The sequence below is a fragment of the Eleginops maclovinus genome, chromosome 3 (genome assembly GCF_036324505.1).
Source record: "Eleginops maclovinus isolate JMC-PN-2008 ecotype Puerto Natales chromosome 3, JC_Emac_rtc_rv5, whole genome shotgun sequence".
Classification (NCBI taxonomy): domain Eukaryota; kingdom Metazoa; phylum Chordata; class Actinopteri; order Perciformes; family Eleginopidae; genus Eleginops; species Eleginops maclovinus.
In genome coordinates, this window is record NC_086351.1 from 23,641,867 (window position 1) to 23,929,482 (window position 287,616).

Below are 287,616 nucleotides of genomic sequence, written 5' to 3' on the forward strand. Positions count from 1 at the left end.
CAATCATTAACAACTGACAAAACAAGACTGAACCTAAGTGCCCTTAGCCGTGAATTTGTTTGTGTATTTTCCAACATTAGCTTTTAATTTTAGCAATTGCATTTACGCTTCGACAATCATGATAGTGATGTTAATATGTGAAGATAATCCTGCTGAAATCAACGTGTAAGTATCATATATGTGTTTGCCAAAGATACATTTTTATGCAATATTGCGAAAACCAAAAGAGGCAACACTTGCGATGATAACTTCCTTGTTAGCCTTCAAATAGAAGCCGTCACTGCACCATCTTTCAGATACTGTGTAGTAACTTAGTTGCTCTGCAGGTACAATCATTTCCCCGGTGTTTGCATAGCAGATATTAATCATCTGATAAAGATTTCTGTATAACTGTGTGGCTGTATAGTGGTTACCTTTGGTAACAAAGCACTTGATATAGTACCTGTCTGAGCTAGGGTCTATATTAAGAGGAGGGAGCAAGTTGTGGCTCATTATATGCCGTAACATCAGTGTTCCGCAGTGTCGTGCTATGATTTAACTGTGCTGTGTGTATGATAAGTGTGTTTCTTCAGCTCTTTTAATGGGCCTCCTCTGTACCTCTCATAATGTGCAGCCAGGCATAGACAGGATGCTCCATAAAGTATGCTGGACAGGCAGATGGCTCGCTGGATAAAAGAAGACAAACCCTAAAGGTCCTCAATCAATACTACTGGCATCAATACTCACCACCTCACTGCCCCGGTACCAGCCTTCTGTTAACTAACACTCGCACAGATCTGTGTGTGTTTGTTTGTGTGTGCGCATTGCAGCCATGTTTGAAAGGAAGACCAAAATAGAGCAGGGTATTGATTTCATTTTTGCTCATTTCTCATGTCTGCAGCAGGTTTAATTGGATCTACCATAACAAAGGATGAAGACAGTGCAAACGCAACAGAATCTCAAACTATTCCTCCATGAAAACGATGTCCCCTTTTGTCTTGTGCTATGACCGTCAAAATTGAAATAAATACTGGGAATCAATTTTTTCCTCATTGGTTGTGGCTGGAATGGATTTTTATGAACCCCACACAAAATGCTTTGGTCATTAACATATCAGAAATAATTGTTTGTTGGTATCGCAATCTACGGCAGATTGAATAATTCCACTGAAAATAACAATACAACAATGCACCCCTTGCCAAGCACAGAAGGAGCCCTAAAGGTTGATTCATAATATTTCAGCAGCTCTCACTTCTTTTCTCTAATGAATAATGATTACTTTATGTTCAATATGAAAAAGCTTGTCTCCCAGAAAAATAAAACTCCATCCATTATTAATCCAAATGAGCTGCTTGTATGCACTGTTGCTGAGGCATTGAAAACATATCTGGAGAAGAGTTCTAGCATCAAAACAGGTTTCAGCCCACGGTGCATTATCAAGAAGCAGCAAGCAAAGATAAGTATGGCCTGTTGCTCTTTCATCAACAAACATCTAAGGGGCCCGAATGGAAATCTTTCCAAGATGATTGCTGGCATGCAGCTTCAGGTCTACCATGCGGACAACCAGATCAGAAAATCATTGGCAACAGTGAGCTGAATATCTCTCCTGGTATTATAATTTACAGGCAGAGTAACATGTCTCTAAATAAAAAGCTTTAAATCACACATACACTTCTGATTCATTTTAGTGGGGAATTGTGTCTTGTTTTTGCTTGCTAGTAGTTATGGAAGTCAAAATGTAATATCATGGAACTACTATCCAGATAGCCAAGTAACTATTGTGTTGTATTTCATCTCTAGAGAATTATAAGGGTCATCCAATGACTTCTCCTCTATTGCCACCAGCATAAACTTTTATCCATGACAGAGCCTCTCCAAAACCAATGGCTAAATATACAGGTGCATCTCAATCAATTTGAATATCGTGGAAAAGTTCATTTATTTCATTAAGTTAATTAAAAACATTAAACTCATATATTATATGGATTCATTGCACACAAAGTGAAATCTTTCAAGCCTTTATTTGTCTTAACCTTGATGACTACGGCTAACAGCTAATGAAAACCCCCAAATCAGTATCTCAGAAAATTAGAATATTGTGAAAAAGTTCAATATTGTAGACTCAGGGTGTCACTCTAATCAGCTAATTAATTTGAAACACCTGCAAAGGTCTCCTGAACCTTTAAATGGTTTCTCAATCTGGTTCAGTAGGCTTCACAATCATGGCTTGACAGTTGTCCAGAAGACAGTCATTGACACCCTCCACAAGGATGGTAAGCTTCAAAAGGTCATTGCTAAATAATGTGGCTGTTCACAGAGTGCTGTATCCAAGCATATTGAAAGCTCAGTGGAAGGAAAAGTGTGGTAGGAAAAGTTGCTCATGTAACAGGGATAACCGCAGCCTTGAGAGGATTGTCAAGAAAAGGCCGTTCAACAATTTGGGGGAGCTTCATAAGGAATGGACTGAGGCTGGAGTCAGTGCATCGAAAGCCACTATGCACAGACGTATCCAGGACATGGGCGACAACTGTCGCATTCCTCGTGTCAAGCCACACCTGAACCAGAGACAACGTCAGAAGCGTCTTACCTGGGCTAAGGAGAAAAAGAACAGGTCTATTGCTCAGTGGTTCAAAGTCCTCTTTTCAGATGAAAGTACATTTTGCATTTCAATTGGAAATCAATGTCCCTGAGTATGGAGGAAGAGGGGAGAGCCACAGAATCCACGTTGCTTGAAGTCCAGTGTGAAGTTTCCACAGTCAGTGATGATTTGGGGAGCAATGTGCTCTGCTGGTGTTGGTCCACTGTGTTTTCTCAAGTCCAAAGTGCAGCCGTCTACCAAGAAGTTTTAGAGCACCTCATGGTTTCTTCTTCTGACAAGCTTTATGAAGATGCTGATTTCATTTTCCAGCAGGACTTGGTACCTGCCCACACTGCCAAAAGTACTAAGACCTAGTTTAATGACCATGGAATTACTGTGCTTGAATGGGCAGCAAACTCGCCTGACCAGAACAATTTAGAGAATCTATGGGGTATTGTCAAGAGGAAGTTCAGAGACTCGAGACCCAAAAATGCAGACAAGCTGAAGGCTGCTATCAAAGAAACCTGGGCTTTTTCTGTATTAAAAATCGTTTTTTTATTGGTCTTGTGTAATATTTAAATTTTCTGAAATACTGATTTTTGGGTTTTCATCAGCTGTAAGCCGTAGTCACCAAGATTAAGACGAATGAAGGCTTGAAATATTTCACTTTGTGTGTAATGAATCCATATAATATATGAGTTTAATGTTTTTAATTGACTTAATGAATTAAATGAACTTTTCCACGATATTCAAATTTATTGAGATGCACCTGTATTTAGTTCCTGGATCACTGCCCTCTGTGGATAAACCCTAACGTTTCTTCTGTGGTTTCAGCAACAGGGGAAGATGACAACATTACACACAAGATAACTGATAAACTGTTATATGCTGAACATATTCATGCTCTCAAAGGAATAAGCCTTTCTAGATAACCTAACACCACCACACCTTAAAACAGGTTGTGTAAAGTGATCCCACAGTTTCCTCTAGCTGGAGATGCAGGGATGATGACTGACATCCTTACAGCCACTGGTTAATCTCTCTGAGAAAGCACAACTTAGTTATTCATGTCAACCAACCCAATTATAGAGGTAATAACTAGACTTTAGACTTGTACCATTAATCCTACAGTATATAATTCTTGATCATGAGCAGTGAAATTAAATCAAAAATAACATTAAACCCTTAATAAATTGTGACTTTAAACCAACTCTTACAATGGACCGAGCCAAATATTTTACCTCACCGAGTCATGGTTATGCCTCAATGATGTCTAACCCTAACCTAACCATAAACCATGGTTTGGTTTTTCTCAATTTGTGAGGAAACAAACTGGCCCTAGATGTTATCCTTTCCGCAGCAGCTAGTCACTATGTTAGACTGCCAAATGGTCCATGGCAGGAGGATTCACATTTTTGATGTCAAAGCATTGTTAAGCGAAGAGTAACTACCTTCTGCTGTTGGGAGAATGGTTCTAAACCAACCAATATTTATTTAATAAATGATTATTCTGAATGAATAATTTATTCATATTATTAGGGAACATTATTTGTATTCAAACTACAGTTGAAATGAATTGTGTCCCTTAAAGATCATGCATGTGACATCAAAATACTCAAATGCAATTTCTATCACTCATTATTAGCCAACTAAAAATGAAATCAGAGAGAGGGTCAAAGCAGCTTAACAAGACAAGAACAAAGATAAAAGGTTACAGAATGTCAGCCCCTTTTAAAACAGATTACAGATAGTTTTTGTTAAGTGCTGCTGAATGAACACAGCTCGGAGAGGCTGTGTAGTGTTTCCAGCTTTCTCTTCAGTGTCGGGGTGAGCAGTGTTAGCAGGTAACAGATGGCAGCCTGATCGCAGCACGCTCTCTATGAGATGATTCTTCATTACCTTTAAACAAGTGTGAGGCTAATGTCCTGCAGCCATGCTATGCTAATAAGACTTCCTGCTGAATCCAAAGCCTCCAGCTCCAGCATATTAGAATAATGACTCATCATTATGCCAAGATAAGGAAGTTCCGAGTGCCCATAGCCAAATCAGGGAGATTATGCACATTATATTTTTTTTACCCTTCTTCTCCCAAGGATGATGTCTTTTTCTTATAAGACCCTAGTCTAAGGACCAGATGTAGATTTTTCGCAGACAGACAAGAGTCTTAAGCATCTTCCATACAAAAGGGTCAAAAGCACGTAGTTTGTTTGAGGAAAAAATGAAGATAATTATTGGGTATAAAGCACTTTTCCTATAAAAAAAAACACATTATTCGATTTCTCGCCTCTTTCCCAATTTTTGTGATTTCAGTCATTTATTTTACACAACACTTGTTGAGTAATATACTTCTGGTATTGGAAAAAAAAACATGTCCTTGATGAAATAAAATCATGAATTCAGTTTATGAAATCCAACCTGCAGAAATCCAAGATGGCAGCTGAGAGGATGGTTTGAAAGACACCAAACTTTAATCTTTTCTGGGACTTAATTATCATCCAATGTTAGACCTGACTCGAAACCCTTGGCAACAACCCTCTGAACAGAAGAAGTTTAGCATATTTTGTAAAACTCTTGTGTAGAAGTAGCGTGATAAACAAAATAACTGATGTAGATAAAGATTGATATTATGTTAGAGTTGTGGTTTGACCAGCAGCGCACTCAATTAATATAATAACCATCCTCCAGTTTCGAGGTTTCATGATTGGCGAGAAAGCTGGGAGTGAATAGAAAAATCTTACAGTGCTATCTGCTCAGTTCAAAAAATCAATTAGTAACCACTAGTAGAACTTGAACATTGGCTAGTTTTTTTAGTATTCTATAATGGTTATCTAAATATCTTGAGCTTTCAGCTCAATTGAACTCATCTTTATTGGCACATTTAGTAAAACACGTTTCTGTCCTCATGATATTCAATTTCAATAGAAAATCTTTATGACAGTTGTCAGAAATGATCAAACCTTTATCACTTCGGAAGTACATCTGCTTCATCTGACTTTAAAATAAAAAGCCATTGAATTTTAGAACTGAATAACGAAGCATTGAAATGATGTATGTTTGGCCAAACCCAGCCATGATTTTATTCACAAGAATAATCGTAATCATCATGGTTATATAATACTCTCATATTAAACATTAAAATGTCGGGCAATATGAATAGAATACTTTTGGGTTTTTTTACGCTAGATGCCGTTTTGTTCACATAGGTTAAATATCCGTTATAGGACAAACCTGTTGTATCTCTAGCGTGTTGCAGCACGTGATACAGTCAGGTCCATAAATATACGGACATTGACACAATTTTTATGCAATCAAAACTCCATATGTGCTTTAAGTGCAGACTTTCAGCTTTATTTTGAGGGTATTTACATCCAAATGAATAGTGTAGGAGTTACAAAACATTATATACGCTGTAACCCCTTCTGAAGGGACCAAAAGTAATTGAACAAAGTAACATAATCATAAATAAAATTGCTACTTTTAATATTTGGTTGCAAATCTTTTCCAGTCAATGACAGCCTGAAGTCTTAACCCATAGACATCACTAGACACTGGGTTTCGTCCCTGCTGATGCTCTGCCAGGCCTCTACTGCGGCTGTCTTCAGTTCCTGCTTGTTCTTTTGGCAGTTTCCCTTCAGTTTTGTTTTCAGCAAGTGAAGTGCATGCTCAATTGTATTCAGGTCAGGTCATTGTCCATCTGCACTGTGAAGTGCCACACAATGAGTTCTGAAGCATTTGGATGAATATGAGCAGATGATATTGCCTGAAACCCTTCAGCGTTCATCCTGCTGCTTTTGTCAGAGTCACATCATCATTAAATATAAGGGAGGCAGTTCCATTGGCAGCCAAACATGCCCACGCCTTAACACTACCACCACCATGCTTCACTGATGAGGAGTACGCTTCGGATCATGAGCAGTTCCTTCCCTTCTCTATGCTCTTTTCTTCCTATCATTCTGGTACAAGTTGATCTTTGTCTCATCTGTCCATAGGATGTTTCCAGATCTGTACAGGCTCTTTTAGATGGGTTTTAGCAAGCTCTAATCTGGCCCTCCTGTTTTTGAGGATCACTAATGTTTACATCATGTGGAGAACCTCTTGATTTTTGACTTTGACACAGATACACCCACCTCCTGGAGATTGACCTTGATCTGGCAAACTGTTGTGTAGGGCTTTTTTCTTCACCAGGAGAAGAATTATTCTGTCATCCACCACAGTGGTCTTCCAGGTCTTTTGGTGTTGCTCAACTCAACAGTGCATTCTTTCTTTTTAAGAATGTACCAAATAGTAGATTTGGCCACACCTAATGTTTTTGCTATGTTTTTTTTGTGTGTTTCAGCGTAATGATGGCTTGCTTCACTGATAGTGACAGCTGTTTGGACTTCCTATTGATAGTTGACAGCAACACATTCCAAATTCAAATAACACACTTGAAATTAATTCTAGACCTTTTTTATGCTCCTTGTAAATGAACTAATGAGGAAATAACACACCAGGCCATGCAACAGCCGAGCAGCCAATTGACCAATTACTTTTGGTCCCTTAAAAAGGGGATACCCTGGATACAAGGTGTTGTAATTCCTACACCATTCACCTGATCTGGATGTTAATACCCTCAAAATAAAGCTGAAATTCTGCACTTAAAGTACATATTTATTGTTTAATTTAAAATCCATTGTTGTGGGGTACAGAGCCAAAATAATGAAAATGGTGTCAGTGTCCAAATATTTATGGACCTGACTGTTGAACAGTTAATATACGAACTGAAGCACCTTTGTTCAACCAGGTTTCCATGTTCTCAGATTTAATACTGAACTTATGAACATTTGGGAGAAGTGAAAATCAGTTGTCAAAAAGAGTTGGTAAATGCTTCCTCTTTCTGCCTCTTTTTCTCTGCATGCCTACTCTCCCTATGAAACACTCCCATTGCATGTGATCCTTGGAATAGTGTTTTTCGATGCTGGGAGGATGAGGAACACATTCTGCAGTAATGATGGTTGCTGAACGGTGAGAGCGAGGGATGATGAGAGCAGCTTTTCTTCTTCTCGCCTACCCTCTTGATCCCTTCCCTTCTCAATGTCTCTGCGTCGCCTATCTCACTCTGTCTGGATTAGAGACACCACGCTTTTTGAGTTAGACTATCTCTCAATTCCCTCAGCACTTAAAAGTCAAAGGAAGAGATCACAGTATTCCACCACAAACCCCTCCTCCTGTTTCCATCAGCACACCCACTCCCCGATTTTCTTTTCTTTCTACTGTAAGTGTGCAGACATTATCTCAGTTCGGAGGCTGAGGGTCAAGCGCTAATTTCTGCACAGGAGCTCTTAATGTTTCCTGGCATCCATTATTTAGAGAGACGGAGCAGGTTGGTGATAATTAGTCTGGAAGAGGGAAGGCATTTTAACAGAATGTGTAACGGTTATTACAGAAGAGTCGAATGATGGAGAAATTGTAGAGAGAATATACAGTTGCAGAAGGTGGCAACAGTTTTAGCCCTGCAAGTATAAAAACTTCCATTATCCAGAAATAACACAATTAGCAGCGGGCCGTTCTGCATCCACACACAATCTGCTCGAGCCCAGTCTGCAGGTAAGAGACAAACAGGAAATGTGAATGTCAGGACGTTTATTTTAATTTTTAAAGCACTTTGTTGCTCAGTTAGGGAATGTTTGCATCTTCCTGAGACCTTTCCTGCGCTCATCACGAGGAGGGAGGTGGGCTGAGAGGCAGCAGTGTGTGTGTTTCCCCAAACTGGGCAGTATTCATCATAGCTGCCCTCTGAAACTGGTTATTTATCATACATTTTGATCAAAGTCATAATATAATAGATGCTAGGTATTACGGCTATGGCCAAAAAAAGGATCGAAACCCAGGAAGAAACACTTTGATCCGCATACAATGATTGACTCCTCTCCTTGCATTTGTTTGACCATTTATTCTTCCACAACAGGCAAAAATACCAATCAATTCAGAACTAGTGACCGTTAGTGCAAATGGGAGTGCGATGAAATTGCAGGAAATGTAACTCCGCCCCCCGTCACTGTCCATGCAAAAACCCAAGAAAAAGGCAAGGTAAAACCACTACCAACTCCACCCAGAGCTCGAGTGAAATGCCGCCATCAATAAGTGAAAAATATCACTATACAAACAATAACTTTACACGACGCTCCGACAGTAGGAATACTTTCTTATCTCATTGTCCACTTTCACAACTTTCAATTAATATTTCCTTGTAAATGATATGACTAGGTAGGATGCAAACAACAGGCACCTGGCTTTGTTGACACATGTACCCTTCCAGGCGTTATGATAACATGAACTATTATTCAGTGAAAATGTATTCTTTACCTGACATAAAGTCATCACTGTTAAACCTAAACGAAAGATTTTAGTTTAATATTTTGGTGAGGACAAACACTCCTCCTCACATACAAGTTTCTCCATGCCCTCACCCTCCATCACTTGACGGACCTCCTCCACCCCCTTCTCGGAGTCTGGGGTCCTCAAAAACAGGCCTGCTCTCCATTTTCCGCTCTCGCCTCCAAACTGTTGGAGACAGGAAGTTCAGTGTTGTGGCCCCCCCACCCTCTGGAACACTCTTCCTGCTGAAATCCGCAATGCTGCCTCTCTGGACATTTTTAAGTCATCACTAAAAACTCACCTGTTCACCATGGCCTTTGACCCTGAACCCATCACAGTCCCCCTGCTTCCGCTCCTACTGCTATTTATTTAATTTTACTTCATTATTTGCCTTACTTTGTTTGTTTGTGTGTTTTTTTGTCGGTCTTTACCTCTTGTAAAGCGGCATTGGGTCCCTTTAAAGGCGCTATATAAACAAAATATTTCATTATTATTAAGATCGTCTCCGTCTCTATCAGTAATAATAGCATTGTGCTCACACATTAGATCTGGAAACATGGCGACATGGCTGATTTAACAAAAAACATAAGCACTAAGAAAATCATGCAGATGATACATTTTTCATTTTAATTTGTTGTCTTTTCTGATTCAATTATTGCAGCATTAAGGCTATTTCACTACACAGCTTTCTCCTGTGCTGATGTCCAGTTGTGGAGAAAAAATAACATAACAGCCTGTTGTTCCCACATTTTCAGAGACCTTGCTCCTGCTTTTCCAACATTTAGGATACTAACTGCTTCCTACAATCTGTTTCTGTCAGAGGCTCCATCACTCCAGTGGAGGTTGTTGGCTTTATCACAGACTCTAAAAGATTTAAGCTGCACATGACCTTTGCAGGAGGTGTCAGGACTGTGCTCTTCCTTTTTCTTTGAAAAGATCAATAGTCCAACACTTGTAGTATGTTCTTCAGGAAGGCTTGATCTTTTCTCAAAGTCTGACGAGATTCTGACAAAAAACTCTTTGATGACTCAGACAAAGCAACTGCTATGTATCCTTTTAGAATGCACTGGCATGATGCAGCAAGGCAAACTACTTCAACTGGAGCTGGCAGAGAAAGCAAAGCAGCCACAGATCAGAGGATGAGACAGAGCTGGGGGCGTGTGAGGCTGAGCCCGAGGCCACAACCTGGATGGAAACCCCAGCTCTGCCTGAGGACGTATGATGGCAAACTCACCTCCAGATATCCCAAGCAAATCAATCAGTCCCCTGCATTAAAGGTCCTTCTTTGTCAAATCCCGCTTGCCACCTTGAAATGAGATTAGCAGGCAGAGAACAAACAGGCTGCCGGGAGAGAATGTCACATTGATGCCGCCGACGGTGCTCGCCTCCTCCACCTCAAACTGTTTAAGGGTCAGCAGAGGCCAGCCGTAACTCCATTAGAAAGAGAAATGGATAGCTTAGTGTCTGCATCCTGACATCTGCAACATGTATTGTCAAAGTGGCCCTGGAGACACGGGTGAGGGGCGTAGACAGGAAGCAAAGGACTCCAGACAGAGGCCAGTTGGCAGAATATGGACCCGAATAATGATGGTACAATGCGATTCAAGGACGGGCAAGAATGGGGGGAAAGAAATGATGCATGGGCCAAAGGTTTAAGATTTTAGAAAGAAAAAGTGGCTTTGATTTCGAAACATTTTCGTGGTCATTTTCCTGTTGAAAAATGTGTCCGTCAGTTTGTCACGCGACTTCAAGAGACTCTACCATTTTGACAAGATGAATATGTCATATTTGAGACATCACAGTAAATGAAGATTCCACAATGAGTTGGACATGCGATCAGCTGGATGTAACCACCAGACACCACAGCAACCCCGAAGTGATCCTCTCCAAGCTTCCACTCAGAGCTGCCTCTTTCCAGACAGAGACAAAAAAAAACTTCAGACAGCCACTGACCCTGGAAATAGCATTGTTTAATATTTTTTCTCTTCTTTCTTTTTGTCCCCGGCTATAAATCCAGCAGAAGTAATTTGATTTAGCTATGGGCATTTGCCATCGATTGTCTGGCCTGCTGGATGCTCCGGTCAAGTGTTTGTCCAAACAGCAAGAGACCGAAAAACAGACTCTGTGTGAGTTAGATTGAGAGAGAGGAGGATGGGGAGAAAGTCAAGATTATCTGAGTAACATATGTGCACTCCTCCATATAATATCCTGAAGCAATGACCTGACGAGCGTATAGAGAAATTGGCAGAAAAGTAAACCATGAGCTAAGTCAATGCAAAATTCTCCTAAATGACATTATAACTGTAGGAAAATTCCCTCAAACATCTCGTTCCAACTAAGGGTTTCACCTTCACTTGACTTATTGTAACTGCCACAAGGGAAGTGCTCGTGCTGCATGGATGTTCACGCCAAACTATATTAGTTTCATTCCAACTATATACAATGTGTGTGAAAAAACAAATGCACATTTAAAAAAAACATATTTCTGGTGCTCAGACAAAGATTTCTAGTTTAACTTTGATAAAAATCCACAACTTCATATACTGAGAAGTATTTGTAATGTTCATCTCAAACGTATATGGATAGATATTTGTAGTTGGAACTGTTGTATTTAAAAACGTTTATAGTGTTTGACCTTCTACATTTGTGTGAGGGTTGCTTCATTCACATTATCATTTTTTTAAACATGAATCTGTGACCAATCAGATTTCACCCTCCTTTTCAGCCAATCATATGAGCACCTCCCACAAGGTATGATTTAATATGTAATGCAAAGAGAGGAAACCCCTTTCCCTTTAAACTTACAATCGAGTGAGAGTAAGACCTAATACATGAAGATGGTGGGAAAGAATCATTCTGTAGGAGATTGTCAGTTAGCCAAGTGTTAAAAAATACATTTTGGGCAGATAAGTCTTCAACTACATCCCCAAATAATCCAATTAAAGGTAAACAGCAACTGGTTTGAAAGTTACATCTATGTTGAACGATGCATGTTACTGTTTTACATTAGCCAAGTTATGTTGACAAGTAGCTAAATTCCTAAAATAAATAACATACCTAGTTGTCATAAGGAATAAATGCTTTGGCTAGCAGTGTCGATGCTCCATGATGTTTGTGTGCATATGTTATATTGGTACCACTTCACAATAAGACTACCCTTGTAAAAGGTTTACGAATAGTTTGTAATTCATTTATTAATTAGGTTTTCAAGACTTTATAAATCATTAATAAGCTTTTAAAAGACAAGAGATAAACAGGGCAGCAGTGACCGGTGGCTTGCCAAATAGTGAGCCCACATTTATCTGTACTGCTGAGCCTTATATTGGCTAAATGGTAATAAAGAGATGCAAGAAACATCAAGATGGGTCGGGAGAATGAACTAAAGATACCAAGTACATTGGCTGAACGAAGTAAGCTAGGTAGCCAATATAAGGCTTAGTCATCTTTCCAAATAGTGAGCCTGTGTCGATGTATGAAAACTATGTTAGAACTGGTTTATTTAATGGTTCTTAGTGATTAATAAAGTGTTTACAACCTAATTAATAACCTAATTTTAAACCCTTTATGAATCCTTTATTATTGTAAAGTGGTACCGTTATATTAGTAGTATGACTTGACTTTAACTTCTACCAATTGTATAAACAAATATTTCTTATTCTAATACAGTGCAACTGTCCTGAAACATAACTTCAGCCTGGAATAAATAAAGTATGTTTGACTGATGACAGCTTGACAAAGTGCTTCAACCTTTAATGAAATAATTTTTCTTGCATTGTACCTGGTCGCACAGGATGAAGCACTGATTTTGAGCTGTGTTACTGGCGATACCTCGACAGCTATATAATAGTCCAGCATCGCCCCTTTGCTTTTAAATACAGTATGTATTTGGGCGACAATCTATTTGTTTGACATTGTCTTTTCTCTATGAGCACCAACTTTAGGATGCTTGTCATCATACTGTATAATCAGATTGTTGCTGTTCAATCTGACAGCTGTAGAGCAAAGGGGATATGTGTGCATGACACAATCCATCATAGACAACAATACGGTGGAATACACCGCGGAAGATCTACTGGAGCCGGGTTCCAGACCAATTCATGCTCAGTACCAATTAATGAGGTGATGCAATTTGTCTTTGCTTGTTTAGAATGATAAGCGTTCAAATTGAGTAGTTGGGATAGGCAGTGATGCTCCGATCTAATGCTAGTGACAAACAGAAATGAGGCTGTGGCAAAATATTTAAATGAGTGTCTAAGCAATACGCTCAAAGGACATATGCAATGTTTGGATAAAATCACAGTAAACCTGGAAGGTAAAAGTAGGACATTTTATTGACTTCCTCCATCACCCACCCACTCCCACACATCCACACCCAAACACCCACACACACCTCCGTCCTCTGTAACTGTGAGTCAGTGAGAGAAGGCCTGAGCCCTGAGCCTGCCGCTGTTATGTGACATCAAGGTGAACTCCTGCCTGCTCCACCAGGAATACCAGGCCTATTAAAAGAGAAAAGAGCCGAGGGCCAAACCGTCTGTTTCTTTTTTTAGACCGTCGCCCTCCAGAGGGTCGGCTTACAGAGCACGAAGCAAGGAGGGAGAGGGAGAGAAGACAGAGCAAGAGAACCAAAGAAAACGTTACTTTGAGTTCCAAAAATAAGTTTCTAATGTGCTAACTATCACACAATCATGATCCACTCCAAATATTAATAATTTGTACTATAGGTATATATCAGAAGTCAAAATTAAGCAGGAAAAGACAATGAGATTTTCTAGTTGTGACTGACTGAATTTGTCTTATCAAAAGTTATTACACGGCTTAGTTGAATACTCTATTCTGATTGGTCAATTTAGAAATCTCAGAGGTTGTTAATACTCCTTAACAGACTACTGCTAAGCATAACATGGCCATTGCTAAGGAGGATCAAGTGACAATCTGCAGTCATATCAATACTCAGAAAGATAAAAGAAAAACGTAGCGATTTAACGTCAGCTGAGGACGGCAAACATTAGATTTCATCAATCAGAGAAAACACCATTGAATACTTTTTGAACAATGAGCGCATTGTTTTGGACCTTTTCTTTAATGAACGCCTTGTTGCACCCCTAAGACAAGATTCAAATTCATTGTCATTGTGCATAGTACCTTTAAAATGCATTAAAATCTATATAAAAAAGGGTCATAAAACCATATCTTCCTTTATAGGAGCGCAACACTTTTTAAAGTCACAGATCTGTTTTTATGACATGAGAAGTGATCATCCTTTACCTATTACCCATGTAAACAGGTCTTAAATATCATATTTATTGCATTCAGCTCCGGCCTTCGTTATGGATTATTAACATAATTGTGTTCTTTTAAATATATATGTGTTCAGGAAGATCCAGAAACAGAATCCTATGTTTGTGAGAAAACTGTTTAAACAACTCATTCATTGACAAGCCTTTTTCAAATTGGTAGGAACAAACAGGAAGTGGGCCACATTGACGCGATGCTTCCTCCAATCATGATCACAGTTTGCTCAGAGGGCAGACATGTCCTCACTGTACCTGTGTGCAGTGTTCTGTGCCTGATGCATTCCGCCAGCCACAGGAAGTGCTGCTTGCAGGTATTTTATTTTCAGCGTCATGTATATGGGGAAAGTTCCCTTTAAGAATCCAACCCGCAAATAATTATAATATATCTTTAGTTGTAAGGTAATTTTACAATGCATTATAGACTTGCTATGTTTATTTATAAAGAAAATACATTCTGCTACTTTTGTATATGATAGTCCTCAATCAATTGTACAGCTGGATTTGTAGAGGTAACAAAACAAGATACTGCATTACCATGCCTTGAAGAGATCTCCAATAAAATCATTAGTGCAGGCTTTAATGAACTTATGAGCATAACCTCAGAAACTGAATTTAAATAGAATTGTAACAGATCTGCATCCCAGGCTGTCTAGGATACAAGAGCTTGTGAATGTGAACTGCATTACAGCAAACGTGAAAAGCTGATATCGTTAATCAAAGATAATAAATGAGTACCTGTAAAGCACAACAAACAAAACATTTAACTCAATTGTAGCTGGTTAAATGGAGTACACAGTAACAGGCGTTTGATCCCCACTCCATTCTAATTATCTTCCCTTTAGCTCATCACCACACGATCACATTTAATAACATTGACTTTACCAGCAGCATGCTGTTAGCTAGCTAATGTTACGGCTAACTGAGCTTAAGCTATCTAGCGCACAGAGGTTGGCATAATAGTTTTAGCAACCTGGCCTAATTTAACGTAATATAAACGTCTACAGTTCAATAGACAAAACAATACTGGTCACGGCTAATTCCTGGAGATTAGCTTAGCTTCAATATGGACTGCTGTCCTTCTAAATGTGCTGACCAAATGTAACAATATGCAATTTGAGTTTAATATGTGTTTTATTATAATCACAAAAATTCTGTGTTCTGTAAATAGTAAAAGTGAATACCTGAACATCCTAATTTCAGTCCCTGTACCCAGACCATTATTTTTGTAGGGACTTCCCCCCTTTATATTGTGTCCCTCACGTTTTCCTGTTGCCTTTATAAGATACTATTTTAAAGCAATCCATTACAGGTCATCCCTGTACAACCGCTGTCATGTACTGATGACCACAGTGGATTGACGAGTGTTAATCAATTTTGAGCTTCCACTGCTCAGGTTTTCCCAGTTGGTCCTGGAATCAAGTCTAGTGTCTTCTCACCTTCCTTTCTGACCTCCATCACATTTTAGTCCCTGATCTATGCAGGTGCTCATCCAACCTTTGTGTTTGTTCCTTCACTTTGCCATTCAGCATGGGGTCGTCTCACACTCTTCAATATGTGACACCTGACAACACTCCTGTCTCTCAGCGGATCCACAATGCCTATTTTCACCTCTGAATGAGGTAGAGAGCCAGTGCAACTCTCTCCCGCAGCATCCCCAAGGCTGCTTTCATATTGTTCTACCACAAGCAGCATGAGTCACCGTGTATCAGTCATCGGCCTGAATCGCTTTTCTGAACAGGAATGAGTGGCATGGGAGGTGAATAAGGGCAAAGGCGAAAGATGCCAGAGATTCTCCCGCCTGCCAATTTTGAATGAATAATTAACTGTCCAATTGTCGTCCATGTTCTTAATGAATAAGACAAGATCCCATGTGTGGTGACCTGTGTACTACTACACTGTCGGATTCATTGGAAGACAGAACAGGGCAGAGGTCTGTGCAATGGAGCTGTCAGAGACAACACTGAGGAACTGGAGAGTCGCCGGTTCAAGTCCCCACACAGACCAAGCTTGACTTCCAGCGCTGAGTTTGTATCTTTATCTATAATAATCACAGACTGTAGAAAACAGAAGACTGTATTTGTTCTCGATTCAATCCCCAATAGGTTTCTTACTGAGAAGTTTAATGCGGGGACTCACCTGCTTGGTAGGGGCTGACTTGGGTTAACTCTTTGCTACTCGAGAAAGATGCAAAGAGTTGGGTCTTCCGTGGAGATGAGGCCGCGATGACGACAGCAGGACAGACTGCCAGCCACTAGCACTAACATTATTCAAACCGATGCGAAGCTGCTCATCATCTAATCCAATTCCCATTCTCAAACACTCAACCATTTCCAGCCATCAGAAGCAATATGTGATTTATAACCCAAGGACACTTCAACATACAGGCTGAAGGAATTGGGGATGAAACCACCTATCTGCTGGTTAGTGGAATCAAATTTAAAAAATACCCATTTACAGTGGTCATATGTGGGGAAATTAACTATAGGATAAGATGTTCCTTTATTAATCCCCGTGAGGAAATGCAAGTGTTTATGCAGCAACAGAGAAGAGTAAAAACAGTACAGGTTCACACAGGGATATGAATCACAAATTTAAATTAAACATTCTAAATTCTAAAAAATATATATACAGATAAGTAATGATAGTATTGTTCAAAACACACACATGTATGTGTTCTGAAAGAGTGCAGGCTTGAGGTGCAGTCCAGGTTATTGTCAGTGAGTCACATGGTTAACCCCTTGTTGTGCAGCCTGATGGCTACAGGCACAAAGGAGTTTCCCATGCGCTTAGTGCTGTGCCGAGGTGGGATGAGTTTGTGGCTGAACATACTCCTCATCTTCACTAGCTTTGGAGGGGGTTGGAGGGGTTATCCAGGATTCTGTCCAGTTTCCTCCTCGTCCTCCCCTCAGCCACCAGTTTAATTTCAATAACAGAGCTAGCCTTCCTCACGAGCTCGTTCAGTCTGTCAGCATCCCTTTTGTTGGTGTTTCCCCCCCAGCACACCACGGCAAAGAAGAGCACACTGGCCCCCACAGACTGGTAGAGCGTCTGCAGCAGCCTTGTGCACACGTTGAAGAACCTGAGCCTCCTCAGGAAGAACAGCTTGCACTGTCCCTTCCTGAAGAGAGCATCAGTGTTGTCACTCCAGTCCAGTTTATTGATCAAGTGCACTCCCAGGAGCTGGTAGGTGTTCACCACCTCCCCCCTGATGGTGATGGGGGTTAGAGACCTCTTTGTGCTCGGCCTAAAGTCCACTACCAGGGCATCCTCTACACCGATGTTGGCCTGGTAGGAAAACTGTAGAGGGTCCAGGGAGTCACATACAAGGGGTTTGAGATGCTGCAGGATCAGTCTCTCAAAGATCTTCATGACATGAGAAGTCAGAGCTACCGGCCTGTAGTCTCCTGGAGTGCTGGGACGTGTTTTCTTGGGCAGCGGGACAATGCAGGAAGTCTTCCAGATCTCAGGCACCGTCATCAGCATCAAAGAGATTGAAGAATTGCTGAAAGCTCCTGCTAACTGTGTACCAACACCGTTTTTTCTACCAGGGTTGTCCATGTTTGTATCGGCTGTGGTTTTGTCCCTTGGGACTTAGCTGGAGTATATTCGTATGAGTTAAATTCAGATTTACATTTTGTTTCGAAGGACAGTAAAAAGAGGATAAAAAAACGTCTATGTATAGTTTAAGTTTAGATGCTTTACTTCAGCATGAAGGTCTTTAGTGGCTGCCACTTAGTGATGATGTGCCTTAGTACCTTTGATTTTTTTGCTATATTTATAGCATACTTGTTTGTAATTTAGAAGCCAAATTGCTCATCATTAATGACACTTACATTCATGTAATGTGCAAACAAACTCGAACATACTGTATGTATACTGTGTATTCTGTATGTCTCAGTACTTTATGTTCTTTGTACCATCAAGCACTTCCACTTAACACATTAAAGCCTCTAAGGGTATGTTCTTACCTAACCAACACATCAGTCTAACTCTTCAACTTCTAACCTTTCTCCATATATCCTCAGTGCTCTGCATCACTCAGTGTGCTGTGGTGCTGCTGTAGTGTTGAAGCAGCCCATGGGGAAGCAAGGACAGACTGACCTGTTGTTCTCTCCAGCTGCAATCTGCAGTTTGGCTGCTGTTAGCATCAGCAGCTTTCCCCCAGGGACAGTGCTGAGGATTACAACCAGGACAGAGAGAGCTACACTCACAGCAGGCACAGTGAGCAAGCAGCCCTGCATCATACTGTACTGTGCCAATGAGCTTAGTCACAGACATATGTAAATGCTCATGGTCTTACTCTCACCGCTGAGCAGGAAAAGAGACACATGTACAAGACGCCTAAAGACTGAAACTGATGCCATAAAAGTGAAGGTTTGAGGTTTAAAGAGGCCCTATTGTGCTTTTGGGGGGACTTCCTTGTCCTGTAGTGTGTTCTATAGGTTTGTGTGCTTGTAAATGGTCTGCAAAGGCTAAAATCCCTGCGTTCCCTCCAGAGACAGTTTCTCCCCCACACACTCCCCCCCTGCCTGAAACACCTCCATTGGACTGCTTTGTTTACTTGTTATATATGACATCACTGTGTATCACTTGCACTTGTATTGGCTAGCACTCCAACACGATGTACGAGATATGCCAACGGGCAGGACATCTCCAAGTGGTTGACCAATCACAACAGAGCCAACCAGTTAACCAATCAGAGCAGACTGGGCTCTGGTTTCAGACAGAGGGTGAAAAGGGGGGCTGCAGCACAGGCAGTATGAGAAAGATAAAGAGCTTTCTGAACATTAAAGCAAGGAGACATGTCACAGTCGAGTAAAAAATGGAAATATGAACCTGATAATGAGCAGAATATGTCCTCTTTAAACAACCTTAGCTGAATACTTACAACCTAACAAGAAACCAAAAAGAAAGATTGTTTTCTTCCACTTTTTTTCTTTGAATGCTGATGGAACAATATACTTTAAGAATAAAGCTGCACACACACGAAATTGATTAAACATCTCCATGAAAGACTAAACGAGAACTGTAATTCACTGCCTCTGTGTTCGAGACGGAGCAGGGAGAGTTTATTAAGCAATGGCAACAAATTGTTTAACACGTTTTGCCAAAAGAGCTGTAACAGCAAAGTTTATGTAGGGAACAGACTGTGGCCTTTTTATTAGAAAAACTTCAGCAAAACAATGTGCTTATCCTGCGTTATATTTAATGTACCATATCAAATGTCACACATAAATATGTATGAGAAAAAGCATATTTATTCAATGGGAAGTAAAGCACTGTATGTGGTTAATTCAGAATGTGCTTGAAAATCATGTTCCATTGAAAGAAATGCTGAGGGAAGAGCAGGATTCTGTAATTGATCAATTTACTGTCATTGGGATAAATACTCGGAAGAGAGCCAGAAAATAAGTAAATAACATAAAAATAAAAAACAACAGGGAAGCAAATTACAATTATTGACAACTGTAGAGCTGATGAGAAGGCCACAAACAATTACCACCTATTCAGAGTTTAAATAAATCATTTTGAATAAAAAGATCGTGCAAATAATGAATTAAACATGAACATTAAAACTCTGCAATTGTTAAAAGGAAAAATTTAAACTCAACATTAATGGTGAAATATTATTGTAATGCTCCCAAATTTGAGCTTGGAGAAAACACGTTTCATTGGTCCATTTCTTTATTTTACCCAAAGTGATCATTGTTGATTTCACAATGTTGTATTATTTATTTAGTTAATACTTAACATTTGGGGCTCCATACATCCACATAAAAGGGGCATAAATGCAATCTTTCTACTGTAGCCTCAAAATCACAAATACCAACAAATGCCAGCTAAATATGTAATACACACACAGACTGAGCACGGAAGCATCCATGTGTGTAAGTATTTTACTGAACAGGGCTTTCTATGGAAGCTTGTAAATGAGTCCATTAATTAGACTGCCAGTTTCAATCCATGTCCAGCTTTTTCAATTAGGGTAATTGCGACCCTCACAGGGAAATGGCCCGCTTGCTTGTTAAATTAGACCTTTTCCATATAATTTACTGTTGAACAACCCTCCCTGATTCAAATCATTGCATACATGCTGAAAGTTGCCAATTAATACTATTTATATTTAGAGGTTCACAAATTTTACCGACTTCGTGTGGCACGTGCAGTTAAGCGTAACATCGGTGTCTCAGAACATGCATCCAACAATCAGTCAGCAGGAAGGGGAACTAAAGCTTGCATGGAAATGTGGGAAAAAAAGTGTGCGCAGATCTGCAGCTCAGGATATTGAAATGCACTTCCTGCAGCACTTCCTCTGTAGCCCCTAACAGTTCTGAGAGGAGAGGGGAGCCTTTGAAGTGATGCTGGTGGGGGGTGAGCGGTCCTTCCCTATAGTAACACAGGAATCGTGTGTTATAACATTCGACACAGGAGTATTCAGTGCAGAAAGAATGCTGTTTGATGTGAATAAAGCTATTCAAATGCATGTTTGTGTCTGAACACTGTTGATGATATACCTATGGAAGGCTAATAGAGATTCTCCTAAAATTAAATGATGCTTATGATCCTATATTGCACATTCCCTCCCTGTCAAAGTCAGCCTCTCTATCATTCCAGGTTGTGACTAAATGAAGTTCTTTCCTTCTTTCAGACCCGGGTAGAGGATGGAAAGTATGTGCAACTGCTAAATAAACCTCACCATAAGCTGAGCTTGAATTTCATTCTCTTAAATGTCTTCAATCTCAAGCATCTGATCTGAAGTATATGCCTATGTATTTAAAGAATCAAAGTCAATTTAATTCCTGTTTTAAATAAGCTTGTTAAAAATGTACTTGGATGTCATTCATGTAGTATAAGTCTCATAAAGGACAACTCAATTTACGAGAAACAGGTTTTTTGTTCCTTAGTCTATTAGTTATTGTAGGAACATTTTACAGCAGTGAGTAAATCTGCAAAAACCTGTTAATATGGCCAACTCTACAGCACAAATAAACATGTTACAGCTTGGTTAAAAAACATTATTTTCCCTTTCATCACTACTGTATGAATAACTCACCCTATATTAGGGCCTTAAGAAGCCTTATAAGAGACACAACAAATGTTTTCTATTAGCTGTTTTCTGTCTGTTCTGCCGCATCACGCTTCAAGTTTCACCAAAGGTACACTTTTAGAGATTATAATTGTATACAGACTATTGGGTAAAGCAGGTGTATTTTCAGATCTTATGGGAAAGGGTTCCAGACTTTTGGTGCATTAACACTAAATACAATACTAACTGTGTATCGTTAGAGTACAGGAGTGTTTAGTCTATTGAAAAAGGAACTGCAATAACCTAGCCTGTTCATTAAAAGCATGTTAGATTGTTGAGAAATATTATTAAAATGCTTAAACACCCAAGTGATGTGGAAATTACTGTTGTTTTTTAAGGTTAAACTGCATCAACATTTATTTTAAAAAGTCTTGTATGTAGTCACAAGCCGTAATCTGCAAACAAGGCAACGTATGCAACACAGCACCAAGCAGATAAAGAGCGTGAGATGTGAATGTTAGTAAGTTAGTTAATAACATGTCAGGAATCATTTTAAGCTTCAGATAGCTTATTAGCGTGTCCAATTTCACACATTGTCATTCTGTCTTATGACTGTATTTTTACCTGTTAATAATAAATTGTATTGACTTCATATTATTTTGTCAAACATTTTCAAGAATTAACGTCCTTAATTTAACAGTTTTCCTGATGTTTTGTTCTAACTGTTGGTGGTGTTTACCTTGTTGGTAATGTTTCCCATTTTCCAGATCTGAATAATTAACTTGGCGAGTGTCATTTTTAAATTTAAAAATAATAGCCTGGTTGTGTTGAGAATCCTTTAATGAGGTGCACTTAACTAACAGCAGCCGTGATATCCAACCCAGCATGAAGACACACATTGTGACTTTAAATCAGAAACAGGCAGAGTCCCGACAGGCTCATTGGAGTGTAGTTTTGTGTTGACCAGCTCAGATGAACTAAGTGTGGGGTCCCTATCCCCGCCGCCGTTTACAGTCATGTTTAATTCAGGAGAAACATCCTTTATTTATTTGCTCCCTTCTCTCGAAAGTGTCTTCATATTCTCCTGCAAAGTTTCCCCAACTGACCTTCATCCCATACACACATGTAAGGAAACACTCGCTCATTTCTCTGCCCTTTCGCTCCTCCCAACATATTTTCTCCCCTCTTTAAGTTGAAATTGCTGTCTGAAAGCGATGAGGCCTGACAAACACGTCTTGGGAAATCAAAGCGGCTCCACTCCCACTGTACGGAGACAAGCCGGCATGACAACACATGCACAATCACACTTTGTGGAAACTCAAAGCCCTAGCAGACAATCAGGAGTTACAGTGAGCTGAAGGGGTGTTAGAAATGCACAGATATTCCCTCAGTTACTAAGTGCACATCAGGAGAACCACAGTTTAACAGGAGACACCGGACAAACGGTGGGGGAAATTCTTAAACACACACACAGGGAAAGTTTCAACACACACACACCGCCTGTAGAAGTGCAGATAAAGTACCCACCTACAACCAGTGATCTGTTGGTTGTGATGTCGCAGCACTTCCAAGAAATGCCTGAAGTGTTTCTTTATTCTCCAGTCAGCAGAGTGTGAGACTTCCTCTGAGAGAGCAACTTTCTCTGCATACGTCTCTTAAATGCAAGGAACAGGAACTTCTGTACGCACAGTCATTGAGGAACTGGACAAAATTCCACAAAATGAGATTGCATTACAAACATTGCAAAGCACATATTGGAAGCTGGACTAAACAGAGTCAATTTGAAATGATCTACATCAAAGACTGACTGAAAGGCGGGAGATGCATGAGTCTTGCTGCAGTGTTTATTTTGGAAAAGGGTCTTAATATGTAGTACAGTGGGGCAAAAAAGTATTTAGTCAGCCACCAATTGTGCAAGTTTTCCCATTTAAAAAGATGAGAGAGGCCTGTAATTTTTATCATAGGTACACTTCAACTATGAGAGACAGAATGAGAAAAAAAAATCCAGGAAATCACATTGTAGGATTTTTAAAGAATTAATTGGTAAATTCCTCGGTAAAATAAGTATTTGGTCACCTACAAACAAGCAAGATTTCTGGCTCTCACAGACCTGTAACTTCTTCTTTAAGAGGCTCCTCTGTCCTCCACTCGTTACCTGTATTAATGGCACCTTTTTGAACTCGTTATCAGTATAAAAGACACCTGTCCACAACCTCAAACAGTCATACTCCAAACTCCACTATGGCCAAGACCAAAGAGCTGTCAAAGGAGACCAGAGACAAAATTGTAGACCTGCACCAGGCTGGGAAAACTGAATCTGCTATAGGTAAGCAGCTTGGTGTGAAGAAATCAACTGTGGGAGCAATTATTAGAAAATGGAAGACATACAAGACCACTGCTAATCTCCCTCCATCTGGGGCTCCACGCAAGATCTCACCCCGTGGGGTCAAAATGATCACAAGAACGGTGAGCAAAAATCCCAGAACCACACGGGGGGACCTAGTGAATGACCTGCAGAGAGCTGGGACCAAAGTAACAGAGGCTACCGTCAGTAACACACTACGCCGCCAGGGACTTAAATCCTGCAGTTCCAGACGTGTCCCCCTGCTTAAGCCAGTACATGCCTGTCCCGTCTGAAGTTTGCTAGAGGGCATTTGGATGATCCAGAAGAGGATTGGGAGAATGTCATATGGTCAGATGAAACCAAAATAGAACTTTTTGGTAAAAACTCAACTCGTCGTGTTTGGAGGAGAAAGAATGCAGAGTTGCATCCAAAGAACACCATACCTACTGTGAAGCATGGGGGTGGAAACATCATGCTTTGGGGCTGTTTTTCTGCAAAGGGACCAGGACGACTGATCCGTGTAAAGGAAAGAATGAATGGGGCCATGTATTGTGAGATTTTGAGTGAAAACCTCCTTCCATCAGCAAGGGCACTGAAGATGAAGCGTGGCTGGGTCTTTCAGCATGACCATGATCCCAAACACACCGCCAGGGCAACGAAGGAGTGGCTTCGTAAGAAGCATTTCAAGGTCCTGGAGTGGCCTAGCCAGTCTCCAGATCTCAACCCCATAGAAAATCTTTGCTGGGAGTTGAAAGTCCGTGTTGCCCAGCGACAGCCCCAAAACATCAGTGCTTTAGAGGAGATCTGCATGGAGGAATGGGCCAAAATACCAGCAACAGTGTGTGGAAACCTTGTGAAGACTTACAGAAAACGTTTGACCTCTGTCATTGCCAACAAAGGGTATATAACAAAGTATTGAGATGAACTTTTGTTATTGACCAAATACTTATTTTCCACAATAATTTGAAAATAAATTCTTTAAAAATCCTACAATGTGATTTCCTGTATTTTTTTTCTCATTCTGTCTCTCATAGTTGAGGTATACCTATGATAAAAATGACAGGCCTCTCTCATCTTTTTAAATGGGAGAACTTGCACAATTGGTGGCTGACTAAATACTTTTTTGCCCCACTGTATATGTGATTTGTTGACACTGAAAAGTCCCTGGCTCCTTTCAACGCGAAGGAGCAGCGGTTCTACTTCGAGTCCCTCCCGGATGACTGAACTTCTCAACTTATCCCTAAGGGAGATGCCAGCCACCCTGCGGAGAAATCCCATTTTGGCCGCTTGTATCCGCGATCTCGTTCTTTTGGTCATGACCCATCCTTCATGACCATAGGTGAGGGTAGGAACATGGCCCGATAGACAGAGAGCTTCTGGCTCAGCTCTCTTTTCGTCACAACAGTGCGGTAAAGCGACACTTCAGAGATTAGAAAAAAGTAGCATTATTTTTAAAAATTAAATCTATACAGAGTATCCAACAGTATGTTTTTATACAGAAAGTCTAGAAAGAGTTTTTTATGAGATAATCTGAATGATATAAAAACAGCAATGTTCTACAAGTTCTTTTTGAAGAGAGAAGCCTCAAATCATTGATATGGAGGTTCTGGCTGATCAAGCACCAGAGCACCTTAAGGCAGACCACTTTGTCCCTAAATCACTCGACCTGTAACCCAGATATGACACAAACAGAGAGAGCAACCCAGAGGGATACATATAGCAAACGCTCCACTGACCCAGGAAACACACTGGTGTGTTGTAGGGAACCTCAGCTGGAGGGCGAAGCAGCCGGAGAGTCAGCAGCTCTGTGACTCTATTAATGCATTTAACCAGCAGCACAGCTTCCACGTTGCTTTGTGAAGTGATCACTGAAAGAAAACTGCACCAACACATTTCTGTTTGTAGGTTCTAAAGATGTAAATATTGTTGTGCTCACCAGAGAAATTGCTGAGATCTTGGACTGCAGCGACAATACTAAAATAAGTTTGAAGAGGCAAGAAGCAAGAATAAGGAGCTTGTAGTACTGCACCAGAGTTTCAGCACTTCAATTATATATCTGATCACAAACACTTGTTCATCAACAGTCATTTTTCTAGCCTGCAAAAGTGAAGTGTTAGTAGTTCCAGTCACTATGACACATGGGTTTGCAGACCAAAACCTGGATGTGATAATCAAAATTGCACATATAATCTTTCTTTATGACAGGTATCATTGTTATCTGATTGATAAAGTATAAACTGAGTTATTGAGCAGGCTAGGAGCTAGAATGGCTAGAGATACGACTACACATTTCTGACCAAACTGAGTTGATAAAAAAATTAGCGTATTGCTTCCGCTAACGAAAAAAAAAATCCGATTCACTGTATACCAACGGCTGGAACTACGGCGACAGCAGCGTAACGTAAAACAACAGCAGCACTGATCGGCACTGACTTTTTCATAAACCAGTCTTTAAACGCTGCCATAGCCCATACAGTGTTCCTGTTAGTGTTTACTTCCTGTCTTTCTTCTTCTGCTGTTCCCTTGATTGTTCCCTTCCTGTCTGCTTCTGCTGTTCCCTTTAGTGTTTGCTTCCTGTCTGTCTTCTTCTGCTCCTGTTCCCTTTAGTGTTTACTTCCTGTATGTCTTCTTCTGCGGTTTCCTTTAGTGTTTACTTCCTGTTTGTCTTCTTATGCTGTTCCCTTTAGTGTTTACTTCCTGTTTGTCTTTAACCTCTTTCCTTGTCTTTTTCTTTTGCTGGGAACAGTTTAGCCATCACAAATCCTAAGTATATTGTGCTCAACAAATTCAAAAATGTACATTCAAAAAGTATTCCATGGTGTTTCCTCTGATGGATGAAAACTAATGTTTGTTGTCCCAAGCTGACCTTAAATTCACCATACTTCTTTGAGCAGATTTATTTGACTGCACATAGTCCCTTGATACTCCGTGGTAACAGTTTGCTCTCCTCAGCAGCGGTCAGTTAAGAGAAAATGAAAAGCCGTGTAAAAACAGGATTCATTAAACTAACCTTTGAACAATTATGAAGTCCATAATCAATGCTGAGTTTTCCCTAGAAAAGATGCCGGTCAAGTTACGGATAAAAAATCATAGAACTTCAGGGGGATTGGCTGAACTAAAACCTTTTTCTGTAACACTGCCACTAGAAACACTGTGTATCTCCCAACGCATCACACTGCTGACTTATCAGACTGACGAGTCTATTAAGGTGTAGAGCTGAGAGACAGCCTGTCTGTTGTAAACAAGCAAAGACACACACACACACGCATGCACGCGCGCGCGCACCCGCACACGAGACGCAGTAGCAAGCTCTCATAATATGGATGACACTTCAATCTGAATACCAGCTAATGAAAGCACCTCCCTGGCACTGAGGACATTATTGACATATAATCCCAGCCCCTGGGAAAGGGAAGCCATCATTCTATATCCACAAGCCAATCTAAATGGCCTGAAATTTTTAATATGACATTTTAAGGAATTGGATTTATGGCGTATCAGCAGAAATTTCGCCGATTGACGGATAAGAGTCGTGTGGTGCAGAAAGGAGCCGGTGCTGGTATTTGTCCCCGTGGCACTGCATTCCGCCATCGATTTTCCTGCAGGATTATTATTCCAGTTTCTTCAGCGACTCCAGGCAGGATGCTGCTGGAGTTTACCTTCCCCTTAGCAAGATCGTTTTAATTCAAAACCCTTTCCAAATGAGATATTGACTCAGAGAGCTTCTCTTTTGCTTTTCACAATCAGAGGCCTTCACTTACAAAACATACCCTTAGCAAATCACGTACATTGTGTTGGAGCACTAGCCAATAGCAGCACAAATGTTACATACTGATGTCACTGTGTTCGGAATGTTAACAAAGGTGTCCAATGGAGGCGTTTCAAGCGGGAACACAGGGATTTTAACACACTACAGGGAAGGGTACCCCAAAAAGCATAATAGTGTCCCTTTAATAAAACCACACTGAAAGTGGGAAAGATCATTTTAATGACTTTAAGACTTTGATATTGTGTAGATTAAAAATGGGATCTGAATTTGGAGAGGCCACTCTGTATCAGGCGTAATAAGAAATTAATGAAAAGTAATTCATGACCCTAAAGTGATCAGAGCCATCATGGCAACAGGATGTAGGTCTTAGGACACCATGCATCAAGTGTAGGACAAACCACAAGGATAGAACAGTCAGAGCAGAGGACAGAGTGTCATGAGAAGTCCTGGTTCGTGTTACGGTCAGAGTGATACCGGGAAGGGATCTGGTCACTTATGTTCTCAGTGTGTTCCAGTACAGCAGGAACAGAGCGTCTCTGAGAGTCTGCATTGTAAGTCACCTCCAGCTCAGCCAGTCAGCATCTAAGACTCAGCTAATTACATCCAGAAACATGGCCTCTTTGGCAAAACAGAGAGCAGGCAGAGACTTCCTGTTTCAATCCGAGGGAAGGATGCAGAGAAGCGGCTTTGAGAATAATCATTTCACATGGCACATTAACCATCTCCACACGCGGCAGTATCATGAGGCGGAGAGGAACACGGGTCTTCTGCCTCTCAGCCGGAGAGACAGAGCATCTAAAGCCTGCCATATCAGAAAAACACACACTGTGCACGGGGGCTTAACGCCTCGCCACCACTCACCAGCTCTCTTTGTTCCCTGAAAATGTGAAATTATATATATATATCTTATCCATGTAACTGATTTTGCCAGCCGGAGATAGTTTCAAATTTCTATAAAATAGCTATGAGTGAAATATGAATATTTTAAGCAGCTTAGCACTGATTTGAATATATTTACCAGTAGTGTGTTGGCTGTGGGCCAAGACACAGTGTAATGCTCACAAAGCCACCACTGCTAAACTCAATTTAAGAAAGCTGATAATTCAGACTGGCAGTGCTAAGGCAAATAAAGTCATTTAAGAAAAATATTTCATTTTCTGTTGCTTTGTACAAACAGCAAGGAGTATAATGCAGATATGAGTAGACAGAGAGAAACAGGCAAAGAGGAAATAAGGCAGCAAGAACAAAAACCAGACCAGTGCAAGTCACTTCCTATTCTATAGTGTGTCTTCCTATTGAGGACATATTCAAAAAGTCAGAGAGTAAGGGTAACGGTTATATAACATTGACATGTTACGTTTTGAGTATCCAAGAAATACGACTAGAAAAGCATATATAAATCCAGCCACATGTTCAAACGTAGAGTTCAAAATGCTTTAGAATGAAATGTGTATTGACCTCCAAACTTAAACTTGTGCAATGTTTGAAAATCTACATTTTCATGACAGCTATGCAAATTCCATATGCTAATGAAGGCCATGTGATCTAATCTGATAAAAGTCAACTGCGCATTGAAGACCCGGTGATATGGTGAACATTTCCTAGTAAAAGGGTAAAAATTGATTCAAGGTCAAGCATCGGATCGTATTGACCTGTTTGTTTTTTCTTAATTACCTGCTTGCTGCACAGTATCTTGCTGATTACACATCTTTCTCTGATGTTCCCTTTAGTGTTCACTTCCCATCTGTCTTCTTCTGTTCCCTTTAGTGTTTACTTCCCGTCTGTCCCCCTCTGATTTGTTGTTTTCCTGCTCTCTGTCTTTTTACCTCTTTCTTTGTCTTGTTCTCTTTTTCTTTTCTTTACTGAGGAGAGTTTGGTCATTATGATTCATAGTTTCATGCTCTCCACAAATATAAAATGGAATATTAAAAAAGTATTGTACTGTGTATTTTTGTAATGGAGAAAACCATTGTATGTTTTGGGCCACGGCTGACATCAAAAGGAATGGACTTCTTCCTGTGGATTGATATGATTCACATTATCCAGAGTGCTGAATGTACAAACTCACCATTTGTAATCAAGGATTCAACCAAGCCATGTTATAATCATGGCTAAAGGATTAACAGTCCCAAAATGATCTTTGCCACCAAATAAACTTCAAATGATAACACACGCACATTACATTAAAGAACACTTTATTTGTGTTGTGGACTACAAACCTCATAACCTTTAAATTGTGTTGTTGGGGTATGGGTTTACCAACTTTTTCTAGTTCTACAGTATTCTCAACACAGTTAAACATGACATCTGTTTATAACAACATAAAACTAGAGATTTACACCCCTATGATCAGTGACAAGAAAGCAGCAGGTGTTGGTGTCTTTATCATACCCATCACATATGGCTGGCAGGGACCCTCAACATTATAAAACGCGGGCCCCAATCTGTACATCTGTTTAAATAAGGCCAGTAAAGCTGCACCTCTTAGTAGGAAATCATCATAAATGGGAAGAACAAGCGAGGGGAAGGTTTGCAATGCTATCACATGTGCTCTGCTGCCAAGGGCATAAAAAGAGTCAGTGACACATCATATGCTTGAGTTACTCTCAATGAAGGATGATACGATGAGTGTTGCCATTTCTGCGAGACCGCTGAACTTCTTTCTGTCTCAGCAAACATGCCTACTGGCTGAAAACAGGTTCTCAAGGACTGTGTATTAAGAAAATATACTCCCACTGTCTTTCTCTCAAAGGCATTGACATTTAGGTCATCTCTACCAACTGTGGGTGCTACTTAGTAAAAGTGCCTACAGACGTCTGTAATTTCGGTCCAAGATCAATGTAAATAGCTTAGCAACTCTTTTTTATTCATTGATCCAACACTTTGCTACAATGCGGGTTCCAAAGCTCTCAGTCAAACTCTAACTACATTAGAATAGATTTAACTTTAATGTCATTGCACAAGTATTAAGACAACGACATGCAGTTAGCATTTAATCGGAAGTGCAAAAGAAGCAGTAAAGTGCAGTGCAACGAAAAGTTAAACGTAAGAATAAACATGGGACAGATGTAAAAATAAGTGGAAGATTGGTGACCCTCTGACCTTCACAGCAAAATCGACAAATGTATTCATTATTTTATCCAATGTTCAGAGTAGATAGTAATGTAAAAGCAAGATTTTCTTTTTTAAATTAGTCTTGAAGAGCTACAAATATTAAGGTGTCAGAGTTTGGCTTGGGTCCCCTTCCAGGTGTCAAACAGTGAAACTTCCCAGGTGTCCAGAAACAAATGGAGTCAGGAGTTGTATCAATCTAGTGAGATAGTGCTGCACGTTGACACCATTAGAAAACCTGCTAAAAATAATGGAGAAACATGGTCCAGCCCCTAGACTTGATTCTGGGGTTAATTCTCAGGTGAATAAAGTTCTATTGCATCGTGGTTGAAATGCCTTCAGCTATTTCTTCTGAACATAATAACCAACTTTAAAACAGTATTGAAGTTCCATTCACTTGCTGTCAGAATACGTTTCAAGACACTGGTACTGGTTACCATGCTGTGAAGGGATCTCGTCTTTCCTACATCCAGGACACGGTTAAACCACTCCAACAGGGGAACTTCCTTCAGCATAAGCCAATCAGCTTGCTACACCCTAACTGCGAGTTGGACTCAGGAAGCCCTCAACAAAAACACACCTGTTTGCTATATGTCTCCAATGTGGTGGAACGAGATCCCCATTGATATCAGGACAGCAGAAAGTCTACATGTTTCTAGGTAAACAAAAAACCCACCTATTTCACATGTACCTTGGCCATTAAAATATAAAAAAGGAACAATTTTGCACGTATGCATCAGAACCTACAACGGTTTGGCTTATTTGAAGAGAACATAAATGCACTTTTCTTGCTTTTGTGAGTTTGTATCTTTATGGTTTATTGCATCCACTGTAAGTCGCTTTGGATAAAAGCCACACTAAATTAAATGTAATGCAAAAGTAATGTAAAGATTTCCCAATTGGCCCAATCCACATCTTTCATTTCCATCACTACCATCAGTTATGTGACATTTTCCTTATTATGGTAATTGTTGAGCTTTTGGAACATGGTGGCATCACTCAAATTAGTTTCAATGGGTCAAGAAACACAAGCAGTCTGACAATCAAAGGGTTTGGAAACCAAAACATTGAAAATTAAGGCCAAAGCTGTCCTCAAACATTTTCCTTATTCAGACAAGATTCAGAGTGATTCTGTTGGGTCTGGAGCTGGGATTACAGCTGGTTTATAACCCCGCCATCCCTGCATGATGACATCCAGAGATGTTAGATAAATTATTTGGCATGAGATAAGAGATGTCTTCATTCCAATGTCATGAAGGAGGGTTTGCCTGTGCCCGACACTGCTTGCTGTTAATCGAGTTCCAGAGAAATGAATACATGTTTTACAATAAAATGCAGTAATACTTTTGAGTGAAAGACCTGTCTTGCAAAGCACTTACTGGTGGAAGAACTGCTGATGGCAGGGCATATAAACTAAATTTACACCGCAGAGAGAACACAAAGGCTCTTGAAGAACGGCACTGAATTTAAGGCTAAATATATAAAAGACCTATGCTCAGCATTATTGGTTTTGTATAGGTGCACATTCACTCGCATACTGAAAAGGGAGAGCAGATTTGGTCTGATCTCTATATTTGTAATTATACAATGAGACAGGATTGTAAGAAATTGTACTCAAACATAATTATTTTCAGGTGAAGTCTGAGCTTTGAAGCTGACAAAAAAATAAAATAGGGATGTTCCCCATTAATCTGCAACCGGCAAAGCACTTGTTCCTTAAAAATATCAAAGCTTGGAGAATATATTTGATTTTTATCCAATTTATTCAGTTTTTTGTATTGTTTTATTAAAAAGATCTTGGACTACAATAATGGCGCTTTAGTCCTACACGGATAGCTCAAGCACCGGGTAGGTTGTTCAAATTTTTCAGAAAGTGCAATCCGTTTAAAAGTTATATTCTGATTAAAAATGTCCTCCTTAAGATGGTTCCATCAAATCAGATTACTCTCCTCTGATTGCGGTCAAATGCGGTTCAACCTGCATGCATCTAATTGAAAGGATAGCGTTCTTGCTAGCTCCAGATAACCTTGACTTTCTAACACTTCTTCTAATTCAGATCGCTAATTCAAGTAGGGAAGCTGTACAGTGGAGCTGGTAAACAAATTAGCAGAAAACCAGCCTTTTAAACATGAGGATACAGTACGACTGCTGCAGCGAGTGCATACCGAATGAGTGTGACGATTTGCCAAAGCACTGCATCAGATTGAAAATGAATGGAGATTGTGAGACGATGAATACAGACGAACAGTTGTCCCGAAAGTGACAGCTCACATTGGTGCTGATTTTTCACACACAGCTCAGCATTCGAGGAAGTAGGGGGGAGATGTAATTTGTTTAGCTAGGCTTAAAGATTGCCGAGCATGTTACAAAAAGGACACCTCTAATTGGTTTAACCTATGGTGGCCCTGAAGGTCAAAATACAGCAATTTCACAAAAATATTTTAATTAAATAAAACAACCATGCTCAGAACACAGTGACACATGTTGCTAAAAACAAAAGACATTTAGAAAAGTGAAAACATTTCACATTAAACAAAAGCAAGACACAAGACCTTTCTCATTTCTCAGTTTTCCCCTCCTCAACTCCTAACTTTCCATTTCCCCTGGGTGACTAATTTCTATTTGTGTTGATAAAAGGCCATCACAGAAAGTCACCCCAAAAAAAACATGACATTAAGATGTAGTTTCAAAATAAAAGAGCTTTGAAATCCCTTACAGTATATACATGTAAGCTACCATCCCTCTTTTTTTAGACAAAAATAAATCAAATGTCCATATTCAAAGACTCAATTCACTTCAGGGTGATGGAAGGTTACCCCAACTAGCCACGGAGGAGGCGAGATGCTGAGAAATGAGTAAGGGCTACAATGGCATGAACTCAAACCTGAAGAGGTAGGTCCATACTGGTCAATGACACTCGTCGCTAATGAGATGCACTGTTAGTCTGCAACAAAAGACTTTCAGAAGTTCACTTAGCTGTTTTATGATTCAAAATGAAAATGTTAACCTTGAATCAAATGTAAGCCCCCTTTTGAAACCTCAAGGGTCCTTCTTAGGACATTCTGCCACGATCACCACACTACAACAGATTTTTTAATGGACCGAAGCCAGCGGAGCAACAAACCACTCTTCACTTTTATTAAGACTGCCACTTAGTGACTTTAAAATGCAATTTTGTGTGTGTGTATGAACTGTGTATGGTGAGTGTTATTCTAGCCTATTTCCCATTGCCAAAGACTCATTTCCATTTCATGTAAATGTAATGGACAATAAACGTATTCTGAATTTAAATAAGCAGACAAATCCTTTTAAAAAATCTTTTACTTGTCTAGTAGAGACTTGTTAAGCCTTCAGAACATGCCAGGGTCATGACTCCCAGACTTATTCCTCACACCGCTTGCTGCCATCTACTGTGCAGTCACTCATCTCTTAGGTAAGCACACTGATGCATCATTTCAAAAAATAATGAATCACACTTGCATTTTGGAACATAAAACAGCAAACATAAGCAAACTTCATTTTATCAAACCAACACTGGGCATGATAGAAAACGTGGGCCGGTCTATGCTCAGTAGAATTATTTCAGGTTTGAGCTAATTGTGAAATGTCTACTGTTTACCTTCAGGGCCACCATACTACCTCTACAAAGAAAATCTAGTAATGGTAGGGTTGTTGTATGCTGATACTGTTGTACCAATCCTAGCTTCCAGGGGTCTTGTCATCATGGTGGGAGGGATACCATTACCATTGAGCATGAACACAAACTCATGAGCTCACCAGGCCCCCCGAGAAAGAGCAGGGTGGAGGTTTAAAGTGTCCATACATTTAATTTTAGATTATGTTTTAAATGATGCATATTGGGTTCAGGTTCGCTTAGGAATTCTTACAGTAGTCCTTCACATTAACTCTACATCACCACACACACCGTACGCTTCAATACATGAGCTTTAATGTGAGGGATGACGCTGAATGTAAAACTATTTTCATCCTTCTAATAAAGTGTAGTGTGGATTTTATGACCATGGTGACAAAAAAGAAAAGGCTGCATTACTTTATAAATGTGGATTTTAGACAGAAAACAGGAAGAAAAACTGAATATGGATCCACAGATGGCTGAAGATGGAGACAGTATGGTCTGTTATGAGCTCCGTTTTATTTTTTATCACAGCACAGTCTCGGCCCAGACTACAGTAAGCTACCATGTTTGCCTGGTGCAAAATCAGATCTGGAAATCATCCAGCAAGCCGTTCGATCGATCAGACAATTAATCAGGTGCCACCAAATCATAGTGTGAAACACATGCAGGAATTTAGCCCGATTCCTAAATTATTGAAAAACTATTTGTGGTTAAAATGTGTTTTATTCCGTAGAGTGTGTGGTCAGCATGAATCAGAGATCTGCTCAGTTGATGGATGAACTCATGTTTATCGAGAATAGCACCATCACACATTAAACCAACCAGATATACAGCTGTTATGTACATATTTTCATATAGTACATTCTCTCTTTCAGGCGTTCTGTATGCTAAGCTAGGCTAACTGTCCTGACTCCAGCTGTTGTGTCTCTGTCTTCTCTTCTGCTGGTAAGGACATACATTCTAAAATTGACCTCTCTAAAACAAATAAAATAACAACATTCCCCCAAAAGTTGAACTGATTCTCAATTTATCTTCTGCATTGTGTGTTTTTTCTCCGCTGGGTTCTGTTTAATACCGCGAGGCGTTTTTATCCCAGTCCCTGCTGAATCTTTAACATGTTGCTTGGATTCATACTATAAATATGCTTAACCACAGAGTCTTTTCTGCCAGATACTGTACATGAATTATACATTCTCTTTTGATGTTAGCCACTGTGACTGGACTAGTATTCATAATCCATAACCTGCTCCATTTTTCAAATCCAAACCTTATTTTCTTTATTGTTTTTATTGTTTTTTTTCCCATCATGAGTATTGATTATGTTCAAGATTTAATGTGTTACTTTACTAGCGAGTTTGATGTGGCTGCAGTTGACTGGAAACTCTGAAATATACACCCAGAGGGGAAATGGCTCCAACAGCTGAATCCAAAAAACAATTGGAACTTTCTCACACACTCTCACACACACACACACACACACACATCCTCACACACACTGCAGAAAAATCAGTTTTCCTTTTTACCACTGCCTAAAAAGTGTATAAGCAGGTGGAGATGCAGGGAGGATATGTTGCAGTGTTTCAGCTCCCATGTGGCCACACATGTAGGAAGTGTGACCGAACAGGCAGTAAACATAATCCAGCAAGTGTGGCAGTTCAAATATTAAACATGGAAATTATAATTGCCTCTATATTCTTGTTGCAGATTGTTCTCCCTGTGATTTCACCGTCTACTGACTTACAGCAGCTCAAAAGAAAGGGAATAAATTAATTGCATTACATGTTGAATTTGTGTAAAATATGCAAAATGCATTTAAATGTCTTCAGTTACTGCAGACTATATGCATAGAGAACTGTCCACAGACAGTCTCTACCATTTGCTGAATGTTTAATACAAATAACAATCAGATGATCTTGGTTTTGTTAGTTCAATGGTAATGTAGGGGTAGACTCGGGCATTAAAATCAGGTGCAAAACATCCATCAACCAACCTCCAATCCCAAAATGTCAGCCTTACAACATAAAGAACACCATACTTCCTGCATTGCCACTGAACAAACATTATAAAGTGCAGAATTCACATTTTCCCAAGAACTGAGAGGTGGCAGTGCGACCATACGGGTTGTTTAGGAAAGTAGTGACAGAATGTATAAGAATGCCATTTTTTAGGAACAAAGTATGGATTTGACTTTGTTCAAGGCATATTTTTTTCCCCCTGTTTTACTTTCCCATGCACACCACCACCCAATTTGCTGGTCATTTATAGATTCCCCGAGGCCTTGAAATGCCTTCATTGGACTCCGTAACATAATGACACAGTGAAAAAACTTTACAACATTGACTTTAATTAAATGTATTTTGTCAACTGATTATACATAACTGTATTAGGATAATATCAAGTTTGAATTAAAACATATTAGGTTGAACTAAATCTTATTGCTTTCAACTAACTTAATACAGTTACGTGGAATCGGTTGACATAATATATTTAATTAAAGTCAATGTTTCCGTGTTTTCAGTGCATCCCTTCTCCAGCAGATTGTACCTGATATGCTAAGGGGCGGGACATTTCTGACTCATCCCTAAGGTGTTAACCAATCACAACAGCTAATCAATCAGAGCAGACTGGCTCTGGCTTCAGACAGAGGGTGAAAAGAGGTGCTGCAGCACAGGCAGTATGAGAAAAATGAAGGGCATTTTGAACATTAAAGCATGGAGACATGTCCCAGTAGAGACACTCACCACTGATATGCACCGGAAAATGATAATTTGTCTTCCTCAATTCAAGCTTTATAATTGTTGATAACATCACTAAAGCAGGTTGAAATTATGCATGTATTAGGAACTATATTTAGTTGTGGATTAATATACATTTTTGTAACCTAATCAGTGACATCTCCAAGCAGTCTCTTCACCAAACGCCTACAGCTACATTGATAAAGCAAATAAGGAAATTAGCTTGTTCACTGAAGGCTGCTGTGATTATCACCTCCCATTTCATACCTAATGCTCTCCATCACACAATGATCCGCTTAGCCACCCATTGTTTCCAAGCAGCTCAGATTCTTCCGTAAATCCCCTTCTTTACTATTCATCTCTGAGGTGGGGGTAGAGCGGGATGATAATGTCAACTTTTCCGTTCACTTATTGACAGGCAGCCCTCTCACAGAGAGTTATTTTCTAAAGAGCGTTTTTCAGCCTTCAAACTGCAACATTTAGTCTATCCGCCCCATTAGACGCTGACCTTCACACTAATGCCGACCCGGCGGGCAACGCACCTGATAAAAACATTTCACTGCAGAGCTCACAGAGACATATAAAGCGATACATTTAGAGATATACAAACACTCCTTCAAATTGCTTTGATTAGATGTGAGGAAACTCGTAGAATACCCATGACTCCGTGGCAATGATGTTGATTCAAATCAATGACTCTCTTTACCATCTGCTGGTTCCTTGACCTCAACTTTTTTGCTAATGCTACTTTTCTAAAGTGCATGTGCGTTCCACCTGCCACTCATGCAGCGAATGTGTGAAATACATCCTGACCCTGAATGTGGCTTCTCCTTCACACCAGTTATCCAATTTCCTGACCTCACCTGTCTGCAACACATCCTCAGAAACAGAGCCGGCTGCAGTCAGAGTTGCAGAGGTCACATGGTGCGGAGGTTCACGGTCTCTCATCTGCAGCTTTATCTTCAATGGAGATTCAGTTATGTGCTCTCTATCATCAGAGGATTTTAGCATATATATGAGCATCTGTCTCTCAAACACAACTGCTGAACAATCACACCTTGTGATCTACTCCCCTGCTTTAATGTCCTTAATGCCAGCACAACTGCTTAAAATACAATTGTCACCATATACAGTGTATCTGATCTGAAGCTCTTTCACAAGTCTATAAAATCGTTTTTTATCACAGGATCTGGTTGGATTGATTAAAAACAACAGCTTCGGCATTCTTCCTCTGAGCTGTTTTTCTTCTGCTTGAATTCCTAAATGGAAATCCAATTTAGCCATCCATCACTCTTGCACTATAATTCTTCAAACGGCTGAACGAGTTGAACCATTTGCAGGCTCCGACAGTATTTTGAAGAGTGGTTAAATGGTGAAAACACACCCGGATGTTAATGTTGAGATTATTGCCGTATTAGCAGCTGTTTTTTAGGCTGTTTCTCAGAGTCAAAGCTGCTCCAGAAGCAGAGGAAATCCCATTTGGGATGTTAAAATTCAATTTGCAGAGATAAAGCAGCAAAGCTTTGTCAGTGGAAGTTGACATGTAAGTCAACGTGTGACATGTAGCTTGTATTGTGAGGGCCATGCTGTGTCCTGATTACAGCACTCCTTCATTGATTTAGATTTACTAATAACTTAAATAATAACGAGTGTTGGAAATGGGGGTGTGGATTTTGAAAAAACATTGACATTCACAAGGGCTGGAAGGGACAAAACACAATTGAGTTGCATCATGGTAATGTAGATCCAGGGTTTATGCAGCTTGACTCATACAACCAACCATACAACATTTCTGCCTCAGTCGCTTAGATTTCAAGCATGTGTCTCCCAAATGTTACCAGCAATTTTTTGAAGTGCAATACTAAACTGGAGTGCACCCTCAATATTCATATTTTTTAATATTCTGGTTTGTGCTTCTCATTGCAGTTAAATCAAAACAGTTTCCTCCTGCTGAATGTTTTCACAATTCAAACTGAAAATCTCATTACAGTATGAAACCCTAAATACACACACAAGAAAGATCATCAGATCTGAAAAGATCTTTCAACACAAGTGGCTGCTAACTAATGAAAATGCTACAGAAGAGAGGATATGTCCCACAAACACTAAGGATGTAACTGTTCAGCATTGTCCTTCTGATGTGTTCAAATGCAGGCCTACAGAGTAATGGTAAAGGACTGTGAATCAGAATCAGAATACCTTTAATAGTCCCACAGAGGGGAAATGTGCATTGTTATAGCAGAAAGAGCCAAAGACAGCTTAAGGTTACACCAAGATACTAAAAAAACAAAGTGATGGGATACAGCGTTCCCTCCACATATCGTGTCCCCCTCTTCATATGGACACACTGACTGAGCTGGAGGCCGCCAGCATGATGTAAAGAGACTGTGCTGGTGCCCTGCAGCCCTCAGGTTCACAGGATTCACCTTTCTATCATCTCCACTCTGATTTAGATCCTACAGCTCCATGAGCAGAAAAATCAATTTGCACCTGATTAATCTGCATTCATGAATTAAAGAAATGTGTATTTAATTACTGAGGATATTCCTCTACACACTGTAGGAAGAGCACTGTTACTTCCAATCCATAATAAACTAACACATTTGGACTAATCAGTGTTAATATATCAGCGTGCTGTTTTTACTTTGTGATTTCAGGGAGGGTTTCCTTATCCTGTTTGAATTACATGACTTTTTAGGATAAATTAAATCAGACAATAATTGAGTTTTTCTCTTCTTTCTGCTGTTCTGTTCAGGGTGATCTGTAGGTCTTTAACCTCTGACTGCTGTCCCCAACTTCACAAATGTTCACAATATTATTCGAACCCACAGACCTTCATTTGTGTACCAAATGAAAACACATCTCGATGTATCTATCTGATCAAATGACGCAGCTATTAAAGTGTGCAGCTTCCTGTAAGCGTCACATACTGTAGCTACAATGTGTTGGAACAAACACACTGTATTCAAACATAGTTATAAAATATGTTTTTCCTACTTTATAGTAGCAAATAAAGGGGGAAATCTAAGGGTAATCTAAAAAGTTCCATTATAGAATATTTTTGACAAAACAATTAATTTTTTTACAAAAGTAAATCAACTGTTAAAAGAACATTTACCGTGTCTCTGTTTTTCATTACATTCTTATGGACACACCACTTCCACATTTAGATTAACTATCCTATATGAATAATTGAATAACTGCACATACCCACACCTAGAGTACACACACGAACACACACCCATGTGGGTCAGGTCAGAAACAGCTGACACTGTACACACACATGGTTCTGTGTGGGGAGCAGTGATATTTGGAACTTTTCAAACAGCAACAAGTTACAGGTCACTTCTTAAGTATCATCCTGAAATGACTTCCACCAACTGGCAGCTTTTCACAACACAGGTGTGTACCAACTCTTTGGACTCTTGCGCTATTGTTCCTTTAAAAGCAAGTCAGAAGTGGAAGTGTCCCACACGTGAGGACAGGGAGGAAGAGTCTCCAACAGGTCGGAGGGGAGAGCAAAAAGCTTCATGGGAATAAAAACACAAACTTTTACCGAGCAGAAATTTTAAAAAAGCAGCTCACCAAATCTCAAGACGTGTGGCATCCCATGAGAAAATCCCACAGAGTGCAGCAGCAGCAGCAGGAGCCTGACGGAGCTCCGGACTCTCGCAGTGAGGATGAGCAGGGAGGTGATCTTCATGGTGCTGCTGAGTCGCGCGGGAGCTTTATTCCCAGAATCCGTATATTCCCCAGAAGTGTTTTCTCTCTAACGTGAAGCAGGGCGGCTGGGCACCACCGGCGGGCAGAGTAACGCTCTCCCCAACATCCATTCAGCAGAAAAACAGCACTGCGTGTCCAGCTCACTGCGCCAAGGAGAAGCAGCCCTCCGACTCAGCTGATGGTGATGGAGGAGGAGGTGGCGGCGGAGGTGGCTGGGCATCCATGTTAGGCAGGGCAGAGCTTGAAGAAATCCATCTACTGAAAGACAGAGATTGGAGAGGGGGTGAGATCCAGCGCGAGAGTGTGTGAGAGCGGAGCGGCGGTGTGTGTGAGCTCCTCCTGCTGCACTGCCGCACACACTCTGACGTCGCGCCAGTGGGGGAGCGCACAGGGGGGACCGGGCATGTTCCTGCTGACCACACTTTCGCCTATATCACCAGCCGAAAACCAGCTCATGCACTCTCCCCGCCTCCCCTTCCTCCCTTTTCCCCATGTCAGTGCACAGATTTTCCCCTTCGTTCCGGTCCAATGGCCGTTACTGTCCGCCCGTGCACGGAAGTGTACGAGCCGATCTATGAATGTGAAAACATCGGCTGTTTGATCGGAGTCACTCAGGCTTGGACTCATGTGAAACCGAGCTGTCAGTGTACACCCAGCATGATGAATAGCCTCAGCCCGCTCTGTTTCACTGTTCTGTCTGCTGAATTATTACTTTTTTTATTTTATACTTTTCCCTGCGAGTCACCCTGTACAGCCTGTTAGATCAGAGACAGCCACGAAGATTTTAATTCAATTGATCTTGATCGCATATCCGCTCCTTTCTATGACTTGAATTACGCGCTGTGAAAGGCGCAGACATTACAGTCATGGTCAAAATGTTCCTCTATTTCTGTGGCCTCTTAATTAAACAAATCTCAAAATGCAATAACCATTTCATGCGCATATGGGTTAGTTTTACTGGAAGCACGTTTTATTTTCAAGGTCGGCACATGTGCATGCAAGAGTTTCTGGTCACATTCTGGTTGTTTAATCTGATGCATAATTTCGAAATATGATATTCCTTGATTCAACTTCCACATTAAGACTGGATAGAGAGTGGTGCACTTTACATTTGTAAAGCTCAAGCTGATTCAAACAAGGAGCAAATAAAAAGATTGCTCATGTTGCACTAAATTAAATAAACAGTGATTTCAGAAAAACGTTGAGACATGTCTTCCTGAAATATGGTCAGATCTGATTTCAAACAGTCTCTCAGGATAATAAACGACCAGGCCACAGCTGATGGAATTTGCTTTAAACCAGTCTCAGCTTGGAGGACTTTTCAGCACCACGGACAGAGACTCCATTTAAATCAGTGTGTGTGAGAGAGTGTGTGTGTGTGTGTGTGTGTGCTTCCAATGTTCCAGCAGCACAGACAGCGGCTCCGCGGCCCCTTATGTTCCCATTTATTTCTGACAGCTCCCCCTGCTCGTTTGCCTCATTAATTAGCAGCGGGGCATTGTGTTTGGACCCAATCCATGTAATGATACAGTTAATGCCTAAAGGTTAAATATTCTTCCACTATTGCGCCTGCATTCACATTAAGCATTCATTTATTATAGCCAACACCCAAATAAATACCCAGGCTGACTGCCTAACAGTTTTTCAGAAATATGTTAATTGTATGCACAGGCCAAATGTGATTTTAGAAATAGAATTATAAGTTGCACTTGGAACAGCATGCAGAGGAACTTGTGGAAGTTCATTTTTTGTTAATATACTTTTTTTTTTACAGGCGCTTCTTTTGGAGGGTGTCAGTTCGTTTCCTGAGCCAATATGTGACTGATGTAAGAATTGAAAAACGTGTCTGGGATTTGATTGTTTCCAGCGTGCAATAAGAGAATCGTCACAGTGTTTATAAAGCTCACAGAGGTCATAATAAGGGGGAGATCCTGGGAAATAAGAAGACAAAGCCGCAGTTCCGAGAGCCGTGCTGCCGGGTTAGCAGGTGAGAAAAAAATTGACTCCGGTGTGATTTCCTTTTACAGATAGAAAAACAGCTGAATAATTGTCCTTCAGTATATGTAAAACAACGGGGTTTAAACCAAGCTAAGCTGAAGCCTTCCACTCAGCAACGCAGCGCGATGATAAAGTTGATTTAAAGCTAATGGGCTCATCAGCTGTGGGATTTAAACGCGCGACTCGTCTCCGTGAGCTCCCCATCCAGCCCCATTATCTGCGGATCACTCATAAAAGGGGGTTGACTGAAGGCATTTAACAATCCTCATAACCCCCCAGCAGCGAAGCCTTGAGCCCGGGGAGGAGGAGAGGAGGAAGAAGGAGGAACCCAAAAAGGTGCCAAGCGTCTCCAAATAGAGGTCGGCCAAAGACGCGGGAGGTCACACATCACCAAGCCTATTAAACCGCACGTCGGAGGCTATTTCTCGCACATGTTTGTGTTATTTTCCTCTGGTTAAAGTCGGATCTGCTTCTAGGAACTCACGGATAAACTTCACACCTGGCTGAGAGGTGCGTAACGGGGTTTTCTGCGCGCTGTGTGAAAATCTCATCCTTTCCAAATAACAGTAGCCTACCTGAAAACCTCAAACACATAAGGCAGTAGCAGCATGTTAATATATGTGAAGTTTGAAATAATGGACTTACCCTAGGTAGAGCTGGAGCACGGAGAGTCGCCGGAGCAGCACAAAGAAGTTGGTTTGTTTCTATTGAGGAGCCGCGGCACTTCCCCCGCTCCTGCATCTGGCGCTGAGCTCCGGCCGTAGGGGAGACACGCCTCCTGTCGGACGGCAGGACGCACTGCTTAAAGCAACAGGGGGGGGCACACCGGACAGCGGACTCACTGGCACCGAGGCTGCAGATTCCCCCGGCGGAGGAGACTGGTTGTCAGGTTGGACTGAAGCACATCACACTGCTTTACCCGCGGATAGTTCCTCCCCTGTGGACATGAGCAAGAAAAGTATTGCATTGTAGACCTTAGACTACAGTTTAAATACAGAGGTGTTAGTAAAAGTGTGGCGCTGTCCATGAATGGGTGATTCTCAGTCAGATGTCAGCAATAAATCGTTTAATTATAGTAATATCTAGCCTTCTCATTGAGCTGTCACTCCCCTATAATATAGAATTGTACATAGTGTTAGCAGGATGCAGTTTAATGTAGCTACATCTATGACAATAGATGTTACTGCAGGTTTACGGATTAAATCCCTCTGTTTACTCAGAGGAGTAACATGGAACTATTTAAATTCTTCAGGCAGATTGGATTATTGTTCATAGGATGGAGTTTCATTTCAATTCCCTAACACAGTTTATGAAGTGTGTTTAAAAGTGTTTGGTGTGGAGGTTGAACATAGTAAATATGTTGTCAGAAGCAAAAAAGCAAAAAGTTATCAGTGTAGTTTGCAGTGTTAGAGTCTGGCAGGTTTTACTAAGTAATACAGATGCAACATAAAAACTGCCTCGGGTTTGGTAATTTGACTACAATCGTAAAATCCCTTTTAATACAATCCAAAACAGAGGACCAGTAAACACATATTTTGTCTTAAAAGGATTACTCATGTTTAACTTCATAGTTACAAGGTTACATACAGAATATTTTCAAATGTCTAAAACAATTTCAAAATAATGCTCATTGAACAGATGATCATTGAAAGCTCTCTGAATGTTGCCGTTTACAGATGAGACTTTCACAGGCAGCAGAGGGTAAACCCAGAGGAACAGTGTTGCTTATCTTAAATGATCTTTATGTCACCCACCGTTCTTCTGAGACTGAACTTTTGTACAGTTTGCATTTGTAACAGAATCACATCACCTTTCAATAAGTTAATTCAATGCCACATGTTCAGTAGACAATCCTAAGCAAAGCAATAAGCAAGACTGGAAGAAGCAAATCAATAAGCAAAACAACACAGCAAAGCAAAAACTGAACAAAACAGAAGCTAAAAACTGAACAAAACAGAAGCAAAAACTGATCAAAACAGAAGCCAAAAACTGATCAAAACAGAAGCCAAAAACTGATCAAAACAGAAGCTAAAAGCTAATCAAACCAAAATTACACAGAGCAAAACAATTATACGCAAAACTGTAGCAGGTGAACCTCCAAAAAGGTAAAATGTAGGTTAAAAATGGCTCACCATGCTGCATACAAACAATTAATTTAAATGTTGTGCTACTAATGCCTAGAGGTACAAGGCTTTACCAAATCACTGCAAAAACAATGGTAACCAGGACAAACTGGAAGCAAGCAGCAAGTGAGCATAACATAATACACACTGAGGAGACCATTGTATCCATGTCTTAAATGTTCTTCCTAACTGTAACACCAACCATGACAAACAGAGCCAAAGGCCAACAGGTGGGTTTAATAAGCAGCCCTGATGAGGGGCGTGGTTGGGGGAGGAGTAAGTCAGTCTTGAGCTGCATTCAAGAGCACTGTACTGTGTTTGGGAACAAACCACTTATTATATGGAGCTTTGATTTGATTTGAAACCACACGACACAAGTCCTACATTTATCAGTCCTTATTTAGAATGTATTGTCGCTCTGTTGTCTGTTTTTTTATGTTGTTGCAGCTTTTGAGGTTGACATTTATTTTAATTTCAGGTCACTGCTGTACGGTGGTAGACAAGTGCAAATGAGCTACAATGGCCCAAAACACTTCCATTAGGAGAAACACACCGCAACATCAGGAACTTTGTAAATATAAAACATAAATATGATTTTTTTAAAGTTGTTAAAAAAGGAGAACCAATTTGAAGAAACATGTGCAGCACTAAAAGCGCTGAATAAACGAAATGCTGCAAAAAGCTCAAAACACAAGGGGAACGGGGACACAAAAAAGTGACAAACACAGTTGGGACCAGAGCACTTGTTTACATTCAGGAATTATAAAGTTGGCCAACTGTCACTGTTGCCATCTTTATATGTTAGTCTGTTTCATAATTGTGTTTTGGCATGTTAAATGAGTGGGTAAGCTACGTTAGCTAGCTTGCTTCCAGCAGATCTGCAATGATATCAGAAGGAATCATGCAATGTTTCTTCATTTGCATGTGTTTTGGCACATTTGTCTTCTTTTTTATTTGCCTCGTTTTTGAAAGTGCAGCGCATTTCTCTTAATGTAAATATTCTGGGTCTTTCTAAAGCTTTTGCATCTGTCGGCCACCGTAGAGGACACTAAATGTTATAAAAGCCTGAAGTCAATGCAGGAAAAAGTCTAACCATGGAGCATGTTGCACAATACATTTAGTCATAACATGTAACAAATAAATGAAGGACTCTATCTGGGTGCCAAGAAGTATTTTCTGTTTCAATTTGTGTTCAGAGAAGCAGGGGACACTATATTGACGTCAGGTGAGATAATGTCGTTCAATTCTGAAAAATCTGCATTCATCTTGCTTGACGAAGAAACAAATGAAATGCTTGGCCAAGTCACTCAGATTCAACACCTGAATAATAGACTTAAATAACATTATTATTTTTTTGCAGCTCAAAATAAACACTCCTCATTTTGTGTCAGGAAATTGGCCAATCAGAAGGCATCAGGGGAACAAAGGGAGGCCATCAGACACAGGTAACCGCCACAAGATATACATTTTAGTGTTGAAGGAGCACATCCCTGCAGTAATGGTGGCCTGATCTGAAGCCAGAGTCTGGAGCAGTAATGAAAGGGAGCTTTGATCACCCCCCACACACACACCCCCCCCCCCCCCCCCCCCGTGTGCAGCATGAAAAGTTGAATTGTGGGGCTACAAATAAATAGTCAATGACAGCTATGTGATTCAACAACCTCTACTACTCTCACCCAAGAGACATAAAGGGGGCTGGAATCTCTGCACATGAGACAAATAAAATACAATAAGATAAAACTAGATACAATAAGGTTTACCTGATGTGGATTTCTTAATATAACCTGCCCAGAGAATTCATCATTTTCTGTGTTGACATTCCTGCTGTTGACAATGTGAAAAAAAGGTACCTCAGGTATTGCTCTGCTGCTTCTTTAGTTTTTGTTCTGTCCTTCTATGTCATGATGCACAATAACCATAAACAACCCTTGTATTCCTCCATCTCTCAATCCTTAAGTGAATTACTTTACGTGACGTACCTTTAACGGTAAGGGTTTTTCAATAACACTGATTAAAAAAAATGTAAAACATAGTTAAAAATGATGTTTTACATTTTGATTTTCTATTATAATATAATTTATTGTACGTTTAAGTGTTGTCACCCAACTGAAAATGTAAGTATCTGACTAACATGTAAAAAAAATATTATGGACAAAGGGTATTGTGTTTATTGCCCAGTTTAATTATAATAAAATGTATTTAGTCACACGCTGTTGTTTTTGTTTATTTTTATCTACATATCATAAACTAAACCCCTGTCTGTCAGGGGCTGAGGAGGGCACTGGGGGTCTGCCCTTAAAATCTACCTAGAGCGTTCCCCGCATTACCATTGTAATTAAATATGCATTTTATGTTTTTTAGTAAGATTTTAAGTAGGTTTTTCAAGGCAAAATATGTCATAAGGATTTACCCGCTACAGTTGTTAGATCCTGATTACATTTTTAACAATCAAAACTAATTTGGGGACAGACTTACAAAACATTCTCATTAACTGACTACAGAAACATCAAGGAGCCAGATGTCAGGGAAACAGAAGTAATGTTTTTATGAACAAAGTTGTTTTATGCTGGTGTTTTCTATGGCTTTGAGAGCAAAACACATGTTCCTGTAAATCAGACATTGACACTGCGTTTTGTGCATCTGTTCTCTTCAATCTCTCCTTGATTATAGCCCTGCTACTCTTCCCTACCCAGTTAAGCTGCAATTGCAGTGCATGCTACCTCCTGAATGTGTAACTGTTACTGTAAATGGGTTTTAAACAGCTGCGACACGGAGAGAGTCCAGTAGCTCATGATGTAACCGGTTCACATAGAAACCTACAGGTGCTACTCAGGATCTGCAACACTGCAGAGGATATAAAGAAAGTTGAGCCCTGTGATATCACAATGCATTAGTAAGGAGGAGGAACCATATATGTGCTGTGGCTCAGGAGGTGCTCTGCAGTCTACATGTGGAAGTGTCCTTGGGCAATGTAAACTGTATGGAGTGTTTGAGTGGGTCACTCTGCCTCTGAATGAATGTGTGTGAATGAGTGAACACTGACTTAAAAAGCGCTTTGATGGGTAAAGACTGGAAAAGCATTATATAAAGACCGTTTATTATCACAGAGCCTACTCTACAATGTGTGTACATTATATTCAAACTGGAAACAGCACTAAACAAAGTCACTTGTACAAATTAAGCAGGAAAAATGTATAGGTCTAGACATAAGGAAAATGCTTTATTAACTCAAAATGATCCCATATTTTCCTAGTGATAAACAGAAGAAAAGGGATGAAAGAAAAGGATATGATATACAACTACTGTAAAACATTTAACTTTGAACTTTACTCAATTAATTCTATGGCTTGAGTAACTTTATAATTTAAGATGTTTTTGCATTTTTTAATATATTTTTTTCTTGTCTTTGGTTACTTTGGGTTTTCTTTTGTATAGAGTATGTTGATACAACCGAATAAAAATATTATGCAAAACAATCAATAGGTTTGTATACATTTCTGAAACTAAATAAATACAACTTACAAATACAAATATGATATTTTGTTGTATATTAAACTTGCCACAGCATATACAAGGACAGCTTAGTCTTTTATCAACTAGCCGAGTGTAAGATTAAAAAAAGGGCTCGTGTAACAACTATATTTCTAACATTTAAGAAACTTTCTTAATATATCTCAAATAAATTGAGAGTTTTTATATTTAGTTTTAAATGTTTACGTTTTCTAATATTTGGTACTTTGGTATGTTTTATACTTTAAATACATTTAGCTCATTATACTAACTATTACTTGAGTAACCATTTCAAAGCAGGACTTTTACCAGAGTATTTTTACATCATGGTTAAATTACTTTTACTTAGTTATAGGATCTCAATACTTCTTCCACAACTGCTGCAGAGACTTCTGAACTTTTTCTTGTATTGTGGTATTATTACTATGAGCATTGATTTGTTTGTGTCTCCACTGTTAGGAAGATGAATGCTCATTGGTCGGCAGAGTGAGGCTGCTGGTCTGTCGGGTCACACAGGGGAGAGATGTGTGCTGGACAAGTCATAAAGACAGAGGGTCTTTATGACTGTGACTCATTGTAATTCTCTTTACAGTCTATCTTTGCTCTGCCTCAGTGTGTCGGGGTCTGTGCAGAGGTAAAGTCTTGCTTCTGGTTGTGTGTGTGTGTGTGTGTGTGTGTGTGTGTGTGTGTGTGTGTGTGTGTGTGTGTGTGTGTGTGTGTGTGTGTGTGTGTGTGTGTGTGTGTGTGTGTGTGTGTGTGCGTGTGTGTGTGTGTGTGTGTGTGTGTGTGTGTGTGTGTGTGTGTGTGTGTGTGTGTGTGTGTGTGTGTGTGTAACCGAGAGGAATCAGCCAGTGGAGTGCTCTCACTGCAGGCATTTCTAGCCCATCTCTGATAAGCCGCGTCACTGCTGCAGTCACCAGTGCACTTCTCTCAGGCTGACACCCTGACATGTAAAAACCATCAAGTGTCAGACTTAAAAGGGTCAATTTTAATATATTCAGCCACAGACAGAATTGGTCTACCGCCCTGTCAAAGTGCTTTTATAATTGCTTTAAAATCTCTCCCAGCTGGAAGTTCTATAGAGTCAAGTGGTTCTGTTTCAGCCTTTCATTCTGCCACGGACTCGTTTTGAGTGATTTACTGTTTCTGAAAACAAATCAAGAAGCTAATGAAGTAAGCAGTCCAAATGGAGCTGGGATCTTCAGCCTTTATTCACTGAAGGACCTCCGCTTCACTTTTTCCAAAGACCTTCTAGAAGAAATATAGGGCTTTGTGTCAGGGGGTTGGGGAAACAGGACCCAATTGCAGTAAAACAAAAGGGAGGCAGGTATGGGTCCAAACAAAAGGCGAGCTTTATTTGAATTAAAGCTCTAATTTCAACCAAAAAATAACCACACCAACACTAACCAGGGGCCACCAGGAGCAGACAGACGGACAGGCCGGAACAGGCAGGTAACATGTACAACATCAGGTAGCAAACGACAACGACTGAACAAGAGACAAAAGGGGAACCAAGACTAAACACACAAGGCTAATCGAAGACTTCACACAGCTGGAGAGGGGAGGAGAAACACAGGGGCAACAGGTGAACACAATGACACAATCAGGGAAAGGAGAGAAACTAAGACAGGGAGTGAAACTTAACATGACACAAGAGGGGAAAACCTTCCAAAATAAAACAGGAAACAGACACAAAACAAGGATCATGACACTTTGAGTTGAACTAGCTACAGGTGAAATGATTCCTAAACCGGGTTGAACCTGGTCAAAACCAGGCTCAGGACTGGCCCACTAGAAAGGAGTCAGATTAATATAAAATAAATACAATAAAAAGCTATAAATGTTTTAAATAAATGTAGATGTTGGATGACACCTGATACTGTAAATCCCAGATGATTCAATAAAAAGCTATTACTTTCAAAAATATGTTTTATTATACAAATATATTTTGTATATGTTTTACAAAGTCTCAGTTTGATTTATGCATTTTCATTCATTCATTTACACAAACTTATAGGAGAACACGATATGTTCTGCCTGCTGAAAGACAGTACATGTTCTACTCATAGCAAAAACGGTTTACTTTTACAGTTAGAATACATTTAAGACTATAAATTAAGGACATATTTGAGGCTCGCCAAATAAACCATGAAGTATCTGAGTGGGATTTAATTTCATCAGGGGAATCACTGCACTTATTTTGAAGCTGTGTCATCAAACACATAACAACAGACAGAGATAGTGATGGAAACGCAGAGCAGATCCATCTCTTTCCAGTGAGCCACTTCAAAAAGGTTGAATCAATTCAACAGTAACATCTACTGTACTGATGAACGTTCAACATTTAACATATCAACACATCTTTGGGGAATTGTCAGGTAAAACACAAGCCATCATCAGTAACTACTGCAATTTCAGTTTTTCTTAGGTACATTTGGAGAAGTATTACAAATCTTGCTGTTGCTGGTGTATGAGTTTGGGGAGTAACAGATTACATGTAATTGGATTATGTAAGAATTATATAAAAACAAGAAACATTTAAAACATCTGATCAGATTACTGTGACATTTTTAAAATGGGGATAACTAGTGGGATAACAATGTTACAATACATTTTAAAATAAAGTCAATGCATTATAGGTTGACACACTAAAGGAGTTTTTATTTAGGCTGCTTTCATATTTCTTAATTTTAGATATCTTTTTTTTTAGGATGGACACTTGATTTATTAAACAAAAATACTTAGTTTGCTTTTAATTAAATATTAAGCTTAAACAGCATTTGTACTTCTAACTATATATCCTGTAGGCCTAATATATTGTTTAATAGGACAGTTTCTGATACAAAATGTCTTTGTCACGTTTAATGTCTAATGATTATAAATATGTTTTCTTTAGTAACCCTCCAAAACTGGTGTATAAGAGAGTATGCTTTCTTTCATGCCTGCTGTTTTTTACACTTCTCTGTTGCCTATTACAGTTAAACATCACAGTCCCCTTCAAATGGTGACATCTATGAATGTTGCAGCCAAAGTTAGAACTATTTCCTGTCCTGTTTCTGTGTTTATTTCAAATAGAGAGTGAATTTCTGTTGTGTCCCACACAATAAAGTAAACATCACTGTGTCCTTGGAGTCGGGCCTGTTCCGACATCTAACAGCAAAATCCTGATGACTCTCACGTCTCTGCTTGCAGCGACACCGTACTGTCCCCATCGCTGGGCTTTCATAGCCCGTCAGTGAGGAAACAAATACTCAGTAACCATACAAATCAGCTCCAGCGCTGAGGTAAACAACCAGGCCTTTCTTCTCGGAGGGCTTTCTCAATGTCACTGCAAATTCACTGCCCAGTCATCTGTTCAGAGCCTCGCAGACACTTTTGATATTTTGATAGTTTGTGGGTTTTCTGTAATGCAGACAGAGGGCTGACAGTTAGAATAAGATCCCTGTCATGTCCCCTATTGAGTACAGGGTTTGTTACATCCCACAATACCAAAATGTTTGAATGGAGTAAGTGCCATGATGATGAATTTGGTGCTGGGCGGCCTTAACGGTCCTAATAAGAGGATCATTTTAGAGCTATTATTAAAAATAAGATGTAAATTGAACATCAAAATGAAAAATGATATTGCATGATGCCAATTTGACCAACAAATAGTCCTCATTCTGCATTTAAAAACTAATTTCAAATTTCATTTAAAGCTTACAATGAGTCCGAAATATTCGGAATCACTCAAATGTAGTGGGCATCTTCCACTAAGATACACAACTACAAAATTCCCTCCTTTAGTGATTATTCCTCTGAGATTGTCCCACACGAAATAAGCTCAGGTGACAAACACAGTAGTGCCCACTGTAATGACGGGAGCAAAGGGAGTCATGTGACAGGATAGGTCAAGTGATGTCGTTGTACAGCAAGGGCGGATGGCTGTGTCATCAACCTTTAAACCAGAAGACCGCTTTCTGTTTCTGCTTTTTCAACCATCCAATAATGCAATGTGCAGCATGTGAGGGACTTAATGAACGCATACTTTTATTCTCCTTTTTTCAATTGCTTTTTGTAAGCCTTTGATGAGAATAACTTATTTTCTTTTTTTTGGTTGTTTGGAGGATTTTGTGAAATAGCCACAGCGTGTCTGAGCATTTACAAACATCAGCCCTCCAGTTTAACAAAGTCCATGGATTTTAAGGAATCGATCATCCAATCAATCCATATTATGTATCTCAATAATGAATGAAATTGACAAAAAGCAGTTTCTTCGACAAATAACAAAGCTAATAAATCTGACTAAAAGCTAAACCCTTCCAAATGATTCAGCAAAGTACACAACTTTGGGCCTTGTTAGGGGTTAGAGATAATGTCATAGTATCATTACAATGGATAAGCCTAAAATGAAACGTGTAATTAAAGGCAAAAAATTATAATGTTATCCTTTGTTTTATTAACTATCCTACCCCCACATCACATTTGGCATTGAGCTAAGCCAAGCTGCAGCTTGAATATGCTTATCCATAGCTAGAAGTACTCCAATGTATATGAAGATGGACAATGTGTCATTACCATCCAGCTATAGAAAGTCAGACTCTATTGTTTCCTTTCATTTCATTACATTTATTTATAAGACAAATTAAGACAGACAATAATACCATACATGGCAGATCGGAGTTGAACTGAACATTTTATTGTAACCGCTTAACCCTAACCCCCCCATCAGAGAACCTAAATAGTATAAATACTGTATATCTAAAACTACAAGACGTTAATTACCTGTACTCTGTGCTCCATATTGGCTTTTTCTGCGTTCTCTTTCCATGTCTTTAAATATCCAGCGAAAGAGAACAGCAGAAAAAGACAGACAGGAAGTAAACACTAACAGCAACACAGAATGGGCTCTGGCAGTGTTTAAAGACTGATAAAGAAAATGTGATCAGACTTGGACAGTTACAGAAAACCAATCAGTGCTGTCTTGATTTTGAGATACGTTGCTGTTGCAGTTCCAGCCGTTGGTACGCAGTGGGACGGACTACTTTTTCTTAGCAAACACATTCAAATAATTTTTAAATCAAGAAAATCCTTTTAAATCATTATTGTAAGTCAAGTCATTGATTTACTTAGTATGCGGCCGTGTATTAAGTCAGATAATGTGCAGCGAGGCGGTCATTGAAGGAAGAACACAGACAGCTGATCAGTGAGCTGGATCACTCAGCTTTTGTCGGATCCATGATCACCTATTTTTTTTTTTTCATTAATGACCGCCTCACTGCACATTATCCCTAACATATCACCTTTCTTACACACTTCTAAGATCTTTTTCATATGGATTCCAAGAGAGTTGGAGCCTTTAATAATGGTCCACATTTCTCTCCCCCTCTCCCCTCTTGTAGTGTAATGAGGCCTGGAGCACAGCATTGGCGATTACAGGAAGACATGAACACAGAGCGAGCGAAAACATTGCCTGAGAAAAAATCAGGTTATCTGCCACCCCACACAATTTATAAAAAACACACAGCAACATCTCAAACCCTCGTCAAAATAATTACGTGAAATTGCAGGTTGTATAATACATGTTTTTCATTGATTGCAGACAACAAATATTTTGGGGGGGGATTGGTTCTTGTCATTTCAGCAACACAACACTCTCATTAAAGGCAAATCAGCAAGGTGAGACGGATAAAGAGACGGTGCTCTGAGAGTTGATGACTCACTGCCACTGAGAACACAAACAGTCTTCTCCTGCGACTCAAATCATTCGTTCTGTTTCCAAGAAAAAACCCTGACCTGTCGTGCCTGGTTAACTGTATGGCTGTGCTTGGAAATAAAAAACGGGGATTTTATTTTTCCATGTAAAGTTCTGAAGTATGGAGATATGGACCATGACGTTGTCAGTGGATAGGGAGGCACCAGTTCAGTCCCCTAAGAGCCAGAGCCTACAGGTAAGTTATGTATGATATACCACTCCATCTGAAATTGTAACATCACGTCATGTTTGTTAATTTAGTCATGTTCAGTCATCAGGTTTATGTTACATGTTTAGTTTATAGTCCATTTGCTTTTAGTCATGTTATTTAGGTTACAGTTCATGCACTTCCTGTTTCGTTTTTTACTTGCCTTTCGTCTGTTTCAGAGCCTTGACTTCCTGCCAATGTGTGCTTTCCCACCTGTGAGGTTGTCAGCCCCTCCCTTGATTGTTGCCACCTGTGTCCCCTAACCCCTTATATAGCCCTCGGTTGCGGTCAAATTGTCAGTTTATCTTAGGAAGGTTCCTAACGGAGTGAAATGACCCGTAAGAACCTCAGTAGCATCCATGATAAAAGCTGTTTGAATTCTCTAGATGATAGGAAAGGAGCTCTGAAACTTCCATCATAACATGCTTTAGCTTAGGAAACACTGGAACTTCCTTTACGAAAGGAAAGGAGAAAATGCTGTCCCACAACTTTTACCATGACACAACATTCGGTCGTTCACTGAAACAACCGATCGTGACAGAGAAATGCGTATCATGAAAGTTACGGTGCCTATCAAGCAATTTAAAACTTATGCCACAACTTGTAAATGCTTTGTTTTGAACGTTCAGCTCTGTATTAATCAAAAGGAGAATATGAACTTTTTTTTACTGAAATTATGAAATAAAGTCCACATTTCACAGTGTTTGTCACAGGGGGAAAAGCATAAGTTTAAATTTCCTTTTTTATTTACGTGCAATTCCAACCAAGGTGGAGTCGAACTACAAGGGCTCCAACGCCAGAAATATGTGGTCTGGACTAAAAACAATAACAGACTACAAAAGGACAACGAGTGGTGCTGAGGAAGTGTCTGCATCTCTCCCAGATGAACTGAACACATTTTATGCACGCTTTGAGAAGCCCCCGGCTGTGGAGGCACCAAAGGCCCAGGATCCATGCTCAATGGTTTTAACCAGTGCAGATGTGTGTAGATCTCTGAAAAGAATCAACACACACAGGGCTCCAGGACCTGATGGTATCCCTGGCCGTGCTCTCAAGGTGTGTGCAGTTCAGCTGGCAGATGTGTTCACAGACATTTTCAATAGGTCACTGCTCCAGTCTGTAGTCCCCACATGCTTTAAAGAGTCCATCATTGTCCCTGTCCCCAAAAAGACAAAACCCATCTGCCTCAATGACTACCGCCCAGTTGCACTCACCTCCATCATCATGAAGTGCTTTGAGCGGTTAGTCAAAACTTTTATCACCTCCTCCCTCCCTGACTCACTGGACCCCCTGCAGTTTGCCTACAGAGCAAACAGGTCCACGGATGATGCCATCTCCCTCACCCTCCACACTGCCCTCTCCCACCTGGACCAGAGGAACACTTATGTGAGAATGCTGTTCATTGACTACAGTTCAGCATTCAACACCATTGTGCCCTCCAAGCTCATCATTAAGCTCAGGGACCTTGGGCTCAACAGCGCCCTCTGTGACTGGATCATGAGCTTCCTGACGGGCAGATCCCAGGCAGTGCGGATGGGGAACATCACATCCTCCACCTTGACCCTCAACACCGGAGCCCCTCAGGGTTGTGTGCTCAGCCCTCTCCTCTACTCCCTGTTCACGCACGACTGCGTGGCCACACACAGCTCCAACACCATCATCAAGTTTGCTGACGACACGACCGTCATCGGCCTGATCACAGACGGCGACGAGACGGCGTACAGAGAGGAGGTCAGAGCCCTGACATCTTGGTGCCAGGACAACAACCTCCATCTCAACGTCAGCAAAACAAAGGAGCTGATTGTGGACTACAGGAAGAGGCAGAGAGAAGCACACACACCCATCACCATCGACGGGACTCCTGTGGAGAGAGTCAGCAGCTTCAGGTTCCTCGGGGTTAACATCAGTGAGGACCTGACATGGACACATCACACCAGGGTCATATCCAAGACGGCTCGACAGCGGCTCTTCTTCCTCCGCAGGCTGCGGAAGTTCAACATGGACTCCAGGATACTCTGCAACTTCTACAGGTGCACCATCGAGAGTATCCTGACTGGCTGCATCACCGCCTGGTATGGCAGTTGCACCGCCCTCAACCGTAAGACTCTACAGAGGGTGGTGAAAACTGCTCAGCACATCACCAGGACGGAGTTGCCATCCATGGAGGACCTCTACACCCAGCGGTGTAGGAAGAAGGCCGGTAGGATATTAAAGGACCCCCATCACCCCAGCAACAATCTGTTCTGTCTGCTGCCGTCTGGCAGACGGTACCGCAGCATCCGGACCAAGACCACCAGACTCAGAGACAGTTTCATACCACAGGCTATAAGACTACTGAACTCCTGAGCTGTGTGAATGTCTACTCACATCTGTTTATAGTACACACATACATATATATATATTATACACATCTGCCATACATATCTGTTTATAGTACACATATCTATATATTATACATATCTGTTTATAGTACACATATCTATATATTATACATATCTGCCATATACATCTGTTATACATAATATATGCATCTGTCCATACCTCCTCATTCAACAGTGTAAAGTATTTAAATACTCTCAATGTATTCCACATATATATATTTCACCTCCTCAAATCTGTATTGTTAATATTGTAAATATTCTTCTCTCTTTTTCACTATTTTATTTATCTTTTGCACCATGTATGTTGAGTTGTTGGAGGAGCACGCGACATAAGATTTTCATTGCCAACATATACGCTGTATCTGCTGTGCATATGACAAATAAAAACCTTGAACCTTGAACCTTGAACCATATGAAGAATATACACTGCCCGGCCCCGAAAAAAATGTCACAAGCCTGTGGGGGCTGGGCTATGATCTGGGGTTGCTGCAGTTGGTCTGGTCTAGGTTCAGCAACGTTATGTGCCCAAAGAATGAGGTCAGCTGACTACCTGAATATACTGAGTGACCAGGTTATTCCATCAATGGATTTTTTCTTCCCTGATGGCACGGGCATGTTCCAAGATGACAATGCCAGGATCCATCGGGCTCAAATTGTGAAAGAGTGGTTCAGGGAGCATGAGACCTCATTTTCACACATGGATTTGCCACCATAGAGTCCAGACCTGAACCCGATTGAGAATCTTTGGGATGTGCTGGAGAAGACTTTGCGCAGTGGTCTGAATCTCCCGTCATCAATACAAGATCTTGGCGAAAAATTAATGCAAGACAGAAATAAATGTTGTGACATTGCAGAAGCTTGTGGAAACGATGCCACAGCGAATGCATGCCATAATCAAAGCTAAAGGCGGTCCAACGAATATTAGAGTGTGTGACCTTTTTTTTAGGCCAGGCAGTGTATGTCTCACTTTTGTCCACTTTCATAAAGCATAATGCAACACCATCAGAGCACGGTGCAGAGTAGAGCTGTAGTATCAGTAGTCCTGTACAGAGGACTGTAGTTCCCCCACAGCAGACGCAGTTTAATAACGTCCGCTGGTGCATCATGAATACGTGGGATAGTGTAAGTGCAGTCAGATTCTCTTGAAGCCCAGTTGTCTTTTCCTAAGTCCTTTTGAATTCTCCTATCCACTATTCCTTAACCCTGTGACGTTTCACACAGACGTCAGGGAATAGAGGATAGGAAGACATGATAGGAGCGGATTTTTGGACAATTCGAACCATACCCCTCGTCTCCCTTTGTCCTGTGTCAGTTCATCTAGTGTATTGTGTAGTCAAGAGAGCCAGCGTTTGTAATCCTAGTCTAGTTTATTTAGTTCCATGTGTTTGCAGTTCATTTTGCTATGTTTTCCCTCTATATGAGAGATGTTTGTTGTACTTTGTATTCTTCTTAAGTAACGACTTTTAGAACTTTGATCTTTGTCTTGAGTTGTGCATTTGAGTCCAAGTATTTCAGTCATGTTCCAAACAGAAATGGAAGGGTTATTTTCTTTCCCCTTGTTTGAAGTAGGTCCTTCAGCCCAGGCATATGTCCTCCACTGTTTGTCACTCTGTTTTGATGGAAAATCCAATTTTGAGAAAGGTTGGGTGTAATGTTTTTCGATTTTGAAGCCTTCCGAAAGATTTGTTTGTGCTAGCTCACTTTGACGGAGAGTGACGATCATTCACATGAGCTCGAACATGCCACCCCCCTCAGTGAAGCAGATGTAGTCGCTGCCTCCCCTGGTGCTTTTTCCTTTGAGGTCTTTCAAGACCAGCGAGCAGATAAATATTTTACACATATATGAAATAAGAGACAGCTCCAGAGGACGGCCTGGAAGGTGGCGAGACAGCTCCGGAGGGGCGGCCTGGAAGGCGGCCAGACAGCTCCGGAGGACGGTGAGACAGCTCCGGAGGACGACCTGGAGTATGGCGAGACGCCTCTGGACGACCGGCTGTAGGATCGGCTGGAGGATGGCGAGATGCCTCCAGACGACGGGCTGCAGGACGGCGAGACGCCTCCGGACAACGGGCTGCAGGACGGTGAGGAGCACCTGGAGCAGGAGGCGGCAGGGCCACCGAGGAGACAGGAGATGGCTTTGGCAGGAACCCAGGTGGTACTGGCGTCGGCGGGGCCCCCGAAGAGGCAGGTGCAGGGGCCGACAGCACCACCGACGGGACATGAACTAGAGTTGGTGGGACATGAGCTTGAGTCAGCGAGGCCCCCGACTGGACAGCGACATGGATTGGTGGGACCACCAACGGAACAGGTGTTGGCAGGACCACCATCGGAATAGATGTCGGTGGGACCCCCGACTGGACAGGCGAGACTGGAGTCGACTGGACAGCCGAGGCTGCAGTCGACTGGACATGCGAGGCTGGAGTCAAGGCTGGGGTCGACTGGACATGCGAGGCTGGAGTCAAGGCTGGGGTCGACTGGACATGCGAGGCTGGAGTCAAGGCTGGGGTCGACTGGACCGGCGACTGGACAAGCAAGGCTGGCGTCGACTGGACAGGCGAGGCTGGAGTCAACTGGACAGGCGAGGCTGGAGTTGGCTGGACAGGCGACAGAACAGGCGAGGCTGGAGTCGAGGTCGGAGTCGAGGCCTGAGTCGAGGCTGGAGTCGAGGCTGGAGTCGAGGCCAGGGTCGACTGGACAGGCAAGGTTGGAGTCGAGGCCGGAGTCGAGGCCGGAGTCGAGGCCGGAGTCGACAGGGCCGCCGACAGGGCAGGCGAGGCTGGAGTCGACTGGACCGGAGAGGCCGGAGTTGACAGCACAGGCGAGGCTGGTGTCAGCCGGGCCGCCCGCAGGGCAGGCGGTGCTGTAGTCGGCCGGACCGCCGAAACAACAGGAGTAGCTAGAGTGGGCCAGAACTGCAGCCGGGAACGCGGCTGCTAGGGCCAAAACTCGAGCCGGAAGCTTGGCTGCAGAATGCTTGGCTGCAGAAGGCTTGGCTGCAGAAGGCTTGGCTGCAGGAGGCTTGGCTGCAGGAGGCTAGGCTGCAGGAGGCTAGGCTGCAGGAGGCATGGCTGCAGGAGGCTAGGCTGCAGGAGGCTTGGCTGCAGGAAGCTTGGTTGCAGGAGGCTAGGCTGCAGGAGGATTGGCTGCAGGAGGCTTGGCTGCAGGAAGCGTCACTGCTGTGACACGAGGTTTAAGGAAAGGGTGCAACGGGGTACAACGACCGAACAACAGACAAAAGGGAAACAGGGACTAACTACACATGGGTAATCAAAAGACAAGAGACAGCTGGAAGGGGGAGGAGAAACACAGGGGCAACAGGTGAACACAATGACACAATCAGGCACAGGAGGGAAACGCAGACAGGAGGTGAAGCTTAACAAGTGACACAAGAGGGGAAAACATTTCAAAATAAAACACACAACACAAGGACATGACAGATTCGAAACAAGGATCATGACACAGATCAAAAGAAAATGACAATGTATTGCACTTTGAATCTCATGGTCTGCTGCTTCTATGGTCAGCAGCAGAAGTAAGAAGCATAGGATCTGTAAGCAAAAAGAATATCTCAAGACTAGTCGTGAAAATAAAAATCAGCTTAATCACAATAATAATCTGTGATTAATCATGACATAAAACAAATACATGAGGCGTTGTAAAAAAGAAGTGCATGGCAATCTGATAAATCAGAGGTTTTTTTATTACATCTCTAACATCTCAGAATCGGAGGAGGAAACCCTCTTTATTAGTCCCATACTTGCACACAGCAGAGCACACACAGTGAAATTGGTCCTCTGCATTTAACCCATCCTAGTACTAGGAGCAGTGGGCAGCTATTGAGCAGCGCCCGGGGAGCAATGGGGAGGGGGGATTGGAGGTGTCCGGTGCCTTGCTCAAGGGCACCACTGCAGGGCATAGGAGGTGAACTGGGACCTCTCCAAGTAGCAGTCCACTTTCCATATTTCAAGTCTGTTCGGGGACTTGAACCAGCGACCCTACGATTCCCAGTCCAAGCCCCTACTGACTGAGCCACTGCTTAAACTGTTGCCCCTTGTGAGAACATCTCAGCTAAGTTTGGATGATTATTGGGCTGAAGTCAGTCAATTTTCTGACACTTAGCTGAAGCATGGACAAAACCGCTGTCACAGAGAGCTGCTGTGTTTCTGTGCACAGGATATTTGCACCCATGGCATTAATCTCACTGCTGCTAACATTGCGAGCACTATCTGGTGACCATGTATGCTATCTCACACTCCTGTTCAACTTCAACAAACTGTCGGATGGTTTAGCAAAATGCCTTTCCTTTGTCGTCACCACATCTAAAGAATGGGGCCAGAACATTTGTAAGATGTGCTGTTACAGCGACATAGTGATGGTTCTTATTGATGTCAAGTGGTTTCCTGTCACGGGTTGGGGAAACAGGACCCAAATGCAGAGAAACAAGGGGAGGCAGGTATGGGTCCAAACAAAAGGTGAGCTTTATTCCAATTAAAGCTGTACTTTCAAACAAAAAAAAACCTAACCTACACTAACCAGGGAATACAGGGACACCAGGAACAGGAGCAGACAGACAGACGGACAGGAACAGGCAGGTAACATGGACTAGACCAGGTGGGAAACGACGACAACCGAACAAGAGACAAAAGGGCAACAGAGACTAAATACACATGGGTAATCACAAGACAAGACACGGCTGGAGAGGGGAGGAGAAACACAGGGGCAACAGGTGAACACAATGACACAGTCAGGCACAGGAGGGAAAATCAGACAGGAAGTGAAACTAAACATGACGCAAGAGGGGAAAACCTTTCAAAATAAAAAAGGCAACAACAGACACAAAACAAGGATCATGACATCTCCAGTCAGTGCAATACAGTACATGTACAGTAGTTTGTACCAGTTCGTCCTCTTTCTTTGCCTTTTCATTGTCATACAATTCCATGTAAATGTTAGGGAATATTTTGCTTAGGTGTTTAACCTTTGACACAATTCATCATTTTCTCCTTCCTCTGACTGCGTTCCCATGGCATAGGTCTTCTGTCTTGGGGTTGCTGTAATCTCCCTTAATGAGAGGCAGCTTGGGCGCTTTGTTGATGCCAGTTTCTGACCGAGCACAAGCTGACCTGAGATAGTTTATTCGTTAGGGACATCTAGAAGCCCTTCTTCGTAGCTTACATTCTTTTGCCATGGATGACAGCTTTAGTTAAAACCTTGGACTGCAGTAGAGATCTTCAGAATTGGTTGGGCAACTGCTCTGTCAGCTCGTGGCTGTAGCACATGTCTTGTCAATTCTCCGGCCGTTAACTTCATAATGAACCTTCAGTGTTTGCCATCAAAGTTCCAGAAGTTTCCAAACATCAGTGCGGGAATTACAGGCAGAAGTCAGTGGTTAAACTTAGTATTGTGTTAAGTTTCCGGATTAAACTCGAAGCATTAACACTTACTTTGCTTTAAATATTAACTCCAGCTTCATAGCATTGCATCACTTTTATTCTGGATGTAATATGTCCATTGTTAATGTCTTGTTTTAAAATATGTAAATTCCCTCAAATCTATATTTTTAATTATTGGGGTCTATATGTTTTGAATGTGTTGTCTACTGCAGTTTCAAGTGATTTGTAGAGCATGTTTAAAGCCGCCCGTACTGAAACCTTGTCCAGACCCAGCTGCTTTAGTTTCAGTGCCAGGCGCTTGTCAGGTACAAGGTTCCTTCATGTTGTAAAGCAAGGTGTAGTAGTCCACATACATTGGCATCCAGGATCAGGGAGAGGTCGCGCAGACAGCAGGAATGCCTTGCCCCGTCCCTTTTTGATTACCAATTACTGCGGTGCTCTCCAGAGGAGGTTCAAGCGGAGCAGCCAGCTCCATCTTAATGAGACAGAGGGCCTCCGCCGTGCATCTGACGTCAGCTTTCTAAATACCAGAGCAGATCAAGCACACAGCCCGCTTTGTCCCCGACTGACAAAACCAAGCAGCCACGGGATGAGATGCACCAGAGAGGGGGGATAATAGAGAAGTGTGAAAAGGTTGAAAGGAGAGAGAATGCATAAAGAGAAAGATGCTGTTACTAGCGTTACCTGTCTTCATTTGTCCCCTGCCCTTCTCGCTTATTTGTGAGGAATCAAAGGTTTTTGCAGATTTATAATTAGATGACACTCATTAGATATGCTCTGCACGTTTCCACTTCAGATTAGAGTGAACTTAGACTGAATATTTCCCTTAATGTAGTCACCATGCCAATAAGTGGGGCAAAACTCTGTTAAAGAGTAGCTCCGTGAGCTCATCAAGAGGCCATCATGAGCAAGAGAGGATTAAGATTGTGAAAAAGGATATTTATCTTGCTGATGCCTCTTAATAAAGTTTTCTGCACTCTTCAAAAGCAGGCTATTGTCGAATTGACATAATCAGGTCTTTTGTCTTTTCGTTGACCTCGAAGAAAAACGTCGTGGGGTTAAGGAAAGATGTGAAGGAGAGTTCATCAGGAAAAAAAGACCGCAATGCTCAAATAACCCGACTCACCGACACTGGCATGGACGTTTCTGATGTGCGTCGTCTGCTAGGGGAAAACTGCAATTTCCTTTTGATGGACTCTTCTCATTTTTAGCCCTGTGCGTTCTTATGATGTTGCTCATGAAGGCTTTATAAAGATGGACAACAGTTATTAATATTTGTCTTCTTCTTGCTCTGATGGATTCTTCTCTCTTGCCATCAGTGGCTGCTCTCTCCATCTCCTCAGTCTTTCTCTTGGACTTTTTTTTAGCATGATAGTTTTTCTACAATGTTCAAAATATTAAAAACAAATCAGTTGATTAAAACTACATTGAAATACAGATCATTTTATACTACAGAGAATTAACTTAACTTCAGTGCCTCATGGGGGGTTAAGTTGAACCACTGGCTCAATTTACCCCCCAGCATTTGGCTCACTTTGCCCCACAGCCACTTTTTTGGAAAGAAACTGTCTAGTTTAGTCCTTCATGCTAACGTTTAGCTAAATGATTCACATGGTTTTACACCTCACTATATATCCAACATGTAGGATACATATTTTCAGACCTGAATAATTTCATCTTGAATGACGGGTTGAAAATGTACTTTAGTGTGAAAGAAAACACATTTAACAGTTTACTATGCGCTTCTCTCCATCAGCCAAATAGAAATGTTGGGTGCTTACTGGATGTATGGTACACATGACAACAAACGTGCACAAGTTCCCTAGAAAGAGGGGTTGGGTGTAACGACTGAGTGAACACAGGTAGAGGAGTCAATAAAAAAACTCAGGGTCAGAGGTTTTAGTTTCAAAGAAAAAAAGTCTTTACTTAGCAAGATTCGGTACACGGTAAGTCAATCAGGAAGGCAACCAAAACAGACAAGGATAAGGCAGGAACCGGGTCAGGAGACGAAGCTGGGTCAGGTACACGTGGAAGCTAAAGACTAGATAATACTACTGGAACGCTTGAAAGAACAAAGCAGAACTGAGGGGAATGTGAACACAGACTAAATACACAGGAGGAGGGATGATAATGGGGCACAGGTGAGACTAATTAGAGATGGTAACGCAGGTGGGGTTCAATAAAGGGCAGGAAGTAATGAGAGTGGCAAGTAACAAAACAAGACAGGAATAACAGAATGAAAACAAAACATTAACTTGCTGGATAGGACCTTACAGTGGCTCAACTTACCCCACTCTCCCCTACCAAGGTGAGAATTTAAAGAGATTAAAAGCAAGCAAAGGCTTGAGAGCAGAGCAGGAAGGACCCAAGTGCAGGACATCTAAATGATATTAAAGAAATATCCTGCAGGACAAATATCACAAGGACAAGAAAACGGTGGGGAGGGAAGAGAAACATAGGAGCATCAGGTGAATAGAATCAGGTAATCAAACAGGAGGGGAAACACAGAGACAGGGAAGTTAAAAAACAGGGGGAAACGCTTCAAAATAAAACCGGAAACATAGACAGATCGTGACATATGAGCCCTTTCTCATTTCTCTGTTTCCCCTCCTCGACTCCTCACCTTGCATCTTAGTCCTGCCCAAAGGAGATGCGAGTGGAGGAGTCGAGGAGGGGAACCGAGGAGAGAGGAATGGAAGCAACAGGCGTTTAAAGAAATGAGAAATCCTCTCGTCTGAGCATCATTCTGAAGCGACGTCCATTAATGATGACAGGAGGCACAGCAGAACTCTGTCTGATAGGCATAACTGTGTTCATGACAATTTATATATTTACTTTTAATTCATTCACAATGTATATAATATAATGAGACAATAACAGGCTACCGATGTGAACAGCCGCCGGGACTGATTTGACTGAGAGGGAAATATTTTTCATAACTCAAAATTAATTGATTTAACTATGGTATAGTTTGATGCGCATTTGATCCTCTTAAATAACTTGTAATCACAACAGAACAGTTTGAAGAGCTGTCATTGGTTCAGATAAGTCCAGCGTGCATTGCGCCTCTGTTAATCATCACAGTTGCTGGAAATACAATCCCCGGAGGATACATCAGTGTATACTTGGTTATAGCTCCTCCAGAGAGCCGGGTCGATCCTAGATCCTCAATGTGCATTTAGAGAAATGAGATGTCCTTCAACATGGTGCGCTGACATCAATCTTCGGGTCACTACCGGAGAAAATTTGAGAAATGAGAAAGGGCTATGTATTACTTGATAGGCCAACACATCTACTACTGTGCACATCACTATTCAAACATCTCAAAACATTAAGCATTAAGTTAAGCTTCCACCTGGCTGGGATTTCCATGTGAGATGCATATTTATTCTAACTGTGATATAAGAAGAAAGGTCAATGAGGTTATCTGAAGAACTGAGTCCGGTGCTGTAGTTTAGGAAATGCATGCATGACAATTACTGTATACTTTTTTCAAAGTATGACTTATCCCCTTTACAAAATACAACACAGGCAGAATAACAGTGACTACAAAGGGTCTGCTGAAGGAGAACAGGATGACACCCAGCAGTGGCAGAGAGAGAGGGCCGATCCGTAGAAGAATGAGAGAAAGCGTTTAGCCGGCCAAAGTGTTGAGCTGCTAAGAGAAAAGGCTTGAAGGACACTGAGATGAGAGCCACTGTGTATTTAGCTGCAGGACTAAAACTGCAGAATGGGGATGAGAGGGGAGCAGGAGACGGATTAAAAGCCTATCGACCGGCCTGTGCAATCGCGTCTTACATTATATGAAGCCATGTTTAATTCAGGCCTTCTGTGAACAGGCAGAGATGAGGTAGAGGGGTGAGGAGGGGGTGAAGCGGCAGAAGAGGAGGCCAATATCTGAGGATTCTTCTGGCTACTCAGTTTTTAGATCTAACCTGAGAAAGAACCTGCTGTGTCCTAACATTATAAAATATACTTTAAAATGACTTGAAAAAAGTGATTTGCTTGAAGCAAGAATATAGCTTCATGGAGTGAGAGAAAGATTTACAGAGGTTTTTTCTGTTTAGGCAATGTTAATTTCATCAATGAAAACTATGACGAAAAATGTTCGTCAACAACCTTTTTTACATGACTAAGGCAAGACGATGACGAGCTAAAAAGAGATTTTTGATAATAAAAACTATGACGAAATGGTTTGGTTTTTTTTCGTTGACGAGACCAGACGGCACTAATGTGCTAATGGTGGACCTTCGGACATTCGAAATGCAGGACATTTTATTTCCCCCCAATTGTCCGTCTTGTCTGCCAAAATGCATTCCTGTCATTGGTTGAATTAGTTGGCATTGTGGGAATCTGCACACATAACTCACATCTGTGCAGTGCGCTCAGCTACAAGTGATGATGTCCAAACAGGGAAAAAATAACAATAAGATGGCTTCAGTGCAAAAAAGTTTTGGTCAGAAAAAAGCACTAGAAAAAGAGGACATGTCCGGGCAAAAGAGGATGTCTGGTCACCCTAACTTAGCATATCAATTCGCTAACGTTAAGTCAATATTACTTGGCAGTCGGCAACTAGTGGCACATTTGCTAGTTTAGCCTTTCTTGCAAAAAAGCTTTCAGTTTGCGGTAGCCAAGGAATGAGTCTGTCTTCCAGGCTAATGTTGGCTGGGCTTGCATTGCAGTAACTATCCAGTCACACTGCAGTTAGTTGTTTTTTTAAGATTACACAGCAATTTATTTGGAAGATATTTGTGTTGTTTCTTATCTCTAAGGCCAGGTAGACATAATAGGCTAATTGTATTGTGTTATCCCATAATTCGAATATTCAAAATCTAAACTTGATATTATGATATACTATATTTTAATGATAATATTATTACCAAAGTCATACATATTTTAAAGGGATTGGCCTACATTTATTTCATTTGAATTAATCTGTAGGCCTTGTAGGTCTCTATAGGGAGTAAAGTGTTAAGAGGGAAATGTTGCTTTTTGAATTTCAACAATTGATACTGTCAACTTGATTCCAATTTTCAGATACCTGTATTTGCCTAACTGAATTAGTTTAAAGCAGGGGTATTCAACTAGAATTCAACGAGGTCCAGTTAGGGAAAATTTCCTCAAGCAGAGGTCCTGAACATCAAAATGTCTAACTGGCGTTATGAATGAGTGTGATACTCATTAGCTGTGACCTGTATCAACGTCTGCATGTAATCAACAACTGACTGTCTCATCAAACAAACAAAGTACAATTCAAAAACAACAATATGTATTGTCTCTTGAACTATACAGATATGCAGTATAATACTGTAGATATTTGTAATGTTCCACTCGGGGTGCGTTTAAAATAAAATAGAGAAAATAAATAAAATAGCTTTTGAGAATGTGTGCATCTTAAAAGAGCTTCATTTTAGAAAGATTAAATAAAGTGCAGCAGCAGCTGGAGTTTCCCTTTCTCTGTGTTAACCGTTTCACATCTTAACAGTTTCAGCCAATTATATAGCACATCAGTCCGAACACATCATAACAATTGAACAGTTTTAAGGTTTGTCTTTCTGTCCCTCTTATATTCCACTCCCTCACTGACTGTCTTTAGTTCAGTGAGAAAACTGAGCTCTAGCCTGTCCGGCCAGGGTTTTAAATCGGGGCTGAAATGGTGTCAGGGCCATTCTCATACACATGTGAAGATGCTCATTGGCACTCCACTCACCGCCTTCTCTCTCCGTCTCCCGCTAACTCCCCTCTCCCCTCACTCTTCTCTCCATCTTCTCTCTCCCGCTAACTCGTCTCTCCCCTCACTCTTCTCTCTGCCTTCTCTCTCTGTCTCCTGCTAACTTGTCTCTTCTTCTTGTGTTTAGGGGGCGGCAGTAGCTTATTCTGTAAGGGCTTGGACTGGGGTCCAAAGGGTTCACGTCCCGATTGGACCAGGAAAATGGAGTGAGCTGGTAGCTGGAGAGGTGCCAGTTCTCCTACTGAGCCACTGCCGAGGTGCCCTTGAGCAAGGCACCAAACCCTGAAACTGCTCGCTTGCGCCGGGTACCTGGCAGCCTCCCTGCTCTGCCACCTCTCCTGCATGTGTGTGGTTGTGTTTGTGCATGTATATCATCTGTGCATGTATCCTCCCTGTGTGTAAACACTACAGAGTGGGGAAAGAAATTTCCCTGTAAGGGATCAATAAAGTATTTCTTCTTCTTCTTCTTCTCCTCTCCCTGTAGCGCCTGTATCGCTCACTCGTCTCTTTCGCCCCCTGTTGGCGCCGGTTAAAATGCAATTCCCCCGTCAAAATGAAAATCCCTTATTAATGTATTGATTATAGGTCCGGGTCTGTATAGGTCGACGCCAGGGTCCGGACCCTGTGGCATGTTAGAGAACTATGGTTTAAAGAGAGAAAACATTTGACTAAAAGTTGACTTAAATATAATGATTTTTCATCAACTAAAACTATGAAGGATAAGGACTGAAATGTGACTAAAACTAATAACCATTTTCATCTAAAGACTAAGAAAAAGCCTAAATCTAAAATTGCTGCCAAAATTAACACTGCTCTTAGGAATGTTCTTAGATCATTTGTCCAAATGGGTATGATGCAGCCAAACTAAATATGATATGTTCTAGTTATTTTTTCTGTTATTTGATTTATTTTAGAGATGTTTTCTTTTCTTTCTGCGTTTTACACATATAACTGTGGTGGCCGATAGGTGCAAACTTGCTACAAAGGCCCAAAACACTTCCATTAGGAAAATCCCTGCACTTTCAAAAACGATGCAAAAAGAGAAGAACAAACCCAAATGTACCGAAACACATGCAAATGAAGAAACATCTTCAGCAACTTGAGGAAACATGTGCAAGGTTTATTAAACGTGCTGCATAAACTAAACGCTGCAAGAAGCGCAAAACAAAATGCAAATCAGGGGACACATAAAACTGATGCACACAGCTGGGACCCGAGCGCTTGTTGAAGGTCAGGATTATCAAATTGGCCAACTGTCTCTGGAAGTGTTTTATCAGTATATTTGAAATGACTATAGGTTACTGTAGCTATGTAAGCTAGCTAACTTACAGCAGATCTGCAATGATAGCTGAAGGAATCATGTGATCACATTGTTAAAATAGGCCAATAAAAAACTGACATTTGAGGTAAGTTTCAGACAACAGCTACAGTTGGCCTGCTTTATAATCTTATAAACTTCAAGCGCTTTAGTTTCCCCTTGTTTCCGTTGGGTTTTGAGCTTCTTGCAGCAGCGTTTTCTATTTGCACATTTAGTTTATTCAGCGCTTTTAGTAAATGTGACACGTTTAATCAAGTTAGGGAATGTTTTCTAAATGCAGCGTTTAAGTAGTAAAGTTGTTTCTTCATGTGTTTTGGCACATTTTGGCACAGCGCTTCTCTCTCCCGATGCAATTCTTTTGGGCTGTTGTAATGCGTTCGCACCTGCCAGCCACAGCATTGAATGTAGCCTTTTACTCAATAAATAAATACATTATTAATGTCATAGCTTTATAGCAAAGTGGGATGATTGGCTTTTTTCTTTGTAACTAGGGACAAACTTTACGTTTGAACTGTTTCACAAAGTCCAGATCTCCTTATCTCTTCATCTTTTCCTTTACTTTCCTGCACTTCCGACTGCTCTTCAATACTTTCCTAATTCTTCTAATTTTAATAATATTATATAGGGTCTTTTTAAAGGTTAGAATTAGCCACATACTGCTCCAGAATACCCTCTGAGAAGAGAACAGCATGTCACCCTGTGATTATCCTCTCATGATTATGACAACCACGGCTTAAGTTTTCTCTGGAAATAGCCACTATATGAAACTTCCAAAAATATCTCCAGCTCGGAATAATAAGCCGAACCCTAACCCAGAAAGGTCCACTGCTACATATGCTGTTTTCCTTTGTATATATTTCCTTGTGTAGTTCCATTCAGCAAAGGCAGTAAGTGTTTTCAAAAATAGTGAAAACACTTCACATCAATCCTTCACAGCTATCTTTGTACTGACATAACAATAGAATAGAGTTACAGAATATCAGTCAGTGACAATACCCTTTCAGTTTGCAGTCAGCAAATCCCCCCCGTCAAATGAAGGTTAGATACATTACAGCATTATGGGAAATTGACTCGAGTTCCCCAGCTGCTCTGCACAAACAGCGTGACCAAAGTAAACAGACAAACAAATGTCACAATAAGAGATACACATAACATTTGATGCAAGCTCAATAACAATTTTAAAATATCGATTGATACACCTCTAATAGATTTACATACTGTATATGTGCATACAGTAGATATTGTGGAAATATAACAGAATTCTCATTCCTGTCTTTTAACCTCATTCCTGCTCAGGTTCTCTTTTTCTTTTCTCTACTGGGGTCAGCTTAGCCGTCATGAATCCAAAGTGTTGTGTTGTCTTATCTAATACAAAATAGAATATAACTGCACTAAACCCAACCCCCTTGCCATTCACCCTTAAATAAATAATCACTAATGACTAACATGCAATGTGAGGAAAGCATTTTCATGTAATTTAGTTTTGTTATATTTCATAGGCCTGTGATGGATGGGAAGCATTGTTTATATGTTAGAAACATTGAAATATCTTTGGAAGGAGTGTGGTTTCACAGTGATAGCTGCGGGGAGAGATGCCCATCTCTTCTAATTGACAAGAGTATTCTGTTTATGCAGATGGAGACTCACTGTGACAACTGATGCATGACAGTTTCTACATGACACATTATTAAGCTGGAATAAATTCAGTTTTGTGTTCTGACACTCATATTCTACAAATGTATTGCAGGAAGATTCTACATATCTGAGGGCCAAATAATAGGATTTTTGTAATTGACAGCTGTAAACTCTTCTGATGCACGATACAGTTAGATTACCAATTAATACAAACAAACTACAGACTGCATAAAAACCCTTTTCATGCTCAAAATGCTTATAGATTTCAGTAGTAGAAGTTATACACCATAAAGTTGGTAATTACAAGCTCTACAGTTTTCTTTGTCAATGTCAAACAACGTTGTCATTGAGATGTGCTTTGATGGAAACATTACCATCTATCGTGCATTCACTCCTGGTAGTGCAGAGGTGACCAAAACAGACCATCTGCAGCCTTGAATGGTTGCAGTTTGCAGGTGCATCAACTAGCAAATGTGTATAACAGTTATACTTCTATGACCTTGCGGGGAAAACACCTTTCTTGGAAAACACACATCAGAAATGCCAAATGAACATAAATTAAATTTTGTGCAACCACAAAACTCAGACAATTGGTGAAAGGCCCCTTGTTCAGGTTGGTTCTCGCAAGAATAAGCTACAGATAAGACAAATTAAAGCTTGAAAAAGAAGTGGGCAATGAAAGTGGCAAACACTCGATGATAAACATAATTTATAAATGTTAAATTGATAGTTATTCAAATGGATTGAAAGCAAATGATTTGAAGAAACATTTGGACGACATCCACACACATTACATAGATGGATGGAGCAGATATTTGTAACACTTAATTAGTTGCCTCCATTTGGGAGTAATGGTAATTGGACTGCATTTATATAGCACTTTCCAGTCTTTAGAATCCATCAAAGCGCTTTTACATATACAAGTCAGCATTCACACGCTTTCATAAAGAGGCAGGGGCTGCCTTACAAGGAACCTATGCTCAGAAGATTATACACATTTGCATGCTGTTCGACACCTAATTTCAGGCAATGTATGTTTCTCAAGGATGTATCGACATTTTGTCCGCAGGGGTGGGGGATTGAACCAGCAACCTTTGATTTGTTGAAAACCTTAGCAGCTGCCAAATGACAAATTGGAAGGTCTTTCAAATGCAGGTGCTATCAGTCAGTCAGCCATACTCATGCATTTCTCCTGCCATGTTGTGTAGGCCCTCAACATACATCATCTTTGTGTTTGAGAAAAAATGCCAATAAATCCCCACCCTCTTGTATACTATCACCTGGATGAGGGTGAAGGGCTTAAAGGACTTTCCTCTTATGCAGTTTTCTCCTCTAATGTGTGGCCATCCTGATCCGGCAACCAATTGATGAAACAGCTGAGACCCCAGTTGATGAAAAGATTGAGTTACACAGATGTTTATGTTCAAACCACAACTTATGTACCTTTTTACATTTTCATTCCGCCATTTATTACTTGATTATGGAGCCATTACCACTGTGCAATATCCAGAAGAGTAATATCTCTCCCATCTTTCTGTTTTAATTTAACAGTCACAGCAGATGATTTTTTTGTACCTTGTGTAATGACAATCAAAGGAATTCTTCCGAACATGAAGTCTGAGGTGTGTAGATTAAACAGGAAGGGGGAGAGAAAGGTCCTCTGGGGGGGTTGGGCCTCGTTGCTCATCACAGTTCCTGACACGTAAAGTCCTACAATCTGTAGCCTGCCAGTCAGGTAATCTGTTATCCAGGATGCAAGTGGCGGTAAGCCTGATCTTGTCTCCTAACTGCACAGGCTGTATGGTGTCAAAGGCATGGAGGAATCACAGAACATGACGTTCACTGTGTCCAGCCCCATGGTGTCCTCACCCTCATTCAGTTCCCCCAGTCCATCTATAGCTGCATCCCAGGTCTCCTATTTGTCATTTCCTCGCTCCTCGCTCCTCTGTCTAACCAGAAATTGTTCAGGTGCGCCATCTTAAGGAGTGTCCAATGGCACTTGTGCCTGGAGGAGCAAGGATTGAGAAGCGATAACCAAGGAACCACCAGACCATCCTTCAGTGAAATTCTCAGCCACACGACACTGGTACAGTGGTAAAATAACATGACTTCTGGGCTTGATGAAAAAGTGAAGAACAGCAGAGTCAGTCTGATTCATCCCCTCACCATTATGGTGAATGATTTTTTATCAGGAATCAATTCATAAGTTGCTGAGATACTTCCATCTTTTGTTTCAACCAATCAGCCGCCAATATTACAATACCCTGAAAATAGGCAAACTGCTATTTAGCACCCTGCATTATCATGAAAGTAAAGATTTTAACAACATATCCCATATCAACCCTACCATGGTCACATCTCAGTGAAATTCAAATGTTTGTTCATTTTGATTTGATTGAATATTGCTTTGATTGTGCACATAATTTTTACCAGTATGAGGGAGTGTGTGTGGTGCAGTTGGCTGCTGATAGTGTGAATGCTCTCTCTGTGGAGGTGATGGAGTGTGTCTTACCTGCAACAAGCCAAAAAAAGCAAGTGTGCCACTGATTGATGGAGTTTCTCAGTGCAGTGGTGTCTGCTCTCTCTGGCTTAAATCAATCTTCTTATTTAGTTTCTGTCAAATTGCTCATCTGAAAATGCAAACAGATATCTCCTTAGCAAGACATTGCTATAAATTACAAATCACAAGCACAGCGACTAGTGTCTAAATAATTCCTCTGCATCCCAAGGAATTCTGGGTAAATATGTTTGATATACATTCAAAAAGATAAGCACAGAGAAAACTTAGGCCTGAGTTTTTATTTATGCTGTAAATCAATTACATTTTTATTTTGCTATAAGCTTCTATCATTCATGATCTTTTCATTAAATAGACAGCAACACAAGCCGATCTCAGCTGCAGACTTGTCTTTTTATAAAGTTGAATAACATCATTTAAAATAGACCTACTTTTAACTTCTTTCAACCTATTAGGTGTTTATATATCAAGTTATTACTTCCATATTTATAACAAGACTAACCTGGATTATTAGAATAAATGGATCGGATAGTAAGAATTGCAGGACGAGGTTTTAAATTATAGAAATGACTCTCAAGTATATACAACTCTTTGGAAAAGGAGGTAACATCTCCAGCGTGCTTGCCAATGATCAGGAATCACAAACTGGTTTCAGTTAAATACCTTTGTCTTGAAAAACAGATGTTTGACCCTGTACTATGTACTTTAGTTCACCTTATTACATAGACTTCTGGATTTGAAAACAATCAACAAGTCTTCACTAGCCACTATTTCATCTACAAATCCCTGCAATATTAGGCCTATTTTAGCTTTTAGTAGGCAGTATACAATACTTTGTATAATGGATCTTACTTTTTGTAAGATTTCATTTATTTTATTGAAAAGTCTGTCACTTGAAGCTGAGCTAAATTAAGGATGCCTTTATTATCCTGTATATTTGAAGAGGACTGAGTCTGACTGCATTCGTCTTGCTCACAAAGCTCTGGCACAGTGACTCATATTGCATTGCCTTCCTTTTTATTTCACTGTACTTATTGTCAAATAAAGTACTACCTAAAATAGATTTGTCAATATAAAAAAAAAACCTTAGTTGAATCAAGTGCACCCACCGAGAATTCAATTTGGACACTAAAAGCCAAGAGTGGAAAAAACCCTTTTCAGATAGAAAAAGTGAATAATTCAGAGCCCATTCTTTTAGACAAGCTGCCAACAAATTACTTGGAGTCCAGAGACAGAGAGAATAAACAGAACCATCCTGCATTCACACACACACACACACACACACACACACACACACACACACACACACACACACACACACACACACACACACACACACACACACACACACACACACACACACACACACACACACACACACACACACACACATAAGCATGTATAAGGTGCCATGCAAGCCATATTGACAACTCATATATTCATATGTTTTATTTGCCTTTCATGTAAAAGGCTATTATCTTTAAATGGGAGCATTTTCACTTTAAATGCATACAGTTACACCAACAAATGATGAGTATATACTGTATTATGACGCAATAATGAAAACCATGCTTGATCCTGTTTTTAATACTTTTAAAACGTTTTGAACCTCAGCTGCTTCACATTACATTGGCTTCAGCAGGCTCTTCAATGATATCAGTACAGGGATGAAAATGTTTATTTTTTAGCTGCAGTAAGGTTTAACTCTTTCTAGAAGTAATTCACTTTTGCATATGTTTTGTATAAGAAAGCAAGAGGAAAGGGAAGAATGAGATGACAACAAGAGGGATGAAGTAGCTGATTTATATATTATGCTCATTTTCAGGTTTATATATTTTCTGCTTCTACTGGGACATGTCTCCATACTTTAATGTTCAAAAAGCTCTTTATTTTTCTCATACTGCCTGTGCTGCAGCACCTCTTTTCACCCTCTGTCTGAAACCAGAGCCCAGTCTGCTCTGATTGGTTAGCTGGCCGGCTCTCTTTTGATTGGTCATCCACTCAGAGATGTCCCCCACACTTTAGCATATCACAAACAATGTGCTAGCCAATAGAAGAATGGGTGTTACGTAGTGATGTCACTATGTTACAGAAGTAAACAAAGGAGTGCAATGGAGGCGTTCCAGGCAGAGGGGGAGTCCGTGGGAGATAAACTCCCTCTGTAAGGAACACAGGGATTTTAGCATTTGCTGAACATTTACATGCACAGAAACCTATATAACACTCTACAGGAAAAGGGAAACCCCAAAAAGCATATAAGATTAAGATGGACCTTAATTGATCCCCGGCGTGGAAATTCAGTTTTCCACTCTGTTTTGTTTCTATATAGGGCCTCTTTAAGGCTTAAACAGATTAAGCAAAGACAGATATGTGAATAAAGTAATGCAAACTAAATTAACTACAAAGCACTCCACAGTGTAACTAATGATTGTAAATATTCAGCGTTATAGTTTTTACTCCATAGTGTATTTTTTATGTTTTGTATATTCAGCTGAATGACCTAACCAAAGTGATGCTAGAGCTACCATGAGCAGGACGGGGCAGCAGCGAGAAAAATGTATGTGAGAGGCTCAGCATGAATAATGGCTTTCACAACCCTTCAAACATGTGGCAAGACACACTCATACACACACTTACCCAGTCACTGTTGCATAAACAGTATTGAACTTGAGTACCACCATGTTATTCAGTTTGTAATGCACGCTTGTATGCACACACACACACACACACACACACACACACACACACACACACACACACACACACACACACACACACACACACACACACACACACACACACACACACATATCCCTGAATAGAAGATGCTGTACTGGATATACAAAGAGTTCTTTGGAGTGTGTGGTGGATCGGCTGCAGTTTTCAGGGAGGTGAGTTATTAAGATGTATGTGACGCCGGATGCTCCATGGGGGAAGGTCTTCACCATGGAGCTCACTTCAAATTGTGAATAATTAGGATGGATTTCTGCCTTGAGGGAAAAGCTGGTAGCAGCCTGCTGGAAGCACATTAGCAGCGTGTTGAGGAGCCGTCTGACAAAAACAAATGGCCCCTGTATGCCACAGGAGATACCAAGGCTCTTTTATTGTTTCTGTGGAGAGCCAGAAGTGCTTCTCAGTTAGACTCTGTTAGTTTCACCAAGTCTGCTCTAAAGTGCCCACATACCCTGCACAGCCTATCAGAGCGCTGTGTGTCTGTGGGATGGAGAGATAATAGGACTGAAGAGTATTTAGGACTATAAGTAATACAACACTGGATATTTGATCACAATATAAATGGACTCAGGATACCTTGTACAGTACAACAACCTGCTAGCTTAAAGAGGCCCTGTTATGCTTTTGGGGGTTTTCCCTTTCCATAGTGAGTTTTTGTGCATGTAAATAAAGAGTGGGACTTTTATGAAACATCTCTAAGCAGTCACAGTAGAGCCACTAAATACAAATATGGATCTGAACATATGTTTTCTTTAACAAAGTGTTTGGTTTAAAGGCCTGAAGAAGGATAAGAGATCCCCCAAAGGTTAAAATCGTAATATTGCTCCCCTGATGGTAAATGGACTGTATTTATATAGCGCTTTATCATCCTATCATCTATTACCCATTCACACCTCATTCATGCACTACCACTAGCTCTAGGGAAGCTAACACTCACACACCGTTGGCCATCGGGAGCAACTCAGGGTTCAGTGTCTTGCCCAAGGATACATCAACATGTTGACTGCACGTGCTTTACATTTTCTATAATGTTCTCTTGTCACCATTACTCCTAACTGCAGTTAAGGACAGAGCAAGAGAGAGCAGCATAAGCCATGGCTGTGTCCACAGGTTACAAAATCAATTGCCATTATTATTTAAGTTTATAGGATTTTCTTCCGCCCTAATTTCGCTTGTCTGGTGCGTCCTATTCACCCTAGCCTGTTTGGTCTAAAACCAGCAGAAGCCTCGAAGGCACATACACACAACTAGGGTAGTGAGCTGGCATGCGAGGAACAGACCGCAGAGGCAAAGCTCTGGCTGTGTTTAAAAATAATTCAGTTTTTCTGTGCTTTTATGCTACATATGTGTTTTCAATTCTAGAGGCTAGCGAGGACAGTGTGGATCTGTCAAACATTTCACCAATTTGGCCCACAGTGAAATAGTTCAACAATTATTGAATAGATTAACATCACTTTTTGTCCAGAAGGGGAGTTTTTCTTTTCTACTGTTGCCAAGTGCTTGCTATTCGTGGGAAAAGTTGGTTCTAGTTTTATAAAGACCATGGTCTAAACGTGCTCCTTATAAAATGTTTTCTGAGATAAAACAGATTGAAATTGAATCAAATTCAAAGGATTTAGGTGACTGCTTATGGTGTCTATACCATCGCCATCAGCAGGTTGATATTTGTGGTTTTATCCTATTTGTCTCAACAACTATAGAATTGACCGTCTTTCTTTTTTGTGCAGATATTAATGTTTTCCTCAGACTAAGAGTGGTGAAGCTACTTTACTTGTAGTGCCACCATATCGTTTTGTTTTCTCATGCATTGAATTATAATAAAACATGCTGAGCTTTAAAGATGTTTTTAGTTTTGTTTTCCTTTATTATACAGCAGAGCCATGAAGCAGACAGCTGCAGGTCAGGTTTCAAATTCGATTTTTAAAATGCTAAGCTGACTAGTTCTAGAATATCATAAATGCATAAAAGCAGCAGGTCAGAGGCTTGCATTCAACTGCATCAAACATTGAAGCCCGCAGGTGTAAAGCAATCTGCCGATGATCAGTTGAAGATGTCCACAGCACATCAAAAAAGTCATAAGGATAGTAAAACACAGCAATTTATTTTGTAGACAAGATACACATGTTCATCATTACAGAGTCAACTGTAACGATTATGAGCATAAAACAATGTCATCAGAACAAAACGGAAATGTAAAAATGTTCTCCATAAGTATTTTACACAAATAATTAGGTCTGATATAACCATTAGTTACAGAGCATATTAGGTTTAGCATTTTTCTTTCTGTTTTCCTCATAGAGCTGCTTTTCCCTGCGGTTTGGGTCATATTACTTTGTCTTTGCCTGTGGTAATGTCAGAATATTCACTTTGGAAGGGGTTTATGTTGGATACAACAATATCAGGGATGACAAGTCAAACATGAGAAATTCACATAGATAAAGCTCAAACTGATGCATTATATGTTAGAAGTCGTGCCCTTAAGTGTGGACTCAGGGACATGTGTGTGTGTGTGTGTGTGTGTGTGTGTGTGTGTGTGTGTGTGTGTGTGTGTGTGTGTGTGTGTGTGTGTGTGTGTGTGTTTTAGTGTGTGTGTGTGTGTGTTTTAGTGTGTGTGGAGAGAAAGAAAATGTGAATCATTCTCTCACTGCTCTCTGAAGCTCTCTTGCGGCATAGCCAGAGTTCAGGGAACACCACTGATGCATACAGCGGTGTGTGTGTGTGTGTGTGTGTGTGTGTGTGTGTGTGTGTGTGTGTGTGTGTGTGTGTGTGTGTGTGTGTGTGTGTGTGTGTGTGTGTGTGTGTGTGCGTGCGTGCGCGCGTGCGTGCATGTGTGTGTTGCTGAGGTGAGGAAGGTTGATTTAGGCCTGGCCAAGAGGACAAATTACACAAAGGAATAAAGCAAATGAAGTGATAAAACAAATGAGACACCTTCCTCAGGTAAGTTAAATAATGCACACGGCAGGCTGCTTTTAACATCATGTGTGGCACAAAACAACAGTACAGAATATAAAGCAGGAAATCTAAAATTAATTTTAAGAAAGACATTACTATTATAAAAAAGTGGAAATTAAATCTCTGTTCATGGCCTCTAGAAATTGTAATGTTCATGTACGGTATGACCCTATCTTCCTGGTGGTGCAACAACCAGCACAAGCAGCATTTAGACCGTTTAGTCATTTCCGCCCTTAAATTGGCTATGTTTGTTTGTGTGGTACTTTGTCTGTTTTTTGTGGTATTTTGGTGCCAAGCACAGAACGCAGGGTGCTCAGGTGGGAGGTACATCCGGATAAAACCGTTCAAAGTAGGTTATTGGTTTGTTGATGGAAAGTGAAAGACTTGCACTGAGATTAGACATCTCAGAACGTCAACGTCTTTTTCTGCTTATCATTTTGTCCACAAAAACAAACAAAAAATACCTCAAATGCTAAACAACAACAGCCACATACATTGTATTTTAATTATTTAATTTGTATCAAAAACAAACATTTTATGTGATAGTAAAATAAGAGGAAATCACTTTCAGACTAAGCTTGAACTGTTGGAGATAGTTGAGCCACCATATCTAAAGAGACCTAGCTCTATTGAGGATTCCAAAATGATAATCCTTAAATCATTAAGATGATTATACCATTGTTACACTGATCAATTCTGACCTGCAAGTACACTTTTTGTTGACTTTCATCATTATTTTTCTCTTATCTCCGTTATGTTCTCTGATGTCCTTGAAGCCCAATTCTTTTTCTTAATTTGTCTTTTACTTTTTATCTTAGTGCAACATTTCCTTTTTGACAATATGCTAATATATCACAGATTTTGCATGAGTTAGGCTTCGAATAAAATTCAACTGCAATTTCTGTTTAGGGCTAATTATCTAATTATGCTCACACACTGAAATAAACTAGAACAGAGTGTAAGCTTTGGCACTGCATATGAACATGGAAGTGTGCTAGCATTACTATTTAGCCCACAGCACCACTGTGCCTGCAAGGACAGTCTCACAGAGTCATTAAAGCAGAAACAGATAACATTTACCCCCTAGCATTTCAAGTGGTACTACTGCTGGTGCTGCTGTCAGGTCCCATTCTGTGTTCCTCAGAGATGCCAGCACAACACAACACACACTGTAGTTGTTTTTTAACCAACTGCATAACAGATATGTCATAACACAATTTCTATCCAATGATTTTCACATGAACAAACCAGCGAAACAAAAAATGTATAGTTTATATCGTTAGCAACATGGCTACTGCTAGCAGCCTGGCTATTGTTACTGTGCAAAGCAAGATGCAACATTAAGAATACAAAAAAAGCAACCCTGATCTCAGTGCTGTGATAAAGTCAGATCATAAAAATGAATCGGTAGTATAAGTAAGTTCAATTCAGCAGGTTGTGTTACCCACTAATCTATTATAGTAGAATCAAAGGGTTATCATGCGCCCTCTTCTTCTTTGCCATTCCTTCATCTGGGTTGTTCTAATATTTTGGGGGATTTTAGTTGTATTTTGTTGAGTTGACTCTAAGCACATTTTTGTCAAAGTGTATTTGTTTAGGGCTTTTATTATGAAAAGGAAATGCGACCTGCTGGAAAACCTGATTGCGTCGTAAAGCACGATTGATAAAGCGAAGCAATGCCAATGCTGATGGTGTTATTATCCTAAAGCTACCACATTGTAAATCAGACATATAAATCATGGAAATAAAATAATGAGTCGCAAAATTATTTAAAGGCACTTAAACATGGCTGCAGACTTTTTAGTTCATATATGTGCATATAAGAATAGAATGGATAAAACATACATGTTATGGCAATTCAATTAATTTTAAGATTCATGTAGAACTGAACCATTTGATTTAGTGCTGGGAAATACATTTTCCTCTTTTCATAAATGTATCAACATTTGTTTCAAAGGCACCTTGTCCTGGATTTAAATTGTGGTGAGGGGGCATTCTATATTGTTGGTAGGGTTAAAGGAAATGTCAGAGTACTAACCCAAATCATCATGAAATGCTATTATAAATATCAATAGTAAAATATATGCAAAAATACTTGTTGAAAATACCTAAAATGCTGTGATCATTTTTTTATGAATGTTGTCATAGGTTAAAATATCGGTATGGGATGCTGTCAGAGAAGTTTCGTTTTCCTAGCAAACTGCAGTTGTTGTGGTTGCGCTTGTTATGGTTACCGGGGCGTTCGGACTATGTAACGTTAGTCATTATAATGATTGGACTAAAGAACATTGGGCAAAAGGGGACCTAAGTAAAGCCAATAGCTCCACAACACGAACCAGACTGAGACGCTAAATCTGGTAGGTTTGGCACCTGGTTGATACCAGCATTTAGCCGCGTACCCCGTTTTAATTCGAGCACAGACTCAGCATTTGTTTGTGTCGGTGTACGCCGGTTTGTATAAAAAGCAAACCTCGTGTGACGTGACACTCTAAGGTGTATACGGGAAATGTAGTCATATTAGTCGAAGCCTCCTTTGGGTAGTTCCTGTACAGAACTACAGTTCCCATGGTTCATAGTATACACGCAAGTTGTGTTGACATCTGCCGGTAGGCCAGTCACACGCGTCTCACAGTTCGTTCTGCAGAGCGATTTGGAAGGTAGTTACTTGTTGATATATGAAGTTTTATACTGCCTTATAAGCTTATAATGTGTGACAATTGGTTTGACATTGACAGTTTTCCACAGCAATGAAGCTAACGCTACATTAAAAGGGCTTTAGGAGTGGCAGCCAGGCTGGCAAGCTAACCCTAGCTAGCAAACATTAGGGAGCATATTTGTATTTTGTAACGTGTTAAGTAAGTTAAAGTGGCATAAGAAAACTTATCGTTTTTACAGTAATACAAGCAAGACATAGCCTATAGCCCTGCCGTGTCTCCTAGTCTGAGTGAACGCCTGCACAGAATGACGTTAGGTTGATACACAAAAGCTGGCTTAATCATTTTGTAGTTACGTTAACACGTTTATGTTTTTAAACTTGGCTTTATGTCTTTAGTAATCGATAGTATCCAGTATTCAATTAACATCATATATACATTTTAGTCTTTGTTCCCTTAATAATTTGACTTTTATAACAGGTTTCCCAAACACTCGAGAACCAAAACATTGGGGCTCCGTTGCATATGACTTTACAGTCATATATTTAGCTGTTATCAGGTGCTTTTTAGAACCCATTGTATGCTCAAGAAAACAAAAGACCCCAACGACGTGTTACATTTGCTAATAATGTCCAAGTTTATGAGTTTGATTCTCCGTCATAAAAAAGCAACTTAAAACGTACATGTTTTCTATAGGAGTTCAGTTTGTATCTCTATAGACGTTATGTACTGTTGATGGCCAGAGGTGGGAGAAATACTCCGCATTAAAAATGTTACCCAAGTCAAAGTACAAAAGTATAAGCATTAAGAAAACAATTATTTATAATATATAACCCTAACCCAGAATCAGAATTAGATAAGGTTTTACTACCAAGTAGGTTTACACAAGGAATTTTCTTAGATAGAAATGGTGCATTCAAAGATACAGAAACTAAAAATACGTAGCAAAAATATAATACTATTATAAAAGCCAAAAGTACAATGTTTACCTCGGAATTGTAGTGGGTTAGAAGCAGAAAATTGAGATACTTGTGTATCTCAAAATTGAACTTAAGTAAATGTAGTTAGTTACCTTACAGCACTGTTGATGGCTATGTCATGAGAGTTCATTTCATTATTTATATCTGTCTGCCTGATAGAATCCACCGGAGGAGCAGTGTATGGATGAGAGCCTCAGAGAACAATGTCTCCTCCACGACTCACAGGGGCTCTGCGCTCCTTCTCCTCCGTCAGCAAGAAGGAGGACATTAACGAACGGCTCTACGATCTGAAGGTAATGGAGTGACTTTCTGTTGTCACAATTATATTTAGTAAAGTTTTGTATAAAAAAATTGCGCTGATCTGCAAATCAGGGGGTCAGTAGCTCCGTCCGACCCCCTGCAGTGTACATGTCGAAGTGTCCTCCTTGGGCAAGATACTTAGCCCAAAATTGCTCCTGTGGGCATGTCTGCAGTATTGAGTGTATGTAAGCTGTTTTGGATAGAAAAGTCAGCTTAATAATATGATATATCATGTTTTTTGTTCCACCACTTCAGGATTCAGAATGTTTTATATTCAAAGTGCTACAACTACTTGATTATAAACTCTGCGCTGGATGTTTCCTTCTTGGGGTATATAACAGTTCCACCATTCACTTTTGTGAAATTGTCGACAGATCCATTTTTGACCCCTTGGGGTGTGAAATAGAATTTTAAATGAGGCCCTTTAGATTTGGTTGTAGTCATCTTAGCTATTACCTCTCCTCTCACTCCCCTGTCTCATGCAGGCAAACTGCTTCAAAGCTTTAAACATTTTTCCCCACAGCTGTGTATAGTTAAGACCCAGATAGTTGATTTGATTTGCCCAAAACATTCATAAAACAATCTCTTCTTCAGAGACAAAGCTGAGGCACAGCGTCAGAGAGCAGTAAGGATATCCGGGAGTCCATCTTTTCAGGTGGATAGCTCCCTGGAGCCAGTCACGCTAGGAAGTGAGCTTGCTTTGACTGGTTATGGAATGTTGATTATTATTTTAGGAGTATTTAAATATCGAGGAGAGAGCAAGAGAAGGGTAAAGTTGGTTGGGTTGAAGCTGTGTCACTACGTTGTCTCAGCATATGTCTTTATCAATGCTCCGGCTTTCAATAAACCTCCAATGTCTGATATCAGTTTGAAGCTCTCCTGTCATATTCAAACCTTTTTAGCTGATATGGCCTACTTGTTACACTTGCCACACATAGTTTAGGGATATCTTAACATACAAATATTGATTGTTTTATAATAATAACGAACAACCACTGTCTTCATGATGGTGTGCAACATCTTGTAACAGGTTCATGTTTCAGACCCTGGAACTCTTTCAGCTAACAGTGCCCTGTTTCTGTGAGAGCCTGACAGAGATCTCTCTGACATCAAACTGCTGCTTTGTTAAATTCATAGGAAGCTCCAGACAGCTATTTTTGTTTCTTACTTCCTTTTGAAGTTTTTACCACAATGTCCACTGCTAGCAGATGGACAATATCTGGGTGGATTGTTTCTTCCATGCTCACTGGTTTGCTTTCAAACATTTCTACCTGTGATTTGAATCCTATTTTGGCTTTCAGCATTTCATCAGCTTGCCAATCATGATAGCTTTTTACTCTATCTCAGTGATTTTGTTTTTTCAGATCCGTTGCCTCTTCGTGAGATTTGAAATGAAATTGGGTGCAGATTAAGCTGTTCCCCGTTACCTGGCTCACCTCCAGTTAAATCCTCTCAGCAGAAAAAGTGCTTCTCCAGAGAAAAGAAGCCTGAAGCCGCTCTGAGATTATCTCTCAGGCTGTGCTAAAATGCTTAGTTTTAGAAGACATGGAGCTGTAGATTGTAATGGAGTCATTGTGTTAATGCTTCTCCTGACCTCTGAGCTGCTCACATTTAATTCCTCGCTGCTCTATAGGCAGACGCTGTAAAATAAGGTTATTCTCATTAACACTGGATTTTTACACGTACTACTAAAGATGCATTTGCTTTTTGGTATTCACTTGTGCCAATATTAAAAGTCAGGTGTTATATAGGCACCATTTTCAAATGATAGCACTAGTTTGAGGCTCTATTCTTAGGTGAATCTGTTCACTTGTACATTGCAGGGTATTTGCTGAAAATATGAAGTTATATTTTCTGGAAGTAACCCCCAGTTTGAGAGTTTTAGGGTGTGCCCTAAAACTGTTTACGCACAAATTATTATTCTGCACAATTCAAATATTAAATCAAATGCCTCGAAGAGTTTTCCGAAAAAATCTCAAACGCCATGGGGGCAAATTAAAAGCATTCCACCAATTTTAGACTTTTGGCTTACCGTACCAGTCTTGTTTTGTCGTCTGTGTCTCTGCAGGAACATTGTCATGTTATAGAAAACTACCCTGATTAGGTCACAAGGGTTATTTTCTTTCCCTTTTTTTTAGCAGAAGGCTCGGGAATGTAGAGTTTGAAAGACTACAGCAGCTATCAGGCGTTGAAAGTCTAACGGACAGATGGTATTGAGTTGCATTATGGGAAAGTTTTGAGTAGGCCTGGGCAATATGATGAGATTAAAGAGGCACTCTTATGCTATTAGGTTTTGTTTCCCTTTTCTGAACTGTGTTGTATATGTGGAGTCATTCAGGTGCGCGGGCCCCCTCCTTAGTTTATTTCCCTCACATAGTGACATCAATACATAACACTCACGCTTTTTTTGCCTCGTGCTCCAACACATTGTACGTGATAGGCTAAGGGGTGGGACATCTGTGAGGTGGACCAATCAAAACAGAGCCGGCCAGCAAAACAAACATAATGTTCTGGATGATAAAGAGGCCATATTATGGTTTCTGGGTTTTTCCCTTTCCTGTAGTGTGTTAGATAGGTTGTTGTGCATCTAGGGCATCTATAAGTGGTTGAACAATCACAACAGAGTTGGCCAGCTAACCAATCAGAGCAGACTGGGCTCTGGTTTCAGACAGAGGGTGAAAAGAGCTGCTGCAGCACAGGCAGTATGAGAAAAATAAAGAGCTTTTTGAACATTAAAGCATGGAGACATGTCCCAGTAGAGACACTACACCCTGATATGAACCTGAAGATGAGCAGGATATGTCCTCTTTAACATTTAACGGCATATTGAATAGCCACAACAGTTGTCCTTACATCCAAGCTAACAGAACCTTATTTAATTATGAACACTTTTTTCATTACATCCTGCTTTGACAAACATATTGGGCTTCTTTTGTCGTATCCCAGGCTTCGTGGGTGGTTAAAATACCTGTCATTATCACAGCAGTAAATGCTCCTGCTGTCCTTGTTGAAATCTAATTGTTTTTCTCCCTGTGCTTCACGTCAGACCAAAAGGCTGAAGAGGCGGGAGCTGTTTGCCAGAGAGGGTCTGACGTGGCAGAAGATTGCCCATCTCTGCTTGGATCATCAGGACAATGCTAAACAGCAAGCTGAACTGAAGAGCCTCCTTCAGGCAGCCAAGGAAATTGGTAATTAACTCCTCATCCTCGAATCCATTTTTCTTTCCTTTCGATGTGTTTTCATGTTTGAGTGACACTGATGAAAACACAGTTAAAAATAACAAAGTGCCATTTTCTGTTTGCGACTTGATTATGAAACACTTACCAGCTGCTGAAATCACCATGTTATTGTTTTATGCCTTTTGAAAAATCCAGATTAGAAATCATGTGGGTTTAAAGAAAGAGCACTCTGTCTGGCTTTAATACATATTCCCACTTAACAGTTCAGAGGCATGCTGTCATGCAGACTGTTTTAATTATATCTCTCCAGGTTTTGAGGTGCACTTTTCCTTTGTGAAGTGAAGGAAGAATTGTTTGTGGTGCTAACAGGTTGGAGAAATGGCCGTCTCCAGAAACTAAACTATTTAAAAAAAAAAAACACAAACATGGTTCCCACAGCTTTTTAAAAAGTCTTAAAGATCTTAAACTAAAATCCAGGGAAATGAAGGTGTCCCTCCATCCTCACCTAGTGAGTACAACTGAATGAATCATTAATAAAAAGAGCACTATGATACAGTGAAGGAAATAAGTATTTGATCCCCTGCCGATTTTGTTAGATTGCCCAACTACAAAGAACTGAACAGTCTTTAATTGTAATGGTAGATTTATTCTAACAGTGACAGACAGAATATCAAAAAGAAAATCCAGAAATGTACATTAAAGAAAGATATAAATTGATTTGCATTTAATTGTGGGAAACAAGTATTTGATCCCCTTGCAAAACATGCCTTAGTTCTTTGCGGAGAAAGCCTTGTTGGACAGCACAGAGGGCAGAGGTTTCTTGTGGTTGGGTTAGGGTTAGATCTTAGATGGTGGAGCTCCAGACCGTGGGTGATTGATGGTCATTTTGTGCCTATTCCATTTTCTAATAATCAAACCAGTTGTCTTTTCCTCACCAAGCTGCTTGCTGGTGGTCTTGTCTTCTATTCCAGTCTTGTGCCAGTCTACATTCTTGTCCCTGATGTCCTTAGACATTAGTTCCACCATGATCACCAGACCTGTCTCTGGTCTTGCCCTCGGTGGAGATGTTGTAATCTGATTCATTGACTGTGGACAGGTGTCTTTTACCCAGGTAAAGAGTTGACATCAGGAGTACTTTCTTAAAGCGAGAGGACTTACTTAACCGGTCCGTGGGAGCCAGAATTCTTGTTGGTTGCAAGGGGATACTTATTTCCCACAATTAAACACAAATCAATTTATATATTTTTTGTAATGTACATTTCTGGATTTCTTTTTTGATATTCTGTCTCTCTGTTAAAATAAACCTACCATTTAAGTATGGACCGTTCAGTTCTGCAGGGGATCAAATACATATGTCCTTCACTGTACAAATCAGACTGTAAAAATAACTCATCACATCATGAAAACAACAGTATGACTGCATTCCAGCATTAAAGGTTCATGTTCAAATAAAATGTTCTTTGAAACAAAGCATTGGTCAGCTGATATTTAGAGACAGCAGGGCAGCAAATGGATGATATATATTGCCCACATTGTTGTTTTTCTTGTGGTTGTTTTGATAAACAACAACAACCAGACACACAATTAATTTGTTGAATTGTTTTGTATTCATTGAGCATTACATGTTCACTTTGTCTGCAGTGCTTATATTTAAAATGATAAAGTATCAACTAAATGTCCACAGGGAATCAAGAAAATACACTTAAAAATAAAAACAACTGGTGAAAAATAAACAGTTTTACTGCATTTATTAGCAGAAAGCTTCTCCTTTGTTATCTAAGAACATGGCAGACTGACACAAATAAAATATGATGTCTCCTCAGTGAAATCCTCTTTTAAATAAATAATCGGCCTGTTTACTGCAACTGTCAATAATGGGATGTGTAAACAAGCATCAGCTTAAAGCTAATATAACATATTATAAGCTAGTCTGTTGAATGCATATTTCCCAAACATTAGGAAAGGCTTAGTTTTATGGAAGACCATAAATTTACTACTGGCACAGAATGGCAGTTCATATCATTTGCTCATAAATGTGTACTTAAAGAGGACACATTATTTTCACTCTCAGGTTCAATTTTGTGTTTAGTGTCTCTACTGGGACATGTCTCCATGCTTTAATGTTCAAAAAGCTCTTTATTTTTCTCATACTGCCTATGCTGCAGCACCTCTTTTCACCCTCTGTCTGAAACCAGAGCCCAGTCTGCTCTGATTGGTTAGCTGGCCGGCTCTGTTGTGATTGGTTCTCCGCTGAGATGTGCCCTACATGCACAACAACCTATCTAACACACTACAAGAAAGGGAAAAACCCAGGAAAGCATAATTTGGCCTCTTTAATATCCAGAACATTACATGTAATTGTGATAATTTTTTAGTAGTGTTATTTCTTTTCCAAATAAGTCATATTTACTCCGTCACAAGTGTTTAAAAGCACGCTGCGCACGCTGTTATCCTCCCTCTACCACTTTAACTGGACTTCACCAGTCAATTAAGGAGCATCAAAGCCTGTGATGACTTTCACTCAATCTACTTTCCTCTGAGTTTATGGCTGTCTATTTTCTTCTCATACTCCCATCAAGAGTAGCTGTATTTGTTGTTGTGATGCTGCACCAATGCTTTGTGTGTTGAACCTGCCCACAGACAATGTGGCTGGATCCAAATAAAAAGTTCCTCTTAAGAACACTGGAGAGGATGAAAGCAGCCATTCTGCTCGGCTGCTCGCAGCGACCAGTCTGATGCTTTTAGACGATTTTAATTGGTTTAAATCCTTTTCATCTGTTTTCGCTTTCCTCTGCCTCTCCAACCTTCTTCCCTCCATCCTCCCTCTGTCCCTGTGACATTTTTTCCTCTAATTGGACAATTACTCTGTTTTCCTTTTTGTTAAGTGCAGTTCCGGTTAAGCATGAATTGTTTGGAATATTAATTAAATAAGGGGCAGGGACCCTAAACAGTGAGCTCATGCTGAGTCTTTACTGCTCCGATGATTCTTCTCTGAAGCTATAAATAGTGTGCAGCTCGGATTTAATGGCCATGAAAAACAGCACTGCTATCCAGATACTGCTAATGATAATTAGTTATAATATACTGTCTGTCCATATGTCTGCGTGTGTGTTTCCTTCGAGGCATGAGCCTTAGAATTGGGACCAAAAACTTCAATCCTGGTTTCATCAGACCAGTAAAACTAGTTTCTTACAGTCTGAGAATCCTTGAGGTGATCTTTTTCAAGTTTTCATGTGCATCTCACTGAGGAGATGTTTCCGTCTGGCCCCTCTGCCTTAAAGCCCAGATCTGTTGAGTGTTTTTGTTCTCGAAGTTTCTCCTAACACCACCCAGTATCTCTGGAGCTCAGCAGAGGGATCATTGGTCTCTTCTTTTACCAAAATCCTCCAACCCCCAGTCACACTGAGTGGAGAGCTCTGTAAATATACTCAGTGACTACCCACCTTTATTTGAAGAGGACTATGATTTTCAGGTTCATATTTGCATTTTCAGCTTGTACTGGACATTAGAGATGTCTCGCCCCTTTGCATTACACTTACAGTACGTTCACTCACATCGATCTAATCATTTAAGTTTGCAGTGGTGCGCAGTTGTGTTTATTTATCTCAATGTAAATACTATGTTAGATACAAACAACAACAAAATTAACATATTTTACCGTGATTTAAATGTAATACGTGTTTCCTAATTATACCGAAATGACAACATACTGATACTGGTTAGCAAAAACCATGAATTAATGCTTTGAAGAGTCTGCTTACAATACAGCATCTGAATGGATATCTGATCGATCAGGCTAAGCTAACATGAAGTGTAGGGTTTTCAAATGTTAAGTAGGAATAGGCGAAAAGAATCCAAGAAGCTTCTCGTCGCGCAAATTTGAGGCTCATGTTGAAAAAATTGAACTTTGCGAAGATGCGAGTCGCGTCAATCGCTCAAGGTCAATCACGGCGTTGGAGCAAATTTGCGTCTCACCGCATCTTTACGGATCTCGTCCGGTGTGAATGCAACATTATAATGTGTTGGAGCGCTAGCCAATAGAAGCGCAAGTGTTGCATAGTGATGTCATTCTTTTCTGGAAGTAAACAAAGGAGTCCTGTTTAGGAGTGTGTGGGAGGGAAAACCCCCTCTGGAGGGAACACAGGGATTTTAGCCTTTGCAGACCGCTTACACGCACAAAAAAACAAACCTATATAACACACTCCAGGAGAGGGATAACCCCGAAAAACATAGCAGGGCCACTTAACATATCTGAGTCCTCAAAGTTTGATTAGGGAAAGCTGGAGAAAGAGCCACAGGTGTTTGTCTATTGCCCCCCCCCCCCATCACTGCCTCTAGCTGTAGTGATTGCTGTAATCATGACATAAAAGTTTACACATTTTGTATTTTATTTCCAGTGGGGACTGAACATGGGCAGGCAGCCGTTGAGAGTGCAGCTGTGTTTCTGTTCGAGACCTTCCACAACAAAGACCACGTGGGCACAGAGGAGACCCGGGCAATCAAGCAGATGTTCGGGCCCTTCCCATCCTCTGCAGCTGAAGCCTCCTGTGCCTGTGTGGCCCGGCTGGTGGCTCCGCTCGGAGACTCCAGGGTGGAGAACTACATCCAAAGCCTGTCCTCCCGTCACAACCCCCAGCGAGGCCCGTCTTTTGGACGTAACATCGCGTTCTCGTATGACTGCTACGCTCTGGACCCGCTGGAGGAGATGCCCCGCTCTGACGTAAACGAGGAGAACGTGAGTCTCGACTTCATCAACTTTTTCAACATCCAGCAGAGCGGGAGGAACGCCGCCAGTGAGGATGCGCCAGGAAGTTCCCTGAGCTCCGGGGATGGAGCCATCCTGAGAACAGAGGTGGAGAGGTATCTGAATGGAGGCAACATGATCTCATCCAGCCCGGAGGAGCTCTGCACCTCCCTGTTTGAAATGCTGGCCTCCCACAAGAGCAATGACGAGCTGCAGAATGAGGTTAGTGTCACCTAGAAATGCAATCAAACATATAGATACTCATAAAGTGGCCTTGATAATAATTTGGATTCTCTCAGGAAGTTATTTCCTTGCCCGCCTTTAAGAAATAATTGCTTCCAATAAGGGCATCACTATTATTAATGAATTACTGTTAGATACAACAATTCCCTGAGATGTCAGTTTTTGCTGATTATTCAAATATTGAAATTGACAGTATTACTTTGTCTTGTGCTTCCTGCTTCTCCCTTCTATTCATCCCTCTGCCCAGTATTAGGACAGTGAAGCCGCTCCACAGTACACCTCTTAAAAGCTAACAAGTCTCGTGTTTTATCTATAACACTTACCTTTTAATGCCTCTGCTCATGATCTGTGATGTGAAAACCTCAGATGTCCACACAGTCAGGGAAATAAAAGTGTGCCAATGGTTGCCTGCCAAAGAGTCAGCCACAGTGGCAGTAGAGGAGGTTGTATAGTGTCAAGAGCAGGGGGGTCCAAACTTTTTTTCTCCGAGGGCCAGATAAAGAAATATATACGAAGGGCCAGGCCCCTCACTAGAGCTGAGGTATATTGCCTCATAAGTTAAGTTATAAGTTAGCAAAATCAATCCAATGTAGGCAAATTATCCTTGATGCTTGAAAATGCTTTAAGAAAAAGCAGCCTACACCACAGCTCTCCGGAGGGTTTCATTTATTTGGTTGGTAGCTCCTACCTTAATATAAATACATATATTTCAAGCTTGCTATGTTAATCAGTTATTGGGCTTTTTTCTAATCAACTTAGATTTGTGGGACATTTTTTTGTAACTTTAATTGACTGAATTTACTTGTAAAGTGTGGTTATTAACACATGAATACTACTGTGTAATTTATTTTTACATAAATAAGTACAATATAAGACAAGCAAGTTTCTTTTTGGGCCGTATTTCCTTAACCTTTTTGAATTAGCTGAGGGCTGATTCAAAATGGTAGTTTGGACACCCCTGGTCTAGAGCAAAAGTGGTTAAGCTGACTTCGCTAACCGTTGGCTGTTACAGCATTAGAGCTCCCAACAGGAATGCTAATATGCTGCCCTCTGTTCCCTTGCCTCTGTTCCCTCAGTTCCCTTCCCTCTGTTCCCTCTGTTCCCTTCCCTCTGTTCCCTCTGTTCCCTTCCCTCTGTTCCCTCTGTTTCCTTCCCTCTGTTTCCTTCCCTCTGTTTCCTTCCCTCTGTTTCCTTCCCTCTGTTCCCTTCCCTCTGTTCCCTTCCCTCTGTTTCCTTTCCTCGGTCATGTTCTCTGCTGTTATCCTGTGTTGTTCCGTCAAGGTTAAACAGCACGTTCTGGGGCCTCCACTGTTATTTAGAAGTTTAGTGAGCAGCTCCACTCCTGATACTTCAGGGATCAATCTGAATTTGAACTTCAAAATGAGTGTTCAACTCTCCAAATGGTTATTGTGTGACATAAAGTTTGACCTGTCCTAATGGTACCTTTAATATCCTGGGGTTCCTATTGATTCTATAACCTTGACCTTCAGCAGCAGGCCTTCTGGCTTTGATCCAGCTTCTGGATTATCATATGTGGGCTGTCAACTCTTCCTTGGCCTTTACCTTTTAGACCTTTTAGACGTTTCCTACTTCCTGCATGGCTTTGACCTTCATTGGTAATAAAGACCCTTTTGGAATGTGAGCAACTTACACATAAAGGAGAGGTCAACCTTTAAGACGGCATGCAGCTTAAGGAAACCTAACTCAGAAATTCAGTAGAAAGATGAATGAAATCATGGGCAGCAGTGTTTCCGTTAGCCGGTATTTACTTTACTTTTTCATGTCCAACATGTTTAAATCCCTCCGATCAAATTGTCCGGTAAATGGCACAAGCACAAAGAGACGTCTTCAGAGCTCTCAGTGCTCCGGAATGCACCAGAACGGCGCTCCATGACTTCTTATTCTGAGGAAAACTGATATTTGCAGATCACCTAAGGGCCGTACTCTTGATACGTTTTTTGTATCCTCGAATCAAATGTTATTTATGTTCAAATCGCAACAAGGAGTCAAGTTTATTTTAGAGTAAATACAGAACAAACATATCCAAAAGGGCAAGTCATTCACAGCAGGAAGTTCCAGTAATATCGATAATATCAATTGTTTTCAAGCTCAGTCATTTACAAAGATAATATTCAACCATAGTGTTGCGGTTATAGGCAGTCCATAAACACTTTGAGATGCTCAAACAATTGCTCCACTCCTGCCGTTTCGCTTGACCATTTATTGTGCGAGCGAAAATAAAATATATATCCAAGTGCTACAATCACTGATGGTTAAGAATATTGAGGTGGAAAAATGTTGCAGGATTTCAGTATAAATTACGGTCGACAGAAAGTTTCGCCTCCCCCCTCTCTTTCCATACAAAAGCACACTGAGCAGGTGAGTGCAGCCAGGTTAAACAACCACCAATAATACGTAGAAAATACCACATAATTAATAGAACACATAAACCCCAAATCTGGCTCCCACACATAGTAATTCCTATTTGTCCGATGAATTGAAACAGTCACCCTTTTTTATCCTTATAGGATAATGGATAGTAGACTTTAACTCAAATGTTGTTTTTACAATATAATCATTATTCTTTACGAATTATTTTGCTTTGTCAGATTCAGAACTGCAAGCTAATTGTCAAAAACTAGCAAATTGTTGAGTTTGGTTAGCCTGAATGCTAATTAATTTTCACTTCAGCCTGACATCTCGTTCACGTCAGCTGTTTTATATATAGCAACTCTCTGATGAATAGGGACTGTTGTATCGTCCCATCAATATCCTCTACATTAGCAGTATAGTACAGTATAGAATAGTTAAGTGTGTATTGGCAGTGAAAGATATATTTAGATGTGTAACTCCACCATACAGCATGTAGCAATTATAAAGCCACAGTGTAGCATGCATATACGATAAAAACAAACTGTGTCACCAAATGTATGAGGTGGATTATTGTAAGCTAATTTCCATAATACATGCATCTGTACGCTTACACACACATACAGTGGGTTGGAAACGGGGAGTGAGAGTCTTGAAGGAAAATGCTCTTTCTATTTACGAGCCTCAAACGCCTCTCAGCCATCACTCAGTCAGTAATGACCCACACTCACACTCACACACACACAAACCGCCTGCTGCTTCCTCTGCATTTTTGCTCTTATTTTGAATATTAATATCTGTTACTCTCCCACCATAATATAACGTATTTGGTAGAAAAACGAACTGTGATTGTGAAGAAAAGTGTTTGAAATCCTGCAGCTTTTATTATTTATTCTTTCAAATGTAAAGGCATCCATTTGAAAACACCAGACAGTCCTATGTCCTCATGAGAATAATGAACTGTGTTTTTCTGCACAACAGATTTTGGTCTGAGTGTCTGGAATTAGTGGGGGGAGAAATAAAAAATGCTGTTATTCAGCCCACACACGGCTCCCCAGTGTGCCAAATTGTTACTTTAGACATCTGTATGAGCCAAGAATTTCACATTTTTTAATCCCCCAGCGCTGGAGAGGTGTGTTCAAGTAGATTTTGTCCGTATATTGCATTGAGCAGGCATAAGCCAAGAAAAAAGGCAACCTCTTCTGTTTCCATCTGCCTCTACATCTTCCTGTGTGACGCGACGAGAGCGGACAGAAAGGAAAATGTAAAGTAAAGGTCAGCGTCACTGTCGGCCTCTTGTTTGTCTGTCATTCTGTCCGAACCCCCCGGTTATTTTACATCATGTACATTTACTTATGGATCAGGAGAGTGCTCCATCATTCTGTCCTCCTGCATTTTCACCATCTTCTAGTCCCCGCTCCTGTACACTCGGAGGCTTTTGTTTGGTCCATATTGCTTCTGGCTGTCTCTCTGAGCCTCTTCCTCACTCTATCACAGAGATAAAAGTTGTACAGAATTGAACAACTTCAGCTGGTTACTGTTCGTTCCAATGTTTCTCACGTAGTTGACATTTGGAAGCGGACTCTCCCACTGAGATCTTTAGATGTAGAATGTCCTGTGTGACAGTGTGTGTGAGAGAGAGTGTGTGTGTGTGAGAGAGAGAGAGCGAGAGAGACTGCAGACTCTCCATGCATCCACCTCTGTGTGACTCCAAAGTCCTGTTAAAAGGCTTTGCAGTCGTGGCCATTACAGCTGACAAAGGAGAGAGCCTGCTACTTATTATTTCTCACTCACAACCTGGAGCTGTGACATTTCATAGTTGAGCGAGGGGGGTGCACAGTGGAAATCCACTTGGTAACATACAGAAGCAGATTAATACGGGACTTTGGTATTGTATATTCAAGTAGCCTCACGTTATTGATTGTGATGAATAAAAAAATATCCTGAACACAGAGGGGCTTAATAGCTTTTTTTTGTTGTAATATTTCTATTGAAAACACATAGAAAAGACATTTGGTACATTGATAGGAACCGCAGTTACAACAGTTCAAAGCTACTAGTGATCAGCTTAGTCTCTACTGTCTTCACTTGAAGGCATGCACTATTTAAACCACCTTCATACAGTGGGGCAAAAAAGTATTTAGTCAGCCACCAATTGTGCAAGTTCTCCCATTTAAAAAGATGAGAGAGGCCTGTAATTTTCATCATAGGTATACCTCAACTATGAGAGACAGAATGAGAAAAACCAGAAAATCACATTGTAGGATTTTTAATGAATTTATTTTCAAATGATTGTGGAAAATAAGTATTTGGTCAATAACAAAAGTTCATCTCAATACTTTGTTATATACCCTTTGTTGGCAATGACAGAGGTCAAACGTTTTCTGTAAGTCTTCACAAGGTTTTCACACACTGTTGCTGGTATTTTGGCCCATTCCTCCATGCAGATCTCCTCTAAAGCAGTGATGTTTTGGGGCTGTCGCTGGGCAACACGGACTTTCAACTCCCTCCAAAGATTTTGTATGGGGTTGAGATCTGGAGACTGGCTAGGCCACTCCAGGACCTTGAAATGCTTCTTACGAAGCCACTCCTTCGTTGCCCTGGCGGTGTGTTTGGGATCATTGTCATGCTGAAAGACCCAGCCACGCTTCATCTTCAGTGCCCTTGCTGATGGAAGGAGGTTTTCACTCAAAATCTCACGATACATGGCCCCATTCATTCTTTCCTTTCCACGGATCAGTCGTCCTGGTCCCTTTGCAGAAAAACAGCCCCAAAGCATGATGTTTCCACCCCCATGCTTCACAGTAGGTATGGTGTTCTTTGGATGCAACTCTGCATTCTTTCTCATCCAAACACGACGAGTTGAGTTTTTACCAAAAAGTTCTATTTTGGTTTCATCTGACCATATGACATTCTTACAATCCTCTTCTGGATCATCCAAATGCCCTCTAGCAAACTTCAGACGGGCCTGGACATGTACTGGCTTAAGCAGGGGGACACGTCTGGAACTGCAGGATTTAAGTCCCCGGCGGCGTAGTGTGTTACTGATGGTAGCCTCTGTTACTTTGGTCCCAGCTCTCTGCAGGTCATTCACTAGGTCCCCCCGTGTGGTTCTGGGATTTTTGCTCACCGTTCTTGTGATCATTTTGACCCCACGGGGTGAGATCTTGCGTGGAGCCCCAGATCGAGGGAGATTAGCAGTGGTCTTGTATGTCTTCCATTTTCTAATAATTGCTCCCACAGTTGATTTCTTCACACCAAGCTGCTTACCTATTGCAGATTCAGTTTTCCCAGCCTGGTGCAGGTCTACAATTTTGTCTCTGGTCTCCTTTGACAGCTCTTTGGTCTTGGCCATAGTGGAGTTTGGAGTATGACTGTTTGAGGTTGTGGACAGGTGTCTTTTATACTGATAACGAGTTCAAAAAGGTGCCATTAATACAGGTAACGAGTGGAGGACAGAGGAGCCTCTTAAAGAAGAAGTTACAGGTCTGTGAGAGCCAGAAATCTTGCTTGTTTGTAGGTGACCAAATACTTATTTTACCGAGGAATTTACCAATTAATTCATTAAAAATCCTACAATGTGATTTCCTGGATTGTTTTTCTCATTCTGTCTCTCATAGTTGAAGTGTACCTATGATGAAAATTACAGGCCTCTCTCATCTTTTTAAATGGGAGAACTTGCACAATTGGTGGCTGACTAAATACTTTTTTGCCCCACTGTAACTGCAACAGACCAGATAGCCACAATGTAAGAGAGTGATGTAACGACTTACAGAACTAAACAAAAAATAAATACGAAATACAAATAATAAAGAATAATACTAAAACAAAGACAATTAATATATATAATAAAGAGGAAAGAGGGGCGGGGGGAGTGTCCATTACTCGGTAGACAAAAATGCGTGAGATTGGAAGAAGGTTAAGAAGGGTTGCCACTTAGTGTAAAACGTAGAGGTTTCGCCTCTTAAAGAATATTTAATTTTCTCCAGTTTTAGAAAAATACAGCTCCGGAACAAATGAAGAGACCACTCCAAATGTTTCTTAAATCTTTATCCCTACATGTATGGCAGCCATTCCAACACAGAGAAATGTTGTCAGTAGTTTATAGAATACATTTAACAAATCATTTAACTCAAAGACATACCTACAAATAATAAAACAAGAGAAAATGATCATGCTGAAGTAGTCACTTAAATTTTTCTGGGGCTGTAGGTTTTGTTTTGATTGAAACAGGAAGCATAATGACATGTCTTTGCATTTATTTCTCAATCAGACTCCGATCTATAACCATGTAGAAACAAACAGCTTTAACACAAAACGATTTAATATAGACTATGTGTAAATCACGGGTCAACAACCTTAGGCATTAGTACGGGAAGGAGAATGTATAGGATTTTATTGAAACCAATTACATTATTTTGATTCACGTTGAATTGCCATGTATAGAAATAGTTAATAAACTGAAACTCAGGCATCATATTGACGCTAATATCAACACATGTTTAGCAATACACAGTCATATTTTGTAAGTAGAAGAATTGTAAGTGATTTTCTACACCGCTTTAATATGTGTGAATAGGATGCAAAAATAGCTAAAGGAATGCTGCAAAATGTTTTACATGCATGTTCATAACATGTAGTTCACGGCATTAGTCAGTCAAAAGCTTTCATATTATATATGATATATTTCTGTATATGCAGAGTTGGAGCTTCCCTCCAACTCTGCATATATAGAAATATATCAGTGGTCAGTCAGCTATGCACATATTTTAAATATCCCCTGTTATTAATACTTTGATTCATGTATTTACAAGAAACTTCTCTTTTCAAATACACTAGCCAAAATGAGGGTTAGGGAGAAGTTAAACACATTTAAATCATGGTGAGTTGTGCTTTTTAGTTCAGCATATTTTTTATTTTTCAACTCTTAAATAGAAAACCAACCTTTTTTTTTTGTTGCAAATTGATGTTGATTTTCATCTCAGGAGAGGGAAAGCCCTGCCCAGTTTGACTCGACTCACATGATGCTTCCATTAACCAGCTGAAAAATAGAGCAAGCGAGGCTGAATATTTAATCACAGATAAAGGGGTAGAGGACACACAGTCTCACACTCCTGACCTGTAGCCTTGAGGATGTGGAGTTATTATACAGCTAATACTTTGGCACTGGGCATGCCTGCGGGATGGGGGGACTGCACAGAATCCATCTGAAGGAGAAACTCTGCCTCCCACGCCAGCGGAACACACACCTAATCAGTCACCTCCAAGGACGGAATTCATGAGAGTTCATAAAAAAAAAGCAGCTCTCTTTGAGCGGGTGAAACCTCAGCCCTGTCCACAGTACAGCAAATAAAACAGAGACATTCAGAGGGACCAATAGAAGTTTAGAACGGATATAAAAGAGACCTCCGAGGGAAACAAAGATAACCCCCACAAAGAAGATGGCTGACCTGACATCAAAGTGCGTCTGTTGTTTCAGTTCCCTGCTGCGCTGACTGTTGCTTCCCAAGGGAGGACAGACTGAAAGAGCACGCCGTACCTATAGCCTGAAAACAACCCTGAAAGCAGAGGGGGAAATGCTGCATACTGCCAGCAGAGTGATCCCCGGAAATGTGCAGAGTATTGTTGCGACAATTGGATATAGAGAGCCCAAGATGGAAATGATTACCTCTAATGTGGACTTTTCTTTTCAATTAATCGGTGTAATCCAAATTATCCAGAGTCCCCTGAAACTTCAAAATCAACCAAAAGTTAATCAACATCACACCCTAAGGACTGTAAATATGCCTTTTTTCTGGTTAAAACTACACTTTCTGATCCTTAGAAACTGTTTCAATCACCCCAAAAACCACTCCAGAAAGGCCCAGATCGGCCAAGAACTGTTTTTTACTTCTGTCTGCTTAGGTTATAAATGCTAATTAAATCAACTTGTGCTAATTGTGCAAATCGCCCTACATATGCAAGTTAGCATCCGACAGTTTCTATCTGCTGGGGACCCCTACTATATTGCTAACATAATACTTAGGGGTACTCAACATTCCCGGGTTAACCATAGGACTCCATATGACCTGGCCACTATACCCCGGGTCTGTAGGTCTACTATTGTCCAACTAGAGAGCACACACTTAGTCATCCCACAATGATAGTGATGAGTGTGTGTGCAGCCCAGTCTGCAGTAAGTCATAATTGTGTGCTGTTGCTGCTGTGCACAGGATTTCTTGTTGTTGTTTTTCTGTCACTTACCAAGTGCCAGGTGGCTGTGTTTGGGAGGCTAAGCGACGGAGTATATACTGTACCGGCCGATGGTAATTACCAGGTGCTCAGTCTTGGCACTAGAAGCGTGTTTGTGGGTATTGGTGATCCATAGGATGTGTATATGTGGAAATGTGTGTGTGGAGATATGTTGGTGGTGTAGAAACTAACCCCCCCCCTCTCTCTCTCCCTCCAGCTGTTTGAGCTGCTGGGCCCAGAGGGGCTGGAGATGATCTCCACCCTCCTCCGGCGAAGGGCAGCCATCGTGGACTCCCTCCTCTCCATGCCACCTGACAGGACTGGCTACCCACCAGGTGAGACAGCCCCATGGCAACCAGGTCATCTCCATGGTAACACAAACTTCACTGGTGTTTGAAATAGTCGTGGTTATCAAAAATGTATTTATGTAGATGAAAGACACAAAAAGGCGATTCATCTGAGCTCCCTGACTGCAGGTCTGAAATGCACGTCTCTTTTATTATTGTCACACAGAATCAAATAATAGTGTGTGTCTGCTGGCCTGAAACAAACGTGGCTGTCTGAACCTTTATGCTTTGGGCAGGATGTTTGGTTTCGGCTCAAATTAGACCATATTTCTTGCTTTCCTTTGCTGGATGATAACAGAGAAGTGTCAATACTGGCTCTTTTTATTTATAGTGGAGGTTCTCCTGTGGGTGCAGCAGAGCATCTGACAGCTCTGGGGAATATTATCTTTTACAGGCTGTGCTTTGCTGCTTATTTCTCTGTTTCAAGCCACTAAAGAATTCCTGTGCAATGTAATCTGACCGAACAGTCCATCCGTCATGTCATATTTACCACATCATTATTTATTTGGCAAACACTTTTTTATTGCCTATTCAAAGCTTTATCAACAAATACAAAAACCCTCAAGCAAAGTAAAACATTTTTTTATGATATACATTTTTATTTCTAGTTTAGTTATTTCTTTCCTTCTTAATCCAGCTTTTTTTGTTTGGATAATTGGCATGAAATGATTGGATGAAATCATGGCTTTATGTTTCCCTGTGTTCACTATCACTTTAATATCACTCTAACTAACATTAAAGTCCCCTATTATGCAAAATGCACTTTTTGATGTCTTTTATAAATGAATATGTGTCCCCAGTGTGTAAGGAGACACCCCCATGAGACACTTCCCAACCTATCGTCTGCAATATACAGTCACGAGCTGAATCCCCCCCCCCCTTTCAGCTGTGTGTTCAGCAGGATGTCTGCAGGGACTTAGAGTTGTGGTATAAAATACATATAATGTCTCTGTTCTAGTGGTAAACACTGAGAAGTGTTTCAGAAATAATGCTGGATGTGTTTGGAACATAATATGGGGTTTAATCACTGCAGCGTTTAGCTGAGTTTCTCCGGTAGAAACTTCTCTCTTCAGACAGAGAGATGCATGATGCTCCAAAGGGGCGTGGCCAGCTTCAGCTCAGCTCTAACTTAAAGCTACAGTCACAGAATCAGCACTTCAGGAACAGCGCTGCAATAGAGGGGGATGAGGCATGCTACAATGGTTGATCTGTTTGGTATTTTGAGCAAAACACTTCACAGACATGTTTTGTAGATATGGCCCTACAATATATTGTTCAAATATAGGAGACCTTTAAGTAGGGCTACCAAACTGTTCTAGAATAAGCTTTTTAAGATTAAACTGTACGAGATTTATTTCAATCAGGCTTTTTTTACTAATTTAATTTGTTTATTTGTAAGTGTGAGGCGTCCACCTTTTCTAATCTGTTGCTGTTTATCTAAATAATTATAATTTTCTTAAAGCATTATGCTGTTAATATGCTTAATAAAATCTTTACACTTTTTCTGTATCTTTTTGACATATTAAGTCATCTTGTGTTTCAGTACACAGAACACTTTCAAATCCAAACATGATTTTTATTTTTTAACATGATTTACTTTAAAAAGTACGATCTTTATGGTTGCCATCCTGTCAACCGAAAACTCAGTTGAAGCTTTTGCCATTATGTGGTACTTTTCCACAAAATGCTAAATGACTGGGGCATTACCATAACACTTCAGAAGAGTAATGCAGAACTAATTTGTGTAAAAATTCCATGATTCATGTCATGATTTCAATTAAAGCAATGAAAATGTACATTATGCTTAGTCGGCATGCACATTGCATTACGAGCACCTTGTATTTTCCTCTGGCCTGTATTTGAGACACAGCTTACATGTTTGCTGAAAGCTCTTGATTTAGAAAAGCCAGTATTAGGCTTGTTTAAGTGAACAGAAAAACACAATCAGTGCTCAACCAAAATGCAATGATGGTGTAAACCTTAATGAGTTATTCTTAAACTAAAGGCATGTTGCAGCCTGAACATGTTCATAATTGCAGATTTCTGTTTCTGAGAGTTTCGTGTTTGATTTTGCCCTAGCCAATCAGTGGCGAGGGACCTACGTGTGCCACTCCTGATTTGTCAAAGTAAAAGTAAAGTTGCATTCAAATGATAGGCGGTAAACGGTTCGGCGCTAATGTTGCAGTAATGTTTCTAGGAGGGAAAGCTCAAATTGATTCAACTTTGACTTCATTTCCGCCCACTTTTCGACATGTCTTATGATGTAATGTCAGATGGCATGATGTGATGTGGAATTATCTGATATGGTGTCATATGGTACGATGTGTTGTGATATCAGTTGGTTTGATGTGATACACACATTCATACATTGCAAAGAGCAAATTGCGTATCATGTGAATGCGACTTAACAGTTACCAGGAACCATAAAAGCTTGGCTAGGCAAATTTGTAGAAACCAGCAAAAATAAGCTAGATTTTTGTTTAAATCCTATCCCTTCCAACTAAAGGCCACTCCTCCAAACACACTCAAGTGCAGTACATGACTTCTGCTGCAGAACGAGGGCCTTCCAGGTTCTGTTTTCAATATTTAATGGCCAGTGACCACTTGGAAAGTCTGTACTCCTTGGTGTTCGCTGTTTCTTAAATAAACTGTCTTGTCCGATGTATAATATGAATTGGGGAAACACAAAGTGCTTCAGCTCCAGCCTGTGGCCGAAGGCACAGGGGAGTTTTTATTTCGTGTCCAGGGCCTTTGTTTATGCTCACTTCAGTGTTGCACTGTACATTTATTACAACTAGAAAACTTTACAGCACATCCACCGCAAATCCCTCTCACTTTCTCCCAACCACAGACGCTGTTACCACACACTCATGTATTCCTGAAAGCAGCCTCGCGAGTCCTACAAACGTTTTATTTTTTCAACCCAAATTTTGTATCCGAATTATTAATTTAAACATCTGGATGGCGGTGACAACTCCAGCATACTTTTTCCACAGGGCCGCAGCTGTAGAGTGACTTTGTGATATAAATCAAGTGGCACATTACCTGCGCCGTTCTGTCATCGAACTTAATAATAATAATAATAATAATAATACATTTCATTTCTATAGCACACTTTAAACACAACTTCATTTCAAGGTGCTTCACATTGCTGAGGGGAAACAAAAGAGAAATGAGGTTAAGAGCATAAAAGGTTCAAATGTATAAGAAAGGACAGTTAGTAAAACGCGGTGAGGAGCAGGTGGGTCTTGAGGTTTTTCTTTAAAAAAACGATAGTGATGCAGAGGTCCTTATGCCCAGGATAAGCAACAAATGTGTTCTCATATGAACAGATACAAAAGAACCTTCCAACTGTGGTTAGATCTAAACAGATATACTCTCACTTTTCATGGTTGCCGTTAAATCATCTTTTTGTACGGTGGCCCTGAAGTGCAGGTCGAAACAACATTTCACAAAAAAGTACAACATTCCATAAAACAACACAACATTCCATAAAACAACACAACATTCCATAAAACAACACAACATTTCACTACAACACAACATTCCATAAAACAACACAACATTCCATAAAACAACACAACATTCCATAAAACAACACAACATTTCACTACAACACAACATTCCATAAAACACAACATTTCACAAAACACAACATTTCACAAAACACAACATTTCACAAAACGCAACATTTCACAAAACAACACAACATTTCACTACAACACAACATTCCATAAAACACAACATTTCACAAAACACAACATTTCACAAAACACAACATTTCACAAAATACAACATTTCACAAAACAACACAACATTTCACAAAACACAACATTCCATAAAACACAACATTTCACAAAACACAACATTTCACAAAATACAACATTTCACAAAACAACACAACATTTCACAAAACACAACATTCCATAAAACACAACATTTCACAAAACACAACATTTCACAAAATACAACATTTCACAAAACAACACAACATTTCACAAAACACAACATTTCATAAAACACAACATTTCATAAAACACAACATTTCATAAAACAACACAACATTTCGTAAAACACAACATTTCACAAAACACAACATTTCATAAAACAACACAACATTTCGTAAAACACAACATTTCATAAAACACAACATTTCATAAAACAACACAACATTTCGTAAAACACAACATTTCACAAAACACAACATTTCATAAAACAACACAACATTTCACAAAACACAACATTTCATAAAACAACACAACATTTCACAAAACACAACATTTCATAAAACAACACAACATTTCATAAAACACAACATTTCATAAAACAACACAACATTTCACAAAACACAACATTTCATAAAACAACACAACATTTCACAAAACACAACATTTCACAAAACAACACAACATTTCATAAAACACAACATTTCACAAAACAACACAACATTTCATAAAACACAACATTTCATAAAACAACACAACATTTCATAAAACACAACATTTCATAAAACAACACAACATTTCGTAAAACACAACATTTCACAAAACACAACATTTCATAAAACAACACAACATTTCACAAAACACAACATTTCACAAAACACAACATTTCACAAAACACAACATTTCATAAAACACAACATTTCATAAAACAACACAACATTTCATAAAACACAACATTTCATAAAACACAACATTTCACAAAACACAACATTTCACAAAACAACACAACATTTCATAAAACAACACAACGACATTTCAAAGGTAACGGAAAGGGTATTCCTTTAGGGAGAACACTCCTTGGTTGTGATTGGACAGAGCTAGCCAGAGAAACACTGTCTTTCCTGTGCACAAATTACAGATCTCTTTCAGGGTTCAAAGGGACATGTTGGTGTTGTGATGTGTTGACAGCATGTTGAGGGACTTCATATGTTTATACTTTGTTAAAATATATAAGATTTTTATCTCTTCTTCTATTCTTTCCAACTCAGTTTAAAATATGTGAAGACACAGCTGAGTAGTACCAAACCAGAAAGACTGTCAAACTACCAATCACAGCAGTGTTTCTCCAGCTAGCTCTGTCCAATCACAAACAGAGTGTTCTCCCTCAAGGAATACCCTTTCCGTAATTTATGAAATGTTGTTTTGACTTGCACTTCAGGGCCACCGTATTTTTGACCCAGAAGTTATTCAGTGTCAGCCATGATAATAGCTGTTTGAATTCTTTACATAATGGGAAAGAAGGTTCAATGCTCCCTTTATGAGCATAGGATACACCAGACCATATTGTGACTCCAAGGGCTAAATTAGGAAGAAAACGCTTTGACGTGCTCAACCAAAACCACTCCATTCCCCTGAGCTCTTTGACAATCCAAGCAATCCAATCCAATCCAGTAGCCTACAAGTAACGATAGTGCAAGTGCGATGGTGATAGCTGTGGAAATTGTGATTGAAACCGTTTCGATTCCAACATTTTGCTTCCCAACTCTGTCCATACGTTTATACAATTCTACTATTTGGGATTCATTTTGGGGGAATTTGAGCCCAGCTGGTGGTTTTCCTGACATTTTAACCTTATTCTCAGGTAGACAGTAGACTCTTATTTTACCCAGTGGATAAAAACACACCAAATTCACTTTGTTGCCACATTGGCAAATGATTGCGGTGAGTTTAAATAATCCCAATAGGTGGTTGTTGTCAGGCCTACTCCTGAATAAGAGCAGTGATGAGGCTGGCCTGTGCATGGTGTTGCTGAGGCTGCTGACATTGGTTTCTGCTGTAGTTATCCATCTCTCCCAGCAGCTTAAGGCTGAGCTCATTGATTTTGTATGAGATAGTATTTTAGGAGGCTTGATAAAGCAGCCCACCTATCGATATACCTGCCTTCCATTTTCTGCATGCTTTCTTATTTTAAGTGCTATCCATCCTGTGTTGTCTCTCGCCCCCCTTTGTCCTGAGGTGGCCATCTTTCACCTCCCTAATGATGGAGTAGAGCTGTAAGCACATAGGACGGATGAGTTATCTTCTGAGCCGTCAGGTAGACATCAAAGAGCAGCTGAAGATTAGAAGAGAGAGCTCCGAAAGGAAAAACAAAATGTCCTAAATATAGATTTTAATGCTTGGTGTGAAGCAGTACATGAGTTTATTAATCTAGAGTCTAGATTAAATCCGCTGAATGAATGAACAGGGTTAGTCTAGATTCTAGACTAACCCTGTTCATTCATTCAGCAGATTTAATCATTAATGTGTAACATTGCTCCAGTTACATGTAAGCCAGTGGTGAACAGCCTTAACGTAGGAGCTTCAATTGCTAGTATTTCATCAAGATAATAAGAGTGCCCGATATTTTATGTGATCAGGTCCCTGCACACAAGATGCACAAGCATCAACACAGGATTTTGGTTTCTGATAGATACAGTGAGTGGCTTAAATTTAAACAAAATAACCTGCCTGACAACACATTAGCCAATATGAGCTTACAACAGATATACCTTTATATACACATGCCGGGTCAGCACATTGTTTCATATTGTTCACCTTTACATACAGCTCCGGAAAAAATGAAGAGACCACTCCAAATGTTTCTTAAATGTTTATCTCTTCATGTATGGCAGTCATTCAGTGTCTGTTGGATTCCAACACAGAGAATTGTTGTCATACATACGTATTAATAGTAAAACTGATATTGCTGAAGTGGTCTCTTAATTCGGAGCTGTATACTGTAGGTTTTGCTCACAAGAAATGATTAATCATAACAGAGTTACGCCTGTCCAATTTAGTTGACTTAACTTTACCCCCTTTAGTAAAATAACTTTCATGTCTGTTTTAGATATGTGTACTTTGTTAGTTTCTCCTACAAGTAGTGTTGAAGCATACAGACAAAGTTAATACCATTTAAAGTCATGGTATTAATTCCATAAATGAAAGATTTGTAGCTTTGTTTAAGGCCAACAAAATAAATGCTCTGCTACATTTAATCCAATTAAATCTGTTGCTAAGGAAACATCTAGCTCTTGTTTGCCCTTGTTGCATTACCATGTAAGCCTACCTAAGTTTATACTCAGAGATCTGCAGGCCATCTATACAGTTTAGGTGCAAGGAACAAGTTCACCTTTATAAAACTTCTCAATACCTGATGTTATTTCTGTGAAATATATGGGACAATAAAAGTGTTTAGTCCAGAAACGGCGGTTGTAGTCACGCCCATACTGCATCAAACCCCCACTGATGTTATTCCCATTGTGAAGAACTTTTGATCAGCGGTAAAATTTCACTTGCCAGGAAGCTTTTGAGATTAGCGTTGCCTTGGCGACTGAGGGTGAAGTCAGTAGGGGTTAAAAAAGGCTGATTAAATGTTCCACTATTTGCATGCCATCAGGAAGAGTGGGATTTAGTGGGAATGCCTGTCTCTTGCTGATTAGCTTTTAAATTGCAGTTTGCAGCTTGGCACTGGCATGTTTATCAAAGAACAGACTCTCTCCGTGGCTCTTTTCCACAATCCAACAGCTGATAGAGCCACGTCTATGAGGAATGGACAATTAGAGACACAACATGTCCGCTTATAACATGTTTTAACAGGTGCTGGATGTATCAAGGGCTATTCAAGGCATAATTAACACATGGCCATACTGCAATTATTCTAATATTTACTGCTGCCCCTTAACGTGGGGTCCCTGATTCTAATCTCACGCCTCTCTTTATGGCAGTGTACAGAGCCACTAAAAACTGAACCTGTAGTCCTATACATTCAATGGAGATAGAGAGGGTGATAGAAAAGGTAGTTTCAATGACTTTAAACTGAATATTCTGGTGTATTGAACTTTTGTACAGATGAGACATCATCTCTTAAATTGACATTTTTTTCTGTTGTGTAAAGTTCTATAGGTAAGTGATTAAGTGATTCGTTGTGGGAAAAAAATGCTTGTTGATTGATAATAAAATGTTTGCAGCTCGTATTTTTTAGAGAAATTATCAATAGATTTTTAAAAAACATATATCATATTTAGAGGAGACCTTTTATTTTCATTTTTAGCTTCAAAATGTATTTTTTGCTCTTACTGGGACATGTCTCCATGCTTTAAGGTTCAAAAAGCTCTTTATTTTTCTTATACTGCCTGTGCTGCAGCACCTCCTTTCACCCCCAGTCTGCTCTGATTGGTTAGCTGACCTGCTCTGTTGTGATAAGTCAACCGCCTAGAGATGCCCCGCACCTTAGCCTGTACATTTGATGTGTTGGAGCGCTAGCCAATTGAAGTGTGTGTTTAACATAGTGATGTCATTATGTAACAGAAGTAGACAATGGAGTCCAATAGAGTCATTTCAGGCAGGGTTGGGGGAGTGTGCGGGAGAGAAATGTTAGCCTTTGCAGACCATTTACATGCACATAAACCTATATACACACTACAGGAAAGGGAAACCCCGAAAAGCAGAATAAGGCCTCTTTAAATCTACTCTCATCAACAAGTACAGTGGTATGCAAAAGTTTGGGCACCCCTTAGGAAAACCACTGCATCAGTTTGTCACTTGCTGAGCTTTTGAAGCAGCAACTTCATTTTAACATATGTTATACCTTATGGTAACAGAAACATCTCAGTAGTGAAATAACTTTTATTGGTCAAACAGAAACATGTTTATGTGCATTCAAACAAAAATAGGCATGTGCATAAATTTGGGCACCCCTAAGAAATAATTCCATTAATATTTAGTATTGCCTCCTTTTGCTGCAATAACGGCCTGTAGACGCCTCCTGTAGCCACAGACAAGTCCCTTAAGCCTGGCAGGTGGTATTTTGGCCCATTCTTCCACACAAAACGTCTCCAGTTCAGTCAGGTTTCTTGGCCTCCGTGCATGGACAGCCTTCTTCAAATAAATCCATACATTTTCAATGATGTTAAGGTCTGGGGACTGGGATGGCCATTCCAGAACATTGTACCTGTGCTTCTGCATGAATTCCTTGGTGGATTTTGATCGGTGCTTAGGATCATTGTCCTGCTGAAAAATCCAACCCCGGCGTAGCTTCAACTTTGTGACTGACTCTAGAACATTCTTGTCAAGAATCTCCTGGTACTGTAAGGAATTCATGTGGCCCTCAACTTTAACAAGTTTTCCAGTACCTGTGCTAGCCACACAGCCCCATAACATGATAGATCCTCCACCAAATTTTACAGTGGGCAACAAGTTCTTTTCATTGAATGCAGTGTGTTTTTTTCGCCATGCATACCTGTTCATGTTATGACCAAATAACTCAATCTTGGTCTCATCTGACCACAGTATTTTGTTCCAAAATGCTTCTGGCTTGTCCAGATGTGCTTTTGCATACCTCATGCGACTCTTCTTGTGATTAACACTCAGGAAAGGCTTTTTGCACATCACCCTTCCAATGAGCTCTTCCTGGTGCAAAGTACGCTGGATTGTGGAACGGTGAACAACTACACCATCAGCAGCCAGATGTTGTTGTAGTTCTCTGGAGGTGGTCTGTGGCTTCTCTGTGACCATTTTCACCATCCTTCGCCTGTGCCTTTCCCCTATTTTTGTCGGCCTACCACATCTTTCCTTCACACGGACTGTTCCTGTGGCCTTCCATTTCACAACTACGTTTCTGACTGTGGAGACAGACAGTTTAAACCTGTCAGATAATTTTTTGTACCCTTCTCCTAATTTATAATGTTGGATTATCTTAGCTTTCAGGTCAGTGGAGAGTTGTTTTGAGGTCCCCATCTTGCCACTCCCTAAGAAAGAACCTAGGCCAGGCACAGCCAGCTATTACCTATGTTAAATAGCCTTTTTCATGATTGGTTCCACCTGTCTTTGTAATTGAAGGTCTAATGAGCTAATCAAAGCAATTTTGTGCAGCAACCTGTCAGCTATAAATCCGTACAGGTGTTGAAATGAATGCTATTTATAAGGGTGCCCAAACTTTTGCACATCCCATTTTTTGCATTTTATTTTATTATAATAAAACTATGTAATGCTACCCTAAGAATTTTGGTCTGGAAAACACTAAAACGTCTACATCTTTGTAGGAAAACAAATGTTGTTGCTGTGATCTTCTATTATAAAGGAAAAGCAAATTGTCATGAAATCTCAGAGGGGTGCCCAAACTTTTGCATACCACTGTATATCTGAGCAATGGATCTAAAAACTATGAGTAAAATGAGAGATAATATATATCTTTTTTTTACAGTTTCACACAGCTCCACGAAACTTTTATCAAACTTTTCATCTCTACTGGTGCTCTGTTCTAATGTAATGTTTCGTGCTTGCTCTCTTGAACCTTACTAGTGAATAAGAGGAGCAAAAAGCCAGATATGTTCTACAGAGTTGAAAGGTTGGGGCCTAAAAAGTTACAAAAAGATTATTAATATGAGACACCTTTTATTTTATTCATCGTAGTAATATGTTAACTTTCACATCTGCCTGTGTGGTTCCAGGAAGAGTCATTGTCCAGGTCTGAGTTGTGATGTCTAGCCCTCTCGTTTACAAGTGCCTTTAAATGACTCCTTAAGCACAGTACTTTTTCTGTTAGCAGGTTGTGGTGACTATTGCTAATCAATATCACCGAGGGATTGGCCAAACTAATTGGACGCGTGCAATCTCCATTCACCACAAAGTTTTTAGCTTTCAATACCATTTTATTTCCAAGAAAAACAGCGTGTACAGCTACACGGTCAAAAAACTGTTGCTCTACCAAGTCCCAATCACCCACAACTGTGCCGGTGAGTTCACCTAAATACCATGTGCACCATTGCGCCATCCAGTGCTCACAAACAACATACAAGTGGGTGCAACATAGGTAGTACAGTAGGTGTTTGAGGAATATTTGCCGCAAACTACTCAGAAATCTGTTTCTCAGACGTGATATACCATGGCAAACTGTTCTGCCACACATGTAACACTGAGATAAAGCCAGTGCTTTTCTGCTGAGCATTTCAGATTATTCCCTCAGGCCACGATCAGAACAGAGGCTTTTCTCTGCCACTCAAAGTCCACTCACAACTCTTGAGTGTGACAACTAACAGAGAAGAAGAACCCAGAGGGTGCTGGGAGCATTGCATCATTCTTACTGCCAAGCAAGTTTAACAACAAGGCGATCTTTTTGGTCCGTCCTGACTTCAAACACGTTATTCACACTTACAGGGCTCATACTATGAGCAGAGTTAAAGGGGGATTTGTTGCTTGGGATGACTTTGTGATGCCAGAAATATCATTAGCACTGGAGCAGTTAAGCTGTATTTGAATTAATTTGTATATTTAATGTATAGGCACAATGTGCATATCTATGGATTATTCAGCAAGTAAACCAAGGGATTAGACTGCCAGCCAATATCTGACATCCAATATATATTTCCTATATTTTTACACAGCTTTGTTGAATTCTATTTGGTCAATTACAGCATTCTACTGTCTGTTATTTCTTTGTAGAAAACCGTGATTCTGATTGTTAATTCGAGAGAGCCTCAGCACCCACATTAGATCGGGGCGCAGGCATATTAAGTGTATGACAAAATGTTGGTTATTTGAAAGAAATGGTGTGTTAAATGAATCAAGTGTCTCCAAGAACCAGAGTGTGTCCCCAAGTAATATGGATGTAAATGATCCCTTATTAATAACGCCATGGGGTTTTTGTTTTCAGTTCAATTAGTTTGCTTGTCTTTTTGTCAGTAGAGTTATGGACAAAAGTTCCCTTTTTAAACTAATAACTGTATAATTTCTGGACAGGAGCTTATGATTTTCAGTGTTTACCGCCAAGAAGTCATCCAATACAAATTCCTCATAGAGTTACAGTTATTACATAACCTTACATTACTCACTTATTGACTTTTCTTGGATAGTAAGTCTCCTAATTTATTTATTGAGGTTATAAGATCATCCTATTTTGCTCTCAGCTGCTGTGTCATCACATTCTGGGGTTGCTAAATCATTGCAGTTCTTGGAAATCCAGCAGTGGTTTCCAAGTACACACATTTATATACACGTATTTACTAAACACAAGTCAATAACAGATACAGGACATGTTCATATAAAACTACATACGTGGAACTTACAACAGCAAACTCCATTGAAATGTTAAAAAGTACATTTAAAACCTATATTTTTAATATGGTTTTTATTTGGGTTAACTTTCAATTGTCACAGGTATCATTGTCCATGTTTTACTGTATTTTTTCTGTTTTGCTTTTATTTTACATGTTCTATTTTCTCCACGGTTTGAGAGTGTTTTCTATTTATTTTAATATAGCTGGTGTGTTTGCTTCTTGTTCTGCACTTTGGGCTGCTTTGTGCATAAAATGTGCTATACCAATAACGTTTATTATTATTATATTTCTTCTTCTTCTTCTTCGTCTTCGTCTTCGTCTTCTTCTTCTTCTTCTTCTTCTTCTTCTTCTTCTTCTTCTTCTTCTTCTTCTTCTTCTTCGTCTTCGTCTTCGTCTTCTTCTTCTTCTTCTTCTTCTTCGTCTTCGTCTTCGTCTTCGTCTTCTTCTTCTTCTTCTTCTTCTTCTTCTTCTTCTTCTTCTGGCCCCTTTTAATACCTTTGCAGAACCTTTTACATTTTGGAACAGATTTGTTTTACAGGGAAAACACAAAATATTATTTACTAGTGATATACTACATCTGCCCACCGTGGTAAATATTGTTATACTGAGTACGGCTATATTGCCTTTTCCTATAACCATATGTTTAAAGTTAAACAACGAGAGGCTCAGTATCATTCAGGTTAGGATTTAAGATCAAAATAAGAAACTTTTACTTACAGTTTTACTACCGCTTAAAATAAAAATGCTTGCATAAAAAAAAGAGGTTCATGCAATACGTTGTATGTATACTGTATATATTTTATACACAAGTGTGTGTAAATGTAGTGTATTTAATAATAATAATAATCCATTTTATTTATAGAGCGCTTCTCTAAAAACTCAAAGACGCTTTACAGAGAAAAAAATCATAACAACAACACACTTCAAATGATTAAAATTTGAACATGGTGAGATGGGTGCAAATTTCATTTGTATTTCCTTTTGAAAGTCATACCTCGATAACTTGTATCTGCATACAATTATGAATGGATTTTCATTAGATCGTTATTCATGGTAAATGATAACAGGGAGGCTTTTCGGTTATTGTGTAATTCAGTCTGAAGTCACGTTGAATCTAAATAGACTGCCCTGGAGAATCCTATATCAGTGTAAAAGGTGTGGAAAAACATGTGAAACTGTGTGAAAGCACCTTGAAACCAGCTTGTAAGAAAACCAAATCTATTTTGGCGAAGCCCCTCACAATGATTATGGCACCATGATCGCTTCTGGAAATGAGAATCCTGGATATTTGGAGGCAATCACTGCTGGAGACACATAACAAGCTCCCAGAGAGAGGCAGAGTAAAGGATGGGGAACGCTTGAGACAGAGGAATTGGTGCATAGAGGGTGACAGAGTTAAGGGGGTTGGGAGTTGGAAAAGGTAATGGGAGGGAGGGAGGGTGGAGTGACAGGAAGAGGGGAGCCGCTACAACGAGGGAGAGGCTGTGCGGCAGGTAGAGCCGTTAGACGAGATAAAGAAGAAATCATTCAGTCAATCAGCCCGGACCGCGCTGCAATCATCAGATCTCATCTGTTTTCAAGAGCAATTCAGCTGCTTATTGAGCTGTTGTGCCCCAAACAGGGAGGCTGCAACGGGGAGTGTTAACCCATGCAGCGCCACGTGCGCTCGCACCTCACAACCGCTATCAGGACTACTGCTGAAATATGAAGCCCTTCTGTATTGGCTTTAGCTGACCCCCACCCAGGTATAATTACTCTTTAAGGCTGTGGGCATTAGAGCCTGAAAACCCACAGAATACAAGATATTATATAATCTATAAAAAGTCTATATATAAGTATGGATCTCGACAGGTCATTAATACAAATAAAAACTAAAATAATAATAACAAATAGTAATTGTGCTCTTCAAATCATTTAAAGGGGTCCAATTCTGCTTTTTGGGGTTTTCCCTTTCCTGTAGTGTGTTCTTATTGTGCACTAAAATCCCTGTGTTCCCTCCAGAGGGAGTTTCCCCCCAGACTCCCCCGCCACCCCCGCCTGAAACACCTTAATTGGACTCCTTCGTTTACGTCCCTGACATAATGACGTCACTATGTAACACTCACACTTTGGCTAGCACTCCAACACATTGTACGTTATTGGCTAAGGCGTGGGGCATCTTTGAGCGGTTGACCAATCACAACAGAGCCTGCCAGCTAACCAATCAGAGCAGACTGGGCTCAGGTTTCAGACAGAGGGTGAAAAGAGGGGCTAAATAGAGAGAAGCGGCACTACATTTCAAGCTGAAAATCAGCATATTTGGCCCCTTTAAGACTATTCATATTTGTTTGTGTTTGCACTACTTCATTTCAGTTTTTTTTTTCTAAATGTGTTATTTGTGCACATACAAAAGATAACATAATGAGGTTATAGTATTCACATTTTAACATGTTATAAAGGTAACATAACAAGCTGACAGCATCTTATTGAAACTATACAGTAGCATCTTTGTAAATGTCCGTTGTTAAATACTAATTTGTGTGCACCAATCAATGTGCGTTTATAAAGCACATGTAAAGTTCTCTTTAAAAATGTTGCACTCACAATGTGTCATGTTGGTAGTGCAACTGAAAGGCAAACCATCAATAGAATGGCAGTACATAAAAAGTTAGTGCTGTTATTTGAAATTACACATCAACAAAAACCTTCACTGAATATCCTGTTTAATGGTTTGTGGAAATACGTAACCTTTCAACCCTTCATTCTTTTACAAGGTATAACATGATTTAATCCTTTCACGAAACAAGTATCTGAGGTTTTAACTTTTATTTTCTATGCATTTCCTCCAGATGTGAGCCGATTAGCCATCGGAGAAGCCAAGCCCACCTTTGCGTGCCAGGTGACCATCCAATCGGAGCAGGAGAAACAGATGATGAAGCTGTACCGCAGAGAGGAGAAGAGGGAGAGGAAGAGAGGCAAAGGAGGAGAAGACGGCGACTCCTCAGAGGCCGCCCTGACCTTTGACCCCCGAGAGATGAGAACCCAGCGGTATGTCATCTCTCCAACCCTCCTCTTGGTCCTCTTCCCTTATATGTTTTTGTTCTCTGTCCGTCTCCACCTGTTCTCCGACAAGCTTCTGCATTTTTCACGACAGCTCGGCTTGAGCTTTACTAAATAAAAAAAATACTGCAGCTTGTCAGCTCCTTTTTCTATTTGCTAGAATACCTTTTTTTTTAAAGTTTAATTTCAGGGGATGAAAAAAAAAGAGCAGTGATCTGTTTAATTAAAAAACTTAGCATGACCAAATCCAGCCCAGTCTGAGGGAAAAGATTAGCAGAGAGGTAAGCCACTTTAGGACAGAACATAATGCCACACATCTGTGCCTCTCCATTTTAATCATCCACTGCACGACTCCCTCTCCGGCTAAAGTGTGGAGGCATGCGAGGACTCACGATGTGGCTGCAGATGTGACACGCTGCTGATGTTGTTAGTGGAAGTGCATCTCTGATTTATTCCTTTACTTTGAGAGACTTAGAAATTGTCATTCTCTTCATCTTAAAGTACTTACCCTATCAAGCAGCTTTCATGTACAGATACTTTCTCTTCTGTTTTCTGAATGGTCCATATGTGTTGCTGGCTCTCACAGGGAGCAGGCCCTGCTGACTGCACGGCGGGATCCGATACTGAGCAGGGACAGAGTATACGAACGCATTCGATATCCCAACGTCTATGACTGCTACGTAGAGGCCACAAAGATGCCTGCGTTTGTCGGTGGAGCCAAGGTGAGCCTCCAGGAACTTTAAGAGGGGAAGTTTGCGCTTTTTCAGTCTGCTTACAATATACAGTTCCGGAAGAAATTAAGACACCACTTCAGCATTATCAGTTTCTCCAGTTTTACCATTTATAGGTATTTGGTTGAACGATTAAGTTTTTTATTGTATTCTATAAACTACTGACAACATTTCTCAAGAATTGGAGTGGTCTCTTTATTGAATTTTTTCCGGGGTTGTACAAGTTTCACCAAAAATTCTAAAAACTAAGATCTTAATTCAATATGTCCATTAATGGTGTTATGTTCTTGCAATTTGCCTTTTAAATGCAGTACTTCCAACATATGTTTGTAACAAGTGCTGATTCATATAGTAATATATATTATATATTATTTACAACATATTAAATCTGAATATATTTTGCACACGTCTGCACAGACCTCCACTGTCAAATATATACACTGCAGTTTTTCGTATATTGTCCTACATTCATTGTCTTAAATGTTTTAGTTTTTTAGGTTGTACGTATATTTAAATTTAAATTTTGTTTAAATAGTTGTTTTTAGTCTTTTTTAATGCTAAACTGTGTCTTTACAATTCTTTCTTTTTTATAAGCGTTATATTTTTGAATTGCTTTTCAACATTTTTCTTAGATTGTTTATGATTGCTCCACCAAAGCTCATTCCTTGTATGTAACCTGGCATTAAGAAGGATATGAGAAATAAACATTAAAATGAGACTATAGCTGAAATCCACAGTGAATGACTTTTTATGTCCCACTCGGTGTGTGTATAGAATCTAGTTATATGTTTTCTGAGTGTGTTCTTTTGTGTGTGGGACCTTCAGATGCTGCTCCCTGAGGGAATCCGCAGAGACAACACTAAGATGTATGAAGAGGTGGCCATCCCACCTAGCGATCCCATGTCCATCGGCTTTGAAGAGAAGCCTGTCTTCATCTCTGAACTGGATGAGGTAGGAGCTGCTGTGTGTGTGTGTGTGTGTGTGTGTGTGTGTGTGTGTGTGTGTGTGTGTGTGTGTGTGTGTGTGTGTGTGTGTGTGTGTGTGTGTGTGTGTGTGTGTGTGTGTGTGTGTGTGTGTGTGTGTGTGTGTGTGTGTGTGTGTGTGTGTGTGTGTGTGTGTGTGTGTGTGTGTGTGAGATTGTACACTAGGTTTAGACAGCTTTGTGGTCCTGGAAGCTGCACACACTCACTCAAATTCTCAGGAAACGGAGGATTCCAATGAAACCCTGTGTATTTGTCACACACATATACATGTATACTTTGGCCTCGTCTGGGTCTTACACTGGAAGCCCTCCGGTTCTCAAGCCAACCCCAAAAGGCTTACAGATTGGGCTACTGCCACCCCAAAACTCAGAATGAAAATATTTTGATGGGTTATGATTTGTAAATTAAGTTTTGTTTTTACATCCCACGTAAACAATAAGACTCCTTTCCAAGCGATTAACTAACTGGACTCCATTTAAATCAAAAGCCTTTATCAGATTTAGCTTTGTGTGCGTGCGTGTAAACATTATTAGTGTATGGCTGCACAATTGTATTAGTTTTTCACCTGCAACTATAATTTTCACTTTGCAATGAAGTGCTTAATCAAATAATAAACTGCTCAGTACTTGTCATTTTGTCAAGAAATAAAATTCACACAGGAGTTTACACAAATAGGATTTACCATGGGGATATTTAATATGGAATATTCATTCATTGATTTAACAGAAAACATACTATTTGTGTATTTATTCTTAATAAAATTCCCTTTTTTAGTATAAAAGATGTTGTCCATATCACCCAGCCCCAGTACATTTAGAAAAACATGTATTATTACTGTAAATGGGGCAAACAAAAACATCTTCTTTCTGCCACTTTGGATTTAATCCATTGAACCAACAGTCAGAATACACAGTGACCCAATATTGATAAGCTTTCTGTGTGACTTAGGAATGCCACTTGTTAATAAACTCCAAACCACACAGGTGTTACTTAAAACTCCAGAGATTTTAAAAGTAAGAATGTTTCTCCGTGATGCTCAGAGCATTTACTTTGAGTTATTTAAAAACTTGAATACAAATGATAAAAGCTTAACCAAAACGGATTCACCATAAGATTTATTAAGCCAATATACTAAGAAGCAATTTGTGTGCTGAAGTTATTAGAATGTTTTTCCATTCAGGCACCTGTAGGGTTCTTTAAGAATGTTTTGGAGTCTCAGTTTGGTACATTAGTGCAGCTATAACACAGACAGAAGAAAGTAAATGCAAGTATTTAAATATAAACTCTTTAAAAAGGGGAACATAATTCTCTGTACAAATGTTTTGGCATATGGTAATCTTTTACAAAGTATAAATAATAGAGTTCATGTTCAAAAGGGGCAAGAAGAAGAAGAAGCAGAAAAACCTTTCTATTCCCACAGTACCCCCTACAATAAATAATAATAATAATAATTGTCAAATCATCTTTACAGGTTAACCAGAAAAAGAAGACACAAAATAAAAAAGAATCCGGAAATCATCACTCCCGCTCATAACCATTTAACATTTGTTTTTTAAATAGTTCCATCACAATGTGGATGATATGCTGAGGGGCGGGACATATTTAAGCAGTTTACTAATCAAAACAGAGCCATCCAGCTAACCAATCAGAGCAGACTGGGCTCTGGTTTCAGACAGAGGGTGAAAGGAGGTGCTGCAGCACAGGCAGTATGAGAAAAATAAAGAGCTTTTTGAACATTAAAGTGTGGGGACATGTCCCAGTAGAGACAATACACCCTGATATGAACCTGAAAATGAGGGCCCCTTTAAAACATCATCATTTTTAACATATTCAATAAAACATTTAAAGCAGTTATGTTGATCACATCTAAATGTCCACTGTATTTTGATGAGAGAACAAGAACACAAGAGTAGCTGTTATTTCATGCAACCAAAAGTACATAAAATATTCCCCTAAAATGTCAACATGGGATTTGATATTCAGGCTTTAGCTTTGATACAAAACTTTGGGAACCCAGTCCTATGAAATGAGTACATTCCCAGCTCTGCATATCAACATCTCAGCGTGTTGAGGGACATCTGTAGGAACAACAGGACTTTCTGACATGTCTGTTGAGCTGACGGAGAGTTTGCCGATAGCCCAAGTATATGCTGCTCCCTGTTATCCTCCATGCCAGTGAGCAGAGAGGACTGTGGCTGTAATGGCCAGTGAGTGATGTTCCGTCTTAATGGAAGTGCTGTAGCTCTCAGACGGCTGTCAGCTCGCACAATGAGCCGTCAGTCTGGCCACCACCTTGACTGACAAAGCCACACTCATATTACATACACACTGCAGAGCCTTTACACAGCACCCACTGGGTCGTATTAGGGGGCGGCAGGCTGGAAAAGCAGGATTTGCGTCTGCTTCCGTCCCGTGGGGAAGAGGTATGGCAGGAAGGCGGAGGATACTCCACACACATCAGTGTGCTTGAAAGACTCTGCTCCCATCCTGTCCGCTGAGGAGGACTTTGTAATCCACCATTACTGAAGCTCTAGTGAAGATGCAGCAGTGTTAAAGGTCACCCCCTCCTGCTCCGGACGGGGCTGCTTGTTGATGGAGGCCCTAACGGACAATATCCCTAACCCTCAGAAGCATTTAGTCACAGCGCAGCAGACTAGTGTAACCGCTCCCCTCTCTTAGCCTTCCTGTCACTCATGCTAATGGACGTGATAATAAACAAGGTCTAGGTGTGTGTGTGTGTGTGTGTGTGTGTGTGTGTGTGTGTGTGTGTGTGTGTGTGTGTGTGTGTGTGTGTGTGTGTGTGTGTGTGTGTGTGTGTGTGTGTGTGTGTGTGTGTGTGTGTGTGTGTGTGTGTGTGTGTGTGTGTGTGTGTGTGTGTGTGTGTGTGTGTGTGTGTGTGTGTGTGTGTGTGTGTGTGTCTTGTGCTATGACAAACTGATTGTTTAGGGATGGTTTAATCACATTTACACTGTTGCTCTTGATGTTTTCTGATACTGGCTCAGGTGTGTGTGTGTGTGTTCGGTTTGCCTTGGGCAGAGGTCTCTTCAATGGCTGTCAATTTCAATCCTCATCAGAGTGATCTTTGAGGAATCCACCATTAATCATGTCCACAGAGGCGGGTGTGCTGTACAGTCAAATAGCATTTAGCGTATAGCAGTGTTTAAATCATGGCTGCCCTCTTTTTGATTTAGATCTTAGTGCTAACATCTTTGGCAGGTACAGTTAAAGACACTGTAAATGAACGTGAAGCTTCCAGGGAATCACTCATCAAAATGTCATATTAAGCAGCTTTTGAAACAGGGTTAGTTAATGTCGATGTAAGACAAATAAAACCAACGCATGCAAAGAACAAGTTCCATATTGGAAGGAAATGTCATTCTTTTAAATTCAAGGCTTTGCTGTCTCCGTGCTTGACCACGTTATTGATGCTTATCAAAAGAAGATAGCTGGCATGTGTTTGACTCAGTCGTCAGCAGGAAAGATGTCCAATCTGGGAAAAAGAAAATCAAGCAAATGCAACAATTTAGGTATTTGTTGGTTAAAACGACAAAGAAGAGCCACAGAATGTGAATGAAATCCTTTGTGAGTGGTCATTTCAACAAGTCAGGACATGTAAATATCTACATTCCTATCTTCAACCCTACTTTTCAATTCAATACGCAATTTTGCCAGCACCTCCATCCACAACGAGCACTTTGACCAAATCTCCTAATCAACCTGCATTTATTGGGGGTAATCAGAAAGGCAAGAGAATGTAAAAGCAGACAGAGATACTAACATCTATGTCTCTTTCAACTTTTTAATAAGGAAAACTAGTTATGTCAGAATTGTTCTTAAAGCAATGATGTCACCCTATCACCCAACACTAACATGAACCTGGTGTAAGCAAAGCTAAGATATTTGTTCCACCCCGTGTGTCCACTTTAGGGCTACACTCATGGCTCATTCATTCACTTTCAGAGGAGTTTAGGACCGGCCGATATACTGAATATACTCCATGTCATGGTTTTTTAACCCTTGTGTTTTTGCACTCAATAATTTAGTATAAATATCACCCAAATCTACAAACGTTTCCTACTTATTACCACAAGTTGTATTCTTCTTTTTGCAATGTATGGTCAAAAGACCTCATTTACACAAAATTAAACGTCATTTCTGAGTAAAAAAAGGAAAACATGTTGAATGATTTTACAATATTGACCCCTAGATGACCACAGATGCTTTGGTTTTGAATAAAAGTATACAGGCACATGCTATTTTTCCGGCAGTCACATAAAATCAACCTTTATCCCGACATAACAACATTTGGGAACCGGTTAAATTAGATTCAGGGACAACAGGAAGATTTAACCACTGTCGTGACATTTGCTTTGGCTTTTTCCTTCTCCCTCTCAAACACAAACACAAAAAAAATCACGTACAGGCTACGTCACACACACCCGCTGCCTATCCAAACCAGGAGTTTAATTGGGCCGGGCCTTAAAAGCTCTGTTGCATATCAAACCGAGCGCTCCCTGAGCTAACAGCCAGAATAACAGACAGCACTGGAGATGTTTTAACCTCACTTTTTGGCGAGCAGTCATTGTCTTGGTGAAGGTGTCTCTCTGCTATAACTGTGAACAGCTTACCTCACCCACCAGGCCTCGCCGCTGCCATTACTTGGTTCACTTTGATTGAGACTCAGGTACCTGAACCATGTATAAGGCTTTTTCCCTTCTCATCCTCCATGTATGTAAATGTCATCCACAGTAAGAGACATTCTTGTACTTGTACAGCTCAAGCAGAGAAAGGGTTGTCAAGACACTACGCCGCCATTCCTAGATATTCATCATTACCGCCACAGACCAAAGAAAGTCTTGGTGGAGCATATTGGAGCTGTAAAACGGCAGCATGTTATTATACCAGTGGTGAACCGTCAGGGCCTTCAAGGTATTCAGAGAATACCCTGGAGCCCTCAGATTAAAAAAAAAATGACATTAATTATACAAATAAAATGTAATACCATTAAAGTATAATGATAGAATGAGAATGGTATCTGTGTTGATCCGTAATATTACAGTGTTACGTTTTTTTGCTTGTCTTTCTTGGTCCATGCACTACGCATTTGAGTGCTTTTGTGTTATAAAGAAATGCATCCAATCAGGGTGTGTGTCTACAGTAGGTCCTGTTTTGATAGACACGGTTCGCCACTGTATCATACGGCATGTCTTCCACATACCAATTGCATTGGGCCTGCACATTAGGTACAATGTTAAGGTTACTATCTGTTTGAATGAGTCAGAGTACAATTGAGGAATTGAGGCAATCTTTGGGATCAATATAGATAAATCAGTTTCAGGACAAATTTTACCTTTACGGTATTGCTTGGTCTTTTTTTCTTTAAAATAATATTTAGGGTTGATTTAGGATCCCTCTCCGAGGAGCTCATTTCCTGAAAAGGAAACGATGATTATCACAGGAAGCTGTATGATTGATTGATTTTGCTGTAGATGTATAACAGTTACCAGTTTTGTGCTGTTATCAGACTTTACTGAATCTCTGTCCCGGCTTCTCTGCAAAGACTGGAACACAAATAATCTGAATAGGAGATGAAGTAAATTCTCTGCGGCTCCATCTCTATATTCTCTCGCCTTCTGAAAAGGCTTATCTCTTTTTTAGCTCTCAGTTTCTCCCTAGCTCGCTAGCAGTTTTCCCTTCATCTTTGCAAGTCCCTGTGTAACTGATATAGATTGATATGGACCCTCTTCAGCTGAGTGATGTGAATTAGCCTCAGTCAAGCAGTAGCTGTATTCATTAACTTAAGCCTGGGCAACTTTGGAACAAAGTGCCTCACTCTTCTAAAGCGCCACCACACAATGCCTAATAAGTCTTTACGTGCTATTAGAAAGGCTTTGAAATGCTGGCTGAGAAGTCTGACATCCCAGCCCCCCCTCCTCTTCCCGTTTACACTGAGTGCTGATTGTCATTTATTGAAAGCTGTAATGGGGAACAGGGCTGTGCGTGCCTCTGTACGCCTTTTAACAGCTCTGTGAAACATTAAAAGTGGGAAATGTATTAGGATGCTTTTTAACTAATGAATCAGGCGCTAGGCTTCCCGTAGTAAAAGCCTTCCTAATTTATCCGAATAAATATGTTACTTAGTGTGTTGTGAGTGAGAGCCAGTGCCAGACTCCAGTATTGCTGAGGGAACATACACTAGTTACATTGCTGACGTGCAGAATGGACACAACTGAACTACTAATTGATAGGGATCCACTGAAGCTGCTAACGCATTCTAGGAAATGACACATTCCCACAGGGAAGGAGTCCGTAGAGGGAGAAGGATTAAAGGACTTAAGCTGCTACATGAGAGCCATGCTGGGCGTGGGTAGGGCTGAACGATTATGGAAAATAATCTAATTGCGATTTTTCGCGCCAATATTGCGATTGCGATGCGATATGCGATTATTTTTTAAGGACTTTGTCTTCTGTATTATTGACAAGCAAAACATCATATAGTATGGCCAATACTATATTACATTAATTTTAAACTGTTCTTTCCTGGAAGACATACCTCTGTTATGATGACATGAGTTTGCATGAATGATGACTGACAACTAATTCAATCAAAACAGTATATTTGAACATACACAATAGTATATTTTGAGTAGTAACATCTCTGAGCATAGTATAGTAACATCTGAGCATAAAGTGCTGACAAGGAACCCTGGTGTAAACATTAAAATGAAAGTCAGTACAATGTGCAGAAATATATATATATATATATATATAAAAAAACAATCTGTGGCTTTACCACACTCGACTTTCGACATCTGTGAACTGCTAGAAAGTCATTAAATTAAAAAATAATATTAAATAAATAAAACTAGTCAGTAACATTACACATAAAGTGCAAACATAATATAGCAATTGTATACACACACAAACACACCTTTATTAATTGGCTGAACATCTTGATTATCTGCAGTAACAGTAACACAGCACAAACTAAAGTGCACAATGAGTATGGCTCTGCCAGCCATAATCATCATAGCTCAAGGTTTTTTGCTAGGAAGACCAGCATATCAACTTTTGCTGGCTTTAAGGATGAGCGAGTGCAAGTCACTATATTCCCTCCAGTGCTGAACAAACGCTCTGAGGGGGCACTTGTGGCTGGCACACATAGATATTTGCGGGCCATCTTGCACAGTCGTGGAAAGTGAATGTTGTGCACCTTCCACCAGGCTAAGGGATCATCCTCTCCGTCAATGACAGGGCTCAACAGGTAACTATTCAACTCTGCCTCCACGACATCTTCAAGTGGCAGAGGCAAAGCTGAAGAGGCCACACTGGTTTTAAAAAGACTACCAAGAGACTTCTTTGCCTTTCCCCCAGAGGCCTGTGCACTTGGAGAATTTTGAGCGGTTTCAGTGCGAGACCTCTTCTCCTGCCAGATGGGAAAAGAGACATTAGTTTTGCAGTTAGCTTATATATACCTATTATAGTATGTGTTTGTGGAAAAATTATTTTCAAGGATTGACCTGATTATGTGTACGTCTTGCTGATTCCACCATTTCTGTCTTCAGTCTGGCCTTAATGGCAGGAAGGTTGTCTGCGCTGATGTATTGCGTTTTGAACCTAGGGTCCATGAAAGACGCAACATCCAAAAGCTCCTGGGTGATGAGGTCACTATACTTGTCGTTGAGGTAAGCCAGGACCTTGGTTTTAATTGATCTAGTCAGATCAGTGTCCTCAGCATCTTCAGCCAAGACTGATGTTGCCAGAAGATGGAGAACTGGCTTGAGGTAGGAGATGCTCACATACTCCTCTCCAGAAAGAGCATCAGTAAATTCGGAGAGAGGATGCAGTGCCTTATGAATGGACTTCAACACGGCAGCATCCTGCCAGGTTGGGATGAGGGGGCGTGCATGTTGGTCACCTGACAATACCTTTGATATGGCTGTCATCTGTTCCAGCACTCTGGCAATCATTTTCTCTTTGGACCCCCATCTTGTAGGGCAGTCAGTAATGAGAGAGTGCTCAGGAAGCTTAAGCTCCTTCTGTGCCTCAGTGAGCGCTGCCTTTTTCTTCCAACTGTGGGAGAAGTGCCCCACCAACTTCCTGCACTGCCCTATTGCTCTGGATACTCTATCATCTTTGATTGCATTTTCTGGAGGAAAAAAAAATTAAGTAAAAAAGTAAAATTAGTGTAACTCAAACAATTGCAGTTGTGTGATACAAGGTTTCACCATTTCTCTCTCTCTCTCAAATTTGCTTTATTAGCATGACTATGGGAACAGTGTTGCCAAAGCTATTGTTACATACATCATGACATACAAGAACATCAGACCATAAGACAAAAACAAAAAAGAAAATACATAAGGAGAGGTGGGTACATCAGCGTTGGGTTGACATAACATAACTAGAATTAACAGCATTAAAGAACAAGGTAAATAATAGTGTGGTGTGTGTTTGTGGGAGAGAGTGATACACAGGCGCGTGCATGCACACACACACACACACACACTCTCTCTCTCTCTCAGCAGAAACTTACCAATAGCAAGATGTAATCTGTGTCCGAAACACTGGAGTCTGGTCCATTCGTTCAGCTGTGCTGCTTTCACCATATTTGACGCGTTGTCCGTCGTTATGCAGACAAGGTTGTCTTCAGTGAGATCCCAGCACGCAAGCCCCTCTCTCAGGCCAGCAGCAATGTTTTCGCCTGTGTGGTCTTCGGGGAAGTAGGCCGTTTGAAGGCTGCGAGCTTCGAGGTGGAGGTCTTCAGAGATATAATGGACCGTAAGGCTTTGATAAGGCTCCGCTGTACGGCTTGACCACATGTCTGTTGTAGCCGCAAAAAACTCCACAGCCTTCAAGTCCGCTGCTACTTTCTGCCTACACTGCATATGTAGCTCCGGAAGGGCAGTCTGACTAAAATACGTGCGGGAGGGCATTTTGTACCTCTTATCCAGCGTAGTTACCAAATTATTGAACCCAAGCTTGGTCACCGTATTGACGGCCATCATGTCTTTCGCGATGCATTGGGTTACTGCTTTGGTAATTTCCGTGTGCCGCTTTGAACTGCGTTCATATGGCGTAACACCTTCAAACAGTTCGGTCAGTGATCCTTGCCGATTAACTTTACTAGGATTATTCTGCACACTGCTTGATTTTGTAGCCATACATCTATCATACACTGTTTTGTGCTGCGTTTTTAGGTGCTGGTACAAATTGGTAGTGTTGCCCCGTGATGTACCAACTCTGACCAGGCAGGTTTTACACAGTACCTGACACTGTGCAACATCTTCTTTCTTAAAACCGAAATAGTCCCACACGACTGATGTGTATTTCCTCTTTGAAACTAGCCCCGCAGGGTCTGGTTCTGTTGAGCCTGAGGCCATTGAGTAGGTTACAGCTAGCTTTGCTTGCGAGTTCTCTCCGGTAGACTGTTTCAAAACTTTGCTCCCTGTGTCACGTGACCAGAGTGCAGCCTCTGTGGTTAGACAATCTCGTTTTACTCCCGCATATCACGTGAACAGAGTATAATCGCAGCCTTTCTTTATAATGTTGATGTATTTTTATACGTGTGTACCCCTTGTACGTTTGTATGTTGATATGTACTGTATGATTTTTTAAATGATATAAAAAAAAGTTTTTTTTTTTTTTTTTTTTAATTTTTTTTTTTTTTAAATTTTTTTTTTTTTTTTAATCGCAGACTTTCGCGATTAGAACATCGCACTTGGTCATATCGCGATATTATCGCAAATGCGATATATCGTTCAGCCCTAGGCGTGGGTGTGTTGAAAAGCACAAGTAATGAATGACTCTTCTCTTCCAAATCTCTACAGTTGGTCTTTAAGCTGTTAGACACTTAGGTCTTTCCTATAGCATGGTTTTCTCTCTCTCCTACCAACATTCACTAACCAATATCAATTGCCTCCACTTTCTCTGCCATTCCTCCGGCTGTGGTAAATTGCCGTCAATGAAACCAAACACTCTATGCTCAAAAACCCAGAATAATTAAGCCCTTTGAGCTACTGGACAGCTTTTAGAATGAAAAGCGTGCAGAAATTAACTATCACTGACAGTAACTCGCTGCTAATTGAACAAATGGAAAAGCAGATTCTAATTTGTTTTTAAAGGAGAGAAACTTGAGAAGTCTTGAGTTTCAGTCCGAAATGCAACGTTGTTAATGTAAGGTAGGGGTGGGAATCAGCAGGGTCCCCACGATACGATACTATTGCGATACTTAAGCCCCGATACGATACTATTGCAATTTTACGATATGCTAAGTATTGCAATATGGCACATTCTGTCTCCGCTGACTCCATCTTTGTTTGGACTTCCTGCCAATCCCACTGACTTTACCCATGGCCATGACCACACAAGCTCAGCACCATCTAGTGGATTGAAAAAGCCATTGTTACCACAAACTTTCATTTGGATTTGCAATATGAATAGTTTATCTGGTAAAATATCGATACTTGGCGTCCAAGTATCGATGTTATATCACCACGCAAAGTATCGCGATAATATGCTGTATCGATTATTTCCCCCACTCCTAATGTAAGGGGTATTCACGCTGCAGTTGCTGTGACTTTAATGGTGATGTCATGATGCAAGTAAAAGCAACTTGCCCCGGCATGGAAATAATTGAACACATTTTTGTGCGAAATGGCTATTTATCAAGATTCATTCATTTGGACTATGCATGATACGAGACACAAAATGGTACCGTGTCAATAAGTAGGGATATAACATACGATACATTTTGTTACAAAATACAATTCTTATTCAAATCAAGACAATTCTGTAATATTAGTCAGTTTTAAATGTATTGCTTTCCTCGATGTTTGAATAAGGCTGGAAAAATCCTCTTTCAGCAGATCTGACGTTACACCTGAGCTATGGTTCGGTTAAACTTGTATCTCTGTTAAAATGCATAACTGAAAGGCGTATTTCCACATGCAAATTAAATCCAAAATATATAGAGAGGAAAAGGAAAAAAGTTATTTTAACGAGGCCTTTTAATGAAGCAAAATTAATTCTTATCTGATTACTTGAATAATATATAGAATTTTCATCATTGGGCCCAAAAATTAGGTTTTTTTTAGGGTCTAAAGATTGAGTTATTTTCTCTGACCCGAGACGAGCTGATACACTGCAGATTGGAGGTGGGGCTTAAGGAATACGCAATTTCATGTACTTCATGCGCCACTGTGCAACTGTCATAGGAATGAACAGAAATCCAAGATCCTTTTTTTAAATGGGAGAAGATAAATGTTTTCGGACTGAAATACGTCCAGAAACTGTTTCATAATTCATTGGTAAGTAATTGATGTAGGAGCCTGTTTTTAATGAATGCCTGGGTCTGTAGTTGAACTAAATAAAGCTATGTCTCTAAACATATGGGAAAGATAAAGTTAGGAGTGTGGAAGGATGGTCTCATGTCTACTACTTCCTGTGTCAGCATGGTTACAGGTGTGCAGGACTGCTTGTGATGTTATTTCCGTGTGTTCCCCCATCACAACCCCTCTCTCAGCATCCTCTGATTCTCCGGGCTGTCAGCAGATTGCCCCGTCCTTTCCTGTGCAGGAAGCACCCAGTGTTTAAGCACAGGCCTGCAAAGATGATGCAGAACTGAACAGCCCTCCATCCATAATTAATCCACCTTAATTGCATTTCCTAATCCAGTTTTGATGTGGTTCCCCCCACAGCACATAACTGTGGCTCTGTGTGTTTGCTCAGACTTGCTAAGAAGAAGCTGCGAGTCTCCTTTGAAGGATTCCAGGGTTCAGGACTTTCACAATCCGCTCTGATGGAGAGGGAGAACTCTCAAAAGTACTTTACGGGGAAAATGTATCTGTAATCTGTCAATCACTGAACAAGCTGTGGGCTTTCTGCTGCCGTCATCTTTAAGTTAGACGTCTTGGTGCCCAATCCTAATTTAGCTCATATTTTTTTATCATTCATTTGTTTGTAAGTTTGAGTCCAAGCAAAAGAAAGAAATTAAACATTATATACAGTCGTTTGTCAAGTGGCAAAATCATAGTGGAGACTTTTCATCAGGTCCACTTAACGTTTTAGTTTAGTCTGAGCTTTTCCTCCATGGAAACGCTCATATTATTGTAGAATGAATGAAAGCTTGTATTTTATGAAGAAAGTCGAGAAACACATCTTCAAGTCTTGATTGACATTGGGATTCATTAGACTCCCTTGCAAGGACATGTTGTTATTCTGTCTAAAACCTTTTATCTAGACATTTTCTTTTATGCACATTCACAAAGTTAGTCGTCAGATTCAAATAAAGTTGAAAGGACTCACTAATGACCTTGCAGTGGTGCTTGGGAAAATCAGTTGTTACATATTTTAAAGATGTCTGAGGGATGGAATTCTTTTTCTTTTTTTTACCTGTATGATGGTGTTATATAATTCAACTTTTTCACTACTTTCAAATCTGTACGTCTGAAAGAAGGATATACTAATTTTATTACAAAATGCTGCAAATGTAATACTAAAATGTACTGTATTTTGCTCTTCCATTAAGTGTGTTTAACGTTATTTTAAGAAAAAATACAACTACAGTATAAGGTGTCCCTATTTCATAATCTATGACTATATCTATGATCTCTAATAATCTGTAACCATAATCTATAATTACAGCGTTGTTTCTAGAAAGTTATAGTATGAGGGCGCTAACGTCACTTCCAGCCCAAATTAAGCCCCGCCCACATTCCAACGTAATAATGTATTAGAGAGAAGCGGAAAATAATAGTTTCAAATATCGCACCTCAAACAACAAATAAATCCAGGATGCCGGTTTCTTTACTGCCTCTCCAGAAAAAAGGAGAGTAAAAGAAAGGATGTAATCCAGAAATCTTAGTTTCAGTGTCAGCCTAGTAAGTAAGTAATGTACAATTAAAAGGCAAAAAAACACAACAGTACAAATTAAGCCTACTGCCAGTCACTCGTCCACCGGCAGACCCACCGGACATCCATCCCCTATTTATTCTCCATCAAAACAAAGCTGTCTCTGCCGTCTGACCAGACATTTGACACCATCTTCATATTTCTGGAGTCATTATACCCTTTCTGACCAACAGAGATATTGTTTCCTGGCATCACGTTTAGACAAACCCTGAATTGTACTGAAAATAATCGCCGTGAACTTTGTCTTTTAGTGCTTCTCCTATAGATGTTTTCCAGGTTAGGTACAAGGAACCATCATCTATATACTACCAATGCTGTAGGAAGTGTTACTGCCAACTGGCTTTTGTTAATTAAGCTGTTAATTTTACCAATAGAGGAAGTACAAATTGATACTTTTAGTTGTTTTATTTATATTCCACTGCCTGTTGATGTCTGAATTATAACCGCTCATTTTTCATTGAGACAAAAGTGCCGTTCTTTGACATTTTGATGTTTGGAAGGATAGTTATTGGACTAATGATGGATCCAGAATGATGTATGTGACAGAGTTGTCTCATTTTCCCAGTATAACTTCAAAACACATAGCTTATCATCAACTTCAATCATATCCATTACCTTCATTATTATGAAGGAGGACTTCTTAAATTCAAGGCTGTGAAGTGATTTGTCCTAACAGAATGATGTTCAGTCAGGTACCAGAACTTTTTATATGTCGCTTGGCATTTATTGCACGTATATTTCAGTCTGATACTATATATTTTCAACTCTTGAGTTCTTTCAATTTGTTACAGGGCGGCTAAAAGGGATGGATTGATAATTGGATAACTACGTAAAAGTGGTAAATGTGGAAAAAGATCATTTCCTCTACTTTAGTGTTTACACGTACAGCAGTATTATTGGCACCAACAGGATTCTTTTCTGCTAAACTGGGAGCCTAGCAACTAACCAATGCAAATTAACTTCATAATGATAGGTTGAAGCAATTATGTGCCACTTGGTATGAGCTTAATTGCACATGTTTTATCGAGACCTGTGTTTATAAATGCTTTAAGTATGTGTACCAGAAACAGGTTGAGTTTAAAATACCTAACATGATATTATGGTAAGAAAAAGTCACAGTTGTTCCAGATTATGTAAATGATACGTTTCATGTGAGCTGCAGGGTGGGCTTTGTGAAGTGTTGGGGGCCCTCGATGCTTCGGGGCTTCTTGGGCAGGTGCATATGGATGGAATGATGGATTACCTCGCTCTTTGCTATCTCCATCCTCCTCCCAGCTCTCCCCTCTCTTCTCTGTGCTCTCTTCTTCCTGCTGCTGCTGTTCTTTAGGGAAATGAATGGGCTTCCTGTTTGCTGCATCCGCATCTCACTCTGTCAAGCTCCTCCATACATCTGCTGCGAAAGGGTGTGTGTGTGTGTGTGTGTGTGTGTGTGTGTGTGTGTGTGTGTGTGTGTGTGTGTGTGTGTGTGTGTGTGTGTGTGTGTGTGTGTGTGTGTGTGTGTGTGTGTGTGTGTGTGTGTGTGTGTGTGTGTGTGTGTGTGTGTGTGTGGATGCATAGGATTGGATCAGGGTGTATGTCTGCGGTTGTGTTTGCGGGGGTGTGTTTGGCCAGGTCATTTAGTACTCTGCATGCAGGCTTGGAGCAGGCTGATAAGCTGTTTGGAAAAAGTGGCAATTAAAAGTTGATCAGGCTGTCAATTCAAATGGAATGAAATGGAACCAGAAAGTAATTAAAAGGATGGCATGAAAATGACAACAATTATATCTCTTAGCTTCCTATTACCGATGCACAGAGGAATTTAATTAGTTTAGGAGCTCATATAGTGATTTATACAGTAAACACTCAATAACAGAAAACAGCAGCCACCACAAAACAACTGGTGGCATCTCACACACACTGGCCATCTCAGTTTCACTGTTAAACTTACAAACAGGGAGGCCAATGGATATGGACAACACTGGTGTTTAGCTGCTGCTGTTGAATCATTAGTGTGATCTATGTGGGTCCAATTAGTGTGTTTTAAGTGGCTGGTGGATTGGTGGGATACTCCCAGTCCTCCCTGTTTGCACATATGGCCGTAGGCTGTGTATCCGCTGTGTTAATGAGCCTGTCAGCTTCCATCCCACTCAGCATTGGCCCAAGTTGGGCTGATGGGCATCTTCTTATGCACAGTATGTGCTGCTGAGAGCGAGTGCTTACGCTTTATAGACAGAATACAAAGCTAAGTCACTCAGTCAACTGTGTGTTTTTGTTCTTACAGAAACGATGACTCCTTCTCTTCTCATATACACAGATCGCTCATCACTGCACTATCTTTCTAGTCCAGAAAATGTTGTGTAGCAAGTCCCGGTGGAGCCAGCTGGGTTATAGAGATTGGTTCTGCCTCAGAATCAAACAGCTGCTCTCATTAAAAACTTTATTTAACTCTGCTGCTGAAAGGTTGACCACAGATGTGTATGGTCCTATATTAGCCAGCTGGGCTCTGCAGAGCTTGCGTTCCATGTTTTAAATGCTGAGGCCTTGCTATAAAAGGGGGGTGCTTTTGGCTAAATCTTGCCTGGAACCTTCAGCTGCAATGATGGTGATTGATTTGCAATAAAACAGCCACAAAGCTGCAATAACCACTGCTGGTTTGAGTTGCTTTTAGTCCAGGCTTCAGAGTGACTGGAAGTCTTTACTTTTAGTGCTGTATTTCGTTAAGAGTACAAAAACTGGACATCTTGCTTGACCTTGTCACTTTCACTTCCTGCCTGATGTAGAAGGTGATCACCTTTTCTTTACTACTTTAGAGTCTGCATATCTGTAAGAAGGATATACTTGTTTTGTTGCAGATAAACCAAGGTCTTTTCGAGTCAATAGAGAAAAATATGCTGCAAATGGAAGATTGGATACTAAAATGTACCTGTATTTTGCTCTTGGATTAAATGTGTTTATTGTCAATGTTAAGACAAAATGCATCTTGATTAATTCACTATTTTGGATTTTTTTAGAGGCCCTCTTATGCATTTTAGGGGTTTTTGTGCATGTACATGGTCTGCAAAGGCACAACACATTGTACGTGATAGGCTAAGGGGCGGGACATCTCTGAAACATCTCTAAGCAGTTTTCCAATAACAACAACAGAACGGGCCAGCTAACTAATCAGAGCAGACTGGGCTCTGGTTTCAGACAGAGGGTGGAAAGAGGTGCTGCAGCACAGGCAGTATGAGAAAAATAAAGAGCTTTCTGAACATTAAAGCATTGAGACATGTCCCAGTAGAGACACAAAATACTAATATGGACCTGAAAATGATCATATGTTGTCCTTTTTAAATACACACTCGCATTAATTAGACTTAGAAAGAGCCTTTTGGAGTAAATGAAAAGTAGTACAGATTTACCACACGGTTCTCCGGCCAGACCCAGGGTTCTCCCTATATGTTACCTCCTCCATGATATGCGTTTCAGTACAGTACCTCCCTCCACACAACACTGACATCCCAGCCTGGAGAAAAGTTCTGTCAGGCACAGCTGGCGCTCCGATTGGAAGATGTGTGTACATACATTACCATAACAATGAAGCCAGAGAGGTTTTAAGGAGATAATAAAAAAGCACTGAAGATTTCCAAAGATCATTAAATGATGGCAACCATCTATTTACAACATGTGTGCTTTACCTCAAGGTGAATACTTGGGCAGGCATACATTTACATGAATTAGCATGTCTAAGGAGTTTGGGGACGCAGGGTTTTCGTTACAAACAGACAAAGTCGATAAATCAAAATGAGGGCCAGCCGCTCAAGTGATTGTTGTGCCTCTGCGGTCACCTGAGAGGCACAGGAGTGCGTGTGCAGAAGCCTCGCTAAAAAAGGGTGAGGCTCAGTGGTCCATAATTCAAAAATGAATATTTATAAGGAGGAGCTCATTGAACTTGGCCTTGGGGGAAATGAATGGGTAGACGGGAGGAGAGCGGAGTCACGTGTCAGTGTAGAAAGAGTAGAAGAAGCCCATTAGTCATTATGAAGAGACTGTGCTTCAGTGACATACTGTACCTTAACTTGTTACTCAGGAATAGTGCTGCGTGTGGAGTTTGAGATATTTTAAGGCATTTGTTCTTTAGATAAATAAAAATGAATGATGCCACTCGTGTGGAAAGTTAGCACGCAGTTTTCAGTTCATCTTGATTGTCCATTCTCTTATAAACATATCAACTAAAAGCTTATTGTGTATAATTATTATTTAACTATGATATTGAATGAATGACAATTAAATGAAATAAATTGTATTATTATTAAAGGTCCCCTATTATGCAAAATGCACTTTTTGACCCGGTGTGTAAGGAGACTCACAAAGTGTCAGAAAATTCCACCCTCTCTCTTTTCCTCCTTACCCACATGTCGCAAAACGGGGGTACAAACGAGCTGATCCAGATTTGCTGCCGACATGACGTCATATCGGAAATGTGGGCTTGCTTTAGATTGAACTCCTGGCAACGTGACACGTCCCAACCTATTGTCCCCAATATACAGTCGTGAGCTGAATCCCCTCTGCAGGACCTCTGTGTGTCTGTTTGTTCAGCAGGATGTCTCCAGGGACTTAGAGTTGTTGTATATCATACATATAATGTCTCTGTTCTAGTGGTAAACACTGAGAAGTGTTTCAGAAATAATGCTGGATGTGTTTGGAACATAATATGGGGTTTAATCACGGTAGCGAAAACACATCACTTTCAAAAACGGGACTGAAACAGAGGGATAGCAGACATGCTAAAGTCAATGATCTGTTTGGTATTTTGAGCAAAACACGTCAGAGACATGTTTTTTATATATATTTTGGACATATAATAAATGCCATAAAAGAGCATATTAGGAGACCTTTAAAGAAAACTGACTGGTATTAGTACTAAATGATGGACAAAGTCAAACTAACTGTTGGCACTTAAATATTGTCTTTTCATTCATAGTTGAAAAAAGAAAATGTTTAATTTACCAGGCAGGAAACAGGAATAAATAACACCCAAAAAATTCAATGGTATGTTCCTGCATTATACCGGAGGCTGCAGTTTCAGGACCCCAGTCATAGGACCCCATCGCTAGGACCCTAGTTTAATCAATTGTAAAAGTACAACCAGTGAGTATTCAGTCTACTACACAGCGAGTCTGTTTAGACATTGTAATGCGTGTTATTAGGGATCTTTTCATGCATTACAGTTAGGTTTAGGGTAAGGGTAAGGATTAGCTAAAGCGAACAAATAAGTGTTTGCAGTGCCTTTAATACGGTTAGAAGCTATCATAAGGTCACAGAGGATTTTTTATATTTTCTTAAGACTATCATAGTTAACGTAAGCTACTCACTTAATATCAAGACACCGGAACTGTTTTTAATGTTAAACAAATAAAGCTTTAAAAGAACTCCATCTTCAGGTCTCAAATTCGATGGGTTTCTGAGTCAGCATTGGCCAAATATTTATTCTAAACATCGATATCTTCTGAGATATTTGCCGTCGTGTGTCCCAGGTGGGGATGGGTATCAAGAACCATTACCCGATTGGTCAGTACCATAAAACAGATAAAGGTGTTCAAGCTATGTTAAAAGCCAAGCTCCATCTCTCAATGCTCTGATTCAGCCTGTGATCCCCACAGTAATAGCTGACAGGGCAAAACCTGCTGCTTGCAAAGGGGGTAACGCCAGCAACCTGAAGACCAGGCTTTAAATCAGAAGCAGAGCAGCGTGTTTGAGTGCTAACATTAGCGATACACCTCTGTTTTCAGTGCAGCCTCTTGTTTCCAATGAGTGTGAACAACACACTCTGTAGCCAGCTGTTTGTACATAAGTGTAGTTAGATTTCCCAGAGTCCTCTTGGAATACAGTTGATGTTGAGTTTCTATCCACTGCTGGGGAGACGATCAGTCAGGAGAGATCTTGACTTCCCCCAACGAAAGTCAACATTCCAATTTTCCAGGTATAAAATCAGTTGAATTATTCATTGATTGTGTTTTCGTGGTTGGCTGAATAATACAGGAGAGATCCCAGTTTGTTGTGCTATCTATTATTTTTTGCTTCTAAACTTAATAACTGATGAGGCAATACACAAATAGGATCTAAAATCAACTCAAAACACAAGAACTGATAAGCATAAAAAAAACAAGGCATTGCACATAAGTAGGAAAAAAATGTAAATTGAAATAAAACAGCATTCGAGAGTAGAAAACATACACTTTCACCATGAAGATAAAACATCTTACCAATAAAATAAAACACCATCAAAGGGAATTTAAAGTATTCAGAAAATAATGCAGGATATTATTTACATTAAGTGTGTAAGCAATGGAATATTGAATACACATGTTAAAAACAATATCCAGTAAGAAAAGAGAAGAATTTAAGTATTAAAGTGTATTACTTGTAACAAGACATCCATTAGCAACACCATAAAGACTATCACAATAAAGTTTCTCTTTGATGCATTAATAACCTCTTCCTCCCTGCTGGGCTGTGGGGCCAACTTCCGAACAGTGCCCTGCATATCCTCGGCTGACATGCACTCTTTAATTAATTCTTTCTATGAGTGTCGGAGCGAAACCAGGGCAAGAGGAATGTGATGACATCCTTCTAATGAATCCTTGAATAAATAATACTGCTGTCTAAGCTTATGGCATCCTCCACCACCTCTTAATGGGAGAGAGGTGGAGGGTAGAGGAAGCAGGGAGGGTAAATTAATGGAGAAAAAATAGAAAATACCTATGCGGTAGAGAGCACACCTGGAACTGCAGTGCCCTTTAATGTATGACATTTCAACACAACCCGTGCACATCATTGGTTCCTGGATGTACTTAGCTTTGTTCTTAATGGTGGCTATGCTAGTTTTCCTAGTTCATTTTAATCGGTCAGGACCAAAATGGTGTCAAACATCACTACCTAAATTAGCTTCCACAGGTTCAATATGTATTTCCAATGTTTTTACTGTACATACACCAGTTACATCATGATACCGGCCTCCACTATACCATGAAGACTAACAAATGAAGAGGGAAAGTGTTAGAGGTAGTCCAAGGGTGGTCTGACAAATAGGAAATGACAAATCCAATAATAGTAAAATGTCACATTGAATTTCTTTCCTAAAAGAGACTCAAATTGTATTTGATCACATCTCTGAAACATAAAAAAAGCATTTGTTCAGCTCTTAACATTATTATTGATCCTATTTAAAGTTGTTTACAATTCGTACACCCCCTCAATTATGTGAAATATCTATTTGCACTCTATACACTAATGATTTACAATATAACATTAGGATGATAGAAAGATTAGAAATCCATCCCCAAATATAGCATTTTTAATATTTATGTGGGCTTTCAGTATTCATTAAAGGAATGGAACTAATCATTTATTTAAATGAATTGTATTTCCGAGGGATTACTTTTAAATGTGATTAATGACAAACATAACTCTGATATTTGTATTGTTTATTTCGATTTGAAATACTGAAGGAAAAATTGCAATTAATCAGGAAATTGTGAAGTGTGGCTGCTGTGGCTAAACACTCATTCAGAATTAGTTTCTTTGTCTACATAAAAATCCACAGGAAACGAACCTGTCAAGAACTGTTATACAATATTTAAATATAGAAAAAAGAAAGGAATTGGGTTTTGGATGTGTCCCCTGTTGTGTTTTCAAGTTCATGGAGGTAGAGACAAACCAAGAGGCATTTTTTTCTACCAATCAATCACTTTTATTTATAAAGCACATTTACAACAACAAAGTGCTGTACAGAACAGAGCAGGTAGCCAACACATTTCACAGTATAAATAAATAAAAGAAAACTGATGTACACATTAATACACACAGCTCATATGCACAAATAAACAAATACATAGGCATGGGCACTATCAGCCAGATAAGGAGTCAAACGCTAGAGAATAAAAGTATGTTTTTAGCCTGGGGTTAAAGAGGTCAATGGAGGGGGCCGATCTGATGCTGGTCCAGTCTTGGGGCTGCAATAGAAAAAGGTACGGTCGCCCCTGAGTTTACGTTTGGAGCGTAGGACAACCAGCAGCCCCAGGTTAGCCAACCTGAGGGGCCTGGAGCTAGAATTTGAGATTAGGAGGTCTTTTAGAAGTCATTTAGCGCTTTATACACAAATAGGACAATCAATCCTAAAGCGCTCTGGCAGCCAGTGGGGAGAGTCCAGAATGGGGGTAATATGGTCCCTCTTCCGGGTACCAGTGAGGAGCCTCGCTGTGGCATTACAGATTTAAAACTATTGAATCACTTGACTGGCTGATGCTGCAGTATAATCAGCAGCTTGTTTGCCTTTTTATTATCTTCTTGCTCGGTTTCCATGTCAGATCTCACTAACCAACCAAGGACTCTGCTTACTGTGTTCAGAACTCTAATTTTATTGTTTATCCATTTAAATAGTAATATAAATGTTAAAAATGTGGATGTTGCTCTTTGACAATCTGAACAAAAGGAAGGTATTATTCATCCATGGCATGAACAACATGTCATCCTGTTTTTGCTCTATGTAGTAAACGTGTTGTTGGACCTATTCAGCTGTGTGTGTGTGTGTGTGTGTGTGTGTGTGTGTGTGTGTGTGTGTGTGTGTGTGTGTGTGTGTGTGTGTGTGTGTGTGTGTGTGTGTGTGTGTGTGTGTGTGTGTGTGTGTGTGTGTGTGTGTGTGTGTGTGTGTGTGTGTGTGTGTGTGAGACCAACTATCCTTCACAGTGGCCATTTCTCCACTTATCAGAGGCAGTGTGAGATTGAGAGCCATCACCCACACTCTGTTGCCATAGTGAAGGCAGATGGAAGGCAGCTTGAGTGACAACTGAATCCACCACACACATTTCCCCCTCGTTCACGCTATCTTGATGCTCCGCTCTCTGTGCAGTCACTTCAGACACACACTGACACACACTGTAAACCATCACCTGTCCATGTTTCATGTCAGCAGGGGGGGGGGGGTGCAGTGTGTTGCTGTGACAGAAACGCAGGCCAATGATGGCAGGTGGGAAACCAATCGTGTTGAGCTGCCTGCCAATCAGCAGTGGCGCTGATCGCTATGCCTACTTGTCACTTGCCTACTTGAGTGCCCAAATGAAGCTGATGGTTTTTGGTCAGCACTCAAAAATGTTGAAAAATGCTTGAGTCAATTTACAAAGAAAAATGACAAATATATAACAGCTACATAGCTAATAGCTAACATTTGAAAAATCCTTTATTTTCATTAAAAAAATGCGTAGAATACATTTAAATGACGTCCTAGAAACTTTTAAGGGGTATTTTCATAATTTTATAATATTTGCTTCACGTTTCTGTATTGCAGTGAAGTGTTCTCCTTAACTCATCTGTTCCCCCCCCTGTGTGTGTTCAGGTCGCACAACTGGTGTTTAAGGGCATGAAGCGTCTGAACAGGATCCAGTCGCTGGTGTTTGAGACGGCCTACAACACCAACGAGAACCTCCTCATCTGCGCTCCCACCGGCGCCGGCAAGACCAACATCGCCATGCTGACTGTGCTGCATGTGATCAACCAGCACCTGCAGCCCGGGGGGGTCATCAAAAAGGACGAGTTTAAGGTCTGTCACACATTACACATTCAGCATATTGAGTTGCTTAATGCTGTTACAGTGGATATGACGCAGTTTGTTTACATATAATTCTCTCTAAGGGCCTAGGTCCACTACTTTGGCCGAAAGGCTCATGGTGGTTCTGGGCCGATCCTCTTCCCAGTGTTTCATTAAGAAAGTATTTTAGAGGTTTCTGAATGATATCTTCACAACATATCACCGCTGTTTGTATGACAGACTATCTTCGCCCCTTGGATTTTTAATTTATTTATTTTATATTTATTTGTTTTTGTTTCACCCTTACAACCAACCTGAGGATGCTTGCTCTCACACTTATGGGGCCGGCAAGGAGGCGGGGCTTATCTCCATGTAGATGCTATGAATATATTATACTAACATACCAAAAACATCAAAATGGACAGATTTTACGGGGATTTTTAGTAATGCACATTTTCCAAATGATACCAAAATAACAACATACTCGTATCGGTAAGTAAAAACCATGAAATAATGCTTTGACAAATGTAGACGAAACACTTTTATAATGCTTGATTTCTGAATGGAGATCTGATCTATCAGGCTAAGCAAACATGTAGCTGCTCCGTCCACACTCACAACAACGTCATACAGACAGAAATAAAGCAGCGGCTGTATTCTCCATGCCACAGACAGTCTGTGGTTTGTACATGTATAACTTTTCTCCAGTTTCGAAACAAATATGAGAAACCCTTTGCGCTAACAGCTAACGGCTGATGTTGTGGTTTCGTTATTTGACACAATTGAAAAAAGATGCAGAGAAAAACTGGACTTACTGTACATAATAAGTCTGATTGTCAGTGAAAATCAGTCAGAGTGAAAAAGAGTTTCTGTGGTATGTCTAAGATTGTCTGCGATGACTGCTTAATATACCCCGTGATACTCCACCCCAGCGCCTCTCAACATGCCTCCTGTTGATTGGCATGCTCCTTGCTGAGACTCTCACACCCCCTGCAGAGATTCACATCTGATGCATTTAAACAGGACCTTTAATATCCAAGGGCAGCTGGATTGACTGGATTATGTTTTTTTCCAAGAGCTCTTTGTCTGATTAGCTGATTTGTGCAGCGTCATTTAAATCAGTGGTGATCTGTTACATTTATTTTTCACGTCTGTGTGTATTTAATTTTTGAGTGGTCAAATAGGGTATCTGATATACGTTCTGGATTTAAACCCTGTCTAAAACACATATAAGACCACCAACCATGTACCTTTTAATTGCTAACGTTTTTGACAGCTGTTGGAGCTGTCCATAAATCTCTGCAACTGATAAAAAATGCTTAACATTTAATACAAAAAGAGTGCGTTTCAAGGTTTGGATTAAATATTCCACAGATCAAAGCGCGCTGTGAGACATGCCTACCTTTCTGCCAACCTAAACCTTTTTATCTCAAGAACAGAGTGTCTCCGGTTATGGAGATCTGAGCTGAACCACTGAATTGGGATTTTGTCTAATTCAGGCATTTTAATTGAAAGGACTGAACGGACTGACAGTCAAAGTCAACTTTATTGTCAATCTTTCAATTTGTGTGTACAGACAGAAAGATCAAAATGCTGTTTCTCACAGGCCCGAGGTATTAAATTAAAAAATATACAATATATATAAAACGAAGTTGTAGTACCGCTGTTTGGCCGTTACGAAACATTTGCTCCAACATCCGGTGCCCTTATGGGCTTCATATCAAATCTGTCAAAAATCCCTCTACAAAGACTCACTCTGGGTGCGTAATAGCCATTTCATTTTTACATTTCTGTGAAACTGAAACATTGTCTCACTCAATAGGGCTCAGTTTAAGGGATTTCCAGGATTTTATTTGTATTATTTTGGGTTGCTGTTCCTGTGTTTGACATTTAAGTAATATGCAGTGATTTACGAAATGTCACATACTCTCACCCTGCACACTTTATAATATATATGTAGTTTATCTTCTGACAAACTAAGGAATTTGGAGATTTTTGCAATATTTAGGCTCTAATATAATAGATGGCTATTACAGAAATCTTTTGACAGGAACGTTTTCGACTCTGAAAAAAAATGAGGGAACTGGAGTGCAAAAAATGAAAAGTAGTGATGGTATTGTTAGACTTAATATAGATCTAAGTAGTGCTTATTGGCATCAGTCATTAATGCTCCTCACTGAATTTAAAAGACATTCAGATTTAAACTCGAGCACATCAGTCCATCCTTTTATCTGTTGTTCTGGAGGGGGGGGATTTATTGTGTTAGATTCACACACACTGTGGCTGGCTGTCTGACGTAGTACAGGATGAATCATCATCAGTGAACCTGTGTAGTAAAGTTATTTTTATCTGAGGGAAAAATAAGAACGTCTAAATGAATAAACTTCAAATACAGATAAGCAGACCAGATGACAGGACAACATGCAACTTCATTTAAATGAAAAGCTGTTGTGTATCGATATGGTTGACATTGTGAAGGTGCACCACAAATCTGGAGTGCTGCTGTTGAATTAATCTCGAGCATGCTGGGGATAAAGAGCTGTTTTCATAGTGCATTAACACTTCCACTTCTCTCTCTTCAGATGTTTTTACAAAACACTACAAAAATCTCTCATGGCAAAAAAAAAAACCTTGATTTAGAAAGCCTCATTTATTATAACCACATTTACCCTCCTGCCTTCCTCCGTCAGAAACGTTGTCTCTTTCTCACCTGATAATGAGACTGACAGTGCTTCTTCTGAGTGTTTATTCAGAAGCGTATGAATACTTTTGAAAAACTCGAAGATGTGAGTGTTCAGAATTAAATACAGCCAGAAAATACAAACTTCAATAACAAGCACAAAAAATCATCTATTGGCAGCTCGCTCTATAAATATTGGTGCTTCTTCACAAACACATTGTGTCAAAACACTCGGATAAATAACTCAGATATACAGAAGGCTTTGTTCCCTTTCAAACACACACACACACACACACACACACACAGTTCCAGCCTGTGACGATAGCCACTTTTCATACATCACCATTAAACTTTACCCATGCAAGAGGCTGGCATCATATTTCTCAATAAATTGTGATTTGTGTTGGTTGCCAGGGAACAAATGATCCCGCCTCTGTTTGCTCATTTATCACCAGAGTGTCCTTCCAGTCCCACCCCCCATCCCACTATCCCCCTTTTCTGTTCCCCATCATATTTACCTCTGTGCCCCCTCTCCCCTCTCTCTCTCTGCAGATAGTGTACGTGGCTCCGATGAAGGCCTTGGCAGCTGAGATGACTAAATACTTCGGTAAGCGATTGGAGCCACTGGGCATCACAGTTAAAGAACTCACCGGAGACATGCAGCTGACCAAAGGAGAGATCCTACGAACACAGGTACACACACACACACACACACACACACACACACACACACACACACACACACACACACACACACACACACTGCAAGCTTTATCATGCCTCCCTACAAAAATGGTTTCTTCTCCCTGTGCTCCTCTTGTATGATCTCTAGCACCCCCAAGTGGATTTGATTGTGACATTTATTCCACCATTTATTCTCTGAAATGCATCCGTCACAATTCTGCCACAGTGTAATTCAAACAGATGTCTAATTTAATTGTTAGCGACTGCCCAGCTATGGATTTACAGTTGCTTTCGAAAAAAGAAAGAACAAATGATTAAAGGGCCTGCCGTAAACACTGCTGTTCCTGTTCTGGCTTCATTAGTGGAAGTCCAGTCAGTGTTATTTATACAGCCCACTATCACAAATCACACATTTGCCTACAATTTGCACAGCATACAACATTTCATATCCTTAAACCCTCTATTCTGGTAAGGAAAAACTCTATAAACGTCTTTTTAAGCTATGTGAAATTACATATTTATCCATTGATCAAGGTTTCATTTTCAAAACAGCCCTTCTTTCAATACTTAATACAAGCTTACTTAGAACAAATGGTCAATTTTAGATAAAACCTTAGAGAGAGGATTGGACAGGGAATTGAACTCAGGTAAGAGGAGCTAGTCGAGGTTTAGATTTTCTTTACCATCACAGGTTGGAAATGCACTCCTTATAAAACTTCAACTTTTATTCAATTCATGTGACGAGCCGACGGCTCCAGGATACCTTACTGCCCTAAATGTTATTAATTTATAAAACATATTTCAACTGTAAGCTTAATTGCTTTATGGGCAACAATCCTATATAAAGAAATATGTTATTTGGGCAAATATGGTTTCAAAACATTTTTGTCCCTGAATAACATTTTGCTCAAAGACGACAGACCAGTCTCCTCTGATTGGTTAGCTGGCTGGGTCTGTTGTGATTGGTTCACCGCTTAGGGATGTGTCAAAGAAGTTTCTCCATTAGCATATCATATACATTGTGTTGGAGCGCTAGCCAATAGAAGCACAGGTGTTACATTGTGATGTCACAATGTTTCGGAAGTAAAGAAGTCCAATGGAGGTGATTCAGGCAGGGGTGGGGGGATTGTGCAGGAGAGATGCTTAGCCTCAGAAGACCATTTGCTCTACAGAAAAATAATAAGAAAAAAAAGAAGAACAGGAGCAAGATTTCTTTAAAATGTGACATATTTGTTGTAATTAGAATTAATCTTAGTCAATGAGATGGTTCATGTCTGTTGAGTGTAATTGGTTATGCAGGGAATGGAGTACTGAGTGTAATGGAAACTCCTGGAGCAATGGAGACGAAACTCAGAGAGACACGGTAGAGCTGGAACTTTGATGGCAAACACTGAAGGTTAATTATGGAGTTAACAGCCGGAGAATTGACAAGACATGTGCTGCAGCCACGAGTTGACTGAGCGGTTGTCCGACCAATTCTGAAGATCTCTACTACAATACAAGGCTTTAACTAGTTCCGAAATGGAAAATCAACATTCTTCAGTCACCAAACTAAACAAATATGGATCCTAAATCTAACTAAAGCTGTCGCACATGGGATAAGAATGTGCGCCAGGGAACCTGTGTTCCAGAAAAGAAGGGCGTCTAGATGTCCCTGAATAATAAACTCACTCATGTCGGTCAGAAACTGGCATCAACAAAGCGCCCAAGCTGCCCCTCCTTAAGGGAGATTACAGCAAAGTCAAGGCCAAAGAGCTATGCCATGGGAAAACAGACAGAGGAAGGAGAAAATGATGAACTAGGTCAAAGGTTAAACCCCTAAGCAAAATATTCCGTAACACTGAGCAGCAGATGAAGTTCATCCTTTGTGTTTTTATGGAGTTTACTGATGGAACATGTGAATTGAATTCCAGGTGCCTTCCACAGAATCCCTCACATGCAGGAGTTTCCTTCAGAGGATGGATTTATTAGAAAGGATTGGGGATAAGTGCTGCGGGTGGAGCACATATTAAGTGAGAGAAGCTCCTCCGCTCAGAGGAAGCAGAGATGGCTAGATCCGCCTGAAAGACTCTCAGACTGAGAAGGTTGGGAAAACATGCATATCTGTTAAATCCAAAAGAGGTGGATTTGGAAAAGTTTATAAGCCTTGTGGGACTTATGAATTGAAAAAGGAAAACAATGGGGTTCGTAGGGGGGGGTGCTGGTTGAAGGTGGGGTTTTTTTATATATGAAATTAGGCCAATTCCAGCTAATCTGAAGGTGTGCTTAAGTTGCATTTCTATCAGGTCATGTGGAAAGATTTCACGGTGAGAAAGATTAGTCAGATTCACTGCATCTCTGCAGCTCTCCATTAGCTGCATCTCTCTCAACTGACTGCGTTATTGTCAGTACCTTCAGAGTGGGAGAGAGAGAGAGGGAAAAGGGGCCGTCCATGTTTAACAGGCCGGAGTGGTGCCACATACTGTGACCTTGGTTGTCTCCTCAAAGTCCTCAGCACGTCTTTCATCATGTTCTTTTGATGTACACAGCGCAGTGGAGGATCTGGCGTGACTTCAACTACATGCAAAGTGTATGCGCAGGAGTGAAAGGCAGTCACTTGAAGCAGAGTTGCATTAAGAGCTTATCTTTCGTTACACTGACACGTCTTGTCCTGCGACCTTCATCAGAGCCATTGTGCAACACTTGAGAGTGAAAGGAAACAAATGAACAAGCAATCCTATGCACACGTAGGTTGTAGTATATGAGAAGGTTGTTTAAGACCAATCTGATCCGTGATCTAGCGGAGTGAAAGCCTGTGTCTGATCCCTGATATGTTCACCACCACATTTACTACACGAACAATTCAGTAAGTCTGTGTATCATTAAGTAAATGTACTGCCTGGAGATTCATGAATTTAAAAGAAAATTATTATAATAATGAAAATAGGACTAAAGTAATATTTCATTTCCATGAAATATAAACATAAAAATGTGATACAATATACCCTCAAAGCATCAAACTGATACTGCAGCATGCTGCCATACTTACAAGCGCTATCTTCAAATCCTATCTACAAACACAAAGCATTCCGTGTTTTCTTATCACCTGGGAAAATTATGATTTTTTCCACTTCAATTTTTCCAGGGAGAAGCAAGGAGTAAACGTGCTTTCATTACAAACTAAAAAATGAGGGAATTGCTTTACTTGGTCCTTTTGCATCTTTGAAAGTGGATTATGTTTATACAGTCATTTTACTGCTTCCAGCAATGTCATATAATTCTGCCAACAAGTTCTACTCACTAAGTGGCCAGTTTAGGTATGAGACTAAAGGTATTTCAGTTTTGGTAAGGTATTTATTTAATGTGGATCACCCATAAAACTCTAATCTGTGTAGACCCTTGAGTCCTTTCCTCTGGAGATCCTTATGTTTGAAGCACGAAGCAACGATTACCTGAAGGAAAATGTTGATTTAGTTATTTCTGTAAGTGGATTAACAACAAACTGAACAGCTGTGTCATTCATCACTTGTCCCCCATTTTGACCCAATTCCTGGCACAGGAAGGTAACCCAGTCTACATCAGTCTGATTGGCCCACTAGTCTTTCTTATCCAGGTAACAATGAGCATTACATCCGAGCCCCCAGGAAGTGCGCAAGGTGTTAAAGCAAATTAGTCCTAGTGGACAAACGGTGGTACTACAACACCCATGTCAGTCTGTGACGTCATTGGGCCCAAAAATCTTTTCCATTGACTTTTATTGAGAAAGAGACGCCTGTAACTCAGATGATAAGTGTTTCTGTAGTCTGAACACTACCGTAGTCATTATTTAAAATCATTAGGTCCTAAAGGCTACATAAAAGCCCAATCCAAAGTTATTTTCTCTCTCCATTCATCTAACTGAGCTGAGACCAGCTGTGACACTGCGGATTGGAGACGGGGCTGAAAGAAAATGCAAGTTTATCGGCATAGATATGGGTACCTTTTTCATTTTGGCCTCATGAACAACTTTAATAGGATTTAATGTGAGCCCGCTTCTCACTCTGTATGCAGTTATCTTTATACATCCATAATTGCATCTAAACCACTTCCAGAAAAAAGGTAAACAAATATTAAAACTCACAACTGCTAAACTACAGAAACATACGGGGTTTACGTGACAGTGCTGCACCAAGAAGGATTCCATTACGATTGTGCCCTGACAAGCCGTTAGTTGTTCACACATCACAATCTAGTAAATGTCTTTCACTTACGCCCCCACTCCACCCCCCTCCCCCCCACCTCTTCCTCCCACTCTTCATGGCTGCACCGGTTACCATGGAAACAGAAAGGGTTTGGAAGGATGGTGCCATGTGGATGTCATTGTGCGGGTGGGTGTCGTCCTGGGACTCCCCGGGCCCTCGTCCTGCTCTGTCCTGAGAGGAAATTTAATGACCTCCAACAAGGCGCCGCCTCAGACAGTTTCTTGTGTCATGTTTTCTGGTGAAAGAGCTGCTGATGTAATTTAGCAAATTTTGCCCTGGTAATATAAAATGAAAGAGCAACCCAGTAGCAACTCAAAACACAGTTATTACAGGTCATTAGTGAAGTGGCAGACTGTGATGATCCATGACTCTGACTGTGATGATCCATGTGTTCATATGACTTGTGAGAAACACACTCAGTAACTTGAACAATTAGGTGTTTAAGTAAAGTATGTTGACCCCACCACAGAGAAAAGAGCGCATCACCCATTAATGAGAATACCACACTTCTTTTTCTTTCATAAGTTTATAAGTCATAGTAGCTCTAATTGGAAACCATCTGCTGTCCTTTCATTTAGTGTGAAAGCTGCTGTGTTCAATAAGATGATTATCTACACAAAGAACCTCTCAGTTTTTACCACCTAACACCGCTGAGGCAAATCTCATTGTTAGCGGGTTCATCTACAATTTGACTTCCAAGGCTCTAGAAAAAAAGAGACCATTCCAAAATGTTCTTGAATCTCAATCTGTATATGTATGGCAGCCATTCCAGTGTCTGTTGAATCCCAACAGAGAGAAATGTTGTCAGTAGATTATACAGTAAGATACGAAAAATGTCATTCAACTCAAACACATACCTCTTAATAGTAAAACCAGAGAAACTGATAATGCTGTAGTGGTGTTCTTCTTTCCAGAGCTGTAGTTTGAATTTCCGAATCATTCTGCTTGGCATTAGGGTAAATTTGACCAAAGCATAAGCATGGATGCACGGACCCACACATAAACAATCTTTTTTGTTGTTCACACCGGTACATCATTTGCTGGCACCATAAAGAAAAACGTTTCCTGAATTTTAACCTCAGAATAAAATGAATAAATAAATACACAACTATATTGGGCTTAGTAGTTATAAAGCACTCCAAAACATGGTTTATATAATAGCTACCCACCTGATTTCATAAAATTCTTGTTTTTCTTGATCTTTATTTAACATATTCAGGATCCAGGATTGTTTTCTGTACATATTTATGAACCTATTATCTGATTTAATTGCCGCCTTTGACAGACATTAACATCTTCTATGAAAACTAAGAATCAGTGGATTTAGATGATTTATTTTAGCCCCGCTGCGATTGACTGATAAACAGGCTAAATAATACAATGGAGCCAAACAATACCCCGTTTTCTCTGCACCTCCTTGTGTGTATTTGTGAGGCAATTAAGAAAGCACTTTGGCCTGTGCTCCATTTGCCAGAGCCTCCATTTAGATTAACCAGCAGCTCCAATTAGGTACAGGCGCTTCCTTTCCTGTGCGCATGCCAGCCTCTAATGGCTGCAAAGTTTGATTTAAATGCAAACTAGAGAGGATTTAATGAACTGCTTTTACAGAAAGGCTTTAATAGGAATTTGCACACCCACGGACAGGTTGGCAAACTGTTCACACTCAATTATTTATGCATTATAATGCTTTTTCTTGAGAAGAGAATACAATTGCAAAGGAATTATAGGCACTAAGCAATGCTCAAAGACACTGTGTGTTGATATTTGATACAGATGACATGTTGATACTGGTATAGTGAGTTGAGAGGATGCAAAAAAGAAAAGCATTTAAAGGTCTCCTATTGTGCTATATTTGAACAATATATTGTAGGGCCATTTCTCTACAAAACATGTCTGTGAAGTGTTTTGCTCAAAATACCAAACAGATCCCCCATTGCAGCATGCCTCATCCCCCTCTATTTCAGCCTTGTTCCTGAAGTGCTGATTCTGTGACTGTCGCTTTAAATGAACTAGCTGCTGCTGGCCACGCCCCTTTGGAGCATCATGCAGTTCTTCTCTGTGAAGAGCGTTTTTTTACCGGGAGATACAAACCCCATCAAGCATTGTTTCTGAAACAGTATGGAGCACAACGTTTCTCTCTCGGGGGTTAATCACAAGGACAGGACCTTTTATATCACACACAATCTCTCCAGTACAGTGTTATCGATGCTTTCTAATGTAAACGGAGACCATATTACTTCCAGAACAGAGTGGTTTCAGCTCACTGGCTATATATTGGGGACGATAGGTTGAGACGTGGGCGGGACGTTGCCAGGAGTTCAATGTAAGGCCAGCCCACATTTCAGTTATTACGTCATAAGGACAGCAAATGTAGATCAGCTCGTTTGTACCCCCGTTTTGAGAGATGCGGGTAAGGAGGAACAGAGAGAGGGTTGTATGTTCTGACACTTTGTGAGTCTCCTTACACACCGGGGACACATATCAATGTAAAAAAGACAGCAACAAGTGCAATTTGCATAATAGGGGACCTTTGAATGTTGATCGTATCACACAAAACACCACAGTATCCAATCTGACAGTTACTGTGACTGGACTGGATCAGAGGTGGATATTGACATTATGTGGTAAACACTGTGGAACTAACCCAGCACACAGGATGTGATTAATTTGAGATACACACCTGTTATTGTGCCGTTGTGATTTAGGTGCTTCTCTCTGCATCGTAATGAGCCGAGCTATGGGCAATTGGGCATTGATGAGCCATGAGCCTGACAACGTTCTGCGGGGATTCTGGGTGTGTTGCCCTGGGTTTTATGGGCTGTGTCATTCAGTTAAGTGAACAGGAAATTGTGGAGAACATAATCTCATCAATAATCTCATAACAATTATTATTTCAATATTTGTTTTTCTATATCAAATAATTCCAGGACAACAAACACAAACTTCTGGCAACATCCCACACAGCTGTTCCTAGTTCTTATCTGTTTTGGTCAACCTTTACGGGTATTCAGGAATGTTATTTGACTTCGTCAGTTCTGGTCCACACATTCACAGGTGTGTTTTTTTAAACAGGTTTTTTCCCTCCTTTGTGTCAAGTCAACAGCAAATATAATCTCCGTCCACATTAAATCAACAAAACAGATGGAAGGGTTGCTTTAAAAATGGATTAGGTTACCTGTCAAAATTAAATTAAATAAAACACTCATATTATGAAGGTAATGTAACCTGATTACTTTCCGTTACTTTTGGATTACAAGGGAAAATAAATATGAATAAGCTGCCTTTTACTTCAGTGTTTTATGTAAGACAACAGAACAATGCGACCTTAGAAAAGAAGAAACCAATATATTTAGTATCAAAATATGTCCTCTGCTCAGAGATTTTATGTATAGGAAAAGCTGCCTTTCATTAATAATTCATGGTATTTAAAACTGATCAAAGCGTTTTACATATATTAGACATGTTACACATCGAATACTGTGGACAATACCCACAGGAGCAATTTAGGGTGAGGAGTCTTGCCCACCAAAGCAACTGCATGCTGACTGCGGTGGCGGCCAGGGTGGGTCTGAACCTGTGCTTCCCTGGTCCTCTGATCTGATGATCAGCCCTGTGGCACCCTAAACCACTGCGCAACAGCTGCCCCTCATTAAGCATTTTTCAGGCAGTAGCCTACACCAACAACGAAAAACATGAGCACTTCTCTAACTGTAAGACAGTTTCCTTTTTTTTGTAACCCTGATTAAGTAATCCCATTACATGTAATCCATTACTCCCCAATCCAGAACAGACATCAGTATTCAAAGTCAAAGCCAGTGGGCAGGTTGCACACCACAATCTGTGTCTTGTTGGGTAATGTAACCGTTTTTTTTGTCTTTCTCACGTTAAATCGCTTTTTAGCTGTTTTTAGAAAAACAAACTGAGCGTTCGGGCTCACACCGGGGTTCCCAATAATGGAAGGACGGGTCGCTAGGTTGAAAACAAAATGAATATCTTTAGTGTGAAACAGCAATTTTATTCAGGTAGCAAACTGGTAGATTCAAGATTCAAGAAGCTTTATTTATCCCGAGGGAAGTTGTGGGACAAAGTGGGAAAGTAATACAAAGTGAGGTAAAATCAAACTAACATAAAATAAACTAAGTAAGTACTGAGTAAAAGCAACAAAATGACAGTTAATACGTAGGTATATACAATATACAACAAAAATTTGAGAATCATTATCTTGAGACATGCAGGCCTAGTTGCTGAGTTATGTGAGGACATATATAACTCGTGCTATTTTCAGCTCAGCAAAGTACCATGACCTAGTAACTGTAACGTTAACTGTGGGGGGGAAAAAACCTCCTGTTGTAAATGTTACTTAGCTTCAATGCAAAGGAAAGGACCCCACTACACCCTGTCCTTACTGCAAGTTCGTCAAGATGCATTGTGGTTGTGCACATTGAAAACGTTTGATCTTTGTTCCCAATTGAAACGTTTTCTGTGTTGCTAAACTGTGTTGTGCCTTGCTCAGCTAACATTACATTAACGTTAGCTAGCTCGTCGCCGCCATCAATGGAATCCGTTGCATAGCTTAGCTACATAACTTACAAAAGAGAACAAAAAAACTCTGCGAGGACTTTGCTTGGTAGAACACAAGTAATAGCGTATTTTAGCCCTTTAGTTCTAAGTTGTTCAATCTAGGATTCATTTGTCTGTCGCCTCGCCCTCTAACGTTAATCTCCCTCCCGTTTCACTCCTCCTGGCCAACCATTGCTTACTGTTAACGATAGCCAGCCAACGGTCATCTAATTAATCATGACATTGAGGGAAAAGACAAGCTAATGCTGAATCAAATGTTACAAAGCCAACTACTTGGAAACAGCTAACAACATTAACGTTAGCTAGCTAACAGCTAACGTTAACATAACGTTACAAGTCTAGCTTCACTTACCTCTCAGGGTGTTTCCTTTGGACGTGCCGGTGGAAATTTGATGTGGTGGCAGACGTCTCAGTAATTATTATATTACACAATTTGCATTCTGTGCTGTGTTTCTTCCTTGAACTTTAGCTGCAAATATAATTTTTGTGGTTTAAGAAAGCAAATTTGATGACCGCTGATTGCTCACTCATCTTGGCGCTGAGGACCAGACTGTTGAAAAATATCTCTGGTTGGACAAACGACTTCACAGGAGCGTGGCACTCTGGGATCACCCAATACAATGTGAATAAATGGATTCATTTTAATTTATGTTTTATTAATATGTATAATTAGTATGTATAATTCATTAAAAAAGTATGAAAAATTAAACGGTGTATCATGTTATGTGGTGAAAAAAGGTCTCCCTCGAAAGTACGAGTCCAACCCATGCAGCTCTAATCCGAGACCGATTCAAGACCGAGCTTTCAATTCCGAGACGAGACCGAGTAAGTGAAAAAGTGGTCTCACCGGACTCGAGTACTACCACACTGCTGTGTAATGTAGCAGCATATATAAAAATAAAATAAGTATAAACTAAATAAAGTGATACAGTGGAATTGGATAAAGTGACATTTTGGCCTCAGGATGCAGTGTCTCCACTGTCCCTCTGACCTGAGGTAGATAAGATAAACAGTCTGATGGCCACAGGAAGGAAGGACTTCCTCTGGCGTTCTGTCTTACACTGGGGGGAAATAAGTCTGTTGCTGAAGGTGCTTCTGTACGAGGTTATCACCTGGTGGAGAGAGTGAGCGTTGTTGTCCAGTATACTATGCAGTTTACTCAGCATCCTTCTCTCAGACACCACCAACAAAGAGTCCAGTTGGACCCCCAGGACGGAGCCAGGCTTCCTGATGATCCTGCTGATCTTGTTGGCGACTGCTGCCCTAAGCCTGCAGTCCCAGCACAAGACACCAAAAAAGATGGCACTGGCTACCACCGACTGGTAGAACATCCTCAGCATGATGTTACATACGTTGAATGACCGGAGCTTCCTCAGGAAATAGAGTCGTCTCTGGCCCTTCTTGTAAACAGCGTCAGTGTTCTTGGCCCCAGTATAGTTTATTGTCCAGGTGTACTCCAAGGTATTTGTAATCCTGGACAACATCTACAGTCACACCGTTGATGGAAATGGGTATGGGGGCAGATTTCAGTCCACGACACCCCTGTACTCCTCCTCTTTCTTCTCGCTGACACAGCCAACAGTTGCAGAGTCTTCTGAAAACTTCTGCAGTTGGCAGGACTCAGAGAGGAACTGAAAGTCGGAGGTGTACAGGGTGAACAGAAAAGGGGAAAGAACAGTTCCCTGTGGAGTCCCTGTGCTGCCGACCACAGTGTCAGACATACAGTCCTGCAGTCTGACATACTGTGGTCGACCTGTCAAATAGTCCGTAATTCAGGAAGTCGCTCTTGTCTGGCGTGGGAGGGGAGACAGTCATCACTCAGGACCCTACTGCAAGAGACCAGAACCAGGTTACGACCATGCTTTTAATCAGTGCCTCATTACCTGATTCCGATCAGCTGTCTGGCCTCCAGCTGAGCCACTCCCACCACTCCAGCAACCGGTGCCCTAACCACACCCCACTGCCACACAAACATTTCTTACTTGTTTTTGTTATTGTGTTTGTTATGCTCTTTTAGTGAGTTCCTGTCCTTTTATAGTGAATTGTTGTGCATTTGGTGTCAGACGAGGAGTATCGGTTCTAATGTCTCATCGTGTGTTTTCCAGATGTTGGTGACGACTCCAGAGAAATGGGATGTAGTGACCAGGAAGAGTGTTGGAGACGTGGCTCTGTCCCAGATTGTGCGTCTCCTCATCCTGGATGAAGTCCACCTCCTACATGAAGATCGAGGACCGGTTCTGGAGAGCCTGGTGGCCCGCACCATCAGACAGGTCAGTCCTACCTCTGCCTATGCTATCTCTTAAAGTTTGCCATATATTTGGGATAATTGTGAGCTTGGACTTCAAACTACAGAAGAGAATTAGGGCGAGTTCTGAGATTAAAGTCAGAGTTCTGAGATTTAAGTCAGAAAAGTCAGAATTATTTTGTCCAAGAACTCCCAGATTATAGTGTGTGATGTGTGTGATATTTTCTTCTGTAAAAAAAACAAATTTTCTTAAGCTATGAAAACATCATAGTCTTTATTTTTTTTTGCTGGCAGTTGGTTAATGTTTTTTGGACTAACAAGGGAGCTCCTAATGCAGTATAGGACTAATGATTACATTTCAACTTTTATTCTGATGTATCTAATAGGGATCAACATAAAATATCATATTTTTACATTACATTTAATTGTTCAGCTTTCAAGGTTTCAAGGTTTCAAGGTTTTATTTGTCATATGCACAGCAGATACAACGTATATGTTGGCAATGAAAATCTTATGTCGCGTGCTCCTCCAACAACTCAACATAGGCTACATGGTGCAAATAAGATAAATAAAATAGTGCAAAAAGAGAGAAGAATATTTACAATATCAACAATAAAGATTTGAGGATGTGAAATATATACTTATGTGGAATACATTGAAAGTATTTAAACACTTTACTCCGTGGAATGAGGAGGTATGGGCAGATGCATATATTATGTATAGCAGATGTATATGGCAGATATGTACAATATATAGATATGTGTACTATAAACAGATATGTATGGCAGATGTGTATAATATATATATATATATATATATATATATGTATGTGTGTACTATAAAAAGATGTGAGTAGACATTCACACAGCTCAGGAGTTCAGCAGTCTTATAGCCTGTGGTATAAAACTGTCTCTGAGTCTGGTAGTCTTGGTCCGGATGCTGCGGTACCGTCTGCCAGACGGCAGCAGACAGAACAGACTGTTGCTGGGGTGATTGGGGTCCTTTAATATCCTACCGGCCTTCTTCCTACACCGCTGGGTGTAGAGGTCCTCCATGGATGGCAGCTCCGTCCTGGTGATGTGCTGAGCAGTTTTCACCACCCTCTGTAGAGTCTTACGGTTGAGGGCGGTGCAACTGCCATACCAGGCGGTGATGCAGCCAGTCAGGATACTCTCGATGGTGCACCTGTAGAAGTTGCAGAGTATCCTGGAGTCCATGTTGAACTTCCGCAGCCTGCGGAGGAAGAAGAGCCGCTGTCGAGCCGTCTTGGATATGACCCTGGTGTGATGTGTCCATGTCAGGTCCTCACTGATGTTTACCCCGAGGAACCTGAAGCTGCTGACTCTCTCCACAGGAGTCCCATCGATGGTGATGGGTGTGTGTGCCTCTCTCTGCCTCTTCCTGTAGTCCACAATCAGCTCCTTTGTTTTGCTGACGTTGAGATGGAGGTTGTTGTCCTGGCACCAAGATGTCAGGGCTCTGACCTCCTCTCTGTACGCCGTCTCGTCGCCGTCTGTGATCAGGCCGATGACGGTCGTGTCGTCAGCAAACTTGATGATGGTGTTGGAGCTGTGTGTGGCCACGCAGTCGTGCGTGAACAGGGAGTAGAGGAGAGGGCTGAGCACACAACCCTGAGGGGCTCTGGTGTTGAGGGTCAAGGTGGAGGATGTGATGTTCCCCATCCGCACTGCCTGGGATCTGCCCGTCAGGAAGCTCATGATCCAGTCACAGAGGGCGCTGTTGAGCCCAAGGTCCCTGAGCTTAATGATGAGCTTGGAGGGCACAATGGTGTTGAATGCTGAACTGTAGTCAATGAACAGCATTCTCACATAAGTGTTCCTCTGGTCCAGGTGGGAGAGGACAGTGTGGAGGGTGAGGGAGATGGCATCATCCGTGGACCTGTTTGCTCTGTAGGCAACTGCAGGGGGTCCAGTGAGTCAGGGAGGGAGGAGGTGATAAAAGTTTTGACTAACCGCTCAAAGCACTTCATGATGATGGAGGTGAGTGCAACTGGGCGGTAGTCATTGAGGCAGATAGGTTTTGTCTTTTTGGGGACAGGGACAATGATGGACTCTTTAAAACATGTGGGACTACAGACTGGAGCAGTGAACTATTGAAAATGTCTGTGAACACATCTGCCAGCTGAACTGCACACACCTTGAGAGCACGGCCAGGGATGCCATCAGGTCCAGGAGCCCTGTGTGTGTTGATCCTTTTCAGAGATCTACACACATCTGCACTGGTTAAAACCAGTGAGCAGGGATCCTGGGCCTTTTGTGCCTCCACAGCCGGGGGCTTCTCAAAGCGTGCATAAAATGTGTTCAGTTCATCTGGGAGAGATGCAGACACTTCCTCAGCACCACTCGTTGTCCTTTTGTAGTCTGTTATTGTTTTTAGTCCAGACCACATATTTCTGGCGTTGGAGCCCTTGTAGTTAGACTCCACCTTGTCCCTGTATTGTCTTTTCGCACTGCTAATAGCTCTGCAGAGTGCATACCTGGAATTCCTGTACTCATCCAAATCACCGCCGCTGTGCGCGATGGCCCGTGCTTTAAGTTTAGCGCGGACCTCGCCGTTTATCCAGGGCTTCTCATTTGGGAATGTCAGCTAAACATTTCTCTCTGTGTAGAGATTAATCTAATGAGGTGCTTTTTAATTGCCACACTAAGGCATGTTAATTCAAAGAAACTGATTAAGAATGCTGTCAGGAATAAAACTTGAGTTGAATATCATGGGTAAATTAGCCGGGTTTACCTCAGCTGTCTGTCACAGAGAGGAGGCATGTGTGCACAGTGTGTTTGGACAGGGCATTGTTGGAAGTGCTTTGTTACTGGTACACAATACTCCTTGTTCTGCACCAATGCCACAATAATAACGTTCCATATGACAAACGGAGCAGTGTGTGTCATTAACACAAGTAGCCTTTCAAACTGTGAGGAGGGACAGTGGGAGAGAGTAAAGGGTTGTGGAGGGAGAGATGTGACTTAGTGACCGTGTGAGGAGAAGGTAACAGGTGCATGCTGGGGTTCTATAAACAATATTACCTCGGTTATTGTTGTTTGGAACACGGATGGCCGACTGCAAGAGCAGCACCTGATGCACACAGCTTATGGAATTATCCTACTTAAATCCTTATTGCCCAACTGCTTGAATTTCTTTAAATCATTAATCATTCAAATCTAAATACACACATTAAATATCCTTTTTTAACATAAGGACTTACACTTCTGAAGAAAACATATCAAATGGCAAAAAACTTAAATTTGCAAACTAAGAATGTTGGGAAACTGGGAAATGAGCATGTGATGGTAATTTCCTTACAACACAGAAAGAAGCATTCTGGATTTACAATCTCACTTTTATTTAGAAGGGTTTGTGTTGGCATGCTGTGCTCCTCACACTCTGGCCGTAGAGCTGTCTCATTGGATCTTTGACATCTTGTACAGAGTCTTCACAATAAGGCTTTAAATGGCATTAAGCAACGACATATATGAAGAGCAGACACTTCCTGTGTGTTTGCCAGTAAGGTAACAAGAGCACAATCCTCTAAATGACATATCATAGGCAGCATAAATCTGCCCCCTCGGCACCATGCTGCTGCAGGAAGAAATAATCACAGCTCTGTCTGTGAAGCTGATTTCCCCTGATGATGAATGACAGGTGTCTGAGCAGGAATCAGCCTGCGCATTTTAGATATTAGAGTGATTATGTGAATTTTGACGGGCAAATAGAGGGAAGGAACCGTTGTGTCCCATATCCCCCTCTGATCGGCTGCTGTCAGCTGGTGGAGAGAAATTAATAATCGGAGAAGATGTAGAGGGATATTTTTAACCCACAGGCCACCGCTCATCCAGGCATTCTGACTCTGGAAATGTCTTGATAATGCTTTATTGATACGACTCAGTCTGTACCCAGTTCATGAAAGACTTTTAGATGTGTAACTTCAAACTCCAGAGAATTTGTGTATTGTGTGTTGAATTGTGTTTATGCCAAAACACATGAATGTGAACGCTCTTTGAATCAGAAGTATGAGAAGTAGAATTTGGCGTCCATAGGGACATGGCCTGGGAGCCACAAGGTCATCAGTTCAAGTCCCGAAAGAGCAAGTGCTACCGAGGTGTCCCTGAGCAAAGCACCGTTCCCTACACTGCTCCCCGGCACCGTACATATGATGCGACAAGTTTCAGTCCCATCATCATCATCATCATCATCATCATCACCATCATCAGTAAACTATTTAAATGAATTACCACGGCTTAGTTGAACACTCAATTCTGATTGGTCAATTTAGTCATTCCACAGGTTGTTAATGTTTTCGCTAACACACAGCTGCTAAGGAAGATCAAGGAACTATGTGCTGTCATATCAGTCCGCGGAAAGAAGTCCGTTCGGCACATTAGATTTCTCCATTGGAAAACACCAGGGAATGCTTTTTGAATATCAAGATGGCTGAAGTGTCCCCAGCAGTAACGCGTTACAAAAGTAACAGAGTAACGCACTAATAACGCTTTACTTCTGAAATGTGGGTACTATACCTGTTACAATTCTCAGTAACCCTGGGATTACACCGGGTGCGTCTGCGCCGCATTCCATCTGCACTGCGGTTTTGTTCCGACCTCCAAACTGCGTCATACCCCACCGGGAGCGTTTCAGAAGCAGAGCGTCTTGCGTGCACGAATTGCAGCTATTGTTGATTTGGTCATATTTCCTGGAAATGTGTACTTCTACAAGAAAGTAGTAGGCTACGTAGTGAAATTATTTCCTATTTTGTTGTGTTGTAACCTACAGACAACGTCATAGTAATATGACGTTGTCTGTAGGTATATTATAACGTAATAGTCCAGTTATAAACAACATGAATCAAAGATGTGTTGCTGTATTTTAGTTGTTTAAAAAAAGTGCATTCATTATCATAATAATTCTATATAATTTAATTTGAGATCGCTGGCATTTCTTCTACTTTTAAAGACTACAGAGGGGTGGGGGGAGGAGAAGGAGCCAGCTTTGGGTGCACCCCGTCAACCAGCGAAGGAGACAACAAGGTGATTTTTATCACTGCATGCAGTGCAAAATAATTCCCCCCCGCTTTCATGTAGAATGACTGCATACTGCTTCGCGCGATCTTTTGCAGTTATTTTGGTCGGCAAGTGTGAAACGTTTGACGCGCACATGCAGCATTTCTTGAATCTCTTGAACTAGTAAACACGGAAGTAAGGCGGAAGGTAGTTTGTCGACGTCAGTTCAAGACGACGCGAATGATTGGTCAAATTTGCGGTTAAATTGCGGTGATTGGTTAAAATTGCAACACCGCCCTGAATTCGCGGGGATTGGTTGATGTTGCTTTGAAGTTGCAAATCGCAACATTGCGAAATCCTGGAGGGTCTGATTCATATACAGCAGGTCACAGGGCCGTGCAGAGGCTCCACTAACATGTTATTAATAACACACAGAGACGTCATGTTACCGGTATCACATATTATTTAGCCCACGGAGCATGAGATTAATTTCCAGCTATGTTCCTAATTTTCAGCATGTACAGTCAGATAGATAGCTTTAATTAATGAGCTGCAATAAACTAAATTTTAGCATTTAAAGTCATACTTTTGCGGTTATTGTGGTGAAAGTAACTCAAATTAATGTAACGCATTACAGTTCAGAGACAGTAATAATGTAATGTAATGTATTACTTTAAAAAGACAGTAATCAGTAATAGGTACTGTATTACATTTTGGAAGTAACTTGCCCATCACTGGTCCCTGTAAATGAAAGAGAACAAGAGAAGGAAAGAGGTTGAAGACACAGCGCTGGACATCAGAGAAATGGAAGTGCCACTGCCACAGTGTTTAAAGAACTCAGCCACTTATTAATGGCCACCATTTCTTTCTTATCAGAATCGATACAGGCATTTTTAAATCACTAATATCATTTGAAATCTAGCCATGCGGGTTTCTTGAGAGTAGACGAGTTCAACTTCAGCGGTGGTGACGTGAAGTCATGTGACTGTGATGAAGTTTGACTATACAGTAGCCTAAAATTAGCTTTTACTTCTGGCTATTAAATGTACCCTTCAACAGTTATGAAAGTGGTGTTAATAGGTGGAAGTGATCCTGCTGCAAATATTATACTGATATGATACTGTATGATGCAATGTTGAATTCCGGGTCAGCCTACAAAAATCAAATCAAATCAAACTTTATTTGCCCAATATCACAAAACGCGTTTGTGTCAGTGGGCTTTACAGATTAAAAACAACATTGTAAATGATGGAGTTACAGCAAAATGAGCAGATAAGATAGTGTATGTAATACAAATAGAAATAAAATAAGATAACAACAAAAGACAAGAAAAATGCATAAAACATTGAAATTATTCAAATGAAGTAACAGCAAAATCAAATCAAATGAATATCATAAAATGCCAGCTCTAAACGAAGGCTCTGTTAAAAATGTAGGTCTTCAACGCACTCTTAAAAGATTGGACACTCTCTGCCTCTGATTAAAACAGGAAGTTGGTGCCAGAGCCAAGGAACCAAAAGAACACCTCAGCACTGCACCACTCTATAGGCTTAAATTGTTAGGTGTCTAGCTAGATAATCAAGAGGTGAATAATAAAGCCTTATTGGAAATATCCCACTGCAGCGTAAATGAAGTTTGTTGAAACAACTGAAGTGGTCGTCATGTTGGGATGTGCTGAGAAGACGTGGAGAACGGTGGTATTGTAAGGGACTCGGGGCAGAGTGAGGAAGCAGAGTGAAACAGACGGATGAGCCTCTGTGCAGCGACGGAGACCTCTTGGCGAGGTTAACGGCAAGGTAATTGAAAACTGGTCCGTACATGTGACCGCTGTTTACTCAGTTCACAGCCCATTTATCTGCAGGTTTAGCTGATATTACTGAAGAAGGGCTGACTGGGCGCTTTGTACACCTCAACACCTTTAGAGGCTGTGCTGCACTGCACAAGTTTGGAGTCTTTTGACTGTCTTTCCTGCAGATGCACATGCAGTCAGTGCTTAGAACACAGCTGTAGAACTGTTTGAACCATTAGCATGTCAATAAGTGCGCACAATCCATGGGAACATTCCTGAATGACTGCATCTTGTACAAGCATGCAACATTAATTGACTGAAATGTGGCTGAGGACACGTTATGGCTGGCCCAACAACCTGTAATAGACTAATTTTGGTGATACAGTGCAGCATCATGTTCTTTCTGGTTCTGTTTCCAGGGACAACATCCTGAACCTCATGCATTTGAACAAAAAAAAATACCTTTTGACATGTAGGTGTGACAAACAATTACTCTGCAATTTTGGAAAAAACAGACACATCCTGTCTCAGCGTGCTGCAAAATAAAAGACTGATGCGCGATGAATACATAACCAGAAGGAGGAAACCACAACTACAGGTGGTCGTCTATAACCTGGTCAACAATGGTCTATAACTTAAACTACCTACTATGGGTCAGCTGTGCATGATTGTATATTTTATTTTAGGTCAAAACATTTCATGCCCAAGTAGAATATTTACTTCTTTTTTTTGTTGTATTGAATTGAATGTCCATTTCTTGTATGTGCATTCATATTTCTTAAAGCCACACACAATGTGACAGTCAGCTGATTTAGGGCCGTCAGTGAGAACCTGTCGTAATAGTTTTTGTGGTGCGTCCTGCCTTCTTGGTGCAAGTTTGCCCTTCTCGGACGGCTTTTCTGACTTTTTAGCTTGTTTAGTACTAGGCAGGATCTCGCTGCGATCCCTTGATAATGTTGGTGACTCATTTTGTCTGTTCAGCTTAAGTGAATCCATGCTCTAGAAGAGACACAGACATGAGTTTAACAAGCTGAAAACTGAAGTCAACAGGGTACAGACAGAAACTCTTTTTATTCATCCTGTTCATATACACAGATATTTTCACAACCGCATTGTGTTGTATAATTAAGCCAAATGGTGGGCTATGTTTCATGCAACTGTCATAACAACGGCTTGTTATACAGCCCAACGTCATACGGTTGCTCTTTTTAATGACAAAAATAGGTCTAGTTGTGTTTAGTCTTTGTGGTGGATTCAAGTGTGATTTATGGCAATCCTATGTTAGAGACAAAAGAGAAACGGTACATAGTAGTTGGTAGGGGTGGGGGAAATAATCGATATAGCATAGTAACGCGATACTTTGTGTGGCGATATTGTATCGATACACGGATGCCAAGTATCGTTATTTTATTAGATAAACTATTCATATTGCAAATCCAAGTTTTTCGTAGCAATTGCTTTTTCAGTCCACCAGATGGTGATGAGCCTTTTCTTGTGCAGTCATGGCCATGGCTAAAATCAGTGGGATTGGCAGGAAGTTCAAACAAAGATGGAGTCAGCGGAGACAGAAATCAGAAATGCACCATATATCGTATCGCAATACTTAGCATATCGTAGAATCGACATACTATCGTATCGTGGCTTACGTTTTTTGATTGTATCGTATCATGGGGCCCCTTGTGATTCCCAACCCTAGTAGTTTGGGAGTTTGGCATAAAAAAATTAAAGCAGCAGAGATTACAACATCCTCCCTTTAAGTTAACTATCATTGGATGAACTCAGTGAAACCCTGGATGTTACACTCTCCAAAATGCAAGGCATCTTGTGTTTGAAACCTCATCCTCCTAGTTTTACAAACGACTATCTGTCATCGTTTCTGCCTTTTCACACCAAGGTTTAGATTTCATTTAAAGTTATTTCACACTTGACAAAGCTCCTCCAGCGCCGCAGAGGACATCATACAACTGTTTTCACAGGTTGAAGAGTAGTCCTCACACATTAAGGTTTAGTCCCCTTTGAATGGCTGAATTTCGGCTATTATTTTCCATGATTCTAAAAAGATGAGCTGTGTCAGCACTCAAAAATGACGATAGAAAAGGGAAGGCACGGCTCCTTCTGGAATGGGTTGTTGGCTTTATGAGGGGTAACACATACAAGCTTTACTGTTCTACAGCTATGGTTTTTACCTCCATTTAACTCCATTCAAGTCCATGTTTTCTGTTTGTGTTGGGAAGCTCTGCAAAATAAAGAGAAGCTTAGCGATGCACACATTCAGTGTTGTGTTTGTACTCTCACTGTAGCCTTGATCTTTGGCACCGCTGGGTGATGAACACTCTGCAGAGGTGTGAGGAGGAACACAATGTTGCTGAATGATGTTATCCTCTGCACTGTTGAGTACAAAATGGGAAAATACAAGTTTTAAGGTTAACCATTTGCATTCCCTTTAGGAAGCCTGCACACTGCTCACATTAATCTAAAATAAATGTACTCTGTAGATAAAATGAATCCTGTAGACGGCATATTAGGATTTGTCAGGTTTGAGAAAGAAAGTTGCGTCTGAAAATAACATAGTGTAATAAAAAAAGTGCCGTGGTCAACTGAAAATGATAAGATAAGATAAACGGGGATCTCTTTTTTAAATGGAGAGTGGTCGAATCAATATTTTCTAACATCAACAAGTCATTAGATTCAGTGCTGTTAGAGATAGAGATCACAAACAAAATTTTCTTGAGAAAATGTGCGTGGTTGTTAAGAGCAGAAAGGGATTTCTTGCAAAGTTGTGAACAGCAGCTGAAGGAGAACACACTGATGCAGGAGAAGGATGAGGTTCAAGATAAGGAGGAAAAAGACAGAAATATGGAAGGAGGGCAGGAGGGCAGGAAGGGTAAGAAAAATAAAGGGAAAACAGGAGCATGGAATAGAAAAAGGTTCAATTATAAATATCCAGTATTCCATGTTTTATTTAATTTTCAAACAGGGTTAGGATATGCACTAAAACTGCTAGCTTATAGCTAACATTTATCAAACGCAAGGGAACTATTTTCAGTGGCAGAATAATCTATGTTTGGTGAGCAGTGGTGGAAAGTAACCACTTACATTTAAGTATTGTACTTTTGCCATATTTGTGCTTTACTTGAGTATTTCCATTTAATGCTACTTTTTAATTCTGTTTTGCTATATTTCAGAGGCAAATATCGTAGATTTTACTCCACTAAATGTATTTAACACTCACAGTCACTAGGTTGTATAAGAACACTTGATACACTGATACGGTATAATGCGGTACTCCTAATCTACACGTATTTCAAGTATCTAACTTTGGTCCACATTGACAAACTACAATTCTAAAATGCTCTTTCATGTATAAAAACAGGATAATATAATAACCATAGTAATAATACTTTGGTAAGATTAAGATCCATTCTCCAAAACAAGTACCTTTACTGTTGATACTTGAAGTATATTTAGCTGGTAATACTTTAGCTATTGACATTAGAATGGGGCATTGTGCAGAATGACTAGTTTTACTTTAAGTACATTTTAATATCAGGACAGGAGTATGTTAAGACCATAGTACTTGTACTTTTACTTAAGTAAAGGACCTGAGTACTTCTTCACTTCAACACTGTTGATGAGTACCATTCCATTCCATACCATTTTTCATAGCCATCATACAACAATGGCTCGGAGGAATAACATCATTTGTATACACACACAATACCTGTTAGTCAGTAGATACATTCTTGTTGGTTTGGCTCTGCTCAGGGTTAACAAGAACACATATCCCACTTATTCTCCAAGGTGTACTGCCGGCAGTTTGAACATGTTCACTGAGACTGTGAAAGCAGGGTTGTGGAAAAGAGAGCAGCAATTGTCTCTTTTAAGAATAACAAGCTTGTACAAGGAGTGGATAACACACACAGAATGATTCAACCTGCACCTAATGCTGCTACCGTTGTAGGATTATGTCACTGTACATGTACGAGTACTCCTCTGACACAAATTCTTTCTCAATGTGACTGGCACAGAAGCAGCGTGTTTCTGTTTGTCTTTGTGTGAGAATTTGTAAACAGCTCATAGTCCGCCCTCCAACCGGAGACGGGGTGCCAGCAGCACGCCTTGTAGCCCCCACCCCCCTCCTCCAATCCCTTCCACGTTCATCTCTCTCTGTCCCATTATTGCCACACCTGACAGGCTGCTATAATTGATTGTGCTGAAGGAATTACGACGACTGCTTCTGATGCGTTAGGTGCTTAAGTTGACGTCTTCAGACACATTAATATGGAAATCCCTGTAAACTAAATGATATTTGTCCCCCTTTTTATGCAAATGTTTAGCACCAAGGCCAGTTATCACTTTGATGTTTCACTTGGAAGAGCTATGGTGGTTTGAACTGCTTTTCCTTGGCTGGTTGTACTGCTACCAATTATGCACTGCATTCAAGATAAAGTCCATCTAACCTTTATTACAAAGGCCTTTAATGTCGCTCTACAAACGCTGTGCCTTTTATAGTTGGGTGCTTGACTTTGATTTTTAATGTCCAAAGAATAAAAAAAAAAATCCGTTTCTAAGGGTTTTTGATGAATGTTAATGAGCCAGAGTAACAAATATCAAGGTTTTAAAACCAGTGTGTTGTTCTGTTCCCACCTCTCTTTATTTTAGGTAACTTCCAAGCCCTGAGACCAGCCTTCTTTATCATATTTTCATATTGACAATGAACTAAATGAGTGTTCTAACCAGCTATGCAGCTCCCCTTAGTTGACCCTATTTTAGCTTGTTAGCTTCTCAGATTTCATTCTTCTTGTTGCATCATTAAAGGCAGCTCCTTTCACGGATAAGGCTCTGATGAACCCGGGATGTGCAAACAAATCAAGTTTGCTAACATTTTTTGCCCGTCAGAGTTTTCAGCTTGTTCCACAGAAAATTGAAAATACAGAAATAATATGGTTCAAGAAATGTTGCAGGACCATTGTTCAAGTAAATGCAGAAGTCTATATACTTCTGCATTTCGCGATACTCAAGCAAAGATACGAAAGCATTGCGACTCCCAAACTACTAGGGGTACGATAGTATTGTGATTCTACGATATGCTAAGTATTTCGATACGATATATTGCAATATGGCGCGTTTCTGACTTCCTGCCAATCCCACTGACTTTACCCATGGCCATGACCGCACAAGAAAAAGCTCAGCACCGTCTAGTGGATTGAAAAAGCAATTGTTACCAAAAACTTTCATTTGGATTTGCAATATGAATAGTTGATATAATAAAATATCGATACTTGGCGTCCGTGTATCGATACAATACCGCCACGCAAAGTATCGCGATACTACGCTGTATTGATTATTTACCCCACCCCTGCTATATACATATAAAATATAGGCAGATAAGCCAAGAACATAATGTAACATTAAATACTTTACAGTGGAATAAAGTACTGCTCATTGGAAATAATAATAATAATAATAATAATATTGGAGTTGCAAACAAGTGAATGCTCTCAAGGGCTGAAAACACTTCACAGAGCTAAGGCGTCGTTAATAATAGAGGTATAAATCAGCTGTGAGTTGGTCGGAATATAAGATTCTATAAAGGGTTAAAAATGTCCCGTGTTGCAGGTGTGGATGTCAATCTACTGAGAAATACTTTACTCATTTCTACGTGGCTTTGGGAACTACATGGACCCCAGTGCAAAGCTACAGAGGACTGCACAGGTCACCACAGTGTCTAATTTTAATATTGTGACCTATTACTTTAGTTACAGCTCATTACCCACTCCTCGGGGCTATTGTAAATTCAGCAGTTAATCACAATCACCTTATGTTGCCATATCGTTTTATGATGCCACAGACCTCACTGAAAAGTGGATTCTACAGAAGCAGTTAAGCTTGTAGTTGCATAACCATAAAGGCACAGTAAAATAAACCCTGCAGAGTGTTTGACTCTTTAGGTGAGCCGGACATCTGCAGTGTGAGGTGGAGTGGTGGTGGTGTGGATGTGTAGTGCAGTCCCGCTCCTTTGGCAGGGATTGGTTGGGTCTTATCTTGATGGGATGCTTTGACAGGTACTGCATCACATTAAAGGCCTTACCAATCTTCCCTGTCACATCCAGCAGGAGGCTCACCGATAGGGACTCCCCCCCCCACACTTCTCGTTTCTTTCCTCTCACCCACGTTTTGGTACACGACATATTGAATTTTCTTCAGGTTTCAAAGACAAAATAAAGACATGCAGTATAGGAGCAAGATCACTAACTATATTGAATAAGTCAAAGACATAGACCCCAAAGCCATGGACACACTTTCTATAATGTACTTGTGTTTTCCTCGGAAGACATGTCCATTGGCTCAGACGGTGTAGTCCCCCCCTTTCTTGGAAGGCTTTTTACTTTCAACTTTAAAGTTTTCACTTTTTGTGTTGTTGGGAGCTTGACAGAAACAAAGCAGGAAAGTAATTGAAAATAATTAGGGGGGGAAAGCATATCAATGTTAAATTTAACATGTTCCTTATATTTAATGTAATTTAACCCAGTTAGCTATCTCATATTGACAAAGTTTGGAATCGATTCGATTCAATGTTATTGTCATTGCAGAGAATACAGCTACTGAGACAACGAAAGGCAGTTTAGCATTGAACTAGAAGTGCATCAAACAGGAAATTCCAGAGAAGTGTGATATAAAGTGGAATATTTAATTGAACAGTGAGTGGTAGCTAATATGCGGTGATGAAGTTGGTGAAGTTGCAGTCGATAGTGCAAGAGCTATCAGAAGAGACAGATGGAATGTCTCGGTCTCTTCCAGAAGATCAAAATATTCATCGTCCATCCCGTTGATGTAAGAAAGTGCCAGCATTGGTCGTCTTGAAGCTCAAAATGAGCACTTTGTTCTTGTTGTTGTTGAGAATAAGGTTTTTGTGTTGTGTGTCAGCTTGATGATGGTATTGTAACCGTGCACAGGCTAAGGTGAAGATACAGTAGTGCAGAGGACTACGCACACAGCCCTGTGGGACGCCGGTGTTCAGGGTGAAGGTTGAGGAGTTTTGATTGTTTAACCTATCGGGAACTAATGGAAATGTTGGGGAGGAAGCCCATAATCCAGTTGCAGAGGGAGGTGTTGATGTAGAGGGATAGTTTACAGGTGCTGATGGGTGAATGCTAAACTGAAAAGAAAAGAAAATGATCTCATATTGTTGTTTTACAGTAGGGAGAGGACAGAGTGTAGCAACATAGAGATGGCATACTATGTCTACCTGTTCTGGTGGAAGGTGTAGGTGGAACGCAGGGTTTGAGATGAGCCAGGACAAGCATCTTAAAGCATTTCGTGATGATGGGGGTGAGTGCTGCAGAGCGGATATCATTAAGGCTCAGCCTCCACCATAATGGAAGTGTTTTTTGGACAGCTGCTTGGGCCATTCACAGATTGAAGATGTTAGTCTGGACCTCACTCAGCTACCCATATAACCCTATCCAGCCCCAATCGGAGATGCCATCAAGGCCAGCAGAATCAATGCATCACATTTCAGTTGGGTAGACAGTGAGGGGCTGGTGGTCTGCCTTTATAGCCGCCATGAGCTTACAGCAGATTCTAAGCAGAAGGAGCTGAGTTGTTGTTGTTCATATGTGTGAAGGTACCAACATAAGAGTGCAGCAGATCTAAAGCTATTTTATTTTTAATTTTCTTAAATGTAAAACTTAGTATAAGTGGTGGAATACCACAGTTTACTGATGGAAATTTGAATGAAATGAAATGCTATAAAATAGCCCTGCATGATAAACAAAAGAATGACTTACAAATGGAACAACCCTACCTAGGTGTTTTTACTTGAAGAAATAGTATGCAAATATTGAGGTTCATATTAGTATTCCCTACTGTGACAAAGATGTTAACTTTGTCATACTACTACTATTGAAAATGTCCCTGCTTGAGCCCATCACATCAAGTGTTACATAGGGATGTCACTATATTAGGGAAGTAAAGAAAGGAGTACAATGGAGGCGTTTCAGGCAGTGGGGGAGTGGGTGAGAGAGAAACGCACAGGGATTTTAGCCTTTGTAAACGAAAGCACAAAAGCACAAAAACCTATACAACAAATTACAGGAGAGGTAACCCCAAAAAGGGTCTCCTAAATCCTCTAAAGTCACATTAACATTTAATAGTCTGCTTCTTTGGTGCGCACCAGACGTTTCATTTTAAAAGAAGGTTCGGTTTGCGTTGACACAGGCAAACCTCAAACAGACTATAAACTGTGAACAAAAGTCATCTGCACGGAAATGCTGTTCATCTATTGGTCAGACATTAGTGGGTAAGAACGCAAATCTACCGGAGCCCCCCATGGAGCATCGGCAGGTTACTTTCATGCTGCTCTTAATCTAGAGAGCATATCAACAGACGCTAGCCTGCGGCGCATATGGTTATATAATCGGACAACGTGCGTTAAAAAACATAATAACACATATAATGAGACGTTCTGCAGCAAGGAGGAGGTTTCACCGACGACAGGAGGCTCTGATCAGATTATTTTATGTATTGTTGACGGGAACTTTTTTACTTTTACACGACACTCTTCAACACTCCAGTTAAATCCATTATGACTGCATCATTCTTTTGCTTAAGATTTTGAAGACCTCCGCGGTGTTGTGACACAAAATACTACGCTTCCTATGTTTTGGTGCGGACTGCGTTCAGGGATGACCCGCTCCAGAGCTCAATAGCAAGCGGTCCGAGACCACCTCTTTTAGGCGGACCAGAGTCCGGTTGTGTAGTTCACATCAAAGGTGTCGGACTGCGTTCACACCAACCCAAACCAACCGCACCAATGGGTTTAACGCCCCAGGGTTCGATTCAACCTGGCTAAACGAGGCTGGTGTGAACGTGACCTAAGTTAATCTGAGCTTTTCTTACCCAACATTGCCTTGAGCTATCTCAGCAGATGTATTGTATCTCCTTCTCCTATGCATAGGATAGAGTTTGGTGTCATCATGACTCTGTTGTTTCCGATGTTTAGGTGGAATCCACCCAGAGTATGATCAGAATCCTGGGACTCTCCGCCACGCTGCCCAACTACCTGGACGTGGCCTCCTTCCTGCACGTCAACCCTTACATCGGCCTGTTTTTCTTCGACAGTCGCTTCAGACCCGTGCCCCTCGGACAGACCTTTGTTGGCGTCAAATCCACCAACAAGGTAAACACACGAAGAGGATGAAGTGTTTCCAAACCTCTATGACCCTGTACATTTATCATGCACAGGTGTATTAGTTCTTAATATCAATTTTAGGAACTATTTTAAGAAGGATGACTGCTACACCACACAAGTTATTCAGATATAATTTAGTTTAAAACTGCATGTGTCTGCAATTCATCAATCTCAGAGTAAAAACGGTGTAAACAGTTAAGTAATACATATTTGTTGTAATTCTGTGTCCTGTTTAGATCCAGCAGCTTCATGACATGGAGGAGGTGTGTTACAACAAAGTTCTGGAGCAGGTTAAAAACGGGCATCAGGTAAGGGCTCTTTTGCACAATTAGAACCTTACAGGAAGCGTGTGACCTAAGGAGGAGGACATCTTACATAGATCGTGTTCTTTTTCAATGTTGATACTCAAAATGAATACTTCAGGTATTCTACTTCCCTTGACTTTTTAACGAGGTGGCATTAATGTACTTCATGTCTGTCATACGTCTTCATCATTTTTCGGCTGAAATGTTAGGACTAGAAGAACCTAAAGAGGAACACTGCAATAATAACTTAAGGAGGCTTTATCTATATATGATTTAAATTACAAAGGGCTTCATACACACATCAGAAAAATGAATACATTAGAAATAAATAACATTACAAAATATAAGAAACAGACCCAACTAAAATGAAGCAAATCACAGTACAGGGACTGAGATCTATAAAAAGAAATGCCACTTTGGACAAATGTCCAAAGATTCAGAAATTCTGATTGGTTGATTGTAAGACGATTGGCGCTAAAACAACAAAGGCGGCATTGCATTTTGTTGCACAGATGGAGCAGGGAATGGATAAAAGACAGAGATTTAGGGATTGAAGCGGTCGAACAGAAGAAAAATCAGGAACAAAGAGCGATCTGAAATGTAAACAGGGCAGGGGTTTACACGTGATTAACAGGATCTTGTGATTTATTTTACAGGAAGGAATGAGAAAATAGGGTCAATGTAGTTTTTCACGTGTAGGACCTCCTGCAGTTTACATTTTCCCAAACTGTTTGGAATGAACACCTGCTATCTGAAGTCTCTGACGTCCTTATCTCCCTCAGTGTTACCCTCCCCCTTCCTTCTCCCATCCACGCTCATTCTGCTTCCACTCTGCAGCCTCAGAAGGTCTGCTGGGAGGATGAGAGTTGTGGATTCAGACTTTACCGTTTAGCTCCCATCTGCTGCAGCAGTTGAACTCCCTTTTTAGCAAGTGTTCACACACGCATACACACACTCTTTTTCTTGCATTTTTTCTTTTCTCTTGCCCATTATATCCCTCAGAGGTGCACTTAAAATGTATCTTGCTGCAGCCATGAGAATTTTGTAAACTAACCTAATTCTACTTCACCACTAACACCTTTTTTTATCCCCCTCTTGACACTCTTCAACGATCCACTCACTCATTATTAAATTGTCAAGAAGTGCCTCTGACATTTATTAGTTTCATCTGGGAGGATCTGATGGATGAAATTTCCTTTATTATTTTCCCACCACCCTCCTGGTGGGAAGCACGCTGCCAGGAAGAAGTTTAATAAGCAGAGAAGTGGCGGTTACTGCCGACAATGCTTCCACAGCGCTCAGTGTTGCTGATAAAACACCTTCAATAAATAACGCTTGCTGCAGTGGTCTCTTCGGACCCACTGTGTTGTAGCATACACACAGCCGGTTGCTGGAGGTGTGTGCAGTGTGCTTTGGTCTAATAAAAGATGTCCATACGAAGACACCAAAAACAATATCAGTAGGGTCTTTCATGGCTTTTCACACGTAATAGTAACACTTGTTTAATGCTCTTTTATCGTGATTGTTGTTACACCCTTCTCCGTTTTTTTTTATATTACCAAGTGCCCCTGAAATTGTTGAATGGAGAGCAAATGGGAGTGTCTTTAATGTCAATTATTCAATAATAATCTGCTATTTCCTATTTGTTTTGAAAGAGCAATGGTCATTTCTACTGACCAAAGCTGCCTTCACATGATTTGTTCTTTGCACATTGCAAGGTAAGGCGCAAAGCCTTGCAGTGAAAACAGCTAGTTTTTTTGTGGTTACCTCCCCTGCTTGCCTATGTTTATTGTTAAGCTGTCATCTGATTGTTTCGCGTTTCAAGGTCAATTAACTTATGAGTAGCGCTCCCTGATCTGGAAGTTAGCAATGCAAAAACAAACAAACAAAGAACAAAAAGCAGTGGGATTTTTCCATTTGATTTTAGATTGTAAAATAATATCTGTTACAAAGGTTTACAGGTGTTTTGCAGCAGGATAATATCCAGATAATAACACCACTTTTAGCATCTGCCACTTTTAAGACTTGTAAAAGCTACAGAAATTCACCAGTGGGGTATTTAATAACGTTTTTTTTATGTAAATCTCTTAATCTTGGGGTTAATCATCATAAATCATTGACTTTGAGAAAAATTGCTGACTCATATTAAGGTTTTAGCACTCATTCCTGCACCACTATGACGGTGGGTTGAGAGAGTCTACAGTTGTCTTACATGTTAGCCATCAAATGTTGAACTTGTTGTCTCAATGTTGTGTACCTCCTCATCTTCTGTCTGTGTATGCCTCAGGTGATGGTGTTTGTCCACGCCCGTAATGCCACAGTGAGGACGGGCATGGGTCTGATCGAGATGGCCAAGAACCATGGAGAAACAGGCTTCTTCCAGCCAAACCAGAGTGCAGACTACGGCCAGTGTGAGAAACAGGTAAAGGAGCTCAATGTCTTTTTAAGAGCATCATTTAAAGCTTTCAGCTTATTTTCATCTGAATTCCCTCACAGGGAAAGCGGTAGCATTGCCAGGTTTTGATTGGTCTTTTTGGTTTTCAGGATAGTCACATTAGCCTTTTCTAATCCCAAAAGCTAAATTACTGTTGTAAAAGCTTGTCAGAGTTGATGGTGTTTAATGTGTGTACAAAAAGTACAAGATTTCACAAACAATATTAATTAATATAGCATTATCTGTTTATTTCAATGCAATAGCCTTGTCAAGTGAATCTGTTGAATCCACTTAAGTGAACTTTGTTCCACAAATGTGTACATCTGCATTATCAAAGCGCCTTGACAGTGCTGACCTGATGCTGCCATGCTCTATTTCTCACTAACTACTGTGTCAGAGGTTAGCTTGCAAGCTACACCAGTTTGACAGTTAGACCAAACATTATATAACTAAGTCAACCAGCTCTCAATCTCAGATGTTTAGGGCCTGAGCAATGAAAAAGTCGGAGCAGAGGAACTGGGTTTGCAATGGTTAGCAAACGTGAAAACGATTTTTGAGAGGGTTGGGGTTGGGCGGGGCAAATTCAGAAGCTGCGCCCACAAGGTGAAATGATTGTCGTATAATCATATGAAAGGCAGCAGAACACTCAGCAGAGAGTTCATGTGTCATAAATAATGTTTTGCCCCGCCCCCTACTCTTTAGCTCCGCTCCTTACTCACAGAACTCATGCACTTACACTCGCGGGAGGTATCATTCACTAGGAAGAGCGTAAACCGGACAAACATTGGAGTGGAAGGTCCGTTCAAAGCTTTAATTTGAAGAAATGCAGGTAGATTTTGCTGTGCTGCTTTTTTGCACTTTGGAATTCCTCCGTGAGGTCCCACATAATATACAGAACCTCGACACACCAACAGAAACAGAGGAACAGTCACGGATAAAGATTGTCTGGGACAAACACGCATTTACACTGAGTAACACCAGTAATAACACCAGTACTACACTGGTGACACCAAAGAGAACAAGAAGAGAGAAAGCAACTCATCGTTACTGTCAACACAGTTTTGGTGCTACATTACATTAGTGGGCAGGCATGAGAGCAGGACACCCTGTGTGTGTGCGTGTGTGTAATTAATGGTCTCTCTGCTGTGAGAGTACACAGAGGTGGAGCTACATTCTCCCTCAGAGGACGGCCAGTCAGACTCCGACTCTCGCATTTAAATCTCATGCAACAGAAGGCAGAGTGATAAATTTAGTAACCTTTTCCTTCATTCCCTGGGGCTGAGCCAAGATTGATGTGCCTGTAATCTCTCCTCTATTTAAATGGGATATGTATACAAATCAGATCACTTTTCATGCTTTCTAAAACTGGAAATGGGAGACAAGAGATTATGCTGGGTGACTAAAAATGGGGCTCTATGGCCTGGTTGGTCTTTGAAACAGTACTTTAAAAGCTTTTTCTGGAAGTGTTCCCGCAGTATAAGTACATGAATGAAGCGTGTTGTGTTTGCACTAACTGTACATTAATTCACTCATGGCCCTTCTGCCTGTTTCCCAACATAATGAGTATTATCCACTCCATTAGTCCAGCTCTGAGTGTGTGTCAGTGGGGCCTGCTCTGTGAAGGAAGAGGCTCAGGTTGATTCCACTCTAAGCCCACACAGAGATAATGCACTGCTTATTTGCACCCTGGAAATTGCCCCACATTAATATTTATAGGTGTTTTTTAATCTCCAATATGCATATGCAGTGAAATAAAGCACCGCTAAGGTCAGCCATATAATTTAGCGTTTATTTATCCAGCTTTGAAAGTCAGAAGTGATTCCACCATATTTTTCTCTCCTAATGTTATTTAATTGGCTTAGTCCCAGGGGCTTGGAGAGGCTGTCAATCAAGCTTAGATATCTTAATGCACACACTCTAATCAATTCTTGTTAAATACAGTTTTTGGGGAGCGAACGATGATAAAGTGCTGTTGATGTTGAACACTTTCCATGAGAGCCTTTTAAACAGCAGCCCCGAACTCCTGCCTTTTGATAAGTGGAAGAGCAAGTATTCAGAGCCTTTACTAAAGCAAAAGTATAAATACTACAATGTAAAAACACAAGTAAGAATCCTGCTTTTATAATGTACTTACCAAACGTATTATCAGTAAGTATGAAGATGAAAGTATTAATTGCAGAACAAATAATTAAGAGAGAAGCAAATATTCACGCTTGATAAATATACAAGGATTTTAAACATAAAAATAAGGTTAACATTAATTTTCAACTCTCTCATTGTCTTATAATAATTTTGGATAGTTTAGACTACATCAAAACGTATTATTTAACAGCTCTTCAAATTTTTTCTGTGTAATAGTCAATATATAGTATATATAAAGTAACCAGGGTTTTTTTCCAAACCGCCTAACAGGCGCCAAATTACTGCCGGCGTGCGCCCTCATACCAAAATGCAGATTTTCCCCGTTATTTCTGTCCCTCATCAACTGTATAATTACTCCAAAATATAAAAATCATGTCAAATAGAGCAGCAGATGGCAGAGACAGGTTTGTTTTTACAGAGCTCGGACATTGCATTGTTGTTCAAGGTTTCAAGGTTTTATTGGTCATATGCACAGCTTATACAACGTATATGTTGGCAATGAAGATCTTATATCCCATGCTCCTCCAACAACTCAACATACATGGTGCAAAAGATAAATAAAATAGTGCAAAAGAGAGAAGAATATTTACAATAACAACAGTAAAGATTTGAGGATGTGAAATATATACATATGTGGAATACATTGAGAGTATTTAAATACTTTACTCTGTTGAATGAGGAGGTATGGGCAGATGCATATATTATGTATAGCAGATGTATATGGCAGATATGTGTAATATATAGATATGTGTACTATAAACAGATATGTATGGCAGATGTGTATAATATATATATATATATATATATGTATGTGTGTACTATAAACAGATGTGAGTAGACATTCACACAGCTCAGAAGTTCAGCAGTCTTATAGCCTGTGGTATAAATGTTTACGTCCACAGCGCCATATTGTATATCCGCGTTGTGTTCTTTTTAGAATTGATATATCTTACATACAACGTCAGCGCCTTTATACTATATTTTTCTAGAAAAAACCCTGGTAACTAAAGCTGTAAAACAGATGTAGTAAAGTAAAATGTGCATTTTATCCCTTAGAAATGTACATTACTCTGACAGTGCCCCTCATGCTTGTGTTGTAATAGCCTTCGTGTAAAACATCCATATAAACTGCCTGAAGTATTGGTAGTGAGCACATGGCCTTATTTAGGTGCGGGACAGAACTGCAACCGTTAGTTCCAACCAACAGTTACTCAGTAAAGTCCACTTATACAGTGGTATGCAAAAGTTTGGGCACCCCTTAGGAAAACCACTGCATCAGTTTGTCACTTGCTGAGCTTTTGAAGCAGCAACTTCATTTTAACATATGTTATACCTTATGGTAACAGAAACATCTCAGTAGTGAAATAACTTTTATTGGTCAAACAGAAACATGTTTATGTGCATTCAAACAAAAATAGGCATGTGCATAAATTTGGGCACCCCTAAGAAATAATTCCATTAATATTTAGTATTGCCTCCTTTTGCTGCAATAACGGCCTGTAGACGCCTCCTGTAGCCACAGACAAGTCCCTTAAGCCTGGCAGGTGGTATTTTGGCCCATTCTTCCACACAAAACGTCTCCAGTTCAGTCAGGTTTCTTGGCCTCCGTGCATGGACAGCCTTCTTCAAATAAATCCATACATTTTCAATGATGTTAAGGTCTGGGGACTGGGATGGCCATTCCAGAACATTGTACCTGTGCTTCTGCATGAATTCCTTGGTGGATTTTGATCGGTGCTTAGGATCATTGTCCTGCTGAAAAATCCAACCCCGGCGTAGCTTCAACTTTGTGACTGACTCTAGAACATTCTTGTCAAGAATCTCCTGGTACTGTAAGGAATTCATGTGGCCCTCAACTTTAACAAGTTTTCCAGTACCTGTGCTAGCCACACAGCCCCATAACATGATAGATCCTCCACCAAATTTTACAGTGGGCAACAAGTTCTTTTCAAACAAATGTTGTTGCTGTGATCTTCTATTATAAAGGAAAAGCAAATTGTCATGAAATCTCAGAGGGGTGCCCAAACTTTTGCATACCACTGTAAATGACAATTCTATCTTGTCATATCTGTCTTATTATAATTATCCATTATCAAGAGGCCCTGCTCATCAAAGAGGTTGATTTTGCAAACTTAATAAGGAAATGATGTTTAAATGTCGATATATTTAAAAGGACATTCACAGTAATGTAGTTTTTATTACTTAAAAAATGAACCAGTAGCATCTTACACTGCTTCTCTCGGGGGGAATAATAGTCTTAGTGTTGAAATGCACAATTTATTTTACATTATTTGCCTCATGCTTGACAATTTTCAGGTTCAAGGAGGCACATTTTTCATTATAAAAAAGTAAATATGGCCACCAGCTACTATTTTCAGTATATAGATTAACCTGCCAAGTCTTTTCACAGTCAACCATTTGCCAAATAAAACCAAATGACACAAAGGTATTCCGTTTACTATGACCAACCATAAGACAAATAAATCAGCAGTGAAAAGTTGGACTAGTGATCTGATGTCCTGACTCAGCTGATGTGGACTGTGTAATGCCATTGGACATGTGCGATACTCTTCCTCTCCTGCTATCTTAGTGTGACCGTTTAAACTGGTTACTATACTTAGAGCCGATTAAGATTGGTTGAAGACTGAGAAACATCCACAGAGTTTTCTCCCCTACAGCCGGCAGAATGGTAATGTGTGCAGCCGGCCCTTTCTCCAGCGCTGACACAGCTCTGTGCAGAGCGCCCTGGCTATCGGAGACTAGTCAGCTAGTGAATAGCGACATCAGGAGTTAATTGAATTCAGTTGCCGATAGATTTTCTGTCCGATCAGTCAACGTGTTTCATCTCAGCTGGCAAACAATTCAGCCGATCACCGATTGTTGTGATGTAGGGGTGGGCGATATACTGGTATGATAGTAAAAACCGGTATTGTGCTGCGCCATGATGTGAATTTTGAGATATCGTTGATACCGCGGTATTCATAAATTGGCGTTCATATTGGGTCGCATTTTCGAACATTCTTTGTCTTCTGAAGTATATTCAAACGGGCTTCGGAAGATTAACCTAACAACAGATCTCCGATGGATTAATGAATGCCTGGACGTGTTCCTAAACAGCCTGTCTGTTCCTAAAACAGCTGTGCACAGAGTTCTCGTGCACCTAATTTCCATACTATAACGCTCCACGAGCTCCTTATAAGGGCATGCAAGACGTGTGAACAATCCAGACTCCACAGGCAACGCGAAAGCAACTTTAAACGATCAAAATCAAGACATTATTTTAGGACATCACGATGTCTAGTAGAATCATGAATGTAGATGTGAAACTGAATTTTTTTTGTCCGCGATAAGCATAAAAGCGTGTTTAGAACAAAGTTTTGGAAATATTTTCCCCCGTGACTGATTTCGTAACTTCTAGCAAGCAGGGGCTGGCTTGAGCGGAATGGTTTTTCAGTGAGACGCACAACGATAACTGCATATGCAGTGAATGATATTAGCCTACTGTAATTATGCCCATTATTTGATTTAAGTAATACAATACAACAGAAGGTAAGCAACAAATAAAGGCCTGGTACATATACAAGCCTGCCCCAAATAAAGGCCAGTGCGATGTGCAGCCTAAGTAAATAAAAGCACTCGGCCACAATTTGAGGATTTACAGTGTAGACCTATTTTTATGAGCGGACGTTGCAAGCATTTTTTGCTGCGCGGAAGTAGTGCTAGCAATAGTGGATCCAAAACAAGAAGAAGAAGAAGACATTGAAGAAAAAGAAGACATTGAAAATTAAAGATGAGTCAACAGGCAGAAAAGAATACCCAGGTGCAGGATGACGAATTGGTGGAAAAGAAAGGGGGCACCTCTGTCGTGTGGAACTGGTTCGGTTTTAAGATCTCCGACCTCGAACAAAAAAATATCTTATGTAAATTGTGTCGCCGTGCTGTTTTAGCGAAAGGTGGAAACCCCACCAATTTATTAAATCACCTTAAAACGATGCATGTACGAGAATATGCAGATTGCATCAAAATTCGAGAAGCAATCAGCCCAGGAGCTCGACCAAAGACAAGCCAGACTTCCACTCAATCGCTTCAGCCATCACTACAAACCTCATTCGCTGCCGGTACTCGCTATGAGCGGACAAGCAAGAAATGGAGAGACATCACGGAGGCTATAACCCATCACATTGCGAAGGACATGGTACCCATCCAAACTGTGGAGAAAGTGGGTTTCAAAAAGTTACTTCAAACTCTGGACCCAAGGTACGAGATCCCGAGCCGCAAGTACTTCAGCCAGAAATGCCTGCCTCAACTGTACTTGGAATGTCGGGAGAGAGTTTACGGCGAAGTAAGCCAAGTCGATTTATGATGTTAAAATACATATTTTGCCTCAACTCAGTGGTGGGCCGTCAGGGCCAGCAAGGCCTTCTCTGCTGGCCTAAACATCATCAGAATATAAATTAAACTTTGATATATTTTTTCCACAAATACGTATTAAATTATTCCCCATAGTCTATTCTCTTCATTTTATAGCGTTCGTCTTGGCTGCGCTGCTTCCAGCCTCAGAACGAGATTTGGAGGGCTGGCCTTTATGTTAGAGCTTTTATCCAATCATATTTCAGCCATAATGTGTTGCTAGGGTCAAAGAAGTCTGCCCGTAGGCCTTCAGAATCAACAGTGCGGGCGGCTGTAAGCTTAAAGTGAACGCAAACAAAACTGTGGCGTTAACCAATCAGATTTCGAGGTGGCGACAACGGGCCAGCTAGCAGGCGTACGCTAACGTTAGCACGTGCACATCTTCTGATTGGATACGCACTATTGCGAGGCAGAGCTAGGCAGTAGGCAGAGCCATACAGTCTATGGGCAAAGCTAGCAAACAGAACTAGAACTTGAGCGAGCTAATTTGTGTAGATTTCTACAAGCTATTTTTTTCAACCCACAATGGCTGAAGGAGGAGAAGAGATCAATTTGGTCGAAGATATAATTACAACGCCATTTTCAAAACAAACTTTTCAAGTAAAGCTACACATCTTGAAAAGGTGAACGACCAACTCCAACGCTAGCGAGCCTAGCACAGCAGGGAAACTACGAGCGGTACCCCTGGCTCACAGCCTCCGAGAGGCACTGCAAATTGTACTGCCGGGAATGCCTGGTATTTGCAACTGATCGATTTGGTGTTTGGAGCTACACTAAATTTGCAAACTTGAGTTGTCTAACCAAGGCAGCAACGAGACACCAAAGCACAGCTGGGCACTTGGAAGCACTGGTGCTTTTGAAAACCTTTGGGGACACCCGAGTGGATCTACAGCTCAACGAACAAGTGTGCAGGGAAACGGGGCTCCACAACGAAAGGGTGAACAAAAATAGGGAAATATTGAAAGACTGGTTGATTGTGTCCTGTTTTTGGGTAAACAGGAACTTTCATTTAGGGGACACGATGAAAGCGCCGAGTCCAGAAACAGGAAACTACGTGGAGCTTCTTTCTTTTCTTGCTGAGAACAACACAGATTTGCATTACCACCTGTACACAAACAACATGTTTACTGGGACGTCAGGCAAAATACAAAACGACCTGATTTATGCTATTGCTGAAGTGATGGGAGAAGAGATCAAAATGAAGATTAAAAAAGCACCCTTTGTCGCTGTTATGGTGGACGAGACGTCAGATGTGGGTAATGTAGCACAGCTGGCACTTGTTCTGCGTTATGTGACGGACACAGGTGTCAAGGAGCGGTTTGTCAGATAATCTGATTAATTAAGTTAACTGTAAATGCTGATGTATTGATTATAAAAGCTTCGGAAATATTAATATAACTCTGTTGTACTTGACTATGTTAAGGTGATGCAACGCCCGGTTATACTGCGTTTCTGTCTAAATGTATAGTTTCTAGAGCCATGGCGTCATAATGATGGCATTAAGAGGTGGAATAATTCAGGTAGGACTGTGTAGGACATCACTGAAGGCCTAGGTGTGAAATGCACGGCCCGCCACTGCCTCAACTAATGTCATTTAACTAAGAAGGGCTATTCAAATGTGATTCAGATTTTTCCCCCTCATATATCGTGATATAATATCGATATCGTCTGGACAGTGAAAAAAAAGGTATTGTTCAATTATTGTATCAATAATAGATTTTGCTGAACAAGATTCAGTGCACACAACTGGATACGTATAGGATAGCGTTGGATTGATCCTACGAACAAGTTTGTCTGATAGCAGGACTGCGCATGGGAGGAAAAATATAATACTGACCTGGATCCATGGATTTACTTTCTTTTTTTGTCTCATTTTGACTGTAAATAATAATGTAATGTAGCAGAAAGGTGTGTATAAGGTGTTCTTTTTAGGTCAGAAATGACTAGAGGTAGAATAAAGAGCCAAAGCTGTAGATATTTATCAGAATACAGATAGAATTGCTGCCGAAATGTTTATGCTCTCTTAATATAGAGAAGTAGCTAAATAGGTGTGAGGGTGTAAAGCATATCATATTACCCTCATTTTTGTGCAGAGAACCTCTGCCAAAAACTCTCCCCAGAGACCACTGTGTCCATGTGGCCGTTTGACTTTCATTTGCTCCAACTCTGACAATCCAGCCTCTGCCATCCTCTCCCCTTTTCTCTCCCCTCTCGCTCCCTTTTTTAATATCAGTTCTCGGGGAGATGAGCCCACGTGACTGGTTCCTGAGGAGACTCTGCTGTGGAGGTTAAGAGACACCTTGTGGTCCCACGAGTCCATTACACATGATATAACAGAGCTCTCAGAAGTTATGGAGGACTGTCGAGTTAAGCATGGACTTCCAGTTTTAATGGTGGGCGTCATGGCATGTGGTATGAAAGATTTGTCTGTTGAGATAGGGAAGCATCTTCCTGAAGAAGGAGTGTTACATTAGTGCTGATGCACTTTAAAGGTAGAAACAGACAGTACAGATGTACTGACGTGCCTTTACTTTTCCTTCTCTTTAAACTCTCCATCTCTGTGGTCTTTAGATGTGCAGCTTTCATGTCACTTTGTTTGACAACATGCACCGATGCAGACACGGTGAGTGGCAAACCTCCAGGGACTCCGCAGCAGCACCAGAGCAGGCTCATTAATGTCTGCGTACGCTTTCATTGGAGCTATTTTTACAAGTCTAGTCCACCGCCAGTCCTTTCATTGTGGCAGATCCGTGACAACCTGTCAGTGTGCCAAACCAGCTCCCCACCACACTGATCTACAACAATGAGCTGCAACTCAAAGGCTGCGGGAAAACAGGAGTGAGACAGAGGAGTGACAAACACACATATCATAAAGATGGCTGCCTTAAATAGAAAACTTTATGAAATATTGGGACAGTGTGTAGAAAACCAAGTACCTCTCCATCCAGTCCGACTCTTCTTTATTCCAGCCTATCAGCATTCTCATAGTCGTGTGTTCTAGAATTGCAGCGCACGTTTAGCCAAATGCTAATTTGAGTGTTGTTCGGCTGTAGCACCCCCTCCCCTGTGTTCAAGGGCAACAAACACATCAGAGACATTGTTGAGGATATATCTTGTGTGCTTTACAGACAAGATTGCGTTCCATTTCTAATCAATGTAGTTCTTTGTAGCTTTACTCAAAGAAGCCATATTCTCCTTTTTGGGGTTTTCCCTTTCCTGTAGTGTGTTGTATAGGTTTGTGTGCATATAAATGGTCTGCAAAGGCTAAAATCCTCTTCTCTCCGGCACACTCCCCCCTTGCCTGAAACGCCTCCATAGGACTCCACTTCTGTAACATAATGACATCACTAAGTAACATGTGCACTTCTATTGGTTAGAGCCCAACACATTGTCGGTGATAGGCTAAGGGGCGGGACACTTTCGACACATCTCCAAGCGGTTGACCAATTACAACAGAGCCGGCCAGCTAACCAATCAGAGCAGACTGGGCTCTGGTTTCAGACAGAGGGTGAAAAGAGGTGCTGCAGCACAGGCAGTATGAGAAAAATAAAGAGCTCTTTGAACATTAAAGCATGGACACATGGAACAACATGTAAATATGAACCAGAGTGCATACAAGGGCCCCTTTTAAACAGTTCTGTACATGGCACATCATCTTGTCATTCTCTGTCATTTCTACATATCTGTGTAGAAACTCAAAGCATCCCATCTACTGTCACAGACCTCCTGGGAGAAGTGACAATAAAAAAAATCAATTCTCTAAATAGTAATTTAATACAATTATCAGTAAACATAAGCATTTAGAGATAATAACAATTTCACGCTTCAGAGATGCAAGCGTAATAGAGCTGCCACACAGATGGCAGAGCGGCACATCTGCAGACACTTCCTGTGGACACTATGACTTCATTCAGAGATCAGAATGTGGAGCAGCAATGTCTCTGGACACTGAGGTTAGGGGAGAGTTGAGGCTCCTGTTAAGTTGCTAACCATCCAAATAACCTTTTTTCACATCACCATAAGGCTGCTTTTATTGGACTAAAGTTGTGTAAAACTAAACTGAAAGATGTGAATGCCATCACCTCAGTGAAGCTGTTTTTAGATTCACAACAACATTAAAGCCCGGGCTCTGCTGCCTCTTGTTTGTCTTGTATTTTCGTGTTTTATAAGCTCACAGCAGGTCCAGTCCACTTTAATATGGTAGAAATCAATAACTATATATCGCTTACAAAACTACATCACAAAGTACTTTACAGTAGGGGAGAACAGACATAGAATGTATAGAAACAGAAATATAATGCCATCATTAATGAAATATAAGATTAAAAGATAAATATATGCCTGATAAAATAAGTTAACAGATACCATTATTAGGTTTTACTTATCTAATAAGTACTTAGTAGTACGTTTTGTTATTATATTTAGAAAAATAGTCTGTTTTAATAGTAATACATTTTATTTTAGGCGCCTTTCATGGCACCCAAGGACACCGTACAATTTGTTAAATATAAAGAGGCAACAGAACATGATAAAAACACAAATAGGAAATCATGGAAGGGACAATCAAAGTGTACACAAATGATGGGGACAGGTTATCCAGGAGGAACAGATGATGGGGAGCACTACAGTGAGTAGGCTCCAACTCTCTCATATATCCTAATGATTCCTCCTAACTCAGGGGCCTTTTTTATTTGAAGGGGCCCTTGTATGCTCATTTTGAAGTTCATAATGATCTTTTTTGCTATTACTGGGACATGTCTCCATGCTTTAATGTTCAAAAAGCTCTTTATTTTTCTCATACTGCCTGTGCTGCAGCACCTCTTTTCACCCTCCGTCTGAAACCAGAGCCCAGTCTGCTCTGATTGGTTAGCTGGCCGGCTCTGTTGTAATTGGTCAACCACTTAAAGATGTCCCGCCACTTCACATACATTGCGTACAGCTCCAAAAACAAATTAAGAGACCATTGCAGCACTATCAGTTTCCCCCGGTTTTACTATTTATAGATTTGTCTTTGAGTTAAATACATTTGTTTTGGTTTTTATTGTATTCTATAAACTACTACCATCTCTCTGTGTTGGAATCAACAGACGCTGGGGAATACAGGGGATTTGAGCCTTTGCAGACCATTTACATGCACAAAAACCTATAGAACAAACTACAGGAAAGGGAAAACCCCTAAGAGGATAATGTGGCCTCTTTGAACTTAGACTTCAGACACACACCATTTTCTGTTGCAGATCTAGAGCCTTTACTCTAAATCTCTTATCTATGTGATGCCAGCATCATTCAAGGATTGAACTGTTTCCTATTTCAGATAGCAAAATGTATAATGCACAAATACAGCAGCAGGGAAAACGTTCTTGTGTATTTCATTGCTTGTGAGATGTGTAAAATGCAGAATTTATTCCAAACCAGAGAATCTACAAATAACTTAATCTACTACATCCTGAGAAAACACGTCATACCACTTAATAGTGACAAATTGTAAAACATAATGATGTAAAATGTGCCGCTGTGGAGTAAAAATCCACCGTAGATGTAGCTGAAGCAGAATGAGATGCAGGCAGATGGTGATGGAGAAGTGGAGCAGAGTGGATGTGAGTGGAAAGTTATCCTCCCACTCCATCCAGCGCTAACAGCCAGCTCCTCTGAGCACCAAACATTATGACTATCAAGGGTCACTAATTGAAATCAACAATTAGCCATCCAGCCTCAATTCAACACCAAATGAGGAGCTGTGGTGCTCATGACAGTCCGTGTGGACGGACACCTATCTGCAGCTCTTCACCACAGAGCTGGGGTGTCATTAGCCTCGTTTTTGGTGTGATTTTACACTTCTGAGCTTTGTCATTTGTTGCATTTTAATACTAATGCTTCCACATTTCTGCTAATGCCTTTGTGTTTATTGTAATTCAAAGTAAAAGGGATATACAGGTGTGTCAGTAATGTTAACCCTCCTGTTGTGTTTGTTTTCCCGTTCAAATTTGCCCGGTCTTTTTGAACATTAGCACTAAAAACATGAATCATCAGTACATTTTATTTAAACGATGTCTCAAATTACTGGTTGACATGAATATCTGCAGTGAATGAGCAAATAATGCACGCTGAAAATGAACATGGTTGTTTAGTGGCTTTGTACTATTTGATCGATGAATACACTCTAGAGTCACCCATTCATTTCCTATGGTGGTCATTTTTGACTGGGAACATTATGGGTGTTACAAACTTTCTATGAAAGTGGTGATCAGCAATTTATATGTCACTGATTCTTCAGATAAGGGACAAAGCAAGTGTTAGTTGTTTTTTTCAATACATCACTAATTTACAATGAATATTCTTATAGACAAAGGTAAAGGCCATCACACCATGTAACGGAACATTTATTCACTTTATAAATTAATTTTGTCATCAGACACCAAAATTCATACTGTTTCAGTTAAATGAATTCCACAACAGTTCTTAGTTTTAATAATGGTCATAATAAACACAGATGCAAAATAAGATTTTGTTCTGATTTTGCGCTGTTTTAAAAAAAAACAAATTCCTTAATTTTATACATTTGTTTTTAAAATTAAGTGTATATATAAAATAAGGGTATCAAATTCCCACTGTGGAGCGTATCATAAGGCCTTTAAGCAATCACATTTACATTAAAAACAGTATTTATGATTGATAAAAGTAGTAAGTCGGTCAGATTTGACCCAGACTGAAAAAACTGTATCTGTGTAACTGTAACTGTGTTGACTTTAAATAAATGTATTATGTCAACAAATACCACAATGTATTAGGTAAGGGTTTTTACAGTAGCTACAGTGTAGTTATGGCAATGGAAATCTTGTGTCCTGAGCTCCAACAATGCAACATATTATAATAGGACATAGAAAATAAAATAAAAATAGTGCAAAATGAAACAGAGGACAGATTTTAATCAAATAGTGCAGGTTATGTTGCTAGACCGGTCTGTATGTAGTGCAGATGAAGTATATGCATGTCAGAATAATATATATAATAAGCTGAATGATGCAGAGAATGTTGAAAGTGACCAAGTATATGCAGGATTCTATGTACATGTAAACAGAATGAAATATACAACAGAATGTAAGATTAGAGATTAATACTGTACAGTGAAGTCCAATTAAATACTGTTTGTTCTACTAATAACTATCAAGAAAACATATTAGAAAAGCAATCATATTACGTTGAACCTAATGCTTTTTATTTAGACGTAATATAATTGCTTTCAACTAACCTAATACAGTTATCTGAAATCTGTTGAGAAACACATTTATTTAAAGTCAACATTTCAAATTAGCTATTCTCCGTCTGCTTAGGACATTTATGACCTTTGTGGTTTGTTGCATTGTAGTACTGATGAGTCCACATTTCTGGGGATGCCTTTGTGTTTCCTTTTCCTCAAAGTATCAGGGATCTACAAGCGCTCAAATGAAATTGTCCTTAATGCTACACCAGCTCGTTATTCCCAGTCTACTCAGTGGAGCTTAGCGAAGGTTTGCCAACCTGTATAATGGTTTATCTGGGCTGTGGGGTTGGCTGATGTTTGCACAGGCCCAGGAGTGACAGATGGAGAGTGGGGCTGGCAGCTGGCTGTCTGCGGACACACACAGCTCTGCAGCAGGAGCACAGCGAGTGGCAGGGCCTAATGGGACCTGATCAGGAGCTTAGGTCACTGCCATCTCAAATACAGCCATGGCATTGGCAGACATCAGCGCTAACTCACCTTAGATTAGAGGCTGGAGGTATGGCGGTAACACACTGTGACACCTCAAAGCAAAGCCTCAGCCAGAGCATTTCAATTACCCACCTTCCCCTGCTCCGGTGGATCTCCACAGCACAGTGCACAGCCTGCCCTGAGGTCTCCCAGGACACTGTGACCTGGCTTCAGGACGTTTATGGCTTTACACATCATATTAAGATATCGCTTCTATTGTCTCCTTCTTATGGGATTGTCATTACTGCACAAAACACGGACATAAAAGGTTAGCAGCTTAACAAAGAATCGCCACAAAACAGTTGCATAGATGAATAGGACAAATGGTTGCTTTTCTATGAAAGGTAAAACAATGAACTAGCACACACAGTCTTAGAAAAGGGAGCAGAGCGAAGAGTCTTGTTTATAGGTGCGATAAACCACCAGCAATATGCATCGAGATATACAAGTCATCAGTAGTTGATCCATAGTTTCTCTTAGGCCTTTATTCTACCTTAGCCATCTGCATGTTTGTGCCTCTAGAGGCTTTCAAATATTTCTATGCAGAGGGAGATTGTAATGTAATTGATGAGCCTCAGTGCAGCTTTAATAGTGGTGCAGTGATGACGTTTTTTTGTAGGCTGAACCGGAAGTTAGTAACACAATGGCGCTCTCATGGATTTTTCCTTTGGATTTTGGAATATTGCAGAAACAAACCCTTATGATACTCACACATGTTTTGTTCATTGTGATAAACTACACATATTGACATCACTGTGAGGAGTTTTGAAGTGAAATGCATTTGCCAGAAGTAAAAATGTAAACTAACTCACTGCTAAGCTAACGGTGGCTAATGGATGGATGGTTCATTAGTCTAATTTAGTCACTTGTTAGCGACTGCCGTTTTTATGACACTAAAATCTTCAGATATTTACCAGTGGGATATTTACTGACTTATTATATGTCATAGAACAACATGTCAATTTCAGGCAACAGGTTCAAAAGAACATTAACTTCATGACATTTTAAACAATGTTGTCTCCTATGCACTGCTAGAATCATTATGGTGTGTGTGTGTGTGTGTGTGTGTGTGTGTGTGTGTGTGTGTGTGTGTGTGTGTGTGTGTGTGTGTGTGTGTGTGTGTGTGTGTGTGTGTGTGTGTGTGTGTGTGTGTGTGTGTGTGTGTGTGTGTGTGTGTGTGTGTGTGTGTGTGTGTGTGTGTGTGTGTGTGTGTGTGTGAGGCAGACAGCTGCTGGCAGTAATGTGCTTTCTGTTGTGTTCAGAGTGTTACTGAGAGCGCTGGGCTTTGACCTCTATTTAGATGCCCAGAGAGAGAGATAACGTCCTGTGATGAGGACCACCCTCAGGCCAGGCCGGGTCATAGCCCGCTGTCAGTCATCACACACACCTCCCTCTCTATACTGTGTGTGTGCTGTGTGCTGTGTGCTGTGTGCTGTGTGCTGTCTCTGAGCTGCAGATAATCTTAGTCAACACCTGTGGATTTCTTCACCGTGAACACTTATTGTTTGTATGCGGTCCATTCAAACAGCATCTTGGATATTGGCATTTTTTCTACCCAGCACAAAACACCCCGTGCTAGGTAGTATTTCCTCGCATTCCTTTAAGCCATTAAGCCATTCCATTTATTACCTTTTTTTAAATGAATCTCTCTTACCACCAGCAGTAGCTCAGTAGCTAACCTGATGATCGCTGGTTCGAGTCCAAGTATGGGCAAAAAAAAAAACACTTGGTCTGGTAGATGTTAAGATGCCAGTTCCTCCCTTCCGAGGTGTCTTTGAGTCAATGTATTTTATAAAATATGTTTAACTTTTGCAAGAAATATTACCAATAAGGTTTTATTACATATTATTGCTAACATAAGCTACGTTAGCAGACGCTACAAGCTTGTAAATTAGCATTGTATGGCTAACTCGTTACCAAACGCTAATACACATGCTACATACTCGTCCCATAACACCGACATACAAAACGTTTACATTCTAAACTCAATCATATTTAATCATACGCCCAAGACACACTAAACATTCATAGTAGGAGCATGGATGTATAAACTGAACAGCAGCACTGGACACCATGTTGAAATTGACCACAGCGTAGATGTTACGCTACGTTCTGAACTCATTAATCATACCCTCATGGTTCTGCACTGATGTTATTCGCTAAAATTACGGAGAAATCTCATTGGCTACAAACAGCACCCTGTTGTTAAAAAATCCATTTGTGAATCTAGCAGGGGTTAGGGGGTCCCAAAGTGCATCAATTATGACACAGCCCCGGAAAAATTAAGAGAAAAATTAATTATTTAATTGTATTCTATAAACTACTGACAACATTTCTCTGTGTTGGAATTCAACAGACTCTGGAATGGCTGCCATACATGTAGAGATAACGAAACATTTGGAGTGGTCTCTCAATTTTTTCCGGAGCTGTAGATATGTAACGACATCAAATATTTCAAATGTGTTTCATTACGTTACATTTTTTCATCATGAAACATATTTAAAATATTTTATATTAATACATATATATACATTTACGTATAAAAATACATATTTTTGTGGATTTATAATAAAACAAATTAAAACAAGAACAATTTGTGTGTGGATCAGAAATACATTTGGGAACTTAATTTTAATACACGTGGATTTTGTCTAACATTTATATAAATCTATAAATATTTGTGTGTGCTTTGCAAATTATTTTTCTAGGTAGAGACATTTGTATATAAATCATGAGTTATATTTGTGAATTTAGTGTTCATTCATTTTTTTGAATCTGCCCCATCTGAACCCCCTTCGCTCTGACATGAGTTGTGTGTGCATTTGGGGCTGATGTGTATACAACCTGTATGTGCCTGTGTTTATTAGTACTGTATACAAACGGAGTCTTAACCAAATATCTTCTATTGAAATTTAAAAAAGGAAAATGTCTTCTTTTTCTTTCAGATCCAGCGCTCCAGAAACAAGCAGATGAAGGAGATGTTCCCAGAAGGCTTTGGGATCCATCATGCCGGCATGCTGCGCTCTGACCGCAGCATGATGGAGAGCATGTTCTCCAAAGGCCACCTGAAGGTGCTGGTGTGTACTGCCACTCTGGCCTGGGGAGTCAACCTGCCGGCACATGCAGTCATCATCAAGGTCCTATTCTTTCATTTACTTCCGCTCTCCCTCTTCAGTTTAAGTCTCTTTGTTGGTGTCTGCCTGTCCTTCTTTCTTGTTTGTATTTTCTGTATTCGGCTGCCGATTGCTCTCAGCCTTCAGGGACCAAACTTCTTTCTGGCCATTGCATTTATTTGTTTTGTATTAGAGAGCACTGGAGCAACATATACAGTGGGGCAAGAGAGAGAAATTTACCTATCTGAAAACCTACCTCACTGGTGCAGCTGCAAAGGCAGTAGCAGGACTGGTGTTAACAGATGTAAATTATGACAGCGCAATCACTTTACTGCAAAGCAGATTTGGAAGGAAAGATCTGGTGATCAGTGCTCACATGTCAAAGCTACTAAATCTAAACCCTGTAAAGAAATGATGTGAATGCATTAAGGCGGCTATATGATGAATGTGAAATTCAGATTAGGAGCTTGGAGTCACTGGGTGTAGTGTCAGAAACCTACGGAAGCCTACTATGCCCAATCTTACTGCAGATGATTCCAGACGACATAGCTCTTGAATATAGTCGTCAGAGGGGAGTGGATGATGAATGGAAGGTTGCTGAAATAGTCACATTCCTACGGAAGGAGGTTCAGAGCAGGGAAAGAGCACTGCAAATGACAAATTCATACAGAAGAGAACATAAAGCAGAAAACAAGCCATGGAAGCAGTCACGTTCATTCAATGAAGTGAAAATGAAAGGACCTAGCATGCAATCTGCTGCTGCACTGCACACAGCCAGAAGACTGGTGCCCTTGAGCAAGGCACCGGACACCTCCAATCCCCCCTCCCCATTGCTCCCCGGGCGCTGCACGATAGCTGCCCACTGCTCCTAGTACTAGGATGGGTTAAATGCAGAGGAACAATTTCACTGTGTGTGCTCTGCTGTGTGCATGTATGTGACAAATAAAGAGGGTTTCATCCTCCGATTCTATCTATCTATGTTTGTTCTGTGACAGTGCAGAACATAAATCTGAAGATCAGATCACAACGTTCCTGAACGCAAAGACAAACTCAAGAAAATGGGAAGATGCTTTGTGTGTTTAAGACGGAAAACACATTGCAAGATTCTGCAAGATGAAGGATGTGTCATGTGAAAAATGTGGAAGAAGACATCACATTGCTGTGTGCACGGGTGAGAGAGATGAGGTGCAGCCCCACACTGTTACTGAAGATGCTGTTGTTTCCTCAGTCATTCCTCATTCAGTGAAGATGAAAACAGATGGACAGAACACTGTGCTGCTCCAAACTGCTAAGGCGTGGGTGCAAGGTCCAAAAAAAGAAAACCCTGACTTTGTTGTGTTACTTTTATAATACAAGGGTAAGTCTGATGATGTTCAAAAGGTTTTTTCTTTCTCGTGGTTCAACAAATAATATTCCTGTTTAATGAAAGTGGGCCAACTGTTGGAAAAACCTTACAGAGTCTGTAAAATAAACTATACACTATATTTGTAAAAACTATTTCCTTCAGTAAAATAATGAAATGAAATTTGTGTTGAGGGTCACATTAGGGCTTCTGGATGAAACTCTTACAGTGGGGCAAAAAAGTATTTAGTCAGCCACCAATTGTGCAAGTTCTCCCATTTAAAAAGATGAGAGAGGCCTGTAATTTTCATCACAGGTATACCTCAACTATGAGAGACAGAATGAGAAAATCCAGAAATCACATTGTAGGACTTTTAAAGAATTAATTTTCAAATTATTGTGGAAAATAAGTATTTGGTCAATAACAAAAGTTCATCTCAATACTTTGTTATATACCCTTTGTTGGCAATGACAGAGGTCAAACGTTTTCTGTAAGTCTTCACAAGGTTTTCACACACTGTTGCTGGTATTTTGGCCCATTCCTCCATGCAGATCTCCTCTAAAGCAGTGATGTTTTGGGGCTGTCGCTGGGCAACACGGACTTTCAACTCCCTCCAAAGATTTTCTATGGGGTTGAGATCTGGAGACTGGCTAGGCCACTCCAGGACCTTGAAATGCTTCTTACGAAGCCACTCCTTCGTTGCCCTGGCGGTGTGTTTGGGATCATTGTCATGCTGAAAGACCCAGCCACGCTTCATCTTCAGTGCCCTTGCTGATGGAAGGAGGTTTTCACTCAAAATCTCACGATACATGGCCCCATTCATTCTTTCCTTTACACGGATCAGTCGTCCTGGTCCCTTTGCAGAAAAACAGCCCCAAAGCATGATGTTTCCACCCCCATGCTTCACAGTAGGTATGGTGTTCTTTGGATGCAACTCTGCATTCTTTCTCTTCCAAACACGACGAGTTGAGTTTTTACCAAAAAGTTCTATTTTGGTTTCATCTGACCATATGACATTCTCCCAATCCTCTTCTGGATCATCCAAATGCCCTCTAGCAAACTTCAGACGGGCCTGGACATGTACTGGCTTAAGCAGGGGGACACGTCTGGAACTGCAGGATTTAAGTCCCTGGCGGCGTAGTGTGTTACTGATGGTAGCCTCTGTTACTTTGGTCCCAGCTCTCTGCAGGTCATTCACTAGGTCCCCCCGTGTGGTTCTGGGATTTTTGCTCACCGTTCTTGTGATCATTTTGACCCCACGGGGTGAGATCTTGCGTGGAGCCCCAGATCGAGGGAGATTAGCAGTGGTCTTGTATGTCTTCCATTTTCTAATAATTGCTCCCACAGTTGATTTCTTCACACCAAGCTGCTTACCTATTGCAGATTCAGTTTTCCCAGCCTGGTGCAGGTCTACAATTTTGTCTCTGGTCTCCTTTGACAGCTCTTTGGTCTTGGCCATAGTGGAGTTTGGAGTATGACTGTTTGAGCTTGTGGACAGGTGTCTTTTATACTGATAACGAGTTCAAAAAGGTGCCATTAATACAGGTAACGAGTGGAGGACAGAGGAGCCTCTTAAAGAAGAACTTACAGGTCTGTGAGAGCCAGAAATCTTGCTTGTTTGTAGGTGACCAAATACTTATTTTACCGAGGAGTTTACCAATTAATTCATTAAAAATCCTACAATGTGATTTCCTGGATTGTTTTTCTCATTCTGTCTCTCATAGTTGAAGTGTACCTATGATAAAAATTACAGGCCTCTCTCATCTTTTTAAATGGGAGAACTTGCACAATTGGTGGCTGACTAAATACTTTTTTGCCCCACTGTAAGAGTTTCATCCAGAAGCCCTAATGTGACCCTCAACACAAATTTCATTTCATTATTTTACTGAAGGAAATAGTTTTTACAAATATAGTGTATAGTTTATTTTACAGACTCTGTAAGGTTTTTCCAACAGTTGGCCCACTTTCATTAAACAGGAATATTATTTGTTGAACCACGAGAAAGAAAAAACCTTTTGAACATCATCAGACTTACCCTTGTATTATAAAAGTAACACAACAAAGTCAGGGTTTTCTTTTTTGCACACAAAACGTATTTAAATTAATCTAAATATTCAGATTCAGATTTAACTACTAAATAAAATGAAATAAATTCTAGAAAGCTGTATTAGAAATAATTCAAGTGTGTGTACTGGAACGATATTGTCATCAAATCTGAGGAAGCCTGTACATTGACCTGCATGATGATAAGGTAGGTTTATTTTTATTGTGATTTGTCCTCTGAGATGTTTATACTTTAGAATTGTTTATTTCTTATCTTTCATTTCTAACTATGTGAAATGCCTTGTATTGTTCTATGCTGCTGCAACACAAACATGTCCCAGTTTGGGATTAATAGAGTAATTCTTATCTTATCTTTATCTTATCTTATCTAGCAGTCACAATAGCATTAGCTTGAGTTAGCATGTTTTGCTATAGTTTCTGTTAGAGACAGCTATTTGTATTACAAATGCACATAAATCAAAGGTCCCCTATTATGCAAAATGCACTTCTTGATGTCTTTTATACATAAATATGTGTCCCCGGTGTGTAAGGAGACTCTCTCTTTTCCTCCTTACCCACATCTCTAAAAACGGGGGTACAAACGAGCTGATCCAGATTTGCTGCCGACATGACGTCATATCGGGAGCAAACCCACGTGACACATCCCAACCTTTCGTCCCCCATATACAGTCGCGAGCTGAATCCCCTCCGCAGCACCTCTGTGTGTCTATGTATTCAGCAGGATGTCTGCAGGAGGGACTTAGAGTTGTATATATAATACATATAATGTCTCTGTTCTAGTGGTAAACACTGAGAAGTGTTTCAGAAATAATGCTGGATGTGTTCGGAACATAATATGGGGTTTAATCACGGCAGTGTTTAGCTGAGTTTCTCCGTTAGACACTTCTCTCTTCAGACAGAGAGATCCTGATGCTCCAAAGGGGCGTGGCCAGCTTCAGCTCAGCTCTAACTTAAAGCGACAGTCACAGAATCAGTACTTCAGGAACAGGGCTGAAATAGAGGGATAGCGGACATGCTAAAATGCACGATCTGTTTGGTATTTTGAGCAAAACACGTCAGAGACATGTTTTTTATATATATTTGAGACCTATAATATCTGCCATAAAAAGAGCATAATATGAGACCTTTAACTTTAAAAAGACAGGTTTATTCTTCAGAAATATTGAATTTCTTCATCTGTTCAACTTCATATTGAATTGGAAACTGGGAGGAAAATTTCCCTATTGTCTGTCTTTTTATAAAATGACTGATTCACCTAGAAAATAATCTGCAAATGAATCATTTTTAGTTGCAGCCTAAGTTATTTGGTATATTTATTGAGCCGCTCCTAGCAATGAAATATTCACATAAATATAAATCAAACTCAAATCAATATACGTAAGACATGAAATGAAAGACTGCTATAAAATAGTTCACAGGAAACAATGGTGCCCTAAAATACAGTCACCTATGAACATGTAAAATAGAATAAGAGGAAAAAGTAAAGTTAAATACTGCTTTTTAAAATAATGAATATAAACATAGTTAAGTACATACACTTCACAGAGCTCTGGAGATCAACAGTTTATGTTCTGTGGGATGAAACTGTCCCTGAGTCTGGTGGGTCATGTGTTTCCAGTCCTCTGACCCCCCCTACTGTCTCTCACCTCTATAACAGGGGACTCAAATCTACGATGCCAAGCGCGGGGCCCTAGTGGATCTGGGCATCCTGGACGTCATGCAGATCTTCGGACGAGCAGGTCGTCCGCAGTTTGACAAGTACGGTGAGGGCACCATCATCACCACGCACGACAAGCTGAGCCACTACCTGACCCTGCTCACCCAGCAGAACCCCATCGAGAGCCAGTTCCTGGACAGCTTGGCCGACAACCTCAACGCTGAGGTGCGTGTGCGTGTGTGTGTGTGTGTGTGTGTGTGTGTGTGTGTGTGTGTGTGTGTGTGTGTGTGTGTGTGTGTGTGTGTGTGTGTGTGTGTGTGTGTGTGTGTGTGTGTGTGTGTGTGTGTGTGTGTGTGTGTGTGTGTGTGTGTGTGTGCCCTTATTAGATCATATGACGAATGACAATGTGACTTGAATATGAACATTTCAATAAAAGCAATGACTGAAATGTAATACAATTATTTTTATTACATTTCACTCATTGTTTTTATTTAAATAGAAAATAAATTAAGGATAGTAGATAGTAGCTATAGTTTGTTTGTTGATGTGTTTAATATATCCTCTGATAATGGCTTCATTGTGAGAACATCGTCAGACCTGTGAGTCCATTAGTGACCAATAATAATCCTTGTTCCGTTTTTATGTCAACACATCGATGTTTTTCAAAGGCAACTCTCTTCCCACTGCTATGTGTCTTTAGACAGCTTAAGACACATCTTTTTAGATCAGCTTTTTATTAGCGACACCCTCCTTTAAATGGTCTTTTAGTCTTTATTATTTACCTACTTTTATATTGTTTTATTTATGTTATTGATCTTAAAGGGTTTTAACTTTTATTATTTATTTAACAGTTTTTAATAGCAACATTTCCTCTTAAGTTGTTTTTTAATAATTCTACCCTTTATTATATTTATGAAGGTTTATTACTGTCATCTGTTTACATTTTATTGTACACACGTTTGCTTTTATTCTATAGGGTTTTATATCTTTGCATCGATTCACTTAGTCTTGTGTCTTATTTGTCCGAGAGGAATCATTATTTATTTTATTTGTATTGCCATACCTTTTACTTGTATGTGTCTCTTAACCTGTTAACATATTATATTTTGTTGCTATGTTGCATGTATCTGAAAAGGTCTTAACATCTGAACTGAGGGGAATTTCTTTTTTTGTTTGTTTTTAACTTGCCTGTGCTATATGAAAAGTGCGATATACATAAAGCTTTAATTATTATTATTATTATTATTATTATTATTATTACTGTTCACTGGAACAACGAACAGATTCGTCTGAAGCCAGTCCTCACACATCTGTTCCTTTTGTGTTCAGTTGGACCAGTGCGATGGTCCAGAGCGTGCTGTAGAATGAAATAATCTCTCAGTGTTAGGAAGAGAACCAACATTCAGTTTGTGTAGAGGCTGCAGTTTATGGAGTGTCCACCAGATGGAAACATAGACTGATGTGTTCCTCTCCTCTCTCCTGACTCAGGTCGCTCTGGGGACCGTCACCAATGTGGAGGAGGCTGTGAAGTGGCTCAGCTACACCTATCTGTTCGTCCGCATGAGGGCCAACCCACTGGCATACGGCATTAACCACAAGGCGTATCAGGTCAGGGACCCTGTCTGTCTGTCTGTCTGTCTGTGTCCGTCCGTCCGTCTGTCCGTACATCCGGGGAGATTCAGTTCTTCATTCTTGTCTTTTTTACAAATACAAACATAGGCCCTACAGGAACATACGCATAATTTTTTTTTAAAAAGCTGTCTAACTTTTTTAAGTGAAAAATCAACAATAATCTTCAGGATTTCTTTCCCTGTAGTTATGTAAAATGATTATCTAATTTCAATCTAATATCATGCTAAGCCACTTGTGTTTAATATTTCCAAAGTTATAATTGTGTTATTTAATGTTATTTCTGCTTGAAATAATACAGTTGTCCCTCTTTACACAAGGATGTGAATATTAAGGACATTCTGTGAATCCTTTTGCATTTATTGGTGTAATTGAAATAAACAATGACTGCAAAAAGCAGGTTTAAGTGCAGTCTTACAAAGGAAAGAGAAATCAATATGCAGCACAAACTTAACAAGACTTTAATAACGGTTTATATGTTCCTCAGATGGACCCCTCCTTGGAGCTGTACAGGAAGGAGCTGGTGGTGGAGGCCGGCAGAAAGCTGGACAAGGCCCGGATGATCCGCTTCGAGGAGCGCACCGGGTACTATGCCTCTACCGACATGGGCCGGACCGCCAGCCACTTCTACATCAGATACAACACCATCGAGGTACCCTCACTGCCTCAACACACTTTACCCTCACTGCTCCATCCCACATGACACCATCGAGGTACCCTAAATTCTCCATCACACACTACTCTCACTGCTCCGTCACACACGACACCATCGAGGTACCCTCACTGCTCCATCACACACGACACCATCGAGGTACCCTCACTGCTCCATCACACACTCCCCTCACTGCTCCATTGCTTCCAGCAGCCGTGTCAAGCATTACACAAGTTAAAAATGTTTAGAACATACAATAAGATACAAATATAATAGAAATTAGTATTAGTATATAGTAAGAATAACCTCTTCACTTTCTGCTGCTGTGGCAAAAGAATTTCCAATTTGGGATACATTGAGTTTATGTAATCTAATCTAAATACCAATGGAGCAAATTATAGAAATCAATATCATTGTTAATAGTTTTAGAGGCCCTGAGACCCAAGTGAAAAAACTGACTATTGTCTGTATCTATGAACAGGTCAAACACAGTTTTGTCGGTACAATCTTTTAAAGGGGCTTATTCAGCTTTCATATTTTGTGGGAAGAACTAAACAGCGAGTGATAGAAGGTTAAAAGATGTTGTTAGTTTAAAAAAAAGTTTTTCCAGGATCATTTCTCTAAAACATTTTTAGAAGTCGTCAGGTTATTTGTTTGTTGTTTTGATACTTCGAACGAAGCTGACCCGCGACACAACCCCATGCTCTTAAAATCTGTAGTAACAGTAATTAATTAACAATTAATTTCTTGTGCATTTACATCAGTGGAACTTTGCATCACTGTGTTATAATGACTCATTAAAACTCCATTAACTTAGTGTATCTGTTCCCCTCCTTCTTTAAAGACCTTCAACGAACTGTTCAACTCTCAGAGGACAGAAGCAGACATCTTCAGCATCGTGTCCAAGGCTGAGGAGTTCGACCAGCTGAAGGTGAGGGGTGGTCACTTGTCAGAGCTTCAGCCAGGCTCCGAGATCTCTGACGCATATCTCCATCTGTAGTTTTAGGTATAATGAATATGTGCATCATGTGTGTGTTGCAGGTGCGTGACGAGGAGTTGGAGGAGCTGGACCAGCTGCTGTGCAACTACTGCGAGCTGCCGGCTGCGGGGGGGGTAGAGAACGGCTACGGGAAGATCAACGTGCTGCTGCAGACCTACATCAGCCGGGGGGAGGTGGACAGCTTCTCCCTCATATCTGACCTGTCCTACGTGGCACAGGTGAGGGACAGAACACACACACACACACACACACACACACACACACACACACACACACACACACACACACACACACACACTCAATAATCCCCTCCAGATCGCATCCAGACCATCTGATCACATTAATACCTGCAGATCAATCACAGCATCACTGCCACCTGACCTCTCCTCCAGAGCTGACATCAGCCATCCATCAGTGAGCGTCCCCCCCCCCCAACCTCTCCTCATGATTATTCACCATGGAAATTCCTTTATTTTGGAAAAACAATGGAAAACACAAAAGGAACTGATGTCCTCCAACACTGAGGTTTCATTAAGAGGCCGTCAGCATAGCAGAGAAGTGTTCACACTGAATGCTACAGTCAGTTTAATATTAGTTAAATCATTCTATATCACCTCTGTCTTGTGCTCAGATCAGTTGTTGTATTCCAACTTTAACATTTACCTTTAAAACTGTTTTTATTCATTTATTTGTATTTCACTTTATTTAACCAAGAAGTCTCATTGAGAGTCTGGGCCACGATAGGGCAGCAGCGCAGTCACAGAACACAAACTAGAAATAAAATACCAGAGAACATATCAGGGTCACAATCAGGACGTCATCATAAAAAGCATGTACAGACCGAATAACGAGTCCTTGGAGTGAAGCTGATTATTTTCTGTACTTCTCTGAAGGATATCATTCTGTATTTAATAAGGTGGAAGAACAGCTCTATAAATCAGGATATGCCAATGGTTCCTCCACGGAGGATCAGGGCAGACCATCCAACCTGAGCATACAAGCAGCAGTGGTGTGTGTTATAAACCTTGTGGTAGACGGTATTCAAATAGTGTAGGCCTCTAGAAGCTGCATTCATACAATCAACACCACCATAGTGTAACACACACATAAAGGCTGAAGTCTGTTTTTGTCCTCTAAAGAAAAAACAGACATGTTTCTAAAGTAAAAACCTAATTTTGACCTAATTCTATTGGTCAAAAATTACTTCCTGGCTTTCTAATGATTCAGTCCCCCCCCACAGAACGCTGCTCGGATTGTCAGGGCTCTGTTTGAGATTGCTCTGAGGAAGCGGTGGCCGACCATGACCTACCGCCTGCTCACGCTTTGCAAGGTGATTGACAAGCGACTGTGGGGCTTCGCCCACCCTCTCCGTCAGTTCCCCAACCTCAGCCACGTGGTCCTGAACCGCCTGGAGGAGAAGAAGCTCACCGTGGACAAACTGAAGGAAATGAGGAAGGACGAGATCGGTAAAAACAACACACAGTTTCACTAGTTTATCGACACACTGTATGAATGACTCAATCAGAAATGACACAAATTATCAAATCGTTGTGGGGGCCTTTATTTAGCTCACGTGCAGGAAAACCAACATGTTTCCAATATTTTGACCTGGATTTGGATATGGTGATATAGTAGAAACAATATAAACATTGGAGCTACATGAATCTCTGAAGGGGATCCTGGGGGATTCACCCCCACACATTCTTTTGATAAACAAGCTCTATTCTGATGCTTTTTTTATGCCTTCTGCCCTCATTCACATGCAAAGAAAATGTGTTAATCATTCTAAAACGTACATGTGTAAGATCACTGCAAACAATCTGAATACAGAAACATCCTGTGATAATTCAGACAGAAATTAAAACTGAAAAATAAATATGGCTAACATTGTCTCAGGAGGTTTAAATTAAGTTTACTATACAATAAGAACTATAAAATAAAAGGAATATGATATGGCATCACACAAACTGTACAATGTGTATGCTGATGCAGAATGAAGGGAAACTGGCATTACGCAGAAAAACATTTGAAGAGATGGCACATTGATAGAAACTGAAACAAAAGTGGCATTGACAGTAATATGAGATCAAATATGAATTTAGATTGTTTCAAAAATATTTATGCTTTTCCATATCGCCTCCTCTGTCTTTGTCACTCAGGGCCGACCACCAGACTCACACACACAGTTAGTTCAGAGACCTGCGTATGTTGTTTGTTACGACTACCTCACATTCACACACATTGAGTTTCTTGCCTTTGGCTTACATTTTGAATATATTTGGGTCTGCTCATTCTCTTAAAATAGCTCCATTGTCACTTCTACTTTTCAGTTTTTGTCGTTTTTTTGTGAATGTAACACCTCTTAAAATGATGTTTCACATTCAAATCCCTAGTTGTTAACTGGGTGTAATCATTCTTGCTCCTGGAAGGTTTGTCAAATTGAACACGTAATGCAAATGTTCCTTCACAATATCTTAACAGGGATAAAGAACAGCCGAGTGATTAGAATTCATAAGTGTGTGAAACAGACACTCCGGACAATGAGGAGTTACTTTATTTTAGCTTGCCCATCTGTTATTTTAGCATCAGGTTTTTCGTGGAGAATTGTACTGTAATCTGCATGAGCTACATCAGCTTTCTGTTCATATTAATAAACATATAGAACACGTTTTAATGGCACTGTATTGCTCCCAGGTCACATGCTGCACCATGTGAACGTCGGGCTGTCGGTCAAACAGTGTGTCCATCAGATCCCTGCCATCACCATGGAGGCCAACATCCAGCCAATCACACGCACCGTGCTCCGCGTGCGGCTCGTCATTACGCCTGACTTCCGCTGGCACGACCAGGTAAACATTTAGGACACACACTCTTCCATTCTGCTGCTTCCTTCCAAATTTAAAATAATAATATTAAGTCAGTGTCATAGTTTACAAGAGTCTACTTTCTGTTGCGTCAGCCCTCCAGTTTGAACTACAACATAAAGATACGTGATTTTTTTTGTTAGCACACAACATACGCTCTTATTTATTATTTAGACAGAAAGTGATTGACAGATGCAGAATGGCACTAGAACCAAAGTAATTCCCTTAAAAAGTAATCATGTTAAATGATAAATTTAAATAAGACTTGAGTTGAGAACTAAGTATAATACTAAATACATTCAATTCAAATTAAACCATTTACCCACAATTCCAGTCAGTTGTGTAAATAGTGTATTAAATATTAAAGAATATTGTTATTGCCACTTAAGGGTTACTTTTAACCAGGTTTGAGATGGTTGCAATGTGGGGGAAATGCCAGAAAATGATTCAAAATATATCAAATAAGGAAATAAACACTTGATTGAATTGATTGATTTTCTAATTGATTTAGTTAAGGCCTTTTAATCCTTTTGATACACCTGCTTCATTGCGCCTTCCATGTCCAACAGTATTTTTGAGTTTATATGTTTTAGTTTTGAGGCTGTTTCAAGCAAATATTGATACATATTAATGAATCAATTTCCATCCTGTAAATTAATTAAGAAGAAAAAACATCTACTGAAGTTTAAAACAGTGTTAGCCTGGTGAGAATCAGTGTAATGTTAACAGTGTGTACAGAAACAATGTCTATACAAAGTCATTTAGTTCAGAGCAAGTCTAAACATATTTCCTCAATATGGTCAATTTTGAGATGTTGGTCTCTTCCCTTTCCCTTTTTCAAAGTGGTACAAAAAAAACAATCATATTTTCTTTGCATACTCTGAGCCATAAATCAAATTCCAGTAGCGCTTACATACACCAAATATTCCAGTTTCATTTCATTGCTATATTTCCAAGCTTTTCAAACTCATTTACAGCGGGATTTATAGAGCCGTTTCTCACTAAAGGAATAGTGAAAATGGATTTCCTTTATGGCTGTTGATAGATGTTTTAGATTGATGGGGTTTATTCCTTCACACATGATGAAAGAAGATTTTTTACACTTGCCTTCATCCAAGGTTCACACTTCTGCTCTGGAAAAGTCTGCAAATGAGCCCACATCTACATATATGAACTCCTAATTTACATATTTAAACATTCAGAAACATTTGATCCTAACAAAAACTGCCTCTGTGTAACTCAGATTATCCTGTGGAACTGTTTGGACACAAAGCAGCTGATTCTTTGATTTAAATGTCAGTCTTTCTGGCTGTAAGCACTATGGATGAAATGATTATCTTGGGTAAAGGGAATAATAGTTTTTGTGTGATAAGGAGAAGTGAGCGTTACAGTGGAGGTGTAAGATAGTACTATGAAGGAATCCCATCACACAGGTCAGATGAGGTCAACAGGGTTGTTATAGTCGAGTGTGTGCGGCTGCACTGTGTAACATGGCCTTTTGAAATCAGAGGCGCTGAGTAGAAGTTCTAAAAGTGCATTTTTCCAGCCTTTGATAACTAAAGGCAACTGTATTAGAATAAGCCTTGGTCGCTCATCGTCATATTAACACTGCAGGGAACTGTGGGAAGTCTTACATCAGCCAGGCTAAGCAAAATGTAGACAACAAATCTTTAAATCAAGAGGCAAAGGGTTACACATATAATTGTGTTTTAATGTATTATCGGCAGGGATAAGATACATTTCATGTACAAAGAACCTCGTGTCCATAATCAAAGAAAGTAAAGTAATGTATAAATATATATGTGTATATATGTGTGTACAGGGATCGATGGTTAACAGACATTAATCAGAGGTGTGAACACTATTGTTTACATGTTTTTTTCTTTCTTTCAAAATGTATATATTTATTAAGAATTGTACAACATAATTCATGTAAAAGGTTTGGTGTATAAAGCTACGCCTTCAGCCTTTCAGTCAGAATAACATTTAATTGATGTATCACTTTTTTAAAGTAATAAGTTATTATTGAAATGTAATATTTGTTTTGTGTATATGAGTTTCTACTTAAAAAAACAACAAAAAGAAACAACTTGATTTTTCAAGTAAGCATGGCAGGCCAAAGACAGACAGCAGTTGGATGCAAGGAAAGGTTTGACACCCTCACTCTCAAACTATTCAAGACTTTACTCTGCGGTTAAAGATGAATAATTGAAAGATTGGGACATTTAACATGTTGTAAGTCCAAAAGCTCTGATACAAACGGTGAAAATAAAAAAATACTGAGACAGTCATGTCTTTAATTTATAGACTTGCAATAAAATAAGACAAGGCTTACGGGTTAATTCTGATTACTAACCGGCTGCACATTAATGCAAACCTACAGTAACCAGGTTTCTACAGAGCTTATACACATCCAGACCATTTCCCCACATAAACTGATTTCTTCAGAAATATGTTGAATTGTTTCTCTTGCGTTGAAATCGCAGCAAAAAGGCATTCAGTTTGAATGCAAAAACTACTTGCAAAGTGCTGCAAAAAACAATATATAGCTGATTTTTCTTCACTGAAGCCGCCTTTAACTCTAGAACCATCTTCAGCGATGATTGTTTTGGGTTGGATCGACTTTAGAGGAATACATGCTGCTATGAATCTGACTTCATCTGCTGTCCTCCATGAAAGAAAGAGCTACTGTCTCTCCACACCGCTCCAGGATGAGACACTTTTAGTTAATCGTTCATTTGATTTCGGCCTGAGAAACCCTCACCATCCAGGGCTACAAGGCGCTGTCTCCTCTCCTGTCTCCTGATATGCATCACTACACACACCAACACCACCGTGGTCCTATCTTCACAGGAGAGCCGCTCCCCCTTCCTTGTTACTCTTACAGCCATGCAATCTCCATCTGTCCTTTGGCGCCTGAACATGTCCCTCCTCAGGGGGGCAGACTGGCCAGAGAGGATCATGGGAAGCTTATTGCTGGAATCTGAGTGGAATAAGAAGCTCATTGTAGCGGGGGGGAGTATGAAGATGAGTGTTTATGTCCGATTAGCGATGCATGCTCCGATCATGGGAGAGAGGTAATGGAGAGCGGCGGGCTTAGCAGTGATCCGGCTGCAGAGCCCCATGGACCCCCACAGACCACCCAACACAGTGGTCAAAACTGTCCTTTATTCTTCTTTAAAATCTATAATATAAGATAAAACATGTACTCTGTCATGCCAAATACACAAATCAGAGGTGCTGAGTAGAAATTCAACAAGCGCGGTGTTGGAGCCTTGCAAACATAAATATTTTCTCTGATCAAGTTTTACATGTTACAAACCATTTTGAAATACCCAAAGTGTTTTTAAATTGAGTACAATTCAGACAACACATTTATAAATCAATAGCCAGAAGAGTACACAGTAATTCTATATATTGTTTAACTTTTTATGAAGTATATAATTGTGTTTGAATTTAAGGGGATGTCAAAGGGAAGTTTGCATTGTACCCTATCTCATATTAAAAGGATTACCTGCAGGGATAAGATAAAAAATGATGTGAAAAAACCTGGTGTCCATCATCAGGGGAGGACAACAATTGATTCTTTCCTTATTAAAAGTCATATACAATATAATGTACTCTGCATGCCAAAAACATAAAAACACACAGTAGGGTTTTTGGTTTGTAAAAAGTGGTGCTGGTCAATGTTTAGACAAATGGGATGGTCAAATATTATCTATGTTTATTATTAAGTTTGAATATATCCATAAAGAATGACATCATCAAGGCATGTGGATTTATCTTTTTTTTCTTGTTTTTGAGTAGACTAATGCAGGTAAAACAAGTCCCATCACTAGATTTGATTGATACATTAAGCACTGAAATAGATAACTAGATATTAACACAAAGAGTTTCGCCCACATATTCTTAGATAAAATGAAACTGAATAAAAAATACTCTAAAACAAACTAAATTCGTAGAAGCTTTTCCGGCTCATAGTATTTGAATAAAGGCGTGCTGCTGCCAACTCGTTTAGATTCTGTTCCCCAGAGGGAATCCTCTCTCTGCCGGCACACTGGATCACAGTTCGACCCATTCATCATATATTTTTCACAGAAATCACTAACCGTTTTCACAGAAATCACTAACCGTTTTCACAGAAATCACTAACCGTGTCCAAGACGGTGAGAAATTGAATCCTCCCTAACTGAGGAGCGCTGATCTCATCACAGCGATGGCGTCTGTTTTTTTGGTGGCACCGACCGGAGCGGCTGACTGACTTGTATTCAGCCTTCTTTTAATACACTTCCAACTGTGCTTAGGGTGAGGTATTTTCATCAGACATTATGAGCGCAGAGATTTAAACTTCACATTACATTACTCAAGTGCTGTACTTAAGTAGAGGATAGAGGTACTTGTACTTTACTTGAGTATCATCTCATTTTGCTACTTTTATTTTATACATTGAAAATGTATGGGAGGAGCTGAAGAGGAGAGTCCACAAGCGTCAACCTCGGAATCTGAAGGATCTGGAGACATTCTGTATGGAAGAATGGTCTCAGATCCGTGTGTTCACCAACCTAATCAGGCATTACAGGAGGAGACTCAGAGCTGTAATCCTGGGTAAAGGAGGCTGCACAACATATTAAATGAAGGGGTGTCAATAATTGTGGCACACATGTTCTGGAGAACAATATTTATTTAAAGTCAACATTGTTATTTTTTTCTAATTTTACTTCAGTGAAAAGGTTAGATTTTTGTTAATATTTTGAATGAAATATAACGAGGAAAAACAATAAAGACATTTTCAACTTGTTTTGCTCATTTTTACCAAAGGGGTGCCAATAATTCTGGAGGGCACTGTATGAACATATTAATGCATCAATAATTAAAATACAATCATTTTAGTGTTCTTACTTTTGGTACTTAAGTATATTTCTACACATATGCTATTGTACTGTACAGTACAGTACCATTTCTAATGCAGAACTTTTACTTGTACCTGAGTATTTTTACACTGTAGTATTGCTTATGGTATTTGGTTTGTTTTTGTGTTCACTATTTAGATTTTATTTTTTCACTGCAACTGCCTGAGCAGCATGTCTGATTACATGTATTTTTCTGGATGATGCAGGTCCACGGGTCAGTGGGGGAGCCATGGTGGTTATGGGTGGAGGACCCCATCAACGATCACATATACCACTCTGAGTACATCCTCCTGCAGAAGAAGCAGGTCAGTTATTGTTTTACATTGGTTTTTATTGTCCTTGTGTTTCTCAAAGAGTGTATCCTGATTGGTCTGTGTGTATGTGTGTGTCGCCCTGTAGGTGGTGTCAGAGGAGCCTCAGCACATAGTGTTCACCATCCCTATCTTCGAGCCGCTGCCCTCTCAGTACTACATCAGGGCGGTGTCCGACCGCTGGCTGGGGGCCGAGGCCGTCTGTGCCATCAACTTCCAGAACCTCATCTTACCCGAGAGACACCCCCCACACACTGGTAAACACACACACACACACACACACACACACACACACACACACACACACACACTTACACACACACACACGTTTATGATGTGACAACAGGGATTGGACTTAACTTGCCTTGAATATAAAGCACTGATACTTAGTGACGTAGAGCTGACCTCTGCTGAAGGGTCCAGCTGTGAGACAACATGCTGTAGTCCCATGTCAGTTCCAGGCTGAAGACTGCATGCTGTAGTACAGTCAGGGGGGGAGAACAACACACACTTTACTTCAGTGAAAGTATCACAATGCACAGGTAGAAGCCCTGCGTTTAAAGTCCTGTGTGAGAGTACAATAGTTATAAAGGGAACATCCAGTTAAAGTATCGGAGTAAAAGTGATAAAATAGAGTAGTATAAAGTCTCCTGTGGTCAGTTATTCAAGGTTTCAAGGTTTCAAGGTTTTATTTGTCATATGCACAGCAGATACAGCGTATATGTTGGCAATGAAAATCTTATGTCGCGTGCTCCTCCAACAACTCAACATACATGGTGCAAAAGATAAATAAAATAGTGAAAAAGAGAGAAGAATATTTTATATGACATTAGCAGAAATATTGGAACCTTGGACCTAATTGGTGCTTAAACAATTCTAAAAATAAAGTATTAGGATCTGAAAGTTTTATATAAAATGTGTAAATATTGTGTATTTTAAAGCAACAAATATTTCCATCTGTTACGCAGTTAGTAGTATAGTAAAAAATGTAATTTGTCGAGTTCAATTTGAAGGTACTTTATTTCAGTGTACAATTTGTACCATGATTCCTTTTTATCTTGTGTGCATATTATTTACTCTGTACGGCCACTTTAAAGAGGCCATATTATGCTTGTTGGATCCCTGTGTTCCCTCCAGAAGGAGTTTTTCTCACGTACACATTGTACATGATATGCTAAGGGGCGGGACATCTCTAAGCGGTTGATAAATCACAACAGAACCGGCCAGCTAGCCAATCAGAGCAGACTGGGCTCTGGTTTCAGACAGAGGGTGAAAAGAGCTGCTGCAGCACAGACAGTATGAGAAAAATAAAGAGCTTTTTGAACATTAAAGCATGGAAACATTTCACAGTAGAGGCACTACATACTGATATGAACCTGAAAATGAGCAGGATATGTCCTCTCTAACGGCAGTGAGCTGTACACCTCCCCTCTCTGCTGCAGCAGGGTCAGATGTGATCGCTGATTATTATAGTGATCAGACAGAAGTGTAACAGACCTCTTTGTCGCATGATACTTTTTGACTATAGTATAAATCATTCATAAATAGTTGGACTGAACTAGGACAGAGTGGTGTATTATCCATCTTTGAAATATTGAAAGAAACCTAAGCTTTTTATAAAGTCTAGCCCTGGCAGACTTCAGAGGATAGTTTGTCTAGAAACGCCAGCTATAACAAAGATGAGATTAAACCAGCGGCTCTCCACCACACCATGGCTTATCTGTTTGGAAGCTGCTCTGAGACATCACAACTCTATGTGTAGCGGAGAAGAAAAAGCACCTAATCCTCCTGTCCTCCACTCATTCACTCCTCAGACTGTAAGAAAGGAAGCAGCTGATTATTTCTGACCACATTCCCCCTCAGACATAATTACAGCACTATCAGGGAAGAATCTGAGAGCACAGAGGAGATCATCTCACAGGCTGCAGGAGCTTAATGTTCCTCCAGTCTTTCAGTTGAACAGCCTCTTACATAAGAGACTCAATGTGCCATATTCTATTGAACAATATCACATGAGAGCATTTGATATCTTTGTTTCAATTTACAAACCCCTGCAGCAGATACTGTATATGCTGGATTACTGATGAAGAGCAGTGAGGGTTTAGCAGGGGGTCATGGAGGCACTACAGGGACCAGGAAACGTGTTCTTATTTGGGATGCTAACATTAATTAGCATTGTACCTCAGGATTAATCTGGAAGCGTTCGTGAATTTAAAGAAATGTATACAAATAATTACTGAGTTTCACCCAGAGTTGCTCCCAGCGAGGATGTTTACCATGAATTGCATGGCAGTGACAAGGCAAAAAAGAGGAGGAACTGCACAAGCTACAAGTTCTGCACTCTTTCAGCTGTGATGAAAAAAAGTAGCACAGGTCTATCGCTGTAGGAGCCCATCATCATGATAGTGGCAAACAGAAGCGGCTCTCAATGACAGCGGCTTGGTCCATGCCTTAGCCATGTGTCGGTAAATAAATTGTCCGACATTCTCACTGCAGTGAGGATTGAACCTGTGGTCCCCTGATCCAAAGATCAACTCACTAGCCCACTGCGCCACATCCTCCACTGAATGATAGCACTTGTTTTGAAGTTTCAGTTCTGTTGGTTAGAGATAACTGAAGAGAAAGCAGGTGAAATGGTTTGAATGGCTAATATGAAAGAGGAAGCTGTGAGAAAGAGAATTATGAGTGATTTATTTCATATTTAAGTTATAGTGATCATAAGTTGTTCCCTTGGAGATTCTTGTGAAAAGTGATTTTGTATTATGGTAGGGCCATGGATACCTCATGTGAGCCAGAGTCTGTCCTTAGAAGTTCAGTTTTTATCATGTTTGCTGGAACTGTCCCAGTGATGCTTGAGACAGATCATCTCTGAATTAAAATCTGGTACCTACTAACTACTAAAGCATGCCCCTGACGGAGTGTCTGACACAGTATCAGTCATTGCTATGATCTCTGTTCAAACCATCACGCTACACAGCGCTGATCAAATAACAATTCCCTTTCCTTTTTCTCGTCTCACATGTTTTTAAAATCAATGCTAGTTTGACGGCTTGATCAAAAATGACATCTTGCACTTGATAAAAAAGAAAAACGTTTCAATATCAACCATCCTTCTGATCTGACATGAGTGCAGAATTATCAGCCGACCCTGTCTCATCGCTGCAGCTGTTTTTATTTTATTTTATGACAAATCTACCATACACACCCGGCTCAGCTGCAGACTGACTGTTAGAGATAAACAATGGCTAAACCGTTGTTATCAGAATCAGAAGTACTGTATTTATCTCAAACTGGGAAATGTTTGCATTTTAGCAGCGAAATACAAAGAGAAGCAAAACAAATACAAATAATTAGAATTAAAAAATAAAGTAAAAATGAAAATGAAATATACAAATGTACAAAAAGGCAATAATAATATAGTGTAAATGTACAATGTTAAGTGTAAAGGAGTGCATGTTAAGTTAACAGAGAGGCTATGGAGCAGTGAGTTGTCTGCAGTCAGAGGGGTATTATAGTACAGAGTTATTGCAGTGGGCAGGAATGTTCTCCTGTACCTGTCCTTGTGACAGCGGAGCTGGAGCAGTCTGTTGGAGAAGGAGCTCCGCTGTCTGTCCAGCTGCAGGTGGAGAGGGTGGGTGGGGTTATCCATGATGGACAACAGTTTGTTCTGAGTCCTCCTCTCCACCACAGCCTCAAAATTGTCCAGTTTGATGCTGATAACTGAGCCAGCTTTCCTGATCAATCTTGTGTGTACATGTTTACCATGATAGTTATTTTTCATGTCACAAAAGTGATAAACGATAGTGCAACCATTCTCCGAGCGGCTGTTTGCTTTAACCTCCGCTGCAGGGCAATATGCTCCCTGTTTGCCGTTAAAACACTTTTCTCTCATAGATGGCATGTGGTTTTACATGCTCGAATATAAACATTATGTAAAGTAAGGGACTCTGTTTTCCCAAGAAAATATTAGATGATGATACATCTGATTCCTGGCTTTTATACTTCTGAATTCAAAACTCAATCAATAACATTTAGAATGATAGACAAACAAATGGTTAAAATCACAGCACAAAAAACTAAAACAAATAAAAACAAAAAACCATAAAAAGGTCGAGATAAATGTTACTCATGACTATAGTAAATCTGTATTCTAATTCCGTTTATTTTTTTATAAATAAGAAATGATGAATCAGTTAGGGAAGAGTACACAGCTTCTTTTCATGTATGTTAATAATGGTTGCCATGTCCTATAAAATGTATAAGTGGAGCCACCCAAAGTCCACATCATTTTCTCCATGTGCAGAAACTTCATGATTTCTGTCACCCACTGGACATGAGTGGGAAACAATCTTTTGGATTTAATCCATTTTGATGTCAATAAAACACCATTTCTCCAGAAAGTGTCACATTCAGTCCAAAACATTTCGACTTTAGTATTCTCTGATGTTCCAAACGTTTCGCTATAATAAACATGAAAGACGTAAAAAGAACTCCTGATTGATCTTCTCCCTTTCCTCCCCCCTCAGAGCTGCTGGACCTGCAGCCTCTGCCGGTGACGGCTCTGGGTAGCCGGGAGTTCGAGAGCCTGTTCAAGTTCACTCACTTCAACCCCATCCAGACTCAGATCTTCCACACGCTGTACCACACAGACACCAACGTCCTGCTGGGGGCGCCAACGGGCTCCGGGAAAACCATCGCAGCAGAGATGGCCATGTTCCGGGTCTTCAACCAGTATCCCGGCGCTAAGGTGCTTTATGCTTACATTAAAGGGGGAGGAAGGACTTGTTGCTGTCTTCCATTGTTGTTGAGCATTGGAACTCTTCTCATAAAACCTAATAACAGCACAAGACTAGACTCAGTCTGTAACAAAAATGAATCAACTAAATGAAAAGAGAATTTCCCATCACCATGGAGATCCACAGGCTGTGTCCATGGGAGCTACCACTGGTACTGTTAGGAATTTACATTCCAGATGTTAGTGTTTTCATGTAGTGTATGGTACTGTCTGTAACACACAGGGATGAGGACATTGACTTGTGACAAACTTTGTAAATGTTAAGCAGAAACAGAGAAACTCCTCTGAAGACACGGTCTTACTAAATGTCAAAAACAATGGCAGCTTTAACATCTACTATGTGCAGTAATAGATTTTTCTATTTTTTCATTTAGAGGCAACACAGAAAATTGATTGTTTATTTTGCCAACCTAGAAGTTGTATCTAACATGGATTTTCCTGACCTCAATATAGCCACGTACTTTATTATTTGCATTAATTAGAAAACCTTGTTAAGGCGCCACTTCACTGTTTCCTCCATCAGGAGTGCTGCATGGAGATGCTACAACATGCAAATGTGTTACAGTTTTAATGTTCATCCAGCCTGAGAAAACTACCTGTGTTTATTTCCATTGTTTATTTGACTGTGTATTCTCTCTGTGTGGTCAGGTGGTGTACATCGCCCCCCTGAAGGCTCTGGTCAGAGAGAGGATCGAGGACTGGAAGGTCAGGATTGAGGAGAAACTGGGGAAGAAGTGAGTGATACAGATACACCTCTCACAGTTGCACAATGCATTTAGTCATGAGGGTTTTACATGTTAGATGCATGAACTGACATCATATGTTCAGCTTACGAGGTCATGAAGAGTCGTGTGTGGAGATACTATGTGTTGTTCTACAGAATTGTCAAAACCCTTCGCAGGCTCATGTGTTTCTTCTTCCTCTGTGTGTGTAGAGTGGTGGAGCTGACAGGGGATGTGACCCCCGACATGAGAGCTATAGCACAGGCTGACCTCATCGTCACCACTCCGGAGAAATGGGACGGAGTGAGCAGAAGCTGGCAGAACAGAAGTTACGTTCAGAAAGTGGCCATCCTCATCATCGATGAGATCCACCTGCTGGGTAAGAGTCCTGACCATCCTGCTCTGTAGGTCAACAAGCGTCAAACCTATCCAAGGTCTTTTTAATATGTCTTTGTTGTGTATTTATGGGAGCTTTTTGTTAGGTTAGAGCTAATGGCCAATATTTTTGCAAATATTCTTTAAATTTGTTTATGGTATGTTTAATTTGGCCAAAAAACGGTGACCTGGACAGCAACTGATGCAGGGCAAACGTGACTGATTTTAACAGAGCCTGCAGATCACAGATACAGCTTATTATAGATTGTTTTATTTAATAATATTATTCATTTGATATTGTGGTAAATTAAAACTTTATTTTAAGTTATTTAACTGTGAAGGTGAATATTTATAATATATATTCATAAAATGAAATATATTAAATGATATACTAATGATGTTAAAATGTATATCTATATATAATAATACAAGTATGTTTTATTGCATGAGATTAGATTTGAATTATATTAGATTTTTAAATTAAATATAATTTATTGGTTCCAATAGAATTGTATTAGAGAAATTGTGACCACTCAAAATATGAGTGTTTAAGACTCACTCGTTAACCTAGTTAACCTAACCTGTCTTTGGACTGTGTGAGGAAGCCGGAGGAAACAAACTGCACACAGAGAGACCCAGAACTAACCACTGCACCAACTATTGATCCGAAACGTCTTCAATGCACGCTCTGACTGGTATCTACCATTGTGTGTGTTTGCAGGTGAGGACAGGGGTCCAGTGTTGGAGGTGATCGTGTCCAGGACCAACTTCATCTCCTCCCACACGTCCAAGAGCGTCCGAGTGGTGGGTCTGTCCACGGCCCTGGCCAATGCTCGAGACCTGGCTGACTGGCTGGGCATCGAACAGGTCAGACATCCACCAACACACATGTACACAACACACACACACACACACACACACACACACACACACACACACACACACACACACACACACACACACATTGTTCTTCGGGTAGATGGAGGGATCATTTTCATAAGCTGAGCCTGGCTGTGTGTACTGGCCAGCAGAAACCACAGTGTGTGTGCAGCGCTGTATTGTTACGCTCCATTTGTTGCCTGCCTCTTCATATCTGAGTGACTTTATATAATAATAGCAATTATGATAAAAATATGCTTTTGGTCTGGAGTTGATGTTGTAGTTTATCTCTATAATCTCCTGCAGGCTGTGTCTGATGACATGCTTAAGTTCTTATCATCAGTACAACTGAATAAACATTAACATGATACAAAGGAGACTTATTGAAATGATGACACTGATATGATTTCATACTGCAGGCTTATGTGCAGTTTCCTAAAGTGGAACAAAAAAAACTTGATAGCAGATTTGTCAAATGCCGTTCTTAACATATGCTAGTTGCTCTGGTTATGTTGTAACTCTGCATCTTTGTTTAGCTAGTATCTGAAGATACAAACTTTATATATTTTCCTTGTTGTGTAAGTTCATTAAAGGAGCTGCAATTGTTACTGCTCCATATATCAAACATTTTGCTGATTCCTGCAGGGATCAATCATATTTGTGCATCATCAAAGACGTTTCAGAACATGTCTCTACCTGAGCTGCAGAGACAGAGAGCTACTAATTGTCATCACATTGAGCATTAGCCACCTTTAACTTAGCGGTGGTGACTCACAGCCATGCAACTGTGATGTAGATTGTTTATAGCCTAACGTTAGCTTTTTGCAAGGTGTTAATATGTGTAGGTGTACTGCCTATGTGTAACCCGCCCTTAGCTTAGCGGAGGTGACTTTGTGATTAGTTGTTTTATTTGTTGTAGCTGTTAGTATTTTAACAGTGAGCTAAGTTGTTTAAGCTTTAACTATTTGCTTCTGGTGATGCATTTAAGGTTCAATTATTATAAATGTGGCTTTAATATGTGGAGTTTATCCGGCTGAAGAAAATGTGTTGGCTCATATACAGTAGGTGCATTTTCCACATAGCTTATTTTCAGTAATAATCCAAAATCCAATGGAAAAATCCCATTCGCTTTTGTGATGCTAACTACTGGTACAAAAATACGCTGCACCACTGTAAACACACCCCTCTTGGAGCTGTGTTCACACACTGCCTCCTGATCACACATTCACACACACGAGGGGTTAACCGGCACAGCGGGGTCCAGCAGTGTGTGCTCCGGCCTCAGTGACAGTGACAGACAGTTTACATTACAGCCAGATGGGCTCCATGTTGCCAGCTGCTCACATTAAATCTCTTCTCTCTTTTCTTCCTTTTCCCCCCCTCCCTTTCTTCTCGGTAACAGGTGGGTTTGTTTAACTTCCGCCCATCTGTTCGCCCTGTACCGCTGGAAGTTCACATCCATGGTTTCCCGGGGCAACACTACTGCCCTCGCATGGCCAGCATGAACAAGCCTACCTTCCAAGGTACAAATCCATGCACTCCTCTCTGTTTCTTCCATTGTGAGAGGCTTCTCATTGAGCTGGACAATCCTTTGTAAAAATGATTATATATACTGTATACTCTATGGATATATCTTTCCACTGCTTTTAGAATATATATTTACTGTTTATTTATTTCTATTATTAACTCTATTATGAACTTCTGTAACAAAACAATTTCCCAAATCCAAAAAGTACATCTAATTAAATCTAATAAAAGAGCTTTTTAATAATCTCTGCCAAGCATAACTTTTTTATTAAAAAGTTGGCTTTTTTAAATTTATTATACATTCTCTATTGTTAAACCTCACATTCCACATATTCAGATTTTCTGAATTTATATTATACCACATATTGACTATCTTCAGTTTTCTTTCAGCCTTATGGAACGAATGGGCTTAGAGCAGAGTACCACAGACAGGGTAGAGTCTTTCACTGTTTCACCTTTTTTTTGACAGAAAGGAAGAAAATGTATTATATAAAAACAAGCTTATCCTCACCTAGGCTGTTTGAAACACTTGCCTCAAAGCACACAATAATATGAAACGTTACTGAAGCAGTGAAAAGTGAACACATTCAAACGTGTGTCTTTGCAGCGATACGCAGCCACTCCCCAGCCAAGCCAGTGCTGATCTTTGTCTCCTCACGACGGCAAACTCGACTGACCGCCCTGGACCTGATCGCCTACCTGGCCACTGAGGACAACCCCAAACAGTGGCTGCACCAGGACGAGAGAGAGGTACGCTAACGCTGTGTGCGCTCACAGCAGCAGGTCCAGTCTCTCTGTGTCAGGGTTCACAGTAGGACACCAAACATTGAAACACACAATCACTGTAGTTATTCTTCTGAAATGGAACACAGTTCATCTGAAGCGTCATCAGCCTTAAGCATGAAAAGGGTCAGTATGTGTGAGGTGAATGAGAGCATACTGTAACATAAGGTGGTAGATTCCAACAGGCATCAATTCATTCTTCAATATATCATAACTCACATAGTTTGCATTAAAAATAAACAGATTATTTGCAAATCACTCAGTATCACTATCAATTATCAACATTCTTCATCCAATCAAATCTGAGAGCCTGCCTACTCATACTTCTTATTATTTTTAAAATGTATAAGCTAGTACTGGCAAACTATTCAAATGTTTAATCACGATTAATCTTATTGTTCTGCATAAAATTCTGTATTCAGTAATAGTGTACTGCACACTTTCATTTCAAAAGTGCATTCGATATGAACAAAAGTTCAATAACATTTGGTTAGCAAACACTTGAAACAAAAGGAGTTTTATAACAGCTGTATTCCCTTTGCACAGCAGCAGTTAAAATACTTCTTGTAAATCTCAACTCAACATTAATGAATGTAATCAAATCAAATATAAAACCTAAGCTATTTGCCACTGCAGGGCATTAACGTTTCAAGTAGTTTGTCCTAGAAAAACAAGTTACCCTCAGAGTCCAGTGATAATTTAACTTTGCAATAGTTACAAATAACTCTGGTTCTATCAGCTCCGCCGTCTGTAAGAGATTTAAAATGTCCATGTCAGAGTCCGGTACCTTCCTCCATGTTTCTGTCCCCTCCAGTTCTTTTCTGTTTCGGTTGATGTGAGCGCTGCAGCAGTCTTAGGCCCGCCCTAAATGCTCTCATTGGTTGAGATGCCCCTCCTAAGCCAATACTGATCAACATCCCACCCCTCCTGTGACCCATGTGTTGTCGGTACTGTGTGTGTATTCAGAGCCAGGTAGCAACAGTTAATGTATACAAAACTATTAATGCGCCATAAAAATATCGTCTTCGTTCATTAATGAATGTGTTAGTTTGCCCAGCCCTAGTATGAACGCAATTCTAATGCTTTGAACAATGTTGTCTATTTTGATATTGAAGTCATATACTAAATGAAGAGAAATGATAGATCCTCTTTTGGCCTTTTTTTCCCACTTTTGTTGTAACACTTTAAAGTTCCCCACTGTGGGACGAAGGATTTCTGATCTTAAGAAACTGTGAGAGAGAAAGTTTACCATCCTTAACAAAAGGGGTTTAAAAAATACTTTCCTATTTTTAGACTTTACTCTGACACATTTTACACATGTAGGGAGGTTGAAGCTCTGATCTGATCTCAGATCTGGGGACATTGCATTAGCATACAGAACTGATACACTCAGAAAATATGTGCAAATATAACCATGTCTGTCTCATGCATTTCCTTTATTTCTAATGTGTTTTTATTTCCATGGATGCACTCCTTTATCCCCCCCCCCCCCTTTTTTCCGCTGAATTGTGCTGATGTTCCCTTTCTCTGTGTAAGTGCTGGTTTAAGTGTAATCACAGATGGAATTCAACTTGTGCCGGAAAAGCCTGTGTCATCGTCCACTATATTGTCTGCGCATACCCTGGGATGAGTTAAAGATTGGAGCAAATAGCCCCTCGGGGTTCACATTTGAAACGTTTCTGATATTATTACAACACTGGGATATGCAGGCGTGGTAGAGCATGGACAGTATTAACCTCTCATGCAACAGCAGTTACTCAGAGAGAACTACGGGCTGACTTTACAATCACAAGGGTTTGGTAAAGCGTGTAGTAAAGTTTCACAGGATTTTCCTCCTGTCAAAAATACATTTCGAGCACTTTTTTTTTGGTTAGACAAAAAATTCTACAACATAAAAGAATTCAGTAAATAGCTATTACGTGTGTTAAAAACTGAAGTTGCTAATAAGTTGCTCAAAGACACTATTAAACTTAATTGACACCATACACGGATCCACCTTAGGCTTTGTGGAGGGGATGTGAATTCAAATGACTGTCATGTTGTTTGTTTGTTTCTTTGTTTGGTTAGCCTAATATTTAACGTTCATTGTTTACCTCTGGCAATTGCATTTATGCTTTATTAATAAGTGGTGTTAAAAGATTTGTCTGCTAAACAAACGTGTAAGTATCATAAATGTGTGTCCAATCCAGTCGACAAATCCCAATGCTTTTGGCATAGGATGCTAACTTCCAGGTCAATCTACAAAAAAATAGTTTGTACATCATTGTCATATTCAAGTTTAAACAACACGTATTGCAGGGTAAATATACTGCAGAGCAAGGAGATATTCTGAATGCAAAAGACTAAAGCTGATGACACGCCAGAGAGAGAAAGAAGTGGTTGGTTGGCTTGTGTTTTTGTCAAATACTTTGGTCTTTATTCTAATTGTTTTAACTTCATGACCTTTGCTCTGACTTGTAAAAAAGCCATCATCAAGCCAAAAAGCTAACTTTGCACATAATATATTGGCCATTTACCTTGGCAAACTGAAGCTTCAACTTTGTTTGATGAGGTATAATGAACAAGAAGTTTTATTGAGCTGAAAGTATACATGACCAAAACGTTACAGCATTGATGGGGACTATTATCCCTGAATAACAGATGGATCTTAAAGTGTATATTAACCATTGTTCAATGAGTCTACATTTAGTTTAGGTTGAAGAGGATGTGCTTTATGGAGATTTAGAATGTATAATCAGCATTTTTTAGTCATAGGGCGACGATTTCCATTATCAGACAAAATGGCAAAGCATCACTCAGCTGTGTTCGGGCTCATAAGTCTTTTTTGTGGCACAAAGGACCAATGTTTATATCTCCAAACAGGGTTAGGAAACAATGCCTAGTATTATAATGCTAGTATTTGGCCTAACTAGCAAAAGACTCGGGGAAATCCCTTCCTGACAATTACCCCCTCCTCTGTTCCCTGTAGGTATACATGCAGCCTCAGTGCTGCTGTGATTTATTCCAGTTTAAAACGCTACATATGGAACCCTGCAGACACACTGGCTCAGAGCAAATATGTGCTGTCTTATAACACAGACCCAGCCTCTGTGTGTGTGTGTGTGTGTGTGTGTGTGTGTGTGTGTGTGTGTGTGTGTGTGTGTGTGTGTGTGTGTGTGTGTGTGTGTGTGTGTGTGTGTGTGTGTGTGTGTGTGTGTGTGTGTGTGTGTGTGTGTGTGTGTGTGTGTGTGTGTGTGTGTGTGTGTGTGCGTGCGCGGCGCGCACACAGCGTCCCGGCCTCTGTGTGTGTGTGCGCACACAGCGTCCCGGCCTCTGTGTGTGTTCCGCTGGCACATGCTGCCACCCGCTGCTTCTCTGCGCTGGGCCGTGTAGCAGCTCTGCGCCCTGCTGCTTGACTGACAGGCTTCTGGCCAGAGCTGCTTAACTCTCCGCGGGGGTCACCCACTGCCTCTAACCCCCCCCCCCCCCCCGACCTGACAGCTCTTTCTTCCTCTGCTGCCACAAACCCCAGCTCTCATCCTCTGGGCATATTTTTAATCTTCCATTCTCTCATATCCAGGGTCGGGAGGTTTTCAAAATGTATTGTGTTACAACTCCTAGCTACCTGTAAAAGAAGGAACCTGATCTTGGTATCCAAATATAAAAGTAATGTGATTACTTTCCGTAACTTTTGGATTACAAGGGAAAATAAATCTCTGTAAAAAAAAATATGACGTAAGATAACAGAACAATATGACCCAAGAAAAGAAGATATTTAGGATCTAAAATGATTTTATTGATAGGAAAAGCTGCCTTTCATGAAGCATATTCAGGGTATATACTACAGTTTAAACAAGCAGAAATCAAATCTGAGCTGACAGAAAATGCTCCATTTAAGTTTAACACACACAGTTAAACTCACACACACACTTTTATGAACATATAGGTTCACCTGCTGAATTAAAAACAGAACGAATGAACCAAAGAAAGAGAAATCCATAAAGCAGATTCAGGCAGTAGACATATACAGTGGGGCAAAAAAGTATTTAGTCAGCCACCAATTGTGCAAGTTCTCCCATTTAAAAAGATGAGAGAGGCCTGTAATTTTTATCATAGGTATACCTCAACTATGAGAGACAGAATGAGAAAAAAAAATCCAGGAAATCACATTGTAGGATTTTTAAAGAATTTATTTTCAAATTATTGTGGAAAATAAGTATTTGGTCAATAACAAAAGTTCATCTCAATACTTTGTTATATACCCTTTCTTGGCAATGACAGAGGTCAAATGTTTTTCTGTAAGTCTTCACAAGGTTTCCACACACTGTTGCTGGTATTTTGGCCCATTCCTCCATGCAGATCTCCTCTAAAGCAGTGATGTTTTGGGGCTGTCGCTGGGCAACACGGACTTTCAACTCCCTCCAAAGATTTTCTATGGGGTTGAGATCTGGAGACTGGCTAGGCCACTCCAGGACCTTGAAATGCTTCTTACGAAGCCACTCTTTCGTTGCCCTGGCGGTGTGTTTGGGATCATGGTCATGCTGAAAGACCCAGCCACGCTTCATCTTCAGTGCCCTTGCTGATGGAAGGAGGTTTTCACTCAAAATCTCACGATACATGGCCCCATTCATTCTTTCCTTTACACGGATCAGTCGTCCTGGTCCCTTTGCAGAAAAACAGCCCCAAAGCATGATGTTTCCACCCCCATGCTTCACAGTAGGTATGGTGTTCTTTGGATGCAACTCTGCATTCTTTCTCCTCGAGTTGACTTTTTACCAAAAAGTTCTATTTTGGTTTCATCTGACCATATGACATTCTCCCAATCCTCTTCTGGATCATCCAAATGCCCTCTAGCAAACTTCAGATGGGCCTGGACATGTACTGGCTTAAGCAGGGGGACACGTCTGGAACTGCAGGATTTAAGTCCCTGGCGGCGTAGTGTGTTACTGATGGTAGCCTCTGTTACTTTGGTCCCAGCTCTCTACAGGTCATTCACTAGGTCCCCCCGTGTGGTTCTGGGATTTTTGCTCACCGTTCTTGTGATCATTTTGACCCCACGGGGTGAGATCTTGCGTGGAGCCCCAGATCGAGGGAGATTAGCAGTGGTCTTGTATGTCTTCCATTTTCTAATAATTGCTCCCACAGTTGATTTCTTCACACCAAGCTGCTTACCTATTGCAGATTCAGTTTTCCCAGCCTGGTGCAGGTCTACAATTTTGTCTCTGGTCTCCTTTGACAGCTCTTTGGTCTTGGCCATAGTGGAGTTTGGAGTATGACTGTTTGAGGTTGTGGACAGGTGTCTTTTATACTGATAACGAGTTCAAAAAGGTGCCATTAATACAGGTAACGAGTGGAGGACAGAGGAGCCTCTTAAAGAAGAAGTTACAGGTCTGTGAGAGCCAGAAATCTTGCTTGTTTGTAGGTGACCAAATACTTATTTTACCGAGGAATTCACCAATTAATTCATTAAAAATCCTACAATGTGATTTCCTGGATTTTTTTTTCTCATTCTGTCTCTCATAGTTGAGGTATACCTATGATGACAATTACAGGCCTCTCTCATCTTTTTAAATGGGAGAACTTGCACAATTGGTGGCTGACTAAATACTTTTTTGCCCCACTGTAGATTCACTCTTAAAGTATCAGCCTCCAGAACAGAACAGCTGACAGAGGAGAGACAACAGCTGATCCTTTACAGCAAACACTAAATGCTCTTTATAGGTTTCAGAAACATTGTAATCCTGCTAGTAATCAGATGTGTCACTGTTTCTGACACCTAGCTCCAAGTCAGTTTCTCATTGGCTGTGTGTCTGTCCGATTAAATCCCAGTGTGTGCTCTGGTGTGTCTGCAGATCGAGGTGATCATTGCCACATTGAGGGATTCCAACCTGAAGCTGACGCTGGCCTTCGGGATCGGCATGCACCATGCAGGCCTGCACGAGAGAGACAGGAAGACCGTGGAGGAACTGTTTGTCAACTGCAAGATCCAGGTATGCCCTCCCACTGCACACCTCCAGCACCACTGCACATACCTGATGAGTTATAAAAGATTTGCATTGTACTGGATCTGGGGGATGATGAGGCCTTATGCAAACAGTAAAACTCACACTACAGCAGAATGATTTAATTACAAGTGAACTGTTATTGATGCAACAGATAAAATGCATTTAACCCATATGTCAATGTTTTCCTCACACTTAATATTACACTTGTTCTTTTAAACATTCTGTATGAGTTAGATTCATATTGGATCATGTCATTAAATTCCTGTATCTATATTGTATTATTTCCGTTATCCCTCTGTCTTTTTCTCAGGTTCTGATAGCCACCAGCACTCTGGCCTGGGGGGTTAACTTCCCTGCTCATCTGGTGGTCGTCAAGGGAACGGAGTACTATGATGGCAAAACCAGGCGCTACGTGGACTACCCCATTACAGGTGCAGTCCTGTCTCAGATATTTCTAGCCCTGGGGGAAGAAAAGAACAGCTTCTATTGCCGCTGATTTAAAAGATCAGTGTGTGACGGTGGTGTGCTGTGTGTGTAGATGTCCTGCAGATGATGGGGCGAGCAGGTCGGCCTCAGTTTGATGACCAGGGCAAAGCTGTGATCCTGGTCCATGACATCAAGAAGGATTTCTACAAGAAGTTCCTCTACGAGCCTTTCCCTGTGGAGTCCAGGTAACTGTGATTTCTCTGTGGTGCAGGGGTTGCATTCAAACATGACCTCATAACAGCAGTTATTAGAGAGATATCCCTGACACAGTGGACACACGGTTCCGTTGGGTTGAGGCTTGCTGGTGGGCGTGTCTGGTGCTTGGGGTTAACGCGACAAACAACCAATAACTTTATAATCTCCCGCCCTGGACACTTAAAGTAAAAAAGCCCGCTTTCTAGAGCTTTACTACTGCGAAAATGGATGCCGATTTGGTCGCAAGGATGGCTTTTGTGTGTGCAATGTATCGGAGTATCCCTACCGCAATTATTAGTCTCTCCTCTATTTTTGGGAAAATGACGAAATGAGCCGCGCTATGGCTCTCCCAGCATATTTACATACACGCGGTTTGATTGGCTAGGTCTTATACTGGCATATTTGCATAAGTGGGATTTGATTGGCTGGCGCTTCCGTCGACGCTTAAAAAATTGAACTTTTCTCAACTTTCACTGCGAGTAACGCAGCAAAGCGAAGCAACGGAACCACAATGCAGTTCGGCCAAAGTGAATGGGAAGCGTGAAGCTCTGGAAGTGTGTGGACAGGCCGTGAGGGGCTGATACTGACCTGAGACTGGCAATGGAAGTATGGAAAAGAAACACAACAGTTCAGGATTTGTCAGACTTGTGGAATATCTAAACACATGTGTTCATGTACTATATTAAACACATTTTTTAATTAAATGGATTAATTTTGAACAATGGGAAGACTTTGGGAATAAATTGCACCATAACGTAACTAATTTACTTTCTCACAAAACGACTTGTAATGTTGTGACAAACTCTACATTTCAGAACTAGTTCCTAAAGAAACTGACCTGAATATGTTGGATGACTACATGACTCGTTTGTATTTCAGGAGAATGTAACAAGGGTCCAAAATGTTTCAGGAACCATTGTTGACAGTCAGTCTATAAATGTGGCTTTCATGGTTTGAAAAATGTGAGTCTCTACTTCCAGAAATGAGTTAACCTGAGACGACTTCTTCACTTGGCTTAGTCAGGACAGAGTGTGTATTCTGTAAATGTACACACAGGCACAAGAGACACACAAAACCTGATTGTATTATAGAAACCACTCCATAAACAATTCACATGCTTAATAGTATAGTGCCCTAACACATCGGGAGGGCAGGGTCGTCTTTAAAAATGCAATGCTAGGGCAGGAACAATACGTGACTTGCAATAATGAAACCACACTAGTGTCTTTTCTTTTATGGTAAGAGAAAATTTGTCTTGTTTTTTTATGTTTTAAAGCATGGATAAACCCCTATTCTCAATTTCCATTCTTCGTCGTCTAAACATCAACAACTGTACAACATTTTTCCTAACATTTCCTACAATTTTTTATTTAAATCAGGAGCTTTTTGATATTTAAAATTAAATAAGTTGCTGACACGTATTTAATGTGAGAGTTAACAGTAAAAAAATATTTACAGCTTTTTATTTTAAGTGCAATTTACTGTATCATCTTCAAATCTTTTGTGTTGTACAACCATCAGTCCAAAAACATATTTTCACTATGAAGACAAAGGAAAAAGACCACAAGTTTACACATGGAATATTGTTTTGGGATTCGGCTTGAAAAATGAATTAAAGATTAACCTGAGTTGTTCGTAAAGAAATAGCTCTTCATCATCAATCGATCCACCAGATAATCTAATTACTGATACAGACTTATTTCTGTGAACAAAGTTCAAATAACAGCTTGATAATTCACCCTGTGGTTTGTAAGTGATCACTTTGTGTCTGTCTCCCCCCCCCCTCTCCCACAGCCTCCTCAGTGTGCTGTCTGACCATCTGAATGCTGAGGTGGCTGCAGGAACCATCTCCTCCAAACAGGACGCCATGGACTACATCACCTGGACCTACTTCTTCAGGCGGCTGGTGATGAATCCCAGGTGAGGGGAGCCTGCTCACACTGCAAAGCATGCACTTCAAAACTAAAGCAGACACACACGCACATTCTCCACCTGCTCTCACAACCTGCTCAGAGGAGTGCCATGTTCTTGGGTCAAACATCTGCTGTGTAGACACACACCATTCCAGAACATTCCAGCCTGCTGGTATTTGCACGGCTGTCATCCCACATTTACATTCAGTTCCTGGCCGAGGCCTCGCAGTACGATCGGACCAGCACAGGTCTGCAACCTGACACTCAGGCTGGGATTTTAGATCAATATACAAAAGAAAAACAATGGCAAGGCTTTAGAGTTCCTGTAGGATTAGTGGAAAGACTCAGACTGCATTTCTGGTGTTCTTTTGGCTGGTGAGGACTATGCAAATACATAGGGTCGGGAGGGTCCTGCCAGTAATCCTGATTTTACAAAGAATGTACCAGTTATCTGATATTTTTTAATGCAGCTCTAAGGGAATTTGGTCACTTTTACTTTGGATGATTACATAATTTTGTTACATGTAATCCAATACTCCCCAAACCTGGTAACACAACATCCTGGTCTTTAAAGTTGAACCAGGACCTTTGATATCCCATCTCTAGCTCTCCTAACTGAACTGTCTCTCCCTGTGAGGTCAAATAACAAAAATGTATTATATTTGTACAAATCCACCTTCTTTCTTTTTGCTTTTTCATCTGCGCTGTACCAGGAATTCTGATTGTGATTATTTGGGCCTAAAAGTTGTAAATACACAAAAAGCCAAATCCAGACTTATTTTCCCTTTCATGTGCCTGAGACGAGACGAGCTGTGACGCTGCCGTTATGTAGCAGACGAGGGGGTGGACGTTTATGGTGTCCATGGATGTGAAAGACTGCCAGAGGGTCTAGGGAAGACCCGGGTATTTTTGCAATGGAGAGTAGAGCAATTTTCCATGTGCCACTGAACTTGAATGAACGGGTCTCGCCTCCAAGGCTGTATCCCGTTCTCTATATATTCACCGATGCCTGCAGCTGGATTCTGATTTCATGAAATGCTATTGACCTTTTACCTGTAGTTGACAAAGTCAGACCCACAGGCCTGCTATTAAATCAGAACTGAATTTTGCCAGTATGACAAACATATTGTCTTAAATTCAGTTTATGTCATCTCCAATAATATTGAAGGTATTTTGCCTCTGAATATGCCGATCCATTATCTCCATGCAGCTGTGTTAGTATCTGAACGGCTAATACATCACTACTGCTTTCAGCCATTAGTTCCCACAACACACACACACACACAGACACAGGGTCCCATGGGTGTCGTAAACGTCCGAGGCTGACTCGCTGTGCCATCAGGAGCCTAATGGTGATGATGCTAATGGCCATGACTTAATCAGACAGGCCCTGCCACCAGTAAAGATCTGTGAAATGTGTTCAGTAATAAACACATTCAGCGCTGTGAACGGCGTGCTGTTAACATGTGGAGCGATGGGAGAGAAAAAAATACTAAACATTAAACACACATTAAATCTGACCGTCACCGCCTCAACTGCTGCCTCCAGATACTGTGATTACTCTCCCCCCTCCCCGCTGCACAGTAAAGGATGTGGTGGTAATCATGAACATTTGTTTTAATGTAATATAAGAAGTAGGTGGTTTTTGAAAGGTTTGCCTGAATAATGCAGGCAGCTGTGAGATGACCTTAATCTCATTTACCCCCCGCCTGTTCACCGAGGAAGTCTTCCTTGCTTTAAGTTGACTTTTTTCTACAACTTGAGACTGTGTTCACAGCCATAGGTATTAGCCTCTGACTTTGATGGTAATAACCACATTTGTTATCATTTTATTTTTATTCCGCTGTCGTGGTTTGAATCCAGCCTAGGACCATCTACGTTTTTTTTTAAACAAATGTATATACATATACCTAACATATATAAAGCGACATGTGTTTTAGCTGTGGAGCTAGCACCACAGATCATTTCTAGTAGATGTTCTTTGTTGTTACAATATAATTTATTTGAACTGCATTTGGACAGAAGCCCGAACTGTTGTCATTATTTGACATCAATCAAAGTTTAATTATAAAGCCCAATACAACAAATGTTACATCTGTCTCAGTGGACATTACAGTTTGTACAGAATATGAATACTACACACTTTGTCCTTGGACCTTCAGATCCGACAAGGAAAAACTCCCAAAGACACCCCGCAGTTAACAGGGGGAAATGGAAGAAACCTTTGGGAGAGCAACAGAGGAGGGATCCCTCCCCCAAGACTGACAGACGTGCAATAGGTGTCATGTGTTATCACACATTTCTGTAATTGTAGCACCCTGTGTATGTCTTGGAGCTCTTCACTGTGAGCTGCTCCACTCACATGTTGTTTTTCTAAGGATGCTGGGGGTTCATTGGGAGGTGCATGCCCAGTGTTAGATTTCTAAGTAGACTTAGAGAAGAATTATGACTAATGGTTTATATATCTCAGAGTTCTGTTCACAAGTGAGGGTAGGTTGCAGAAAAGCCCAGCAGGGAGAGAGGAGCAGCACCATCAGTTGAACAGGTGCAAGCCAGACTGTTGTGGTGATTCCAAAGAAAAGGCCCTCAGTTTGTTGGAAGGTCTACAATCCAACCTATGACCTATTGTCATAAGGTTTGAAATATAATAGGATTGGTTAAAAAAAGCAGGTGACGTGAGTTTCCATTAGATGATGGATGTGCCCATTTGGGCCGGCTGTGGCTCAGGAGGTAGAGGATTGTAAAAGCACTTTGAGGGGTTGCTAGAGTATATAGATGCAGTCCATTCACCATTGGGACATGGGGTGCTGGGCTAGGGCATTTAAAGAGAGCTTGGCGTAGAACTGCTGTTCCCTCACATTGAAATTACTCTGTTAAAGGTTGGGGCATCCCCCTGGAGGAATTGGATGACCTAAATGAGCCTGCTCCTACCATTACCCCCACCCCGATCAGTCTTGGATTGATGGAAATGAATGCATGCACACTGCAGGATATAAACCATTGCATTACTTTACAGAGAAATGCATTATCCTATATGTAAACGTTTCGGTTGTCATTGAGAGGTAATGATTATTTTGGCACAATACAAAACTTTACCATAGGTGAGCAACAAAATCCTGTTCCTAATTATGTTCAGTATTAGTTGTCATTATCACAGCTGATAGTGTTAATACTTTTCTGAGATTATACAAATATATAAAGTGTTTTCAAGAAATATTAAAATCTCATAAATATTTGAATCTAACCGCTGCATATACAGCTCCGGAAAAAACTAAAGAGACCACTCAAAAAATGTATTTAACTCCAAGAGAAACCTATAAATAGTAAAACCAGAGAAACTGATAATGCTGCAGTGGTCTCTTTATTTTTGTGCTGGAGCTGTATATCACATATTTTTGTAACTCCAGCAGCTTCCCAAAACTAACATCTGTACAAGGGTATTATTGAATGTCAAAATGAAAGGCAAAATGTTCTTGCTTGTTCAGTTCAAAGACTTGCATTTGTTTTCATATAGCCAATTTGTACTTCATCTTAGCTTGCAAACATGTCAATGCTCTATATTACAAGAACCACAGCAAATGACATTTCGTTTGTTATCTTCATTAACTGACACTGGAGAACAACCAGCTGGCACTCAAACGACAAAAACACCAGTGACATTCTGTCAACATTTCATGTTACTAAAATGACAAACGTACACAGGGATCCCCCCCCCCCCTGCAAACATACCTTAAGGATCTCTCTGCACCACCGTTATTGAAACTATCGGTTCCCTTTTTATCTGATTCACACACATCATGCATATATATTGGCATTATGAGCTAATGAAGAATGTCTTTGATGACATTTCTGCTGAGCCTCATGTGGAAGCTCTTAGTTGGCAGTGCTGAGCATGGAACCCATTTTGCTGCTAGTTGGCTTATTTCAGGTAATAACGGTCCAAGCTGGGAACCATTTGCTGCCAAGGGCTGCCTTGTGTCTCAGCTGCGGCTGTCCTGCACAGCACTACAGCATGAACACGATTCTAACCAGCAACAATGTAAATACATTTGTGACAAGACATTTTAATTACCATGTATCTTAGTTTTCCATCAGGCTCTAATGAGGTCCAATTATGTATTGGACTGCTTAGTATCAGCATGTCTGTCATTTCTATACTGACTGAGCTACTTCACCAGTTGAGGACAAACCCAGTTCTGTTTTATTGTTCAAGTAATTGAGTAAGTGTTTGAATCACTTTTGAAGCACTTTTTATTATATTTTTGTTGTATTGACTAATTTTCATATAACTTAAATAGAGACACCTGCTCTCCTGCAGAATGTTCAAACTCCTGGTCCTGAGACATTACATTTTATTCATTATACCTGTGAAATGCATGGTGATAGAAGATGGATGATGTACTCAAAACCAAAGGGCTATAATTAATGCCGCAGGTGTGTATCGTTGATGTTCCTGTTAGTTGGAAATATGCTAACATAAGTCACAATAGCTTTCCAGGCTAGCTACCTTGCTAACTGACAAGTCACTATTTTTTAAGGAGACATATTTGTACAACGTTTTTTAGATTTTATAACTGTCTGCAAACCCTGCCTCTGTTGTGGAACAGGTGAGCTGGTTATGGATATTTTTGTAGGCTGACCTAGAAGTTAGCATCACAAGGGCTCCCTCGACAAAAAAGAATGAGATTTTTGCTTTAGATTTTCGAATATTGCAAAAAATAAGCTCAAAGACACATTTATGATACTTACACGTTTTGTTCTGCAGGATAATCTCCATGTATTAACACACTTTATGATTTTTAAAGTAAAAATGTTTAAAGATCAGCAAGTTCAGCTACACAACGCCTACTAATGTTTAACATTCCCCTTTTTAATCTGCACTATTATATCACAGTTATAGCAATACATTTTGCCATTGTCCACATTTTTGCTGTTGACTCCCTCTTAAACTCTTCTCCAGGGTTCTTAAAACACTTAAATGCAAACTGTTAACCAGGATACTGTGTGTATGTGAACACAGTCAGAACAGTTATGATTTAAGCAGTGGAAATTAACCTACAGCTGTGCTTGAACTCTGCACATCTTGAATATGTCAAACAGTATTTAAATCTTCTCAAGCCACCCGATGTAAAGGATAAAAGTAACTAAAAAGCATGTAAAATAATCTCAGTTTGGCTGAAACGATACTCAGAATGGCAAACAGGCTTTCTTCCGTATTTCACACACTGTCATTTCCTATGTTGTTTAGTTATTACAACCTAGAAGACGTCAGCCACGAGTCCATCAACAAATTCCTGTCCAACCTGGTGGAGAAGAGCCTGCGCGACCTGGAGTGTTCTTACTGCTTAGAGATTAAAGAGGTTTGTATTTTTTTGTCATTTGAGATCATATATTGCGTTAAATAAAGGATACAGTTTTCTAATTTTCAAATTGTTGATCCCATTAATGTTCCAGGATGATCGGACCATTGAGCCACTGACCTATGGCCGCATCTCGTCCTACTACTACCTGAAGCACCAAACCATCCGCACCTTTAAGGAGCGGCTGAGAGCCGAGCTGCCCCTCCACGAGCTGCTCTCCGTCCTCACCGTGAGTCCCACTGTTTCACACTCGTTCTGTCACCATGGTTTCCTTTTAATGCTACTAGGATCTGTGTATGCCTTTTCTTACACTCTGATTAATGTAGATCTGTAACAGAAAATGGTGTGTGTTGTACAGTATTATGCTTTGAAGGGATTTGCCTCTCCTGTAGTGTGTTCTATGGGTGTTAGTGCATGTAAATGGTCTGCAAAGGCTAAAATCCCTGTGTTCCCTCCAGAGGGAGTTTCTCTCCTACATTCCCCCCGCCCACCTGAAACGCCTCCATTGGACTCCTTTGTTTACTACTGTAACATAGTGACATTATTATGTAAAACTTGCACTTCTATTGGCTACCGCTTCAACACATTGTACGTGATAGGTTGAGGGGCGGGACAACACTGGTCTTTACATAACAGTGTTCTGTTTGAAGACATGTGAAACAGGAATGCATCTGTAACTTCTTTTAAGACTACTGAGAATCTCTGATCAGTCCCTTAATATTATTTTTCTTTTTTTTCATTTGCCAAAACATACAATACAATACACACACACACACACACACACACACACACACACACACACCCACCCTTTACTTACTCGTTTCAAATTAGCACCTTTGCCTGAGCCTCATTAGCTCTCCTCCTGTGGTGGGTGGGTGTGATACTTTGTCCTCTGCCTTTACCGTCTGTGAGGTCATCCACACTCTGGATTGGGATTGGGGGGGGGGTCAAGACAAGACATGGTTTACATCTTTCTCTGAGTGGGGTGATGACTTACTCTTTCTTCCATGGCTTCTAATTGCTTTGAATATCCATGTGTGATTACTTGTAGTGCATTTCTTCACAAAGGCTTTATTTTCAATCTTCAATTTAATCCTATTTTTTGGTTTTTCATGCAGTGATATTTTGTCCTGTTTCAAGATACTGACCCTTGTATTTTTAATAATATCCAATAAAATCAGCCTCACTTTATAGTTCTTAGTAGGATACATTGATTGCTGATTATCCTAAGGACCTATAAAGAATACTAGTTGTGCAATTAATATTTCCTGAAGTAGGCACTTAAAGACCTGTGGCCTTGCCACAGAAAGCAGACTTTATCACGTGTGTCTCAGATCTAAATAAGCTTGTGTTCTTCAATAATGATGCTAACATACGGAGGGGGGGGGAACTCTGAGAAACGTCACTCTCCTCTGCACACATGTAGTTGGAAATACACCAGAGTATGCCATACCTCGCTGCCCCCCCCCCAACCACAACAAGACATCACCCCCGCCCTCCCCCTCAGTTAGCAGTAAAGCAGCGGTATGCTCCTCCAGCTCCCCCTAATTGCTGCAGTGTGGCCATTAATGAGACACACCCACACCTCTCTGCACCCCAACCTCCTCCCCCTCTCTCTGAGCCCTACTCTGTCGTTGTTTTCTTTTTCTTTCCTGCTCCTCTGATTCATAAAACGCAAATATTCTCACAGTGAAAGCAATCAGTCTATGTTTGCGACATATGGGTAATAACATTGTGGTTGCCGAGTGACCGTCTGAGACCAATACATGGATTTGCATTGATGTATTATTACAGACATTAATATACTTACCTCCAAATGAAGTGGTTCAGATCAACCAGATAAATGCTGCATGTTTAGTACATGTCAGATCACCTCTCATGTAGTAATACTGCTGTGTTTACAGATCTCAACTGTTACTCACTTGAGTTTAACTGCGAAGATAATATGCTACGTTGAAATACATTTCCAAACCTAAACACTTTCATTAAGTCATGGTACGGAATTTAAACATCATCGCATCAATCTAACTAAAAATCTATAAATCTCTCTGGGTCCGTCCGGCCTTCCAATGAGACGTCTTTTGCATCATGCTTTACAAAGATAGCTGATCATTTCTGAGACATTAGGGCACACGCTGTCTAAGTAGTGATTGACGGGAAACGATGTAAGTGTCTTTTTAAGGTTTTGGGATTTTTTTTATCCTGGTTTTCTTCCAAGTAAACACCCCGATCTCAAAGCATTTGTCACCAGTCTCTTTCTTGTGTTGTACACAATTTGCAGAGTAAATGTATACATTTATTCAGCCTCAGCACACACCATTATTAAATTGAATATCAAATGTTGTGGTTATTAAGAATGGCATGCAAGTTTACACATTCTGTGTCCTTTCTTTTTTCAAAACATATTATTTAGTTTTACTTCAACTTACTTTTGTATCTTTTTTATAGCAGTCATACTGCGGACCTGGCCCCCGGAATAGGCTCCCCACGTTTAGTTTGTTTGCTTCCACCTCTTCTCTGTAATTAGTGCTGTACAGCTCCTCCTCATCAATCTCTCCCTCCCCTGTCTCTGTGAATGCTACCATCATAAGGTGTGGGGTGTTGGTGGTTATGAAGCCCGCTTAAAGATCTATGGTCTCTCCAGAACATCCATACCAGGCACAACGACACTGAAAGATAAATTATTCTGAGATTATTCCTATTCCCATTCCTCATCCCAGCCCCCACACTGCGCAGGTCCTTTTTCAGGTCCTAGCTTTTGAAACACTGGTTACACTCGGTGATGGATGGAGTCTTAACAGTCAATGCTGGGGAGAGGCTATGACAAATACCTCCAGCACAGCCAGTTGATGGGACTACATTAGGCCAAGTTCAACTGAAGTGAATTAGAAGAGAGGAGCCACGCGTGTCTGCGCATCTCTCTGTATAACAAGCACAAACAAGGTGCAAAGAGGAGGTTGATGGACTATGCAAGACCATCAGGGTTTCACTGTGTCTCTGTCATTCAACGGGCACCATTTCCAGAGATGTACATCAAAGAGTTGGATTAATTCAAAATATTGTGCCAACTCTTGGAGTAGTTCAAGTGAACTGGATGTTTCATCATAAAGTAGCTTAACCCTCCTGTCCTTTTGAGTGGTTTATTCAACTTTGTTAAACCTATGATGTTCATGGTCTAAATTGACCGCCATAGGAAATGAATGGGTAACCCTAGAATGTGTTCATCCATCAGATGGTACACGCCCAAAATCGTCAAAGTGTTAATTTTGGAAAACATTGTCAGTTTTTATTCTTTGTATATTCACTGCAATGATTCATGTAAACTATAGTTTGAGACAATGTGTTCATCTAAAAGGGTGTTTCAATACAATTTGGTGATGATTCATGTTTTTGTTGTTAATGTAAGAGCCTTACAACAGCCCCCTCAAATTTGACCAGCAACACCAAAGTGAGGGTGGAGAAACAAACAGTAGGGTTAAAAGAGCCCATGCCCTTTTTCTGGGGTAGTTTAAGAAACCAGAAGAGCAGGGAGGTAAAAGCAGCTGTTGAAGAGAAGATGCTTGGATTAAAAACGTCTGACCACAACATGCTTTCACTTTGGATCTCTGTCTCACAGGATGCAGAGGAGTTTGCTGAGCTGCCTGTCAGACACAACGAGGACCAGCTGAACAGCCAGCTGGCTCAGCAGCTCCCCCTGAAGGTCAACCCACATTCCTACGACAGCGCCCACACCAAGACCAACCTGCTGCTGCAAGCCCACTTCAGCCACGCCCAGCTGCCATGCAGCGACTACAACACCGACACCAAGACCGGTGCTGGACAACACCATACGAGTCTGTCAGGTAGGACTCCCTGGGCAAATGATTAACTTGATAACAATACATACATCCAGCTGTCACTTTTAAGCAAAACAATGTAGAATATAACCGTGTGGTTAAAACCCAAAAATGCATCAATCATGCAAGTCAACTTTCAAATATCATACATCTGATATGCTGAACCAATTTAAGTGCAACATTTAAAAACTGGAATAAATAGAATGATATTAAATTGTTATGTGCAAAGAAGGGGTGTGACCAATTTGTTTTCAGTCTAAACATGTGCAGTTTCCATTGTTATGATGTCTACGGAGTGTGTTCTACCATTGTGGACTACAATAAGCAGCTACAGCAAAGAGTTGCAGACTTTGTAGAGCAGTTGCTGGTCTCTGCGTATTGAAGGATTAGCAATCCCATTGCCGGTGCAGAGAGTAGTGGACAGGATAAAGTGTACTGTTCGGCCATGTCCTGGATCTAGGACAGATCTGAACAATTCAATGCATGATACACAAGTCCCAGTGTCTCTAATAGGATTGGAGCAGCCATTGTGAGTCATTGCATGGTGCAGAGGGGAGGTGTGAGAACTTGGGTAGATTGAAAACCAGCTGGGCTGCTTTATTCTAAATGAGAATTAGAGGTCGGAAGGTACATGCAGACATTTAGTGAATAATACAGTCGTTTGAGTTGCGTTAAGGAGAAAAGAGGAGGGGACCCAGAACAGAACCCTGAGGGACTCCAGTAGTAAGGCTACAAGGTTTAGACAGTTGACATGGAGAGTACAGATTTGAAAACTGATTGAACCCGACTGTTTTTGGAGGATGGTGAGTAGGATCTGGTGGTTCACCATGTTGAAAAAACTAAGCGGTGGGTTAGGGTTAAACCAATAACACTATCAACCCATTTTGTAATTCCAGCATTTAAAGGTTCTTAAATATAGTTTGTTGAGGCTGTTCCTATTCGATTGGACCTGATTATACCTGCTCTACCAGATAAGCTACAAGGGGCGATAAAGTTTTATACCTTGACAATGCTAGTGATTGAATGTGTTAAAGGACTGAAAATGAACATAAAAGGTTTTACTGAAATAAGATATTTTGCAACAATAACTTGCCAGTTGCTGATAAAAGGAGGAATCGGAGAACAGCGGGCTAACCTGATGTTGACTTTGATGGAGGCAATACTTTTAGGGTTCAATTTGTCATTTCATAAACACAATGATGAAAGACGTCTGGTGTTCCGTGAATGAATGAATGAATTAGATTTTGTCATCATAAAAGTTCCGTTGTACTGTATATTTAAAACTAAAGGGTTTTAGTAGAATATTAAAACAAGTTCAGCAGCATTTAGCAACATGACGTAAACAGTTTTAATAACAATACATTACTACTATATTTGAATAATGCATTGCACATGAAAAGAGCACATGTTGGGAAGCGGTGCTGGGCTGTAGATGAAGCAGATTAAAAAAGGAATGTTAAACATTAGTAGGTGATTTGTAGCTGAACTTGCTGATCCATCTCATAAATAACACAATGCTCCGGGGTTACATCTAACACCCAGGATCTTTGTCTGGCAAACACAAGGGTTCTGTTACTCAGAACAGAGAAGGGACTGGACGTTTTACACAACAGAACACTTAGTGGCTGGTAAAGTGATATGAGTGAGTAACCTTGATAACAAACATGCTCCATTAAAGTGCTTCATCCAGGATATTCTGTGTTAGAAGTGTGATGTGCTGGCTGCTGTTTATCTAGGGTCTTGGTATGTACTGTTTGAAGTTAGGCCCATGTCTTAACGTCTGCAAGCCATTGTCCACAGCTCAGGATGGCTGTTTGTGCGTGTGCATATGTACATGTGCTTGTGATTTTCCATGCTGTGTATCTGGCAGGGATATTTCCATGGATCATGGATGTGGTTACTTCTCTGGTGTCCTGCTGCTACCATTTAATACAATGATACTTCTCTCCACTTTCTTTACAGTTGTTTTGTTTTATAAATGTATTTGTATAACTTAAAATATGTGAAAAATGTGAATAAATCTTTCCGACAGACTTTATTTGGTCCATGACTGTCAGCTAGCCTCGCATTAGCTACACCCTGTCTCCTAGGCTTTGCGTGTCTAATTGCAACACATGACCCACATGGACTCAGATCATTGTGACAGGTGGAGAGAGAAAGAGCTAAATGTATTGATGAATTACATCGGGAAAAAAATCCGACCTAACCCTAAGCTTTACGCAACAAGCCTAAAGGCGGGGGTGAAACACTCAGTAAACCCTGCAGGGTGAGGGATGGCAAAGAACTGAGGCTGTCAGATTAATCCATTTTGATTTGTTAGTTCTAAAAATTAAAGTTTGTAAAAAAAAGGCATCATATTTATTTCCAATGTTAATTGATTTATGTACCTATGTTACTGTAATAACAAAATGCTTGTTTATTATTACAATGTGGCTAAAGTCCAGTACTAGCCAGCAAGTAATTTAGAAAAAAACAATTGATTGGTTTTATGCTTCTTTTAAATGTTTGTTTTCAATGCTTGTGCCATGTGCCACTAGTGTCATGTGCTTGAGTTAAAATAAAATGTTTAGGCTTTTCTAGAGAAATATTGATATATGCATTTGGATTATTAAATCACAAAGCAAGGGATTATTTAGATTTTATATAACTAATCCTATGATTTTTTTTACTTCCTGCTTCCTCTGCTCAGGCCATGCTGGATGTAGTCGCTAACGAGGGCTGGCTCGCCGCCGCACTCAGCATCTGCAACCTGGTGCAGATGGTGGTGCAGGGCCGCTGGCTGCACGACTCCCCGCTGCTGACACTGCCTCATGTAGAACAACAACACCTCTATCTGTTCAGGTACGCAACATCAGGAACAGCTGTGATGCTGCACAATGATTTGTAGCTAGCTGCTAAATGGCTAATCTGCTTCAGTGTTCTCACAGCTGTGCTTAGCTTCAGTGAACACCACATCATGTTTCATTAGAGTCCAAACCGCCTCTTCACATGTCATCTTAAGGGCTATAGTTATATATAGATAGGCTTCATATTGGCCCTCAGTTGGACTCCTTTGTTTACTTCTGTAACATAGTGACATCATTATGGAACACTCGCACTTCCATTGGCTAGCGCTCCAAAACATTGTACATGATAGGCTTAGGGGCGGGACATTTCAGACACATCTCTTAAGTGGTTGAGCAATCACAAATGAAAAAGATAAGATAAGTGGTACTTTATTAATCCCAATCTGGGAAATGTTTGCGTTACAGCAGCATAAACCAAAGCAAGGCATTGCACATAATTAGAAATAAAAAACAGAAACTAACTATTCTAAAAATAGAAACATCTCAAAATAGAAATAAAATAACCCCGCATTAGAGTAACAATAATATATACAGTTGAGTGCAAGGAGTGGAATATTAAATTAAATAGTGTGAAGTTATGAGCCGGCCAGATAACCAATCAGAGCAGACTGGGCTCTGGTTTCAGACAGAGGGTGAAAAGAGGTGCTGCAGCACAGGCAGCATGAGAAAAATAAAGACCTTTTTGAACATTAAAGCATGGAGACATGTAGAGACACTAAATACAAATATGAACCTGAACATTATATAACATAGTATGACCATCCACACCCTCAGGTAGGAAACTGAGCTAACACCAGCATTTACATTAAGAAAACTCACACACACACACACACACACACACACACACACACACACACACACACACACACACACACACACACACACACACACACACACACACACACACAAACACACACACCTGGTGAGTTATTTTTAAAGCCAACAGTGTGAGTTTTTCCATGCTCTCACACAGGATTTCCACCCCTGCACCCTACAGTGTTAAATAATGTGCAAACAATAACAGTAGTGTGAGAGAAAGGAGAAATGAAAACCTGCAGGCCCTTTGCTGAGAGTCAGCATGAATCATGGGATAAGATCTGTTATGAGTCTGCATCATGAACCAGAACCCTCTCTTACTCACAGCAAATGGGCAAGCAAGAAGGGAAGGAGCAGCGGGGGGAACTTCAGCGGGCAGATCGAAGGACTCCCTGAGCTGATCGCTGCCTGCAACGGGAAGGAAAATGTTTTCGCTGCCATCGTCGGCCAAGAGCTCCAATCGAGTCAGATCGCCCAGGTGAGATAATAAATATTATCACAGCATCGGAAATACGTCTTTGTATCAGAAGCACATTTTGCCACATTTAGTGCACGCAGATCACACACACACACACACACACCATTATGGGTGACGAGCCATGAGCAGTCCTGCCTCTGTGTTCCCAGAGACCCCCAGGATCCCCAATCACCCCGCATTGATAGAGTCTACAGCTCCAATTTAAGTTCTAATTGCAGCAGTAATGAGAGTGTCCGGGCACCATGGCAGGCCCTGCAGCTTCACCCAATCAGTGTCCCCGCTTCCCTCCTTCCCCACCTTTACCCCCCTGCCCCCAGCCCCCCCACAGTGTGGCGGCCTCTCTAATTAAATAATTAGATGTGCAGCAGCGTTCCTGTCTGACTTGCCCAGGGAGAGTAATCCTCACATAAATGGCTTTTGCCGGGTGAATCAGAGAGGCTTTTCTCTTAGCAGCACTCAATACAATGCCATACACACACACACACACACACTAGCACCGGTGTTTTTTTCCTGACACTTTTCTCTCCTTCTTTATCTTTTTTTATGTCTTCTTTATGGCTTTTGTGCTGAGCCAAATGTTAAATTCTCCATAAAAATACTAAAGAGGGACATAAGACCATGGGACAACATCAGAATAAAGAACTGTGATCAAACAGGAGATTTACTGTAGAGCTGAGCTGTCTGTCAACACAGAGCCTATTCTTTTTCTTTTCTGTACTGAATAGGATAAGGGCAACGTGAAAAAGTCCGAATTTGGACTTAAAAGAGTTAGAATTCAGAGAAAAAAGTCAGAATTTAAAGTCAGATTTTAATCTCAGAACTCAAATAGCTTGGGGTACCACTTCCATTTCAAATGAAAAAACGTAAAGAAAGGCTTGCGTGTTATTCCTGTGCAGAGAGAGGAATTAACTTGTAGCTGCTGCTGCTGGAGTGGGCCAATCACAGGCCTCATAAATAGCTTGTGATGATTGGCTGACCAAATAGCAAAACATTGCAAATATTATTTGTTTTATAGATCTGGATACAAAAATGATCTAATGCACATACTGTTTTGACTGGAGAAGTCGCAATTCTTCTTGGTACTGGGTTATCTGGTCGATACCCTGAAGATATTGAGTACTGATTCCCAGCCTGGTCATTAAAACGTTGTGTGTACACTTCCTGGTAAACTTGAGAAATGTTCAGTCTAAAACCATAGCTTTAATCCTACCAGAGCCCAGACTTTGAGATCCACAGATTTCCTTTTTAAAATGTGGAACAGTAAAAGACTTCATATGGATCTTCCTTCTCCCCGGTCAGGCCTGGGCCTTCCTGAGCCACCTCCCGGTGTTGGAGGTGGATATGAGTGTGAAGGGCTGGTGGGAGCAGAGCCGGGAGCAGACGGAGCGTCGCCTCCCTGCAGCAGGAACACAGCGGGGGGCGGAGAGCAGCTGGCTGGAGGTCCACGCTGACCAGGAATATGTCCTGCAGGTCGCTCTGAGACGCATCAACGCGGGCCAGCAGAGGGTCAGCACACACGCACACTCAACTCTGCCCTAATGAGACATTAAACACTGAATTTTAAAATGAAGTTAAAATCCACAAATTATATAGAACACAATATAAGATGGACTGCTAACCTCCTGAGCTCTGGGCCTTAACAACTTCATAGCATCCTTCTGTTTGCATCTCACTTATTTATTTATGTATTTATTATTATTAAAATAAGCAGTATTTGATCTCACTTTACAGCACTTCATTTAACATTCTATTTTTAGCTTATCTAATTCTATTTGACATGTATATAGTTGACTTATCCTGCATTACCTGTACATTAGTCTTACAACATTCTCTGGCACTATTTTTCCACTATTTCTATTGTTTATTATTTAGATTTATGTCTTAAATATATTTATGTTGTATTGTTGGAAGAGCATGTGACTTCAGATTTTCATTGTGTAACTTAACAGTAGCTGTGCATATAATAATAATAATAATTATTATTATTATTATTATTATATTATAATAATAATAATAATTATTATTATTATTATTATTATTATATTATAATAATAATAATAATAATAATAATAATAATTATTATTATTATTATTATTATAATATAATAATAATAATTATATTTAATTTAATTATTTAATTATTATTATTATAAACTTTATTTATACGGCACCTCTCATGCTTGACGCAGCCCATAAAAGTGATTTACAGAGTATGACAGAAACAAAAAAAACAATAAAAAGTGAGGAACATAATTAAAAACAAGGTATAAACAGAAAAGAGTTATATCACAGAACCATAAAACATGAACAGTGATACTACTCAACTTTAAATTGACCCAAATTAAAAAGATAGGTCTTTAATTTCATTTTTAAAATTCCAATGGAGGTTGCTGTTTTAAGATCCATAGATAGATAGACAGACAGACAGACAGACAGACAGACAGAAAGATGTACTTTTACCCATCCTAGTGTTAGGGGCAGTGGGCTGCCATTTGTATGGCGCCCGGGGAGCAGTGTAGGGAATGTTGCCCTGCTCAGGGACACCACGGTAGCACTTGGTCTTTCGGGACTTGAACTGGTGACATTCCAGTTCCCAGGCCAAGCCCCTAACCACTTTGCCACCACTGTCAAAATTATAATCAAATCTAAAATAAAACTATAATTCAGTAAACTTAGGCGGGTTTTAGTAAAGTTCCTTAAAGGTTTAACAATATCAGACCATCATAATCAGTATCCAGGCTGAGCTCTTTGGATCCCGTCAGATTTACGGCCCCATAAATTACTTTAGTGATTTAAACACTTTTTTAAAAATCTTTTGACGATTCTTTAAACTGCATTCTTTGTTGGGGTTGCGTTGCATGTTGGCTGCAGATGCAGTGGAGTCTCAGAGAGATATACTGCTCTTCAGATGGGGGGGGGGGTACTCTAGGGATTTAGTAAAGTTTGGGGTTTATGAAACAGTTTCCACCCCTGAGAAGCTGGTAGACAGACTCTTCTAGAAACATCTGTATATGAACCACTGAATACATTCAATTTGATATCGATTTCAAGAGGCCAAAAACACCAGGTATATAATCTTTGATTTATTCACATGGCCATGGGTTTATTATGAATTTATTTTGGGGGCACAAGGAGAAAAAAAGGACTTGATGTGTAAGTCGGTTTGAATGGATTCGTAAACTGTGTCTTCAGAATCCCGTCCTCTTAGTCTCTTCACTTTTTGACGATCCTTTGTTTATGTATACACTGACTCAAAATAATGTGACCTTACTGTGTTTTATGGCATTTTATCTTCTGATGTATTACAATAATATTTCAGGAGGAGAGTGAAGCCTCTCCTTAATATACGTCTTTTTACAATACCGTCATATTTCTACAGGAAATGACCTCCAAACATTTAGATCTGCATTATTATTATTATCAAAAAGTACTTAAATATTCTGTTTGCTCGCATGGGAATCTGTTTGGTTTACAAATTTGTATACATGTTGTTTTTCTTTACCATGTGACCCTAGTTAAAAGCCTGGTCTCAAACGTAATTAGGAAGAAGAAAATGTACTTCTGGATCTGGCTTTTTTTCGAATGGACACTACAGTACAGTAGTATCACAACAACATAAACTCACTTTTGTTATTGGTAATTAATAAAATAGTAAGTATTTTAGTTGTGGAAAAATCCCTCTCCCACCTTCCTCTACCTGCTCCCTCCCCCTGCCACCCTGGAGGGGCAGAGCTAACTGATCTATAAAGGCAGCCAGCTCACCTGTGGCAAATCCTGGCTGGCCCCATGTACTCTTCACAACCAATTGTTGGAGTAAATAATCAATCACCTAGATAACATTTACGACAAACAACAAATCAACAAACCACAGTAAGCCAATGACCTGGAACTCCTGACTCCATGTGCTTATCTTTAAATCCACTGCGTTGACTGTTTAGTCCTTGAACCAATCACCCTCAATATGCTTCATGTATTATATATTATTTTGCATAGCAGTCTCCTCCGTTATACAATTATCTATCCAGTGTTTTTTCCAGAAAGCACATGGCACTAAGCTGAGATCCCAAAATAAATATCTGTGCTGTTCTGAGTCTGTCAGCCTGTGTGTGTTGTTTCAGAGGAAGCAGGACAGCAAGGCGCAGGCTCCCAGGTTCTCCAAGCTGAAGGATGAAGGCTGGTTCCTGATCGTGGGGGAGGTGGACCGCCGGGAGCTGCTGGCTGTTAAACGGGTGGGATACGTTCGCCAGCGAACAGCTGTGTCCGTGGCCTTCTACACACCAGAGAAGACTGGGAAGTAAGCAGTTACACAACAAGCAGCATAAACACAAGCTTTCCACACACACACCGCTGAAAATTAACACCTCCGTTTGAGAGACTCAGGTCACACACACTGAACTGTTTTATTATCCACACACACTCTGGATTAGCAGCACACACAGTAGTACTTTATAATCAAATATGTACATAGTTTGTTTAAGACATGCTGCACATTTTGACATGGTCTTCAGTGGTCAAAGAACTTAGGAAATTTGAGATGTGTTTACATACAGCAATATCAGGCTTTTAGATTTCTCGAGGGAAAGCAAGGACAGTGAATGACAGAATAAATCAGTCATTTCACCACAGATTTAAATTCAGAATACCGACTGCCTTATTAAATTGGAACTAGACTGTGGGAAGTGACCAAATCACATGAAAACCAACATGTTTAGACATTTCAATACTGAAGATGCTATGTCGTCATTAGACGTTCCATGATTTCCTAAAACAGTTGGCCACTTTGAGCAACAACACTCTTTGTGCTTTTTTCAATATTTTGGAAGGTTAAAAGGGGGTTATTGGAAATTTAAAAAACAACACAAATATCAACAGATTTATCCTCAAACAAAAACCCTTTTTTTATTCTACTTAAAGAAACATCTCAGTGTGGATCATTTATACATGTTGCATAGAGCCCAGCCCTGTGTGTGACCGCTAACCCCTCTGCTCCAGGTGCATCTACACCCTGTACCTGATGAGTGACAGCTACCTGGGTCTGGACCAGCAGTACGACATCCACCTGAATGTAATCCCCGCCAGCATCAGTGCTCAGGTGAACACAGAGGTGACTTAGTGACCGAACCCCCACCATTTCCTACAGATGAGTGTGGCTGTGTTAAAGGAACCTCATACCGCACAGGTCGGGATGTAATATGCTTCTCTGTGCACTTTGAACCAGCTGCTCTTATGCTTCAGTCATTTCCAGCCATTTCAGTGACCTTCACTTCCTCACTGCATTGCATTCTGGACAATTGAAGCTGCTGTTGTGTCTCCTCTACTCTGGATTTCTCGGGTTATTTAATAATCTGCAATGTAAAGTGGTGCAGGGATGATGTTTTTTCAATTGGAATTTGCACAACTTCAGGAAACAATATCTTTGGCAAACACGTTAATGATACTTGATAGGGTTTTTTTGCAGGATAATATCCACATATTACTACTACTACCACTTTTATAATAATGGAAGCGTGAATGTTATTTCCAGAAGCTCAAGTGAGGATATAAAGGAACAACATCATCTTCACGTGACTTCACGTCACCAACGCTAAGCTAAAGGTGGCTAATGTGTGGCGTTGATGAAAAAATGAGAAAATCTCTTCAGCTTCTGTTGTCCATAGATCATATTTCAGGAAGATAACCAAAAGCAGATTTAAAAAAGAGTTGACACTGAGAAAAGCAAACCAGAAGGGCTGAAATGCAGGCTCATTTCCTTGTTTTCAGACTCATTCCTGCACCACTGAATTTGCATCAGAAAAACATGTGAAAGTCTTTCAAAGGGAAAGGTTTAATTAAAGTTATTTTATTTGAAGTTTTCCTTTTGTTGAGTTAACTTACCTGTGAATTTTTATCTGGAACTTCAAATTGTGTTGCTCTTCTAACCAAGCCTCTGTCAGTGATGTCAGAGCAGGTGCTGATCCTTTGACAATTTTCAGAAGAATTCTGTTTTTCCAGACCAAAAATGTTACACACACATGGCTGTGAAATAAAGCTTTTTTTCAAAAGACTAAAGGTGTGAGTAAGCTTCAGATAAACCAGGTCACACAACATGTCAGCCGACCAATCTGAAGGGCAAAATCATTGTTATGCAAGTATAACCTCTATATTATAACCTCAACTATTATATTGTTAAATATTGTGTGAAAATGTACAACATTAAATAAAGATGTGGGCAGAATGCAACATGCTTCACAGATTCACCCAAACAGAGTAATACAGTATCAATTGTAACTATGTGTGTTTATTAATGTTCATTCATCTGCCTGCACAATTACAAATATGCAAGTTGTGGTGAGTTTTAGGCTTAAAACTAAAAAGAAAACTGTAGTGAAAAGGTATATCCTGTATTATATACAAAAAAAAGACCCCCTTGTACATCCATGAACTAAACATACCTATAGCAACCACTGTGGCAATATGAGAAAACAGGGTACTAATAGATGTGTGCAGTACCAAAATTAAGTCTCATAAGAATGAAAATGTAAAATGTGGTGGTGTTATCTGTACTGCTAGCATATTAGCAACCCAAAACCGGAGCAGCTAAATGCAGTTTAGACAGCACTCCTGCTGCTAATAACATAAAGTCACTACAGTGTGTGTGTAAAGTCAGTTTAGACTCCTTTATGCCCCAGACTAATGATGGCATAAATGATGTACGGGTATTACTTTCAAGCGAGTTAGTGGACGCTAACAGGTCGCACAAATTGTACCTCATACACGCGTTAATCGGCAGTCACATACGACAGACCCGCAAACGAAGCATACATGGCGCCTGACATGATTCAGCCTGCAGCTCATATAGCCTCCATCTGCAGGTGCGGGCTAGGATTGGTGGGTCGCGCCAGACCACACCAATAGGGATCCTCAACGCTTCCAGTTGGCGGGGCAAGACAGCACTTCATAACAAGGAGGCCAATGACATCCAAGGGGCAGCATTTACATACAGATCTCACTGTGTTAGTGGGTCAGAAGAGGCGGCAACTTACTAGCCATTTCATTATATACACACCATGTGGTTTACTGTTGTGTCAACATGACCCCCCCTGAAAAAAAGGACTGAGCATAGTCACTGGCACCATCAATGGTTGGCTGCTCGATCATCAATACTTACAAAATATTGTAGTTTAGTTTCAACGCTAACTGTTAAAATGCACATCCAGAAATGGTTAGGAGAAAATTCTAATGTTATTGGGAAAGCCACAGCAAATATGTTATACATGTAAATGATATCATAAAAATCACTTAAGAGTTTACTCAATTCAGAAATAAATAACCTCATTATCATCAAAAGTAGTAAATCTAAAAAAATCTAAATGTATACTTCCATCGTCCTACAGTCAAACAGAAGCAGGCACTAAACTATTTGTACTGCTTGTGTGGCCTCCCTTTACATCTGAATTCTACTTTTTAAACCTCCTGAAGATTAGCACACCCTAAGGCTTTGTTTATAGAGCTGTCTATCCAGGACTCCTTTGCTAAACTGTATCACATTAGTTGTGCCTGTTTACATGGTCTTTAAAAAGGTGTCAGGCTCTAATCCAATTCTTGTGTTTGCACTCACAATAAGCAGAGTGCTTACTGCACTTTAATAAACGTCAGGAAAAAACGGAATCACTTTATCCAGCCCAAACATTATAAGTGAGTTGGTGGTGGTAGAAAAAGAGATGGAGTAACCGGAGCATTTCTAAAAGTCAGACTAGCATCAGATTGCTATGTCACGGAGGTCACGACCCTGCAACAGTTCTGGAGGTTTAATGACCGGAAGAGGAGTGGGAATTTTCTGGTCACACACATTACACACATCATCAATGTTAGATCTTTAAGACAGCTCTGGTTTTTTCTTTTAAACAAAATGTCACATTTTATTGGCCAAACTACATAATAATAATAATAAAGGGATTTAGTATTTTTCGCCACTGACTTGTGAGGAGAAAAGATATGTGGCTGCGTGGAGAAGGGTATAAAACACCAGGTAATTATTGGACATAACATTTACAAAGAGCACCAATAGTGTTTTGCTGTTTTTGATTCCCCCAAAAATGTTTTACGGGGGTAAAAGTACGTTGTCTTCTGTGGCTTGAGTACCGCTGGGGGAGAATGTGAATGTATGACCTCAGTATTTCTAAAATCTTGGCTGTGCCCTGAGGCAGCAGGAATTCAGTTCCTGTCAGATTTGTTTCCTTGTGTAAATGTCACCACACAGATCTGTTTCTCACTGCGTGTTTTTCCGACTTTTGCAAAATACTAAATACAGTCGGCATTCTTTTAGAGGACATTTTCAACCCACAATTCCTAAATCTCTGCCATATGAAGAGTTGCTCCATGCTGGCATATAACATGACACCAGGTTTGTGTCTGCAGTAATTCCGTTAAACACAAATCTATTCAGAAATATTTAACATATAAGCACTAAACTAAAATAGTGATGGTACTCTTTTTAAGACCAGCTTCAGGGTCGTGAAGACCCTGTCAGTCGTTGTGTTTAAGTGGAGTATATTTCTGAATATATCTTACATTTAAAAAGCACAAACCCTTTTAACACGCTTAAAGAGGGCCTCTTGATTTTGGGGCCCACATCTCCAAACTGGACCAAGTAGGTAATGCCCTGAAGCAATATCTGTGTGGCAATAAAAAAAATGAACGTTTGTTGGAAATATAAAGCGTCAAGTGTCAAAATCTATAGTTTTACATCTTAGATGTTGTTGTTAGTGTCAAAGACATGTGAGTTTAATCTAGGTCTGCAATTTATGATTCATTTATTTTATTTTCAATTAATATGCATATTTTCCCAAAAGAATGTTTTGGTCTGTAAAAAAAAAAAAATGCCCATTGCAAAATCCTACACACTGACGTATTCAACGTTTTGAGTCCAAAGGTGTTTAATTTACTTTATATTAAGCTCATGAAACAATGCTGTTACAATGTATAACAATACTTTAATAAGTTGGATTAAAGTATTTTAATTCATTAGTATTCTTCATAGGCTGCTGTGTCACTGAAGCGTCTCATTAATATTTGCAGTTTGTATTGATATTTTTGGTCAAACTCTAGGTTGTGCTTAAAGGAAAAAGCCATTGAAGTGAAGCTCGATTATTTATACAGGCTACGGTAACTGCACGGAGACTTAATCATAAATGGAGGATCCTCAATCGTCATATTTTCCACAGTAACAGTCTAATTACAGTTAAAGCAGAGGTTAAACCAGAGTCAGCCCCTCCGTGCGGCTGCAGCTCCCAGGCTCATTCGCTCACCGCGGGCTGGAGCCCATTACCGGCCTGCCGAGCTCACCCTGCCGGGAGGAGAGGAGCTACGGCATCACCATCCCGTCCGCACTCTGTGTAGCGCTATCAATAAACGCACTGGTCATTATCATGCATGCATTCATAATTATTTATATTTGATAACCTGCGATTTGTATAAATGCTCAACATAGTGAACCCACACAACACACCTCATGTTAGGTTACAGTCATGTGGGTGGGGGTCTGTGTGCACGTAATGAAAATGTCCAACGTTCTGCTCTATTTTCCTATTTTCTATTTTCCGTAGAATAAACCGATAAGATGAAAGACTTTCTGAAAAATATATTTTAATCAGAATTTAACCTACTGCAAGTTTGAAAAATAACTCTTATTCTAGTGTGATGTACGTGTATTGATTAGCCTACACCAAGTGTAAGCCTATGTGTAAGACCATAATAACTATTATCGGATCTTCTGTAGGTTCAAGAGGCCTCCGCCGTCACACAAAAACTGCCAGACCATAATTGAACTGCATTCAAAATGTTGGAAGTTCTTAAAAACAGACATATAAATTAAATCAGGATTTCACTTTTTATTGAGAGTGTTTGAATGTTGATACAATGATTTAACACATTTTGAAAATTGAAAGGATGTAGGCCACAGGCCTACATGAGGGCTGTGTTCATGAAAATGCACACAGATGTTAAATGTCTTTAAAACAACATTTAAATAGATATATAATTTGTTTGATAGCCTACGATAAATCTTTCATACAGGTATGTTTTAAGGAGATCTGCATTACAGTTCTCTATCCCTGAAGTGAGTACACGGACTCGGAGGATTTCTCAATCCAGTTTGTCCCAAGAGGTGAGCCTTTTCAAACAGCCAATCCCCGATCCTGGTGGAGGACGTAATCACAAAGAGCAACCAATAAAACGGTGGCCATGCAATTCAATCTTCCAATAGGAGCAGAGCTGCCTGCAGGGGGCGGGTGTTGGTTCCTGCAGCTCTGAGCAGGCTCTGGATGTGCTGCTATCCATAAACTCACAGAGGATGGAAGATAAGGGAATGCTGGGCTTAATGGAGTTTCTGCCTGGCCACCTTGAAGCCCACCAGGCGTCCGTTTAGCAAACTGTCGATTATCTTCCCTGAGGTAAGCAGTAATAGATATAGGTTAGGTAAATGCGGCTCTAAAAGTAGGCTTCAGCCAGTACTGAATGTCTGTAGAAAACAATTCAAACAAGTGTCCATAATAGTTTTACATCCCGTACCGATTACAGTATAGATAGACACAAATAAAGTTAAAATCACACTTGTACTCCCCATAGGCCTCCTGTCCTTCTGGACCTCAGCTGTGATGTGAACACGGAATCCAATGGGCTGACTAAAGCGCACTCTAATCCTCAAATACCCAGGAATTAGCCGCGACCCGCTCCTAACCAACCACCGGTACACCTGGAAATATGGGAAAGTGTTCACGCACCAGCTGCTGTGGATGATAGGCCTCGCGTGGAGACAAGTGTAGCTTCCTGTGTGGGGGTGGGGGTGGGAAGGTGGTCAGTGCTATGAGACAGCGGGATACAGACGCACCGCTGCAGGACTGAGAGCCGGAGGATACACACGGCATCATGAAGGAGAAGTCTAAAAACGCGGCCCGGACACGGCGGGAAAAGGAGAACAGTGAGTTTTATGAACTGGCCAAACTGCTGCCGCTGCCCTCCGCCATCACCTCGCAGCTGGATAAAGCCTCCATCATCCGGCTGACCACCAGCTACCTGAAGATGAGAGTGGTGTTTCCTGAAGGTACGAGAGCTTTTAAATAATACAGAAAACAATTACACCTAAATTAAAATAATCTATATTATTAATATGTAACCTGTTAACAATTTACCCCAAATTCCCCTGGGATAAATAAATCATTCTGGTTAAATTACTAATTGTTTTTTTATCATGCTAATACAATGATACAATAGATGATAATTATAACAATTATATTTTAAGCTAAAGATACAGTTACATATAAGAAAATAGCCTACTTTTTATAAGTTATTAATCTTCTTATGCTTTAAGTACGTTTGTTATTGTTATTATCACAATTGTTATGAAATTACTGTATGAATATCAGGCCTAATGTGTTTGTCTTGCTGCTGTGGCATTTGCGTATTTTTTATTTTGTATTTTCGTTATATTTAATTAGTTTAATGGTTTAATTTGAGTAACGAAGTGCTTCTTTTGTTTGTTTATTTTATTTTATGGGTTGTAATCTGTTACACACAGCTGCTAAAACATAAGATTTAGCAGAAATAAAAAAAATGTTTACTTGTTTTAGATAGCACAAACTCTGAGTAACAGAATCAACAGTTTCAGTTTGTTACTGTCAAGGAAATAAATAGATAGGCGGTTACAACGGAGGAAATATCCACATTGCGTTCACTTGTGATAATAATAGAATGTATTTTACTTAAGTATGTCTGTTTTAGACACGAAGGCTTTATTAAAAAGTATCTTCCTGCTGTTAAACTCATTCAGTAAGATATACTATCGCGCTGACATTAATATACAGGGTGCTGCTGTGTGATTCCCCGCACCCTCCTGCCTGTGCTGTGGGTGAATGATGCAGCAGCACAGTCGCACTGTTCCTCGGTCCGTCTGTCCCTGTCCCCAGCGGCAGGGATGTTCTTTCTCTCCGGGGCCCCTGTGGCCCCTGGCAGCAGATTAGCTGTGATGAGGCTCCATCCCGCGTGCCTGCTGCAGAGCCGCGGATATTAGTATGATGTGCACGTGTGATCCCCCAACATATGGAGCTCTGTAACAGTAACAGGCTGTGCTGCAGACCGAGAACACAAAGGAAATACTGAGGATCCATGCAGCTGATAACAGGGATAATGTCCTGCAGGTGATATTACAGCAAAATGCAAGGCAGGTTTATTTATATGGCACATTTCAACACAAGGACATTTTAAATTCTTTACAAAAATAATAAAAGCATTTGGACATCAACACATTGGAAGAAAGTTCTATAAAAGCCATAGTACAATTAAGACAAGCTAAAATAGAGTAGAAATACGAGGATAAAACTTTTAGTGCAGATATACAAATCATATTTGATTTAATAAAAGGCAGCATCATACAGAAAAGTCTTAAGGGATCTGCAGTTTTCTGGGATTTTGTTTCAGATTATGGTGCATAATAACGGAACGCTGCTTCTTCCTGTTTAAATTTGACAATGGGGACAGAAAGCAGATAAACCTGAGAGACCTGGATGGTTCATAATGGAGCAGAAAATCATTTTGGCCCTAAATAATAACCTAAATATGGATGCATTATAGGTTTGTTGTAATACATCTGAAATATGGAAAGTGCTTGAAATATTGAGTAGAAAATCTGGATAAAGTGGAATACTGAACTGCTGGGGGCCACAGACATCTGTCTCCCCATGTGATGTTGCAAAATGATATGAAAGACGACATATAGCACCTGACTGCGTTTTAAATATCAGTTATGAATTATGTTCTGCGGTGCAGGTCTCAGTGACACCTCTGCTTGCTTACAGGACTGAAAGCTTTTACATGGGGGGGGGGGGGCAACGTCACATGCTCTCTGAATAATTTAAGGAACAATCTATCTCTTGCAGTTTACTCCTCTGTCCATTAAATCCCCTCTGCTGTTTTAAAGGCAGGACCTCTTCACTTTCCAAGAACCCCCCCACCCATCCATACTCCACCCTGAGCCACGTGTGATGATGTAGTCAAGAAGCCCACCTGAGGGGCTGTAGTGTAGTTATTCATAAGTGGCCAGTAGAATAGGAAGGACCTTTATTGAATAGCTAAACGTGTTCTTAATTTGGCATGTAAAGGGTTTTCATGTGAAAACTGTATGGGGGGGGGGGGGATTTATGCCCCTCAGAGTGTTCAAATGACCTTTGGCCTCAGCAGTGTTGTTCATCCTGTGGTGAATTACAGCCAAAACCAGCCCTGAAAGATATAATGAGAGTTGGAGAATAAAATGACCTTTTATCAGATTTACTGTAGACTTTTAAATCACATTTTATACTCGTTCACATCGTGTTTGCTCTGATAAACTTCAGGATTACAGTCAAAAGACAAAATCAATGTTATGAGATTCAACATCACGATTTCTAACGTTGGACAAAAACAGTGGCCCCAGTTGCCTCGGTTTGCGGGGGTTTCCTGCATAATGAAACTCTTTTGAAATGTTACAGTACAAACACACACACACACACACACACACACACACACACACACACACACACACACACACACACACACACACACACACACACACATACACACAACACAACTATTATTATAAGCGCACTTTTATATGTCCGAAAGTAGTTTAAGAATTGAAATCCCCTCGCGCTGCAGACCTGCGCTGACGTTTAGTGTGAATGTAAAATGTGCAACACCAGGTCATTATGCTGTGATTTATTTACGTCTCGCTTTATATACATATATACATATGTATATAAATATGTATATTTATATACATATGTATATAAATATGTATATTTATATACATATTATATACATATATAAATATGTATATAAATATGTATATGTATATACCTTTTCCAAAGGACTTTCTTGCTATGTAGCTTACATCGAGTGTTCTAGGCGGGGTGTTTTCTAAATATATCGGAGGTTCACAAAATGGCGAAGAGATACGGAAGAAAAAAATAGAAGAAAGCTAATTTACCAAACGATGTTTATTTTAAAAATCTCTCTCTTGTTTTTGCCTTACTATCTTGTTATGCAACGGACATTTCCAGGCCTTTAAATCACGGTCACACGTTGCCTAATGCAGGACTCAAGAATAAACATCACTGTTTAAGAATGAAGGAGATTATTATTATTATTAATAATAATAATAATAATAATAATAATAATAATAATAATAATAATAATAATAATATTTTGAATAATAATGGTGTAACAATTTAGTAATCAAAATATAAAGTGAATGCCAGTCATGCGTTGTAAAACACCGACTGCTGCATGCTCACTTCAGGAGCTTCTATTAGGCTAACTTTGCATATTCAAACCAACTTTCAATTAATAAATTATGTATTAATTAAATTACACATGAGCAATAACTCTTTATAAAAACCCACTGTTAATGTGCGCTCCAAATGTAGGCGATACCTCTTGCTTCACTAACTGTTTTTGCGGCAGAATAACTGCAGTTTTTGCTGCTTGTTTTACAAATGTTCCTTTCATTATTTTTAGTCTTAATGTCTTTTTTTTGCCGTTCGAAAAGCTAGTCAAGCTATCATCAATTATCATAACATTTTCTTTTTATTGTCGATCAGAAAATGAAAGAAGCAGAGTGTGTTCACAGCGTGTTAAAGGCTCGGTCTCTTTCTGTCTTTTTTTGTTTGAATAGAAGCCAGAAGGCTATATTTTTTCACTGGTCGGTGTTTCATGGAGTCATTTGATTGTGTCCTTGATGAAATCGTGCAGTGTGTGCCCCTGTTTATTCTGCGGAGGGATTTGCATGTGAATGGCCGCGCGGCGGACTCCTGTTTGCTCTGGCTGCGTGACCCACATGTTGTTTTCAGCACCTTCTGAAGGGTCTATCTTTATTTTTCGCGCAACAGCATTTGCAATGTTTTAATGAAGGTCCGAATGAAATTTTAGATTGCAGACAGTGGGTTGATTTCGAACCTGTGATGGTCAGAGCTTTAAGGAGGCTCTACACTCCTAATTGTAAACCAATTCAGCGTCAGTTCCCCTGCGGACTGCTCTGTGAACAGTTCATTAAAGACCACAATCCGTTTTGTTAGGCCACTCTGGGTTTTACTCAGGAGTATTTTTTTCCACTGCTCTTAATGTTCTAACAGAAAAATGCAACAGCTATATATACCAGCTATTCTGGTAGATGTTAATAATAAATGCATGCATTTGTCCATAATATACTGTATATGTGTGATACAGCATACATTATTCATATTTCTAAAAGGTTTAATACTTAACCCTGTTAATCTGTACATTCTTAGAATTTCCATCACACATGTTTTTGTATCTGATCCAAACTTGAGACTTTACTTTATTTCAATTCTGCCAGAGTTAAATATGTGTAAGTGTTAAAATTGAAAACATATTCAGTAATTTCGTTCTCAATGATCATAGAAACAAAATTGCCATTACACTGTTACTATAAACAGATAGCTCATTAACAATACTTTGGTGTTATTCTTTTTTTCATTTGTTCTAATAACATAAAGCCTCATCAGATTAAGCGATAATGCCTTCTCAATAAAATGATGTTTGTTGAACCGCTGTTATCATAAAGGCTGAACTAGAGAATAAGACAAGGTTTTCAAACATATTATAAGTTCCCTTCTGCTTAGGCTGTAAAACCTGACATATTGTTCTGTGTGATGATATTGGGTTTTTTGTGTGTGTGTGTGTGTGTGTGTGTGTGTGTGTGTGTGTGTGTGTGTGTGTGTGTGTGTGTGTGTGTGTGTGTGTGTGTGTGTGTGTGTGTGTGTGTAATGTGTTTCCCAGGCCTCGGAGAGTCTTGGGGTCATGTGAGTCGCAGCACTTCTCTGGATGGAGTCACCCAGGAGCTGGGCTCCCATCTCTTACAGGTACAGTGGTCACACTTTAAAACCCAAATAAAAGTGGTGAGCTTTTGTGATTTTAAGTGAGTAAGATGCCTAAAGCTTACTAAAACGAAGGTCTTAAAATGTATTTATTAAACTGAAAAACATATAAATGTTAGATATCCTCCCTATAAGACATTCAGATTTGTTTTCACATAACGATCCAGCAATAGGTCTTTGTGTGTGTGTGTGTGTGTGTGTGTGTGTGTGTGTGTGTGTGTGTGTGTGTGTGTGTGTGTGTGTGTGTGCGTGTGTGTGTGTGTGTGTGTGTGTGTGTGTGTGTGTGTGTGTGTGTGTGTGTGTGTGTGTGTGTGTGTGTGTGTGCTTTAGTGCCGTCTGCCTCCTGCTGTCTTCATTCTTGTGCTTTAAGAGTGAAATGAGCTGAACACATTCCTGGTCACGCACAGAGCCTCAGTCTGTCCGGCAGCCTCTCTCAGCAGCAGTAACACAAAGGAGGGGGGCTGGGGGGGGGGGGTGCTGTCTGACCAGAGCTATCTGGCTTGTTGTTCTCTTTTGGCTATACGAGTATATATACTTGTTATTTCACCATTCATCTGTCAGCTGTCTTGCATCTAAAATAAACGCAAAATATATAACCCCTCACAGACAGAAGCTCTCTCCAGGCGCAGAGGACGGTTATTTTTCAATTAATGAATTAAGAGAAGGCCTGGGAAAGGATACTGACAACCTTCCACCGATGACTGTTTATTGATGTTGGTGTCCCTCTGATGTTTGGAGTTAGTCCCTACACCTGATGGCAAATATACAAATATGAAATGTTTGTTGAGCTATAGTCTAATTTAGAAACAGTGAATACAGAACCTGGAAATCTGGGGCCAATGACAACTATACAATCATCTGGAGAGAAGTAAGACAATGAGGTTATGCTAACTGTGTGAAAACAAAACAATGGTTTATCATGCATAATCCATCTACAGGTATAATTATATTTACTTCAACATTTCATGTTTTAATTCTCATTACTGTACTTAATTATGTATCATGTACAGCAACTCTTCAAGACACTCAACAATGATCACTTAGCTGCCAACATATTCAGCTTCACTTGCTGATGCACTACCTGGTCCCCTTTGTTCAGATTCCATCTTGTCATCATCCATCCTTTTGTTGGTGTTGGAATTGGCAACACCAGTGCTTATCAACCGTGTTTAATAAGTTAAAAATGAAAGGGTTAACACTACCTTGCTTGCTTTAAAGGTTAGTCAACGGGTTGCGGTCGCTGGCTGCCTCCAAAGATGGCTGATTTGCTGTCTATGACATCATATTCCCATTCCCTAAAGGCTGGCCTCGATAGTAGAAGGACTGGTTTGGGCTGTATGCTAGTGTTGCTAAAGAGGACCTCTGGACCCACAGGTTGCTAATTGTTAAATTAGCATTTTATTTCAAAGAATATATATATTTTTTTTTTTCATAACATAATCAGTAACATTCCTCACTATCAGTAATATTGATATTATATTATTCCATTCTATACATGCTTTTAACTTTAAAGTGCTTCACTCCCCTGCTAGAGAGAGAGAGAGATAGATAGATAGATAGATAGACAGACAGACAGACAGACAGACAGACAGACAGACAGACAGACAGACAGACAGACAGACAGACAGACAGACAGACAGACAGACAGACAGACAGACAGACAGACAGACAATACACAACATAACGAAATATTGTAATATATGCTAGTGTATCTGGCAGGCTACACTCAGATTAAAGATGCCCTATTCTGCTTCTTTTTTTAAACATTAAAGCACAAAGTAATAGTATGAACCTTACAATAAACATAATATGTTCTCTTCAACTGAGCGAGACTTACACAGCTAGTACTACATTTTACGTTCAAGAACACTATCATGTTCAGTTATGTATTGATGTATTGGACAGAGAATGGTAAACGCTTACAAAGTGATGTATAAAATTTAGACAGCAGCAAAATATTGACCGTAAGTTAAGTTACTCTATTTCAGTTTCCTTAAAAAGTGAACAGGTAGTGTTTATGGGTTTTGAGTCACACTGCATCAGAAAGCATTGTTTTTACACCTTCCAGTGTTTCATTTAACTTTCCCCTGAAGCTGTCATTCATATTAGTGTGGGTCATCTCATGCCTCCTTGAATCATATTTGTGTCATGATGTCGTTATGTAATAATGAGACTCGGAAATTGACTCAAGACAACTGCATAAAGTCTGCTGATGTGTAATATAAAACACTCTGTATTTGTTGTTTCTTTCAGACATTAGATGGCTTTATCTTTGTGGTTGCTCCAGATGGGAAGATAATGTACATCTCAGAAACAGCCTCCGTCCACTTGGGCCTGTCGCAGGTTGGTTTGAAAACTGAATGTGATCTCCTCTGATGTGGGCTTCCTGTGTCACACTCCTGAGATGATTGTTCATTTACACAGGTAGAGTTGACGGGAAACAGCATCTATGAATACATCCACCCAGCAGACCACGACGAGATGACAGCCGTCCTCACAGCACACCAGCCTTACCATTCACACTGTGTTCACGGTAACCCACAGCAAAGCCAACGTGTACTACATATGAAATGGACTCATCAAAGCATCAATAGCTGCATGTGTTTTAATTCTCTGCAGAGTACGAGATGGAGCGCTCCTTCTTTCTGAGAATGAAATGTGTCCTTGCTAAAAGAAATGCTGGTCTTACGTGTGGAGGCTACAAGGTAATAACGTTTTTACTTTTAATTGAAAGATTGGAAGATGGTTAAAAACATGTTCTGGTTCAAGTCATATAAAAAATCCCAAAAGTGTAACTTAGAAACTCTATAATAAACGTGTTCTGTTTAAAGTGGGATCTCTGAAAAGAAATCCAACTTTGGATTCCGGTTCTGTATTGGAAATATTTATGATTCCCTGCTCTGATTGGTCAGCTCTGCTATTGGCGACTAATGGCTGAAATGCTTGTGACACCCTAAAATATATGCAGTTTGCATTGGAATGAACATCAATATACTTTGCTGTTCATGTTCAGATTTTGCCCTGAAGGTAGTGTTAGTGGTGTTTAGAATTTTTTTAAATCCTCCTCTGGAGAGCATCATTGCATTCAGTACTTTTTATAGCAACAATCTAAAAGGTCTCTTTAATGTTGAACTAATCGTCTGCTGTTAAACAGAGTGCCTTGGCAGATTATTTTGCTGCCCATCAGAATTGAGCTAGGTTCCACCTTCTTGCCAGACACACATTTTGTTATTACTATTATTTTTTTGTATTAGAGGCAGCAATAAGTGGGGGTAAAGAGACAAGGAAGATTTATATTTTGTTAAGCACTTCAAAATTAAACTCAGAATGTTGAAGATAAAGTCAAACTCTCTGTTTAATTGCTGACATCCACCTTTGTATTCCTTCTGACATGCAAAAAAATACCTTTTTCCTCTGAAGCGACTGCTATTGCACAGGTAGAATACATCAGCGTTCCACATACAGGCCTGGGCAACACAACAAAGAAGAAGTCACAATATCAGGCATACATAGCATTGCCGCTGTGTTTCTGAATAGGACTGAAAGGCAGTTAAACATGTACGTGTTGATATGAATCCTCTCTGTCTCCACCTGTTCAGGTGATCCACTGCAGCGGCTACCTGAAGATCCGTCAGTACAGCCTGGACATGTCTCCATTTGACGGCTGCTATCAGAACGTGGGGCTGGTGGCTGTGGGGCACTCGCTGCCCCCCAGCGCTGTCACTGAGATCAAACTGCACAGCAACATGTTCATGTTCAGAGCCAGCCTGGACATGAAGCTCATCTTCCTCGACTCACGGTACGTCCTGCATGACACGGGGGTGTGTCCGCCTGCAGTGGTTACAGTTTGAAGGCATATGGTGTGCAAATGTCTGGGGAGGACTTCTTACTCATCTTTGTGGGTATGTGTACCTGTAAATGTGGGAATGCTAAATGTTAATGATTGTATTTGTGTGTGTGGCTCAGGGTTGCAGAGCTGACAGGCTACGAGCCTCAGGACCTAATAGAGAAGACTCTCTATCATCATGTGCACAGCTGTGACTCCTTTCACCTGAGATGTGCTCATCACTTGTGTGAGTTAGGTTTGTTTTTATCTTACTACAAACCCTCTCTATACATACATGATGTTGCCTGGTAATGTGATTTAACCTCATAACTTATAACAAAAATATAATTTGAATCAATCAGAGTTTTTTTCATAGCTTCATTTTTTACATATGTATCTCAGAGGGCCTGAGTGTTGTTTGTACAGATTTAAAAATATAATATATTTACAACATACAGTCCCAATGACAATCCAAATGCTAAAAGTAATTCACATGAACATGTTAAAAAAGGATCTGGTTGAAAATCTTCCCGGTGCTCACAAAAGTAATAACATGGGTGTCATGCAGGACAAGCATTTGTTATTTTTTAATCATTTGGCAAAATAAATTCCATACATTGATATGAAACAGTTATTCACAATACCATGGGATAAAATAGACTCAGCCCAGTGTTCCAATTTGTCAGATTTTAACCATTTCCTTTTGCTAAAAGGTGCTATATTTTGATGTGGTTATGCCATTTATTATTCCTTCTGCCCCCCCCCCCCTGCTGTCATTTCTCTCTTGGTGCTGCAGTGCTGGTGAAAGGTCAGGTCACCACTAAGTATTACCGTTTCCTGGCCAAGCCTGGAGGCTGGGTCTGGGTCCAGAGTTATGCAACCATCGTACACAACAGCCGCTCCTCCCGCCCTCACTGCATCGTCAGCGTCAATTACGTCCTCACGTGAGTCTTTACCTAAACACTGCTGGACAAGTCTGCTGATGAGTCTGAACACCGAACTGAGATGCTGCAGGTTGACTCGAGACCAACAGTGTTGTTATGTTTGTGTTTATCTCTGTGGCGTTGGAACTGACATGTTGTGCCAGGACTGGTACTGTTTCTCTTTCAAGGAAACCTGACTGTAGTCAGCTTCAGTAAACCACGGTGGGCCACACAAGGAGCCCTGCCCTTGATTTGATTGATGACACACAAAACCTCTTAGCTCTGATGTTTTAGTTATATATTTTGTTTATATTTTGTGTACATTTTTATTCCGACTTGTATATTTTCTACTTTTTAAATGTATTTTATTTCTATTGAGATGTTTACATTTTGAATAGTTTATTTCTAGTCTTTTAATTCCTCTAATGTACCATGCCTTGTCTTTTTATGCTGCTGCAACGCAACGTTTTCCCAAATTGGGATTAATAAGTGACTTATCTTGTGCTGTGCAGCTAGAAATATATTCCTTTAGGGCTGGCCCGCAAAGTAAATTAAATCCATTCTTTCTTATTTGTATTGTTATAGATAGTTCATTTGGTTTAATTATTTTTTTGATCAACTATTTTTTACATAAATCCTAACAAATATGATATTTTAATAGATAGAATTATTTTATTGATCCCAATTTGGGAAACGTTTTTGTTGCAGCAGCATAAAACAAGGCGATGTAATTAATAGCATTTAAAAGACAGTAAAAAATATACAATTTGCACAAAAAATGTACAGAAATTATAGACCAAAGCAAAATATAACGCAGGATATAATATGTACAATAAGTGTTTTGTAGAAATCTGAAACCCTATAAAGGAGGTTAAAGGAGTATTACGGACAGCAACAAACCTGAAATCATACATTTTATAATATTGTATGTTTTTTTCCTAACATGAACAGGAAGAGTGTTTTTGTGGATGATGAGCTGTTGCTCCTTTACCTTCACTTACGTTAGCTCAGTATGTTCTCTGGCAGTGAAAGCAGCACGTCAGGAGTAGCTGACGTGGATATCTAGTCTGTAATATATAAAACAACATGTCCAGGGTCTTACCCCATATTTAACATTTTAAAGATGAGGGGTTCGAGTCAGCAACTTCTAAAAACCAATACCGAAATGTGATGTTGTGCATCCTTCTTTGAATGGAATCTGGAAACAAATATAAACATAATTATTATAGTTCCTATATCTGTTGCACTTCACCTTGATACAGAACATGTATTGAAAGGGAGAGTTATGGTATGGCCAGCTGACAGTTGTCAGTCAGACGGCTGGCAGCTCAGGGCAGAGGGCTGGCTCTGCTCTCTGTTCGTCTGTCATTCTCCGCTCTGATGAGATAATGAGTGTTGGTACTAGAGATTTAAACAAACAGTAGCTGTGAAGCAATTAACTGGAAGTTAATTGGAAATATGACATGTGTTTGTTGAAGCCTGCTTTGCAGAATCTGGAAATAAAGAATGATTGTCAGGTCATATTCTGTCTTTTGAGAGTTAGAAACAAAAGGAAATGATTTCCCAGAACTTTCTGCTCGTCCTAGCTTTGATGGTAGTCCACATTCCTGTCCCATCACTGTCTGCTGTCTTGTTAGAAGCCCTCCATTTTACATTTGCTGAGTGCGCTCATGTGTTGGCTGTTACCTGTGTCGGGCCCTCTGTGGGGGCCTCAGTCACCTGGAAGAGTTTATCTTAGACTGGCAGCTCTGGCTGCTCAGTATCTGAGCTGAAGCAGACGCTGAGGCACATCTGAGTAGCTGGGGTTGCATTATCTGGGCCTCCATCCTGCACAAACAGCCCGGCGGCACTGGCTCCTCTTTACAAACTGCTGCTTCTCAATTTCCAATAAAATCAAACTGTAATCATGGCACAGCATGAAACACTCCTTATTAATAAGTGAGTGATACCATTCCTCGCCTACTGTGCTGTGATGGCATTACCCCTGATTTCACAGATGCAAAGTGAGCGTGTGAACGAACAGTGGCCATAAAAGCCTCCATTAAGCAGTGCGGCCGGCTGCCTTCAGAGAACAGCTTTACACATATTCCCTGTACCTCCTACATCAAACCCATAACAGCCTTGTGTTTATGGCCTTTTAATTGATAGGCTGTAAACTTGATGAGCGTTTATGGGCTCCAGCTTGCTGTGAGGGGAATGGAGCCTTATTTCCCTCCCTTTTCTGCTTTTGTAAATCTTTTCAGTTTGGATCTCAAACAGTGGTGGTGAAACTAAGGCAGTAGGTATGGTTAATTTTTCTTATTCTATGTGTAGTGCAGGGATGATTTTGCAGGCTGACCTTAAAATTTGCATCACAAGTTCTCCCTTGACAAAATCCAGTGGGATTTTTCCATTGGATTTGGGAATATTGCTGAAATCAAATAAACGGACACACGTTTATGATACTCACACGTTTTGTTCAGCAGGATAATCTCCACTTGTTGTTTTCAGGAGCAGTGTTTGTTAGCTTTAGTGTATGCAGCCGCAGATAACACAGCTGATAAGAGCACTTCACCTGCATCTGAGCTCCTACTGTGTGTTCAGCTCTGATAACCCGTGCTCCCGCTGGACCTGTGGACCGGCCACTGCTCCTTTCTGACAGGGATTCAGCCACGCTTTGAATCACCACAGGGTGTGACACTCCAACCTTTTTTGTTAAAGTGAACACATCCTCAGTTCGCAATAGAAACACTTTCATTGATTTATCAACATTTAGTCACATTTACTGAGCTTAACAATGTTGCAGTTATATTAAAAGTCGTTTAGCACACTGCTTCTCCTGGAAATTCTTAAAAATCTGAAGAATCATGTGATGTATAACATTGATTTGTCAGAAAATAATATTGTTTGACTTTTTTCGTGTCTCTACATCTGTGTCCCAGGCCTGTAAAAGTTTTGGGTGGATGGCTAACCGGAACATTCTGTTTCACTTTAAGGGTTTTATGACAAAAAAGGTTCAAAACCAGTGTTTTAGGGTGCTGCCATTTCTTCTTATGTATTCAATAGCAACAATCCACATGGCGCTTTCGTGTGTGTTCACCACCGGGTGTCTCGAATCAATAAATGTATTAACCAGCGATCACTCTCATGTCTGAAAGGGTTAGTTGACTGACTTGAGCAAATATTAATCAATCAATCGACATTTTTAAAGCAGATATGCCAAACATTTGCTGATCAAAGATGCTGCACTGTAAGGATTTGTTGCTTTTCTTTGTTAAATAAAGGGAGTTATAAATGTTTGGGTAAAGGGCTGTCTTTGGGCTAAACAAACAATAATGCCCTCTGGGAAATTAGGATGACATTTTTCACCATTTCCAGTAGTTTAATCGACCAAACAATTAGTTCTCGGTGAAAAAAAATAAAGTTTGCATGATCTTTTCCTCTTGTTCAATTTTAAATTTAAAAGGCTATTGAATTAAAGAGGCCCTATTCTGCTTTTGGGGTTTCCCCTTTCCTTTAGTGTGATATATAGGTTTGTGTGCATGTAAATGGTCTGCAGAGAAGTTTATCTCTCCACCTGAAACGCCTCCATTGGACTCCTTTATTTACTTCTTTAACATAGTGACATCACTATGGAACTCTCAAGCTTGTAGTTGCTAGCACTCCAACGTATTGTACTGTATGTGATAGGCAAAGGGGTGGGACCTCTCTAAGCATTTGACCAATCAAAACAGAGCTGGCCAGCTAACCAATCAGAGCAGACTGGGCTCTGGTTTCAGACAGAGGGTGAAAAGAGCTGCTGCAGCACAGGCAGTATGAGAACAATAAAGAGCTTTTTGAGCATTAAAGCATGGACACATGTTCCATAAATACAAATATGAGCCTTTAAATGGGCGAATGGTTCCTCTTTAAGTAGTGTCAATCACCAACGGACAAAAACCAACAGTCTTTTTAGGAGATGTTCCAGACAAAGCTCCAGAACCTCTTCAGTATTCTTTGTCATCGACTCTTCCAATATGTGGAATTGGATATATGTTCCCTCAGAAGATTTCCCCTCATTTGATGTTTTGATGATGATGGTGAGCACTTCAAAATCTCCCACAAGTGTTTCTAGTGTGGTTGAGATCTGGTGACAGCGGAGGCCAAATCCACATGACTCATATCAGACCATTTCTGCCTGCCAGAAGCACAGTTACAGTATTTAATGGATATGGTATTTTAGGAATCTCTCCAAGTGAAACTGAAGCAAATCCTATGAAGTGTGTCTGCATGTTGGTATGCATTAGTGTGTGTGTAGAGAAGATTGAGATGTGAGTGGAAGATGGATCACTGTTTGTCTCAAGTAAACCCTGTCCAGGTTTTTCCGTTCTCAAACTTGAATCATCATCCGTTGTGAGATCTGTAGAACACTTTAGAAAGAAATCAATTCCCTTTTCCCAGAAGTGAGACATCCATGCTTCTCCTATGGGCCTGATTTAGCCAGACATAGCCTTTAATCTCCCAGTGTATTTGATTGGACAGCTTTCCCTCTGTAGAGTGTTTGTGGAAGGCCTTGCTGCAATCCTTCTGGTAAAACAAGCATCCAAACAGCCGTTCCAACCCTCTTAGCACACCCCCCACCCCTTATACACACACAGAAACACATCTCCCCACATACTGCCCCTCTCCACCCCATGATGAGGCTCTCAATGCTCAGCAGATGTTAATGAGCTTTTGTGCAGGTACACATTTGCTGTTTGTGTTTTTTAATAAACAGCCTTCCAAGGAGACTGGCATCTCTCAGCTTAAAAATCTGCAAATGCACAACATAAACGATATGACCGTGAACGTATGCTTGTGTGTTCAGGGAGACGGAGTATAAAGGCCTACAGCTTTCTCTAGACCAAGCCACGTCCAAGGCCTCCTTCCCCTACAGCAGCAGCTCCGGCAGCCTTACGGAGAGCTGCAGAACTCCCAAGAGTAGAGCAACCCGGCCCAAGACCAAAGCAAGGCTCTCGCCATACACACAGGTAAGGATTACATGTCATTTACCAAAGTAGATTTACTCAAGACTGTACGTAAGAGCCATTTTCAGGGACTTTACTTGAGTATTTCAATGCTACTTTGTACTTGTACCCCATTACAATTTAAACGTGTACTTTACTCCACTACATGTATTCAATCCCTTTGGTTCCTTTACAGATCTGGATGAATGATGGTAAATATAATCAACCCTTAAATCAGACTTTAGTTCACCTGCAGTAAATCCAGCAGCTACCCTGCAGTATACAACATTCAAACTAGCTGCACCTTTACCAGCTCTGAGAACACTTCAATGATCAATAATTATAAAACATATCAGAGATATTATTCTGAAATGGACCAATCAAACAATGGCTACTTTTACTGTCGCTACTTTAAGTACATTTAGATGAGAGTACTTTCTACTTTCACTGGAGGAACATTTTGAATGCAGGACATTTACTGTGACAGAGTATTCCTACACTCTGGTACTTCTACTTTACTCAAGTACAAGATCTGAGTACTTCTACTTTTGCTCAAGTACAAGACCTGAGTACTTCTACTTTTACTCAAGTATAACATTTGAGTACTTCTACTTTTACTCAAGTACAAGACCTGAGTACTTCTACTTTTACTCAAGTACAAGACCTGAGTACTTCTACTTTTACTCAAGTACAAGACCTGAGTACTTCTACTTTTACTCAAGTACAATATCTGAGTACTTCTACTTTTAATCAAGTACAAGACCTGAGTACTTCTACTTTTACCCAAGTACAAGATCTGAGTACTTCTACTTTTACTCAAGTACAAGATTTGAGTACTTCTACTTTACTCAAGTACAAGACCTGAGTACTTCTACTTTTACTCAAGTACAAGATTTGAGTACTTCTACTTTTGCTCAAGTACAAGATCTGAGTACTTCTACTTTTACTCAAGTACAAGACCTGAGTACTTCTACTTTTACTCAAGTACAATATCTGAGTACTTCTACTTTTACTTAAGTACAAGATCTGAGTACTTCTACTTTTACTCAAGTACAAGATCTGAGTATTTCTACTTTTACTTAAGTACAAGATCTGAGTACTTCTACTTTTACTCAATTACAAGATCTGAGTACTTCTACTTTTACTCAAGAACAAGACCTGAGTACTTCTACTTTACTCAAGTACAAGACCTGAGTACTCTCCACCTCATGTGAACTGTGGTCTTAAACTTCAGAGTTATGGCCTGTGTCCACATAGCGTCTTTTTTCTGGCAGAAAGGCTATTTTTTATAATTGTTTCTATGACAACAACATCAAACTAGTTGCTGAGCTTTCTCTTGAGCCGTACGCATGTGACAGCCATTATTCTCTCGACACACCTGCCGGTCAGAGGAAGGCATGATGTGGACCAAGGCCCTGCTCATTGAGACGTTGTTTTGGCTTTTGCCTAACTACACAGGAAACACATTATGCACACGACTACTGCAAATAAAGTAAAGCATAAAGAGCCATAAGGTAACCTCTAAGTTGCGTTGAATGTTGGGTAATCATTCCACTTTGCCTCTTCTGGGTTCATAGTCCTCTGGCTTCTCTTGTTCCTTAATATGTCTCTTCTATACTTTATTTAACTTCTGACTCTTTTGAATGCTCATTGGTTTTGTTTTATTTGTTTGTATTGGATTTTTCCTCATGCTCATTACATTTTCTATATTGTTGTTTATCTGTTTCTTTTACAATGGTTACCAACAGTAAAATGTAATTAAAACAGTGCTTGTGTGACCCTCAATTGAAAAAATACTCTGGACACCATGCCAGGTTTTCCACACAGACTAGCATTTTTCAGGGTACTGAATTTGCCCAGGATATCAGTAGAGGTAGAAAATGGTCTAACATGAAAACAAGTACCGTACTAAAAATAAATTCCATAAAGCAGTTAAACTATGAAACAAAAAGGTGGTGTCAAACAGTCAGACATGGCCCCTCGAGGATCTGCCACCTGACACGAAGGCTTCATATAATATATTTTCTTGTCTCCCCACATTCTCCCTGCAGTATCCTAGTTTCCAGACGGAGCGCTCGGAGTCAGACCAGGACAGCCCGTGGGGCAGCAGCCCCCTCACAGACTCAGCCTCCCCCCAGCTGCTGGAGCACAGTGAGGGTCTGGATGCCTCCTGTGTGTACAGACAGTTCTCTGATCCCCGCTCGCTCTGCTACAGCCTGTCCGAAGAGCGCCATCACAACGGCAGCGACGGCCACACACACCTCCACTCACAAGGTCAGAGCTGTGAGCGAGGTCGATGTGAGGCGGGACGATACTTTCTAGGAGCACCCCAAACTGGCCGAGACGCGTGGTGGGGCAACACCCGGTCTGTCCTGCCGTTGAGCAAGAGCTCCCTGGAGAACCACGAAGGATATGACAGCAACGTGCAGCACATCACAGCCATCAACAGCCACCACGGTGAGGAGGAACACTGAGGAGAATGTGGGCCGTAAGCCTTCAGAGGTTTAGACTGTACCAACAAGGAGTAGTCTGTGAGGATATTCCTGTTTCAGAACCTCTGATAGATCAATGGTGCTTCCTGTAAGACCTGAGCTGTAAGTCTCACTCAAATCCAACCCAATTGCCGTTACAGTTTTCTGACCACTCACAGCACTGTCAGTCAACATGAACCCTTTCAGAAACACCCTCAGGCTAGTTACATAGCTAACACTAGCAAGCTACCAGTCCAACTAGCACACTGACAAGGAATCTCTCTAAATGAAGTAATACTTTTATTTATTTATTTAGCTGTGTGCTACTATGCTGGTATTAGCTCATCAAATTGCTCCGTACATCAAAAGGCACTACAAAGTGATAATGACATGTAAAACCACTTGACTGCATTGCTTCTATCAGTGTTCTCAAATATAACACATTTATTGTTATATAACAGCTGTAATTTTTTAAAAAGTATTAAATAAGTAGTTTTAGTCACTCGTCCAGTGTTGCAATCCAAACGTATCAGTGTTCATTCCGGGCAAATAGGTTTGTCGGTGAATTCTAACAACAGTGAAAGAGTTTTCTTTCCTGGTGTGCTTCAACAACATAATGATGGACTCAAGTAAGAGGGACAGCGGCCATCTACCTTTATTCAGAAAGGGTCAGGGAATTCAACAGGTAGAGCACTGCAGATTCATGATGTAACACATCTTCTTCAGTGGGGCTGGTCCTGCTGAAGTCTTTCACCATGAGACCAGTTACATTACTCTCCTGCGACTGGAGTTCTCACCACACCAGACTGCAATGGACCCCTGTGTGTTGAACTGACTGTTTTCATTGTGTGCTCCTGCAGGCCAGGGCCACTGGGACGAGGAGAGCGTGGTGAGCTCTCCGGATGGAGGCTCAGCCAGTGACTCAGGGGACCGGTTCCACGCTGACCACTACCGCTGCAGCCCGCAGGAACCCAGCAAGATCGAGACCCTGATCCGAGCCACGCAGCAGATGATCAAGGAGGAAGAGATTCGACATCAGCTGCGCAAGGGCCCTCAGGATGGCCCACTGGGGCCAGCCAATGGGCTGCCCAAGGGTCCCGGTTCATGCTTCACTCCAGAGTATAGTCAAGGGCCCCTCCCACTACAGACGGTGGTGTGTCGAGGTCTGAGTCAGGTGATCAGTCCCGCCCCTAGTCCCGCCCCTCTGTCCAGGCTCAGGAGTCCCGGTCCTGAGCTCCTCCACAAGCCCAAAGACTACCTCCAGACAGACGGGTCCCCCCTCTCTCTGCCGTTACACCACCCATTTGGGCGGTTGGGGCCCTGCTCTGCTTCCCCCACCTCAGCCCCTATCGTCTACCCCTCCCACACCCACACCCACCCACGGCCCTACTTGGACAAGCATAAAAGTTACTCCCTGACCGGCTACGCTCTGGAGCATCTCTATGACCCGGAGAGCCTTCGAGGCTACTGCACCTCCACCAGCACGGGCCCCACCCACTACGATGTGACCCCTCACCTCCGTATGCCAGCAGAGCAGACCCCCGGACATAAAGGCACCTCTGTCATCATCAGCAACGGCAGCTAACACTGAGAGGGACTCTGATGCTACATCATACTGAACCCTCATCAAACTGCTGCTCTGAAAAACTGAAACATTGACTTTAATTAAATATAGTATGTCAACAAATTTCACATAACTCTATTAGGTTAGTTGAACACAATAATATTAAGTTGAACGTAGTAGTTTTTATTTAAACTTAATGTTATTGCTTTCATCTAATCTAATACAGTTATGTGGAATCTGTTGACATACTATATTTAATTCAAGTCAATGTTTCAGTTTTTTAAGTGCACACCGTTGCTATACCTCCACCCAAACACTGAGCCAACGTCAATTTCTAAAGATCTCATTAAAGATGGTCCATTATTTACAAGATTGAACTAGTTCACATTATAACAGCAGTGCCTGTCTGAATGGTAAGAGATTGTGGAGCCGCTTTAAATCTTAAACTGACTTCATCTCACACTGATTCCTCTGGACCCAAGTACGGTACAAACCTGATGAAGTAGTGGCCAATCCTAAAGGGACCTTGCTAAAAGTCTGATCTCAGTACACGCAAGTACAACTATTCCTATTTGAAAGCTAGTGACCCAAACAGAGGCAGGTGCAAAACAGCCGTTTGCTTTTTAATGTGCAAAGTCAGAATTTCAACATGTCTTCCAAAAATAAAAGGAAAATGTATTATAATGTGTGTAGTTCCAGAGCTAAGAAATGCTGCTGTTCAAAAATATAGGTAAACACGTCAGGCAGAAAACGAATTGGGATTTAAAAAGGCCCTATTCTGCAGATAGAGTATAGCAAACCTGTTAGCCCTTATGTTTGAAAGGGGGGAGTAAGACATGGCGTTAGTCACACTTTTACTGTCAAAACAAACAACACTTTGGTCAGAACCGATCACTATGATGGAACAGAAATGGAAAACATTGCTGGGTTGAAACTGTCTGGAGGTCTGCTTCAACATCCGCCCCGGAGTGTGTCACCGTTTGCACTAAAACAGACTGAGCCTGTGTGAAGAGCACTCACTGGTTCTCAAAGCGTTTGGAGGAGGTGGTGTTTATCAGCGATGCAGCGCACAGGTTGGCCCTGAAATAATCATTTCAACTTCACAGACAAATATGCAAAGCCATTCTATTGATGTTTCTTTCCTCTCAGTGTGTCTTGAAGGTAAATACAGTTCAGAAAATACCGGTAATAACTCTCACGACTGGAAACCATGGATACTGAGCGTGTTGTTGGAACGTTTTCAAAGGCTGACACTGATGCTTTGATATCTGATTGGCAAGACAATAATTACATGATTAAGTACTATATCATTATTTTTTGTAACCAGAAAGTATCATCGCTGGAAATGACAGCAGATATGGGATTTTCCGAGAGATTGTAAGCAGACCATATGCAATTCAAAGCGTTGGAAAGCCAGCTCAGGCAGCTCGGTGTGTTAATCCCTCAAGCAACTGTTAATAATGTGGGATCTTTACAGCTGGATTTAAGTTTTATCTTGGGATTTTTTTTTTCTTTATTTCTTCAGTCCTTAGATAAACCTATATTTATACAAGTTTGGATTTTGTTTTTCATTTTCCCAGCCTGAAATGTGCTCCGTCCAGTTATTTATGGTGTAAATACAGAGAGGAGAATACCACCACGTTTGAGCACCGCAGAAAGTGTATTTATTGAGTAAATGATTCTTTATGATTTTTGAAATATAGCTGCAATCAAATCCAGTCTGCTTCTATATTGAGTGTGTTTTTGACTGAAAAGGACAAAATAAAAACGTTTTTGCAAAGATGGTTTGTGTTCGATGTGTTAATGAATCATTCCAACACACACAATCACATCTTTATCTCATCATTCAGCATGTTAAACAAATGTCAGGAGTAATTGACAAATGAACATTGTTTTGATATTAAACACATCAAATACTCTCAACAATAAATTCACAGTTACAAAATAATATTTAATGTGCTTCACAAGCATGAAACACACATAATACATTTATTTCGAGGCACCTTTCAAAGCACCCAAGGACATCAATGTCACAAATGTAGCACATTTTACATTAATATTGGTATGCATGAGTATATTTTACATTTAATATCATGTCAAACATTTTACATCTGATGACTCACATGTGTTACTTGTAGAAACTGTGAGCATGAATTCTTAAACAGACATTCCTTTTGTAATTAAATAGCATTTCAAGTTGATCAGCAGGAAATTCCCACTTGCCTTGTTGTAAAGGTAGCTGTATAGATTTCCATTAGAGCAGTCTGGTTATGATTCAATTTGATGAATCTCAGATATCTCTTTTTAGCCGTCAGCACACTCACATTTGCACAGGTTACGTGTGGCTGCACTGGCAAATAAAGAGCGCTGATTGAAAGCAATACGGCAGAATCTCCAATTAAGCCTGTGGATCTGCGGGGGTGTGGAGGTCACCGCTCCTCTCTCTGCCTGATGGAAGTTTACTGTTTGCTTTATCCTCTCAGGCCTCAGTCATTTTACCTCCACACTGAAAGCCTCTCATCCTGCAGTTATTCTTCACTTTAGCTCCTTCAGCAGCTCCGGCCCTCTCCAACAGGGTTTCACTCAGTGGTGTAGCTCTGCCTATTAGGAACAAACACTGTTGCTTAGAAACCAGCAAGGAAGCAAAAAGCAATGTCAACAGCAAAGAATGATGGGAAATGTGTTAGGCCAACATAATGTAGCCCAGATATCAGCCTTTTGTTTTGAAAAAAAAAATTAAGCTTTATCATTTACATCTTGAATGTATGCCTATATACATTTAGAATTTTAACAAGAGAAAATGTGTTTAATTAAATTAAAATATCAAATTGGTGGTTTCATACTGGGGAAAAGACAGAATCTGTCAGAGCAGGTTGGACCCAAGGGCAGAGGGACAATCCTTTCAACAGAAATGACCTTTATTTAAGGCTGACTGGATAAATAACGTACAGACCAGAACTCTCCCCTTATTTAACTCAAAGAACCCACCACACCAACAGAAAAAACTGAATTTAAATACATGCAGAACTACTGAAAGGATAAGACACAGCTGGGCTGGGCAGGAAAACACAAGGGCACCAGGTGAACAGAATCAGTAATCAAACAAGAAGGAAACACAGAGACAGGAAGCACAAAGACGGGGTGAACATGTTTCAATACAAAACAGGAAAACAGACAGACTGTGGCACTTCAAAATACAACCGAATATACACGGACAGATCGTTACAAGAATCAGTTGAGTATCATCTGTACAGCTGTGCTAGAAGTCACGAGAGTTAAGTGTACAGAGACATAAAGTTGCGGGCCCAGGACGGACCCGAGGGACCCCAGTGATGAGTTCTCAGACAGCGACCTTCTCCAATTCGTAGCTTCCTGACAATACCAAATCTAAATGTATAAAAAAGGTCTTTGTGTTTCCCTACCCAGTAACCCATGACAATAGCATGATCAATCTCTTAACTTTAGCTTCCTATCATGAAATTCTGTTCAGAAAGAGCAGCTATAGCTTAAAAATACAAGTGTTTTTTTATTTACATCCAGTATTTTGTGGAGGCAGAAATCTCAAAGGCATATATGTTAGAACTGTACATTAGAGCTATTTGCAAAGCTGATCGTTTGACCGCGGCGTTTATGTCTTGTTAGGGCTTCAGTAACACAGTAAAGAGGGGTCTCTGTGAGAGGAGCACACACACTTGAGCCTGAGGACTGCTGCTCTCTTTTAGTCCACATTTACCACAACGCTTGGTAACAACGATTGGTGTTCTAATTGGATTAACTTGTCTGAGTGTTTCCTGATAAAAGTCTCCCCCCACAGTGCACACCACCACCTCCCACCCCTCCCTCCACCTCCCGGCACTTGGAGGTAGCAGTGCATGTCTAATGGTGGCTCCACTAGGTTAACTTCTGCACTCGTTTGTTTTGTGAGCTTTTCTCCGTGGCTCTCCATTCATGTCCGCACATCAGGACATCTCACTGACAAATCATTTACAGATGTTCTCGGCACAGCCACCTAACCAGCCTGTAGCAGCAGCCCGGGCTCGGGGAACTCTGTCAAATGAGCATGATGTCGTAAAATGCAAACACTGTGTGAAATAGGTTTCCCCAGCAGGAGCGGATTACACAGAGTCAGGCAGCAGTTTTACTTCCAAATAACACAACGAAAAGTAAGAGTGTGTGTCTGTGGGGGGGGGGGGGTACTTCTGCTGTGACCTGAGTTTAAGCCCCGACTGAGGCAGACCCTTTGAGTGATCGCTTTCAGCAAACGTTTTTTCATTTAACCATGACCCAAAACAATTTCACTAAAACTACACTCACAGGCGTGTTTCATTGTGTGTATTGCTCTCTGGCTGCTTTTAGCTATACCAAATACATCAAAAAAGCAAGTTTTACCATAGTATTACATTTTTTCCCATTGCTTACACACATTTTTTTTAAACATTGCTCACTTCTCACTTTCACAAAACCTAAGTGCAAAACAGAATCATACGTATATCTTGCAGAATGAAGCACTGCATTGAAAACTAGAAAACTCAACTATTGCACCAAATGACACACACTTTATTCATATTACTAGACTCTTTGTCCAACCATCTACACTCTGGTGGAGTCAATCAAAAACACACTCATCTTTTGTGGGCTTTGTTCTGTATGCAGATGGCTCTACACTACAGAAATGTGTGCAGAAACACAAATATGCTGTTGAAACAAAACACTTTTATTTTACTCCACAACCAATCAGTGCAACATGTATGGACAGCAATTACAGTAACAGCTGTTGGAACAAAAATGTGCTCTATCTGATACAATACGTGGAAAAGAAAACGTTGAGGGAAATAGGCTGCATTTTACCAGCTAGATGGTCTAGCCAGATCATCAACATCACAGGCAGCATCTTCCCTGGCAGACATGGAGACAAGAATCACCTTGATTGTTGTTACTAGCCCTGGACTGCTCCAAGTCACTTCATCCCCTTCCACTGGCTGCAGAACAGCCATGCACTCACAGGGCTGACAGGCATACAACTTTATCCGTTATGCTGCAAATAACTCTTCAATTGACTTCATTTCGTCGACTTCTTCCTCTTGCTGCTACACCCATATATCCATTGTTGTTGTAACAAGTTACAACAGTGCTTACATCCTGATTGATGAGTCAACGATAAAGCAGTTTGGTGTTTATGGACAGTTAGCATGTGCATAGCTAATTGTTTCATGCATGTAGCATTTTTAATGTGAATTTAACAATTCACACTTTGGTACAAACAATACTGACAAACTACTATTTTGGAATCTCTTAAAGGTGAGGTAATGATGAGTTTAAAAAAAAACAACAATTGAATGATAATGAATCATTAGGTAATAATAACAATTCATTGCATTTATTTAGCACTTTTCCAAGTTCTCAAAGCGCTTTACATTACATATAATATCATACTGAGGATAATCCCAACAGGAGCATTTCGGGGTGAAGTGTCTAGCTCAAGGACGCAACGGCATGTTGGCTTGGGGAGAAGGCGGGATTTGAACTGGTGTTTTCCAGTACCCCTGATCTGATGATCAACGCACCAGCCCTAAGCACCACAGATAGCAAACGTCTGCAATACTAATTGGTGCTACAGGAATATAAGTATTATTGAATGGAGTGATGTGCAATAGGGAACAAGATGAAAGGAGACAGGGTGTTTGCATGGTTCAGCAAATTTCATGACATAATTGTTTACTCTCCAACAACCGACCCACAAATGTCTGAGCCAAAGTTTTCCACGGTCACAAGCTGAACATGTCCCGCTCCTTATTGCACATTTGCTATAATAAGTTATGTTTAGTCCCTGTTGAGCTGAACACACAGTCCTTTAAAAGAGGACTCAGTCTGTCAGGATGCATGTTTTCTTCAGCTCATTCAGTTTATTACTGAAATACAAGATATAAAAAAATATTTTACCTTTACAGCAGTTGTTGAGGGCAGCAGGTACTGCAAATAGACATTTTGTGGAGTCAGAAACAGGAAGTGGGTTTGCTAATCTGGTTCCTGTTAACGACTGAGGAACCTGAGCTCACCAACACAGACAAGTGAGAGACTGCTGCTGGGCACAAGAAGCTCCTGGAAGGATTTAGACACACACACACACACACACACACACACACACACACACATACACACACACACACACACACACACACACACACACACACACACACACACACACACACACACACACACACACACACACACACACATACACATACACATACACATACACATACACACACACACACACATACACATACACACACATCCTTCGAAGATCAAATTGGGATTGACATAAACTATCGAGCACCTACATAAACTTAAATAACTGCCAATTCAGGATATATCAGAGAGTTGTCTCAAATCAGTTCTGTTGGAGAGGGAACTAAATGTAATATTTCACTGTGTATTGATAATCATTTTCGGTTCGAACAAATCATTTAAAACATTTTGGATAATACTTCTACATGTGTAGTGGAGCATCACTAATTGGAAAAAGAAAGTAAAAACAAACCATCACTTAAAAAACCTCCAAGTAATGTCAGCTTAGCTTCATAAAAAGTCATTAAAGTATGTTTATAATATTTAGCAGTTTGAAAATCTCCAGTCAACACTCATGTCATATCATCTTAAAAAAAAAAATCTGTATTAATTTTGTTTCTTAAATCATCAAAGTGCAAATGCTCTCCTTACAGTGCCATGCCCAAAAACACTTACGTGTAAATATATTAAACAATCGGAACCAAAATATGTATATATGTTCATTCAACTGATCAACGTTTACCTTGTTGTGATATCTTCTTTTAACAGTTACTATGTTATTTTATTTTTATTTATTTTGTATTTACCTTGTGTGAACCTGTCCTGTTTTTCACTCTCACTGTGTTAGTGCTTTAACTCCTGAACTTCCCCACAGGGATAACTAAAGGTCCATCTTATCTAATCTTTATCTAGTTCATCTTCTTTATCTGCAAATATAACAACACATTGATTTTACATTTCATCAAGCAAACTAACAACACAGTCTGGAACACAAAGAGGAATGCAAGATAGCAGGTGGTGAGATACAGTTTGTAAAATAAACAAAAAGGTGCACAAAATTACAAAAAACTAGATTTACTCCAGTATAAGTAAATATTTAAAAAAGAGAATCTGTAGAAAAGTGGTGATGTGTAGCATTAAAAGCAAAGGTCTCATATGATTGATTTAATGTAACAACATTACCACTCCTATAAATAAAAAAAAGGTGGATGGATAAATATTCAATATTACTTAAATAACAAATTAATAAAGTGACACCATTTTCAAAGCATATTTGATTTGATACACACACACAAGTTTAAGAAAGCTCCGCCCACTGTGATATAGCAGGATGCAGTAAAGGTCAGGGGTCAGACTCTCAGTTATATTCCTGTTCCCATTCTGTTGGCATTTACAGCTCCTGTGTGTGTGTGTGTGTGTGTGTGTGTGTGTGTGTGTGTGTGTGTGTGTGTGTGTGTGTGTGTGTGTGTGTGTGTGTGCGTGTGTGTGTGTGTGTGTGTGTGTGTGTGTGTGTGTGTGTGTGTGTGTACCTGGAGCTCAGCTGTGGAAAGAGCAGTGTGTCTAAGCTATTGATCCCTGAGAAGTAGACAACAGACTGCACTGTTAGTGTTTGGGATTATCTCCATTCTCCTTCCACACTCGATATTCCCATCCCATTTCAGATGTGTGTCCATATGCTCAAATGTCACAAAATGTCACCTCAACAACACAGAAGCGCTTCATGCACTGGAAGAACAAAAAAGGTTAAATGACACAAATAATGCATTGTGAGGCAGACTGCACCTCGGGGGATGGAGCACTGCAGAGAACACAAGGGGATAACATCATGTTAAATCCTTTGATAAAAATGTATTTGAAACTTCAATATTCTTCATCAATCCCATAAACCTTTCACTTTTGGATACAGGGGAGGCTGTGGCACATTCTGATTGGAAGGTTGATGGTTTGATTCCCGGCCATTTGCCGATGCATCCTGAAGCAAGATAGTCCAACTCCAAATTTCCTCAACGGCCAATGGTGTGTAAGTGTGTGTATGGCAGGTGATGGGTGATGCTGACTTAAATATGTAAAAGGGCTTTGAGGAGTTGCAAAAACTGGAAAAGGTTTATTCCAATCAACACAGAATGTTGAAAAAAGGCAGAAAATAAGTGATACTGGAAAGGGAAGAGATAAAGCACGATGTTACTCAGTGTTTCTGAGGATGTGAAGGATAAAGCAGCACTCTATACTCTCCATAATACTGAATTCTTATTAAACTTAGTTTCTAGTTATTTTACTGTAGGGGAACAACGCTATGATAAAACATATAATAACTATAAATAATCATACAGTTCATTTTATTTTGTCCTTAGTATGTTAAATATGAAATATGTGTTTTAATAATTAATGAAAAATAATGTAATAATGTAAATTGATGGGTTACAAAGTATTTGTTGTAATTTAAAATACTTTATATAGTATAAAGATGTATGTTATGTTACGTGCATCACTGTTACCATGTTTAAGTATCACAATAAAGAAGCGCTAATACTGAGTAAAGATATTCTTATTATTTCAAGTGTAAGATAAATAAATTGAAGTTTAATTACCAAACTTTCCTTATGTTAATGAAAGTTATAATAAACTGTCGCCCTGGTTACAGGTTAACTGTTCTGTTTATCTGTCATTACTTCAAACAAAGTCACATTTCCATCTGTTTTCTTTTTGAGATTAACGTCATGGGGAAAGAGGAGATGGCCTCTATCCATCTTACACACACTCTCACACACACTCTCACACACTCTGGCAAACCTTTGTGAAGTGGTTTGGGTGTGGGGGGGCTTAATGCTCTTTTTACAGTCCCATTAATCCCTCTGTTCACAATTTCACGCACAGCTTGGGCCTCGGTGTTATTTTCACAACCTTTCACCACTAATTCCTGTGAATCCTGAAACAGAACACCTTCCCCTCTTCTCCTTTCTCCAGGCAGGGACAGCTTTATCTCTGACCCCACTCATCAAAGCAGGCTAGCAACGGAAAGAGGGATGAAAAGGATGCATCTTTACGAGAGGCAGAGGCGAGGCGGGCAGTGAGCTCAGGACATGCCGCTGTCTGTGGGCGGGACATCCACAGGAAGTGACTGTGCCTCTGATGGAATGAGACCAAATTGAATAACTAGCAGAACTTTTATCTGATTGTGTTTGGTCTCTGTAACACACACACTTTAAGTACTTAAGGTTATTACTCCATATAAGCCAGAAACCAATCATATTAGGAGGGTTGCTTCAAAAATATATATTCTGTTACAATTAAAGGATACCTGTATAAATGTTATACAGGTATCAGTTATCTTATCTGAAGAAGCATACTATCTATTGTAGTCCGATTACTTTGCGTTACGGTTGGATTAGCTCAATATCAAATGCAATGCAAATATAGAGAAATTAAATTAAAGAAACCAAGATATATGGGATTAAAATGTGTCCTCTCAAATGATAGGCTATGCCTGCAGAACACTATAGTTTATAAATTCAGTTTTTAGTTTATTACACAATTAATAGCAAACACATTGTTTTTAATTAATAAATCAGATGTCCGTTTACTACATTAAGGAGAATAAAAGTAGCCAAAATGAAAACCAAATAGAAAATATATTTTGTATAAAGTATTGTTGGGAACCACGAGGTCACAAAATGTTTTCTTTTCGTATCTATTACAATTTTTTGAAGAACAACATACTAAATCACAATTTCTGGGATAACTAGCCCGGATCAACTGGTACATCAAAAGTGTTCCAGTAATCTGATTATGCTTCTTTTTTTTATGTAACTGTAAGGGAATACAGTTGTATCCTGATACGTTATCCTGTTGCATGTAGTCTGTTACTCCCCAAGCCTGGGTATGATAACATTGCACCCACCAAGTTATCAACTGAGAGCTGGAAACACAGCCTCATAAGACAAGAGCAGACTGGGGTGATGAGCAGCCACACGATAAGACTTTAACAAACTGACATATTACATAGATCTTTTTTCAGCTTCATTTAAATCAAGGATTAAGGCTTTAATATCAATTAAGATAAATGTATTATATTATTGGATTAATCAGACACGGCTCTGATCTTAGAGGAAGAATCCAGCAGCTACTAGGATTGAACTAATGCTTCCTCAGCAACATAACATTTTTAAAGATCAACAGGAAAGGTTTAGGCCATACGGAGGAGGTGGGGGTGGAGTTGAGGCACGAGCCAGTCAACACAGTAATGGTGAGAAGTGTCAAGGTATGAGGTACCTGTAATAATATGTACCTGAAATAAAATGATATGACATAAGTCAGCTAGCATCATTTAATCCATGAGCTAGTGTTGGTGAGCCCTTCATTAAGAAAATGGACACTTTAATGTAATGCCCCATTATATATCAAAGTGCAAAACATATCTTTTAAGTAATGTCACTACGTTTCCAGATCCCAACTACAGCTGGGCAATATCGACCAAAAAACAATTACTGTAGATACTTTTTAGGCTGAAGGTGCCATCTCACAGTTATTAATAAAATATTTTTAGTTTACAAATACAAGTCAAAGAAACCCTGTCACACAAAAATGTAGTTTATTTGCTACGAATACGAACAGAATATATATTTTCGGTGAGAAACTCTGCGCATTCTAAATGATTTTCTTTCAATTTACACATTAAGTAATTATTTATAATTGAACATATTAGTAGTTATCAAATGCTCATCTCAATTTATCAGTAAAATGTCATACATGTTCTTAAGTCTTTAAACAATATCTGTTTTAGCAAAAATAATTTACCCAAAAAGCTTTGGACAAAGTAAGATAAGGTTTGAGGTTGATAAAGTCAGAAGTGACTTAAATAATTAAACTAGTATAACAAAGCGCAGAAAAGTGAGGCTTATGACTAAATGATTTCTTATTTTTCTGTAGTATTTGTTCTTTTGTTTACCGGCTATTAAGAAATCAAACAGAACACCTAAATGTTACACTCCTCAAAATACATGAGTTTGTTCTCCCATTAAGAAGTTAGTGAGAGAAGCACAGTGAGGGCTCTTGGCCATCTGTCTGCTGCCGGACCACCATAGCAGAGTGTGTAACCGCAGTGTGCCAGAACAAGCTGTGTGTTTCGGGAGATAATGGGGAACAAAGGAGAAACCATCATGCCTCATGTCTAACTCTGACCGCCGACCTCTACATTTACCCATCCCATACTCTGTGCCTCATCCATCCTCTGTTAGCCCCAGTGCCTCTATCAAAAACTCCAAAAAGGCCTTATATCCCCCTACGTCCCACCACATGGCACGCCATCAAAACACCACTATTCAGCAGGCGGCAGATTGCTGTTGAAGGAGGCCACGAACGTCCCGACTTTAATGTCCAACTGGCCCATTCTACCTCCTCCAACATCCTTTTTTAACATACAAATTGGCTGTTTTGTGCCGCTGAATTGGAAATTAATTGCACACACCATTTGGCGGTGCTTGTTCAAAAAGACTGTGGCCTTTTTTCTCTGCGGTGTCGCAGTGATTAAGGTTAGAGATTAGGCACTGGAGATTACTCCACACTGCTTTCTTTGTGAGGCTGCTGAGAGGCGGGCTGGATTACACTTTTACATCCTCTGAAGCAGGTGGTTCTCATGGGGACACGGCAAGCAGCCACTCCGTCCTTTTCCTCCTCCATCATACATAAACAACTCTCACCAGGAGTATACTTGTAGGGGTATCTGTGAGCCTTAGTAATGTGTATGTGGCAGTAATCCATTCTTTCTTCCCAAGATCCTACTCACAAAACCTGATCAACACGTGCTGAAATTGGTATATTTCACATTAAAAATGTCTTATCTATCCGCACATTTCTTGAGGATTTAAAAAATAAAAATAAAAAGCAGAATTTCCCAGTGAATTCCAGGAGGTTAAAAAAAAGTCTTGAGATGTCTGGTGAAAAGCAAACAAATGTATTTATCAACACATTTAAGTATGTTAGTGGATGGAGGTACCCTTGCTTTACATGCTGAAGAACAACAAATCAAACAAAGACTCTGAATTATTGCAAAGCAGACTATTATATATTACAATCCAGGCTATGGTTAAACAAGAACTACATTTGCTTAATCAATGAACCTGATGCACCAAACAGGTCTGTGCATCTGTTCAAAGTGCATCTACATGGCTTCAACAACAAGCTTCAGGCCATGCCATCCCTCCTAGCATGCTAGCAAATATGTTACATGTAAAGTATTTATGGCATGCGCTGTTCAGTCAATCGGACATTTTTGATTAAAGTTGAAGTATATTGCAGCAGAAAACAAATAAAGAAGAATTCTGTGTTGAAATTAAGTTTTGGCTGGCTTTTTTTGCAGTGTTTGTTGTAGTCATTTTGGCATAAACGGTCTTAAGTGCACAACTACCTATGCTCAAATAACTTAATTTAGGTTGTAGTAACACAAGGTTAATTATATGTTGTTGTTGTTGTTATTGTAATACTTTTCTAGGGGGGGAAGCCAAGTGGTTAAGTTAACACAGGGGTGCAAAAGCCATTTCCTGACTCTCTCCACTAACACTGTCATATGAAGGCAAAAAATGACAAAAAATAAAGACATGATAGTTATGTATAAATCTTGTGTTTAAAGTGCTTAGAGAAAATAAAAGTTACATTTATGAAACTATGATTGCTTTTAGGTATATTTAGAACAACGGTTAGTGGTGCACAACAATAACCCTTTTTTGGCTAAAATGAATAATACAAAAACAAATACTGAATCTACCAAATAAAAAATCCCCTTCACAAACTTTGTCTCCAGCCTAACTAAAGGCATTCTCATCTGTCTCAGTTGGACTTTGTGGTGCGGTTTTTTGTAAATGTTAGCATGCTAACTAGCTAAACTGAGATGAAGACCATGTGAAAGGATGCTAAACAAGAGCATGTTGATATACAGCTGAGGATCCTGATCTTCTTGCTTAACTCTTGGCAAGAAGGAAAATAAGAGTTTTCTGTTAATGATAAGATGTTCTTTAAGCATCTATCTGACACACTTGGGACACATGGTTTAATGTTCTCTCCTGTAGCTAGCATGAGCACGCATTTGTTAAGCTACGTGCCGGAAGTGGAGAAGTCAACCAACAAGAATCTGACTGAAAAGGAGGACATTGTTTGTTCCCAAAACTTTATAGCCATAAAAGCTTTATCCAATATATTCCCCTGATAGGTAAGTGAATCTTCAAATTAACTGTACTGTGAACATCTAACTCAAACCACTTCTCAAAATAATAGAAATACTAGAGCTCACACACAAACATACACTGTGAAGTTATTCCCCTGAGGCTTATGGTAGGTAAATAATGGAAAGCCTCACTTAACCTTTCCCTCAATAAAGCACAGCAGTCACAGTTAAATGTTAAACTTTTCTTAGCAAAAATCACTCAAGACACACATTAGTAGATGTTTGAGTGGTCAGTTAGGCATTTTTGTGATAATAGGTTTTAAAATACAGCCTGAATGTGTTTTTCAGTGATAAAGGTCTGCACATTATTCTGTTAAACATTGTTGTGGACATTTGCTATTGACACTGCTGCGGTGTTCAATTTAAAAGAATACAGGCCGTTTCATTAGTAGGAGTTGCCAGTTTTAACTCAACATTATCTCTTATTTTTTCACATTGGCCAATGGCTAGTTAACACCAGGGGTGAATAGTAACGGGTTATGCAAATAAATTATCTTTATGGACCAGAGTGATCTACTTTTGCTAACTCTGCTATACTTATTTTTATACCTTTGTTATAATATCTTATATCCGCTTTGCAAATATTGACCAAAATAGTTAAGTATTTTGTTCAAGCTACGCCATGGTGACCCAGACACAAAGATGATTTGCAATGAAAAGATGTTATTGCACTTTATTGGTCCCAACTGCCTTTTGACTTAATCCTGTCTCTGACTCCAATGCACCAGGTGTTGGACTTTACTTGGACATGATTCTGTGAATTCGACGAGAGCCCACACTTTTTTACAATGGGAAACATTCCTTGTTTAATTTGTTAATAAGTATTACCATTGTTACCAATGTGGCCATTCCAATTATATTTCTAGTCCTAGTAGACTGGTGCAATAATGAGTCCTAAAAACCTGGAAAACACTTTGAACATTTTACCAGATATTGCTGACCTTGCATTGATTAGAAGCCTTAAATAAGGTATGTGGTTAGCACAAGCTTAAGAGATTTTCACTTTTTGTTCTACCACACAAGATATGTCAGTAAATGCTCCACTTGTGAAGGTTCAAAGCTGATGTGTCATAAAAACAGCAGTTGCCATCAAGTGACTAAACAAACTACTAAACGTCACTAACGTTAGCTTTTTATTTCGCCGATTGAGTTAGCACTTCAAAAATCACAAATTGTTAATATGTGGAGATTATCCTGCTGAACAAAACGTGTCAGTATCATAAACATTTGTTGGCCACAATGCTTATTTTCTGCAATACACCAAAAGAAAATGGAAAAATCCCATTGTTTTTTTCAAGTGACCCCTTGCAATACTGACTTCAGATTAGTAAATATGTCATCACTGCACCACTCTATTCTTTCTAACGTTTAATTGTGGCACAGTAAATAAGTAGGATTAATAATCTGGCGAATAGGTTATTTGTAGAGAAAGTGACGGGTTAATCAGAAGTTCATGCAAACAGTTTAACCTGAGTCCGACCTCAGACTCAGTGTGGTCAGTAGCTGTGCTATCCTGCGGCAGTAAACATGTCTGTCCTGGCTGAGGGGCAGGTTACACATGGACTCCCACCCCTGGCAGATTTATGTGTGCTCTGACAGCAGGGGCTTCCACCTGCACAAACACTGTCCCTGACTGCTGCTCATTGTGCTAACAAGACCTGCAGCAGCTCCCTGGACACCGCCTCTCCACGACCTGCAGGGAGCGTGTCACACACACACACACACACACACACACACACACACACACACACACACACACACACACACACACACACACACACACACACACACACACACAGCGCAAACAGTTGTTGAAAAATCTTGAGACTTTAACCATTGCATTTTTTAAGGTTTATAGATCTCCATGCACCCAAAAAGTAAAAGCAGTTCAGTGGAAGGTGAACCCACCTTCTCTCAGTTCACAGCGCAAATGTTGCATGTTCATAGAAACCACAAAATCCAGTAAAACAGATGTTTTTCTGTCGCAAACCATGATAGCAGCTGTAGCTAAGGGAAAGATGCTGCTGCTGTTAGTTGCATCCAATATGTGAGTACTGCAGACTGACGTTCAAAACTTCATCGGATCTCTTTTTTTCATTATTCTCTATAAATTATGGTTCAGAATTTACCTTCAAATATTAATCTTGCTTTTGTATTGCTGGTGATTCTGTGAATCCTCTCTTAATAATGATGTTAATTGATCAAATGTATTCAGATATCCTTCTACAAGATCTACGGCAAGGGATGGCAACTATGCTATGGTTCAGGCAGGGGAACATAGATAAACTTAAAGTAAGTGTTAGAAATCGAAAAACGCTCTGTCAAGGTTAAGAAGATTATGGTATTATGGGAAGGTATGGCAAAACTGAGCAGTCACATTTCAAACTGAACAGAAGCTTGAAGCTCAGGTGTAGCAGCAGGGTTTGGTTGAAAGATGCTAAATAAATAAACCCTCCTTGCCTTGAGAAGTCAGAGGAAACTACACTGAAGACCAGATACCCACATTTAGGAAATAAACCCGGGGGCTCTGACTTGCTTCGTAAAGGCCTCCAGAAGGGGCAAACGTACTTTGACTCTTGCGACTATAACATGGCTAAAGCCAACATGAAGAACAAGCAGTTGCTGACAGCTGCTCCAGAGGAGAGCCTCTCTTGTGGCCAGTAACCTGGCTGGCTGCTGCCGAAACAGCCCCTGCAGCATCTCCCCTCTCCACTCTCAGTCTTTCCCACCACCCACAGTACCTGTGACCTGCCTCCGCCCCCTCCCCACCCAACAGACCCACACCCTGCCCCAAACAAAGTTGCTAGCTGAAATCTTGTTTATTTTGACCAACCTAAATTTGCCTCCTAATCCTGCTGTTTGTCTCCCTGCTTATCCTATAAACTAACTGCCCTCCTTTCATTATCTTCTTACTTTTTATTTCCTTTCTACTCAATGTAAGAAACATGACAAAACAGGACATCAAAATGTGAGAGTGACACCTCTGAGGATGATACCACCTGTTTACTGGCTGAAGAGAGGGCCAAGCAGAGGGAGCTGCACACTTTGTGCTTTAATGGCTTTAGCATGGTTGTCTAATTTAAAATGGTATCTATTAATTGTTACCATAAAATAGAAATGTAAGGAGTATATAAAAATCATCATTGTACATTTTATTCAGAATCAACAAATAATGCAATCGAAACATTTTATAACATGTGTCATGCATTAGTTATCTACTGGACTTACTCGTTCCCATCTCACCTCAGGACGGTATAAAGGGCACAGTCCTGACTGATTAAGCTTGAATTAAAACTGGTATACCATGTCATGTTTACAATATTCAATATACAGCTACAACACTTCGCACATGTCCCTCAATCTGCACATTTATTAAAGCACCCTGATTAATAAATGTAAATACATGTGTGATAAGATAACTTCTGACACTTGCTCCGTAGGATCACGCTCCTGCAAGTTGTAAAGAGTGACTTTTGTCCGGAGGCTAGAAGGGGTCCTCGAGGTGTTAAAAAGGTCATCATAGGGAGCTGGCCCTTGACATGGGGCCGGGGGCCGCCTTTAGACTGCATGTCTGCATTACTGGGCTGTTGGAGGCGTTAGGAGCCAGGAGTCATTTGGATTGACCCACAAGCACACGCACACATGCAAGTGTACAAGTATACACCTGTCACATTTTAAAATAACATACATATCCACATATGCACATGCATATGTCCTAACACTGGACAGGCATGCAGTTGGTGTGCAAATGAAATATTTTAAACCACAATAACTGTAGGAGAGGAGATTCACATTCACACACTCCATTAGTCTTTGCCCTCTCTGATGACCGGGTATATCACAGCTGTGTGAGTGTGTGTGTGTGTGTGTGTGTGTGTGTGTGTGTGTGTGTGTGTGTGTGTGTGTGTGTGTGTGTGTGTGTGTGTGTGTGTGTGTGTGTGTGTGTGTGTGTGTGTGTGATTTTGAGTGTTGTGTGCATTGACATTGAAATGGCAGGCGCTGCTTGCGACTCCACGTTCGTTTTTTTTGGGTGACGAACTTGACAAATTCTTGGCTCTGGATACAGACATCAGGCTGTCATAGACACCCCACTTATCTACCACTCACAAAATATCCAAACGGGCCGTCACGGCGTCGTCTGCCCTTCAACAATCAACAACAGTCCTCACACTCCCATAACTGCCTCTCCTCAGCTCCTTGACATTGCTACTGCCTCTGTCGAGTTCTGTCCATTTGCCACAAAGAGAGCGGGGCGCTAATGTCTTACTGAGCGCTTAACGTCAGTGACGTGAGGGAACACTGCCTCTCGCCTACTTTCACAAATCAACATGTGGCTTTTACCATTTCTTTTATACAATGTGTGTTTTTAAAATATAATCAATAATGCGGATATATATATATATATATATATCCGCATTATTGATTATATTTTAAAAACACATATATATATATATATGTAGGTGTATTAAATAGCATGATATAAAAATACTCTAAAAATGGTTTTGTTAGTGTTTTTATTACCCCTTTTAAAACGTACAGATCAAGATTGAAATATAGGATTGTTAAAAACAAATAAAAGTTAATTAGTCATGAGTTACACTGTAAAATGCTGCTGGGTAACAATTCACTTGTATCATTGAGTTAAGTATTTTTTTATAGTATAAACTCATATTTACTGTATTTATTCATAATTCAAATTGGGCAATTCTCACGGGCAGTATGAGCCTCACAGTAGGATGTATTAAATCTTTAAGAGTCTTACACACCCCATTCAAATTACAAAATGTTCAAAATGGCCTACTAATTAACAGATTTTAAGCTCAATATAATAATAGTGTTTGATCATTTTTACAATTTATAATTTCTGAAAGCCTTTATGCTCACTTTAAATTACTCCTATTAATTTTAGATGCCAAACTTATTATATAAAAAGTGTATTTATAATGAGCATGCTTTTTTTGTCATTATACAGTATATGATCCCTAAAATAAGACAAACAAATAGCGACTGCAAAAGTAGAAGAAAAAACATTTTAATATCTGCACGTTACTTTCACCCTGCTATTTGTCCCTCAGTCATATTAAGGCTCTGGTTCTCTGTATCGATCACACCCGTTCTGCTGTTGCGCACATTATTCCTTTCTCTATTACTCAACCTCAGCGCGCTTCAGTTTTGGCAAATGAAACTCAATCTCCTTTTTCAGCTTTCAGCTTTCACCTTTTCTGTTGAGGAAAATCCATGTTGAGTTTTCATATTTGTCGTGTTGGAGCAGGAAGTGTAAACTGATATTTCACCGGAGCCTGGTTATTTCACCCTGGCCTTAGGTTACCAGAGGGCAGGAGGTGCCAGAGGGTGATGGGATTGACACGCGATGTGTGGATGGTCATGTGGAGAAAGGAGGCACTAATTTAGTGCCACTGAGTATCTATTCTGGGCCTGTAGAGATTGCATGTCTCCTTCACTGTCAGACTCTAAGCCATCTGTCTTTGTATCCATGCTGTGTTCATATGCACAGACTTTTTTTTTCCTTAACAAAACTTGTTTGAGATTCAAGGTATCTGGCTTTCTTCTTCACTTATAGATCCTTGATTTAGTATAGCATATAATAAGGTAATGATAAGTGTTCATGGCAGCTACAGTAGATGACACAGTCTGCTTAAAAGGTAAGTAAAACTTTGGAAACCAGAGCCCAGTCTGCTCTGATTGGTTAGCTGGCAGGCTCTGTTGTTATTGGTCAACTTCTTAGAGATGTCTTGCCCCTTAGCCTATCACGTACAATGTGTTGGAGCGCTACCCAATTGAAGCACGAGTGTTCCGTTGTGATATCATTATATCCTGGAAGAAGAACAAAGAAGTCCGTTGGATGCGTTTCAGGCAGGGTTGGGAGTGTGCAGGAGAGAAACTCCCTCAGGAGGGAACACAAGGATTTTAGCCTTTGCAGACCATTCACATGCACAAAAACCTTTAACACAATATAGGAGAGGGAAAACCCCGAAAAGCAGAAAAGGGTCTCTTTAAAACAACTGTAGGCCGATAGCTGGTCCTTATTCTAAACCAAGAGGGCATACCATTTTTTGGTCCTATTCTTTAAAAGGCTTCTCAACCATATCACTTTCAACTCAACACTTAAGACCATCTTGCAATGGAATCACAGCAGCCAAAATGTCAAATCAGGCCAGGGGAGTTCTGCTACTTCAGAAACCCTCACCAGGACGCAACATCTTTAAACTCTGCCTTCATTCGTACATTAGTTTTATGTTTCGTAACTGTATCCTTCATGTTTGCAATGCTATCACGGTGATAGAATCTGTCCACAGACAGACAGACAGACAGACAGACAGACAGACAGACAGACAGACAGACAGACAGACAGACAGACAGACAGACAGACAGACAGACAGACAGACAGACAGACAGAAATGTAAACCCCTGTTTAAACCCCCCTTGTGGTAGTGTCTGTTGCAGTAGGTGTCTCCAAGAGTATCTTAAGCCATGATGACTTACACCCAGACTCAAACGCTGAAAACAATACTCTCACAGTAGTGATAGTGGACGGTGGCACAACTGAACTAATGTTAAATGTGGAAACTACCTGTGAATATAGTTGTACTAAGCTAGATCAGTTAGTAACAAAACCGGCCTAACCTGACTTGTTAATACTAACAGGTATTTTACTCTGCCTTTACCTGAGATCAGTGTTTCCGGTTCTTTGGGAATTATTATGATTGAATCTTGCTTTGGAAAATAATGCTAGCCAGGATGCTAGCGGTAGCCAGGTTGTTGACAATATGAACAAAAAGATTTTAACATAAAGTAGTCCATTCTGTCCATTCTTGTGAAAATGAGCAGACTATTAAAGTGTTATCAACTTTTTTGTTGCACAGTTTTGGAAACATATTCAGTTTGTTCTGTGTTGCAGTCAATTCTGGGAAAAAAATGAGATCAGACAACAATTCTACCATTTTAGATTCATTTGAGAAATGTAAGTTAAATTTTGTATTTGCTTTTAGCTCTGCTGTAGACTCCAACAACCCCTGAGCAGAATTGAACTGCTTCTAGCGGCTGGATGTTCTAGATTTTCTACACTGTGTAGCTGCGTCTGACTTCAGTTTCTGTTATTTATTGGAAACGGTTTGCAACAGTGGCTGGATGAGAGTAGCTTATGTCTGATACACTTTGATCAGTAGCAAAATCACTTCTGCCAGCATGATTCTTTGCTTGTTTCCATGATACATGTTGATACCTATAGGCAAATGTGTAATAAAACTATTTTACAGTGGTGGAGGGGAACTCCAATGTTGATTGCTGAGTTTTAGACTTGGCCTGAGAATAACAGTCTGGCAGTAAATAAAACAACCTTGTGTTTCTCAGTCAAACAGACCATGATTTATTAATGGAAACAACAAGACGCAGTTGCATGAAAACAGATTGACACGAATAAGACCTTAAGCTGGGCCTGACCCAAAGCACAGCTTCTCAAGTTGTCACCAGAAACTTGGCAAGTACAATGTGGTCCAATAGGGTGCTACTGCCTCTACCATTAGACCATACGGTGTTCGGCGTGTCGCCCGTAAACCAAGCTGTGTTGTTTCAGCCACTCTATGGCTTCACAGATGTGACGTTTAAAGTCCGG

The 287,616-nt window shown here is 40.3% G+C and overlaps 3 protein-coding genes and 1 long non-coding RNA gene across 4 annotated transcripts in view; 2 read left to right on the top strand and 2 right to left on the bottom strand.

Annotated features, from left to right (window-relative positions):
• grik2 (glutamate receptor, ionotropic, kainate 2) overlaps positions 1 to 44,773 on the bottom strand; it is a 249,394-nt gene extending 204,621 nt beyond the window's left edge. The window contains exons 1-3 of the mRNA XM_063879961.1: positions 44,688 to 44,773; positions 43,201 to 43,492; positions 40,420 to 40,815 (exon numbers count right to left, since the gene is read on the bottom strand). Coding sequence (XP_063736031.1) covers positions 40,420 to 40,537 — 118 coding nt within the window. The 5' untranslated portion in view covers positions 40,538 to 40,815; positions 43,201 to 43,492; positions 44,688 to 44,773. The remainder of the gene's footprint in view (positions 1 to 40,419; positions 40,816 to 43,200; positions 43,493 to 44,687) is intronic.
• Positions 44,774 to 81,385: 36,612 nt separating this feature from the next.
• Positions 81,386 to 243,302, top strand: ascc3 (activating signal cointegrator 1 complex subunit 3). The gene is given in 43 exon segments (XM_063879474.1): positions 81,386 to 81,448; positions 82,585 to 82,718; positions 85,772 to 85,913; positions 90,302 to 90,870; positions 99,710 to 99,827; positions 114,705 to 114,903; positions 115,502 to 115,637; positions 116,472 to 116,597; positions 138,891 to 139,094; positions 142,315 to 142,455; positions 153,353 to 153,517; positions 169,301 to 169,477; positions 169,726 to 169,797; positions 172,082 to 172,216; positions 189,455 to 189,646; positions 194,686 to 194,910; positions 196,174 to 196,293; positions 196,802 to 196,966; positions 197,811 to 197,897; positions 198,008 to 198,184; positions 199,207 to 199,432; positions 200,661 to 200,815; positions 205,947 to 206,045; positions 206,140 to 206,308; positions 210,578 to 210,798; positions 211,495 to 211,580; positions 211,781 to 211,947; positions 212,665 to 212,810; positions 214,225 to 214,345; positions 214,957 to 215,099; positions 220,964 to 221,101; positions 221,427 to 221,547; positions 221,655 to 221,787; positions 223,592 to 223,717; positions 228,959 to 229,070; positions 229,165 to 229,299; positions 232,687 to 232,881; positions 232,883 to 232,912; positions 235,596 to 235,747; positions 236,896 to 237,046; positions 238,346 to 238,552; positions 241,164 to 241,339; positions 242,038 to 243,302. Coding segments are annotated over 42 exon segments (6,570 nt in total). The 5' UTR covers positions 81,386 to 81,448; positions 82,585 to 82,628; the 3' UTR covers positions 242,159 to 243,302.
• Positions 123,230 to 124,633, bottom strand: LOC134861327 (uncharacterized). Its single transcript, XR_010165391.1, has 2 exons — positions 124,150 to 124,633; positions 123,230 to 124,055 (listed from the first exon to the last, which is right to left on the bottom strand). It is a non-coding gene; the product is annotated as an uncharacterized LOC134861327 (long non-coding RNA).
• A 4,601-nt stretch (positions 243,303 to 247,903) lies between the features above and the next one.
• Positions 247,904 to 266,719, top strand: sim1a (SIM bHLH transcription factor 1a). The gene is made up of 11 exons (XM_063879794.1): positions 247,904 to 248,125; positions 252,853 to 252,935; positions 255,204 to 255,293; positions 255,375 to 255,483; positions 255,570 to 255,655; positions 256,550 to 256,749; positions 256,917 to 257,023; positions 257,573 to 257,720; positions 262,525 to 262,687; positions 264,715 to 265,120; positions 265,995 to 266,719. The coding sequence occupies exons 1-11, from the start codon at positions 247,951 to 247,953 to the stop codon at positions 266,717 to 266,719; spliced, it is 2,292 nt and encodes a 763-aa protein (XP_063735864.1). The 5' UTR covers positions 247,904 to 247,950.
• Positions 266,720 to 287,616: the final 20,897 nt, after the last annotated feature.

What these genes read in the sequence shown, in the direction of transcription:
- sim1a (XM_063879794.1), top strand. Translation starts at nt 247,951, where the DNA reads ATGAAGGAGAAGTCTAAAAACGCGGCCCGGACACGGCGGGAAAAGGAG. An exon ending in CTCATCTTCCTCGACTCACG is followed by an intron (nt 256,750 to 256,916) that starts GTACGTCCTGCA and finishes TGTGTGGCTCAG; the next exon opens with GGTTGCAGAGCTGACAGGCT. An exon ending in AGCCATCAACAGCCACCACG is followed by an intron (nt 265,121 to 265,994) that starts GTGAGGAGGAAC and finishes GTGCTCCTGCAG; the next exon opens with GCCAGGGCCACTGGGACGAG.